The following is a 288,358-nucleotide window of genomic DNA, read 5'->3' as shown; positions in this document are numbered from 1 at the left end:
GCAAGACGATTTACACTTCAGATGCTTAGAAAGCTACTAAAGATGTATTTAAAGATGTGACTACAGTGGTTCAACCTTAATGTTATGAAGTGACGAAAATACTTTTTGTGCGCCAAAAAAACTAAACAAAATAATGACTTTATTCAACAATATCTAGTGATGGGCGATTTCAAAACACTGCTTCATGAAGCTTCGAAGCTTTACGAATCTTTTGTTTCGAATCAGTGGTTCGGAACGCGTATCAAACTGCCAAATTCACGTGAACCATTGAAATTTCAAAACACTCATGACGTAACGAAGCCTCGTTTACTGAAATCACGTGACTTTGGCAGTTTGATACACGCTCCGAACCACTGATTCGAAACAAAAGATTCGTAAAGCTTCTAAGCTTCATGAAGCAGTGTTTTGAAATTGCACATCACTAGATATTGTTGAATAAAGTCGTTATTTTCTTTTGGGTTTTTTTGTATTTTCGTTGCTTTTAAATACGTCTTTAGTAGCTTTCTGGGCATCTGAAAGTGTTAATTATCTTGCTGTAAATGGAGGCCTCACTGAGCCATTGGATTTTATCAAAAATATCTTAATTTGCATTCCGAAGATGAACAAAGGTTCGGGTGTGGAACGACATGACGGTGAATAATAAATGACAGAATTTTCATTTTTGGGTGAACTAACCCTTTAAGGGAGAAATGATCTAAATAGCTACCTGATGGAGTAAAGATTCAATATGCAACATCTTTCCTTGAGAATAGAGACTCTCCTTAAAGAGAAACTACCTGTGATAATTGCATAGTGATATGTTTGGAAAACATAACGATAAGTCGCAGCTTTTCCTCCAATAACAATTTCCAGAAATACAGGCTCACTGTGAATTCATGTCACTCATACGTGGGAGTTAGATTACAATCTTACCTCTTTCGCAGAGTCTGCATGTCCTGTGCTGAAGTCTGCAAAGGTTAATAGATTTATACTAAAAAGAGATTTGTTAGCTCTCAGCAGGTTTAGGAGGTTGCACAGCAGCACAACTGAATTTGGGGCTTAATAAAGACATATTTTATGTAGGATTGCTGAGAGGTTGCAGGATACTCCCATGAAATCTATACACAAATCAGTCAGTCAGCAAAGGTGTATTTTATGTAAATCACAAGTCTGGAACTTTCATTTCTCTGAAGTGACACAGTTAAATTGAAAGTGACAGTTTTTCACAGAGACTGCAAAACCCAATAACACATGTTTAATAATGCAGAACATCTCATTTGTCGAAAGCTTCAAATTCTCTTTAGGTGAGGACAAAAAAATAAACTTTTTTATCGAACAACCACATATTTCTTTTTGCTTTAGTACTTGAAGAACTTGTACCCTTTATATATGTATAAATATTAAGGCTTTCTTATTCTGCTAAAATAAGGGTAATAGATAGATAGAAAGGGTAAAATGCTTGTATATTTAGGACACTAAGGCCCGGTTTCACAGACAAGGCTTAGCTTAAGCCAGGATTAGGCCTTAGTTCAATTAGGGCTGTTAGTTGAGGCATTAAATTCTGTCATGAAACTCTAAATGGCGTAGGCTGATAGCAAACTGCTAGCAATCACATCATTCTCAGGGCACAGCTGATTGGTTCCTGTTGTACCTGCAGCCAATGAGCTCACTGCTCAACTTTCAAATACTTGGTCAGTGTTTGCTGTAGCAGTTCAGAAACCCTCCACCTTCCCCAGCTCCACCTGTATAGATCTGCTATGGTTTATTCATGTATGCAGTATTGTACAGCAGCATGTCTGTGTCTGTGTGTAACAGACGTAAACTGTAAGATCTGTGTGTAAACCTCACTCCCCTGACCTCAAGAGGTGCTCTAGTGACTGACGCTAGATACTGCGGTCTTTAGCCTCCTTGTTAGAGTGTCCGACTCCCATGCCGGCGGACCAGGCTTCGAGTCCCACTTAGAGCATGTGGTTCAAACAGGAGGCGTTACGTTGGTGCCGTGACCCGGATAGGAGTGAGGTTTAGGGGGGTGAGTGTAACAGATATAGACTAGTAAGAGTTGTGCATGTAAACCTCACTCCCCTGAATTCAAGAGGCGCGCTAGAGACTGCATTCTTTAGCCTCCATGTTAGAGCGCCATGTCGGCGGACCCGGTTCGATTCCCTCATAAAGTGAGTGGTTCACATGCGCAGCAGCAATAATCAATTAATATCATCTATTATACCAAGACCAAACATATTAACATTGTCATATCCATTATCACGCCAAACACTTGGGGACTTGTTATGACACAACTAATGTTAAAAAGTGGAACCTTATTGTAAAGGGCTACCGAATTCTTTAAAAAATATTTTTTGGAATAAATGGAAAAACAAATCCCAGATTTTCAATGCTCAGAAGGAGAAGAGGAACTGAAATATGACAATGCCATTACTTCACACCATTGATATTAACACAAAATATAATGACCCTATCTTTATCTATAATTTCCCATACATGATAAGCAGTTCATGGAGTGAAGAGAAATAATTGTTTGGTTGTTGGGGTTCTTCAAACACAACACGGCCTGTATCTCATTTGCTCAGTGCCTCGGAGAGTGAAGGTGGCATCGTGACAAAGTGCAACGTACTTGCCAAGTTCGCCTGAGCGTGCATTAGACGTGATGACGAGCACTCAGCCTAATTGTCACAAATGGTTTGTTATGGAGACTACACTCTGATTTCTCATTTTTAGGGCTCCATAAAGGAATGATATCATGGGTGGAGTATATGACAACACATCCAAATGGATTAGAATCAGATGAAATAATAGACATCAACGATCATTGCATTATCTTCCTCTGAGAGGTCCATAACACAATGTTTTTTAATGCTGCCACCTCAGTGATACAGTACATCTCCTCTGGCCACTATGATTTTGTGCTGCAGAGAGATACTCAATCCTAATGGAATTATCATTGTTTAGTGCGGACCATAGTAGCTTATAAAACAGGTATGATGTGATCTCATGAAAACACACTGGACGCTGGCCTGCTTTCATCCTCCTGTGAGAGACTTGTATGTCCCTCACAGTTCCTCTGTCTTTTCTTTCAGGCATGAGCAGGCTGGTGTTCTGCTCTGATAGCTGTTGTGAGGGAAAAATAAGGACATCTTGTCTTTGTGTTTCCTGCTGAGTTTAACCTTTAACTGAGGTCAGTCTGTACTGTGAAAAGCATCTCTTCTGGATGTGAACGAATAAAGAGGATAACAATTTATAAAGGAGAGAATTATTGTTATGATCAAAGGGGACCTATTACGGCCTTTTTTCAAAGTATTGATTTCGTTTTTGTGCTCTACTGGAATAGGTTTTCATGCTTGAATGTTCAAAAAAACACACTATTTTTCACATTTCACATTGTTGCAGCACCTCTCTTCCCAGTCCAACGCTATCCCAATTCGTGCATATTTTACGAGGTCGCTAATTTGTACAAATTTGTACGATTTGTCCAAACCCCAGTGATGGGTAGGTTTGGGGGGTTGGGGGTTAAGGTCATTCGTACGAATTCATATGAATTTGGCAACTCGTAAAATACATACGATTTAGCAAATAACGTATGAATTCTTACGAGTGAGGTCGTATGAATTCGTACAAATTCGTCACCTCGTAAAATACGTACAAATTGCCGTGAGATCGGGTTGCCCATCTGTCAGTAAAACTCTGTTTAGTTCCTGTCGCTATGAAGCCCCTCCTTCTGAAAAGCGCAGTGTGCTCTGATTGGTCGGCTGGACCAGTGTGTTTCGAAAATGTCACGCCCCGCCCCCCACCATAAACGGACACTGCTAACGCAACTCACGGCCCTTTTTTTACGAATGCCTTGGGTGGGAATTATTCAAATGAGGAATATTGTTCCTGTAAGAAAACTCAAGACTACAATGGAGGTGTTTCAGGGAGTTCAGAAACAGTGACACTGATATAACTCCCTTTGAAATGACTTTGTGCTTTGTAACATTGCAGACCTTTTCCGTGCTCAAAAAGCAACATTAAACACTAAAAAAAAGTTGGAAATGTAAAAAAAGCATCATTTAAAACAGGGGTGGGGAACGTTGATCCTGGAGGGCCATTGTCTGGCAGAGTTTAGCTCCAACCCTGAAAAAAATCACTCACCTGCCTGTAACTTTAGTAATCCTGAAGGCCTGGATTGTGCGTTAATTAGGGTTGGAGCTAAACTCTGCAGGACAATGGCCCTCCAGGATCATCAACGTTCCCCACCCCTGATTTAAAACAACAAATTGGGCATTAAATTACAAAAATTATGATGTTTACTTGAAGAGGGATATTCAAAGTGAAAAGTAAAAGCTGTTTAAAATTGTGCGTTCACAAAGAAATGGGGTTAATTTCAAATATATGGATCAGTACACCTCTCTCAGACATGAAATCGTTTAATCTCATGCTTCTGAACAGGGCACGTTTAGTCCTTCTGAGCCATAGAGATATCATCCTTTGAAAGTTTTAATGTGTCATAAATATGCTGCTTCATGCTTATCAAATCTTTTCCTGTCTGAGTGTGAGTGTGTGTGTATGAGTGAGAATTTATGCACAGATGGGTGAGGAGGTGGATCAGAAAGAGAGAGACTGTTTGGTTCATGTAAGAGTCATGGTGTTGCATTGTTTTAGCAAGCCGTGCCTTGAAGACCAATCAACACAACAAATGCTCAGTGTCTATATCAAACTACAACATCCATGAGCTCAATTTTTTTATTTTTTTTTTGGTGAACTTATCACAAAAGGGATGATTAAAAGGTTCAGCATTTTATAACTTCAGGAGCATCACAGCAGGATTGGTATTTTCTCCTCAAATTTGTTGCTTATTCTTTCCTTTATCATTGCCTTGAATCTGGCTGCACATTCAAAGTTTGACATCAATTTTCCAGCTCCTTGAACTAAGGCAGAACCTTAACTTTCTCAGTTCACAACTGTGAGAGATTGTATCAGACCTCATGAGAAACATGCTGAGAAAGAGATGGCAGTCAAACCAAAGGGATTTAGTATTTTTCTGTAAGCATAACTAAACCAAGCATCCAAAAGAAATGATCAAAACAATCAAGAAACTGAGAACCGATGATGGCCAATGTATTATGATTATCATGTTTTTAAATAAGCAGCATATTTATGAGACATGTTATTATTTAAGACAGTACTTACCTTCACCTCTCAGGAAAATGTGTCATGGTTCCATGATGATTAAAATATATATTTTTAGTGAACATAAATTATATACAAATTACTGTAAGCAAAACAATATGTGTGAAAATAAACAAGAAGATAATTTTTAAATTAAAAAATAAGTAATTAAAAAGGCTGTGAGGAGTAAAAGGTCCTCAAAGGGAGCTGTAGTGATGGATTATACTGTAGAAATAGCGGAAAGAGTGAAAATTTGTCACCATGTGTGAATACTTTTAATACAGCTGGGTAACCTTTTTGAGAAAAAAGTAAATCCTTATTCAAAATAACCACTGTACTATTTCCTGATTATTTAAAAAAAAAAGCATTTCATAATATCTCAAGTATTACACACAACTTCTGTATCATTCTGCTTTTAGTAAACAAGCTGCATCTTGAAGCTTGTGTTAGTTCAGGCACTTCACATATGAACCTCCATTGTAATTGGAACAGTCAATATGGGTCCACTTTCTCTGTAACAAATCCATTCTCCCCACTTAAGGAGAACAATTAATTGCAGTACAGACATTCTACATTTTCCTCCTTTGCAAGCTCAGGGTTTTGGGTGGCCTTTATGACCATATCCTTTTTAACTAGGGCCTTTAGCTCCAGCAACAACTGTTGTGCTTATCAGAGAGTTACTGAGAAAAAAGCCATAGATTTAATCACCTAATACAAAACTGCAAATCATAAACAAAATCATAAACAAGCATTTTGTCTAAAAAGAGAGTTTAATCTTTCATTGCCTCTGTACATGTTTCACATTGTTAATGTTTAAAATGATTAATGTTCAACTTCCTCCTGTTGCTACTGCACCTAATGAACTCATGGATCAGGAAATGCCAGTGTATTGTGACAGTTCAGGAAAGTGTTGTGGAGGTGTTTGTTGTTATTTGGTGTTGTGGGAGAAGAAAAAAAAAGGTGCATTTTACCCCCTGGGAACTTCAACCTAAAAATCTCACATTTTTCTGTCTCTATTTGTATGAATTTATAATTTACAGGCAGTCAACAACATGTAGCATTTGTACATATTTATTTTAGGCTACTTGCAATCCACATTGTTATCGTGCTTTCTAATGCATTACCTACATTAATATGTAATAGCTTACTTGAAAACAGACATCTTTGACCGTTGTGCCATGTCCTTCTGCTTTTTCAGCATCTTGTGCATTAATTTAAACTAAGCAAACGGTCACTTCATTCATCTCACCGAGGTTAACTTTTCTTCTGTGTATCTTCTTCTTCGGCATTTATTTAACCAGTTGTTGAACAGCTGTAGCTACCGCCCCTATACCCTTAAACGGGGCACTATTTCAGGGGGCAGCCATTTGTAGTGGTGTCCAAACTCTGAAACCGTTATCGAGTGCACTCATTCAATCCCATAATGCACTGCTATAACTTCGTCTGCATCCGAAAACTGAAAAATGCTGCCTTCGGAGGACGCATTCCAAGGTACAGTAGGAAGCATCAAGGCACATCCGAATCCAAAGTTATCTTCCTGTCTCATGAGATGCCTTCATCTGATTGATCTTTGAAGGCAGCATAGATGTATCCTTCGCTGCCTTTGATATCCCACAATCCTGTGCGTTCCATTCTGTGACAGTTGAGCTAAAAAATAAAGTTGGCGTCTGAAAGTTGTGGTTGGTGGTCTGTGTGTAAATGTATGTTTTTGACCATTGTTTTCCATTTTTGATGTCACTTCTAGCGAGAAATTACTAATTAAATGTTGAATAGTTCTCACCAAAGCTCGTGCTATTTTGCTGTAGATCATTAAAATGTTACGCTGCCTCAGAATCTGTCCGAAATCAGTTTTGTGAGGTCCCATATGCACAAACACTGCCTTACACGTCATTGCCTGATAAGGCAGCGAGGCTACAACTCAGCTACCTAAGTTTTAGGATGCAGCCTACAACTGTACACTCCAGGGCTGCCAGGTTTTCACACCAAAACCCACCCTATTGCTTCTCAAAAATAGCCCAAAAATAGCCCAATCACATTTCAAAGGGGGTCTCACGGTAAAAATTGTGTTCTGGGGGTAAAATCTGCGTTTTGTGCGGGGATCCCCTGATAAAATTTGCATTCCAGGGCTTAAATATAACGTCATTTGGGGTCAATTTAAAGGATTAGTTCACTTTCAAATAAAATTTTCCTGATAATTTTCTCACACCTATGTGATCCAAGATGTTCATGTCTTTCTTTCTTCAGTCGAAAAGAAATTAAGGTTTTTGATGAAAACATTCCAAAACATCCGGTCAAAATTATAGTGCAGCTTCAAAGGGCTTTAAACGATACCAGACGAGGAATAAGGGTCTTATCTAGCGAAACGATTGGTCATTTTCGAAAAAAAATGTAAATGTATATGCTTTATATAAACAAATGATCGCCTTTCAAGTGCTTCCGCCAAAACCACACTTTCGTATTCTTCAAAAAGCTTACGCTGTATGTCCTACGCCTTCCCTATTCAACTTACGGAACGAATGCAGCGCCAGTTGCATTTTTTACGTAAGTTGAATAGGGAAGGCGTAGGACATACAGCGTAAGCTTTTTGAAGAATACGAAAGTGTGGTTTTGGCGGAAGCACTTGGAAGATTTTTTTTTCGAAAACAACACTGCAACACTGGTACACTCAATGGCTAGAGAATACCTATAATGCACTGTGAGGGTCGTGCCGAATGAATTCCTGTGTCTGACCAGAAGATGGCGCCCGCAGCTTAATCATCCATCCATCCGTTTTTCAAACCGCTGGTCCAATGTGGGTACAGCGTAATTTCATACAGGTAAAAATTCCTTTTTAATTAACTATAAAATTGTTTAAGGTTTGTACATGTTAGTTTCCACGGCAGAGTTCAAGACAAATCTTCTCATTACTACTTGAGCAGCCAGTTTTCTAAGTTATTAAACGGCAAGAACAAACTAAAGCCTACAAAAGCGGCAGCCCTCAGTATCCGAATTCACTCACTCGTTTTCATTCATTGAACTATAGTGGACGAATGTAGGGAATAGTGATTTCGAATGTTTGTTTCAAATAACTAAGTTCTAAAAACCACAAATATGAGTTCACAATGAGCTAAACAGATGGAACACAAGTCGCATTCTTCTCGGGAAGAAACCATAGCAACAGTTCAGAGCTGGAGCGTTTTCAGTCAGGATCGGTTTCGGACAGTGCACTGACAAATCACAAGTTCACAAGCCATTATCTATCACGTTATTGTAGTTTATTTTCTTTAAAAAAATCTGTATAAAAAATCTTTAGTGCTTTGTTTAGGTAATAAGTAGGCTACGTGGTTTGAGCAAGAGGAACCTCAAGAGAAAAGCCCCCGAATTATTCTCACACTGTGACTAATATTATGCTAATATAGCTTCGAAACGAGCCGTCTACCTAGACAGCACACAGTAGAAATAGGTGCTGCTTCATATTTTTGTGGAAACTGTCATTTTATTTTTTCAAGATTTTTTTATGAACAGCCTATGGGGCTCAAAATGCTGTCTATGAAGGCAGCTCATAGGTTTTTGAAACAGTCTCAGTGTCTTTGAGCGTGATGGAGCCCGCTGTCAGTAATTCTAGGAGGAGCCCACACGCTCCACATGCTCGGCTCGAGATGAGGGGCAGTTAGATGCACTTGGATTACCGGCTGCTGAACTGAAACGACTCCGCTCATAAAAAAAAAAAATATGTAAAACAGTGACGTTTCTGATTACATGTCTTTTTAACGAGTGGATATTCTCCTCGGGCAGAGATAAAACACAAGATGCAGTAACAGCATCACTTATTTTTAGTCCCAGACGATGGAATTCAGTTTGAGAAGCCCAGTGTGAGAAAGTGAAGTACGCAAAGGATTTACATTCTCATCCACATAAAGGTAAGATGTACATTTTATTATGATGGGATAAAAACTATGGCGCTCTATTGTTTCATTACCTGCATGTTTTAAGCATATATGATCCCTTAGTTTAATTTAAATCGCATAATTTGACTTCTGCCTATATGTGGTGCTTTACAATGAGCTTTGATTTGAAGTATGTATATAAATATGGAGAATAAAAATAAAAGGTTCATAAAAAAAAATGGCTTCTAAATTTGCACAATATAGCTAAATAGTTAGTAATAATTGCAGATTTATTGCAAATTGTAGATTTATTAAGATAACGACATGTATTGACTGAACTTAAAGCCATTTGAAAACACGAGTTGAGCTATTTTATTACCTTAGCAATTATATAATATGTGTACTCATGACAGCATGGCAGGATCTGTTTTATAAATACTTTAAATATAAGACATCCAGCCTGAAAGTGACAGATATCACCCCAGATGCCTCATAAACTGGAAGTGTTTCACAGTTCCATGCTGTGTACTGGTCTAGTTAAAGTTCCTTTGGTTATGATTATGATACATTTCATCATTAGAACATTGGCTCATTATATAAACCATATACAGGAAGCAGATCTTCTAGGTTTCATTCTCCTTTATGGCAGGAGGATTAAATTGGATTCGCCACTGTATATTCCACTGATAGGATTAAGAGGTGCAACTGGGAACGCTTAAAAAATGATGAAACACACCATTGCAGATGCTGTTTTTACAATTCCATTATAAAGTAACAGGGATCTTTTAAATAAAGTGTTCAATGTGATGCATATGATCTTATTACTTGCAATGCATGCTAAAGTCAAATGTCAGAAAGCACCGAAAATAAGGCACAAAGCAACAATGATTTTTCTTTGCAGAGATAAGGGTTTGACCTGTAATCAAATAGTACAAAATGCATTATTTGAGTGGGGCTGAGAGCAAACACGTAGAGCTAGGTTTTAGATACCGACTGCTTTTTATAGAATGCTTGTGGGTTTCCTGTCTGACCAGCCTGAGAACAAGTTCATCTCAAACATGAAACCAAGCAAACCAAACACGAAAGTAAATCACCATAGAGAGTGAAAACAACCATGTTAATGTAGGACTAGTCTCAGTTCATGGGGTCATGGACATTCACTTGTTGAGCTCTGCTCCTAATTCAGCTAATGGCTCATATATTATTCATTAGTGTGTTTGGGACTGTCCTAGGCCATGTCTACATGTCTGTAGTGCTTAAAATGTTACGCGGAGGTAATCTACCAAAAAAACGATACTTGCCACAGACCTAATGGGCTTTTGTAGAGAAGAAGAGTAATAATCTACTTGACTACGGCATCCGTTGTTGTATAATTGGAGCCTTTTTTACAGTTGATATTGGCTTAGCATAAGAAGATGTTTGAATTTTTTTAATGGAAGAGAAGTGACTGGATATAAATTTAACTACTATCCTTTGAAAGTGAATTATATTTTTTAATAACATAAAGTGCAGAGCATGAAAATTAAACCCATTACCTGTAATTAAGTTTTCTGTTTATTTCGAATACATTCAGTTATGAACATCGATTGTATGTTATTGTTATACAAAACATGCTTTTTAATGCACTTTATTCTTTTTCAGTTGATGATTCAGCTCAAGAGTAAATATGTACCTGAATATGATCTTTTGAATAATCTCCTTGTAAGGTTTAATGCTATTCTATCAGGTAGATTTTGATTTAATTTGGGCAAATTTGCAATACACAGGCAGACTTATGTTAATCCATGCTTGTTCTGGACAGTCTACACATGAGGCATGATGTACTGTATCAGTAGGTGGAGCTAAAGTACAATCATGTTCCATACTGCGATCTAGAGCTGCCCACTAAAGAGGCATTTAGAAGACTGCTAGGTATGTTTTGGCAATTTTGGTGGGATATTTTAAATACTAAACATTTTAAAGAATTATGAAAATGTATACACTAAAGTTTAGGGTCAGTACAAACATTTTCAGAAAAGAAAGTAATACTTTCATTCAGGAAGGAAGCATTAAATTGGTCAAAAGTGACAGTCAAAGTCATTTATATACACTCTTAGAAAAAAAGGTACGCCGCTAAAGATACATCTTTGTACCTTACTTACCCCAAAATGGTACATATTAGTACCTTAAAGGTACATATTAGTACTTTAAAAGTAAATATTAGTACCTTTTCACTTTTGTACTTCAGGGTACTGTCCCACAGTCCCAGTGACAAACACCGTACATCTTTTTCTGACAGTGATGTTACAAAAGAATTCTATTTCAAATAAATAGTTCTTTTAAAATGTTCTATTAATCAAAGAATCCTGATCAAATGTATCATAGATGTATCACAAGATATGTTTCCAAAATAAGCTTTGCCACCACATGAATAAAATGCATTTTAAAATGAATTAAAATAGAAAAGAGTTATTTACATTCACTCTAAAAAATGCTGAGTGAAAAACAACCCAAGTTGGGTTAAATATGGACAAACCTAGCAGTTGGGTTAAAAGTTTGCCCAATCTGCTGCACAGTTTAATTTAACTCATCTATTGTTTAAAAATTACTGTATGGCTGGCTTTAAATGAACCCAAAAGTAAAATTCAGACACTTTAATAGCAATTTAATAAATGTTTATTATTTAATTGTTATTTATTAAACATTAATAAATGTTCATTTATTAAACATATTAATAAATGTTAATTTCTTCCCTATATATTAATAAATGTTAATTTTTTGGGGGATCATTTTAAGCAAGCAGTATAGTCATTTTTAAACAATAGTTGAGTTAAATAAATCTACCAAGGTTTGTCCATTTTTAACCCAACTTGGGTTGTTTTTAACCCAGTATTTTTTATTTTAGTGTTGTAATAATACATTGTAATAATATTTCACAATATTCAAAAACATTAAAAATAAATCTTACCAACTCCAAACTTTTGAACTGTAGTGTACGTCATTTGAAGTAATTGTCTTTCTCACAATACATTATTCATGAGTAATGTCACATGCCCTATTTATCATGATTGACTTTATTTAATGGAAGGCATTTCACTCAGATATTAATTACCATGCTTGTTTAAACTGAATTGATTTGAGTATTTTTAAATGAAGCATATCACATGAATAGTAGAAGCACCCGTTTTCATAAGCGCTTGGGCGTGAATGAGGAATGTTCATTTCTTTTGTGCATGAGAGTTTGAGTATCTCAGAAACAGGTCCTCAGATTAATCACAGGAAGAGAACTCAAAATTGAGCAAAATGGTTTCTAAATTAAGCCTCACAAAAGTTTTCCTTTATGTCTGAAATATGTTTCCACATGTGTTTGATTTTTTTTCTGTTTTTTTTTCACTCTCATCTTCTCCAATGTTATGTGCTGAATTCAGTTAATGCAATCTTACTTCATTATTGTTCTAGTGGTCTACACTACTGCCTCATTTGCAGCCTATTTGGTTTTCTCTATTTGGCTCTGCTCTCCGGCAGGCAGGCTGACAGACAAGCAGAGGTTGACAGCAGGCAATGCATGGTTGGTTTGGAGCTCTCTCTCTCTCTCTTTCTTTCTTTCTCTGTGTAATGGGAGTGCTTGGCATCACATGGGCTTGTCTGCTCAATACACTGCCTTTGCGTCAGTGGCGTTTCGTGATCGCTTTGCTTAAGTTATTGAATACGCAGAACAGTCTTATTTGCTTTCCTGAGAAGGTGAGGTTGTTTTTTATCACAGGTTTGTAAGATTCATCGTTGCTGAGGCTTGGACATCATACAGTATCAGCATGTCAAGTTCTTGCCATGCTACTATATGCTAAACTATATGTTTTTGAATTTTGAAGATACAATAGCAATTTAGATTTGGTTAAGGCACTAATGCAACCTGGCTGTTTACACCTGGTAATAAGATGTGTTTTGGTCGATAGGATTGCAAGTAGACACATTCCCGTTTACAACTGGTGCTTTAATCTGTCTCTTTCGTCCACTTTCAACCACTTCTGTCCTTATTTCTTCGGCTGGAGGGTCTATGGGTGGGTAAATATATGGGCTTTTTCAGATCTTTCGATCTAATTGATGAAGTAATCTCACTTAATTTACATACGAACGCGACCAGAGAAGACGGAAAAACATACAGAGAGCATCAGCTTTCATTTCTGCTCTGACAGCCGCAAGACCACGCCGAACACTGTGAGTGTGTGTTAAATCTTAATACCAGGTGTAAACAGGGCCTTAAAGGGATAGTTCACCCAAAAATGATCATTTACTCACCATTATATCATTCCAAAACTTTATTTATTCTGTGGAACAAAATAGAAGATATGTAGAAAAATGTGCTTTTTTTGTCCAAACATTGAATGTCAGTGTGGTGTTTTGAACGCCACTGACAATATCTTCTTTTGTTCTCTGCATATCTATAGACTGACATGAGGGTAAGAAGCTAAATGATGACAGAATTTTCATTTTTGGGTGAACTGTCTTTTTATTCTATATGGTTTCAAGTAATCTTCATCATGCTGAACACTTGGAAGAAGAAAAACTGTTTTGGTGCTTGACTGCAGTAAAATGCTTTAGTAATGTTTTCTCATATGGACATGCTCAGATGGGACAAAATATGGGACAAGCATATTGAACTGGCTGCGATCTCAGTGGAGGCACTGTCAAGCTGCCATATGTGTTGTGTAATGAACTCTATAAAGCTTTTATGTAAGGTTGAATTGGTTCGCAATGACTGACAGTCATGGCAGGAAAAGGAATATGCTAGTTTGAGAAAACGAGCAACCAAATTCGCATTCATGTTCCTAAATGAAAATGATAGGATATTTTGTAACCAAAAAAATATCTTTTGGGTAATAAATAAAAAAATGGAGCTGAAGTCCACTGATTAAAATGTTTGTAGGTGAAAAGCTCTGTATCAATTCCTTGATACATAAAATTTTTTGGGTGTAGGAACATGCTGTCCCAAGACATTTCTTCCTCTCTCTAACATATTTACAACTTGTTTTAAGCTATGTATGGTTGAAATGTTAGTACTATATAGACCTATATAAAGCAGCTGGTTTCTATGGATGCTTGTTTCCATCACTGAATAAAAAAAGAAGGTAATTTAGACTTTTTATCTCACAATTCAGAATTTTTTCTTGCAATTGTGAGTTTACATCTCCCAATTCTGACTTTTTTTCTCAGATTTGTGAGATATAAACACAATTCATAAATTAGTTATAAAGTCCAAATTACACATATAAAGTCGTAATTCTGACTTTTTTCTTGCAATTGCGAGTTTACGTCTCCCAATTCTGACTTTTTTTCTCAGATTTGTTAGATATAAACACAATTCATAAATTAGTTATAAAGTCCAAATTACACATATAACATATATAGTCGTAATTCTGACTTTTTTCTTGCAATTGCGAGTTTATATCATGCATTTTGGACTTTTTTTCTCAGAATTGCAAGATACAAACCCGCAATTGCAAGTTATAAAGTCCGAATTGTGAGATATAAACTTGCCATTGTGAGAAAAATGTCAGAATTGTGAGATATTTTCTTTCTCACAATGATTTTATAACTCGCAATTGCGAGTTTATATCTCACAGTTCTGACCTTTTCTCAGAATTGTGTGGTTAAAATTCTGGGAAAAGTCAGAATTGTGAGATAAAAAGTTGCAAATACCTTTTGTTTTTTGTTTTTTTTATTCTGTGGCAGAAATAAGCTTTGATAGGTTGCACTATGTTACTTCATTTTTTAAAATGGCTTTCTCTGGTGTAAGACAAGCAGTGCTGATGGGTTGTTATCAATAGCAACATCTTTTTTGATTGTTCCGAAAAATTGCCTTGTGATTGTACAGGTATAAATGTAGTTTTTTCGGATATTGCTCTTACAGAAGCAGCAGGTATGTGCATTTTAATCCTCACCAGTATTCTCAGAAGGCTTTCAGTCAGCACACTGCTAAAGTGTTTATAATATTCCAATACTGAGACAGACAGAGTGTTATTTTACCCCCTGTGGTTGGCTAATTTAAACCATACATGAAAAGTACAGACATACATTTCTGGACATTAACAACAGTTTATCAACGTTTTAAATTTCATAAATAGTTACATTTGTGTCAGCCTAGCAGTGCCTTATACATTTGTACCTCTCGCAAGTTAAGATTTCTTTGTTTATTCTTAATAATTCTTTGTATTATCTTTTCCAAATAGTACTGAATTACTTATGTTTACACAATTCTATTTATATATTACAACATTTATTCATTCCAGAATTGTGTTTAGCGAGGCTGACAGCACCAGACGCTGTTCACCGTATACACAAGTATTTTAATACTGTGAAACATTTCCAAGCGTCATTTTCAATGCCAAGTCACGACTGAAGACAGAGGAAGTCTTTTCATGTGGTGATCAAAACTTTTCCTAGCTTCTCATTTCTCAGTGTGGAAAAACAGAGTAGCGCGTATTTCTAGTGTCTGAATAGGAATTTTAGTGTTTACATAATCTGCACAGACTGTTATCAGAATATCATACAATTGACTGATAAAGACACATTTAATCAGTTTTAAACCAAACAAAACCTATTCTTTACATGTGAGATTGATGGGAATTAGCTCAAAATATGCATACAGTACAGATGGTTGAGCAAAAATGTATTTTTTCCTATTCATACATTAATTTATTAAAAGTGGGGCAATTCAGGATTTTTAGTGGTTTGTTTAAAGCGGTTCCTCCGCTGCCTTGCTGCCAGTTGTGTTAAGACTCTCTGGAGAACAAGCAGCACATTTTCTCAGCAGGCAAAGACAGACACAGCTGTGCAGGCTTTATATTTAACCTCATAGTTGGCTGTTGATAAAAACTAAAAGTGATTTATATAATTCATGTGGTGAAAACTGGATCCACTGTCATAACATAATTACATAATATGTATTATATTCCATTCAATTTATATATTCTTGCAATAGGGTGAACAGTTAAATAAATAAAGGGATGCATTAATAAATTAATTCAATTAAATATAAAATAAGCTGTAGCCATAAGGGTAAAAAAAAAAAAAATCTAGAAAAACAACAACTTTGTACTGTATGTGACTGGGTCAAAGGAGAAACATTGCATTTTAGGACTAAAATGATATTAATGAGACTTAGGAAAGAATTCAGGGCTGATCATACACTCTAAAAAATGCTGGGTTAAAAACAACCCAGGTTGGGTTGAAAATGAACAAACCCAGTGGTTGGGTTAAATGTTTACACAACATGCTGGGCAGTTTTATTTAACCCAACTATTGTTTAAAAATTAATATATGGCTGGCTCAAAATGAACCCAAAATAGGCTGGAAATTAAAAATCAGACACTTAATTACTAGCGGCAGCAATAATGTGAAAAAAAGGTGAACATTTATTAGTAAGCAATTTAATGAATGTTTATCGTTTAGCTATTATTCATTAAATTTATTAATAAATGTTCATTTATTAAACATATTAATAAATGTTCATTTCCAAAATATTTTGGGTTCATTTTAAGCAAGAAATACAGTAATTTTTAAACAATAGCTGAGCTAAATAAAACTACCCAGCAGGTTGGGCAAACATTTAACCCAACTGCTGGGTTACAACAACCCAGTCACTAGGTTTGTCCATTTTCAACCCAATTTGGGTTCTTTTTAACCCAGCATTTTTTAGAGTGTGTTATGAAGAACTATCTTAGCATTGGGGGACAAAATCCTGATTTTTTTTTTTTTTTGCATAGATCTGAAACTTAGATGGTTGTAATTCATGAATGGGTTGGAATACAGACCTGAGGTTGGTCTCTTTTTTAAAGAAGTCACTCAGCAGATTATTGAAGAAGTAAAAGCACTTAAAAAAGTATAAGCATAAAAAAAGTTTGTTTACTGTAAAGCAAATGCACTGACCTAAACATTTTTCATTTTATACAAAATATATATTTTACTCTAACATTGCTAGAAATCCAAAGCTATATGTCTAACCAAGTTGTGTTCTAAATTTGAATTTGATATCATTAAAAATAAGCTCACAAAATTGTTTTAAAGTACCTTTTCCTTGGTAACAGATCAATTTCAAAATGGTTTTCAGAGGATGAATTTTGAGTGTTTATACTTTCAAATGATACCGAATTTAGTTTATTTTAGTAATTACTAAAATATGTGAGTGCGCCAAGTATCCCTCTACCGGGACACTGACAGTTAACAGGCTCTCTTGGGTCATCCGATATGAAGTGGTCAGGTAAATGCAGGTAAATTGGCTCCAAAATGTTTTGCGATCCGATACACCCAAACCACCTTTAGAGGTAGTCAAAGACGCATGTGATCCCATCATATTGGTTGTGCAAACTATAATCTGTCTGAGTCACCTCTGCACTAAAACAGCTTTTTAAATGTGTACCTTTAAACTGAACAATTTAAAGGCTCGTACATACACATGCACAACACCCTGATGTATGTGCGTAGTCCGTTCAAAAAGTACATCTGTCTTGCCTGACCACTTGTGATCATATCACGCAAGACTGATGTTAATAACTGCTGGTATTAACTGGGCCAATGTTGCGTAACTTCTGCTAAATGAGGGATGATGTGTTTTATAGCAAGACCAGAAGAACATTAAGGCCTTTTTGGGTGTGCACATTTCGAATACAACTGGCCATACAAATGTGTCTCTGCAAACTATGATTTATCATTAATTCCCCTAATATATGCAAAAGTATTGTTGACTGCAATGATGATTCTCATGCAGGACAGCAACATTTTTTGTTTAATGCTCTTTTTGGCCCATATGGCTACCCATTTTTCGGTTACTCATATAGTCAGAATTGTGTGTTATAAAGTCAGAATTGCGTGATATAAAAGAATCGCGAGTTATAAAGTCAGAAATGTGAGATATAAACTTGCAATTGTGTGTTATAAGTCAGTATTGCATGATATCAAATCAGAATTGCGAGTTATAAAGTCAGAATTGTGAGATATAAACTTGCAATTGTGTGTTATAATGTCCAATTGTGAGGGAAAAAATAAGTTTTTCTCAAAATTGTTTACATCGCTCAATTCAGATTTTATAACTCGCAATTGCATGTTATAAAGTCGTAATTGCAAGAAAAATCAGAATTGTAAGTTTATGTCTCGCAATTCTGACTATAAGACGCAATTACGAGTTTATATCAATTCTGACTTTATAACTTTCAATTATGTTTATATCTTGCAATTCTGAGAAAAAGGTCAGAATTGCGAGTTATAAAGTCAGAAATGTGAGATATAAACTTGCAATTGTGTGTTATAAGTCAGTATTGCATGATATCAAATCAGAATTGCGAGTTATAAAGTCAGAATTGTGAGATATAAACTTGCAATCGTGTGTTATAATGTCCAATTGTGAGGGAAAAAATTGTTTACATCGCTCAATTCAGATTTTATAACTCGCAATTGCATGTTATAAAGTCGGAATTGCAAGAAAAATCAGAATTGTAAGTTTATATCTGGCAATTCTGACTATAAGACGCAATTACGAGTTTATATCAATTCTGACTTTATAACTTTCAATTGTGTTTATATCTTGCAATTCTGAGAAAAAGGTCAGAATTGCGAGTTATAATGTCAGAAATGTGAGATATAAACTTGCAATTGTGTGTTATAAGTCAGTATTGCATGATATCAAATCAGAATTGCGAGTTATAAAGTCAGAATTGTGAGATATAAACTTGCAATTGTGTGTTATAATGTCCAATTGTGAGGGAAAAAATAAGTTTTTCTCAAAATTGTTTACATCGCTCAATTTAGATTTTATAACTCGCAATTGCATGTTATAAAGTCGGAATTGCAAGAAAAATCAGAATTGTAAGTTTATATCTCGCAATTCTGACTATAAGACGCAATTACGAGTTTATATCAATTCTGACTTTATAACTTTCAATTGTGTTTATATCTTGCAATTCTGAGAAAAAGGTCAGAATTGCGAGTTATAATGTCAGAAATGTGAGATATAAACTTGCAATTGTGTGTTATAAGTCAGTATTGCATGATATCAAATCAGAATTGCGAGTTATAAAGTCAGAATTGTGAGATATAAACTTGCAATCGTGTGTTATAATGTCCAATTGTGAGGGAAAAAATTGTTTACATCGCTCAATTCAGATTTTATAACTCGCAATTGCATGTTATAAAGTCGGAATTGCAAGAAAAATCAGAATTGTAAGTTTATATCTGGCAATTCTGACTATAAGACGCAATTACGAGTTTATATCAATTCTGACTTTATAACTTTCAATTGTGTTTATATCTTGCAATTCTGAGAAAAAGGTCAGAATTGCGAGTTATAATGTCAGAAATGTGAGATATAAACTTGCAATTGTGTGTTATAAGTCAGTATTGCATGATATCAAATCAGAATTGCGAGTTATAAAGTCAGAATTGTGAGATATAAACTTGCAATTGTGTGTTATAATGTCCAATTGTGAGGGAAAAAATAAGTTTTTCTCAAAATTGTTTACATCGCTCAATTTAGATTTTATAACTCGCAATTGCATGTTATAAAGTCGGAATTGCAAGAAAAATCAGAATTGTAAGTTTATATCTCGCAATTCTGACTATAAGACGCAATTACGAGTTTATATCAATTCTGACTTTATAACTTTCAATTGTGTTTATATCTTGCAATTCTGAGAAAAAGGTCAGAATTGCGAGTTATAATGTCAGAAATGTGAGATATAAACTTGCAATTGTGTGTTATAAGTCAGTATTGCATGATATCAAATCAGAATTGCGAGTTATAAAGTCAGAATTGTGAGATATAAACTTGCAATCGTGTGTTATAATGTCCAATTGTGAGGGAAAAAATAAGTTTTTCTCAAAATTGTTTACATCGCTCAATTCAGATTTTATAACTCGCAATTGCATGTTATAAAGTCGGAATTGCAAGAAAAATCAGAATTGTAAGTTTATATCTCGCAATTCTGACTATAAGACGCAATTACGAGTTTATATCAATTCTGACTTTATAACTTTCAATTGTGTTTATATCTTGCAATTCTGAGAAAAAGGTCAGAATTGCGAGTTATAAAGTCAGAAATGTGAGATATAAACTTGCAATTGTGTGTTATAAGTCAGTATTGCATGATATCAAATCAGAATTGCAAGTTATAAAGTCAGAATTGTGAGATATAAACTTGCAATTGTGTGTTATAATGTCCAATTGTGAGAAAAAAGTCTGTGAGATCACAGTGACTAAGTATAAATAAACACAACCTATGATGGAAGAATACCCAATTTGCATTGGCTGTTTTGATTGAATGTCTGATAAAAAAAAAAAGCTTTGCTTGTAAACTGATTTAGATGAGCCAGCAAAGCAGTGGAATAATGAACATGCAGTTTCCTATAGATTCCTGCCAACAGTTCTATTTTCCCCCCATTCATATCTGTTAGACAGCCCCCTAGAAATTAGCATATGAAGTGACGCTTTGTATCTACAGTATGTGCACTTTTCTTCCATGATATTTAATAAAAAGTCACAAACAAAATTAGAGCTTGCTTTAGACTTGATTTGTATGGTAATTGTACATTGCATAGATTTAAACCCACAGGAAGGTACAGTATGGAGTATGGTTTCTGGATACTCTATTGTTCATCTCACTGCATGTAACGATTTTCCATGCTTGGAAAATAAGGAGAAAAACAGAGCAAATTTGGAGTCATTAAGCATTATCTTTTCCCAAAGCCTCCATTGACTGCCCGCGATGTGCCTTGTCTGTCTGCTCCCAGAAAGCTATTCTGCTGTTCGTGCCCCATTATCTGATTTATAGAGTTGATGTTTGTTCCATTAACCAAACCGTATCCATTTCCAATTGCTAACTTTTTCAATACCTCTGTACAGATTTAGTGTTGGGATTACTATGGGTTTTTCGTACCTGCGTGCACAATGATGGTCTTTATTCAGCCATTTCTATCAGAACAGTGTTTGTAAAGCCCCACCATGTCTAACCAATTTACATTGCCATTACTATTGAGCAAATCCGTATTACTCATATTCATATTTCTATATATCTTGCAGTCAGTTTAATCACCTGGAGTCCCTGCTGATTCCAAAGCTATTAAAGAAAACATGTTTGACCTTCTCAGTAATAAAGTTCTAGTTTGTCTTTCGTCCATGTTTTTTGTAATTTTGATGTCAAATCAGGAAAAAATTGTTAAAAATTACTTGAGGTGTCACTCAGAATCCTGAAAATCCGCCGTCTACATCTGGAAAACAAAAAGACAGATCATTCTTGATAGCTGAAATGTAAGATTCTAGGAACCTGAATGAAAATGACTGAATGAATCCTCAGAAAAAGAAAAAGATGACGTGTCAGATAAAACGCCATCAGTCTTTCCTCCTGCTGTTGAAACCGTCTTGTGCATATCGATGCAAAAATCTGCAGAGAAACAGAAATAGAAGTCATTTTATCAGATGGAAGTCAGTTAAGGTCAGTGAAAATGTCATAACTGTCAAAAATGTGAAGCTGCTTCACTTAGATAATCAAAGTTTAATTCTCATTTGTTTGCATTGCAGCTCACCCAAAGTGAACGACAGCCTCAGAGAGAGAAACGTTACTTAATATTTGACAGTCTGCCAGATTGAAATATAAACGGGTCAACTTCATTTACATAGAGAATCAAATATTCCTGATTACAATGATCAAATGCAGTGGCGTTCTGCTTTTCAGTGTCTTGCGCTGAGTTTTAAAACGCTGTCAAGTTAAAAGTTCAGCTTTTAAAAACACGTCTCCACACCCTCCACACTAAGCACAACAAACTGAAAAGCAGACGAGCCACAACGGTCAAAGACGTTTGTTTAACCCATTGTTTATCGAAAACAAACTTGTCTCCTTTTCATTACCACTGGGCTAGGGCACACACGTGAATGAATCTTCAAAAAGATCAGAGGCAGAGTTTTAAAGCCCTCGTTATCTGTAGTAGTAGGTGGGACTGTCAGCTGGGGAATTTCAATAAACCCTTATTGATTCAAAAAGCTGATAAGATAATAATAAAGATGTTCAGCAAAATTGATAACATGCTTAATCCTCTTAATCCCATCAGGAGGTGAACAAAGTGTACTGAGTATAACATTGTATAATTAGAAAAACTTTTATGTGACAATTATGATTTTAAAATTGTAATTTTGTAATTGTAACAAAGCGCATTATGGTGAAATGCATCAAAAGGAGCTCTATGGGGATGATGTGAGATGATTACATTCAAAATCACACTGCAAACGCAGGTATGACTAACAGCCCTTGTTTAAACTGTGACTGCTTCTTCTCGCTTTGCTTCTTTTTTAAGCTGTGAGATGTTCTTCTGAGAAAGTCTGCCTCTGCAGGAAACAGTGCCCTAAGAAACTTAAGTCCTACTTTATGTTCCCCCAGAGTTTAAAGGAGTTTATGGTACCAGAGGCAAGCCCAGTCCCATGTTTTCTAAGGGAAAGGAAAATGCATGAGCTCACAGTATGCCATCTCAGATAAAAGTGCCTTGAAATTTAGCCCGACTCTGCAAAATTGCTCCATGCCTGCTCTTATTTTCTCCTCTTGACAGCCTGGCATTTGGGTGGCCTAGTAACGGCTCCATAGCCGTATCTGATCTCTGTGCTGCTGCTGCTGTGAACGGAGGGGTCAGAGCGACTGAGATAAAAATCAAGGGCTCTCTGAGAAGGTCAGATGGCATGAATTGAAGAGGAGGATGTAGCACTTTCCCATTTTGTTGGAGATAAAGTTTAGATCTCTTACTTAAGTGTGCTGGCGTATCAATGGTTTATCTGCTAGATATTATGTTTTCACACTCTCAAACCGTACAAACTCTCTGGAAATGTCGGTCATACTGCAAGGTTATCACTTAATTTTGTCCAGCCAATTGACTTTAACCTGATATCAGTGCATTGAGCAGGTCAAGATTATCTGTTTGGGGCATATTGTGTCTGGCCTGGGGAGTCCTGTTTTAATAAATTAGGTTTATGAATTATTATTTGTTGAAGTATTAATAAGATTAATGATTGCATTCATAATTATGTATTTGTACACTCTAAAAAATGCTGGGTTAAATATGGACAAACCCTGTGATTGGGTTGTTTTCACCCAGCCATTTTTTTCATTTTGGATTTATTTTTTAGCCAGCAATATAGTAATATAGTAAAAGGCATGTTTTTGCTCACCCCCAAATATGGTCAAATTTGTGGGGTATTTTAAGCTGAAACTTGACCAGACCAGAGACTTATATTACATCTTGTGAAAGAGGGCATAATCGGTGCCCTTTAACCCAACCTGCTGGGTTTATCCATATTTAACCCAGCTTGGGTTGTTTTTAACCTAGCATTTTTTAGAGTGTATTCAATTATTATTCCTAATATAATATTATTTTCATTTATTCAACCTTTAATCATCTGATTAATCATTTTTAATTTATGATTGTTCATACACTTAAATTACTCTAATTTATTTAGTGAAAAATCAAGTTTAACATGATATTTTTATAGGTACACTCAATAAGTCTATAAGATTTTTTTTTTTAAAGAAGTCTCTAATGCTCACCAAAGGCTGCATTTATTTGATCATATATACAGTAAAAACAATAATATTGTGAAATATTATTACAAATTAAAAACTGTTTTCTATTTTTATATATTTTAAAATGTAATTTATTCCTGTGATGCAAAGCTGTATTTTCAGCATCATTACTCCAGTCCTCAGTGTCACATGATCCTTCAGAAATCATTCTAATATGCTGATTTGCAACTCAAGAAACATTTATTATTATCATCATCAATGAATCAATCAATTATCAAAAAGTTGTGCTGCCTGTATTCACTGTTTGTACTCATTTATAGATTTAAAGCTGCAGTCCATAAGTTTTTGCCTCTTTGTCGCCATCTCTGTTTGAAACCTGCAATTGCAATTGCATCATTTTTATGTGGGTTGTGGATCGGCACGGCTTCTCAGCACGGATGAATCTAATGTTTGCTGTCAGTCACCACATCGGTGTGGATACTGTACTTCAGATTCTACATCTTGGAAGTATGACCAAATTAAGATTTTTCACCAGAAAATGCCATCTGAAGGAGTAAGTAACAAATCTGCCACTTTTGTTCTGACCAACTGAGACCAAAAAAGCATAAATCGTGCTGCCAATAAATTAAATCTAATGATCACTTAGTTCGGATCACGCCAAACCATGCAAATTATTATTATCGTTTACTTTGTTCTCAAGCTGTTAATGTTAACAACATCAGCATTGTGTATTTAGCGTGTGTTAGCGTTACCTCTAGATTTCAATTTCTTATTTCAAAATCTCCAGTTGTCACTGATGATTGCCATTTGGACCTTTCTGGATTACAATCCACCATCAAAATGATACGTTTAATTATTCCAGCTGTTGTGAGAAAACATTATAAATGATCCGCTACCGGCAGCATCCTCACATATAGCTACTAGCTGGGACTCGTTCTTTCTGTTTACAGACTTGACGCAAAGATGAATGGCTACATGCTTGAATTTCCCACGGAAACCCACCAGTACCGATTTTATTATAAAACATTATTACCAGAGTTGGGTATAACGCGTTACATAGTACATTAGGCGATTTGTTCAGGATCGGGAGAGAAGGTAACTTCTGAACAATACTGGTTTTCAAATGTTATTATAAATGTTTTCAGCATTTTTTCCCTGTCTTTAATGCAGTTACATACAAACATAAAGACAGTTAAGATACCACACACATACATGCTACACACAGCAAGGAATGTTTAAGCTGTGTCCGAAACCGCTCACTCGTTCTCCGATTCACTAATCCCTATATAGTGTATGTCATCTGAGTGCACTATATCTGCAAAGAGTGAACGAAATGAAGTGAGTAAATTCGGAGGCTGATGTAGACTATAACTGTGCGTCGGAGAGCTGGAGCTGTCACAGAAACGGCTCAACACGTGATAAAACTAGGCCTACTTTTATCCTACATGTTATTTTATAAAATAATATTAATAATAATCTTGATGACTTTATTTTGTAATCATACATACCTGCCAGCTTTGTAGTTTAATCGATTGAATGGTTTGTCATGCTTAATATGTGTTCATAATCATTAAATACTATTAAAAAAAACGGCAATAAACATTAACAAGTGTACAATATTTCATATATTTATTAATTTATATTTCATATATTTATAAGTTATTTTTAGTTTGTTAGAATCTCACACTCACAGATGACGTGGTCGTTGAGCACCCTCAGGCGACTGTTATGATTGTATTTGAATGAATAAGCTACCTATAGATGATTAACGAATATTTTTAAGTCAAGTTGCTGTTTTCATACTTCTGTAATATTTTTCAGTCAATATGAAATTACAGAAAGAACTATGAGTTTCAGTTTGTTGCGTATTTTTGTAGGTTTCAAAGTAACTTGAATGTAAAGTAATTAGTAATCTGATTACTTTTTACATGCAGTAATCAGTAATGTAATCAAATTACAATTTTAATGTAGTAATTTGTAATTTGTAGTGGATTACTTTTTTTGAGTAACTTACCCAACACTGATTATTACAAGCTTACCGTTGTAAATTGGGCTAAGGTAAGGAGATATTTAGGAGCATTTTTAATACTGGCTGGTTATGTACTCACTCAAAAACCGATTTAAAAAAAAAAAGTTCTGGATAGCAGCTTTTAATCAAGTATATCTTTCTCATTCTTGATCCTATGCGCAGTTGGAGTCCCTCAGGCACACATGCAAACCTTTTATGTGAAAAATTGAAGACGCAGTTTTATAATGGAATCCTGTATTACATTCTTTACAACCTTTGCTGTGAAAAATAATGTACAAATCCAATTTGCAGTTGTGAATGATTGAGGTACATGTGGCCCAGATAGATGGTGGCTGCAGAGGCTCAGTTTAAGACTCTGTCTGACACTCCAAATGCCATAATGATTAGAGATCCATCATCTGCGTAGTGGCTGTGCATTGTTCTGTATGTCCCTCATAAAGGAGACACTGGGACCATAAAAAAGAGGCCATTTTGTATTTAATAGCTGACAAGAAATGCGGTCTCCCCTCTCCATTTCCTTTTATTTTCCTTTAGCTTTGCTGCCAGCCATCTTCCCGCACCTGGCCGGTGTCTGTGAGCGCCTGCTGCTGGGTTTGTGTCAAGAACAGCTGGAGCGCATGTGGCACTTGGCTGGCTAGCTCCAACCTCGATGGCCAAGATGGATTAAGTGCTAACGCACCTCGTCACAACAGAGGGTTCGATTTGAAGAAGATAAATATATATATACACCCATGAATCAGGAGGTGCTAGCTGAGCCTGGGAAGAGGTGCATGACTTCCCTTCAGTGAAATCACACAACTGCAGTTTGAAGGTTAAATTGTGTGGAAGCACCGACATGGCAGAGTCTGTCTGATGATGGAGTTTTCAGCAGATTAATCGCAAGTCAATATACACACATAACTGAATCAATCCTGCCAGGTGAAGAGGTATATTGTGCAGCACGCAGATGGATTATAAAGGTCCATTATGGCATTTTCTTAACGGTCTATCCTGAGGGGAAGATGAGGACAAGGTCTTAAGAGAGCTTCGCTATTTCATATGATGTTGATTGTGTGTCATCACATTCCATTGAGATGTATCTCTTTGGCAAGGTGTGAATTGCCTGCAAACATTGCAGGTGAAAAACTGTGCTGGCTAGAGAGTGATGACTATTTTAATTCTCAAAGTCACACTAGAATGGCTACTTGGTTTGTAGTATGGAATTTAATAAAAAAATAAATACATAAATATAGAAATGTACACTCCTTGAAGAAAATGTTCTATAACCTTAAACAAGGGCTGCATGATTAATAGCACTGTAAAAAATGACAGTGATTTTAACAGTAAAAGACTGTAAAAATGCTGCGGTGAAAAACTGTCAATTGGTTTACAGAAAGTTTCCGTACTATATACGGTGAATAACTGTAATAGATCTAATGGTACATTTAATGTAATTTTACGGTAAAATACCATTAAATTCACAGTTTTTGGAAGTGAAAAATAACAATTCATTGTAAAATTTACAGTGAAAAACCGTAAATTGACATTCCCACAATTCCCTGCGTGACACTTCACATTTGATATATTTTCGTTGAATTTTGTTTCTTCTTAGTTTTTCTCATTTTTTTCTAATCAGTTATGTACATTAGGGTTTTATGTTACATCTAATGTTGTTAAATTAATGTTTATTGCATTTTTAAAATTTCATGCATGTTACCATGATGGTGTTTAGTGTGTGTGTGAATGACACTGTGTGCACCGTCTATATATTAGTATTGTCCTCCTCAGCTTGTGGAAAAGCTGCTTGTGATGAACTTTGATTCTTCATGTGACTCTTATCACCACTGTGTTTGATGACTGTCAGTGTATTATAAAGGTACAAAACAGATATTAGTACTTCATTAGGTTGGTAAATTAACATTATATCAGTTAATGAAATACGTTATTTTACCGTAAATTTAACAGTTTTTTTTTTTTACGTTGCTACTGTATTTTTTACGGTAAAGTTCTGGCAACCACAGCTGCCGTTTTTTTACCGTAAATTTTACTGGGATTTTTTTTACAGTGTGGATTTAATCATGATAACAATATCTGCATCTCTCGATTAATTTAAAAAAATCATTGCGATATTTGCCCCGCTGATTATTTGTCCTGAAATTTTTTTTTATTTTATTTTTTTTAAACATTTTTATTATCATGCATTGGTAACAAGTAGGGCTGTCACTAACGATTATTTCGGTAATTGAGCAGTGTTAGTCATATTTTAGTCATTGGAAATTGTTTTAGTTTTAGTCTAGTTTTAGTCGACTAAATATCATAAGATTATAGTCGACTAAATCTACAGTTGATTTAGTCGACTAAAATCTAATTTAGTTAAATTGTAATGCATTAAGCATTTTTCTAACAATACACAGATCCTATACACTGATATAGGTACATCTGATATTCACCAAACTGACACTTATCATTGAGGTACTATTATAGTTTTCGTTTAAAATGTTTTATTAGATTTGATTTTTAGTTTTTCTGCTTTCATTGTAATTTTAGTTAAAAGTTTTAGTAATTTTTTGTGTTTGTCTTTTAGTTTTTGCTTTTAAATGTCTATAAGTTTTTATTTCTGTTTATTTCAATACCTCAGGTTAAGCTAAAGCTTAGAAACTAGATGAAATAAAATAAGTTTACATTTTTATATATTTATTTTTTTTATTTCAGTTAATGTTTATTTCAAGTAATGAAGATTTCTTTGGTTTTAGGTTTAGTTAACTATAATAACCCTTATACTTGTAAAATATATTCAATAATGTGTCAAATAATGTTCTTAGTCTTTCCTTCCTGTGACAGAAGATACAGTAGTTTACTATGAATTAAACAGAAATCAAATTAAATACAGTTTATTGTGTAAACTTTACAGTAATGACCAGGAAAAATGTCTTTTGAAATGTCTGCAGTCTGCACTGTAGCAGGCTGCTCATGAGGGAGATAAAATATGCATTCTTACAACCGTCTAAAACAAACTACCATATAAATATCGTGTAGTAAACATTGTCATAATTCATCAACATTAGCTTATAAGCAATCGCTTGGCATAAATGTGCGCTATTCATTAATTGTTAAGCAGTCTGCTGGACGAGCCTGTAGATGGCGCAACAGTGCTGCTTTTCCCGCGGTTACAGCAGTCCTGACTGGATATCTTCCCAAATCGTCCCTCTCTTTCATTTTCGTCTCGTTTTTATTCGTTGACGAAAATTAGAGTAGATTTTAGTCATAGTTTTAGTCATTTAGTCATCGTCTCGTTTTCGTCCATGAAAAAATGTCGTTGACAGAAATTATGACGAAAATTATTCGTCAACGAAATTAACACTGTAATTGAGTAATCTATCGTTTATTTTGACGATTATTCGAGTAATCTGATTTTTTGTGGTAATAAAAATAGAAATTGCATTATATATTATAATAAGTGCCTGTAGAGGGTGCCAGCGGCCTAGTCTTCGTTGTTACTCAGCAGATCAAATCCTAAATATTGGCCAAATGTTTACTTAATCTTTAATATTTGGACACTTCTTTACGATATAAATGCTACAGCCACTGTAATTTCTTGAACAATAACATGTGGACATCAAAATGTGCAAACTCAGAGCAAGGGTTTAAACTTTTATTTTGAAATCGAGATGAACAGTTTATTTAGAAACATATGTATTCTCCTGTGTTTGCTTAGGATTATAAGTGATTTACGTTACAAATATGATGAAATGGCGCACATTGCGTTCCCAGATGAATGTTATAAGCAACCCAAACTCACGCAGAAATGGAGTTTGTTAACCAAGCTGCCGAGACGCACTCCACACATGTAAAACAGTGCAACACTTCGTATGAAACAGAAACGTTAGGCATTCCCAAATGCATGTTATTGGATATCCAAACAAACAGCACATGCAGTACGCATGTAAATAAAGCGCTTCACCCTCAGCGCATATATTTATTTAATGGAATCGCTGCCTTTGTGATTTCACAATAGCACTATGCTATATTATCATTTTTAAATGGTTTTAATATGTCGTGCAGCCTTAGAAAATGGTCTAATAATGCGATTTATGGATTCACCTCCGTGGCATTCACCACTTCCGGTATTTTGCTGGTTACTCGACATGGGCAAATTTTTAAAAAAGTACTCGAATTGAATCTCGAATTGTGACAGCCCTAGTAACAAGCCTCCACTATCTTTCCTGCTTGGGGTTGCCAGATGTGAAGAGCATAAATCCCCCCAAAGGATGTTTTTTTTTTTTTAAAGATACGTTTTCTGTACAGTGATTTACTTAATTTTCTTAATCTGGCAATAATGCGCACACTTTCCCTCTGCGCTTCAAAAAACGCTGATGATTTGGCAACACCACTAAACATGTATGTTAAACTGTAGCGATGTCCATTGCAAATGAAAGTGTCATACAGACAAGTCTGTGTTCCTTCATGAGCTCACATTTGCTGCTACTAAATCTGCAAGTGAACCTTCTCTGTGGCAAACTGTAATAAATCCAAACATGATTCTCGGCCATATTGTTTGCCATCATGGTAGGTGAAACATGCAGCCCGAGCAACATCTGTGCTACAATAGAAAGTAAAAATATAACATTTGGAATAGGGCTGGGACAATAAATCGCTGAATCGCAAATTGAGAAATGATTCTAGATCGATTCTGAGATTTTCTGAATGCATCGCGATTCTCTGTCGAATTGATTCTGAGCTTAGTTTTTAACAGCAGATGGCACTGCGTGCTTTTGAAACAGCTGTACTCTGCTTGTTTCCAATTCCTTACACACATCACTTGAATCTTCTATAAAATAATCATTCATAAATTTTGAAAAGTGAAGCGAATTATAAGGGTGTTTGCAATGGGCTGTTTTCGTTAATCTTGCATCATAAAAGCATTCTGAGGTGCAAGTACATAGCCGAACGCACAAGCCGCTCTTCTTCGTGAGCATTTGAGCGTGCAGTTAAAAACTAGCCTGGAGCGCCATCTGCTGTTAAAACTAAGCTCAGAGAGAATCCACGATCAATCAATTTATTGTCCCAGCACTAATTTGGAATTATTGGCATTAAGATTAGGAGCCACGGTTTTTGCATTGATTTTCCATTTGATGAACCTATTATATTTGGTTTAATGAAGCCCTTGCGCCACCTAAAGGCCTATTAGATTAATTGAAATGTGAAATGGACTTTATTACTTTACTACTTTTGTAATATATATAATCTGTCAGTTACTGACAGGTACTTTTAGGGGTTCCCATCATGGGATCATTTTATGGATTTAGTTTTAATTAATTTTGTTGTAATTCATTTTTAATTTTAATTAGATTTTATGAATTAAACAGCTCTTAAGCATACTTTATCACTAGAAAAAAATGAAATAACTTGTTAAACATGAAAGTATTAAGAAATCATTTTAAACATTTCTTTTTATATAGAATCTTTTTGGCATAAAGTATTCTTTAAAATTGAGTCAAGAACCCTAGGGTTCTATTTAGAACTCCATCAAATCGTTTTTTCTCTTAAGACAGTATATAATTTTAACTGTCAATCTAGGATGTTATTTTAATATGATTATTTTAATATGTAAAAAAAATTTGTGCCCCCTAAGCCATATATAAATTACAGAATAAAATAAGGAATTTTCCTGTCATTTCGAGCAGGCATGTTTTTGCTGTTCATGCAGGAATGCATTTTTGCATTCAAAAAAGCAAAACGGAGAGCTCGTGACACTCATGGCGCAGGGTGTTCATAAAAAAACCCACTGATCAAAGGAATCCTTTTGCATGGGTACATAAACCAACAATTCAAAATGTCAAATAATACAACTGACAGTCATAGAATTACTACAATTGGAATTTCATTTCATTTTCAGACATAGCGGACAGTGGAGAGATTTCACCATTGCATACACTATATTGTATACAAACTTGCAAATTGCTAATCACGTAATACAGATCTCTGAACATTGCAAATCTGGATTTTCAACCAACACCAAACCAAATAATATTTGTAATAAAGATTCCAAAAGGAGGTTTTCACAGTGATGCCACAGAAGAACCATTTTTGGAACCTTTCAGTGAACAGTTCTAAAAAGAACCATTTTTTTTCTTAGTCTAAAGAACATTTTAAAAATCTAAAGAACCTTTTTTCACTATAAAGAACCTTTTGTGGAGGTTCTTCATGGAACCATCAATGCCAAATAAAGAAACTTTCTTTTTAAGAGTATACCATACCTGTGCCTACTATTCATTCACATTACTGTTAGCTGAACATGCAGCCCTGAGGGCCTAATCTGGGAAGAGCAGAGTACATGCCAGTGCCACAGCATTTTAAGTGCTCTCTGAATTATGGATATCCCTCTGAGTGCATTTTCCTGTCCTCTTGTTGGATACCTCTCCAGTCCATTTTGACGCTATATAAATATGACACCTATTAAAGCCAGCTAATGGCTGTATTGCTGTACAGGGGGATCTCACTCAGTGACAGAATTAGCCAGGTTAATGAGTCAGAATTTTGTGCTTCTCGTATAACAAAACACATGCCCTCACCGCTTGTGCTTCAGAAGGTTTGAAATTTTTCAGTTTTTTGACATGATGCATAGTACAAGGTCATATTTTGAGAGTACAAATGATGCTTTTAGGAAAGCTCAATATTACAGTGAGAAAAATTGCTGGTCTAATAGCAGATGGAAGAAACAGTCCTGTGTTTGCATGTCATTGGACCTGAAAGCCCTGGCATCATGACAGCATTTCACAATAGCTTTACACATTCATACCCATGTGCTTTGGCGATACTGCGGTGCTCTGTCACAGCTGACTGTAATGGCTCACAATTCACTTATGTCTTATTCTTGTAAATGGGAGAGAATATTGATGTGGACCACACTTGTCTTTCCCCCAAATCTATTTTGTTTATGGAGGGAGATTTTTATTTATTTATTTATTTATTTTTTATTTTTTTGAAACAATCCCATGGGAGCGCATAGGGAAGTTGAAATTGGCTTTGTTCTGATGGGAGTTTTCATCATATTGGATGATTTTTATCATTCCACATTTAGGATGAGAAACTCTAAGAGCAGTAAAATGAAAGAGGAAACAAGTCAGATGAAGTGGTGTGGTTTAGTTATCCTGGGTGTATACAGTACATCACTTGTATATATACAGTCAGCTGCAAAATAAAATGTAATAAAGAAGATTTAATTCAACAACCAAATTGGCTCCGGAAACCCCCACAGCTTACAAGAATTAAGTTAAATACATGAAAATATAACACTGCAATTTTGTGCAATTTACAGTCTCAACCAATTTAATGGTCTCAAGGCATCCTTAAATGATACTATCCCTAAAGAAATTTCACAAACAATACGTTCATCCTGTTTATTTATTTTGCTTTTCACTTAACAAAGCTAAATTTAGGATAAATTATTTATACCCTTAACCCAGTTTAACCAGTCCATAACAATACAGGTGTGAGTTTTAACTAGCACTACTCACATTTCCTCCAGAAAAATATAATAAAGTGCCCCTATTATGCTATTTTAAAGGTTCCTGGTTTTGTTTTAGAGGTCTCCTACAATAGGTTTACATGCATCCAAGATCAAAAAAACACTAATTTTCTTGTAAAATACATACACTAAAAAGTGTTTCAAATGTGTCAATAAAGGATTCAGTCTCTCTAAGCCCCACCTTTCTGAGAGCATACTCTGCTCTGATTGGTCAGATGGCCCAGTCTGTTGTGATTGGTCTACTGCTTAAAGTGCGTGTTGGAAAGGAAACACCCATTACCGTAACTGAATTTCAGCTTCCTCAGCTCTTGATACACAGTGATATGAACAGTAACATTGGCAGCGGTTTTTACTGTATTAATCTTGTCCATGAACCAAGCTCTTCAGTGTTTGAGGGCGGGTCAAAATAAATGTCGTTCACAAACCTATGTAGGTTTGAGCAGAAAGTGAGACGAATTACTGACGACTCATTTCAGGCAGTTGAGAATCGACTCTTTCTTTTTGGGAGACAAGAACATTTATCGTGCACTTTGATCTTAGAAATTTTGTGACCTTTTACATTCACAAACAGTGAACTACAGTACAGTCCAAAAGTTTGGAACCACTAAGATTTTTAATGTTTTTAAAAGAAGTTTCGTCTGCTCACCAAGGCTACATTTATTTAATTAAAAATACAGTAAAAAACAGTAATATTGTGAAATATTATTACAATTTAAAATAACTGTTTTCTATTTGAATATATTTCACAAAGTAATTTATTCCTGTGATGGCAAAGCTGAATTTTCAGCATCATTACTCCAGTCTTCAGTGTCACATGATCCTTCAGAAATCATTCTAGTATGCTGATCTGCTGCTCAAGAAACATTTAATGTGTACAATTGTACAAAATATTTGTGTACAATATTTTTTTTCAGGATTATTTGACGAATAGAAAGTTCAAAAGAACAGTGTTTATCTGAAATCTAATCTTTTGTAACATTATAAATGTCTTTACTGCCACTTTTGATTGATTTAATGCATCCTTGCTGTATAAAAGTATTCATTTCTTTAATTTCTTTTCAATAAAATAAAAATAAAAATTCTTACTGACCCCAAACTTTTGAACGGTAGTGTATAATGCTACAGAAGCTTTGTATTTCAGATAAATGCTGTTCTTTTGAACTTTCTATTCATCAAGGAATCCTGAAAAAAAAAGTACACAACTGTTTTCAACATTGAAAATAATCATAAATGTTTATTGAGCAGCAAATCAGCATATTAGAATGATTTCTGAAGGATCATGTGACACTGAAGACTGGAGTAACAATGCTGAAAATTCAGCTTTGCATCACAGGAATAAATTACTTTGTCAAATATATTTAAATAGTACACAGTTATTTTAAATTGTAATAATATTTCACAATATTACTGTTTTTTACTGTATTTTTAATTAAATAAAGGTAGCCTTGGTGAGCAGACGAAACTTCTTTTAAAAACATTAAAAATCTTAGTGGTTCCAAACTTTTGGACTGTACTGTACATTAAAGGTAGTATCCAAAAAATCTGTATATTCTGAAATAGTGCAACATATTGTTTGAAATGAATCATTTTGGCACAGTTTTAGAGTAAAGTTTTTTCACTGTAGCTTGTTGTATGAATGTTTTTAATAATGTCTTCATAATTATTATTATTATTATTATTATTATGTAAAAAGTAAGAAATCACAGTGTAACATAGGACCTGAAACCAGCACACTAGGACAGTGGTTGCCAGGGGCAAAGGTCGAATAAAAAGTTTAGTGGTCATTATACAAAGAGATTTCAAAGCTGAAAGCCTCAATCAGAATGAAGTATTTCAGAGATTATGTTAAGTAATTGCTTAATCACGTATCAGTCCCCACTAAGCCATTTTATAGAGCTTTAAGGAAGTTGTCACAGAGGATTTGGGCTTTGCAGTCACTAAAGGATTAAAAGTCATTTTTCAAAACAAACATTATTAATATTTCTAAAAGCTTTTGAGGGAAGAAAGAAGTGTCATCTTGGATCCCTCATTCTGAAAAAGCTTTCATAAAAGTGTCTTGTCTTGATTACTAATTAAACATCCATTTTTTTAATCCAGATCTTACTTCCAAAATAACGTTTGAGTCTTCAGTCTGGTGTTTCCTCAGGGAATACCCAGCCTATTGGCAAACATGGTGAGTTTTAATGAAGAAAAGCTTTAATTCATCCTCATGGAGGAACAATAATTACTTTGGCTAATGACCAGAACTTATATGGAGATGAATCCTAAGACTGGAATCCATTCTCCTTTTCCTATCTTGGCTAAGTTCCATCCAGATACATGCAGACATTTAAAAAACAAGACCTCCTGCACTCTGGGAAACAACAATTAGACAGTTAAGCTAGCCTGATTTGTCCCTCTTTCCTGTGCCACTGACCACAGCCATCTGGCATGCTGAACAGAACCGTGTGCTCTATCTCTCCATCTTTCTATATTCCCACCTCTTTTATTTGCCAACTAGATGGGTATTTAATGATGGAGACATGTTCATAATTAATTTTTCAGGGTGTTTTTTCACATCACAATAGGTCTACTTAGTTTATTTTTAAGAAAAAAAAAGTGAAACAATGTGCAATTATTGGATTCTGCAATTTGTGTGGATGACACTCAAAGCGGAATACATCTGCGTATCTATATATTGACAGATTTATGCAACAGTGACTTGTGTGACAGTGCATCAAAAGCACACTGAAAAAAAATTAGTTTAGAATTTACTTTGAAACAAATTTAACAAAGTAAACTTCACATATAATTTCAAGCGAAACGGCAAGTAACATTGAATTAACTAAATAAACTGAAATATATTTTCTTGTAAAATGTGCTCCAATAATCTGTTTTATTTATTTTAATTTGCTTGGAAAAATCTTTTTTTTACAGTGCATAGGAAATAGCTTCAATGAATTTCACTATACGAAGAACACAAATGACTTTTGTTAAATGTCCCGTCTGGGTTTGGTATATAAATAAATGATCTGTAAACAATGTCTTACCCCATTTACTGAGAAATGCATGGTCCACTAGGGACTTGTGGGCTGCGTGTGTGCGACCAAATGCCCCCACAAGAATGGTAAAACCCATAAATTGCCTACATTGATGTTAGTGTTAGTTCCCACACAGAAAACACATGCTAAATAATGTCTTAATAAAAATGTGAAAATGCAGAAAGGTCATTAGCTCAGTATAAAAACCACAGAACTCAATAAAAAGTCCCAGGCGAGACAGAAAAACAATGTGTGTGTCAGAACATGATGCTAACAACAGCTCTAATTTGCTCTTGAAATCACGCAGAACAAAATGAAACAATTATAATGTGAAAGGTAGCACTTTACAACAAGTTCCCATTAGTTAACGTAATGTAATGCATGAAATATCAATGAGAAATACATTTGTTACAATATTTATTCATCTTTCTTAACGTTAGATAATAAAAGTACAACTATGCATTCATGGTTTATTAAAGGTCCCGTTCTTCGTGATTCCATGTTTCAAACTTTAGTTAGTGTGTAATGTTGTTGTTAGAGTATAAATAAAATCTGTAAAATTTTAAAGCTCAAAGTTCAATGGCAAGCGAGATATTTTATTTAACAGAAGTCGCCTACATCGAACGGCCAGTTTGGACTACATCCCTCTACTTCCTTCTTTAATGACGTCACTAAAACTGTTTTTTGACTAACCTCCGCCCACAGGAATACACAAGAGTTGCGTTTGTAGAGTGTGTTTGTCGCCATGTCGTCGAAACGCTGTTATTTTCATCCCGCAGTCCAATCACCGGGTCTGATTCCGGCTCAAATTGATAGGGTAAAATTAAAGACATGTTTACAATAACACTGAGTGCGTGCATCTCCACGTTATGGTAAGAGGCGTGACCTTTCCGGGCAAGATGCGCTAAGCTGCTGTCGAATCACAACACAGGAACCGCTGGCACAATCAGAACTCGTTACGTATTTCTGAAGGAGGGACTTCATAGAACAAGGAAGTCATCAGCCCGTTTTTATGACAGTGGAAACAGCGGTATACAGATAAGTAAATTATGTGAAAAATACTGTGTTTTTTTACACGCGAAACATAAACACATGTTATATTGCACACTATAAACACAATCAAAGCTTCAAAAAACCACGAAAAACGGGACCTTTAAATAATAGTAACAGATACAAAATGTTGAAGATTAATAAATGCTTTGCTTATTAGTTTGTGTTAACTAATGCAGTTAACTAATTTTAACAAATTGAACCTTATTGTAAAGCGTTATCGGTTAAACATTTAAAGGGATAGTTCACCCAAAAATGAAAATTCTGTCAAAATTTTCTCATCCTGCATGAATTTCTTTCTTCTGTTGAACACAAAAGAAGATATTTTGCAGAAGGCTAGAACCAAACAGTTGACAGTAGCCATTGACTTCCGTAGTATGGGAAAAAATACTATGGCAGTCAATGGTTTGGTTACCAACATTCTTCAGAATATCTTCTTTTGTGTTCAAGCAGAAGAAAGAAACTCATATAGGTGTGGAACAACTTGAGGGATTTTCATTTTGGGGTGAACTATAAATTTAACAGTAATTTCATATGTTTAACTTTAGAACCTTACGATGAACTGCATGCTGCTTAGCAGCTAAATATGGCAATTTTTTTTCCACCTGAAGGGATTTATGACTGCATTTTAAAGGCATTGAACTGCATGCCCAAATATTGGTTGCATAAGCGGTTGATTCAGCCTGTTCTTATTTGTTCTTAAAATAATGGTCTGTTTTTGGTTGGAATCCCCCAGCTTGGAAAGAAAGAAAGAGTGATATTTGAGCCAAATATCTTCTCTGAATGTGATATGTGTTGTGACAGAACATAGCAAGAGGCCTGAGGCGGTACATACACTCCATATCCCAATAAATCAGCACTCAAACTACATGTGCACCAGGGCAGTCTGTGGAGACCTGGCTGCTGTTAATCTGAGGTAATGTCAACACAGCTGAGTGGATCCAGAGGTTCAGTAGCTATTCCTGGTATCTGTCTGCGTGTCTATCAGAGAAATCCCCCCACTGTGATCTAAAGAGAGGTGTTGAGAGCAAACATTCTGAGACCCAGTTACACAGGAGAGCAGCAGCAGTTTTACATTGCATGAGAAAAAGCGGCGGGCAGGGGAATGCTAATTACAATCTTAGCTACTGAACTGAAAACACATAACATGATCTTTAATTAGTTTTTTTTAATTATTCCTCACCCCACTCTGCTTTACTGCCATCACATTTTCTGTTGATAAAGTGGAGATTACAGTTAGCATGTTGTTGTTGTTGGTATGTTGGCAGAGACTGCTTGACCTACAGCTTCATATAAAAATGTTACATGGCACTGAGGGCTAATGAAAGCAGCTTTGACATGCCAGTGCTGTAGGTTAACAGCCAGAGTCTAGCTTTGATATATCATACTCAGGGTCCAAAATTAACATCTGCCAAGAGCCAAATGAGACAATAAATTGACTTTGGCAAGTAAATAAAACTGAGTTACTCAGCAATGTCTGGTAATGTTACAAGGAACTGCAACATAATATATGACTTGACTTGAAATGATAGTTTACACTCTCTAATGTATGTGACACGAGTGATTCAAATCAAAGATATAGGAAGTGTCTACTAAATCAAAAGGAAATGTCTACTAAAGTGGAAAATTTATCATTAAAGAGGACATATCATGAAAATCTGATTTAGTGCTATAATTAGGTCCCCGGTGCATCTACTAAGCCAGAAAACGTGAAAAAGGGCAACCCATTAGCTTTGTTTTGGTAAGCCTTTCTTTGCAAGCATGTGAAAAAATGAGCCGCTCAGATTATGCTCCCCTTGTGATGTAGGAAGGGGATCTTATTATAAAATCACCTCCCCTTAATATGCACGTTTCCACCCACAATGCCGTCATTTTGTTTCACAAGCAAAAACGGTGTACCAGTGGCAAAAGTTCAAGCAAAGCATGCTAACTGCACTCAAAAAAATGAATTGTTGGATTTACTTAAAAAATAAGTGTCAAGTGGTTCCACGCAACAATATTGAGTAATTTGTACAAAAAACTATTTAGTTGAATAAACAAAAGAAATTCAAGTAAAGCTGACAAAATTTACGAAATAAAAATACAAATCATTCGAGTGTCACTGTTACATAATATTTATATGTGCAGTTTACTTAATAATGTTATGTTGATTACGTAAGGTCAACTTTTTTTTTTTTTTGAATAATCATTTAAATAAAAAGGATACAACATATCAGAATGCAGCCCCTCAGCCCAAAATGCACTCAAAAAATAACTAATTGAACAAACTCAATCGAATTGAGAGCAGGAATTTCATCCTATAAGCATGCGTAAATGAGTGCGCACAGCCTAAACACAGGCGACACTCTTCTGCATGATGGTAACCACAAAATTCAAAAACATTACAGAAACTACTCTAAATGTCCAACATAACTGAACATTAAATACTAACATAAACTAACAACATCTTTCCCTTTACTGAAAAACACATAAAAATGACACTTTAATCCCTAAATTTACTCTCCTAATGCAGTCCCTTGCAAAGCATGCTGGGAACTACGGATCCACTGCACAGTTAGTTATGTCAACAATAATGTGTGCGTTTCACACAGCAATGTTAAGTTGATTGAACAAACACTTACTAAGTAAAGCTGACAATACTCAATTTTAGTAGAAACAACGCAGTTAAATTACGTTCATGTAGTTACATGAGTTTTTTAAGTAATGTGAACAAGGGTGGTTTGAGTGGAACAAACAACAGTGAAAGATAATTTTTTTGAGTGTGTTCTGTCGTTGGCTGCACAGACGAGCAACACTATTTAGAGTCTTGTTAGCTTGGATAGCCTGCAAGTTGACCCTGGCAAGCTTGATTGCTAAAAAAAAAAAGAGTGTTTCTATACAAGCAATATTTTGGAAAAAATATTAGACCATTCAGAGCATTTGATAGCAAATCATAAACGTTAGTCTGGTGTGTATAGCTCTGTTTGGCAAACAGGTACGCTATGTATAGTGGTCGTCCATATGGGTTTTGCACAAAAGATTAACATGACAGCACATGCTAATTGATGAGTTGAATCAACTACATAAATTTATCCACTAACCATTCAGAAACGTCCAGATGCATTCTAAAAGTCTCTTCATTAGTGTCCGACTCCGGTTTGAGCAATGTAAGGCTGAACACCGTTACTGACAATCCTCATTTTGGCTGCGTGAGATTCTCCAGCTTTGTTGCTGTTGAGCTGTTAAAGCTCCGCCTTCTTTTGGAAAGCAGGCAAGGAGCAGCAGCTCATTTGCATTTAAAGGGACACACACAAAAATGGCATGTTTTTGCTCTCACTCAAATAGGGGCAAATTTGACAAACTATAATAAATGATCTTTGGGGTATTTTAAGCTGAAACTTCACAGACACTTTCTGGGGACACCAGAGACGTATTACATCTTGTGAAAATGGCCATTTTAGGTCCCCTTTAAGTTGATCTAGAATGCCTAGTAGTTTTTTTTCAATCCTAAACTGCATGTGACGTCTAATAATCCCAGCATTACATCACCAAAAATGAGGAACAAATGGAATTATTTTAATGTTTTTTCTTCCCTTTTCCCATCAAACCACAGACAGACAGACAGACAGACAGACAGACAGATAGATAGACAGATGATAGACAGACAGACAATAGAGAGATAGATAGATAGATAGATAGATAGACAGACAGACAGACGATAGACAGACAGACAATAGATAGGTAGATAGAGAGATAGACAGACAGACGATAGACAGACAGACAGATAGATAGATAGATAGATAGACAGACAGATGATAGACAGACAGACAATAGAGAGATAGATAGATAGACAGACAATAGACAGACAGACAATAGATAGGTAGATAGAGAGATAGACAGACAGACGATAGACAGACAGACAGACAGACAGACAGATAGATAGATAGATAGATAGACAGACGATAGACAGACAGACGATAGATAGATAGATAGATAGATAGATAGATAGATAGATAGATAGATAGATAGATAGATAGATAGATAGACAGACAGACGATAGACAGACAATAGAGAGATAGATAGATAGATAGATAGATAGATAGATAGACAGACAGATGATAGACAGACAGACAATAGATAGGTAGATAGAGAGATAGACAGACAGACGACAGACAGACAGACAGACAGACAGACAGATAGATAGATAGATAGATAGATAGATAGATAGATAGATAGACAGACAGATAGACGATAGACAGACAGACAATAGAGAGATAGATAGATAGATGATAGATAGATAGATAGACAGACAGACGATAGACAGACAGACAATAGAGAGATAGATAGATAGATAGATAGATAGATAGATAGACACAGACAATAGATAGGTAGATAGAGAGATAGACAGACAGACAGACAGACAGACAGATAGATAGATAGATAGATAGATAGACAGACAGACGATAGACAGACAGACAATAGAGAGATAGACAGACAGACGACAGACAGACAGACAGACAGACAGATAGATAGATAGATAGATAGATAGATAGACAGACAGACAGACAATAGAGAGATAGATAGATAGATGATAGATAGATAGACAGACAGACGATAGACAGACAGACAATAGAGAGATAGATAGATAGATAGATAGATAGACACAGACAATAGATAGGTAGATAGAGAGATAGACAGACAGACGATAGACAGACAGACAGACAGACAGATAGATAGATAGATAGATAGATAGATAGATAGACAGACAGACGATAGACAGACAGACAATAGAGAGATAGATAGACAGACGATAGACAGACAGACAATAGATAGGTAGATAGAGAGATAGACAGACAGACGATAGACAGACAGACAGACAGACAGACAGATAGATAGATAGATAGATAGACAGACGATAGACAGACAGACGATAGATAGATAGATAGATAGATAGATAGATAGATAGATAGACAGACAGACGATAGACAGACAATAGAGAGATAGATAGATAGATAGATAGATAGACAGACAGACGATAGACAGACAGACAATAGATAGGTAGATAGAGAGATAGACAGACAGACAGACAGACAGACAGACAGATAGATAGATAGATAGATAGATAGATAGATAGATAGATAGACAGACAGACAGACGATAGACAGACAGACAATAGAGAGATAGATAGATAGATAGATAGATAGATAGATAGATAGACAGACAGACGATAGACAGACAGACAATAGAGAGATAGATAGATAGATAGATAGACAGACAGACGATAGACACAGACAATAGATAGGTAGATAGAGAGATAGACAGACAGACGACAGACAGACAGACAGACAGATAGATAGATAGATAGATAGATAGATAGATAGATAGATAGATAGATAGACAGACGATAGATAGATAGATAGATAGACAGACAGACGATAGACAGACGATAGACAGACAGACAATAGAGAGATAGATAGATAGATAGATAGATAGATAGATAGACAGACGATAGACAGACAGACAATAGACAGACAGACAATAGATAGATAGATAGATAGATAGATAGATAGATAGATAGATAGATAGATAGATAGATAGATAGATAGATAGATAGATAGATAGATAGATAGATAGATAGATAGATATTTTTGTCATTGTGGACTTCTCTGTGTGTTGCATTCTCAGACAGTTTCTTTATGTTTTTGTGTTCACAGATAAAGCAAGGATTTGAGAGCATGGGTTGGCAAGAGACCCTATGGCTTTTGACATCATTTATCTTGGTGAGTGGACCAAAACATCATTGTTTGTTTTATGCAATGAATTTTTATTCTATACACTCAAAGTGAAATTAGCACATTCTTGTATTTAGAATTCACCCATTTGAACTTGAAATTGCTAAAACGTGCCACTATTATTGGGCACTAAAGATTTGTTTTTTGTAAACTGTCATTAGATGATTTCTTTCTTGATTACACCACCCCCACCCCAAAACTCTCCACTAGAAAAAATCCATTACTCACTAATTGCTCCAGTTTGGTAATTACAAGCGGAGGTGACCTGAAAACCCGCAGAACTCTTGAGGCATGAAATGGTGGCTCCACAGAGTTCCATCAGTGCTGGTATCAGAGCAGCTGGCTCTGTGTCAGAATGATGAAATGGGAGCATATGAAGCCCTCTGCATGTAGTACATTAGCACTAAAGTAACAGCACAACTGTAGTCACAAACAAGCAAATAGCCTACTTCGTTAATTGTATGTGCACAATAATATGTTTAAGTTCTCTCTGTGTATTTTTGACCTTGAAGCTACTTTCCCATGACTGTGAATAAATCTAACTTAGTGGAATAGTAATGAGCTTGCAGAATAGCATGGAGCATTTAAAAGTATAATGGGAAATGGCATTTAATTAAAGAGACTGAACAACAAAGACTGAGAGCAAGAGTATGGATTAGTTTTAAGAGATTTAAAAACGGGTCTAAAAAGAGCATACTTATTTTCTATGAGACTTTAAAGATACAATTGCAGTTTCTGAAACATGATGTTATCCATTCTTGACATTCAGTTTCCATTGAAGGACAAATGGTTTTCCTGACTGACTTGGGTGGTGGCCTGGTGGTCGTATGTATGACGTCATTTACTTCAAAGTTTGGAGTGACATCATATGTACGGCTGCTAAACTGCTACATGGGACATCAGAAACCTCACAGATGAATTTGGTGTTGTAAATGCGTTATTGCGTGCAGGTAAGACAGACGCACAGCACTAAAGAAGCTGCCACAGACTTTTCTCAATTTGTTTAATGGCAATAATGAGAAGGTGGGTTTGAGAGGATCTGCCAAAGTAAAGATCTCTGCACAAAAACATCAAAGTTTCAGTCGTAAATGAATGTAGAATTCATTACTGTGAGGTGTCTAAAAGGGGAAAAAAGGTAAAGCACTTTTGAATTGGCTCTTTGACTTCCCATTGAACTATAAGATGACTCATACCAACGACACAATGGTTTGAAATGCGCTTTGAATATTGATATCAAGCCCGTCTTTGTGGGTGAAGCTTTATCCCTATAACTCTCTTTTCTAGCAAAGCACTCGTTTCTGTGAAGGATTTCTTATCTTCACAATACTGATATGAGCAAAGGAATGTTTCTGCCAGTTCTAGTGTGTATAATTACACCTTTTCAAATATCAAGCGCCCATGTGATGTCCTCAGGACTGAGTAGGTGTGCATTTGTGATTGCAGGGAAAAAAATACAGTGGTGTGTTTATGGTGTTTCTGCTGTGTTCCATTCAGAAATGAACGGAGAATGACTTTTAAATCCCAGTCTAATTCCTGAGTTTGAATTGAGGTAGCAAACAGCGCAGAATTGTAAGGAAGTAGAATTAAAATGGAATAAAATTTAGTTATGCATATAACTGCACTAAGTATATATTTACAGTAGTGGCCAAAAGCTCACAGGAAAAAGCATACATGGACAATCAGTTATTAATATTTTGTTGGTTCTCTCTTGTTTTTGCATGTGTTCATAATTTTTATTTTTTATTTTTTAATGACAGCCTGGCCAGAAATTGTCAGAAATTGACTTCAAGCTCAGCTATGTAATATGCTTACAATTTTTTAACAAATCTTTAATAATATTTGAGTAAATGTGAAGATGTCAATTTTCCTAGACCAGACATCGCTTTTGGCCACTACTGACTATTATACATTTTAGCATGAATTTAGTATGAAACATCATTTCCAGAAACATTAGATAATAGATCTGTTTAAAATTTCAGGTATAACAGTTAGTATTTAATTTATATATAATTGTATTTAATTTATATATAATTCCTTAAAAATAAATATATAAATAAATTAACTCTTATGTACGGAAGAGGATTAGGGCCAAGCAATAATAAAAAAATAAAACCATCTCGAGATTAAAGTTGTTAAATTTCGAGAAAAAACTTGTTAAATTTCGAGAAAAAAGTCGAGATAAAATGTTGAGAATAAACTCGTTAATTTACGAGAAAAAACTCGTTAAATTTCGAGAAAAAAGTCTAAATAAAATGTTGAGAATAAACTCATTAAATTCCGAGAAAAAAGTCGTTAAATTTCAAGAAAAAAGTCGAGATAAAATGTTGAGAATAAACTCGTTAAATTACGAAAAAAAGTCGTTAAATTATGAGAACAAATTCGTTAAATTATGAGAATAAAGTCATAAATTACGAGAAAAAAGTCGTTAAATTATGAGAACAAATTCGTAATTTAACGAATTTGTTCTTGTAATTTAACAACTTTTTTCTCATAATTTAATGACTTTATTCTCAACATTTTATCTCGACTTTTTTCTCGAAATTTAACGATATTTTTCTCATAATTTAACGAATTTGTTTTCGTAATTTAACGACTTTTTTCTCGTAATTTAATGACTTTATTCTCAACATTTTATCTCGACTTTTTTCTCGAAATTTAAAGATTTTTTTCTCGTAAATTAACGAGTTTATTCTCAACATTTTATCTCGACTTTTTTCTCGAAATTTAACGAGTTTTTTCTCGAAATTTAACAACTTTAATCTCGAGATGGTTTTATTTTTTTATTATTGCTTGGCCCTAATCCTCTTCCGTACTTATGTACCAGGGTTGAAGAACACGTAATGATGTCAGTATTTATTTCATAAGGATATCTGAATTTTTTTTCTTTTTTTCTATGCTGTAATTTAATTTGATTTGATTTTCTATCAAATTGTTTTCTGCATATCAGGGAATAAATGGGCAAAATGTATGTATTTATCTGTAATTATTCATGTTTTGTTCCAAAACTTATGTGTGACTGTGTGAATATATTTGAATTTCAATTGAGTAACGTCCACTTCATGTTATTCTCATTTAAATTTCAATGTAATATCCCACATCCTGTGAACTCATGAATTGAACGGGAGCCAGTTCTGCACTTGTTAGCATTCCACTGTACCACCTGTGGTACAAATACCATTCAAAAGAGACCTTAGGAATGTTTAAATACTGAATTTTCAACCTTGCCGCCGTGGTCAAGTTCATCTCTCTTTGCAGAGTGTAACAAAGGCTGGAACAACAGAGACAAAATCGGAGCCCACCGCTGACTTATCCCTTACTCCTGTCATGATGGCAGTGGAGGGAGAGAGACTGATCATGACTCAGTCTCAGTACAAATGTCTGGAGCTTCTGAGCCGAGATGGATCCCATAATAAAACAGGTAGTTTTATTGTCAATTCATTTTCATTTGAATGGCAGACAATGGCGCTCTTAATCTTTTCATAACCGTGTTAAGTACTAAGACTGTTAGTGGAGCACTTTATGGCTGAAAGCTATGGAAACAATAAAGGTTCGTCTCGAAAGGTAATGTGTGTTAAACTTTTTGAATGTTAAATTACTTTTTCCTATACCAGTTTAAAGAGGACTTATTGTGCTTTTTTACATTTTCAACTTTCTTTAGTGCTGTTTGAGCATAAAAAAGGTCTACAAAGCACAAAGTCACTCCAGTGGGAGTTATTCTCTATATCAGTGTTCACTGTTTCTGAACTTCCTGAAACTCATCGATTGTCTTGAGTTTTCATCCGGGAATAAACATGTCACTATATTCCTCATTCAAATTATTCCCGCCCAAGATATACTGCGCTTTTCCGAAGGAGGGGCTTCATAGAAACAGGAACTAAACAGAGCGTTATTGACAGACTGGGAAGATAGGTACGGAGCCCCGCACATGACATGCAAGAAAAAAAATTTAATTGTGTGCACGATTTACTAATTCGTTCACTCGATTTACTAAATCGAGCGCACGATTTACTAATTTGTTCCCATGCACGATTTGTAAATCTAGGGAACGTATTAGTAAATCATGCGCCCGATTTAGCCTACTATTTTTTTCCTGCGTGTCATGTCCAGGGCTCCTTAGATAGGAGCTGCAACAATGTGAAAAATAATGTTTTTTTTGAACATTCAAACATGAAAACATATTTTAATAGACCCTGAAAACAAAATCACAACTTTAAAAAAGGTAAAAATAGGTCCCTGTTAATGTAGAGACATTAAGACATTAACTGGTTGATTCCCACGTGTAAACATTGTGGTTTCAACATTATGGTGTGAGTGTGTTTGACCAACCAATGGAAGACGGGCAGAGTTTTTTGTGCCACTAATGGTGCAGAAATAACAGCACCTTCAAATGGGTCATATCATATATTTTTCACCATGAACTGAGGTAGCAAACAGCGCAGAATTGTAAGGAAGTAGAATTAAAATGGAATAAAATGTATGCATGCATATAACTGCACTAAGTATATATTTACAGTAGAGCCCAAGAGCTCACAGGAAAAAGCATACATGGACAATCAGTTATTAATATTTTGTTGGTTCTCTCTTGTTTTTGCATGTGTTCATAATTTTTTTATTTTTTATTTTTAATGACAGCCTGGCCAGAAATTGTCAAAAAATAGCTTCAAGCTCAACTATGTAATATGCTTACAATTTTTTTTAACAAATCTTTAATAATATTTGAGTAAGCATGAAGATGTCAATTTTCCTAGACCAGACATCGCTTTTGGCCACTACTGACTATTATACATTTTAGCATGAATTTAGTATGAAACATATGAATCATTTCCAGAAACATTAGATAATAGATGTGTTTAAAATTTCAGGTATAACAGTTAGTATTTAATTTATATATAATTGTATTTAATTTATATATAATTCCTTAAAAATAAATAAAAAATAAATAAATTAACTCTTATGTACAGAAGAGGATTAGGGCCAAGCATTAATAAAAAAATAAAACCATCTCGAGATTAAAGTTGTAAAATTTCGAGAAAAAACTCATTAAATTTCGAGAAAAAAGTCTAAATAAAATGTTGAGAATAAACTCGTTAAATTACGAGAAAAAACTCGTTAAATTTCAAGAAAAAAGTCGAGATAAAAATGTTGAGAATAAACTCGTTAAATTACGAAAAAAACTCGTTAAATTACATAAAAAAAAAGTCGAGATAAAATGTTGAGAATAAAGTCATTAAATTACGAAAAAAAAAAGTTGTTAAATTACGAGAACAAATTCATTAAATTATGAGAATAAAGTCATAAATTATGAGAAAAAAGTCATTAAATTATGAGAACAAATTCGTAATTTAACAAATTTGTTCTCGTAATTTAACAACTTTTTTCTCATATTTTAATGACTATTCTCAAAATTTTATCTCGACTTTTTTCTCGAAATTTGACGATATTTTTCTCATAATTTAATGAATTTGTTCTCGTAATTTAACGACTTTTTTCTCGTAATTTAATGACTTTAAATCCACTTATCCACTTATATTTTTTTGCTTTTTTTTTTGCTTCAAAAATAGACTATTTTTCACCCTCTCTCTGATTTTTACAATTAAAAGGGCCATCTTTGGGGATGTGCAGTGGCTTACAGCTCGATTTTTGGATTGTACACATCTGCCAGTTTGTTGTTGAGTCCAATATACTTTTAAATGACCCCATCTTTCAACAACAGCGTCTTTGCAAAGCCTACATTATGCTGTGAAATGATCACAAAACAAGCTGTGTAGAAATGTGCCAGGATCAGACTAAAATAATAAGGGACACTATCAAACATAAACTAGTTTTTAACATTGAGATTCTTCAAAATCATATGTGGAGCGGCAGGTACACATCCAAACTGTAAACAAGAATTGTTGGTTTAACTTAAAAAAGTCAGTTACCTGGTTCCCTTAAAAGTTTGAGTTCATTGAAATTAAAATTTTGAGTTAATACAATGTTGGCTATTGGTTTAATCTACAGAAACTCAAAATATTATGTTATCTGAACCACATTAATTATGAAAGTTGATTTGACAAGAGTGCAGAAACAGCACAAGGTTTGTCCATTTTAATGGCGTAGTTTCAGAAAGCTACAGCATGTTTTTTTTACTGCACAATAAAATCTTGTATCTCAAAAGATCAAGGAACATTTGAGACCTCATGAAATTACCCCTTTAAAATGTCTATTTAACTTTTATAGGTTTGTTCTGCAGCAGATTCTGGGATGGCTTGCTCTGTTGGGATGAAACCCCAGCTGGAACCTTTGCCTCACAGAACTGTCCAGATTACCCCAGCTTCGACCCCTTGGGTAAGACTCTGCACGATCACATCTGATTGTCCCTCCAGACCGAAACGCTCCAGACACTACAAATCACTGAGGTTCGACAGCAAGCATGACATCTGTTACATGTCTTTGGTCTGCCTATTATGAAACACAAGATGTTGCTCCAAAGAAAGAATTCCAAAGCACGAGCGCAGGCTGCTGGGATGATAAGTGAAGCTCAGTAATGAAAAGGAGGTGATAAAATCACTGTCTCAAGACTGTCTGGAAACATTCATATGAGCTTTTATTTAGAAGCGCAAAAACTGGACAAAGAAGCGCAAAGGGGACAAAGAAACTTTGCAATATCAAACATCTATGAGAAGTTCTTTCCTGGTTCTAAATGAAGCCGTTACCAGCTGAGCTAAGGATATAACAGGAGTTTACTGAGGTGATGAATTATTGATAATCTCTGCTGTTCGCTGATAGAGATCTCTCTCACAGCTCACTGTGTTTGTTCTAAGACATTGATTGATTCCAGAGACAGAGGGCTGAAGTCAATCACTGGAACAACTTAGGGCGTGTTTGCACTAGGCACGGTTGCCTTGTACCAAACCCGAGGGCAATTGTCAGACTTTGGGGGTCAAATGTGCTCTGGCACGGTACAGATCGGCTAGTGTGAGTACACCTTTAAAGGGTTAGTTTAACCAAAAATGAAAATTCTGTCATTAATTAGACTTTCGTTCATCTTTGTAACACAAATGAAGATCTTTTTGATGAAATCTGAGAGCTTTCTTTCTCTCCATTGACAGCTACGCAACTGACACTTTGGCACTTTAAAAGTCCCGTTTTTCGTGGTTTTTTGAAGCTTTGATTGTGTTTATAGTGTGCAATATAACATGTGTTCAAGTTTCGTGTGTAAAAAAACACAGTATTTTTCACATAATTTACTTATCTGTATACCGCTGTTTCCACTGTCATAAAAACGGGCTGATGACTTCCTTGTTCTATGAAGTCCCTCCTTCAGAAATACGTAACGAGTTCTGATTGTGCCAGCGGTTCCTGTGTTGTGATTCGACAGCAGCTTAGCGCACCTTGCCCAGAAAGGTCACGCCTCTTACCATAACGGGGAGATGCACGCGCTCAGTGTTATTGTAAACATGTCTTTAATTTTACCCTATCAATTTGAGCCGGAATCAGACCCGGTGATTGGACTGCGGGATGAAAATAACAGCGTTTCGACGACATGGCGACAAACACACTCTACAAACGCAACTCTTGTGTATTCCTGTGGGCGGAGATTAGTCAAAAAACTGTTTTAGTGACGTCATTAAAGGAGGAAGTAGAGGGATGTAGTCCAAACTAGCCGTTCGATGTTTAGTTCAAATTTTCTGAAGAGATTTGATCACTTTATATGATGAACAGATTTTAATTTAGTTCATCAACTCACACATCAGTTGTGGTAAACAGAAGATCAAGCATGTTTGCCTGATGTGTGTGAGGTTCATTCTCGTGTTACGCAGCACGTTTGAGCTTCAGTTTATGTTCGCTGATCAATGTTTATATGTGAATAAAAGCCTAAATTCAACCTGTTCATCATAAAAAGCAATCAAGTCTCTTCAGAAAACTTGGACCAAAATGCTCAATTCATATGGATTAGTTTTACGATCTATTTATGAACTTTTTGAAGCATCAAAGTTTCAGTTGCGTAGCTGAAGGGACAGAAAGCTCTCAGATTTCATCAAAAAGATCTTCATTTGTGTTCTGAAGATGAATGAAAGTCTTATGGGTTTGGAAAGACATAAGGGTGAGTAATTAATGACAGAATTTTCATTTTTGGGTGAACTATCCCTTTAAGCTCATGTCATTACACTAAACTCTCTTTTTCCCTGCAGAAAAAGTAACCAAATACTGTGATGAATCTGGCAACTGGGTACACAGTTCATCCATCAATAAGACCTGGTCCCACTGTCTCACATTCTCAAAGGAAAAAATTAAGGTAAAATATAGCAAACTAATGAGTTGAGTGTTTGTTCATTTGTTCATTCTATAAGCAGATTTAAACATAAGACAGTACATTCGCTTAAAACCTTTGTCACAAAATTCAGGGCATTGTATTGATGATTTTAAGCAATCATGTCAGTACACTGAAGAGTTGCTGAGTATGGGTGTGTTGAAAAAACATTTAATAACATTTAATTAAGTGACATGCAGTCCTTGATTATATGACAGGCCTGATGAAAATTTTAGGATAAGTTGACAAAATTCAAAATGGTCACATGCAATATGTCCATCTCTGGAAAAGCATTCTGGAAGACCAAAACAATTCAAATCCAGTCAAGGCCAATTTAATTATAATTTATTAGTAAATTAATCAATTATTATGATGTGTTTTGACCTCTAGATGGTGCTGTCCTGAGGCCATTGTTTCTATAGGTGTTAAGAAGACATAAACTCACTTCCTGTTTGGCACGTTTGCAGTCAAATATGTTAGTTATTACACAAAAATGGTTTGGTTTATCAAAAAACTTTCAACAAATTTTGACAGAAATGATCTTAAAATGATTGAAGGCAAATTTAGGGAAGATATGATCTGTAGGAGGAGATCAAAAGTTTGGGGTCAGCGAAATTAAAGCAGAACTTAAGTAACGTTTTCACCTTCATAAATAGTTTTCTAAGTCCTTACGATGGTTAATTGACTTGTAGTGGTGTGTTTGAGGCGTGCACTAACCCCCTCTGGCACGTCTACGCCAGAAAACAGCACTTGCAAGTTGAGCTGCGCCGACCCGACACAATCTCGCCTCGTGTTCACGTTCACGCGAGAGTGACAAAATGCTTTACGGTAATTCAAAAACAATGTATATATTATGACTTTATAAGACAATTTCAAAAATCACCCACCTCCATCGAGATTTCTTGTACTGTATTTGCAAAACTACTGCGCTGGTGAGCGTTGTAGTCGTCGTAGTCCAGAGCTGCGCTTGGAGAATTTACGACAGTGTGATTCACTGAAGGAACCTGTAGGGGGAGCTTCGCAAATCTTACTGAGTTCTGCTTTAAAAAAAAAAAAAAATTATACAGTGGGTACGGAAAGTATTCAGACCCCCTTACATTTTTCACTCTTTGTTATATTGCAGGCATTTGCTAAAATCATTTAAGTTCATTTTTTTCCTCATTAATGTACACACAGCACCCCATATTGACAGAAAAACATAGAATTGTTGACATTTTTGCAGATTTATTAAAAAAGAAAAACTGAAATATCACATGGTCCTAAGTATTCAGACCCTTTGCTGTGACACTCATATATTTAACTCAGGTGCTGTCCATTTCTTCTGATCATCCTTGAGATGGTTCTACACCTTCATTTGAGTCCAGCTGTGTTTGATTATACTGATTGGACTTCATTAGGAAAGCCACACACCTGTCTATATAAGACCTTACAGCTCACAGTGCATGTCAGAGCAAATGAGAATCATGAGGTCAAAGGAACTGCCTGAAGAGCTCAGAGACAGAATTGTGGCAAGGCACAGGAAAAAAAAAGAATTGAAATGATTTTAGCAAATGGCTGCAATATAACAAAGAGTGAAAAATTTAAGGGGGTCTGAATACTTTCCGTACCCACTGTATATCAGTATATATTCAACTGATCAAACGTATCAGTAAAGACATTTCTAATGCTATAAAAGATTTCTATTTAAAAATAAATGCTGTTTGTTTAAACATTCTATTCATCAAAGAAACCTTCAAAAAATATTAAGCAGCACAACTGTTTTCAACATCGATAATAATACGAAATGTTTCTTGAGCAGCAAATCAGCATATATTAATATGATTTCTGAAGACTGGAGTAATGATGCTGAAAATTCAGCTTTGCATCACAGGAATAAATTACATTTTAAAATTCAAGTTATTTAAATTTGTATTAATATTTCACAATATTGCTGTTTTTCCTGTATTTTTTTTTATCAAATAAATGGAGCCTTGCTGAGCAGAAGAGACTTTTTTCAAAAACATAAAAAAATTTCACAACCTCAAACTTTTGATTGGTAGTGTATGTTTTCAATGTTCATGTCTTGACGAGCAGAAATCAAAACCATTGGGCACATTGAAATTTGGATCAAAAGGTATAAGCAGAAACATACTGTAGGTGCAACTTTGAATGGCTGGTGAGGTTAGAGGGATTTGAAGGGACCCAAAATTGCCATAAATGATCAGATTCTCCCCAACTAGAGGGCCAAATTTCAAAACGTCTTTAAAGACTCAATAAATTCCCAGCAAATTCCCAGCAAAGAGAAAGAACACATACTTCAGTGCTTGACCCCTAATTATCCATTAGACATAAAATCAAATACTTCTTTTATGTGTTTTCTCAAAACGAATGCTTTCTTCCTCAGACGTTACCAGTTCATGGCTTTTTAGAGACGGAGACGGAGATGGATCCTACAGCTGAGAGTCAGGTCAGCCCTGTAGTGACTCAGAAAGCGGAGGAGAGGAAGAAGATCATCGATGGTCAATATAAATGCTTTGAGAAAATGAACAGAGACCAGCCATATAACAAATCAGGTGTGAAAACAGAGAGCCTCGGAAGAGGTTTTAGATTGATTCATCAGAAACTCGTACTGCAAAGTGCAATGAGCAATTGCACAGTGGAATTGGCCCTGATTGTTTGTATGCTTGTCTTTAGGTCTGTACTGTAACCGCACATGGGATGGATGGCTATGCTGGGACGACACTCCAGCAGGGATGTACACTTCTCAGTACTGCCCCAATTACTTCCCTGACTTTGACTCTACTGGTACAATTCTTTCATGTTTTGTTCAGCTTTTTTGAAAACAGGGGTGTTAAAGCGTTAGTTCACCAAAAAATAAAAAATATCCCATACATTTACTGACCCTCAAGCCATCCAAGGTGTATATGACTGTCTTCTTTCAGCCAAACACAATTGGAGTTATATTAAAAAATATTCTGGCTCTTCAAAGCTTTATTATGGGAGTGAATGGTAGCCGAGATTTTGAAGCCCGCAAAAGTGCATCCATCCATCATAAAGTAATCCATATGGCTCCAGGGGGTTCATAAAGGCTTTCTGAAGTGAAGCAGTGATTTTGTAAGAAAAATATCCATATTTAAAACTTTATAAACTATAATCACGGTCTTTCAACGGCCATACGCAAGTCTAGTTCCGGCAGAAGAGTGAAAAAGCTGAAGTATAATGGCTTTTGTAATGCACTTTTCTCACATTTTTTTCCTTGTTCTTTTAGAAAAGGTCACCAAGTACTGTGATGAGACTGGAAACTGGTTCAGGCACCCTGAATCAAACAGGACATGGTCCAACTACACCCTTTGCATTGCTCATACCAATGACAAGCTCAAGGTAGGAGGATGGGTCATCCTTAAATTTACACTTCTCTTAAAGGAAAATGTTATTGTTATGAATATTTCTAAAATAAAGGGTCTGACGTTATGAAAAGAAACTCTTACAGTACACATCCCAGCTAAGAAACGTTTCAAATTAAGTTATTTTGGACTGGTTTCAGAATGTTCAAAACGTTCACATTTTAAGATGTTTTAAAACCATTTTTTCTTGGTTATATGAATATTAAAGGAACATTCCATTTTTATCATTTTGCAAACATCATGGCAATGTTACTTTTGAATATTCTCTTAAAGGATTAGTTCACTTCTGAATGAAAATTTCCTGATAATTTACTCGCCCCCATGTCATCCAAGATGTTTATGTCTTTCTTTCTTCAGTTGAAAAGAAATTAAGGTTTTTGAGGAAAACATTCCAGAATTTTTCTCCATATAGTGGGTATCAGTGGTGTTCACTGGGTGGAAGGTCCAAATTTCAGTTTCAATGCAGCTTCAAAGGGAATAAGGGTCTTATCTAGCAAAACAATCGGTAATTTTCTAAAAAAAATTAAAAATGCATATACTTTTTAACCACAAACGCTCGTCTTGTACTAGCTCTGCGATCCGCACGTAGGCGGAAGTACCGAGCAAATGTCTACAAAGCGAACGTACAAAGATTAAGCCAAAAGGCCTTTACAAAAAAAAGGTAAAACAAAGTTGGAGGAGAAAATTAGATGAAGTTTTTCACCCTACCGCAGTACTTCCGGCTACGTCACGCGTGACCTTTCATCGTAATGCATGGAGCATCGCAGAGCTAGTGCAAGACGAGCATTTGTGGATAAAAAGTATATACATTTTTATTTTATTTTTTAAAAAATGACATTTCGCTAGATAAGACCCTTATTTCTCATCGAGGGTTAATGTAGAGCCCTTTGAAGCTGCATTGAAACTGCAATTTGGACCTTCAATCCTTTGAACCCCATTGAAGTCCACTATAAGGAGAATAATCCTGGAATGTTTTCCTCAAAAACTTAATTTCTTTTTGACCGAAGAAAGAAAGACATGAACATCTTGGATGACATGAGGGTGAGTAAATTATCAGGACATTTTCATTTAGAATTGAACTAAACCTTTAACATTCTGAAACAAGTATTATGAACAGTAACACTAATAGAATATTCGTTTAAAGTTACCTGGTCTTTAATAATATTCTCAAAACATTATTTATACATCGCTCATAGAAGGTTTTTTGGCTGAAATGTTTTAGATGGATGTTCATCTGACAATTTTTTAAATATAACTACTTGTCTCAGAATGTTCAGAGAACATTCAAAAGTATCATTCCCATAATGTTTGGAAAATAATCAAATTGAATGGTTCCTTAAAGGTGCCCTAGAACGTTTTTTCACAAGATGTAATATAAGTCTAAGGTGTCCCCTGAATGTGTCTGTGAAGTTTCAGCTCAAAATACCCCATAGTTTTTTTTAAATTAATTTTTTAACTGCCTATTTTGAGGCATCATTAACTATGCACTGATTCAGGCTGCGGCCCCTTTAAATCTCGTGCTCCCTGCCCCCGAGCTCTCGACTATAATACAGTGCATAAACAAAGTTGATCCTCAAATGGATGTTTACAAGATGTTCGTCATGCATGCTGCATGCATGCTTCGGATCGTGTGAGTATAGTATTTATTTGGATGTTTACATTTGATTCTGAATGAGTTTGATAGTGCTCCGTGGCTAACGGCTAATGCTACACTGTTGGAGAGATTTATAAAGAATGAAGTTGTGTTTATGAATTATACAGACTGCAAGTGTTTAAAAATGAAAATAGCGACGGCTCTTGTCTCCGTGAATACAGTAAGTAACTTTAACCACATTTAACAGTACATTGTACATTGTACATTGTAACAACATGCTAATGAAACATTTAGAAAGACAATTTACAAATATCACTAAAAAAAATCATGTAATCATGGATCATGTCAGTTATTGTTGCTCCATCTGCCATTTTTCGCTATTGTTCTTGCTTGCTTACCTAGTCTGATGATTCAGCTGTGCACAGATCCAGATGTTAATACTGGCTGCCCTTGTGTAATGCCTTGAACATGAGCTGGCATATGCAAATATTGGGGTCATACATTTTAATGATCCCGACTGTTACGTAACAGTCGGTGTTATGTTGAGATTCGCCTGTTTTCCGGAGGTCTTTTAAACAAATGAGATTTATATAAGAAGGAGGAAACAATGGAGTTTGAGACTCACTGTATGTCTTTTCCATGTACTGAACTCGTGTTATTCAACTATGCCAAGGTAAATTCAATTTTTGATTCTAGGGCACCTTTAAGTTTCACATAACCAGGATTTTATTATTATTATTATTTTAATATTTAAAAAACTGGACGTTTTAAACATTCAGAAATAATGTTTTCATAACTTAATGGGAATGTTAGGAAACCATTCTTATATATATTTAAATATATTTGTGTTTATTGGGATGTTAGAGTGCAAGATTTTCAATGTAAAGACTTTATTTCCTGTGATTTAGCTCATGTGTTTAAACATGTAGGGCTGAATTACAACTTGGCAGATTATCCATACAGCAGATTGGTTTTCTAAAATGTGTATATATAAATAGTGCAAAAGAATTTTTTAGCACGAGACAAATAATTAGCAGATCAACATCTGCATTCTGAAAACATACCACAGTGTCATAAAAAAGCATAAATGATACACTCTGATACAGCTTCATACTATTTAAAAGCTGTTCCTGAAGGGAACATTGGATTTGCGTGTTTCTTTCAGACTCAGTGGCAGTGAAGCGTAATGTCTACACAAGGCAGTTTCAGTTGAACTAAACAGCTTTTCTGGAGGACGGCTCTGAAAATTATTCATAACATAATGGTTTCAGTGGCGTACAACTGCTGCTTTACAAAGTGAGGGATAGAGAGAAAATGTCAGCTCAGTCTGTGCACTCCACTCCATCACACCAGATGGAGTTCATAATAAAGGCACAACAAATTGGGATATTCACTTTCAATGTTACTTTAATGCCTTCTTACTAGATTTTATTCTTGTTGCATTAAACCTACTGGTAAATATCACACTTATGAAAAATATGCTTATATCATCTTTTTTTTTTTCATTATTATTTTGTTATGTTTAATACCTCAAAATATATTTAACATCGGAGTATCAGGTTGAATAATGAAGTGCAAAAATACATTTGAAAATAAAAATTAAAATAGTAAAATGAATTTCATGAGAACATGTTTCAAATCTCAGAGATTTACCATAACATTTATCTCATTTCAGATGGCGTATATTTTGTATTACATGGCGATTGTGGGTCATGCTCTTTCGATGGTGTCTCTTCTCATCTCACTGGCCATATTCTTTTATTTCAGGTGAGTTTTTATCTCCTCTTTACTGTCTCCACCCATACGACTTGAAGAAGTCCAGAAATATCTGCTGCATAGATGCAGTTACTTCAGAACGATCAATAAACCTCTCGATGATGGTTCGCTCAGTCGTTTACTTGTTTTTGGCAGGGCTGTGTGTTGTCTACTCTCAAACAGTTTGTCATTTGTCAGAACCGTTGATGGTGAGAGTGTGGAGGTAGATTGCTGCGGTGGCGTCTGAGATTTATTTAATTGACAGAGTCTTCGTTTAAGCTTTTCAAAGAAAGATTTACAAAGAAGCTCTCGGTTTCCCCATTTATGACTGTGGCCAATTCAAACCGAATAGAAAAGATGGATAGGCATTCCCATCAGCATGGCCACACGGAAATGCAGTCTGAACCCTGAAGTAACCCTTGAATTATATTCAACTCTGGATCAAGCTATTACTCCCACAAAGTCAGGAAAATTTGCCTTTTCTCTGGGCTTATTGGCTGAAATACCTTATGCAGTGCCTCGCGAATGCATCAAAATCTAAACCAACCACCTTATTTGACCGAATTGCAAATCCCATATTGAAATGCAATTCAGGTTTATATACACGCTGAAACCCAAAAGGAATTATTTCAATGTGATATTGTTTTGGTGAAGAAAAAAAAACTTGCTATTTTGGAACCCTATAATTTTATTACAGAAAAAAAACAAAAAAACAGTTAAACTAACAAGATACTAACAACCTTTTAGGGTAATGTACTGGTACTACTGGTACCAGTTGGTACTAAAAAAAGAAAGAAAGTTGATGGCACAATACCAGCATTGAATGTGTCTGTGAAGTTTCAGCTCAAAATACCCCATAGTTTTTTTTTTATTAATTTTTTTAACTGCCTATTTTGAGGCATCATTAACTATGCACCGATTCAGGCTGCGGCCCCTTTAAATCTCGTGCTCCCTGCCCCCGAGCTCTCGACTATAATACAGTGCATAAACAAAGTTCACACAGCTAATATAACCCTCAAATGGATCTTTACAAGATGTTCGTCATGTTCGTGTTTGTTTGACAGCTTTCTGAGCATCAAAGGTTTCTATTTACAACATGTTGAGCATTGTAGCCAATCACAATCATGTCTGTTGAGTGTATGAACACAATGGCCTATCAGAAGTGCTAGTCAGTAAGTTAGTCAGAAATAAAAAGTAACTAACACAATTAGTTACTTTTTTAGGGAGTAACGCAATATTGAAATGCATTACTTTTTAAAGTAACTTTCCCCAACACTGGTGATTGAATCGGACTGACAGTGATAACCAATGGACAAGACAAAACGAGACAATATTTTTTTAAGTGCTTCATTCAACAGTCTTTGCTCTGGTACCGAATTTGGTACCGAGAACTGCAAAATTTTACTGGTATTGGTACCGACTACCAACTACTGAAATGTTGGTACTGTGACATCCCTACCATATTTTATGGATAATCTCCATAGCTGAATAACTATTATTCATTAAAGCATTTAGGTTGTAAATTCTTAATGATTCAGAAAAAGTTTCAGATTTAGTAAACAAGGGCATAAAAATAGGAAAAGGGTACTAACAATATCCGAGTATTTTGATGTCTCAGTCTCAATCTGGAAGTGGAAGTTACACCAGACCACCCAATCACTGTCTAGAAAAGGTGGTCCCTAAAACTTAATGCATAAACAAGAAAGGCTATTCATCAGAAGAACTTGGACATTCTGTTAAAATGAAAAGAAAAAAATATGGTGCAAAAAGCAGGAAAATTCTACTGGAGAACCTGTTTTAATTGGCTGAGAGTTTATCTTTTAGTAGGAGAATGAACCCAACTACAGTTTCTTTACAAACAGTTCTTAATGGTTGAGTTGGACCGGATTGTGAAAGAAAAGCAGCCAACAGTTGTGCAGCATAAATGTGAACTCCTTCGACGCTGTTTAAAAAGCATGCATACATCTTATAAAGTTGGTTGAGAGAATGTCCAGAGTCGAAGTCTAAACAGAGCATGACAACGAAAAGATAAAATACAAAGAGAGTTTGGCTCTTTTGTATGTTATTTCTTACGTTCATTTGTTTTATCTCATAGATTGATGTCTTTTCTATTATTTTAAAATGTGGAAATTCACAAAGAATGAGTAAGTATGTCCAAACTATTTAAAGCTACAGTTGTGGAGACTTAATTAAACTTAAGATTTCTGTTCACATCAGTATTTTTCTTTTTACTTTTGTCAGTCACAAATTACAGTTATACGATTATTAAGTTGGTGCGTGAGACAAGAACATCACAGAACTTTGTAGGATTTGTGATTCAGTTCAATGAGTGTGCATGTTTAAATGATTTAGTGATCCTTCTGTCACTAACATTAACAAATGAACTTTTAATAGGACCCAACTGTTTGCATTCTTACTTACAAGCTGAAAGAGAAAGGTCATTTGGTTCTGGCGTCGCAAAAAACGATAGTTTCTCATAATTGTGTTTTATTGAGTGCAAATCCTTGGTGTCCATTTGTCTGGAAGAGCTGCACTAAGCCCTGAGCCAAATGACGAGTACTATTTGTCAGGTTTTGTGTGTCATTTCATGCTGACTTGGGTTTCCGTATGTCTATACCCCCTTGGGTAAACTTAATTTCATGGCTAATTAAATGTGCCAAAGAGTCTTATATACATTAAACGGCACATAAACTTTTTGCGTTATATGTCACATAGTATGACAGTTGTATCTAGCAAGTAAGCATACAATCTCATCGTTTATTTTATTATTATTTTTTTCAGTACACTGAAAGATTGAGAGTCAATGTACTCTTAAAAGCATATTTCTATTAAGACCTCATTTCAACATTAGCACTCAATAAATACTTGTTATTTTGTTTTTGTTTTTAAAGAAATTACTGTCTGTTGTTAGGACACAGGGTTAAATTGAATTTAATTACATTTAATGTTTGGAATTTAACGTTGCCATGCAATATCGATTATATCCCTGCAAATGTAGACCAAAATAATATAATTACTGGAAAAAAGGAGAGCGCCATTTAAACATCAAAAGGAGAGCACCATCTCTTTGGCTTCATTCTGTTTTTGCCTAAGCAATCCGATCAACAATTTCACTGGATCAGTTTATGTATTCGCAATTGTAAATATTTTTATTGTGTCAATTATGATGCGTCACATGTAATATAAATTGTGTTTAGCTGGTTTGGTACAATATCTGGAAGTGTAACATAGCAACGCTTGTTTTTGTGGTGCGATGGTGATATTTACAGTCCGATCTTCTGAGATGTCAAAGTCTTAATGTTGTCTTATTGGGTCCAGATGTGGTGCTCAAAGAGGTACGTGTCAGCATACAGCTGCACTAAGCTTTAATTTATGCCCCACTGAATAATGCCAGAAATTTTTGGTTGGGAATATGGGAAATAGCTTTGGAAAATGAGCTCAGCTTTCACTCCCATCCCTCTAGTGCTCCAGGAGCAGCTTTGCACTCAGCTGATCTCTGCTGGCAATTTTAGGTTAAACAAAGTGAAATCATGTGAGTAGCATGACTTTCTTAATTGGGTGATTGTGATGACATTTTTGCAAGCATATTTTATTATCCTTTGACAGCAAATTATAGACAAACTTGTTGTCTGACAAACACAGAGTTGTTGTTGTTGACAGAGATTGCTGATGCAGGTGTGTTTAACGTGTTTAACGTCACAAATTTGGCATATTTAACAACTCCTGACCAACAACAAAACAGTATTTAATACTCAGAAATCCCTTTTTTTTCTCTTATTCTTTGATCCAAGGCCCCCTTTTTAGGCCCCATCTTTATATTTTTGTTTGTTCATCTTTATACAAAGTTCTGTGATGAAACTCTAGATGGATGCAGGTGCAGATGCAGGCTAATAGGTTCTTTAACTCAACCTGCTCGTAATCACATCGTTATCTGTAGGGCATAGCTGATTGGTTCCTGCTGTATCAGTAGCCAATGAGCTTGCGTGCTCAACCTTCAAAATACATTGCCTTAGGAGTGCAGCGCACCCTCCACCTTCCCCAGCTCCTCCTGTATGGATCTGCTATGGGTAATTCATGTACAATATATTGTACAGCAGCAGCATCTTTACATGCTCACGTATGTATTGGCAGTAGCAAGTCCCGTACTTGCTCTGCAGCAGCAGCAAAAACCTACAGCAGCAACAGCAGTAGCAGCAGATCTATCAGCCAAGTCCAAACATACAACATTATCATATACTCATTACCATGCCAAACACCCAGAGAGTTGTCATGACAATAATATTATTATTTTATTCAGCAAGGATGCATTGCATCAATCAAGACACTCTATGAAGTCATGTTACAAAAGATTTCTATACAAAATAAATTCATTTAAACTTTATATTCATCAGAGAAACCTGAAAAAAGTATCATGGTTTCCATAAAAATGTTAACTGTTTTTAACATCGATAATAAGAAATGTTTCTTGAGCAGATAATCAGCATATTAGAATGATTTCTGAAGGATTATGTGACACTGAATATTGGAAAATTCAGCTTTGATATCACAGGAATAAATTCAATCTTAGGTAACACTTTAGAATAACTCACGCTATGAAGCATTAGTTAAGCATTAGTAAATAGTTAATTCATCATTTATAAAACATTAATAGACATTAGTAAGCCATTTATAAATACAGCTATAAATGCTTTGTTCTTGATTTATAAGCATATCTATAATGAGTTTAATAATTGTATTTTCATACTTTATTAATGATCATTTTATCATTTCTAAATGATGTATTACATTATTCACAAACCAGTAATTTAGGAGTTGTCAGTGGTTCATAAGATCATTTAGGAAGTGTAAGTAAATGATTAATAAAATATTTAAATGTACATTTATGCATCTTATTATTTAGACATATAGTATTAGTTACTCAGTGTGTTAATAAATGCTTTATTAACATATTCCTAGTGTCAAAACTACCTCGGTACTAACTTTAAAACATTAGAGAACAGCAGTGCAGAAGATCACTGAACCTTTAAATCTCATTTATAAAAGCTTTACAAAGCATAAATAGTCCTCACTTTAGGTGAGCTCAAAAAAATAGTTAACTGACTACTTCTAAATGTTTTATAACTACCTGAATTAATCATGAATTGCAGTAGGAAGATGTGTTAATAAAACATTTACTAACACACTAAGTAACTATTACTATGTGTCTAAATAATAAGATGTATAAATGAATGTTTAAATAGTTTATTAATCATTTACTTACACTTACTAAATGAACTACTGACAACTCCTAAATAACTGGTTTGTAAATAATGTAATTCTTAATTTAGAAATGATAAATTGATTATTAATAAAGTATGAAAATACAATTATTAAACACATTATAGATATGCTTATAAATCAAGAATAAAGCAATTATAGCTGTATTTATAAACTACTTACTAATGTCTATTAATGCTTTATAAGTGATGGAATAACTATTAACTAATGCTTAACTAATGCTTCATAGTGTGCAGTTATTATAAAGTGTTACCCAATCTTAAAATATATTAAAATAGAAAACAGGTATTTTAAATCGTAATAAAATTTCAAAATATTAATGTTTTTACTGTATTTTTGATCAAATAAATGCAGCCTTGGTAAGCAGAAGAGACTTCCTTCAAAACATAAAAATCTTACTGACCCCAAAATTTTGAACGGCTGTGTATATATATATATATATATATTTCTGAAGATCGCTGTTCCTTAACCTTATAGGGGCTTTGTGAATAATCGCTTGCATACATTAGGAGTTTTTATTTTCAACCACTAAGCAATTATGGTAAAAACAGGCAAGCATCTCACAATCACATTATTTGAAATAAAGCCAGGACGTTCAGGCCTCAGGTGGCGCAAAATTTTGTTCTGTTCATGTCATTAAATGGGACATATCATGAGGAATCAAATTGCCCTTGATCTTTTGATATATAAAGAGGTCATTGTACTGCTAAATGCACTGTAACATTCAGTACAAGTCCAAAAAGATCCATTTATTGAAACTGGGATAAAAACATTCTCAATATGAAATCCTTGAGTTCCTGATATTAACATATGACCACATCAGTGACGCCTGTCAAGTCACATGGTGAGATCATATAGAGGAAATTGGGAAATGCGTGTAGCGTCTACTTCTCTGTATCTGAATGAAGGATCCCAATATTAGAAACGATCAGCTGAAGTTTATATTAACACATCAGATTAATTGTAACAGTTTGTGTTGTATGTTTTATGAATCAGTCATAATGTAATGCAGGCTTTGTAAAAATGCATTTAAGAATGGGTCAAAAACTATTAAGAGTTTAATGGCAATGGCATGAATGAATGGTCTGATTTATGATTTATTTATTCACCTGTGACGTGCAAATCTTGAAGATGCTGAAAAGTTCAGTGCTTGAGATTAGCAGAGATTTTAATCTGTTAGAAGCAGATTGATTTATGTATCTAAACTATCCAAAAAATGTTTTGTTTCCATCCTGAAATGACATGTCAAACTGAATTACTCACACAACTGTCTCTGTCATGAATGATCCATGATTAATATTTCTTTATCTGCCATCCAGGAGTCTGAGCTGTCAGAGAATCACTCTACACAAGAACCTATTCTTCTCGTATGTGCTCAACTCAGCCTGCACCATCGTCAACCTCATAACTGTGGTCAACAACCCCAAAGTGGTGCAGAAGAATCCGGTGTGTGCCCTCAACTCCACAATGCCCCACAATCATCAATAGGGCTTTTCACACTGTGCTTAACCCCTGGGTTATTATTGTTCGAAACCCCGCTTTCAACTCTGTAAAAGGAACATTTCACACTTGTAAATTAGAAGTGGGGTTATGAAACATGGCTCCAAAGCAGAATTAGTGCTGCTTTTGTGCTGTTAACCCCACATTTCGGTGCCAAATGTGTACAGCTGAAATGATGGAGTGTTAGAATGTTAAGGATAGATGCTTAGCAACAGACAACCAATTGCATGCCTCATATTCACATGCTCTGTAAAGTCACAGAAACTGGGTTGTTTGAGGGGAAAAATGTCAAATGATAACAGAAAACATGACAATTGGAATAAAGAAGAGATTGTTCAATTTCTACCTGTATAGTCTGAATTGAAACATCCATTCAGTTCAAACTTAATTGTATAGTTGGCAATATATAATACAAGAATATAATATAAAGACTTATAATATAAAGATTCCATTTACCCCAGGCTAAGAATGACCCAGGGTTAACTATTTCCCAAGTGTGAAAAACTGATTATCTCTTCATCACGGCACCTGTTAGTGGGTAGGATATATTAGGCAGTAAGTGAACATTTTGTCCTCAAAGTTGATGTGTTAGAAGCAGGAAAAATGGGCAAGCGTAAAGATTTGAGCGAGTTTGACAAGGGCCAAATTGTGATGGCTAGATGACTGGATCAGAGCATCTCCAAAACTGCAGCTCTTGTGGGATGTTCCCGGTCTGCAGTGATCAGTATTTATCAAAAGTGGTCCAAGGAAGGTACAGTGGTGAACCGGCGACAGGGTCATGGGCGGCCAAGTTTCACTGATGCACGTGGGGAGCGAAGGCTGGCCCGTGTGGTCTTATTCAACAGACGAGCTGTAGCTCATGTTGCTCAAGAAGTTAATGCTGGTTCTGATAGAAAGGTGTCAGAATACACAGTGCATCGCAGTTTGTTGCGTATGGGGCTGCATAGCCGCAGAGCAGTCAGGGTGCCCATGCTGACCCCTGTCCACCTCCGAAAGCGCCGCATAACCTGATATTGCTGAGTTCAACATGTTCCAATCAACATTCAAATCAACCAATCATATTTCAGGGACACGTTTACAGCTTACGTCAAGTTTAGGCTTAAAATCATGAACTGGTGCTTCTACATCAGTGTTATTCATCTATCATTTCCCTCTGATTTTTGGGATAACTTATGGGTAGGGTTAGGTTTAGGGGTAGGAATAGGGTTAAGATTAAATTTTCAGACTAGAATGTTGTTCCATGATCAACAAAATATGTTGACCCAGGAACCCATCTAACTCCGCAATATCAGGACGTGCGAAAGCGCCAACAGTGGGCACGTGAGCATCAGAACTGGACCACGGAGAAATGGAAGAAGGTGGCCTGGTCTGATGAATCACGTTTTCTTTTACATTACATGGATGTCTGGGTGTGTTTGTGTCACTTACCTGGGGAACACATGACACCAGGATGCACTATGGGAAGAAGGCAAGCCGGTGGAGGCAGTGTGATGCTTTGGGCAATGTTCTGCTGGGAAACCTTGGGTCCTGCCATCCACGTGGATGTTACTTCGACACGTACCACCTACCTATGCATTGTTGCAGACCATGTACACCTTTTCCTGGAAACGGTATTCCCTGGTGGCTGTGGCCTCTTTCAGCAGGATAATGCTCCTGACACAAAGTAAAAATGGTTCAGGAATGCTTTGAGGAGCACAACAACGAGGTATTGTCTTGGCCTCCAAATTCCCCAGATCTCAATCCAATCAAGCATCTGTGGGATGTGCTGAACAAACAAGTCCGATCCATGGAGGCTCCACCTCGCATCTTACAGGACTTAAAGGATCTGCTGCTAACATTTTGGTGCCAGATACTACACCTTCAGGGGTCTAGTGGAGTCCATGCCTTGATGGGTCAGGGCTGTTTTGGCAGCAAAAGGGGGGCCAACACAATATTAGGAAGGTGGTCTGATCGGTATATATATATCATTTAATTTAAATGTAAGTTTTGACAGAGTACCCATGCATTAACTTGTGATATTGTGTCTTGAAAAAACAAACAGACAAAAAAAAACTTAAGTTTGGTCTAAGATCATTTAGCTAGAAATTCTATACAAGTCATGTATAATATTTAAAGTAAGACTTTACACTTAAGAAGAAACACATTTTAAGTACACCATAAAAGCTTATATTGTTTAATTCACATTGTATTTTCATTGCATGAGATCTTTGCTTGGAATATGATCTTTTCAGGTTTTGCTCTCTATGGAGGAATGCATAAATCTGCCACATTGGAATGTACTGCATGATCTAAGAGGTGTGGTGAGGAGATGTGCTTCAAGAAAAACATTAACTTTTAGCTACTGTTCTTAATGTGATCGAGGAGAATTGCCTATTCTTTTTTTCTGATATACCGATAAAAAGTGAGACAGTCTAAAACGAGTTTGCACCCTGCTATCCCGGGTTTGAAATGGCCTGTCATCATGTCTGGAGGATTGGATTGAGTGGATTTTGAAGTTCTGAAAGGATTGGAGTGCAGCCGAGGTGTAGTTTTGAGGTTTCAGAAAGATCTTAATCATTGTTCTTATACTCGCCTGAAAATATTAAGATGTGTCTGAGAGATGCATTATTGCATTCACCAGGCTCCTTCTTTTAAAAACGAAACGCTGCTGTGCCTGTCAAAGTACCATCCTTTCTTATGCTTAAAATGATGTCTGTTTTTTGGGCCCAGTATAATGCAGATGTCTTAAAATGTGCATTCTTTCGGGGGTGTGGGTGTATTCTCTATGTTTAATTTACGGTATCCTTGTTCAGCCTGAAGAACAAGCTCTTTCTGTTTTTCCTTCCAACTCCTGTGAGTCGAGCCACAGTCAGTACGGAATGCATTTCCAGCCTCAAGGAGAAGAGGTTACAGACAAGTTTAGTTTAGACTTGTGTTTCTGACATAAGCTGTGCTTAGACAGACAAGAATGCCATTATACGTCAAGGACATCTGAATCAAAGTAAAAGAACCTTGACTTCTAAAGGAAAGTTGTGTGTGGGGAATAACATGTGTGCATGAGGACTCGCTGCCAGTTGCGTGGGTAGTTGCAGGAGGCAGAGCTATGGACATATGGTAAAAAGTTAATCTGGATGACTGACGTGTTGTTGGGAGGTGTGTGTGATCCTGCTCAGCGGATTGAGAATAGACACTTTGCCAGTATTTTTTAATTAGAACTGCACACATGTTCTTGCAAAGCAGCCTGGCAACTCAAAAATTCAGAGTAAGGGATCGTCCGGGCCAGGTTAAGGATCAAAAATGGGTATTCTAAAGGTAATTGTGAAGTGCAAGTTACACTTTATTTGGACAGTCCACTTTAGACATTTCTGCTAACTATAGGTAACTTTGCAACTACGTGTCTCGTGCAACCAGACCTTCAGACTGATGGTAGAAGGTTTGGACTCAATAGTAGCTTTTACTGGCAGTCTGACTGACATGTAAAGCAACCAATCACAGTTAGTTTTGAAAATGTAAAGTCGATGTCCCAACAATAACAAGACAGGCTTGTAAAACTCTCGGAGGTTAAAGAGTCTAATCCGTGAACTTCACATACTTTTAAAAATCCAGCTTTCAGTTGATCCTGATAAGCGCTCGTTGTCACATTCACAAACACGAGGGCTTTCTTCTTCCACAAGGGGGTTTGGCTTCACAATGGCTTTTTTTCTAGGCAGATCATTAAAGAATGTGACTCAAACATCTGCCGGAAATCCAATAGAATTCAACCAATAATAAACTGCAACTCAATATATAATCATGCATAATTAGGATAGCAATTATACTAATGGGGGGGCAGTTGTGGCAATGGTTAGAGAGTCACGGGTTTGATTCTCAATACTGGCAGAAAACAACTGAGGTGCCCTTCAGCAAGGCACTTAAAGGGATAGTTCACGCAAAAATGAAAATTATCCCATGATTTACTCACCCTCATACATCGCGTCACGGGTTACTCTTATGGCGCAAGTCAACTTTCCCAGCATGCATATGGTCGTCTGCCGGAAGCTAGTTATTTGAGATTATAAAGTATTAAACATATATATTTTTTATATTATCCCATTATATAGCTTGGAAGAGCCAGGATATTTTTAAATATATCTCTGATTGTATTAGTCTGAAAGAAGATAGACGTATACACCTTGGATGGTTTAAGGGTGAGTAAATCATGGGGTAATTTTCATTCTTGGGTGAGCTATCCCTTTAACCCCCAATCTCTCCCCGGGCGCCGCAGTTAAAGGCATAGTTCACCCAAAAATGAAAATTTGATGTTTATCTGCTTACCCCCAGCGCATCCAAGATGTAGGTGACTTTGTTTCTTCAGTAGAACACAAATGATGATTTTTAACCGTTGCCGTCTGTCAGTCAAATAATGGGAGTGAATGGGAACTTGGATCAATAAGAGTCGAAAAACCTTGCATAGACAAATCCAAATTAAACCCTGCGAATCGTGACGACACGTTGATGTCCTAAGACACGAAATGATCGGTTTGTGCGAGAAACCGAACAGTATTTATGTCATTTTTTACCTCTAAAACACCACTATGTCCAACTGCGTTTAGCACTCGCTTAGTGAGGTCTGATGGTTAAGCTGGGGGTAAGCAGATAAACATCAAATTTTCATTTTTGGGTGAACTATCCCTTTAAATCACATTTCGGCTGTTGTTTATGCTTTTATAAAATGGTCAGTTGTCCTAATCAGCCTATGCCATGTAAATAATTTTGCATATTGCTGTTCATGAAATTGATATGTTATCAACCACCTGAGAACCATTGCACTAGATAACTGGAAAAAAATGCATTCTTAGCTACTCTAAACCAGAAGAAGACCAGCATAAATCGGCTTGGACATTGTAATTTATGCTGGTGTAAGCTGGTCTTTTCAGCAGGGCTGTCCTTTCAGATTTTCATTTTACTTCGTTCTCTCACTTTCCCCCCCCTCCGCAGATTGGCTGCAAGGTGCTGCACTTCTTCCACATGTACATGCTGGGCTGTAACTATTTCTGGATGCTCTGCGAGGGGATTTACCTGCACACACTGATTGTGGTGGCCGTATTTGCCGAGGAGCAGCATCTGCACTGGTATTATCTTCTGGGCTGGGGTGAGTCTCTGCCAGCTCTGCTCCCACTGTCCATCTGAACGCAGCTTTCCCATCTGTCAGCAAACTCTACATTGTAAATATGAACTCCCTTCCTATTTGCTCAGCATGGAGTGTATCGTGACCTGCTGTTGTCAGTCTTTGCTCCATAATTTATTGGATACATTTGCTCATGGTCATGTCCTCCTGCTTCATAAACAGAAAACTCTGTCGCTGCCGCAAACACTTGTAAAGACAGACAAATTGGCCAACCCACAGTTAGGACACAATGTGCTGGACATTTGTGGATTGTTTGGGGTTGTGGTTTATTTCACATTCTGATGTACTTTACTGTTTCCACTGACAGTTTTATTATGATGGTTTATTGAAGAGCTTAACTATCTTGTTTTGCCTGTTCTCCGTGTTAGCAATGACATGGATTAGGAAGTAGCCTGATATATGGGCAAAAAAGCCTTGAATTGTGAAGCATTATTAAAGATTGTGCGATAACCTTGTGTCGGATCATCCATTCCTAAATGGAGAAAAGACAGCCCTTGACCGCCTGTAGGAAATCTAATAATATGCCTTGTGGATTTTCAAGCCGTCCTCAGGATATCCAAAGCCGCTATGTTAAAATTCTCAACATAATAGGAATATGTCACCAAAAAATATGTTATTATTTACTCATACGCTTCTTGTTTTACCCCATATGAATTACTTTTGGCCATGAAAAACAAATGGAAAATGTTTGAAAAATGTCCAAGCAAAACCAGAAAAATTTCACTAAACCACGGATTCACTGGGCTTATTGCTTTTATTAAATGGTTAGTCCATAAAAATATTTATTTTAATATTTAGAAGCATTATCATGGTGATACTGATGTATGAGGTCACAGGTGTACGTTTGTAGAATAATTTACAACGGCTTCGAACGTGGCTCAACCAATCAGAATCAAGGACCGGAACTATCCGTTTTATAAAACGCCTGTTCTGTCATCATTGCTTTGTACAAATATAAGTTTTTGCTTATTCCTATGTAACTTTATTACTTTGAGTTTTATGAACTTAAAATATTTAAAGGTGCCCTAGAACCTCTTTTCAAAAGATGTAATACAAGTCTAAGGTGTCCCCTGAATGTGTCTGTGACGTTTCAGCTCAAAATACCCCATAGATTTTTTTTAATTAATTTTTTTAACTGCCTATTTTGAGCCATTTTTACATATGCACCGATTAAGCGTGCGGCCCCTTTAAATCTCCCGCTCCCCCGCGAGCTCTCAACTGCCTTAAACAGCAAACACAAAGTTCACACAGCTAATATAACCCTCAAAATGGATCTTTACAAAGTGATCATCATGCATTCATCGATTCTTGTGAGTATAGTATTTATTTGGATATTTGCATTTGATTCTGAATGAGTTTGAGGCTGTGCTCCGTGGCTAACGGCTAATGCTACACTGTTGGAGAGATTTATAAAGAATGAAGTTGTGTTTATGAATTATACAGACTGCAAGTGTTTAAAAATGAAAATAGTGACGGCTCTTGTCTCCGTGAATACAGTAAGAAACGATGGTAACTTTAACCACATTTAACAGTACATTAGCAACATGCTAACAAAACATTTAAAAAAACAATTTACAAATATCACTAAAAATATCATGATATCATGGATCATGTCAGTTATTATCGCCCCATCTGCCATTTTTCGCTATTGTTCTTGCTTGCTTACCTAGTCTGATGATTCAGCTGTGCACAGATCCAGACGTTTTGCCCTTGTGTAATGCATTGAACGTGAGCTGGCATATGCAAATATTGGGGGCGTACATATTAATGATCCCGACTGTTACGTAACAGTCGGTGTTATGTTGAGATTCGCCTGTTTTCCAGAGGTCTTTTAAACAAATGAGATTTATATAAGAAGGAGGAAACAATGGTGTTTGAGACTCACTGTATGTCATTTCCATGTACTGAACTCTTGTTATTTAACTATGCCAAGATAAATTAAATTTTTAATTCTAGGGCACTTTTAAGGCAATCAGTTTCCTCAAACCATTTAAAGGATTATTTCACTTTGAAATGAAAATTAGCCCAACCGTTACTCACCCTCAAGCCATCCTAGATATATATGACTTTCTTGTTTCTGACGAAGACAATCTGAGAAATATAAATAAATATCCTGATGCATCCGAGCTTTATAATGGCATTGATAGGGTTCAATGAGTATGAGCTGAACAAAGTGCTTTCCATCCACATCCATCAATCATAAAAGTGTACTCCACACGGCTCCGGAGTGTTAATAAAGGACTTCTGAAGCGAAGCAATGCATTTCCCTATTAAACTTAAGGAAAAAGTGTAATTGACGTGACGCCAGTTTACACTTGTTTTCGTAACTTGTCTGGTGGAAGCTCAATATTTGACTTAATAACTTGTTAAATATGGATATTTATTTTTCACAAATGCATCATTTCACTTTAGAAGGCCATTATTAACCCTCCGGAGCCTTGTCGAGCACATATTTATGATGGATGGATGTGGATGGAAGCACTCATACTTATTGAACCCTATCACTGCCATTATAAAGCTTAGATGTGTCAGGATATTAATTAATATTACTGCAGTTATGTTCATCAGAAAGAAGAAAGTCATATACACCTAGGATGGCTTGAGGGTGAGTAAAGCTTGGGCTAATTTTCATTTAAAAGTGAACTAATCCTTTAAGTAGCTATATAGTTAAGACTTAGATTTGTTACCTGAATTCAAAATGAATGAGTGGAATAAACTTAAAAACATTAAGTTGAGTTTACTCTAATGATTGACCAAACCAAAACTAAAATATAAGCGCATTTAACTTTTACAGTACTCTTAAATGTTTTAAGGCAATCAGTTTCCTTAAACAGTTGAGTTACCGTAACTTATCGGGTTTTACAGTGTATCATAAAAGTAGTTGAAATGATCTATGCATTATTTTCCAAGTTATCTGACGTTATTCAATAACTTTGGGTGAGAAACGGGCTGAAAATGTAAGTCATTATTTACTGATAATCGTCCCCTCCAGTGTCCAACTCATCATGCATCAAAAACAACGGTTTATTTAGCCTATAAATACAGCGCTATTATTTCAAATACTTCAATAAATCAAGTTACGCATTTCACGTAGTCATGGCTCGCCGTCTAATAACAGTTACAACATTATCATTCATTTTGCATTAGACGGCTAATATTTTGTGTTTGACTAATGTCTCAATTCTCCTTTCAACAGGATTCCCCTTGGTGCCTGCATCCATCCATGCTGTGGCGAGAAAGAAATACTTTGATGACAAGTGAGTAATGTTCACTGCTTTTCAGCAGTAAATACAGAAGACAGGCCAGGTTCACTGGACAGTGGGTCTGATATGGGATTTATTATATTTTTCCACTAGCTGCTGGATGAGTGTGGAGACCCATCTGCTCTACGTAGTTCACGGCCCCATTATGGCAGCTTTATTAGTGAGTCAGCATCTTTTACATTTATTTTATTGAGCTTTGCATATGTTCACACTGCATTTATCATGAATTTGGCTCTGAATAATCTATTTTAATCATGAAAAAAACGTGGGTATGCTTAAATTTGAGGAAACGTTTTATATGTTAAATATGTTCTTAGTGCCGCACATGACAAATATTGCGTTTAACATCTCATTAAGTTCACTTTTCTGTTAAAATTGGATCATCGAGTCAACGACTTCACTGTGTTCATTCACAGTTAATCAAGCTTAATTGTGGTAACTCTGTGTGAAATTAAAATCTAAATAGAGGTATGGGTAGGTTTAAGGGTAGGGGTAAGGTGTAAGGGATGGGTCAACAGTGTATTTATAAATGTAATTACAGAAATTAATTACAGATGTAATTACATGCAGGTGTTTTTAAAATATAAGTACAATGTAAAAACATGTATGTACACAATAAGTGCATTGTATCAAATGATTAATTTAAATGTAAGTACATAGTAGTTAATGCCACTTAATATAAAGTGGGTCCAGTTGAGTTTACTCTAATGATTGACCAAACCAAAACTAAAATATAAGCGCATTTAACTTTTACAGTACTCTTAAATGTTTTAAGGCAATCAGTTTCCTTAAACAGTTGAGTTACCGTAACTTATCGGGTTTTACAGTGTATCATAAAAGTAGTTGGCTACTTATCATGAATTTGGCTCTGAATAATCTATTTTAGTCATGAAAAAAACGTGGGTATGCTTAAATTTGAGGAAACGTTTTATATGTTAAATATGTTCTTAGTGCCGCACATGACAAATATTGCGTTTAACATCTCATTAAGTTCACTTTTCTGTTAAAATTGGATCATCGAGTCAACGACTTCACTGTGCTCATTCACAGTTAATCAAGCTTAATTGCGGTAACTCTGTGTGAAATTAAAATCTAAATAGAGCATGTTCGTTAAAGACTGTTTGGAGTTCATTTGTATTTTATTTTTTATTTTTTTCATGTTGTAGGTCAATTTATTTTTTCTGCTGAACATAGTACGGGTCTTGGTGACCAAACTGAGAGATACACACCGAGCTGAGTCTAACATGTATATGAAGGCGGTGAGGGCCACCCTCATTCTGGTGCCCTTATTGGGCATTCAGTTCGTCATCTTCCCTTGGCGGCCAGAGAACCGCTTGGCAGGAGAGATATATGATTACATCATGCACATATTAATGCATTACCAGGTAACTCAGACTGATTTCTAACTCTTTTTTACTTGTGAAAGACAGCTAAAAATGATTGTTAATGCTTCTTCTATTTTTTGCTGTTTTGCAAGGGATTGCTGGTGGCAACTATATTCAGTTTTTTCAATGGAGAGGTAAGCAGATTGAGCAGATTGATAATGCTAATTCTGGCATTGTTTACTCACTCAATTTTTGAGGAATGTTGTTTTAATATTTTTCATGCAACATCATAAAACCCTCATAAAAGTAGTCCATCCAACTTTTTTGTAACGGATAATCCACATTTAAACCAAAAAATAGTGAGTTAAAGTTGTTAAAAGCCATTGGTTTACACATATATTGTAACCAAACACAGTTTGAATATGTCGAATGGAGAATGACATTTAAGAGGTACATCCGTGAAAAATGAGTTTTTCAACATGTTTCTCATAAAAACTATTAAAGTCCCCCTTTAAATTATTCTTTTTCAAATATAACCTTTCATACAGTGTGTGATATATCTGTTTGTGAATGTAAAAGGTCTGCAAAAAGTTGTCTCCTAAAAGAAAGAATCAATTCTGAACTGCTGAAACGAGTAGTCAGCAATTCCATTCTTACGTCCTGTTTCATACCTACATAAAAATGTAACAAATTTACATAATGCCAGCCTATAGTCTTCATTGGCTGCCCGCAAACGACGTCTACTTTGACCCGCCCTCAAACACTGTAGTTGTAGCTGAGACTGGAAGAGATTGGTTCGTGTTGTCGACATGAAGAGGCCATTGTTATGTTCGTATCACTGTGTATCAAGTGCTGAGGAAGCCTCCAGAGCTGAAATTCAGATATGGTAATAGGCGAGTGGTCGACCAGTCTGGGCTGTCTGACCAATCAGAGCAGAGCAGGCTCTTTGAAAGGAGGGGTCTAGAGTGACTGACCATTTTCAGACACTGTGAGAAATGAGGTGATGCTGCAATGTATATTAGGAGACAATTAAAGTGTTTTTGACCTTGGATGCATGCGAACCTATTGTTGGAGACCTCTAAAACAAAATTAGGATCCTTTAAAATAGCATAATAGGGGCACTTTAAAACTATTCAGATGACTTGGAATACAGCATTCAAGTCTGAACTGACATTAACATCACATTAAACAAAGTAATGCCTGTCATCCTTATAAAAGGGGCTAAATGTAAGTGAAATCACCCCCTGTGTGAAGGATGTGACCTTCAGGATAGCTTGACGTTTTGTCCAAGTGGCTGGTGTTCAGGAAGTCAGTCAGGCGTTCAGTGAGTTTCTGGGTGAATACCTGGCCATGTTGTGCAACTGACACATTGATTCAGACATAGTTGATGTCACTTTCCTCCATGATCTGTCATGATGCACACATGATATGACTATATATATATATATATATATATATATATAGATTGATGGATTAAACTATTGGATTAAACTAATAAACTTAATGTGATGCATATTTACATTCATACATAAATGAAATGGGTAAGAACCAGATTTACCAGATTTATAGATTTATCATCAATAAATTCAGTTTCTTTCATTCTAGTACATTTTACCTAATTGAATATCGCTTGTTCCTCACCTAGCCATATTTTTTTTTTCATTATGTTTAATTTATGTATGACTGACAAATATGCATCACATTATGTTTAGTTTGTTTAATGGATGGATTTTATATGCAATTCAAATACATAAATCTTGGAAATGAAATGGAAGTTGAGATAGTCTTTTCTTCCCTATTGTAATGTATGTTTGAGTGAAACGGCTTGATTGGTGGTGGGACTTGATTTTGTCCATGGGTAATGGATTGGATGGTTGTGGTTTGCTTTCGGTCAATCTCATGAGAGTGACAGATCGCCCCGCCCTCACATCAGTAAACACATCATCAGAGAAGAGATGTCACTGCAAGAGGGAGGGGAAGATAATTTGATTTAAGATTGAGGACACATGAATATATATCAAAAAAGATGTGCCTGGATAAATCATTTACAGTATAATAAATACTGCAATATTCCATAAAAAAATAAGAATTGTTCATTTGGATTTCATGTATACTTTAAATGTAGGCCAAAATATTCTTTGATTGAGACTTTTTCTGTTGCATTGTACCGACACTGATATAAATTTCTCAAGGGTCGGTCGTAGTCACAAAGGATGGAGGCGTTTCTCATGTTGTGTGTTTTCGCCGAACATCTATTTGAAAGCCAGACGCGTTCAATGTGTCTTTTGAAGTGATGGGGTGCACGAAAAGTGTATTAAGTGGCAGTAAATACCAACAGGCACGTCAAAGCGCATTTACCAGACTTGAGGAAAACAGACTTAGAGCACTTATGCATGACAAAACCAAAACAATGAAGACACAGTTTCATTAGAATACTCAGCATGAGGTTCCTGGCACGAACTTGAATGGAATGAATTAGCGCCTTTCATCCGCCTATGTGTAAGTCATGTTTTAAACATGCTGAATTATTTCTGGGCCTGGAAAATGGGTCAATTATTAGCTTATGCATGAGCAGCCAGCTCACATCAGCATCAGATCGTCTACAAACTATTTAGATGTGTCCTAAGCACAGATCCTGTTTCAGAACAATAAAAGGAGCACTGACACAGAATAATATTTTCTTTGTGGTGGTGTTTGTTTACCTCAGCGTAATGATTCGTTCTAGTCTAATGTCCTTCCCCTGTGCCCCCGTCTCCTCTAGATTTGTGCCTGATCCAATGTCCCTCTTTGTTGTGTGTTAAAAATACACAGAGCGGTAATTGGCACATCAAAATCAGTTATGATAATAATAGACCAATCTAATTCCCACATGCTGATTTATTCTAAAATTATGGACAAAGCATATTTACAGTGCTCAGCGTAAATGAGTACACCCCCTTTGAAAAGTAACATTTTAAACAATATCTCAATGAACACAAAAACAATGGTAACACTTTACATTAAGGTTCATTAGTTAACATGAATAATGAACTACACTTGTACAGGATTTATTAATTTTAGTTCGTTAATTTCAACATTTACTAATACATTATTAAAATCTTGTTAATGCACTGTGAACTAACATGAACAAACAATTAACTGTATTTTGTACAATTAATGTTTAACTAATGAACCTTATTGTAAAGTGATACCAAAAAAACCTTTTCCAAAATGTTGACAAGACTTTTATATAACATTTGTTTAACTTATAACATGAAAGTAAGGTTAGTAATATAACTTAGAGAACAAAATGTTCAGTTTTACTCAAATCAGGGTGATGCAAAAATGAGTACACCCCACTGAAAGTCTCTGGAGCAAAGCTCAATTTTAGACTACAAATGTCTAATTTAACAAGAATTCAACCCCAGGTGAGTCTAATTATTCATTACACAGGTGTCCAGCAGACAGTTGACTATAAAAGGGTGTTAAAACCCCTTCCCATTTCATGCTGTCAGCAATGGCACCACATGGAAGAGAAATGTCACAAGAAATGTCTGGTGTAAAGAAATTATTTCTTTACACCAGAAAGGTGAAGGCTACAAGAAGATCAGCAAAGCTTTACTTATCAGTCAGAATACTGTAGCAAAAGTGGTACAAAAATTTATAAAAGATGGAACTGCAACCATCTCACAGAGACGTCCAGGTCGTCCACGGAAGTTAACACCTCGACAGGAGCGTCTTCTGATGAGAAGGGTTGAAGAATATTGGCTTGCAAGTTCACTGCAGTTATCTAAAAAAGTAGAAAGCCAAACTGGGGTGACTATTTCCTGTGACACAATACAGCGTACACTGCAGAGGAATGGCATGCATGGGTGCCGTCCACGAAAGAAGCCTCTCCTAAAGCCCAGGCACAAAAAAGCCCACCTAGAGTTTGCCAGGGCCCATGCTGACAAAGATGAAGACTACTGGGACTGGGAGTGATGAGACCAAGATAAATGTTTTTGGAACTGATGGCTTCTAAACTGTATGGCGTCGCAAAGGTGAGGAATACAAAGAAAAATGCATGGTGCCTACAGTGAAACATGGTGGTGTCAGTGTCATTCTTGAAGAATGGAAAAAGACGGATGTTGCAAAATGTCACCAACTTGTTCATTCCATGCCTAGAAGACTTGGTGCTGTCATTAAAAATCATGGAGGCCATACAAAGTACTAGATGTAGTAGTTTTTGTTGTGGGGCGTACTCATTTTTGCATCACTCTAATTTGTCTAAAACTGAAAAATGTGTAATCTAAGTTATGTTATTAACCTTACTTTCATGTTATAAGTTAAACAGATGTTATAATAAAATTAGTCTTCTCAACATTTTGGAACCTGTTTTTGTGTTCATTGAGATATTGTTTAAAATGTTGCTTTTCAAAGGGGGTGTACTCATTTACGCTGAGCACTGTATGTCAAATTAACATTTCTCATTAACGAGGATCTATTATGTCTATATTATGTGCCTATTATGTTTTTTTCTCATCTACTAGAATAGGTTTTCATGCTTGAATGTTGAAAAAAAAACCATTATTGTTCACATATTTGACATTGTTGCAGCTCCTCTCTTCCCAGTCTGTCAGAAACGCTCTGTTTAGTTCCTGTCTCTATGAAGCTCCTCCTTCCAAAAAGCGCAGTATGCTCTGATTGGTCGGCTGGATCAATGTGTTGTGATTGGTCAACTGCTTCAAGCATGTTTGTGAAATGTCACGCCCCTAACCGCGAGATTCAACACACTACTAACACAACTCGACCAGGCCATGCACCCTTTTTTTTTGTTGTTGTTGCATGTCTTAGGTGGGAATATTGTGATGTGTTCATTTCCGGAAGAAAATTCAAGACTACAACTGAGGCGTTCAGGGAGTTCAGAAACAGTGACACTGTAATAGAGAATAACTCCCGCTCGAGTTACTTTGTGCTTTGTAACTTTGCAGACCTTTTTCATGCTCAAAAAGCAACATTACACACTAAAGACCCTTTTAAAGTAACTTTGATGCACAAACAGTGCAATGAAGCTTTTCAAATCACAATTTTCTCAACGTCCTGACAAGGCTCTGGGACACCAGATGTTACCAGATAAAAACAGATGTTAAACTGAAACCTGCTACCTGAAATTGATAAACATTAAATTCAACAGCAATTTTATAGGTGCTTAATAATTGAATATAGTTGTTTAAATACTGATCACAGACTGTTTGACTCTAGTTCATTTTCAAAGATGGTTATAATAAAAGGAGATTCTCCAGAGGTTGGAGATTTAGCTGCTCCATGTCAATGTTTATCACTCGTTGTGAAAACTAACCTATGCCACTCCCACATATAAGATAAGAATGGGTCCCACTTTATATTAAGTGGCCTTAACTACTATGTACTTACATTTAAATTAATCATTTGATACAATGCACTTATTGTGTACATACATGTTTTTACATTGTACTTATATTTTAAAAACACCTGCATGTAATTACATCTGTAATTAATTTCTGTTATTACATTTATAATTACACTGTTGACCCATCCCTTACACCTTACACCCACCCTTAAACCTACCCATACCACCAAAGCTTTCCCTAACCTTACCCCTATACCACCTCAATAGCTGCAAATGTGTTTTGCAATTCAATATGAACCCAATAAGTACATTGTACTTATTTTTTGATGTAAGTACATAGTAGTTAAGGCCACTTAATATAAAGTGGGACCTAAGAATGTTATAAGAATGTAAGAATGTTGTGACTGATGAGATGTCTCAGCACAAGAACAAATGACTATAGCATCGTCCAATTACATTCCACGTTCAAAGAAATCACTGGCTGATTCTGTAGAATAGCCAAAAACATACATGTACATACTACCGTAATACTGTACTACATTTTTTGTTCCGCCTTCTAATTAAAAGAGCCCATCACTCATTGATAAAGTCATTGCGTCACTGCAGCTGCTGTTAGAAGCTCCAGTTCCCATAGAAACCTGAAACTTGCACTTAGGACTGCACATCCATTGGCTCGTCTAGCCTGAAAAACAAGCCTTTTTTAACGGTCTTTAAGCATAAGAAACAACATTTATGGGACAGTTCATGTCAGATTTTGTTGCTGATTTGAAATATGTTATTTAATTGTGAGTTCGCCAAGCAGTTCCTGAGATTTCAGGATTCCCCCATTTAAATAGATAGGACTTGGATTGGATGCCCGAAATAGCTTCTCGGAGGCGTTGCAAATATGGCCGCCGAGTGAACAGACTTTCCTTAAAAGGAACCTTGGTCAGACCTTCAGAATGTTCTTAGTGTGCTGTATCTTTTCTAACTGATCTGACTTATAGTTTCCCTAAAAATGAAGATTAAAAATCATAAAAGTCCCAAACACTTTCATTGAGGGGGTCAAAGTAGCTATTTAAGCTTCATCCACTATGTATTTATCCCTAACAAACCTAGCAACTATCTTAGGACATGCTAACAACATGCTATTTCATGCTAACCCATGTTAAAACATGTTAGCAAAATGCTAATTCATACTAGCAGCATGCTAAAACAGGTTAGCAATATGTTAAATCAGGCTAGCAACATGCTAATTACAGTTTTTTACAGACGCTAGGACACATTTCTCAATACTTAGGTCACTTTTGCAAAACTCTTCACACAGTAAGCACAACAGAAGTCTATGTGGGCTAAACTGAGGATCAATTATCATTGCTTTGGCACAAAATGCATTCAATGACTACATCTCTCAAATTTCATGAATTCTTTTCTCACTCAGACACAACAACTGCCAAAACTCTTTGTACGTACAGGCCAGTTTGCACATGCTTACATACTGTTTTCAAAACTGTTAAACTTATGTTCAAAACAATAACATAATACAAAACTGAATAAGACAGCAATTTGCTACATTTCTACAGTAATATTTTAAGAAAATATATATATAATATGTATCTGTATCAGTGGATGGTGTGTATACAAATTCTTGTATTTTGGAATTATAAAAAATTATAAAAATAAATAAACGACATAAAATATTGACGAATTCTGCATCATGTTTGATTCATTCCAGTAACATATATTGCAGTGAATTATAAACAGAGATGTTTCCTTGTTTTACACAAGAAAACATTGTATAATGCTACATGTTGTTAGTGTTTTTTAGGTCATTGTTTTGTGGGTGACAAAGTGTGTTTGTCGGCTGTCAACCTTTGCTAGTGTTCTGGAAGAATGAGTTGATTTGAGACCTGAATACAGTGTTTTGGTAGTTGTAGTGCATTTTGAATGTGAAATCAACTGCTTTGCCAAGATGAAAGTTGGTTAGGAGAACTGTGTGAAGAGTTTTGCAAAAGTGACCAAAGTATTGAGAAATGTGTCCTAGCGTCTGTAAAAAACTGTAATGCTAGCAACGTAACATGCTAGCAACAAGTTAGTTCATGCTAACAAAATGCAAAATCATGCTAGCGACACGTTTTAGTAATTCATTTTAACAACTATACACTATGTAGTTATGTTCTACACACTCAACCATGTAGTGTATGGATTTTATAAGGTTATTTTGTCATTCAACATCGGTGTCTGTTAGCCCCTCCCCTCTGCTACGCAATTAAAGCTGAAACAGTTGAGTGCATGAAGTGTCCAACATTCCACACTTTGTTTTTTTCGGTTAATTAAGTGCACTTTTTCTTTTTGGAATTTTCAGTGTGAACACACTACTCGTACTATTTATACTACAAAACGATATAGAACAGTATGCGAATTGGAATGCACAAATGCTAATTCTTGCTAGCACCCTGTTAAAATGTTAATTCATGCTAAAAATATCTTTAATTTTTCACTTTACTAAATTTAAAGCTTATAAAACTGTCAAACTTTCATACGGCTGTTCACTTTTATTCAGCAGGAATGCAATAAATCAAAAGTGACAGTGAAAACAGTATCAAAACCATTTTTATATGTTTCACTGCAGGTCCAGGGAGCTCTGAAAAGGCAGTGGATGCAATACAAAGCCCAGTGGGGTCAGCGACGACGCGAGCACTGCTCCATGAGATCCACCTCCTACACCGCCACCTCCATCACTGAGGTGCCCGCTTTCATGTACCATCATGACTGCAACAGTGAACACTTGAATGGTAAACAAACTGAAGACTCAGAGCTAGTGGCCCTCAAGATGGGTGAGACATACGCATGAACATCTGGAGAAAAAGACAGTAACCGGCAAAGAAGTGATTCAGTCAAAACCGTAGACCGGAGACTCCTTTTGACTGAATGTTCGCAAACTCCCCCATCTCAGACAGCACTTAAGAGTTGACAACAGAACATTCAAAGCCTGTGTGTTGGCACAATCAGATCTGTTGAAATATTACTCAAGGCTTTGTTTATATTCTCTACAGCTCTGCTTCTGCGAGTTGAAACGCAAAAGAAGCAAGAAAACACAGACACGGGCCGCATTTCTTAAAATATGTCATATTAAAGCTGCTAGTTTCAGGCTCCCCTCACATCCTTTTCAGGCCCGTGGCCACAAACAAAAAAGTATCTTCGCAAAAAACCAAAGGATGTGTTGATTTGTGGGACACTGAGTGTTTCTCTAAAGCTACTGGGACGCGATCCTCCGGAGAACAGGCTATACTCATCCGTCTCTGAACAAAGGAGAGTTCCTCTGTGCCTCAGTCCTGTTCCTGATGGTCAACGGAGGTTACGAGGATCTGTCTGACGGTCATTTCACATTTGAAAATAGCTTTTTATCTGTCTTGCGAGACTCCTGACTGCTTTATTGTTTTTGCAGCTGTGCTTTTCTGCCTCGTCTCTGTTGCGAAAGGGGGAGTGGAGGAAAAAGATGAACAATTTTAGGACTGCTTGAGTGAATTCATAAACCTGTGCATAGATATGCATAAAAATGTATTCTGTAAACAAAAACAAAACGAAAAAAAAAAAGAGACAAAAATATATTTAATAAGCTCCCATGCTTCAGAGTGCAGATTGTATTTATCAGTCTGATTTTGAGGCATCTTTTCAGTGTTTTGGAGTGCTGCTTCGCCAGTAAGTGCATTTCCTCTCTGCGACCAAAATCCACTCTCATGAATGCACCAAATGCAATTTCAACTAGTGATCAATAATCCACCTTTCTTCACTCGCCTTTATTTGACCACAAAATACTTGTGGGACTGACTGAATTAGGCTGGAAATAAGAAACTAATATAAGAAAATAAGAAATCAGCACATTAAATGTACTGATTAAAATAAATTGAGCTATAAATTATATATATATATATATATATATACATAATATCAAAATGATTCAGCTTTGCCATTACAGGGATAAATTACATTTTAAAATATATATTAAAATAGCAATTAAACAATTAAATACTACTACTACTACTACTACTACTACTAATAATAATAATATTTCACAATTTTACAGTTTTTATTGTATTTTTGCAGATATATTTTTTTTCATAAAAATCAAAACCCCCAAATTTTGAACTGGTAGTGATGTATAAATATACATATAGGTGTGAAAACGTTGATGAAATCAAAGCAGCCCATCTTGTTGTTATGACTGAAGAAACATACTCTGGCGTTTTCTGAAACGGCCACATATTTAAGAGTGTGTAGACTGAACAACTGTGAGGAAAACAAGACCCTCTTGGCTCAAATCAGATGGTGTCCGGGGAGCATGTGATGACAGGCAGCTGTCACAGCGTTTGCATTGCCTGTCACAAGAATAAAGTAACAACTCTCACAGATACTAAATGCACATGTGCAACTACAATGAAAATGTTCTTTATAAATATATCAATTACTGCTAAATGAGAATCAAATACATTATCATTCAAAGATCACATGCAAAAATCAATTTAAAGGTACACTATGTAACTTTTAATGGGCAAAATTAACTAAATTTAAATAATGAGTCAATACTTCTTCAATCCTTCTTACAAAACATGTTTTTGTCTTACCCTGATTCACTAGCCTGTGGTAAGCCTGATAAAAGTGTTATATTTTAGACCTGAAGGGATGGTTGATAGTTGTCTACTTTGCGTATGGTGTGGGAGTGGCATAGGTTAGTTGTCACAATTAGTGATAAACGCTGACATGGAGCAGCTAAATCTCCAACCTCTGGAACAAACGCCGAACTATGGAAGCGTGTTTCTGCCATTAAATAAAAAAATAAAAAAGGTAATTGTGACTTTTTATCTCATAATTCAGACTTTTTTCTCAAAACTGCAAGATGTAAACCCGCAATAGTGAGTTATAAAGTCAGAATTGCATGATATAAAGTCAATAAAGCAATTCTGATTTTTTCTCGCAACTGAGTTTTTATCATGCAATTCTGATTTTATAACTCACAATTTAGATTTTTTTTTTTTCTCAGAATTATGATATAAACACAATAAATACACAATAATATTAAGTCAGAATTGCGTGATATAAACACAATTCTGAGAAAAAAACGTCTTTTTTCCCTCATAATGGGACATTATAACACGCAATTGCGATTTTATATCTCACAATTCTGACTTTATATCATACAATTCTGACTTTATAACACAATTCTGACTTTATAACACAATTCCGACTTTATAACACAATTCTGACTTTATAACACAATTCCGACTTTATAACACAATTCTGACTTTATAACACAATTCCGACTTTATAACTCTCAATTCTGACTTTATAACACAATTCTGACTTTATAACACGCAATTCTGACTTTATAACTCTCAATTCTGACTTTATAACACGCAATTCTGACTTTATAACACAATTCTGACTGTATAACTCTCAATTCTGACGTTATAACACGCAATTCTGACTCTATCACGCAATTCTGACTTTATAACTCTCAATTCTGACTTTATAACACAATTCTGACTTTATAACTCTCAATTCTGACTTTATAACACGCAATTCTGACTTTATAACACAATTCTGACTTTATATCACACAATTCAGACTTTATAACACAATTCTGACTTTATAACACGCAATTCTGACTCTGTATCACGCAATTCCGACTTTATAACACAATTCCGACTTTATAACACAATTCTGACTTTATAACTTGCAATTCTGACTTTATAACTCGCAATTCTGACTTTATATCACGCAATTCCGACTTTATAACACAATTCTGACTTTATAACTCGCAATTCTGACTTTATATCACACAATTCAGACTTTATAACACAATTCTGACTTTATATCACACAAATCAGACTTTATAACACAATTCTGACTTTATATCACACAATTCAGACTTTATAACACAATTCTGACTTTATATCACACAATTCTGACTTTATAACACAATTCTGACTTTATATCACACAATTCAGACTTTATAACACAATTCTGACTTTATAACACAATTCTGACTTTATATCACACAATTCAGACTTTATAACAAAATTCTGACTTTATATCACACAATTCAGACTTTATAACACAATTCTGACTTTATAACACAATTCTGACTTTATATCACACAATTCAGACTTTATAACACAATTCTGACTTTATATCACACAATTCAGACTTTATAACACAATTCTGACTTTATAACACAATTCTGACTCTGTATCACACAATTCAGACTTTATAACAATTCTGACTTTATCACAATTCCGACTTTATAACACAATTCTGACTCTATAACTTGCAATTCTGACTTTATATCTCACAATTCTGACTTTATAACACAATTCAGACTTTATAACACAATTCAGACTTTATAACTTTCAATTCTGACTTTATATCACACAATTCAGACTTTATATCATGCAATTCTGACTTTATAACACAATTCAAACTTTATAACTCGCAATTCTGACTTTATATCGCACAATTCTGACTTTATAACACAATTCAAACTTTATAACTCGCAATTCTGACTTTATATCGCACAATTCTGACTTTATAACTCGCGATTCTGAGGAAAAAGAATTGTCAGAATTGTGAGATAAAAAGTCGCAATTTTTTATTTCATGGTGGAAACAAGCTTCCATACCGAATAGAGGAGAGTCTGCTGTCAAAAAGAGAACGCAACAGAGCTCATAATAAAACAAGAATTGGCTTTTTCTGAGATGTCGAGAACTGAGGGATTTGAAATGTTATAAAAGCGTCAGAGCGGTGGTGTTTTAATTACTCAACAGGCGAGTAAGGTATTTTATTGAACATTTGAATTACCATATGTAGCTCTCTAACATCATTGTAAAGCATCATCTATTGTGAAGGGTCATTTCATTGGTTGTTGTAGCGCTGTGTGTGCAGGAATTTATTTTCAAGAAAGTATTGTGTATATTAATGGGTATAGCTACAGTAAAGTCGTCATAGTCAGCTTAAAATCTTTTCCATTTAAACTGGTTATATCTCTTAAGCCTAGTAGTGAGTGTTTTATGAGCAGTGGAATAACCATATTCATCCACACAGTCACGCAGGGCCAAAGCACAACCAAAACAATGTTCTTCCTCAAAATGTGGAACCTCTAGAGGGCCGAAAGTTACATAGTGTACCTTTTAACAGTATTGGAATACCTTCCTACTGCAGAAATGTGAACTTACAGTATATATCTAATACAGTGACACTCTGGACACAAGCTTGTCTTTTCTTCTGTATGAAATGTTTATTTTTTTGTTACTATGGACTACAGCACTGTACTTTTATTTAAAAGAGATGTTTAGCTGTACATAGTGTGTTGTGTTTCAATGGGTTTGAGGTAAAATTGTGACAGTTGGGTCATTTCATTGTGAGTTGTGTCAGTACCTCAGACTTGGTATTCACCATGTAATTGTTTTAGTCCAATGTGAAATTGATTTATCATGGTGCATATGCAGTCAGTCATTAAGCTTGTTTGAGCTACAGTTCTAAGTTTGAAGTCAAAAAGCTACATTTCTTGCTCATGTTTTTGAAGTGTCTGTTGCTTGTGTTGGAGATACCACTGAAAAACTATTGTGCTTTCAGAAGAAAAAAAATATTTTGTCAAACTTTCACTCTTTGCAATCGTGTCCATGTGTACAAACTCCACATGCCTTCTATAATGTGCATAAAATTAAATATGATGGCTTATAGCTAATAGTTAATCATTTTGCTTATATTTTTACATACAAGTACATAATCTCAAGTACACATCCCAAATATTCTTTGCCATTTAGAAGCAGCATAATGGCATCATACCACTCTTCCTCATATCACTGAAGCTAAGAAATATAGTTTTGCATATGTATTTATAATGACCTTACAAGTTTGATTAAAACATCAAAATATGAGGAAAATATATATATATATATATTTTTTTTAAATATTTGAAATATGAGGGAAGAAAAAACAGATAAAGGTATTTATCTGACAAAAGTATTTGACACAAAAAAGGCAAACTCTTATGGAAGCTTGTTTCCGCCACTGAATAAAAAAAATAAAAAGGTAATTGTGAATCGTGAGTTTACATTTTGCAATTCTGACTTATTTTCTCAGAATTGCAGGATATAAACTCGCAATTGCAAGTTATAATGTCTGAATTGCGAGATATAAACACAATTGTGCGTCTTAAGACCTACGTTTTTACCAGGCTTTTTTATGATTTACTACTTATTTTACTGTCTCTATGATGCATGTGTGTTTTAAGTTGTTGTGATATATAATGTATATATATTGTTATTGCTTGTTTACCTGTAAGGTGGCCTTGGGTGTTTTGAAAGGCGCTGTTAAATAAAATGCATTATTATTATTATTATTATTATTATAGATAAAGTCATATAAGTCATAAACATAAAGTCATATACACTCATATTCATTCATACACAATAAAGTCATATACACTCCCAATTCAGATTTTTTTTTCTTGCAATTCAGACATTTTTCTCACAACTGCAAGTTTATATCTCACAATATCTCTTCTTTTCTCAGAATTGTGAGATATAAACACAATTGCGAGTTATAAAGTCCAGTTATGAGGGAAAAAAGACAGAATTGCAAGTTTATATCCCACAGTTCTGACTTTATAATGCAATTAAGAGTTATAAAGTCAGAATTGCAAGATATAAACGTGCAATTGTGAGGAAAAAAAAGTCAGAATTGCAAGATAAAAAGTCACAATTGCCTTTTTTAATTTTTTATTCAGTGGCAGAAACAAGCTTCCATAAACTACAGACATATAATACTATGAGGAAAAAAAAAAAAAAAAAAAAAAGCTGACAGGAAAAAGCATACATTGACTAAACATAATCAGTTATTAACATTTTGTTGGTTCTCTCTTGTTTTTGCATGTGCCTGGCCAAAAATGATGTCAGCCCAATTTGGCATGTTTCATAGCGTTATCAAAAATAAAACAACTGACTCCAAGCACAACTACGCAGCTCGCTTACAAAATCTTGAACAAAATTGTAATAATATTTGAATAAAGGGTGAAGATGTCAGTTTTCCTAGGCCAGACGCTTCTTGCAAGAGCAGGCATCTTCATTTGGCATTTCAGTTTAAAGGTTCAACATCATGGCTAATCACATTCAGTGTAATTGACTTTTGTGACTAAGATGTGCTGTGATCTGCCTCAGGGGTGTAGAAGCACAGACAGCAGTTGAAGATATTTCTAGCATAGCCGGTGTCACATCTACTAAACGTCAGCCTCTACAGGTGCAGGACTGACAAATGTCCTTTGTCTGTTCCAAACATGTGCTCTCCTCCCTCTGCCCTTTCAGACATGACCATAAAAACACCTCTGATTTGGATAAACACACTTGGTTTTAATGTTCTCTCCCCATAAAACGGTGAGGAATCTCCCTAATGCGATTTAAAATAACCATATAAATGACAACAATTATTACATTCAACAAAACAAGCATTTCTGAAGAGACTGTAACCCATTTCCATTTTTAAAAATGCCCCTATTATGCTTTTTCGAATATTACCTTTCGAATATATCTGTTTGTGAATGTAAAAGGTCTGCAAAGTTTTAAAGATCAAAGTGCATGACAAGTAGAGTGAGAAAGAATCAATTCTCATTTCCTGTTTCATACCTACATAACAATGTAACAAATTTGCTTAATGCCAGCCTGTGGTCTTCATTAGCTGCCCACGAATGACATCTACTTTGACCCGCCCTCAGACACTGTAGTTGTAGCTGAGACTGGAAAGGTTTGGTTTGTGTTGTCGACATGAAGAGAAGATGCTGTTTGCCAATCCACTTGCACTTCAAAAGGATGAAGACTTGTGCTGGAATTGATACATCGCCTTCGTTACTGTTCGTATCACTGTGTATCAAGTGCTTAGGAGAGCTGAAATTCAGAATAGGCGTTTCATTTCCAAAATCACGACAGACTGGGCCGTCTGACCAATCAGAGCAGAGCAGGCTCTCAGAAAGGAGGTGTAGAGACACTAAGGAAAGAGGTGATGTGCACTGTATTTTATGATAAAATTAAAGTGTTTTTTTTTTTTTTTACCTTGGATGCATGTAAACCTGTTGTAGGAGACCTCTAAAACAAAACTAGGAACCTTTAAAATAGCATAATAGGGGCACTTTAAATAAACATTTAATAGATGTATTTAAGCTCTAAATATGACAGATATATCAAATATTTGGCCTTTGTGTAGTCAGTGGCACCATTTGTGGAGAATTTAATGTATATAACTGATTTTAACCATTTCAAACTGTTGAATATTCGGATCAAATTGGTCTGATACATTATTTATTATCTGATTGATAATTAGGAGCAAAAAACATCTATGAATATCTGATATTCTGATTTTTCATCTTGGGTCACAACATGAAATTAGTCAAATTGATTTGAGTATAAAGGTTTTGTACTGGGTCGATTATAAACGTACAATGTGGAAATGTCTCACATTTCATTCTGAAAATCATTTTTGTTTCTATCAGAGTTTCATTTGCTATTGATCCAGAGATGATGACATTCTACTGATGTTGTTGTTTTGTTCAGCAATTTAAATCAGATATATACTTATGAAAATGTTTTCTGTGGTCTCTCTTTTTTATTAGTTCACTTCACTTTCGAAGAGCTTTTGATACTGGCGCTTCTATGTGCTTTCCTTTCAGTATCAAATTTGGAAACTGAGAAATTATAAACAGATGGAATATTATAATGTTGATTACAACAAAACTCCAGTTTATGCTGAGGTGCTGAGTGAGGTGAAAAGCAGAAATGTCAAGCCTATAATTTTATAATTATATAATTTTATATTTTTCTCAAAACTTGTTTTATTTGAGTTGTAAAGCAATTAAAGGTGCCCTAGAACCAGTTTTTACAAGATGTAATACAAGTCTAAGGTGTCCCCTGAATGTGTCTGTGAAGTTTCAGCTCAAAATACCCCATAGATTTTTTTAATGAATTTTTTTAACTGCCTATTTTGGGGCATCATTAACTATGCACCGATATAGGTTGCGGCCCCTTTAATTCTCGTGCTCCCCGCCCCCGGAGCTCGCGCTTGCCTTGAACAGCATAAACAGTTCACACAGCTAATATAACCCTCAAAATGGATCTTTACAAAGTGTTCGTCATGCAGCATGTCTAATCGCGTAAGTATGGTATTTATTTGGATGTTTACATTTGATTCTGAATGAGTTTGATAGTGCTCCGTGGCTAAAGCTAACATTACACACTGTTGGAGAGATTTATAAAGAATGAAGTTGTGTTTATGAATTATACAGACGGCAAGTGTTTAAAAATGAAAATACGACGGCTCTTGTCTCCGTGAATACAGTAAGAAACTATGGTAACTTTAACCACATTTAACAGTACATTAGCAACATGCTAATGAAACATGTAGAAAGACAATTTACAAATATCACTAAAAATATCATGTTATCATGGATCATGTCAGTTATTATTGCTCCATCTGCCATTTTTCGCTATTGTTCTTGCTTGCTTACCTAGTCTGATGATTCAGCTGTGCACAGATCCAGACGTTAATACTGGCTGCCCTTGTCTAATGCCTTGAACATGAGCTGGCATATGCAAATATTGGGGGCGTACATATTAATGATCCCAACTGTTACGTAACAGTCTGTGTTATGTTGAGATTCGCCTGTTTTCCGGAGGTCTTTTAAACAAATGAGATTTATATAAGAAGGAGGAAACAATGGAGTTTGAAACTCAATGTATGTCTTTTCCATGTACTGAACTTTTGCTATTCAACTATGCCAAGATAAATTCAATTTTTAATTCTAGGGCACCATAATTGATTATTTTCACACTAAAATCACATTAACACATATTGAAATAGTATTTTAGCATTTATGAATCGGCCTCATTCACTTCCATTGTAAGTGCATTACTGTAGCCAATTATTTTTAAAGTCCCCCTGTAGTCAGTCATTTTATACCTTAAAACTCATCTTTAATCACCAAAATGACACATTTAAACATTTTTTTCCTATGAAAAAAAATTTGAACATGCCTTAAAATAGCTTGAATGTAACTCTACACCCTTGCCTCATTTATTATGCGCAGATCTATGAATATGCTAATTAGCCCCGCCTCCACTCGCACAAGCTCAAGAGATCCACTCGTGAACTTACTGAGGTAAAAGCAGCACAAGGGTATTGCTTTTTACAAGGCTAGACACATAATGGTAATTAACATGATTAGCCTTTTGCTTGACTACATTATTAAACAGCTAATAATGCAACCCGATCTCACGGCAATTCATATGTATTTTACAAGGTGGCTAATTCATACGAGTTGAAAAATTCATATGAATTCATACGAATGACCTACCCCAAACCCCGCCCCTAAACCTACCCGTCACTGGGGTCAAGACAAATTGTACGAATTCATACGAGCGAGGCCGCCTCAAAAAATACGTACTAATTGGTCGTGAGCTAGCATATATGGTCAAATTGGTCGTGAGATAGCAATAATGTGTTGCTAATGTTACACAAACCATGTTCACATTCACGAGTCGGACACCTTCTAACAATCGGTATCCTTAGAAACGCTTTGAACAACTCAGAACATCAGTGGAGAAAGGCATAGTTCATCATCACATCATTATATACATCATACACCTGCTATATTGCTAAATCTACCCGTTTTTTTTTTTATCAGCAGAAAAATATCCTGGATATATTCTCTTGAGACTCTCCTGCTTCTGAGCAGTCATGGTTCATGATATGCTAAAGCCCGCCGGCACAGTGACACGATTGGTTACAAGGTAGTTTGTGATGTCAGAAACACCAGCGAGATTGTCTTTTTTTCACTGCAGTTTTTAAATAGAAAATACTCAGCAATGGTGACTTATGAATTTGCATGCGATTTGTTTTAAAGCGTATTAAAAACACAACATAGACATATAAACAACATAAAAAAACTTGATTTTCACCACAGGTGGGATAAGTAGAACTTATTTTTTTGTGATAATTATAAACATTTGGCTGTCAAACTTTTACTGAACCGTTTCTACTGACCTTTCTTACCGTGAATCATACATCACAGCCATTCATTTTGGATACTTCAGCTTGAACAAGCACCAATATATAATTTGCATTCAGCACAAATACTGCTGATGTCACGTCACGCGCCATTGTGAGATTAATATTTGGTCTTGTCAGAGGAAGGGGTACATAAGCACACACATAACATGACAATGGTGAGCGTTTGATTCTGCGTTTCTCCAGGCGTTTGAATCTTTTTCATCTCTTTGTGCTGAAGACAATGACAGCAGATTCAAATTCATCACAAACACTACTGATTGTATCATGACATAATAACTGCAATTTGTGAACTCAATACGATATATGAAAGAGAATCACTCAGTACAGCTGTATGAACACATATACAATTATCATTCTCAATAAATGATTTCCATAAATTGTGCTTAAGCCATTTGTGCAATGTCTGACAAACAGAGGAGACTCTCGGTGCTCCTGCTGCTTCAAGAGGATGCAGTTTTGCATTGCATCTGTTTCTTTCTCATGATAATAAATATTTGTTACTATGAAATCTGGACACAAATTAGTGCTATTACGATAATATGATAATGACCTGCCCTGTTAGAGTTCAATAGATTGTCTGCATTATTATGAAAAAAGCACAATCTCAATACTAAGTTTTGCCAAAATTAAACCGTTAAGTTAAAAAAAAGTTTAATTAAATATGCATTGGTTATACAGTGGATGGATGGATGGATGGACAGACAGATAGATAGATAGACAGATAGATAGATAGATAGATAGATAGATAGATAGATAGATAGATAGATAGATAGATAGATAGATAGATAGATAGATAGACAGATAGATAGATAGATAGATACCAAAGATTGCTCTTAAAAAAACTGAAAAATATGTCCATTTCATAAAATTACTCTTCGGAACACAATTTAAAGGTGCCGTAGAACGTCTTTTCAAAAGATGTAATATAAGTCTAAGGTGTCCCCTGAATGTGTCTGTGAAGTTTCAGCTCAAAATACCCCATAGATTTTTTTTAATTAATTTTTTTAACTGCCTATTTTGGGGCATCATTAACTATGCACCGATTCAGGCTGCGGCCCCTTTAAATCTCTCGCTCCCTGCCCTCCCGAGCTCTCGACTATAAAACAGTGCATAAACAAAGTTCACACAGCTAATATAACCCTCAAATGGATCTTTACAAGATGTTCGTCATTCATGCTGCATGCATGCATCGATTCCTGTGAGTAACAGTCGGTGTTATGTTGAGATTTGCCTGTTTTCCGGAGGTCTTTTAAACAAATGAGATTTATATAAGAAGGAGGAAACAATGGAGTTTGAAACTCAACGTATGTCATTTCCATGTACTGAACTCTTGTTATTTAACTATGCCGAGGTAAATTCAATTTTTGATTCTAGGGCACCTTTAAGATATTTTTGTTAAAATCCGATGGTTCCGTGAGGCCTGCATAGCCAGCAATGACATTTCCTCTCTCAATATCCAATAATGTACTAAAAACATATTTAAATCAGTTCATGTGAGTACAGTGGTTCAATATTAATATTATAAAGCGACGAGAAAAACGGCTTATTTAGTGATGGCCGATTTCAAAACACTGCTTCATGAAGCTTCGGAGCGTTATGAATCAGCGTGTCGAATCAACGGTTCGGAGCGCCAAAGTCATGTGATTTCAGCAGTTTGGCGGTTTGACATGCAATCCGAATCATGATTCGACACAGAAGAATCATAACACTCCGAATCTTCCTGAAGCAGTGTTTTGAAATCGGCCATCACTAAATAAGTCATTATTTTGTTTTTTTGCCGCACCAAAAATATTTTGTCGCTTTATAATATTAAGATGTACTCACATGAACTGATTTAAATATGTTTTTAGTACATTAATGGATCTTAACAGAGGAAATGTCATTGCTGGCTATGCAGGCCTCACAGAGCCATCAGATTTCAACAAAAATATCTTAATTTGTGTTTTGAAGATTAACGAAGGTCTTACAGGTGTGGAACGGCATGAGGGTGAGTAATAAATGACATTATTTTCATTTTTGGCTGAACTAACCCTTTAAGGATGATGCAAATCATTTAGAATAGTCTAATCAAGGAAATATTGTATATTAATTCGACTATAAGTAAAAATGAATAAACTGACAATGGTTTCTGCTGAGAAACATGTGCATGCAGTGAAGGAGCAGTGGGTGCACTCACAGCTCGAGACGTGCTGATTGATTCACGGCAGCGTTGACGGAGCACATCGAACCTCAGGTGCACCTCATCCCGAGCTGAACTCTGTCCTCACTTCACTCCTCTTGGCCACGCTCTTTGTTTCTGTGCCTGGACGTGAGCCGGGGTGACAATGATTGAAGGGTTGGCAGATCCCCAGTCACTATGATGATTTGGAAAATAGAGTTGCATTTGCTGAAGGAAATACTGGTGATTGCTTTGCATCAAAAAAGTAAAGTGTTAAAGATTTAGGTTATTACGCATGATTGAAATGCTGCATTGCATGCACTTGACATTTAGGGCCAGATTTTGGCCTATTAAACAGGGCAAACAGCACGAGACCGCAATAAAAGTGCTGATGGGAGTGGAAAGATTGATTTGATGATCATCAGGCGTGATCTACTAACAATAGGCGCATGCTTTTTAGAAGCGATAAATAGTGGCGCAAATACCAGTAAACTGACTAGTGTAAACCTTAGTAAATCACATTACATGATTCATTCAAATACTCTCCTCCCAGAATTTTTTGTCTCCTACAAATGCATATTTTTTGCCCATGGTCCGCAGCAAAAAAAAAAAAAAAAAAAAAAAAAAAAAAAATAGAACTGTCCATGCCTTTTCATCGCTAAATCTTCACTGCAAATCTTTATCAAATCCTGACTATTTTTTTTTTAACACCAAAAGGGTAAATCTGGCATTTAATGTGCAAATAGTTTTCAGTCTGCTGCACACCAGAATCAGCATATTGTAAATGTAAATCAGTCCGTGAGTTTCAGACATGTTTTCAAATCACCATAATGCCATGTCTAATGATCTAGAACAAATTCGAGAGCGCTTTAGACATAACCTAGCAAATATTTGCAGTCACGCAGTTGAAAAAATTAACATGCCTGTATCAGAATCCATTTTTATTCTTTCCACTGCCGCCGAACCACATGCACAGGATTGTGGGATATCATACCTTACTGCCTTCAAAAACCGACCAGATGGAGGCCACTGTCCCAACATGCAATACAAGGAGGGAAAATCCAAATGTGCTTCAGGTTTTGATTATGGGATCATCTTTTTACCTGTAGACAGTGATTGAGAGGAAGTCTGTGCTGATTTGGTGCATTAAGACAGTGTTGTGATAATTGTGGATTTTAGAGCTCTATTATAAATGTTCAAGTGAGTAACATTGTGATTTTATTATTATTCATATTATTCATGTATTCCGTCACCACTTAGCTCAGCATTAAATTAAGGACCCGTTAACAAAGTGCCATTAAACATTTTTATGTTGTTTTTAGGGGTAAAATGTATTTATTCGGGAAGAAAAAAAAAAACTGTCAAAAAAATTGTCAAAATTGAGCAAAATATTTTTTTTGCAAGAGTCAGTCAAGATGTTTCGTGACAGTGCAGTTGGATACGAGTAGATCCTCTGATGAGCGTAACAGACACATGAACACATGCATTTGTTCTGCCAGACAGCTGACGCTACAAAACGTGAGCCTGGATCTTTACTTCTGAAACTCACTTCTTGAAAGCAAGATCTCTGTGATACTAACTAGCAATTTTAATTTTGATTATGGATGATAGTGTCGTATTTTCATCTAGTCAAGCTTGTAACCTTGGTGTGATTTTTGACACTCATCTGACACTAGATGCATTCATTCCTTCCCAGATTGAGATTGACTATTGTAATGCACTGTTTGTTGGTTCACCTGCTAAATCAATCAAACGGCTGCAGTATATCCAGAATTCAGCAGCACGTGCTCTTACATATAGGTCATTGACGAAAAAGGTACATAAAAAAACAGAATGGAGATATAATTAATTTTGAAGTTTTATTAAGTGTTAACAATGAGATTGTATTTTTTATAATCAATTAACATTGCTTTTGTCATTTTTTACAAGATGGACAAAATTTGTCACCAAAATTTCGTTTTTTTTGGTTATACTAAATGACGATATTTTCAAGTAATGCTAACAGACTGATATCTAGCTAGCTAACAAACAAACAATCAAAATTTTATATTTAGTACAAGTTTTTAAAATATTACAACATTTTCCATGTTTTATAGCGGTTGTACCGAATGACCTGATGTTTCGGGACATGCATATGAGCAAGTGAAAACATTAATTTTTCAAATAGTTAAAAGAGAGTTAGTTACTTTGCTTCATGACCATGTGGTCCTTTGCAAGTGTCTGAATGATGTCACATCCTGTCACATGATACTGTCCGGATGACTTGATCCAAAATGGTCCCTTTATATTGGTTACTCCAAATGACATCAATGAAATTCATTTTTCCGGACATTCTCATAACAAAGCAAAGACTTCTACACAATTTTAATACCATTTTGCACTATGTTGATATGTGATGTTATAAAATCATACCAGAATAAAAAATATATACATTTATTACATTTTGAGATATTTTAATCACAAATGAAGTGGCTATATTGGCCTTTGGACGGTTAAACTGAATGACCTTTTTAACACTTTAAAATCTTTAAAATACCTTTATATGAAGCAAAATATAATTAAAACCTTTTGGATTCGATAAAAGTGATCTAGTTGTACAACCTTACATACTTTGAATGTCATATCTTTGTTTTTTATTATTATTGAAGTCTATGGACAAAAAAATGACCCGTCACATCATTGATCCATATACCTCATCTTTTTTGTTGTTATAAAAACAAACAAACAACCCAACCCAGATGAGCAAATGTAATTGTTTTCCATAATCAGTAAATAACATAATTAATTACTTTTTTTAGGGAGTAACCAATTCTGTGTAATGCATTACTTTTAATAGTAACTTTCCCCAACACTGATTATATGTCAAATTTGATTGTTTAAAATCACAACAACTTGTTTTTTCCCGTCAAATGTGCTGGCATGATCAGAGGTCGCATGTGTCTCTGAACGAGGCTCTTGGGAACGACATGCTGATTCCTGCATTAGTACGCTGAGCAAGAGGTCACTTGGATTTTCTCCAAGGCCACGGCCAAGATATTTGGCATTTGTGCGTTTCCTTCTCCACCCATCAGCTATCGTTCTTCTTTCCCACTGTCCTGCGTGTGATTTCTTACACAGTGACCTCTGCTGAAAGAAAGAGGCGGCTGACATGGGGAGAAAATAAAGGTCAGGTTTTGTGGGATTTTCTGTGAAGTGCCGGTGGAGTTTCCTTTTGCTCGTATACTGGCGATCATGCTTTTTCTACTTAATGGGTTTTCATCAAAGCCGATGGTTTGTGTTCCCAGCAGACGTGATGAAAGAGCAGGGGTTTAGGCCCACTTACTATTCAACTCATCAGAGATCAGAAAGAGCTCGGACAGACATTAATCAGTTTAAACGCTCAATCTCAGCTGTAGCGCCATTTCAACTCATAAAAAAATCTCTTTATCATTATCATACATCATGATGCGGTCAATCATAAAAAGAACTAATTATCACACATTTTTCTATACTTAATCATGGTTAATCAATCAATATTTGAAATAGTAACATTAGAAATATGTCATTTTTTATCAATTTAATTCATCCTATATGTGAATAAAAGGATCAACAACATACAGCACACTGATAAACCCTTAAAATCTCAAATTCAATCATTACATTTACTTTATGTTAATGTTTATATCAATTTGCAAGAGATTTTTCTACTTGATGTGTAGTCTGTCTGTATGTCAAACTTTTATAAGTTAATCTTTTTAGATTCCAGATTTAGAGAATATAACTAATCATTCACCAACTTTTAATTACATTTTATTGTCCAGAGCATGTCTTTGTTGCACATTTATTTAAAACAAAAACAGGCTTTTCAGGCCTGAGGAACGTTCTATGAGTTTGTTCTGTAAATCCCGCGGTCATAGTTAATGAAGTCTTCCTTTAGAAAATCACTGTACTTGATAATGGCACAGGAGGATATTTTGGAGAAAAAAAGTTATTCGTTTCTTCTCAAACTTCGTCTTGCCTTTGTTTCCATTTTGCTTGCATATTAATAGAAGTAGACGTGGGTGATAATTGATACTTCACGAAACGCTCTACTAAGCCGTATGAATGCAGAGACCTGACAGCCTGCATTCAGATGAAGTCTGAGGAGCTCCTCTCTGTGGTGTCAAGAGATTCATCAAGGAGATAAATGGAAATTTAACACACAGATTGTTAAAATATATTCATATTTTCTAGTCTTAGAAACATTTACAACAGTTCTGGTCGGTGCTTGTGCATGTGTGTGTGTGTGTGTTACCCAACTGATTGTTTTTAATGACTCTGTCAGTCTTACTTTATAGAGCAGAAGATCTTCCCATCATGCCTCCAGGCTGTAATAGCCTCAGGCTGAGAGTTAAAAGTCTCCCATTTAAACACTCAAAGCAGAGATACAGTATCAGAGGTAACCAGTGAAAACGAACTCTCTTCAGTGTTTACATATTTTTGCCGTTCAGTATAAACATTCTTACATCAAGTTACATTTATTTTATGTATTGATTTTGTTCTCTACTAGAATAGGTTTTCATGTTTGAATGTTCAAAAAACACATTATTTTTCACATTGTTGCAGCTCCTTTCTTCCCAGTCTGTCAGTAACACTCTGTTTAGTTCCTGACTCTATGAAGCTCCTCCTTCTGAAAAGCACAGTGTGCTCTGATTGGTCAGCTGGACCAGTGTCTTGTGATTGGTCAACCGCTTCAAGCATGTTTCGGAAATGTCACGCCCCTTACAATCGTGGAGTTTCATGGAGTTCAGAATAACTTCCTTTGGAGGGATTTTGTGCTTTGTAACTTTGCAGACCTTTTTCATGTTCAAACAGCAACATTAAACACTAAAGAAAGACGAACGCATAACAGGCATAAAAAAGCATAATAGTTCCTCTTTAAGATATAGTGTCTTGTTTTCTGAAAAAATGATCAAAATTAAGTGACTTACCAACAACAACAACAACAAAAAAAAAGTAAATGGTGTAAGTAAATACAAACATGTTTTCCTTTTTTGCTTTCCATTTTTACATTTTTTGTACTCCATCCATCCATCCATCTTCATCTATTTAAGTTTGTAGTATCATAACAGATTTCTGTGTTTTGTTTATGTTGTGGATACAAATTGTTCTCCTTTCATGGAATGACTCATGTAATTTTTCAACTAAGGCTACAACTCATACTGAAGACATTTCCAAAAATGTGTTGCATCCAAATGGCACTGATCTAGCAGAAAGACGGCTAGCTGTGAGATTTGTTACTCTACATTACAGAGCTCAGACTTTATGGAGCAGAACAATCATATCCATTCCTTCAGCCTCATAAAGACTCACAGAAGGATCAGAATAATACTGTGAATGGCTTCATAAAATTCTAAATACATAATTAAATCTTAAACAGGGATAAAATGTGCACAAAAATGTCTGTAAAACAGTGTGTATTTCAATTAAACACCCTTTTACATGGAAGTAACAGTCACAACTTTGCTGACTTGAATGCCAAAGTTTTTGCATTTAAATCAAATCTGTTCTTTTCAACTTCTGACATTGTAGCATTCAGATGATATCTCCATCTAAACAAATGTTTTGCTGCTCTTTCAGTTCTATCGACCAACCACTTCTTTTCCCACAGACAGTCCAATTAAAGACAGCACTGAATCAATAAGACAAACTGACGGCATAATAAATGCACTTTCAACCTGCCATCTCATATTATGCTCAAGGTCTGAATTCTAGATATTGCTGGTTACCTGCAGAACTGGCATATCTGACATTGTTCAGAATATTGAACAGTCCTTAGATGCCGCATGTACCGTTTAATGTTTAGATTTATTACAGCCTCCTGCACGGTCATCATAAAATTGCATAAGACTCATGATTAATGATTCAATGATAAGTCTGCATGTCAAAACAACATTTCTTGCATGCATCAGCAAATAAACAACATGAAAAGTTAAACTTTCTCCAAACTTCTTTTATTGTCATTGAAGGTTCCATGAAGAACCCAATACACCCATGGAACCTACATTGCGCAAAAGGTTCGTTAGAGTGGGGAAAGGTTCCTTAGATTATTAAAGGGTTAGTTCACCCAAAAATTCAATTACTCATCCTCATGTCGTCCACACCCGTAAGACCTTCATTCATCTTCAGAACACAAATTAAGATATTTTTGATAAAATCCGATGGTTCAGCAAGGCATCCATTGACAGCAAGATAGCTAACACTTTCAGATGCCCGGAAAGCTACTAAAGTCGTATTTAAAACAGTTCATGTGAGTACAGTGGTTCAACCTTAATGTTATGAAGCAAAATAACACTTTATTCAACAATTTCAAAACACTGCTTCATGAAGCTTTACGAATCTTTTGTTTCGAATCAGTGGTTCAGAGCGTGTATCAAACTGCCAAAGTCACGTGATTTCAGTGAACGAGGCTTCATTATGTCATAAGTGTTTTGAAATTTCAATGGTTCACCACTGGGGGGCGTGACTTTGGCAGTTCGATACACGCCCCGAACCACTGATTTGAAACAAAAGATTTGTAAAGCTTCGAATAAAGTCATTATTTTGTTTTTTTGGAGCAAAAAAGTATTCTCGTCGCTTCATAACATTAAGGTTGAACCACTGTAGTCACATGAACTGTTTTAAATATGTCTTTAGTAGCTTTCTGGGCATCTGAAAGTGTTAGCTATCTTGCCGTCAATGGAGGCCTCACTGAGCCATCGGATTTTACCAAAAATATCTTAATTTGTGTTCTGAAGATGAACAAAGGTCTTACAGATGTGGAACGACATGAGGGCGAGTAATTAATGACGGAATTTTCATTTTTGGGTGAATTAACCCTTTAAAAAAATATTAGTTACACTGTTTTTTTTTTTTTCTTTTTAAAGAATTTTTCACTGAAAGGTTCTTTGAGGAACCCACTTTTGGAACCTTCATTTTTAAGAGAGAGAGAGAGAGAGATCAGGGTTATCATACTGTAGTTAACTGAAACTAAAATTAAGACAATAAAAACATTTCCATATCTTAAAATTTAATAAACATTAACTGAAATAAAATCATAGTATCTCTGTATGCTAAAATAACTCTTTTACTTTCCAGTATGTAAATTTATCTAGGAAGTAAAAATTGTCATGTAAACAGAAGCAAACCAACAGATTGACCTACAAAAGTCAAAAAACAAGTGTCAGAGAGTCTGTCTAGCCGATAATCCCGCTACCATGGCGAGATGCTCCTGTGACTGAATGATGGGGGTGTTGTCAGGGCAACCCGCGCAAGAGCCTTCAGGGCCCTCGCCGCTCACATTTCTCTGTGTACTTTGTTTACAAAGAGATGTATTGAGAAGGAAGAAAAAGCATGGAAAATGTCTTACTACACCTGTTCATGGCCTATAAATCCAGCTAAGTAAGAATGTGCCTTTTGCCACGGGACCAGTTAGATTCAATAAGTCCTGGCATGAATTCCCAGTCCGCTCGTGTTCAGATAAGTGATCACACCGTATATAACTGAATCTGTCACCTCGAATGTCTCAATATGACAAAGAAAAGCTTTGCAGAGTGTCAGTGCAGAACCACTAGAGCTGATCATGAAAATGTCACAGTTAATAACTGAGTAACTAATCATTTACAAAGTCAGATGAAATTGGGTTCAATGCTATGAAGCTCTACATCTGTAAAGGTCAATTAGGAAAAACAAGACAAGAAAAAGAGACAAGGCTTATGTTAATGAGTCTATGTGACTTTAAAATGGACGTGTGCTAATTAATATTAAGCCTTTTTTTTCCCCAATTAACCTTTCCAGCATTGGGTAGAGTATAGACAGATTTGAAATTCTCAGAGCGGTGCAGTTAACAAAAGTCAGCATGAAACGGAAGTTGCAAGAGTCTTTTCTTCCATTTTGTGATGTATAGCCAAGTGAAACAAGAAAAAGCTTCTCGAACAAGAAAAAGGTAGGGCGGGGCTTGATTTGGGGGAATTGATTGGATGGTTGTGGTTTGCGATTGGTCGATCTCATGTGAGTGACTGGTTGCCCCGCCCTCACGCCAGTAAAAATGTCATCAGAGATGTTGTTGCAAAAGGGAGGGGAAGTTATTTTGATTAAAGTTTACGAGGCACATGAATTATGTGCACGGATAATAAATACTGCAATAATTCATTAAAAATAAGATGCGTCAGTTTGGATTTCATGCTGACTTTAAACTATGTTTTTTAACATTAGCTGCAGCCCAATTCATTTTTTTTTTTTTCTCTTTGTTGGTCTTTCTGTCCTCTGACTTCAGACCTTTTCTGCTTCTTCAGTCATGCACGTACTGATTCTTCTGATTCACTGCGACGATTAGTGAAACACGTCATTTCAACATGGCAAAATACACTGAGGGGGAAACCAGAACCATACATATTTATTTTAAAGACACAATACGTACGATTTTTGGATTGACTGGAAGAAGCAGAAGCAGTGACTGTGGCATAATAAAAGATCTGCTGCTCTCGAGGCGTACGTCGCGCTCGTCTCTCATCAGCACTCACTCCAGTGGCCTCGTTTCTGCTCACACAGCACTTCTCTGCTTCATACTACAGTTACGTTAAAGGGTTACTTCAGGATTTAGCATTAAGCTTTGTATTAGTAGAACACCACTAGTATTTTCGAATTACTGTGCTTTCCCCCTTCATATCAGCCCGAGATGAGAGATTTATGCATTTTTATTCTGTAAAAAAGCCTCCGATGACGCAAAAATCGTCATTTTGTGTCATCAGAGGCTTTTTTGGCCAGAGGCTTAAAACTACAGCCAGTAATAGCAGGTAGTTCCGCATTTTTTCACCACGCCCATACATATGCGCGTTTGAGGTTACTCACGGACATAGATCAAAGACTTTATCAAAAGTGGGTGTCAATTATATTTTTAAGCTTACAGTAATTAACTTTATTTTGTTATAGTCTGCACTACATCAGTGGTTCATCTCGCAAATGTATCGGTCTCTGCAGTCATCTCAACCAATACAGCAACAGGCTTTTGTGGTAACGTTAGCATAAATAGATAAATAGACTAACTCAGTTTTACAGAACAGTGGCTTTACTTGTCTATCTAACGTTACTTTGCTAAGTTTGCAGTTTTACTGCTACCTACAACACTACATAGGCTACTGTGTTATCAGTCTAGTATCAGCGAGTCTTACCTCTAGGCGAATACGCTTAGTACCAGATGCCCAGGCTGTTCATCCTCTGGGAAAGTGAATATCGATGGTATCGCGGTGTCCTTCAGAATGGTTCTCTTCATTGCAAGGATATTTGGTTCGTAGTCCTCGTGCTTGAAATGGAGACTACATATTCTGCGTTTTTTTTGGTTTTCTATAACGGTGTCATCTCCAAACTTCGGGTGTTTGATGGCCCGCCGCCACTGTTTACATCGCTCCAAATCTTTAACTTAATCGGAAAATGATGGAAACTTGCTTGTCCTTTCCTGGTTTTGGGTGTACATCCAGGTACAAAGCAATTTAGCACCATTTCGCTGTAAATGTATGAACTAACTCACGATTTATAGAATTAAAATGTAACAAAGTAAGCCTAGTTGTTTGAATTTTCCTGTAATGCCGCCTGTAACCGATAGGCGTGGTTTGGGCGTGGCCTCGCAAGGGCAGCAAAACATGTGCATTCTGGGAGTTGTTGTCTTTCATCCACATTAGTCAAAAATACATTTTCTGCCTTTTCTCAGTCTAGAAAGCTCCAAATTCAAAAATAATTTCACATTTCTACTACATAAATGACCAATTTTAAATACACATTCATCTTTCCAGGGGTGAAGTACCCCTTTAATAATCTCATCCATGAACATGATTTCTGCCCGAGTCCCATCCCGATTCTTTTCCACCGCCTGTAGACATGAAGACAACACCTCCCATGATTCTGCGAAATTAAGGCGTCATTATGCTACGCCTTTGTTTTGAATAAGCGACCTCTAGAGGCGAAAAATTACATAGTGTGCCTTTAAATCACTTTTAATATATATTCAAGTGTGCAGAACTTTGAGAAAGATGGAAAATATTTCCAATGCAAATTCAAGAGAGCAGGACGCATGCGTGTTACGTGATGATATAAGAGCAAACGTTTTTGCGTGAATGCACATTGGAGATATTCCGTAAATAAAGTGGTAAATTATGTTTTTTTTTGCACAAAGCACTCGTGTCGCTTCATAAAATTGATGTTAAACCACTGAAATCACATGGATTACTTTAATACCTTTCTAGGCTTGAAAGTGGTAGTTGCGTTAGCAGTCAATGGAGGAACAGAAAGCTCTCAGATTTCATTGAAAAGATCTTCATTCGTGTTCTGAAGATGAACGAAAGTCTTATGTGGTTTGGAACGACATGAGGGTGAGTAATTAATGACAGCATTTTCATTTTTGGGTGAACTAAGCCTTTAAGTGTCCTGTGAAATAAGGCATTGAGAAGTACATCAGCACTAGAGCCAGACCACACAACATCAGGTCACACAAGGGAAATCACATACACTTTCAAAACTAGCACACTTATAAGCATATTATATCTTAAATCAGCCGGAAAAATACAAATATCCAAAGAGTTTGTAGCAAGGTTTCGCATTTTAATATTGTGATGTACACAAAATAGATGGTGCAGACAGAGTATATAAACAACCAGTGAAGCATAGATATCTAAAATAAACAAGCGTGAAAAAGTCAGCTTTGATCAGGAGCACAAGGGTGCGTTATGAATCGAGCAGGCTCACAGTGGTGGAATTGCAGCACACCAGCCATGACAGTAATGAAACGCTCTGGAATTCAGCCAGAACACCGTGATAAATCTCCTCTGATAAAACCCACATGAAGTCCAAACTCTGTTTTAAGTGAACAGCATACTTACAATATGACATTAATTAAAAGAAACGGCTTTGCATAAAATGTGTCCGAGTCTATTCCATAAATGGGAGCTCATGCAACAGATACAACTTTATTTGCAATTCCTGTGCTTGCAAGGCAGAAAAAAAGTACTGACTTTTTTAGGCAAAATTAGGTCTTAGAAGTTGATTTTGGCAGCTATAAATGCTTAAATATACACAAACAAGAAGACCAATCATAATTCAGTATACAAATAGATGTTAAAAACATAAATTCTATATGCAAATGTAATGGCGATGTCCTTGCGATTGACAATCATGCCAGTATGGGTGAGTTTATTTTCTAAAATGTTTACATTATGAAATTTTATTTGATGACTGAAAGCTATTTTTTTTCACCTTATCCATTTGTTTCTTTCAAGCAGACCACAATAGTCAATGTCAATGCAAGATTTTATTTAATTCTAATAAACAGAAATAAAATAAAATTATAAAATCGATAAAAAATAAAATAAAATAGCACCTACAGTCTGAAATCATCCGCAAAACAATGCTGGCTTGCAAGTTGACCTTATAAACACACTACCAATAACTGTTTCCAGCTCACAGGAGAAATTCTCCAGCACTGTATTTCCATACTTCAGTGAATGATAAACTGCTGCACAAGGATATGAAGGTGTGAGAGAGGATGTTCTCTCAGGTGGTCCTCTGATGTTTTAGAACACAATGGTTTCCAGACGGCCCCCCTGCCGGCCATTAAAAAAACCATAAAAATGCCTCCTACTCACGATGAGTCATGGCCAAATCAATACAAACTCTCCATCCCAAGCAGGCTATTTAAAGTGCAGCACAACAGGAGGAGGAGGAGAAGCCAATTAATTAGTGCTAAAGCTTTGCTTCCTATAGAGGATTAAAGGAAACTGCAAAGCGCATGGGAGAAAAAAAAAAAAAGACACCTGAAGGGTAATATGTCATTGTGAAAAGTTGTTACAGAACTTCTTAAAAAAAAAACATCTCTGGATTTGTAATGTGAGCTGATAAGCTGTAACTGTTGATCATTTAGTGTCTACTAGCTGTTCTAAATATAGCCAAGCAGATTCTATAAATGGTGGCGAGTTTCTTTTTCTTCTGCTCACTGTGTTATGAGAGGTCTGGAGGAACGGTCTGGTGTCCAAACCTGCTCTGGAGGGCCACTGTCATGCAGAGTTCAGCTCCAACATGCTTAAAACACCTGCCTGGAAGTTTCTATTATGCCTAGTAAGCAGTGTAAACAGACCGAACATTGAAATTAATCAAAGGAAATGAGTTTGTTTCACTCAAATAATAACGGAAGTACATTGTATTTAATAGAAAAAGTTGTAAAGCGAACTCAAAATTTCATTGTAGTAATCTGAACTTAATATGATTGAGTTGAAGCAGATTTCTAATTCTCAGCATGCTTTGCATCAGACTGTATAAATAAATACTGAAATTAAGTGTTGTTTTGTGAACTTTTTCACAAGATTAACATAGGGAGGCATAAATTAGTGTTTAATGTTGTGTTATGTTGTCACAAAAATGTTAAGTTCTACTAACTTAAGTTTACTTAAAGCTGCAGTCCGTGATTTTTGGCCCTCTAGCGGTTAATAAACAGAACTGCACGCGTCTTGCGGAAGAACATTGTAGCCGGAGCTACTTTTCTCTGTGTATGTCTATGGTGAGTCACGCAGTTACTGTGATACCAGTCCGGTCTGAAATAGTCAGAATATAAACACTTATGTGTACCATAATGACTCAGGGTTAGACAAAAACACGGTTTGGAAAATGGATTCATGTTGTACATTCTCATTATATAATTTTTGTTAATTTTGAACACAAAAAAAGTTACGGACAGCAGCTTTAAATGTTTTGAGGTAATAAGTTTCCTCAAATGTTTTGAGTATTCTGAACTTATTGAGTTTTACTTTTTATAGAAAGTAATGTTACATTACTTTCGCATTACTTTTTCCTTGATTTTTCCTTGACTTTTGTTTTGAATTTAAAAGTATTGCGTTGCATTACTTGTAATGCGTTACCCCAAACACTGCTAGTATGACCTTGATCAGCTGGTTCAGGTGCGTTAAATTGGGGTTGGGAGCAAGGGCTGTGACGGTGGCATATTTTTACTACTGCGGTGGTAAATCACCAACAACTACTGCGGTGGTGGGGTCCGAAGGGGAGGGGTTTAATTATATATATATATATATATATATATATATATATATATATATATATATATATATATAAAAATCAGAGGTTGCGTTAGACTTGTGTTTCGCCGTCATTTTGATGGGCAGGATCGTAAAAAAAATCCATCATCAATAATTACCCGTCATTTTAATTTTTATATTTTAATGATAAGGCATTTAATAGCTTCTGATTTCGTCCACATTTTCATTTTTTTATTCACGAACTTACAGGATAAGCGCATAGGCTATGCGTTTATTTATATTATGAAAAGAAAGTTGATCAAAGACTAATTCATTCGCATTCACTCACAATCCGTGACAACTGTTCAAGATGAAAACTGAAAAGTGTCTTTGAATAGAGTAATAAAATATATAATAAGCGTATTTGGAATGCGATCATCCTTTCCTCTTTACTATTGTACAGAACGAAATAAACATGAATGAAAATAAAAAAATATGTTGAAAGATACAGTAGCTTACCGAAATCTGCATCACGTCAGTTCAATCGGTATTGCAAACAATGTCACCTAACATTATACCTCAGAAAAGCTATTCGTTGACCATAAACTAACAAAATTTAATTATGTAAGTAAGCATAGGTAACTTTATTACTATAAAATTGACTTAAACTAAGGTGCTCGTCTGTGTGTAATCAAACGCATCGTTTTCATTTTATTCTGGAGACTGAACTCACGCTCTGCTGCCACACTGGAACGCACTCACCACCTACTGGACAGGGGTGGGAATTACAGTTACAAACTACATAATCTGTCAAAATGACGGACGGGCTGCAGATTTTTTTCCGTCACTGCTAAAAAATTCCATCAAAGACGGAAAATTTTCGGTTAACGCGATCTCTTGAGATATATAAATATATATTATATATGACGTCACACAACCGCCGGTGACACTCCATGACCGCCCTGGTGGCGCGGTTGTCATGCCTACCGTCACAGCCCTAGTTGGAGCTAAACTCAGAGGCCCTTCAGGAGCAGGATTGGACACCCCTGGTCTAGTCGACTTCTAACAGCAAGACTAGAACGGGAAACAGAGGCTGTTCAAGGATTGAGATCGGCAACTTTATTTTTCAGTTCCACTGAGCACACAGCTGACATTCATCCAATATGTAAAGGGGCCTTAACACGACACTGTTTTCAACTAAAAACTGAAAAATGATGCGTTTTGGCCATTCATTTAAATGACAATGGTGTTTTGGGGGCCTGAAAATGCAAGTTTTTGAAAACAATACCATTATTGTCTCTGTGTAAACTACAAAAACGAACTTGTGAAAACGGCGACGTCATGCGCATGCGTATTACATGTTCAGTCTATAGGCACATAATTTTTCTTTACAAAGTGACATCGCCATCTACTGGCCTGACATGAATAATACAGAATTTTTAGTCGTTTTAATGGATCCACATGAATGGTTTCACAATGTTGTCATTTGTGCGCAAAAAACCTTTTTTAGTACATCGTTGCGTAAACGTACCCTTAATGTGAGGATTCACTTGAACATCAAATGTATTCAATGCAAATCGGCAAGTTTTCATACCACAAAAAAAAAGGATGAAAAGAATTCTAAAGTATCATTATTCACATAAGAATGTTAGCGTATTTATTGTACAACCTTGCCTTCAACTTGGTACAGATGAATATTATCACACAATTTAGTTACCACAAACAAAACAACATTTCAGTGAGCGAAATACAGTATCTCTGCATTTCAGACATACAGCATCTGAAATAAATAGTTTTATCACTTTCTAACAGGAAGGTTTCAGGTCTTTTTTAGAGTCTCTTCCTCTTGTTATTACTATTAACATACAAGTAATCACATTCCTGCACAAAATGTGTTTCGAGAAAATGACAACAACACTAATACGTCTCTGGGATCTGGTATAAGTGTCATAAATTATAAAATCAATACCTAAGAAATAAGCTGAGGTGTTTTTGTAACAGGGTGAGACCAGTGACGTACAGCTAGCAGTAGCCTGTCAAAACAAGTCAAAAGAGATGCACATGCATTTTGAGTAAAATCACAGAGACGGAGCCTCAGTGTGTTAGAGGATGTCTCGGTTTCATTTTAAAAAGCCCCATGCTACAGAACCAGCACAAATTCCTCAAAAAGGGAAATAAGGTTGTTTTGCCACAGCTATGTTTAAATTACCGTTTGATAGCGCATGAGTCATTCGTGTTGTGATTCAAGTGATTACTGATAACACTGTCATTACCCATTATCTTTACAGCCCTTCAAATGACCGCTTCATATGTAGTCAGAGCACGTCCTGCTTATACTTTTAATAAAATGTACACAGAAACCGCAAATGTTTAAATGGCTGATAAACAAAACACAGGCCGCATACGATAATAGATACTGGACAAGTAACAGTGTAGGTGTTTTTCGTGACGATTCTGTTGAGTTTGGTGGGGTTGTTCGTTGGCATTTATTTATCTTTTCGGCCGGTCAATGTCATCGATAGCTGCGAGGAGTTTCTGTCGTGCTTTCTTGTTGATGTGGGACCCGAGGCAGACGGTGACCAGGTTAGTCAGCTGCTTCATTGAGTACTCCTACAAAACAAACTCATGATAAATCTCTAATGGAGACGCCTTTCACAACAATCCATCTTTTTAATGAGGAATTAAATCTGCCATGCACAACACGCTTTACAATCACAGGCATGTTTGGAATGTAGGCAGCTTTTGTCCTGACATTTAACAAGGAATCATTTAGCGCTACATCATATATAAAAAATATCCACAATGGTTCTGATGGAGATATTATTAGTTTTAAAAAGCATCTCTGATTTATACATCACCAACATGGTGCCAGAGTTGGTAAGTTTGATTCATTTCCATGAATAAGATTAAGTGTAACTACGTTTCAATGAATCGATTCAAAACTATGATTCATTTGCATAATCACTGCAAAATGTTCACTTTTAGCAAACAATATACATGGAAACATATATAGTTTATTACTATACAGGTCCTTCTCAAAAAATTAGCATATTGTGATAAAGTTCATTATTTTCCATAATGTAATGATAAAAATTAAACTTTCATATATTTTAGATTCATTGCACACCAACTGAAATATTTCAGGTCTTTTATTGTTTTAATACTGATGATTTTGGCATACAGCTCATGAAAACCCAAAATTCCTATCTCAAAAAATTAGCATATCATGAAAAGGTTCTCTAAACGAGCTATTAACCTAATCATCTGAATCAACTAATTAACTCTAAACACCTGCAAAAGATTCCTGAGGCTTTTAAAAACTCCCAGCCTGGTTCATTACTCAAAACCGCAATCATGGGTAAGACTGCCGACCAGAAGGCCATCATTGACACCCTCAAGTGAGAGGGTAAGACACAGAAAGAAATTTCTGAACAAATAGGCTGTTCCCAGAGTGCTGTATCAAGGCACCTCAGTGGGAAGTCTGTGGGAAGGAAAAAGTGTGGCAAAAAACGCTGCACAACGAGAAGAGGTGACCGGACCCTGAGGAAGATTGTGGAGAAGGACCGATTCCAGACCTTGGGGGACCTGCGGAAGCAGTGGACTGAGTCTGGAGTAGAAACATCCAGAGCCACCGTGCACAGGCGTGTGCAGGAAATGGGCTACAGGTGCCGCATTCCCCAGGTCAAGCCACTTTTGAACAGCACTGGACTGTTGCTCAGTGGTCCAAAGTACTTTTTTCGGATTAAAGCAAATTTTGCATGTCATTCGGAAATCAAGGTGCCAGAGTCTGGAGGAAGACTGGGGAGAAGGAAATGCCAAAATGCCTGAAGTCCAGTGTCAAGTACCCACAGTCAGTGATGGTCTGGGGTGCCATGTCAGCTGCTGGTGTTGGTCCACTGTGTTTTATCAAGGGCAGGGTCAATGCAGCTAGCTATCAGGAGATTTTGGAGCACTTCATGCTTCCATCTGCTGAAAAGCTTTATGGAGATGAAGATTTCGTTTTTCAGCATGACCTGGCACCTGCTCACAGTGCCAAAACCACTGGTAAATGGTTTACTGACCATGGTATTACTGTGCTCAATTGGCCTGCCAACTCTCCTGACCTGAACCCCATAGAGAATCTGTGGGATATTGTGAAGAGAAAGTTGAGAGACGCAAGACCCAACACTCTGGATGAGCTTAAGGCCGCTATCGAAGCATCCTGGGCCTCCATAACACCTCAGCAGTGCCATAGGCTGATTGCCTCCATGCCACGCCGCATTGAAGCAGTCATTTCTGCAAAAGGATTCCCGACCAAGTATTGAGTGCATAACTAAACATAATTATTTGAAGGTTGACTTTTTTTGTATTAAAAACACTTTTCTTTTATTGGTCGGATGAAATATGCAAATTTTTTGAGATAGGAATTTTGGGTTTTCATGAGCTGTATGCCAAAATCATCAGTATTAAAACAATAAAAGACCTGAAATATTTCAGTTGGTGTGCAATGAATCTAAAATATATGAAAGTTTAATTTTTATCATTACATTATGGAAAATAATGAACTTTATCACAATATGCTATTTTTTTGAGAAGGACCTGTATATTGTTATATCAGTACATAAATTACATTTCTTTTGTAAATAAAGTTTATATTACATTTTAAATATTAAAATATATTAAATATAAATAATTAAAAATGAAAAAAAAACTACATAAGTTTACACATTTTATATATATATATATATATATATATATATATATATATATATATATACACACACACACGATCCAGCAGACTAGGTGATAAGATTTGTAGTATAATATTAGAATTAATATTTTAATTTCATGATTTAATATTTATATATATATATATATATATATATATATATATATATATATATATATATATATATATATATATATATAAAAAAACATACACATGTATTACATATAATTAATATTTCATATTCTTGAGTTCATTTAGCCTAGATTACTATTGATTTTATTAATACTGATTTTTACTAATTTTACTTTATGTGCATATACATTTTATATATATATATATATATATATATATTTTTTTTTTTTTATTATTATATATTATTGAGTTAATTTAGCCTCAATTACTATTGATTTTATTAATACTGATATTGATTTTTACTCATTTTACTTATTTTTATGTGTGTGGATATATATGTACATAAACATTTCAGTGCTTCCCACAGGTTTGAAATATACTTGCGGTGGTAGCCGGGTGAAAAATCCTCCTATTACCCATTGCACAAAAATGGTCTACTACATGTGACAAACAAATAATGTGTGATTTTTAACAGTATTTTTATTAATTGAAATAAATTTTAATTACATAGCATACTATTACATTTAATTCCATACTAATATTATGCATTATTATGCATTGTAAATTATGCAAAATTACAGCATTTAAATGGTTCTCCTTTTCCTATGTTCTCCTTGCTGTCATATAGTGTCTCTCTCAGTCTCAGTGAATGGGACACAGATTTTAATAGTAAAATTTATATAATGAATAATAAATGTCAAATAATGTTCTTAGTCTTTTCTTCCTGTGGGGGAGACTACAATAATTTACTATGAATTAAATGGAAATCAAATTAAATATAATTTATTATGCAACTAAAATATCAAAAAATGCCCACAAGAAAAAAAAAAAAAAAACTTATTTTTGACTTTTAATTATAAACAAGCCCGCAATACAACGGGACTCTTATTTTGAAATGTCTGTACTATTGTAGGCTGATCCTTCAGATTATAAAACAACCGTATAAAACATTTTATATAAAGGCTATGAAGTAGACATTGTAATAATTCATCAACTTGAGTTCATTAGTAATCGCTTGGCATAAATCTGCGCTTTTCATTGAAGGTATGAAACGATTACTTAATCGATAGCGGATTTTTTCATCATATTGAGCAGATATAAAAGTATAAGAGGATAAAAATAATAAAAGCAAAAATGTGTCTCCAAATATACTTGGGCGGCCGTTATTATACCAGGGCGGCCCGCCCAAGTAAAGTCTATGTGTGGGAAGCACTGCATTTTATATATATAATTAATATTTTATATTCCTGAGTTAATTTAGCCTCGATTACTATTGATTTTTATTAATACTGTTATTTTTACTCATTTTACTTTTTTTAGTAAATTCAAAGCAAAAATATTACAGATACACTACAGATATAGAGAAAATACATAATCCTTCTCTGACCTTTTAAGAACCTGCCTACATTGTGTTGTCAGGAGTCATCCATCTTACCCTGTGGTTCTTGATGAACTGCTCCATGTCGTTCTCAGTTAGGTAGTATGCTTTGATGTAGGTCTCGACAAACTCCTTGTCTGGAATTGGTCTGAGGTCAGTGAGCTTCTCCAGCTTCATCAGGAACTGCTGAAAATCCAGCTGCATCAGTGCACGTCCTTCATTACTGCATTTCTTCACATTAGCATAGCTGGCAGACAGCAGGAGGAGAGGAGAGCAGAGGTGAGTGTGGCTTGGACAGATATAGGACATTCATTAACTGTTGACAGTTTATGCTACATTAATTGTAGAGAGAGTCCCATAGAGCAACCTCAGGTTAAGCGTCTCGCTCACGAGCACAGCGGCGCTTGTAACTCTTCAGTTTACATGTAACCTTATGCCCTACTACTGATCCAACCTGGAACTTTGATAATCGCTAGGCCACCAAATAGGACTACATCAATAAATCAACAATGAAGTGATTGACCAATCAGAATCAAGTCTGCCATAGAGCCGTTTAACTATTTTTATCATAACTGACATCATTGTTTCTGTTTCTAGGTGCCCTTCTGGATTTATGTTAAAACGTTGAAATATAGGGGTTTTTACTCAACATTAAACAATACATCAACATAGATGTTCAACATACAGACAGCTTGAACATTTCATTCATTATTACAGTTTATTCACTATAGTTTAAAAAAAATGGTAGATCTCAAGATCTCAAGAGTTAAACTGTGCCAGAAAAAATTAATCTTAATTATGTCAGATAACACTTAAGCAAAACATAGTCAGGTCAAAGTGTCTGAATAAATTTTGGTTCCAAATTTTTATCAATTTTACTGGTAGTCCACTGTATGAAGAATTTTTGGGTATAATATGTCACAGTTTACATAAATTAACTATAGTGTCCTGCACCAACTAGTAAAAAATATATATATAAAAAATGTCTGAATAATTCAGCTCAAATAATATTGACAGACTGTGGGATATGGTGTTTAAGCCAACTCATCCTTTGACTGGTAAGCGACACCAAATGCTGAGGGCCATTTTTGGTCAAATTTGTCATTTTTTTCAGTTCGCCACCTTTTCATTTGTACAGCTTGTGAGTCTTGGTTTCAGAAATGATACCTAAACATCCAACACAACCAAACCATCGATTTACAGCAAACAAGCAGCCATGCAGAGTTCAGTGCTGTTGACACCCCTGTTTACTCTCTGGCTGACAGCGGTGTAATTACTTTCTGAGGGGAAAGATATTGCTGGGCCTATTGAGTATATCCAGTCTGCCAATATATCCCTGTGTTTTCCTGCCTCCTTCCTTCTTCCTGTCACATTCTGCTCAATTTGGAATGCAACTCGGCACTGCACTGGCGGAGTCTACTTGAAAAAAGTGCAGCCAAATGGACATGCAAGCTGAATGAAAACAAACAACATTCATCCTGGTTGCAAAGGTTTTTTTTTTTTTTTCATATATAATGGCCACCATTACAGTTGGTGCTACAATGCATTAGCTAAAGGGGCATTTAGATATTCTGAAGGTATCTGAAGGCTTAATGTATTGCTACTTCAAAAGTTAGAGTTTTTTTATTGTTTTTAGAAGAAGTGTCACGTTCACCAAGGCTGCATTTATTTGATCAAACCGTTTCCTATTTGAATATCCTCTGCCCGGCAAAAAAAAAAAAAAGTCGCTGTTGGGAGGGAGCATAAAGAATCATTTTCACACATGAATTGGCACCTGTGAGTCCAGACGTTCACTAAAAGTCTTTGAGATGTGCTGGAGTAGACTTTACAGAGTACTCACCTCTTGCATTGTCAATACAAGATCTTGACCAAAAACTGATGCAAATTAATGTTATTTCCATCAAGAGGTGCATCAATTTTCAGTCAAGATCTTTTATTGACAATGTAAGACACATATAACATGCTAGAAACAATAATCACAACAGTAATGATCAGTCATAGACTCTTAACACTCTGAGGTCTGAGGTATCGCCAAAGAGACTCAAAATACTCTGTCAACGTTGCACATACAATTAAGAGTTATACACCATTTTAATCTGTTGAATATCTTTTATTTGTGTACACTCAGAGTAAAAACAAAATGTTGTGCTTTTTGCAAAATAAAGAAAACTAACATGATGCGTGATCTCTCGTCTCCCTCTGAACGAACTCCAATCTGATAGTTCTCAGAAAATGAACTGTAACTTAGTGAATACTAATCACAAAAAATGAGACTTCTGTCTAAATAAATGTTGAAATGTCAGGTTTTAAATCGTGTAAGTCAAATCGAAAACAAATATTCTCTGTTTATGTAATCTGTATGAAAAGAGAGCCATGTCAGAAGTCTGTGATTCAGCTCTTTATCCGCTAATGCGGCCACGCCCACGGAGTCAGCGCTATTCAGATGCAAATTCAGTCAATACATGCATACATCGTCTCAATCGTGTATTTATTGTCTTGAAAGGTGTTTTGAATAGCCATAGTCAGCGATCTCTGGCCTCTGTTAGTTCGGTTAGCTCCTGGATTGCCTATTCTTCTTTAGCAGGCATTTGTGGATTAAAGGTGCACAGAGCGCCCTCCAGCTGCAAGTATGAATTGAAAACACAGTATCCAGCGCTCATAGTAATGACAATAAATCCTGAATAAATATTACTCCTCTGTATAGAAAATTGACAAACATATGAGAATCCATCAATATTTCTCCAAATGTGCATGCTTTTAAGCTAAAAGCCTATATGAAATGCCATAGAGGTAACATAATTGTTCAGACACTTTGCATCACAGAAATACATTATATTTTAAAGAATATAATAGAATACCATTATTTTAAATTGTAATAATATTTCACAGTATTGCTGTTTTTTCTGTATGTTTGATATACACCACATGATCACAGAGGGGTTTTTCACAGCCTACCGGACTGAAAGAGCTCATTATTATGCAAGTAATTTCAGGTCATTATTATGTGATTCTTTTGTCTTCTCGGGTGAGAATGACCCATTATTCATGATGATTCAAGCCTCCATGCATACTGTGTTTCTTGACCAAAGATGTTTTAGAAAATTTAAATCTCTCTATTGTTTTTATGAAAGAGTAGTCAGCATAATTTTTACATAATTTTGAAGCAAAAACTCTAGTCTACAACCTCCAATACCCAGAAGTATTGTGAACACAGATTTAATATTATTTTTTTGGCCCTAAGTTTTTTGTTTTTTTCAATAACCACGCATAAACGTTATTCCTTCAAAAACACAAACATGTACATACATGTTCCTCAAATATTATGGTAGCCTAGTTTGTGCTGAATACAGTGTAATGACACTTTTGTCATTAATATGTTTATGAATAACTGAAAAAAATTGCCTATTTAAACCCAAACAGCGAGTTCTGGGAAGTGTATTTAAAAAATGTAATTTATTCCTGTGATCAAAGCTGAATTTTCAGCATCATTACTCCAGTGTTCAGTGTCACATGATCCTTCAGAAATCATTCTAATATGCAGATTTTTGTTAGGAAACACTTTACAATAAGGATTCATTTCCTAACATTAGTTAACCACATTAGTTAAAATGAACTAAATGCTAAACCGCAGTGCGTTTAATCAAATAGTTTTACAAACAATTTACTGATTAATTTATCTTATAAAGGAGTCGCAAAACATTAAACAGTAAAATATATCATAAATGTATATCAGTTTTTTGTCAAATCTGACATTTTGCCAGGAAAGAGGGCACAGCCTACCGCAGACCGACCCATGCCGTTGACCCTGACCGCCAGTGTGACGCTGTGTGAACACACGTACTTACAGAAGGTCTATAGCTAGAGGCAAAGACGGTCAGGTAGAGTTCATTCGTTCACAGCTGACTTTTCAGCATTTCATGGTTCATTATTGATGTTTCAGCGCTTAATCAGGTGTAGGATGATGGGAATATCTTTCCAAATGCTGTGGATGCTGTCAACGTAAAGATGTGATGATTACAGAGAGCATCAGCTCCCTGCTGCTGTAATCTGCAATAATTTTTTTTAGTTTGGAGCTAAAACTGCCCAGGCAGAGAAAGCAGCAAGGCTAGCAGATACAGAGTGCTCTAGCTAGACACAGACAGCCTCTTTAACACATCTTTCAAACAACCTGCCCTCCATATCAAACACTGTGCTTTGCCATTCTCAAACAAGTGGCCCTTGACTTTGATGCAGGTGTACAGCTGAACCCTGCCAGGAGGGGCTTGTCAATCTATGCTGGGCCATGCCCTTATAAACTATTTATTTTGTCTTGGCCAACAAAGTTCTTATAAACCAGTGCTTCTCATCCCAGGGGCCTCAGCAAACTTCCAAGGGGGCCTCAAGATGACTTAAAATTATTTAAAATAAGAAGTTAAAAAGGTTGAGATCCACTGTTTTAAACAGCAACGGCCCTATTCCTGACATACCTCTAAATTCAGATCTGTCTATCTATCGTTCTATCTATCTATCGTTCTATCTATCTATCTATCTATCTATCTATCTATCTATCTATCTATCTATCTATCTATCTATCTATCTATCTATCTATCTATCTATCTATCTATCTATCTATCTATCTATCTATCCCTGTATTAGTTCATTGACTGAATATATAATTACCATATTGATTATCAGCCAATATTATGGTGTCTTATTTTTATCAGTATCGATCGACACTGGGTTTTTAATTGTGCATGCTCACTTTCCCTATTTTTAATTTTGATATCAACTAATGCTCCCTTAAAGTTAATCTTCAAAAACACTAATTTAATAACTGTTAAACGTAATCTTTAGTAAATCTCAAAATAAGCATTTTTCATACTGTACACATACTGTAAATGCTGGGTTAAAAACAACCCAAGTTGGGTTGAAAATGGACAAACCCAGCAATTGGGTTGTTTTAACCCAGCGATTGGGTTAAATGTTTGCCCAACCTGCTGGGTAGTTTTATTTAACTCAACTATTGTTTAAAAATTACTGTATTGCTTAATTAAAATTAACCCAAAGTATGTTGGAAATTAACATTTATTAATGTTCAATGAATAATTATTAAACAATAAACATTTATTAAATTGCGTTTTAATAAATTTATATTAATAAACTATTAAATTTATATTAATAAAATATTAAAGCTTATTAATAAACATTCACCTTTTGTCTATTATTGTTGCCTCTAATTGCATCTGGTTTTTAATTTCCCAACTATTTTGGGTTCATTTTAAGCTAGCCATATAGCAATTTTTAAACAATAGTTGGTTTAAATAAAACTACCCAGCAGGTTGGGCAAACATTTAACCCAACCGCTGGGTTAAAACAACCCAATCACTTGGTTTGTCCATTTTCAACCCAACTTGGGTTGTTTTTAACCCAGCATTTTTTAGAGTGTACATTATAATTATTTGATGCTTAATTTTACTTGCAGAATTTTCAACAGTTGATTAGTTTTTACTCTTTTATTTTTTATTTACATTACAGTTCAAAATTTTTGGTAAGTTTTTAAAAAAAAGTTTTTGAAAAAAAGTCCTTTATGCTCACCAATGTTGCAATTTAAAAATACTAAATCATTCTAATATGATATATATATATAATATATATATATATATATATATATATATATATATATATATATATATATATATATATATATATATATATATATATATATATATATGAATGAACATACACACATATATGTAATGTGTGCGTGCATACATGTGTGTGTGTGTGCGTATTTTATATATATATATATATATATATATATATATATATATATATATATATATATATATATATATATATATACACACACATTTTATATATATATACATTTATAATAATTAGAAATTATAATATATATATATATATATATATATATATATATATATATATATATATATATACACATTTTATATATATAATACATTTATAATAATTAGAAATTATAATACATATATATATATATATATATATATATATATATATATATATATATATATATATATATATATATATATATATATATTGTATTATATGTATTATAATTTCTTAATCAATTTAATGCATCCTTGCTGAATTAAAGTACTTAAAATAATCTTACTGACACCAAACCTTAGTACGTTGTGTACTTTCAACGGTAGTGTACTTTGACAAAATAGCATACAATTTTTGTATCTCTTATTTATCAGTTTTCAACCACATCATTAAGATATGTATCAGCTGACTGTATTGGCAAAAATTTTAACAACGGTGCATCTGTACTAAGAAGGTTGCTCGTCCAGCAACATGTTCAACTCTCAACTAAATAGCTTAAGGTCCTCAGGGTGTATGAGACTGTCTTAATGTGTTCATGGGATTCAAATGCACCGTTCTGTCATTGTCAAGTATAGACTGTGTAGAGGACCAACTAGGGTGCACTAAACAGCAGGGCACCCATTTAGCTAGCGGTGGCCCTGAAGGGATTGAAAGATACAGGAACAATGTTTTTGAAGAAGATTCTCTAGAGCTCCTCAGATACTCTGGGAACATATTATAATCTCACACAAGTCCATCTGCGCTGTTGATGCGCACTCTCTCTTGCACTTGCACTGGGCTTTTCAGTTTAACAAAAGCATGTTCATCTCTGGACAGTGTGTGATTCCTTCTTTATGCTGCCCTGAGATTAATAATCAATGGATTAAATGACTAGAGAAATGCATTTTTCCGATACATTTTCTTCTCACATGCAGCTAAATCCTGACGTCTACAGGGAAGCTTTAAACTATACTACGAAGAACCTCTCTGAAGTCAAGAGGCGTCTGTCAAGTTGTGTCAAATGTGCTTCCAACAAATCTCCATTACGCTGAGGAGGTGACGAGTACAAGAGCGTCTGTGAGCTGCAAGATTGCCGGCACAATGAAGATAATGTACTGGGGTAAGGAAAGTGTGATGGAAGACGGGTTGACAACAGCTCTCTGGAGAAGACATGGCTTCTAAGTTGCTTGTCACCGTGCCACACAAACATCCCTGATGTTCATTTCCAATAATCCAGCTCTTGACTAATGACAAGCAGATGGGTACAAGAAGGATGGTGCAAGAAGAGGAAACAAGAAGGAAAAATAAACATGGAGAAAATCGAACACTGATGGATTTATATAAATACAGTTATTTGAAAGCAAAACAAAGCCAATCTGTTTATAGCACAAAGTCATTACAGATATTTGATGAATTCTCACAGAACTAATGCATTTTTACAATATCTACAGTATGAGTACGCCTAAGGAAGAAGGCAAAAAAGAGAGAAAAACACTCCTTCACATTAATACAGTGACGAGAGTTGATCCAAACACAAGATCGATGAGGCAGCTGAAAATCATAGAGTTTCTTGCTTTAAATCAAATACTATCATTACGCAGCACAAAATTTCGCACCCCCCCGAATCCTGAGTGATAAAGGGTTTGCTTTATATCCCTCAAAACAGTCACTGCCAGCCAAGCCATAACAGAAAAAGCCAAAAAGCTCCTCTTGATAGTAAAAACACCCCATGAGTTCAGCAGAGGAATGAAGAACAAGAGTAGCTAAAGTTTTCATTCAGGTTTGCTGTTTTTGTACATATGGCTGTGGATTAAAAGCATCTGGCCAGTACATTTGCCTTTTGTGTTATCAGATATTTGCTTTAAAATTAACATTTTGTTGGAGGAAGTCCTGAAAAAAAAAAAAAAAAAAAAAAAAATCTAACAAGTCTGCTTTCATGGCAGGAAAAAAGCTTTTGCTGCCATGTACAGGTGCAGTTTTAAGAATATACTGTATATATGTGCTACTGCTTCAAAAGTTTGCGGTCAGTAAAATTAAATTAAGGATAGATTAAATTGACCAAAGTGACATTATATACATATATATATAGAAAATAGCTAAAGCATTGAAAATCCCCATTTCCACTATCAGGGCAATAATTAAGAAATTCCAATCAACTAAAGATGTTAAAAATCTGCCTGGAAGAGGACATGTGTCTAAATCGTCCTAATGCGTGGTGAGGAGGAAAGTTTGAATGGCCAAAGACTCTCCAAGGATCACAGCTGGAGAATTGCAGAGATTAGTTGAGTCTTGAGTCTCAGAAAGCCTAAAAAAAATGATCAAACAGCACCTACATCCCCACAAGTTGTTCGGGAGGTTTTCAAGAAAAATCCTCTGCTCTCATCCAGAAACAATCTCCAGCATATTCAGTTGTCAGACACGACTGGAACTTCAAAACAGGACCGGCTTCTGTGGTCAGATGAAACTAAAACAAGAGCTTTTTGGCAGCAAACCCACCAGATGGGTTTGGTGCACACATGGATAAAAAGTACCCCATGCCCACGGTTAAATATACTGCTGGATCTTTAATGTTGTGGGCCTATTTTTCTGCTGGAGGTCCTGGACGTCTTGTTCAGATATATGCTATCATGGATTCTATCAAATACCAACAGATAAAAATCAAAACTTGACTGCTTCTGCTAGAAATCCAACAATGGGCCATGGTTGGATCATCCATCAGGACAATGATCCAAAACAAACATCAAAACCAACACAATGTGTCAATGAGCCCAAAATAAAGCTTTTGCCATGGCCGTCTCAGTCCCCTGACCTGAACCCTAAAGAAAATGAGTGAAGTGAACTGAAGAGAAGAAGCACCAACATGGAGCTGGGAATCTGAAGGATCTGGAGAGATTCTGTATGAAGGAATGGTCTCTGATCTCTTGTCAGGTGTTCTCCAAACTCATCAGGCATTATAGGTGAAGACTCAGAGCTGTTATCTTGGCAAAAGGAAGTTGCAAAAAGTATTGAATAAAAGGGTGCCAATAATTGTGGCCAACGTGTTTTGGAGAAAAACATTTATTTCATAATGTGATTTTTCCCCCACTTTCAATTCTTTTCCTTCAATGAAAGGTTAGATTTTTGCTAATTTTATGAATTATAGATCAAAAGGATAAACAATGCAGATTTATTTTTACAGTACAGTCATCTTTGATCATATTTACCAAGGGTGCCAATAATTCTGACCACCACTGTGTATATATATATATATATATATATATATATATATATATATCAAGGTAAATTTAGGTGTCTTTCCAAAAAGGACACTTGGACACTCCAAAAGGACACCAAATAAATAAAATGATATAAGAGTCCACATAAATCATTACTATGCACACCAAAGAAGAAAAAAAACCCCATGAAAAAATGAATTACAGAACAAAACTTTTCAGAATTCAGTCTACAATGCAACAAGAAAGAGCTTGTTTAGAGGTTTTTAGAGCTTGTTTACATTGCGATACTGAGCAGAACCACATAGAGATGCCAAAACAACAACAACAACGAAAAAACTCTAAACCAACGGCCTTGATCTGACTGCGTACCTACTACAGTACATGGATCCATTCAGAATTACTAAACACAGCAACATACACATGACAGATAGAAATATTATCCTGAATGTGTGTGGAAACAATGAACTGAATTTACTGAAATGAGTCTGTGTCCTGTACATCACTACAATCGTCTTTACCTTGATAACAATCTGCATCCATCAAAACTTTACTAGCACAATGCTGGTTTGCTTTATCCAGCTGAGAAACATAGTTTGTGTATCAACTGGTCAGCAGTGGATGATTTGACGTTTCGCCCAGTCTGCATCTCACACAGCGCGACGCGTGAATTCTTCAGAAACAATCAAAGAATATGACAGAGCTTGTGTTTTAAAGCTAAACACACACTGGAATGAATAATTCACTGAAAACTGGCATCTCTGCCTGGTTTTCTTTACATTAGCTCTGTTTTGGACTGATTGTTTGAATGCTTACTGTATAATTGGACTGAAAACTTTCCCAGAGTTTATTGACTTAAGTGATCTGATGGCAAACAGAGAGGCGCAATTGGGTTAAAGGGTTAGACTAGAAATATCCACATACCAGGGTTACAGATGTTTGCGCCATTGTAGATGATCAGTGTGATAAACTTCCGACTTCTAAGATCATCTAACTGTGTGACGTAAATCATGTTATTGATGCAATTTCACATGCTTCGGTAATTTATTTGCATTAAATAATGTTGAATTTAATTGTATGCATTAACATGGACAGCCCTAATAAAAATGTTTCATTTCAAATAAATGGAATTTCAGTCCATCATAGAATCACAAAAATATTCAGCAGCATAACTATATTCAACATTGATAATAATAAGAAATGTTTCTTGAGCAGCAAATCAGCATTAATAGAATGATTTCTGAAGGATCATGTGACTGAAGAAAGGAGTAATGGCTGCTGAATACTAATCAAAATGTATATTGATTAGTACTTATCCTTTCTGTTATTATATCGGTTGAGACATTCAATAATCTAGTGATCGGTGTAGCAGCTTCATGCTCATGTTGAAATCCACTTGTGCTTGTAAGTACTGTAAATATCACTGACTTTGTGAGAAGATTTAATCAATTGAGATCTGCCTGAGGAACTTCAAGAAGTTGTTAGGACAAAAGTAGTTGGCTATAAAAAGACTGGCAAAGCTTTTAACCTTCTATATCCATTAAAGCATAACGGAAAGAGCGCGGCATAGCCCAAACATTTTCAAGGTCAGTTTATCTTATAAAACCGAGCAACCGGGCAAAAAGGGCATTTGTAAAAAAAAAAAAGAGCAAAATGCCAGATACTACAGGGAATTCCAGGGAAAACTGTCTAGACATCAGCACTTGACATCTCATGCCTCTTTGGGAGACTAACAAGAAGAAAGTCACTTTTGAGACAAGCCAACATGAAGTCATGCCTGGAATTTGCTGGAAACCATGTGACAAAACATGAAAACTTGTGGAAGGATATTTTGTGGTCTGATGAGACTAAACTTGAGCTTTTCAGCCTTAAAGTGAAGTGCTATGTTTGGCATTAATCAAATACGGCCCAATACCAATAATACCAAGCGAAATGGTGACAACACCACACTCTGAGGTTGCTTTTCAGTTGGAGGAATTGGAAAACTCTGTGGCAACATGGACGGAGTCCAATATAGGCAAATCCTTGAGGAGAAGCTGAGAGGCAAACACATTTTGCAAATGAGAAATGTAAGTGGAGAAATGAATGGCTAAAGGTAAATATACTGGGAAAATATGTACATTTACTTGGGGATTTGTAAAAAATAATAAATAAAATAAAAACTTTGTACAAAAGACTAAAACCCCGTTCCATCTATTTCCATCGATTTGAAGTGTTAATGACAGTAATAGGAGGCCTCTGGCGAATGCTGCAGAACCCAATGGACCCGTTTGTGATCCAACTGCTCCTGCAAGCTATTTTCACTGTTTGGGAAAGGGCTGAGTGGTTTGTAATGGCCGGTATTCCAATGAAAACACTCTGTGGTAGGAGATTTATCTGAGAGCAGGTGGTCTCATATACATCCACACCCATTTGATTCAGCTCAGTGGGTCACTTACCCCTCCACTAATGTCCTGTTGGCCAGACGGATGCAGTGCTCCCATAAGACATTGGACACAGGCAAAGGAATCCGAACTATTTTCGACACATCTCCCAGTCTTTGGTTGAACTTCTCAAACTCCTGCAGAAAAGAGTTTATGACATAAGGGTCAAATGTCATGACACACATTTTTTGTCTGGATCTATTCATTAATTAAAAAAAATCAAAAAATGAATTTAAATGAATATATATTGAATAATAATAATTAATTATTAAATTATAAATAATTATAAAACATTACAAATGCAATTCATACATGAAATGACTGAAATACACCTCTTATGTGATAAGAATGTTTTTCATTTTTGAATTAAAATTCATTTTGATATTTTTGGAGAGGTTTAAAGCAAAAAATGTCAGGGTTTTAAAACTGTTCAGATACCAACGTCCTTAAAAACTTGATATTTAGGAATTAATAATTCACAATATTTCTGTCATGACAACTCTCTGAGTGCTTGGCATGGTAATAGATATGACAATGTCGGAATATATCTGTTACACTGCTACTGCTGCTGTAGAGCAAGTACGAGACTTGCTACTGCCAATACATACACGACACACTGCTGTGAGCAAGTTAGACTTGCTGCTGCTGTACAAAATAAATTACCCATGGCAGATCTATACAGGTGGAGCTGGGGAAGGTGAGGGGTTTCTGAAAGCGCGCTGCAACTGCTACAGAAAATGATGACTAGTATTTGAAAGTTGAGCAGCGAGCTCATTGGCTACTGATACAGCAGGAACCAATCAGCTGTGCCCTACAGAGAATGATGTGAATGCACAGAAATTGAGTTAAGGACCTAACCTTAAAGTACAAGCAACAAGGAAAATATTATTGGTTTTACTTAATGGTTACACCACAGCACATTGAATTGAAACATTTCTTGAAAATGACATGAAAGTTTTTAGAAACTACATGAAAACCTCATGAATACATACATTTCCAAGAACTTGGCATGAGTGTTTTAAACTATTAAACTGTTAACAATTCACCATAACCATCAGCATTCTTATTGGGTGGTGTTGGAACCATCTGCATGAGAGGTCATGAACAGGCTAGAAATAGCTTTATTTTAGCATGCTGCTCAAATCCAGAAATCCCAACAAAGGTGTTAATTAATTACAGAATCAGAGAAGCGGAAACAGCCGTCTGTAAACGTTCACTGGAGCCATACTGGCAGGCCAGGTTGTCAAACCTACAGGATTCAGATTATTCAAAGAAACTGTCTCTAAGTCCCTGCAGTGCAGATGTCTGGATAAAGCCTTGCCACATACAAAAACCTGTACCGTATAAGCCGGCTGCTCACGGAGGTGTTGATTCAGCTGTGCTTGAGCCCATTTCTCTTTCACTTGTGACAGGAAAACCCACCCATTACTTTCTTAACACAATGACATATGGCTCATTCAAGAGCCAAGGACCACATGTACTGTGAGCTCGCACCTTGAATGTTGATACAAAGCCAAGAGCACTAAAATTGCTGTGCAAGTTGTCCAGGTTATTTTGCTGCCTTTAATCTTCTGAATTTATTTTTAAAACATCCAGTTTATTTTACAACTTAGAAATATGGTTTTAAAACGAATGCCTATTGCTGGTCTAAAGATTATGGTATCTAATTATAATTTATAGCCCCCGCATGAGACAATTTAAGGATTCATACTGAGAAACTAATCACAACAAACATAGATCAGATTATTTGCTCTCAGTCATGTTGATAAGTATTAAAGTAATGCAAACCGAAAGGAGTCACAGGTTTCGATTTCTAACAAGTGTTGCAGCCAGTGTTGGGGATAGCTGATGCATTATAAAGTAATGCATTACAATATTGTGTTACTCTCTAAAAAAGTAACTAATTATATTAGTTACTTTTTATGGAAAATAATGTATACTTTTTCTCACCTGAGCTGGGCTTGTTTGTTTATTTTTCAATAAAAAAAAAAAAAAAAAAAAGCCTCAGGCCGAAGGAAATGCAAATTCACGCCTGTACAGTAGAGGGCGCAGCTCAAACAAAGGTCAGCAAGGACATTGGTTAATAAAGTGAGATTAAATACATAAAGTGTATTTGTGTTATTTAACATTTGCTTACTGCAGGTTTGTTTAATATTGTGAGTTTGCATTTTACTGTTTTTATTCATTCTGAGGAATAGTGAATCTGTTTTTGTGCAAGTGAGATGAGTAAATACATGCTAAAACTATGATAACCATCATGTTTACAAAGCTCACACAAATCCTCTGCATTTACTCCTGATTTCTCTTAACATGGGTACAGGAGAGGTGCAAGTCAATAAATAGGGAAAAAAAGTAACTTGCGTTACTTATTTGAAAAAGTAACTTTTGTAAATTTAAAGGTGCCCTAGATTCAAAAATTGAATTTACCATGGCATAGTTGAATAACAAGAGTTCAGTACATGGAAATGACATACAGTGAGTCTCAAACTCCATTGTTTCCTCCTTCTTATATAAATCTCATTTGTTTAAAAGACCTCCGAGGAACAGGCGAATCTCAACATAACACCGACTGTTACGTAACAGTCGGGATCATTAATATGTACGCCCCCAATATCTGCATATGCCAGCCCATGTTCAATGCATTACACAAGGGCAGCCAGTATTAACGTCTGGATCTGTGCACAGCTGAATCATCAGACTAGGTAAGCAAGCAAGGACAACAGCGAAAAATGGCAGATGGAGCAATAATAACTGACATGATCCATGATAACATGATATTTTTAGTGATGTTTGTAAATTGTCTTTCTAAATGTTTCGTTAGCATGTTGCTAATGTACTGTTAAATGTCGTTATTTTCATTTTTAAACACTTGCAGTCTGTATAATTCATAAACACAACTTCATTCTTTATAAATCTCTCCAACAGTGTGTAATGTTAGCTTTAGCCACGGAGCACTATCAAACTCATTCAGAATCAAATGTAAACATCCAAATAAATGCTATACTTACGCGATTAGACATGTTGCATGACGAACACTTTGTAAAGATCCATTTTGAGAGTTATATTAGCAGTGTGAACTTTGTTTATGGTGTTTAAGGCAAGCGCAAGCTCTTGGGGCGGAGCAAGAGATTTAAAGGGGCCCCGTAGCCTGAATCGATGCATTTATAATGATAGGCAGTTAAAAAATGTAATAAAAAAAAAAAACATGGGGTATTTTGAGCTGAAACTTCACAGACACATTCAGGGGACACCTAAGACTTATATTACATCTTTTGAAAACATGTTCTTTGACACCTTTAAAATTAATGCGCTACTGTACTAGTTGCATGTAAAAAGTAATCTGATAACGTAATTTACGTTACTTACATTCCAGAAAAAAAAAAAGAAAAAAAAAAAGAAAAAAACTCTCCAGTGCACCTTTGTACTGTTTGATGAAAAACCATACAGAGGTTTAACCCACTTACATCCTAAAGAACTTAAATATCACTTCTGAGTAGTCATCTATATTGGTTTGAATGGTCACAGTATCAGTCTTATAATTCAATCCACAGAAAAAGCAAAGCAAAGAATCTCATTTAACCTTCAGAGTTTGTGCAAGCTTTGGAACGGGTTTCAAAATTTGCTCTTAACAGAGAAAAATTATCCTCACCATCTCTTTTCCAACTTTATCTATAAGGGTGAGTAGGGTAAAAGGTGTCATTGGTAAGCTGTCTTGCCCACTTAAAGGTGCAATAGGTGATTCTCTAGAGAAATTGTTTTTGATATACTGGTTGAACGTCTCCTGATATACCGATAGCAATCACTATGTTAAACGGTCTAAATGTATTTTTATAAATATATATATCATCTGTGGAAGGTGTAGGACCCTAAAATGTTCATCCAATTATTATATTCGGTCCGAATGAAATAATACGATGTCCTACCTGCCGGTCAACGAATGTTTTTACATACCCTCGAGCACCCTGTTTGCGCAAACATCAAACGTCATCAGTGCGTTTACCAGAGTTTACCATTTATTAATATATAAGCAAATGTCATTTATGTACCCAGGCACCTGGATGTCATTTTCATGGTTATTTTAAATAAAGCAAGAGTCAGTGTGAGTCACTGCAGTATTTACGCAGTTACATGATTAATTCAGCCAGCTTGGCAAACCCAGACAAATTGGCTTCAAAAAACAGACTTGGCGCAGGGTTACATCGATGGCACCGGGAGAAACGGGCACAGCGGCTTCACTCAGCTTAGTGGGCGCACAAAGGTGAGCCTCGTTTCTTCATTAGCAGCCAAGCTCCATTACATTTCCCACTAAAACTTTGCAGCGCGGATCAGGAACTTATGTAAATCCACATGATTATGCATTTTTCAGAATTCAGCGAGCTTCCTCAGCAAATAAGCCAAAGAGATAATTCAATTGTGAAACCCCATCTGCTCTCAGAGCCTTTTTTTTGTCTCAATATATGCGTAAGCCATTCAAATCTCTCCCTAACCCCATGCAAAATTCATATGGGCTAATGAGCGAAGGTTAAAGAAGAGATGTGGACATGCAAAGGAATGAGACACCCTCAGTCCAGTGATACTTAACTGAGACATGAGATAACTTTTCCACTCTTAAACTTGCCCCTCAAATACTGCATGTGACTCCCAAAGCCTGACCATTTAAATAATTCAGATCCTGACAAATAATTGATAGCCGTGATCTTTCAATCTAGGGGTATTCGTGAGGCACAGTCATTAGGTATGGAGGAAAAAATATCTGCATGAAGAAAGCTAACTAGCAACCTTAGGGTAAACAAATCAATCACGTCTGCTCATTGTGGGCTTTAACTTGTTTGTTTGCTTCAGTAGAAGTCACAATTGGGCCAGCATATTATAACATAGACGTAGCATTTCCACGTATTCGTAATGTGCTGCATGTGAAATGGCGACAGTGACAGCTGTACTGGGCTTTCATTCAAAAGTTCAGATCCCACAAGTCTTTTCACAGCAGCACCCAGAGGAGCAGCACTTAACCTGAATTATCTCACTTTAAACATGCAGCTGTGTGAGTGGGCACGGGTTCAACAACATGAGGTCCACAGCACATGACTACACACTTAGACTTGATTTCACTTGATGAGAATTTATCTGTTGTGCCAGCGCTGCCATCCATTCAGAAATCAAATACTGATGATAAAGTTGGCTATACATGTAAATGGGTCATTGACTAATAAGTGTAAAAAAAAAAAAAAAAAAAAAAAAAAAAACATAATGGAGATTTAATTAATTTTGAAGTTTTATTAAGTATTAACAATGAGATTATGTGGTTTTTATAATCAATTAACACTACTTTTGTCATTTTTTACAAGATGGACAAAATTTGTCACCAAAAAAAATTTTGGTTATACCGAATGACGATATTTTTGAACAATGCTAACAGGTTGATATCTAGCTAGCTAGCTTGTCAAAATGACAATTAAACATTTTATATTTAGTACAAGTTTTTTAAATATTACAACATTTTCCATGTTTTATAGCGGTTGCACCGAATGACCTGATGTTTCGGGACATGCATATGAACAAGTGAAAACATTAATTTTCAAATAGTTAAAAGAGATTTAGATACTTTGCTTCATGTCCATGTGGTCCTTTGCAGGTGTCTGAATGATGTCACATCCTGTCACATGATACTGACCGGATGACTTGATCCTAAATGGTCCCTTGATATTGGTTACTCCGAATGACATCAATGAAATTGTTTTTTTCCGGACATTCTTTCGCATTACAAAGCAAAGACTTTTACACATAATTTTAATACTATTTTACACTATGTTGATATACAATGTTATAAAATCATGCCAGAATAAAAATATATACATTTATTACATTTTAAGATATTTTAATCACAAATGAAGTGGCTGTATTGACCTTTGAACGGTTAAACCTGACTTCAAAAAACTTTAAAATACATTTATATGTAGCAAAATGTAATTAAAACCTTTTGGATTCAATAAAAGAGATTTAGTTGTACTACCTTACATACTTTGGATGTCATATCTTTGTATTTTATTATTATTAAGGTCTTTGGACAAAAAAAAAAAAAAATGACCGGTCACTTCATTGACCCATATATGTTAGTGTTGTCGCACGAAAAACAAAACAAAAAAAAACTAGATTAATCAAATTTTTTCTGTGACTAATCACGATTAAAACATTGTTTTAAATATATATATATATATATATATATATATATATATATATATATATATATATATATATATATATATATATATATATATATATATATATACAGTTAATTTAACAAATTAATGTAGAAAAAAAGGCAGTAGCTATATTTTAAATACTTGTTTAATAGCATCTTTTTATGAATGAAGGCGAGTATCACTGATACTAATAACACAGCTACTGATGTCTCAATGAAATTATTTTTTTTCCAATTTTAAACCATTATAGCCATTCAACATTGCAGTGTAACTAAAAGTTATCAATTTTAACATTTATTATGCTTCAAAAAATAACAACTTGTAACAACAATTCTCTCATAAAAGTTATCAGTCTGCACTGCAGAAATTATAAATTAATATAGATTAATCCTATTAAAGCTATACAATTGCCTTAAAATTTTGAGTTCATTGAAATTAAAATTTTGAGTTAAAACAATGAAGGCGAATGGTTTAATCAACAGAAACTCAAAATATTATGTTATCTGAACCACATTAATTATTAAAGTTGATTTGACAAAAGAAAAAATGACATTTTTTACAGTTTATAACCAAATCAATGTAATGCAATAATGTAATGTGTAATGTGTAATAATGTTCCTCTTATGCAGTACATGACAGTATGTCATGTAAACTGCAGATAAATAATAAATAATTCCAGACTTTAACACCCAGGAGCTGATATTCCCTCACCTCATCAGCAAAGTCAACACATAATCACATCAGTCACTTGAGTGAGTGTTTGTACGGTGTTTGTGGAGTCGCCTGTCTCTCTCAGTTAAACCCAGCATGTCAACCTTAACTTTAGACCTCTGGATAACCTTCTGACACACACATTCTGACACCACACATTTCGATCATCCTGCGCCCTGTCAGGTGAGCACAGAAGATGAGACGATAGGACATGTCAGCAATGCCCGGCTACTGAGGCATGACAATTTCCTTAAAACTAAACAAACCATGTTGTAATTGACCATAGAGAAGCCAAGAATATGCGGTTGGCTGATCTTTACTGATGCGAGTCTAAGTGCGTTGTCCTCTAGTGTGAAAATGAACAGAGAGGAGGCAACGCGTGGTTTTCACACATAAAATCCACTGCACAACCTCACAAACACATTACCTTTAAAAGGACATCCACATAGATGTTGTGCTGTGACATTATCTCTTTAATGTCCCATTTCACTCCCGCCATCAGTAACAGCATCTGTTCGTAATCTATGGCTTTGGCCGCCACGATCCAGTAAATGGGTTTGCGGAGCTCGCTGGCTGTAGATACGGTCTATAGAGAAAAGAGCATAGAAAAGGTCAAAATAAAGAGTACCTATTCATAACCATTGGCCAAAGTGTGAAAACAGTTTAGTATCTGTCAGATATTCAAGATCCAAAGACATTTCAAGCCGCTGTACATAAAGTGCTTTGTATTCAAAACAAAAGTAATTATTGAAAAATAAACCCTGAAATCCCAGAATCCTGGAAGTTCTATTGTACAACTTTACTTCTTAAAGGGATAGTTCACCAAAAAATGAAAATTCTGTCATCATTTACTCCCCCTAAGGTTGTTCCAAAATGGGGGGCATTGACTACCATAGTAAGAAAAAAAATACTATGGTAGTCAATGGCTGGCGAGATCTGCTTAGATACAAACATTCTTCCGAATATCTTCCTTTGTGTACAGCAGAACAAAGAAATTTATACAGGTTTGGAACAACTTGAGGGGGAATAAATGATGAGAGAATTTTCATTTTTGGGTGAACTATCCCTTTAATGATACTCGGAATTTGTGCTCTGCATTTCACCCATATAAGTGCACACACACAGCAGCGAGTACTGAACACACACACACACACCCATGGCAGAGGGCAGCCATTTTCCTGGGGAGTGACTGGGGGTTAGGTGCCTTGCTATATGAGTAATATCAGTGGAAGAGGGCGCTGTTCATTCACTCCCTCCTCCTACATTTCCTGCCGGTACTGAGACTCGAACCTGTGACCTTTGGGTAAGTCCAACTTTCTAACCATTAGGCCCCATAATTTCCCCCAATAATACTTAAAAAGTTCTGTTACTGGCTTAAATTTGTAAATATAATCAAAAAAGTAATTTCAACTCTTTTTAAAAAACAATTTGCCAAGTTGAAACCTGTGTAACTTAAAAATGTAACTGAAATTAGGTAAAAATTTTTTGACTGAGTTAAAGGTGCAATGTGTACATTTTTTGGAGGATGCAATATAATATACATAACTATGGTTTCAGTGGTGTATAAAGACCTTACATAATGAACTGTTATGTTTTTATGACCTTAGAATGAGCCATTTCTCTCTACATACACCGCGGATGTATTACATGTTAAGTCGTCATTTTGCGCCGCCATGTTTCTACAGTAGCCCTAAATGGACAAACTGCTCTACAGAGCATGTTTGCTTGACTAGCTACTCTCTGCTGTCTCAATGATATCTTTGTCCTGTGTTGGCCACCATAGCTTCTCTATATTGCAATTCGCAACCTCACCACTAGATGCCGCTAAAATTTGCACCTTTAAAATACATGTTGTCATGATTTATTGATTGTATTTTTTTTTTTACAGTGCATGTAAATTAAGAAATGTGGATGTGAAGATCCAACATTAACATTTAAATTAAATATGCTTATATTTAGAAGAATACAAAATAGATAAATAAATTCTGGCATAATACTACTAATATGTGTAATAATATGGGTCAAGATGTGGAGAATGTTTGAAAAAAACAGAAATAGTGTATATGTTTCAGCTACATTGAAACACAGGGCACAAATTTAATAAACTTCTAGAAGGATACTGTAGTTTATTACACCTCATATCACCTAATATCATTATAGTCCTTTATTAGGTGATTTATGTCATAAAACACTCCACACCGATCATACAGGCAGCAGGGTTCCTCAATATTCATTTTGAGTCTTATAACAGAAGTTACACATTTTAAAGACACTAGAGACCCTGCAGCAGACAGGTGGAAGATCAAAAAAGGCTCTCAAAAGAAGAGACTGGAAAGGTCAGTAAATAGAGGTATGAAACTGACCTGTGAGTAGAACTGCTGGAGGAAGGGCTTCTTGGCTGAAGGCATCATGGTGTCAAGATGAGGCTGAAGGAACTCAAACTGCTCTGCCAGAAAAACTCTGCAGGGAAAAAGGCCCAAATCAGAGAGCACTTTCTGCAGGTTTGCAGCGACACAATCACTACATGCCGTTACTTGCAAGGAAATTGCTGTGCTGAAAACTAGTTACAGTGGAGGGAAAAAAAGTGTGATGTGACTAGGAAGATCAAGGCTTACATTTGTCAGCCTTACATTTGCCTGCTTTCATTTTTTTCCAGACACAAACTACAGACAGAGACTGAGTGCTAAATATAAGTTCATCTATATTAAGAGCTGCACTTACTATAAAAAGAATTCAGTCTTTTTGTAAATTACAACAATGAACCACAGAGGATTTTTGACACTCATATACAGAGAAAATATTTTTTCATGTCAAAATGAATTGATTATTATTATTATTATTTTTTACAATCAGTTAAAAGTCATTGGCTATGCACTTCAGGTGAAATTTAACCATTTTTGATGTATTAAACAAAATAAAGACAAATAAATGAACAAAATGAAAAAGACCATGAGGTGGATACTTTTTATAGCCACTGTAATGATGAGATAGGAAATTACCATTTGTTAACATAATTTTCTAACTGCTGAATTTTTTCTGTTGTTTTGTCTTTCAACCTAAAATTTGAAAATCAAGAAGGCTCACACATCAGAAAATTAATTTGTTGTCTGAGCAAATCGACTGCATCCAGGAATCAAAACAAAACTCTGCAGACAAAGAAAAAAGAGCCTTTTTAGTTGAGAGAAGAGGTAATTATAAATCACTGATTCCTACTGCTGCCAATGGCTGTGTACGACCGGGACCTTTATAAAGAGTCAGTGCTCACCAGCCACCACTGGTGTAAGGAACCAGATAATTTATGCTAATGACAGCCCACATACAGAGATAAGAGTTCAATGAGCAATAAGAGTCCAAATATTTGCATATAACACCTAATGAACACTAGAGTTGATATGAAAGCAGAGTATGAAAAACTATAAGAGACATGCATAATATAAGAAACATTAAACAACAATTACTGTGTTTAACTTTCAAACTAAAACTTTCGGTTTTCTGTGACATAGTGAATATTGTTATGCAGAAAAGTCTGTTTATGAACCTAATTCTGTCTTTTTTTTTGAGAAAACATTTAATGACAAATATATTTCTTTTAGACACTTAAAATATCATCCAAAATGTATCTATAATCTACGTTTAAAAGTTTAGGGTTGGTGAAATATTTTTAATCATTATGAAAGACGTCTCTTATGTTCACCAAGGCTGCATTTATTTGATCAAATAAAACAAAATAGAGTAAAAACTATTTACTAACGCTTACTCTAAATATTATAATTTGAAATAACCTTTTCTAGTTTAATATATTTGAAAATGTAATTTATTCCTGTCATGCAAAGCTGAATTTTCAGCAGTCTTCAGTGTCACATGATCCTTCAGAAATCATTCTAATATGATGATTTGATGCTCAAGAAATATTTATTATTATTATCAATGTTGAAAACAGTTGTGTACACATTTTTTTTTCAAAATTCTTCGATGAATAGAAAGTTCAAAAGAACAGAATTTGTCTGAAATCTAAATCTTTTATAACATTAAACACTACCGTTCAAAAGTTTAGGGTCAGTAAGAATTTTAATTTTATGTTTGGGGGATAGAAATAAAATTAATCAATACTTTTATTCATCAAGGATGAGTTAAACTGATCAAAAGTTACAGTAAAGACAATTATAATGTTAGAAAATATTCTATTTTAAATAAATGCTGTTCTTTTGAACTTTCTATTCATCGAAGAATTTTGAAAAACATTGACAATAATAATGAATGTTTCTTGAGCATCAAATCATCATATTAGAATGATTTCTGAAGGATCATGTGACACTGAAGACTGGAGTAATGATGCTGAAAATTCAGCTTTGATCAAAGGAATAAATTACACTTTACTGTATATTGACATAGAAAACAGCTGTTTTAAATTGGAATAATATTTCACAATATTACTGTTTAAAAATCTTACTGACCCCAAACTTTTGAACGGTAGTGTATATATATATATATATATATATATATATATATATATATATATATATATATATATATATATATGTGTGTGTGTGTGTGCGCCATTGTGGGACCAGAGACACTACTATTTGAAAAATTTAAAATCTTAACTACTGTTCAAATTAGCGTAACAACTATAACAACAGTCCTTATCACTGAGCCCTGATTATCCACCAACAATGTTTTCCAACTCGAACAGGCAAAATAAATGTGCAGGTAATCAGCGAATCAAGTGCATCATGATCAGAGCAGAAGCAAATTACATCTGATTATGTAGCATTTATGTGGGAGATAAAATTGCAAAGAACAGAGCTTGATTTTAATAGAGTAAGAGGTCACTTGTTTTTGTCCCATTGTTATATATTTAATAATCAGAATATTTGATCTGGAACAAGAAAAACAGACATGGTGTCAATGGAATAGGGTATAATCTAAGGCTCGTATGGTTATGCTTGTATAAATACAGCACTCGGAAAGTAACAAGAGACCCTGTTTTGTCAGTTATCTTTCACACCCTCACACCTGCTCTCTGCTCAGACTCTGCAGCCTTCATTGATTATTCCATTAAGAAAGGAAGTGCAGGGGGAGGATAGGGGGCAAATAAGAGGTTGCACTGCCTCTAACCTTCTCAAAAAAAAACAAAAAAACACACGTGTTTTTGAGTGAAGTGCATTCTGAGCATGTACATGGGAGAGCCCAGATCTTCACCGCTTTGAGGACTCAGTGTGGTTGAGGAGTTGTGCATCAGGTGGAAGCAGACAGCCTTTATTTCCCAAGAAGAACCTTTTCCAAGCTTTGGATCTTCTGATCCATCTTCAGTCTAAGACTTTGAAAACGTTCTCCAGCACAATACTTGGCACAAATCGAACGCCATCTGGATAGGGAGGATCAAACTGTTTCTGCGAATTTTCAAGGGAGTATTCCCTGCTGTTTGACAAAGGCTTAACGTCTTGCTGAACAATCAGTCGAACGAGATAAAGGTCAGAATAGGAGGACTGGAAGGTAAAACGTGGTTTGGAGGCCTGACGATTTGCTCTTTGGAATTATGGTGGGAATTCAGGTAGCTCTCATCAGCCCCTGCAGTGTCACATCACTTAATGAAATGAACTCTGGTGGCTGTTGCCAAAGCTGCTTCAGCCCACCTCTGTAGACTCATCGGGAGGAAAGCAAGGCTTAATGGGGTTCGCTGATTAGATAACCACAGTGATATGACTGATTGGGTACAGCCTTGGTTGGAAGGAGGCTGCTGGGGTTAGACATTCAACACCTAGGAACAGTAAGCTTGATCACAAGAACAGAGCTTTTTTATGTAAATGTGTTCATTTTTGTGCTTCAGCTACGGAGATGCCGCGCATACAGCTGGATATTTGATGCATAATGCTGGTATCTATTTTTAAATGCACTCTGCAGAGATGTCTTAAAATAATAGTTCACACATAATGTTTATGTAAAGTGTTTCCAGCATGGGTTTAGTATTTTTTTTTTTTTAAAGGTGCCCTAGAACTTTTTTTAAAAAGATGTAATATAAGTCTAAGGTGTCCCCTGAATGTGTCTGTGAAGTTTCAGTTTAAAATACCCCATAGATTTTTTTTTATTCATTTTTTTAACTGCCTATTTTGGGGCATCATTATAAATGAGCCGATTCAGGGCTACTGGCCCTTTAATTCTCGTGCTCCATGCCCACGGAGCTCGCGCTTGCCTTGAACAGTGCATAAACAAAGTTTACACAGCTAATATAACCCTAAAATGGATCTTTACAAAGTGTTCATCATGCATGCGGCATGTATGCGTCGGATTATGTGAGTATTGTATACTGTTATATTGTTTACATTTGATTCTGAATGAATTTGAGGCTGTGCTCCGTGGCTAACGGCTAATGCTACACTGTTGGAGAGATTTATAAAGAATGAAGTTGTGTTTATGAATTATACAGACTGCAAGTGTTTAATAATGAAAATAACGACGGCTCTTGTCTCCGTGAATACACTAAGAAACGATGGTAACTTTAACCACATTTAACAGTACATTAGCAACATGCTAACAAAACATTTAGAAAGACAATTTACAAATATCACTAAAAATATCATGATATCATGGATCATGTCAGTTATTATCGCTCCATCTGCCATTTTTCGCTATTGTTCTTGCTTGCTTACCTAGTCTGTTGATTCAGCTGTGCACAGATCCAGACATTACTGGCTGCCCTTGTCTATATGCAAATATTGGGGGTGTACACCCCGACTGTTACGTAACAGTAGGTGTTATGTTGAGATTCGCCTGTTCTTCAGAGGTCTTTTAAACAAATGAGATTTATATAAGAAGGAGGAAACAATGGAGTTTGAGACTCACTGTATGTCATTTCCATGTACTGAACTCTTGTTATTTGATTATGCCAAGATAAATTCAATTTTTAATTCGAGGGCACCTTTAAAAGAAGGGTGAGTAAATAAAATAATAAATACAACTTTCATATTATGTGGGACTATCTCTTCAGTAAGCCAGTTTATAGTAGCTTACAGTGATTCAGTGGCGACGACTCTCTCAGCCAAGCCATAGAGCGTATCACTAGCCGTCAAGATCACCAGCTGACTGAGATGAGGACTGGGGACCTTCTCCTTCCTTTCCTCAGGAGATGCATGAGGACCTGCGCTCTCCCCTCCAGCCTCCTGCAGAAACAACAGCAAATATGTTTAGACTCATCCTGCCCAAAAAAGAAAGTAACAGGACAGAAATAATTCCTCAAGTGAATACAGTGTTCAGTAAAATACTGTCAATATTCCATGGAACTGCGAATTTATTAAGCAAACAAAATGAACAGAGGTTTAATAATATGCATAGCATTCTTTTCAAAATCAGAAATTTGCACATGTACTGTTGGAACTCAGTAGCTGCTATTTTCAACCAAAAATCACAAAAATTCTGAGGAAAATGGTTTAAAACAAGAGAAAGAAAAAGCTTTCCTTTGAAATTTCCTTTCCTTTTGCTGGACATAAACAAAATGTAACACTAATTTGCACTGTTAAGTAAGTCAAAGCTGCTTTTAGTTACCAAAAGTGGAAGACTACCTCAAGAGGTTTAGAGTTATAATAAAAGTAATGAGTAAATGAGCTGTAAAATGAGGCCAAACACAGCATAAAACAAACAAAAAATTAATTTAATGAGGATCTGAGTTCTGCCACCAAATGCTAATGCTTTGCCCATATGTTAATTTTGGATTTTACATGCTTCTGCTTTCCCATCATCCTGTACCTGCAAGTGGGGGTTGTAAGGTGAAACGTCCTTACAGTCCTTGAAGTCCTTAAAGGGTTAGTTCACCCAAAAAATGAAAATTCTGTCATTAATTACTCACCCTCATGTCGTTCCACACCCGTAAGACCTTCGTTCATCTTCAGAACACAAATTAAGATATTTTTGATGAAATCCGATGGCTCAGTGAGGCCTGCACTGCCAGCAAGACAGTTAACAACATTAAAGGTGCCCAAGAACGTTCTTTCACAAGATGTAATATAAGTCTAAGGTGTCTCCTGAATGTGTCTGTGAAGTTTCAGCTCAAAATACCCCATAGATTTTTTTAAATTAATTTTTTTAACTGCCTATTTTGGGGCACCATTAACAATGCACTGATTTACACTCGGCGCCGCCCCTTTAAGACGCGTGCTTCCTGCCACACGAGCTGTCAACTATATTACAGCGCATTTACAAAGTTCACACAGCTAATATAACCCTCAAATGGATCTTTACAAGATGTTCTTCATGCATGCTGCATGCATGCTTCGAATTATGTGAGTAAAGTATTTATTTGGATGTTAAAAGTTTTATTCTGAGTGAATTTGAGGCTGTCCTCCGTGGCTAACGGCTAATGCTACACTGTTGGAGAGATTTATAAAGAATGAAGTTGTGTTTATGAATTATACAGACTGCAAGTGTTTAAAAAATGAAAATAGCGACGGCTCTTGTCTCCGTGAATACAGTAAGAAACGATGGTAACTTTAACCTCATTTAACAGTACATTAGCGACATGCTAACAAAACATTTAGAAAGACAATTTACAAATATCAGTAAAAATATCATGCTATCATGGATTATGTCAGTTATTATTGCTCCATCTGCCATTTTTCGCTGTTGTTCTTGCTTACCTAGTCTGATGATTCGGCTGTGTGCAGCTCCAGACGTTAACTGGCTGCCCTTGTCTAATGCCTTTCATAATGTTGGGAATATCATGGGCTGGCATTATGCAAATATTGGGGGCGTACACCCCGACTGTTACGTAACATTCCGCCTGTTCTTCGGAGGTCGTTTAAACAAATGAGATTTACATAAGAAGGAGGAAACAATGGAGTTTGAGACTCACTGTATGTCATTTCCATGTACTGAACTCTTGTTATTCAAGTATGCCAATATAAATTCAATTTTTGAATCTAGGGCACCTTTAAGGTTGAACCACTGTAGTCACATGAACTGTTTGAAATACGTCTTTAGTAGCTTTCTAGGCATTGAAATTGTTAATTGTCTTGCTGTCAATTCAGGCCTCACTGAGCCATCGGATTTCATCAAAAATATCTTAATGTGTGTTCCAAATTTTTATACAGAACTGTTGAACTAATTTACAGTATGTAACGCAAGTACATTATAAGTAACTGTAACTGTCCCTTACTTTACTTTTTCAGTGGATAAGTAATTTAATTACAGTAACGCGTTACACCCAACACTGACTAAAAAAATTTTGTGAGCATCTCCGTTTGTGATTGACAGATGGAAGAAAATAAAATGGTTGTGGAACAACAAGAGTAAATGATGAGAGGATTGTCATTTTCAGGAGACCTATCATTTTCATCAAAAACTGCAAACAATTCAGAGCAGGCCAAAAAACAATCTGTTCTAAAATTTAGGTGTTGTGAAAACAGCTCCCATGAACCTGAGGAATCACCTCACAAAACATGAAAATTGGTTTGGGATATCACAACAGTGCAATGCGATTTGATCTTTGTCACTTCATCATTAATATTCAAAGCCTTATTTCCGAACATCCTTACACAAACCAATTCAGGTCATATGCGATTACAGCTGAAGTGCTGCCTTTGCGGATGTGTGTATTACATTCGGCATGAATAAATCATACAACTTGATTTGGTATATCTCCCTGTAGAATTAAAAAGAGATCCAATCCTGTCCGCATGCATCGTTTACAGATTTATGAGAGCGTTTAATGTTAATTAATACATATGTGTGGGTGGGAAAAAAAAAAAAATCATACATTGTTCCCACTAAGACTTTTTTTTAAAGAAATTAATACTTTTATTCAGCAAGGATGTATTAAATTAATCAAAAGTGATAGTAAAGACATTATTTCCAAAATAATGCTTAAAATAAATACTGTTATTTTGAACCATCTATTCATCAAAGAATCATCAATTGCCAGCTTTCATTTCTTTCCAGAGAATATAAATGCTTGAAAAGCAAACAATAGGCAATTCAGCATCAATGAATTCTGATCAGAGTCTATTAACTGTCTCTGCACTTTAGTCTAAACATGAAAGATCAGGTGAGACACCATATAATAGCAAAACGTTCATTCTGAGGTCATTTCCTGGCCATCATTTTCACTATGTTCAAAGCTAAAAGCAATATTGATCTTTTGTCCAGTGTAATATATTCAAAACAATATAATTATATGGCCACTATATGACATTCATCCTTTCAATGAGGTCAGAACAAATATCTTCCAAAAGCATATTTATGTTGAAGGATGTAAGAGAAATCCTTGATCTGATTGTACTATATATAAAAACACTGTCCATAGTAATCAATCTGTCCATGAAATGACCTTTAAAAGACCATAACCCAAGGGTGTGTGCAGTACACGACGTCTGATCAAATGTGAAACGAAATGCCAACTACAGAGACATCTTAAACTTACACATAAAACACAGTAAAAGTGTTCAGCCCCCTCTGACTGAGTCGTTTTTGTTTATACTATTTAATCATAGTGGACTTAATTTGGCTTTTTGTTTAGCACTAATCAACACGAATAAAGAGTCTAAATTAATGCTGAAAACTGCAGGGAAATCCAGGAGGAAAACCTAACAGTCTGCAAAACACCTGCGACTTGTCTTCCAGCGAGCCAAAGTAAAGCCAAAGCTACTTAAAAACAACAATGTTAAATGTTCTGGAGTGGCCAAGTCAGAGTCCAGGTCTCAATTCAGTTGAAAATTTATAGGTGGACTTGAGGAAGAAAGAAAGAAAAAAAAAACTCTGGATCTTCATGAAACCTGCTGAGCTTGAGCAGTTCTGCACAAAAGAATGAGGAGAAATTGGAATGTCCAGATGTGCAAAGCTGATAGAGACCTATGCTGCATCAGAAATCACATACTATATAGTAGGTGCTACACTTGAAACGTCATATGACTTACTGTGTCAGCTGCACCCAGGGCCTAAAATTAAAGGTGCCCAAGAATGCTTTTTCAAGAGATGTAATATAAGTCTAAGGTGTCCCCTGAATGTGTCTGTGAAGTTTCAGCTCAAAATACCCCATAGATTTTTTTAAATTAATTTTTTTTAACTGCCTATTTTGAGGCATCATTAACTATGCACTGATTTTTTCAGCGCGCCGCCCCTTTAATTCGCGTGCTCCCTGCCACACGAGCTCTCGATTATATTACAGCACATTTACAAAGTTCACACAGCTAATATAACCCTCAAATGGATCTATACAAGATGTTCGTCATGCATACTGTATGCATGCTTCGAATTATGTGAGTAAAGTATTTATTTTGATGTTTATATTTGATTCTCTATGAGTTTGAGGCTGTGCTCCGTGGTTAACGGCTAATGCTACACTGTTGGAGAGATTTATAAAGAATGAAGTTGTGTTTATGAATTATACAGACTGCAAGTGTTTAAAAATGAAAATAGCAACGGCTCTTGTCTCCGTGAATTCAGTAAGAAACGATGGTAACTTTAACCTCATTTAACAGTACATTAGCAACATGCTAACGAAACATTTAGATAGACAATTTACAAATATCACTAAAAATATCATGCTATCATGGATCATGTCAGTTATTATTGCTCCATCTGCCATTTTCGCTGTTGTTCTTGCTTGCTTACCTAGTCTGATGATTCACCTGTGCAGATCCAGACGTTACTGGCTGCCCTTGTCTAATGCCTTTCATAATGTTGGGAACATGGGCTGGCATATGCAAATATTGGGGCGTACACCCCGACTGTTACGTAAGTCGGTGTTATGTTGAGATCCGCGTGTTTTCCGGAAGTTTTTTAAACAAATGAGATTTACATAAGAAAGAGAAAGCAATGGAGTTTGAAACTCAATGTATGTCATTTCCATGTACTGAACTCTTGTTATTCAACTATGCCAAGGTAAATTCAAATTTTGAATCTAGGGCACCTTTAACACTCGCCATGCGCCAAATGAGAGTAAAAATTGCTGTTGGTGAGTATATGAAACATTGTCAATCGCCAGTTGGTCGGTAACATTTTACTGAATTCTAACAATGCAATGTTGTGAGAACATGAACAACGCTCGCGTTAACGGGCCAGTGCTACATTGTCACGAAAGTTTAAGCCTTGCAAATTTAAATATTCAAGCGTGTTAGGTGTAGGAAGTGTTCTGTGTGCAAACATCCAAAACGCACACCCAGAAAAGCCGCATCTCAGACAGCGTGCGAATACTGAATTAAGCTACTTTTAATGTCTTCTTACACTTGAACAGGTAAATTCATACAAAATTATGTCAAAAAATGCCAGTCTCTGGTAAACAGTCAGTTATGTCTAAAGGGAACGCAAACAGTTGAGAAAGATAACGCATGTGTAGCATTATTGGGTCTTAAAGAGACAACATCCTAATATTCTTGCTTTTTAATATTCTTGTATTTAATGGTAATCAAACAACAAAGGACAAAGAAAAAAAAAATCACTCACTGCTCTTGACGGAATCACTTTTGTAACTTTAACAAGTATTAATCTCAGTTTAATTTGTACTGTGAAGACGATGTTATTTTACATTTGATTTGATCAGGTGTGACAAAAAGTTACGTTTTAGGCCTTGGCTGCGAAGCTTCACTTCCATTCACAAATCCTCTCCTGTGGCCTCATGGGATAGTAAAATGTCCATCGAATGTGCACTTCAGAATCTCGCCAGAAGAAGTAGGTCAAACAGGTACTTTTCGCCTACAGTTTTATGAACATTTGCTCACATACTCTTTTTCACCTACATACAGTAGGGGTGTGACGAGGTGAAAAGTAGTCTGTGATGTTGCCATGACAGAGTGTTAGGATGATTAGAAAAGAATATGCCACCGCTACGTTTACATTACGCCTCCACTGTCGTTTTGCTTTGTATTTAAATAATAAAACATTTAATTCAGTTGGATAACGGTCGCCGGCGCTCCATATTTACAGAGTACGCACGATGGCTGAAAGTGAAAGTAAACGAGAGCGCGCATTCAAACGCGATTTCAATACCCCGCATTTTGAAAGCGGCTCCCTGATGCATGCAAATATCACTCAATATGAAAACTATTTTAGACTGGGCAGCGTAGTTGTAACCATCTCTTAGCTCTGTATCAAAGAAAAATGTGGTCTTATTTGCGCTTTGAATATTGAGAGAGTGTGATTATGGTTGCACTTATTGTAAAGTGTTACCATAAAAATGAATAACAATTTTCTCTTAATCTTATTAAGCGCAAACAATAAAGGTTTCATTTGTTAACATTAGTTAATGCACTGTGAACTATCATGAACAAACAATGAATGACTATTTTTATTAACTAACATAAACAAAGATTAATAAATACTGTAGCAAATATATTGCTCATTGTTTGTTGATTAATACATTAATGTTACTAAATGAGACCTTATTGTAAAATGTTACCATTTTTATTTATACTGTTTTTATTTCTATTATAAGTTTGTGGAAAGGAGTTCAGTTGGGAGGTCAAAGGTTGTAGAAGTTCATAAATCATGTACAATGAGGTCTGAAGAGACTGAAATCATACAGAAGAGAAGTCAGTCAGTTGGGTTAGTAGCAAAACCTTTTACATTACTTGAGTATTGTTGTCTTTTACTGCATATGATAATTCACACTCAGAAAGTAGAACTGAAATGACATTCATTACAAGATGATTAGTTAAAACATTTCAAATACACCTGCAGAATATTTTTTCTAGTTATGTATTTCGCCTTTGAGGATTTCTTAAAAATAGAGTGTAAAAATCTTGTCTCGTCTCGTGAACTCAATCTCGAGTCTCGTCTCGTCTCGTCTCACCCCTAACATACAGTAGTATGAAAGTAGGCATATTCTGATGCAGTGCTACAGCATCCACACAGACTAAATACTGCATCTGCTACATATGAACTTGGTGTGATTACTTACGAAAATTATGTGATTAATATCTTTTTCCTCTGTGACATGAAATAATATTTTTTGTATTTGATCAGGTGATAAAATAAATTCTGTATGATTAAATGAAACAAAATCCTCCAGGGGAGAAATTCTTAAAATAGAAGCCCTTATATCCAACGCTCAGCCTCAGTGTTATCCATGCCTGAAAATAATATAAAAGCAGACAAAATGTAACCCTCAAACATCCAAGTCACATCACACACATTTCACTAATATACTGTAACTAGTTTTCAGCACAGCCAGTTCCCTGCAAGTAAAAATGTAGTGATTTTGGGAAAGTGCTCTCTGTTTTGGGCCTTTTTCCCTGCACAGTTTTTCCGGCAGAGCAGTTTGAGTTCCTTCAGCCTCATCTCGACACCATGATGCCTTCAGCCAAGAAGCCCTTCCTCCAGCAGTTCTACTCACAGGTCAGTTTCATCCCTCTATTTATTGCCTTGACCTTTCCAGTCTCTCCTTTTGAGAACCTTTTTTGATCTTCCACCTGTCTGCTGCAGGGTCTCTAGTGTCTTTAAAATGTGTAACTTCTGTTATAAGACTCAAAATGAATATTGACGAACCCTCCTGCCTGTATGATCGGTGTGGAGTGTTTTATGACATAAATCACCTAATGATGGACTATAACGGTATTAGGTGATATGAGGTGTAATATACTATAGTGCCTTGTGGAAGTTTATTAAATTTGTGCTCTGTGATATGTTAAGCTTCAATGCAACTGAAACAATCCCAGTGCACCATTTCCTTGAATTTTTTTGTTTTTTTGAAGGCACGCGAGAGACTCTGAAGCCAGCTGGAAGATCAAAGATTCAGCTTTTTGGCAACCAGACTAAATGATGTTTGGTGTGCCAAACACATCAGAAACATGCCATTCCCACTGTAATGGTGAAGATGTTTCCCTGCCGCAGGACCTGGACGACTTCTGAAGGTTGAGGTTATGACCAAAAGTATGAGCAATTTAGTTTTTGCTGGAAACTCAAGAAGGAAATTGTTTCTATATTAAATAACCATGTAGTAATTTGTATTTTTGAATAATATACTGAATTACATACTTTACAAATGAAAGGTCTAATTTAATTATTTTCTCTTTTGTTTTGAAACCTGATGGACGCAGACCAAAAGATAAGATTATTCATAACAAATGTTAAGTCTGGCATAAGTGCAAAAACAGCTGCTTCACATTGAACAGACTAGAAACAAACAAAAATAACAGAAGACTTTAGATTGATTCAAACTGCCTACTTGGAAATGCAAACTGTGTTTACATGTAAAAGTCGCACCTTTTAATTTTCACATCGCACTCTGCATATTGATATTCCTCCATGTTACTTTATCACTCTTGCATGCAAATAATTTAAAGCTGCCCTGCCTGCTGAAGGTATATCTACATACTGAGGTATATACCGTCATACCATCCACTCCTAGAAGATCAAATTAATGCAAAATACTGCAAAGACCTGGAGGAAATCCCACAGGAAAATCCGACAGTGTCTGAAAGACACCTTCGACTTGGGAGAAGATTTGTTTTTCAATCAGACAATGACCCCAAGCACCCAGCCAAAGCTACACAGCCAATGGCATAAAAACACAATATTAATATTCTGAAGCAACCAAGTCAGAGTCTGGATTGCAATCCAAATGAGAATTTAGGTAGACCTGAAAAACAATGCTTGTCACAAACTCAATGTAGCCTGACTGAGCGATCTTAAAGGATAGAGAAAAACTGGAGAACAAATTGTATAGCAAGACAGCTGTTGTACAACTCCTCCCTTGTAAATGGCACTGGATAAATGTAAATGCAGTCATACAATTATGCAAGCTTTCAGGGATTGAAAAAATGCATCAAACCATTGCTGAACGGTATCTGAGGTTAACACTATCCATTGAGATCAACTAATGAGGTTAAGATTAACACTCTGTTCCTGTTAGAATAAACATGACAGAGGATAATGGGATTACTAGGCTTAATACCATGCATACATTGGAGATTAAAGATGAATAAATTCCCTTTGAATTCTACTGCCATAAGTTCTCTAAAGATACAAACTGAAATGACACGTGCTTAAAAATACCATTTCGGCCGTAAAATTCACTGCACATCAGAGGTGTTGTGCTGATAACGACCCATAGGACAAACAGCTGTGAGAAGGTTAATATATAAAAAAAAATCTCCCTAAAATGACTGTGTATAATTGAAAAGTTGCTTCACGATGAGTGCGGAACAGTCATTGTTACATTAGAATTCTGCAGGTAAGATCTGATGGTCACACTGTCAAAATATGATGTTACAATTTTTAAAAGGCTGTTTTCTATTTGGATATTATTTTAAAATGCAGTTTATTCCTGTGATGCAAAGCTGAATTTTCAGCAGCATTACTCCAGTCTTCAGTGTCACGTGATCCTTCAGAAATCATGCTGATTTTCTGCTCAAGAAACATTTCTAATTACTATCAATGTTGAAAACAGACTGTGACAAATTTTTTTTTTTTTTTTCCAGGATTCTATGAATAGAAAGTTCAAAAGAACAGCATCTATTTTTAACATTATACATGTCTTTAGTGTCACTTTTGGTTAATTTAATGCATCCTTGCTGAATAGAATTACTGACCCCAAACATTTGAATGGTACTTACTGTACATTATGTTTTCAACAATGTTTAAATCCAGAGCTATTTTAATTTGTGTAATGGACCGTTTCATTGCGTCGCCTGTCAATGACATCATATCCGCATTACCCCAAACACCAAAGACGCTTTAATATATTATTCGTTTTATCAGGCAGTTGAGCAACTGTTTGGATAGATTTATCAACAGAAAACTAATCCAAAAAATAGTGTACCTTTAACTGATTTTGAAAGTCTGGGCCAAATTAAAACAGCACTAGCTTTGGTAATGTGCACATCCTGGAAAAACAAAGCTAGAACACCTGAAAAAGGGGCAAACTTTTACACTTCATGATCATCCTATTAAACTGGCTGATATGAAATTTCACAGTTCACAGTTTTTGTGGTTCCACAGAATATCTGCCTTTGGGAAGTTAACATTATAGCACAAAAAGTTTTCTTACTTTCGGAAGAGCTATGCATGACTAACTGCAAGGATCTGCAAAGGTACGTGGCTTAAAATTAAGTCACTACAAAACAGGAAATAAATTTGGCAGATGGGCCTGCATACAAATGCTCATTATCTGCATATGAATATAATTTTGTAGACTTTGGTGGCTTAGCATCCCATTTAGAATCCCTTCTGCTTTCAGTCAGAGCATTAACTCTGAAAACAAGTATTTAATGCAAATTAGAATTATGAAGGACACTAGGCTACAGAAGGAACCACAAAAACTACAGGTCAAAGCTGAAGCATAAAATAGCATTAATTATACTGTACAATAAGAGAGTAAAACAGTTACAAGGCTTTAAAACACAGTCTCATGTTGGTAACATGAATAATCTCAAAGACAGAAAGTGCATGGCACCCCAGGTGCTACTGAACGTGTCTTTAAAAAAGCTGCAGTTTACAGATTCAATGACAGCAGTACTCCCTATGCAACTATAGTCATTTTAGCCTCATCTTTAAATCATAACCTGCAAAACAGACACAAAAGGAATCCCACACTCGATCTGCAGCATCTACATTTATCTGCCAAAAGACCAAAGGGACAACAGCTAAGACAAGGCATACAACATCAGGCAACTTTCATTTATTCATTTAAGCCATCAGTCAGCTAATTTACATTTATATTAATTTAATAATTTTTAAACATACACTGAGGAGAATACTAAACCATAATGAGCATTTAATATAGATAGGCGCAATATAGCCCTAAAGTGCATGCATAAAGCTTGCCGCAAAGCACCAGCAAAAGTAATAATCATGAATGTGTTGGGAAAAAAAATAGCAAGGAGACATTTTAGTTATTTATTGATAAACTAATGTTTTCTGAGTCATTGTCGGCTGCAGAGATGAAGTTGACAATGATGACTCGCCATTTTCGCAGTATACTGAATGCGCTTATAGAGTGGATTACATAATCAGAGTACTTGAATTTAGTTGTTTAAAAGTTTCAAGTTTCAAGCTTTTTTTCAAGGCATTTACATGGACCCTCTCATACATTTATGATCTACGGAAGAGGATTAGGGCCAAGCAACTCATTAAATTACGAGAATAATGTCGTTAAATTTCGAGAAACAAGTCGAGATAAAATGTTGAGAATAAACTCGTTAAATTACGAGAAAAAAACGTGTTAAATTTCGAGAAAAAAGTCGAGATAAAATGTTGAGAATAAAGTCATTAAATTACGAGAAAAAAGTCGTTAAATTACGAGAACAAATTTGTTAAATTACGAGAAAAAGCTTGTTATATTTCGAGAAAAAAGTCGAGATAAAATGTTGAGAATAAAGTCATAATTTAATGAGTTTATTCTCAACATTGTATCTCGACCTTTTTCTCGAAATTTAATGAGTTTTTTTCTCGTAATTTAACGAGTTTATTCTCAACATTTATCTCGACCTTTTTCTCGAAATTTAATGAGTTTTTTTCTCGTAATTTAACGAGTTTATTCTCAACATTTTATCTCGACTTTTTTCTCGAAATTTAACGACATTTTTCTCGTAATTTAACGACTTTTTTCTCGTAATTTAATGACTTATTCTCATCATTTTATCTCAACTTTTTTCTCGAAATTTAACATTTTTCTCATAATTTAACGAATTTGTTCTCGTAATTTAACAACTTTTTTCTCATAATTTAATGACTTTATTCTTAACATTTTATCTCGACTTTTTTCTCTAAATTTAATGAGTTTTTTTCTCGTAATTTAACGAGTTTATTCTCAACATTTTATCTCGACTTTTTTCTCGTAATTTAACGAGTTTATTCTCAAAATTTTACGAGTTTATTCTCAACATTTTATCTCGACTTTTTTCTCGAAATTTAACGATTTTTTTCTCGAAATTTAACAACTTTAATCTCAAGATGGTTTTATTTTTTTATTATTGCTTGGCCCTAATCCTCTTCCGTAGTAATCAGACTAGTAGCACAGTTGGAATAAAAAAAAAAAATAAAAAAAAAACACCAATCGGAATGAATTGGCCAAATCAGATTTAAATTTACTTTGGATTGTAAGTGGTGGTATAAACCTTTTCTAATCCATTCAATAAGACATGTAAACGCTTGATCGGATTGAAAACCAAAACTGGAAAGTTCTGCACGTGCTTTCACATAGAAATGATGTAATGATGTATGACGCACAGAACCAGCTGCTGTTGTTGTTCCTGAATATAGAAATGAGTGTTGTGTCAATCTAAAACTCTCCTTCCACTCATCGTCTGTTAGCAGTGCTTCGTAATCTCACCTGCAGAGTCCTTCTTTTGGGAGTGGGAAGGGGCATTTTATTGCTTGATAAATGTAAGCATCATGGCAGCTTCATGCGCTCATCATCTCCAAATTAGGACCCGCAATAGATCAATATAAAATCTGCTGTTGATAAAGGTTGTTTTAAACTTTGAACATTGCTTCAATCAATCTGTCAAATAAATTAGATGTTAAAGGACCTCAATCTCAATGGAGATCTGATGCTCCTTTAGCACCCCAGTGCTAAAACCACCGGTGGTTAATAGCTGGTGGAGAGCGTGATCCTTGTAGGCGAATCCTACCATGATTTATCGCCCCATCTACCTGAATGCGTTACAATGCACCAGGCTTCATAATTGTCGTCTTATCGGGTGCTAAAGCTACCGTGAGCTAAAATATGAAGAGACAAGGTTCCATCAAAAAAAAAAAAAAAATCAATACCTCATCTTGAAATGGTGACTTTTTATGAATTTTGATTCACTGCAAATAAACTGAGGGCTAAGGCAGTGGTATATCCAGAACTTGGGCTTGGGGTTTATATAAAATGAAAAGAAAAGAGAGAAAGAAATGGAATCTGATAACATGCAACTGAAATACCCGAGCAATGGCCAAGCATTCGCCACAGCCTTGGAATGCTTAAATCTAATCTGCTTCTAGAAAGGGGACAAAAAGACCAAGAGTGGGAATGGTAAGGCAAGGAATAATCCATTCCATTGTGAACATAGCTGAATTTAATTACAAAGCCCTCACAGCTGAATATGAGTGGCCTCAAATGTAATGAATCACTCAGACTTTTTATCTCAACAATGCACAAAATAACTATGAAAAAGAAAGAAAAAGGCACATTGAGAAATGCATGTCTCTCTCTTTTTAAAAGCATCATAAAATACAATCCTGAAAGACAAAGCAACATTTCAGAGTTGATAAAACTCCAAGCAGCTAATTAACATTCATGTGTAAAAGAGGGTAGATAATGCACATCTAATTACAATCCCCTGCATTTAAAATGGTTACGCGCAATCATTCATTGGTGATCAACTGAAGGCTAACTGCTGACCCAAGAGCACTCATAATAATTCACAGCATAGTGATTTAATTGACGCACACTTCATCAAGTGCTTTAGCAAAATGAACACACAAAATACATATTCAATCAAGCATTATGCAAAAGCTCAAAGCATCAGGGTTTTGACATGAACATATTTAAAATATTGATTGACAAACTCGACGAGGGAATAGACAGCAATTAATGGGCACCAAAACAAATGGAATCTCTTGGCACAAGCCAATTGATCACATTTCCATATGTATTTATGCCTATTAGGCATCTAAACTGGACTTTTGAGACAGTACAGGAAGCTGAAAACAAAATATTACCCCTTTGATGCCTTATGATTTTTAGTTCAACGATGTATCGATAAAGCCACAAATTGTATTACGGTTTAATCAGATTTTTTGTACTGTGCAGAGAAACTCAGTCTCAGTCAGTCACTTTAAATTAGCATAGAACACATTTCTATGCATACATTCACTTTCTTTGCACCGTTTTGATCTAATAGTATATGCATTTCAATTACATAGCAGTGTCCTAAAAGCAAACAAGCGATTCAAGGTCACCGTCCTGGTTAAACTTCAAATGCTTCATAGAGCATGTGCATACATGTCAATCAAACATAGCACAACAGAAAGGGCTCACAATATTTGTTTTTCTACATCAAATTTTGTTTTAAATGAAGAGTAAGTGCAATGGGATCAAATATAAGGCGTAACCTCAAAGCATTTCTTTGTAACAGGAAAAAATAGACTGTTTCTTCAACTTCAGACAATTCCAAGAACACTTTCTTTTTGTCATGGAAACTTTTTACCATATCTTCATCAATTATCATGCTACATTATTTATGCTACATTTTTAAATGCCTTTTACTTTATGTATAGGTCTTATTGATTTACTCTTGTCTCAGATTCAATCTTAAAATTAATCTTCAATCTTGAAAATTCATTATAAAACATGAATAATGCCATAATTAAAATGATGAAAGTTATAATATATATATATATATATATATATATATATATATATATATATATATATATATATATATATATATATATATAATAAAAATTAAAAATTGTTTAGTTGTAAAATTGTCAAATCATACAAAAAACTGTAACGTATTTAATAATAAAATATTATTTAATTGTATTAGGGATAAATAAAATGCTAGCTGTGGAATTTGCCTCATCAGAAGGAAAGAGACAGCCATCATTTGCATCATGCTATTAAAAAAATGCATAATTTCAAATTTTGCGGAAATGCTTACAACCTTCAGAAAAAGAATACCACAAACGACAGAATTCTCCTGTGAGAAATATAGTGTGTATGTTCACTGTTGTGCTTTATTAAAAGACAAATTAAATAAACTAGTAAAAGTGTGAAGTGTTTCATAAATAAATGCCAAAAGTGCCCATAGTTCAAGAAAAAGTGTGCTCGCACTCCTACTAGTTAACAAGTCAATTTAACAGCTTTCCAAGTCAAATCTGGCAGTCAAACTGCACGCCCAACCCCAATCCAGTCGCTGTTAAAGTACCCTGAATCAGTCTGCACATTACAGCCTTCTCCAAGCCAAAAACAGACTAAATCTGCCCGACTTCCTTTAAGCAATTTATTTAAACCTCCCTCCCGCGTTTCACCCGCTAACAGCCCCAATACAGTATCTCCCCATAGAGAGTGCTATGCTTCCTTTGGCCCCAGCTGATCCCCTTCTCTACTCTTCATTTAGTCCATCACTGTTGAACTACCCTCCCATCTCCTCTCCTCATGTCTGTGTGGGTGTACACCGTAGCAGTTTCACACCAATTAACTCTCTGTCTTTGTGTGTGTGCACTACTCTCAACTGGTAACATTGAGAGAACAGAGAGCTCAGCCAGTAGGTCCCCATCACTGTGTCTGGTTGTCACTTTAGTTTAGCGAGAGGCCCAAATGGTTGCTATTTGCTTGATTAACTAGAGCCTGCTCCAAACAGGTGGTACTTGAACCTATAAACTAGACCGAGTGGTCTGATTTTGTCAATCTCAGATGCCTTGATTGGGAAAAACGGTACTTGTAGATATAAACCGAGTCGCGTCTTTGACATTTCACAAGGTGCCCGATTTTCATCTTCATCTCACCAATATTACAGAGAAACAAATAAACAACCCTCACAAACCTGAAAGGAAATGTCCAGCACATTGGTGTAGCTTCCAGAAAATCTAATATTTATTGAGATGTTCACGCGTCTTTCGGAATGTCTGAGTAAGGTCACATGACCTAAATAATAAATATTGTATGTGAGAGATTTTTTCTCTTTTCATCACACAAACATAAGACATGTGAATGCATGATATGCATTCACAAACATCAAGAATAATCCTTATTACACGACTCTCTGGAATACTTGTTTCTTGGGTCAGTCACAGCATTTTGTGGTCAAATATTTTTGTATACCACTAGACTGTCTACAGATAATTTGATAGGAAATACAATATTTCAATCAGTAAATAAATAAATAAATAAATGTGCAAGTTTTTGTAAAAATGTATTAATATTTTTTATTCTATTATGAAACATCAAATATTTCTTAAATACTTTGATTACTTATTTTAGCTTTAGTACAATAAATAAAATCTAATCATTTAATTTGCACAAACAAAATAGCCTGGATGCCAGCCGAACTTAGCCCCGCCCACAACATTTTGAGGTCGGGGAGTTCGGTCTGGACTCGATCCGTAGAGGAGTAATTATGCCCGAACAGAAACTGTTCGGACCAATCACATTGTCAGGGCGATGATTGACAGATTATCACCAGAAACGTAATCAGCCACGTCATCAAAGAGCGCTTGGGGAGTTTGATTGACAAGCGATCTAACCAATCAGAACGCCGCATCCGCCATTTTGTCCAACAAAGCAGTCAGGAGTTAGAAGATTAACCTCGGTGGAGTTAAACTTGAAAAATTGTGCATATTGACGTCTTTCCGCGTTTGAAACAACTTTCATTCTCATGTTCATTCATGTTTATTTGATGCTATAAATGATCTAGTAGGAAGAGATGATCGGTTCACGAGCCTCTTGAGCTGAGGCACTATAGCAATCTGTCACGATCATGGTCACAACCCATTAAAGAGCCACAAAACGGTTTTTATTGTTTGAATTTTTTAATAACTACACAGTTTGAAAGCTGGGACTTTGTTTAATATCATAAGTAACCTGCTCTGTCTCGTCTGTCGATGTGTTGTCAGTTTCCTCTTTGCTCCGCGATATATTTTCCACTCTGTGTGGCGTGACAGCGCCACGGCTTGTCGGACAAAGCAACAGTAACTAAGGGGGGCGGGTCTTTGCGAAAGGTCAATTAGTTTACAACAATGATGGCTGTTGAAGAACTGAGATGTGTAGATTCCGCCATCGCGTCCGTTATAGAAGATATCGACAGCGCATTAATTTTAAAAAAGAAACAGAGGACCGCGATCAAGGCATTTGTCGATGGGAAAGATGTCTTTGCCGTCCTTCCTATGGGATTCGGCAAAAGTTTGATTTATCAGCTGGCCCCGATGGTCGCTAAGAAGAGTTCTGTTGACAACTATGCGTCGCTCAACAAACGTCACTTACTCTGTAGCTCTGATTGGTTGTAGGTCTATCCAATTGAGGACTTTCCTGGATCGGTTGAAATACGCCCCCATAATCAAAGCCCAATGGAGCAGTATCAGACTCATATTCGAACTAGAATTGAGTATGACCACGTCAGGCTACAAACAACATGTTGTCATCATGAATCAGTGGTTCAGCATGTATCAAACTGCCAAAGTCACGTGACTTCAGTAAACGAGGCTTCGTCACGTCATAAGTGTTTCGAAATTTTAATGGTTCACCACTGGGGGGCGTGACTTTGGCAGTTTGATACACGCCCCGAACCCCTGATTCAAAACAAAAGATTCGTAAAGCTTCGAAGCTTCATGAAGCAGTGTTTTAAAATCGCCCATCACTAGATATTGTTGAATAAAGTCGTTATGTTGTTTTTTTGGAGCAACAAAAAGTATTCTCTGTGCTTCATAACATTAAGGTTGAACCACTGTAGTCACATGAACTGTTTTAATATGTCTTTAGTAGCTTTCTGGGCATCTGAAAACGTTAATTATCTTGTTGGCAATGGAGGCCTCACTGAGCCATCGGATTTTATCAAAAATATCTTAATTTGTGAAGATGAACGAAGGTCTTACGGGTTTGGAACGACATGCGGGTGAGTAATTAATAACAGAATTTTCTTTTTTTAACTGTTAACATAGTGTGAAAGCAGTTTAGATCATTATTGTTCATAAATTCAAGGTTTCTGTGCATGATGAAATTTTCAGATGACAAATACGAAAAAAAAAAAAAAAAAAAAACGCATACGAAAATTTCTCTTCACTTTTCAAAATAAACTTACTGGAGCATGAATAAGCCAATGCTTATAAAAGAATATTTTCAGGCTAACAGCTCACAGATTACAGGCTTAATATAAAAGCTCTTAAAATAGTAGCTACTCGTATCTTTGACATCTTTAGCAAACATGGCTCTACTGGTATGCAATTACTTTAGCTTCAAAGTTGAAGAAATGTCTGGAAATGTTAGGTCTGTGACATTCTCATTTTCTCGAGCTGATAACATTTCCGTCCTTTGCTCTTTCATAGAAACACTGTGCTTATTTTAGAAATAACTGAGAATGACAAATACAGTGAGACAAATCTCTACTTTCCAGGGCACTAGTACTACAAAGCTGTCTCTACAAAACAAGAACATATGCTGGAAATTGCCAACACCATACTACATACTTCTGCAGTACATCCTCAAAGCCCTGGCTTTGTAAGTAATATTTTCTGTGGCTATGATGGCATTCAAGGCTTTATACCCACAAAACTGTTCTTAATCCTCCTGGCTTCGAGGTCTAGCATCATAATGGTATCTGGAAGAATATAGCGTACTTCGCACAAGGATCAGCTGGAAGCGCAACCTCTTAAAATATGACTGTTGTTGTTGGGACTCGCCTGTATTGTAGAAGCTGACATGCTGCAAATAGAGTGACCCACTAGGGTCTCAAATGATCTGATGACAGCCTTGGCATGCCGTTGGATTCATTACTTATAAGGTTACAAAACATTCACCTTGACAACATGTTAGGGAATGCATTATGTTCTAAGAATAATCCTAAATCTATGCAGCTAAAGTATCTATGATAATGACACTTATCCACAAACAATCTTTCTAGTCGTCATACACATGTATACGTGTTCGGTATTGAAAAACGTCTTGGCTCTGTAATGTCAAATTAAACAGATGGTGTTCCCAAGATACACCATTCATAATGGGTTCTTCTTCTTGCAAGTATGTTTACAATGCACTGGATCCAATATTACTTTGATTCTTCACTCTCAAGGGTTTCTGTGAGAAAAAGGGCAGCAATGTCATTTGGCAATTACTGTCTAATGTATTTCTCAGATCATTTTTTCTTCCTCTCCTAATTTTCCAAATTCGCTTCTCATTAGACGGGTGTCAAACTGAATTAGAGACCTCATTTACATGTGTTGTGCCAGTCCGCGGCTCTGCTTATCCCTGCGTTAGAACCTCTTAAATGTCCATTTCTTAAGTATTCCTTAAATTTACAGGATGGGATCTCAAAGAATATGACAGCTCTGTTGATTCATTTTGGGAAGAGGGAAATCAAATCAACAGCCTCAGGAGCTCATAAAGGTGCTTTCTTTGAAATAGCAAATATAAACTGAAATCGTCGCATTTCAATTGAGGAAAAGTCACAGGCAATTCGCTGTTGATTTAGGAATTTGTGCACAAGCTGATGTATCTTCTATGGGCTCACCATCAGCCGTTATGCCAGACTGTGACATGAGCCAAATCACAGTGTGCCAGCTCCCACAATCCAACCACAGACTTAAGGTTAACCGCCAAGCTGTTGAATGAAACAGAGCCACGGTGGACGGCAGACTGCCAAAACCTCTGCGACCTGAGAACGATTGCGCCTCAACGGCTAGAGAAGTGCTAATTTTTATCGGATTTCAAAATGAACCAGATCAGGACTGTGCAAAAATCTTATTAGAATAGTTCTTATTGTCTGAGAAGGGAGAATTTTTCAAATCTAGTTCAAAGACAAGAAGAAATAGGGTTTTCTGCATCATCATCACGTCTGCATGCATTCTGAGATTGATCCTTGTAGGAGGATCTATGGCTGGAGTCCAAGTTAACAAAAAACATTATGGCACGGTTTCAAACAAAACCTTTGTTCCAAGCTACAAATAACATTGTTGAACAGAAAAGCAGTTACCAACACTGAAGCACAGAAGGGTATTTTAGATGCGGTAACACCCACAAACAGATGCTCACACACCTGGGGCCAGTTGCATAAAATTAGCCACTATGTTAAGACTGTCTTAAGAACTAGTTTGACCAGCTAGCAGTTAGATAAGAGGTAATCAGTCTTACTTTTCCAGTTCAAATTAGACCAATCTACCTTTTTATGTAATTGACTTTAAAACGTGAGGATCAGTCTTGAAGAAAGAAATTGGACGACTAACTTTTAAGACAAGCAGTTTATGCAACCAACCACGGAACACAAACATATGTATTTGTGTGTGGTAATACAAGCTAAAAACACACTGTTTACAGAGTGTTTGGAAGAACAGCAGGCTGAGGACTGGATGGCATCACTGGAGAGAGCTAATCACAGAACTGCAGCTGGCCCGAGGGAGAATTCACTATCAGATCTGAAACAGAAGCCTTCGGCACTGCCCAGTGGACACATCACCATCCATCCACACACACACACACACAGCTCTTTGTGCAAATAAAGATGGGTAAATACACACTCTTTGTCTCAGGCTCACTTTGCCTTCAAATTGAGCTCAACAACAGGTTTCTCGAAGTAAAAACCCCATGATTTTTACCCCATGATATATAGAAAGACGGATAGATGATGGATGGATAGACAGACAGAAAATGGATGGATTGATGGATGAGACAGAAAAAACAATAGATAGAAAGACAGAAAGAACAACAGAATTGCTAGATGGCACATGGATAAATAGAAAGGCAAGACGGACGGACAAGATAGAGTTATAAACAGACAGAATGAATGATAGAAAGAAAGATGGATGGATGGATATAATAGATAGAAAAAGGATGGATGGACAGACGAGATAAAATTATAAAAGGACAGAAAGAATGATAGACAAAGACGGATGGACGGACAGAAGGACGAATGGATAGATAGATAGAAAGACAAAAAGGATGGACAGATGGACAAGATAGACAGACAGACAGACAGAAAGATAGAAAGACAGAAAGAATGATAGAAAGACAGAAAGAGCGATAGAAAGAGAAAGAGCGATAGAAAGAGAGATGGCTGGACAGATAGAAAGACAAAAAGGACAGACGGACAGACGGACAGATTAGATAGATAGATAGATAGATAGATAGATAGATAGATAGATAGATAGATAGATAGATAGAATTAAAAAAAGACAAAAAACGATAGAAAGACAAAAAGGATGGAGGGACTAGATAGATAGATAGATAGATAGATAGATAGATAGATAGATAGATAGATAGATAGAATTAAAAAAAAGACAAAAAACGATAGAAAGACAAAAAGGATGGAGGGACTAGATAGATAGATAGATAGATAGATAGATAGATAGATAGATAGAATTAAAAAAAAAACAAAAAACGATAGAAAGACAAAAAGGATGGAGGGATGGATGGACAAAATAGATAGATAACTAATTATAAAAAGAGAAAAATCAATAGAAAGACGGATGGATGGACGGACAGATAGAAAGACAAAAAGGATGGACGGACTAGATAGATAGATAGATAGATAGATAGATAGATAGATAGACAGATAGATAGACAGACAGATAGATAGATAGACAGATAGATAGACAGATAGAATTAAAAAAAGACAAAAAACGATAGAAAGACAAAAAGGATGGAGGGATGGATGGACAAAATAGATAGATAACTAATTATAAAAAGAGAAAAATCAATAGATAGAAAGACGGATGGATGGACGGACAGATAGAAAGACAAAAAGGATGGACGGACTAGATAGATAGATAGATAGATAGAATTAAAAAAAAGACAAAAAACGATAGAAAGACAAAAAGGATGGAGGGATGGATGGACAAAATAGATAGATAACTAATTATAAAAAGAGAAAAATCAATAGAAAGACGGATGGATGGACGGACAGATAGAAAGACAAAAAGGATGGACGGACTAGATAGACAGTTCTGAGGTGTTCTTTAATTTGCTGAACATCACCAGGACCAGCTTGTCAGTGTAATGAAAGGATCGAACGCTGGAAGATGTTTAAACCTGAAAGACTGAAATAAAAAGAGGTGACAAGAACAGACATTTCACTTTGAGTGACACAAGCCTCTTGAGAACGGACACGGTCAACTTCAAGCCCAGGGTTCACTGATTCCCACCGATTCCCACCGATTCATCCAATGAACAGAAAGCCATTATAAACTAGCAGCAATAATGGGTTCATAAATGAGGTCTCGCCCACCTTGTTCACGTGCGTTGCATGAATATGTCGCCCGTTCGGAAAAGAACATACCTTTGACAAAAATAGCAAAGATGCTGGTGCCTAAACAATGAGTTTTATTTTCTAAAATAGGCAATGAAGATGACCTAGATTTGACTAAATTAGGCGATACATAAAAAAACTTGTTCTGCATATAGTAAAAAGAACTCAAGCTGTCTATAATTACATAAAAAGAGGCTAAGCTTTTACAAGGCAGAGGGTGAATCTCAGGTAATAAAATATTTATCGGTCCATACAAAAATAGCACAGTGCATGTGGGGGGCGGAGCCTAACAGCTTTCCCTCTAGACATTTTGGGGTTTTTTTCATCTGTACTATCCAAGAAAAGCAGAGATCGAATCTCAAAGGAGGTCTGGTCTTGCAAAAGAGGTGATAAATGTTTAAAGAGCTTTTAATTCAGCTCTCGCCGCTCAGTGATATCATTATATCTGTGCAGGAAAGCAGGTCATGGTAGGTGAATGTACCCATGGGAAATACCTTCAATCCCAGTGCAGAAAAATCACTTTCTGCTACAGTGTGCTTTACTTCTTTAGTTCTCGGCTCCTATTTCAGATGTGCGTCTCACGTAATATAGAAGCTGGCAAGGTATATTCACCATCTGTGCTGCTAAATGATCTGAGAATCCAAATTTTCAGCTTTGCCTCTGATTGCTGACGTGAGGTTATATACAAAGAACAGACCCACTGATACATTATTAAGAAGAGACATGAAATTAAATACGACATGAACAAAATTAGGCTTTAACCCTCTGGAGTCTGAGGCTGATTTGGGGCTTGGAGAAGTTTTGACATGCCCTGACATTTGTGCTTTTTTCAGTTGTTCATAAACATATAAATGACAAAAGTGTCATTACACTGTATTCAGCACAAACTAGGCTACAATAATATGTGAGGAACATGTACGTACATGTTTGTATTTTTGAAGGAATAATGTTTATGCGTGGTTATTGAAAAAACAAAAAACTTAAGTCACTGAAATAAGGCCAAAAAAAGTATATTAAATCTATCTTCACAAGACTTTTGGGTATTGGAGGTTGTAGACTAGAGTTTTTGCTTCAGAATTATGTAAAAATTATGCTGCCTACTCCTTCATATAAAACAATATATTGATTTAGTTTTTGTAAGACACTTTTTGTCAAGAAACACAGTATGCGTGGAGGCGTGAATATGCATGAATAATGGGACATTTACACCTGAGAAGACAAAAGAATCACATAATAATGACCTGAAATGACTTGCATATTAATGAGGCCTATCAGTCAGGTAGGTTGTGAAAAAAACCCTCTGTAATAATGTCTCAGCTCATCATAAACAGCAATACTGTGAAATATTATTACAATTTAAAATAATGGTATTCTATTATATTCTTTAAAATATAATGTATTTCTGTGGTGCAAAGTGTCTGAACAATTATGTTACCTCTATGGCATTTCATATAGGCTTTTATCTTAAAAGCATGCACATTTGGAGAAATATTGATGGATTCTTATATATTTATGTAAATTTTCTATACTGAGAAATAATATTTATTGTCATCACTATGAGTGCTGGATACTGTGTTTTTAATTCATACTTGCAGCCGGAGGGCGGTCTTTACACCTTTAGTCCACAAATTCATAATATAAAGAAGAAAAGGAACTAGGAACTAATGGCATGTCTTCTAGAGATCGCTAACCATTGCTTTAACATCCAAATAAACACTTTTCAAGACCATAAATACACGATTGAGACGATGAATGCATGTATTGACTGAATTTGCGTCTGAATAGCGCTGGCTCCGTGGGCGTGGCCGCATTAGCGGATAATGAGCTGAATCACAGACTTCTGACATGGCTCTCTTTTCATACAGATGACATAAACACAGAATGTTTTTTTTCGATTTGACTTGCACGATTTAAAACCTGACATTTCAACATTTCTTTAGACGTAAGTGTCATTTTTTTTGTCATTAGTATTCATAAGTTACAGTTCATTTTCTGAGAACTATCAGATTGGACTTCGTTCAGAGGGAGAGGAGAGATCATGCATCATGTTAGTTTTCTTTATTTTACAAAAAGCACAACATTGTGTTTTTACTCTGAGTGTACACAAATAAAAGAAGATATATCAATTGAAACTATAGAATATTACTTATGTCTCTATGACAAGAAATGACGGAGTATTTTAAGTTTGTTTTGCTGCAATGTGAAAAAAACCCTGCAAAACGCGCCGGCGCGTTTTCAGACCTCAGGGAGTTAAAGAATAGAAGATATTGATCATTCACTAAAGAACATTTTCCAGTAGAAAAACTAACAATCATGGATTGACCTTAAAGGGATAGTTCACCCCAAAAAATCCTGTCATCATTTACGCACCCTCATGTTGTTCCAAACTTTTCTGACTTTCTTCTGTGGAACACAAAAACATTTTTGTCCATACAATGAAATTAAATTGTTGTTTTGGACCCCACTGACTTTCATTGTATGGAAAACAGCTACAAATTTTCTTCAACATAGATTTGGAGCAACATGAGGGTGAGTAAATGATGACAAAATGTTCATTTTTGGGTGAACTATCCCTTTAAGGCACACTGTCGTGAAAAAAAAAAAAAGCAAAAATTCTAACTTTTGCTTCTCACTGGGGAAGTGTCCTGAAAAACATAAAGCTTTGCACTTTGTAAACATCTAAAGGGTTAAATATTAATATCTTAAATTAATAAGATGCACCCTTTAGGGTACATATGTTCAAATATGTTCAGATTGGCTATGATTGCAGCAGTTTCACGTCCAGTCTGGAGACAAACTGTTTTCTGTTGGAACCTACACACAAACACACATTTGTACACAGAGATCGGAGACTGCGCTGCGCACACACACAAACATTCAGAAGCACAAAAACTTATCAACACTGCCCTGCGGCTTTTATTATTAAAACAGATTCACTACTGATTTGCTACATTATTTCATAGCAATGCGGGGGTAATGTCGCTGCTTTTTAAGTTTTTGAAATGGGTAGCTTCCTTATTAGTTGAAAGATGCTGCACAGATGCAGGTAATTCACACATGCATCTCTCTCTCTCTCTCTCTCTCTCTCTCTCTCTCTCTCGATCGATCGATAATTAATGCTATAATTCATTCATTAATTCCAAAAATGTAATCCGCACTACTTTATCTGATTCAAAGAGGACAGAAAAATATCTATCTGACAAAAAGATAACTGTTGTTTTTTACCCTACCTGTCAAATATTGCACTGCAAACATCAATAACAGCTTTGATTTGTCAATGCTGACAAATGACTGTGGTATAAGCCCGATAATCCAAGGCTTGCTGTGCATTAATTGATTTAAGTTTGCCTATACAGTGTGCATTAACATTTGTTTAATGCAGAGCTAGTCGTGGATTATCCCTTACTTAAAGGGGACTTAAATGCCCCTTTTACAAGATGTAATACGTCCCCAGAATGTGTCCGTTTCAGCTCAAAATACCCCACAGATCATTTATTATAGCTTGCCAAATTTGCCCCTATTTGGGAGTAAGCAAAAACACGCTGTTTGTGTGTGTGTCCCTTTAAACGCAAACAAGCTTCTGCTCCCGGCCCGCTTTCCAGAAGAGGGCGGAGCTTTAACAGCTTGCGCTTCAGTTGCTCAACAACAACAAAGCTGGAGAATCTCACGCAGCCAAAATGAGGATTGTCAGTAACGGTGTTCAGCCTTACATTGGTCAAACCGGAGTCGACACTGATGGAGAGACTCAGGAAGAAGTTACAACTTTTAGAATGAAACTGGACGTTTCTGAATGGTTTGTGGATAAATTTACATAGTTGCTGTGGAGTTGATTCAACTCATCGACTAGCATGTGCCATCATGTTAATCTTGCAAATCCAGCGTTGAACTGACCCTCAATTGTGAAGCAGTCCAGCAGTCAGCATGGTATTTTATTTAAGACGGGAGAATGCGGATACATTTTTACAGATATTAGAAATGTGGCTTTTAAATGAAAGATTGGTAACAACGCTCTACTACAACAACTCTTCATCTTCTCTAAAGCAGCCCAACATGGCCTCACCCTCTTTGTTGTGTTCCCGGGGGCGGGGTTTATGTAACTTTTGGGGTTTGTGATGTCACCAATAAGCTTGTTATAGCCGTTTGTTGTAGTCCTTAAAAAGTGATTTCAGTAAAAGAAAATATCTTTGCATTGAACTTGCACGTCGTAACTTTGCAGATGTTGTTTATGCTCAAACAGCAACATTACGCATTAAATAAAGTTAAAATAGTGAAATCATAATCAAGGACCCCTTTAACAAACAGAGCCTTACTGTAAAGTGATACCAGAAAAAACTTTTAAAGCAGTGCTTTGGGAATATGAAATGTGTAGCCATAATAAATCATCATCATAAACCTAGAATAATCTTAAACACCTGCCTGTATCTCCAGCCAAAAAACGATTGCTCTCAGGACTCTTCAGGCCATCAATTTTCAACACTATCTCAGATACCTGAGGGCCTGCCAGTGATGCAGTCGCTTGATATGTGATGCAAGAGGTGCCAAAAGTCTGGGAGCTGATCTCTGATATGTCCTAACAGCCCGAGGGAACACAGGAGGGCCACTCGCCACTGATGACCCAATAAATGATGGGTACATGTGTTGTGTCTTTGTTAGTGGCGCAAGCTAATAATCTGTAGTCTTAATTCACTGCTTGTGAAACAAATTACAACAGTTCTTGGGAGGGGTGGGCATAGAAGAACCAGATGGATACATAAGTGTTTTCAGAGACTTAACGAGCTGTCTATTTCTTAAGTCTGCTATTTAAACAGACTGCAATTTTTGCATTTTAAAGTTTTGTATAGTATAGTATGTAGTATAGTTTAAAGTATACTACATAGTATTATCAACATTGAAAAAAGTATTGCTATTTACAAAAACTTAAATGATGTACAAAATAATGTCAGAAATAGCATGTCATCCAGAGTATAGCATGTCAAACTGCAGGACACTGCTGTCATTGTTTGACATGCCATGTCAACTATCCACTTTGGAAAAAAAACTTTTCTCTCGGCTCTGTTTGTTATATTGAATTGAAATTTCTTGTGGGAGTGCCGTATCTACAGAAAGATACTTGTAAACCTGCCTCAAAATGCAGCCAAAATTAAATGGGTATATTTAGGAGGCAACTTAAATCTCCTGCCTGCAATTTCAGACTGGGAATGCTCTTAGGCCATGTGTCCACCAAAGCGTTTTTCCAATAGTTTTCAATGGGAGCGCCGCGTTTAAAATGGCAGGAGTGTAACGAGGCACTTAGCATCCATTTCACACTGAAGCACTCTGCGTTTTTACCGGTCGCCAAGAGTTGAAGAATGTTCAACTTTGGGTAAAACGCAGTGCTCATCACTGTCACATTGTACGCAGCTGTCCAATCACAGCGGAGGAGGGGCGGGACAAATACAACACCGGCCAACCGCCACATTCTGCCTGTACAATGTCAACAGATCATGACAACAAGCAGCATAATAATGGAAAACATTTTATATAGAAACGCTCAAGTGTGCCACACGAGTCTTGAAAATTGAAGCCAAAGCATCTTGAACGCCCCCAGGTGGCTAGATGCAGTATAGGTCATAAAACCCCGGCCTCTCTATGTAATGTAATGGGACGTGAGACAAACCAAACAGTCAAATTAAGGCAGGAACACACCAAGCCGACGGTCGGCCGTCGAGCAGTTTTTATTCGTCGGCCGACTAAGTTCTCTCAGTGTGTTCCGTACCGTCTGCTGAAGTTGGTCCTCGTCAACTTTTTTTCGTCCGATTCGACATGTGGAATCGCCGTCGGCCCTTCTGATCATCCTGATTGGCTGTTCAGCTACTGCCACCTGCCGGTACGGAAAGGCATTTCATCTTATGCAGACGCAGAACGGACGTGCTATTTGGCCATCGGCTGTCAAGCATTGATTTGGTGTGTCAGGACTACTTTGGACCCAGATGCTGCCGACGTGAGCCAACCCCGCAGTCTGCTTTCCTCGCCACTAGTTCGTCAACTTGGTGTGTTCCTGCCTTTACACGTCAAAATATTTTTTCTCTGTCATTTTAGGCAGTTTTTAATCACACTGATGTTAGTGTTCATTCTTTAAATAAGTTTTGTTTGCAGTTAGTTATTTGATGCTATAAAAATATGGGTTTTGACATCATGATTGACAGCCTCTCAGAGCGAAGTAGTCACTGAAGCATAAACGGCTCTGACCGGATAAAAACAATCATGATCCATTATTTCATGCAAACTAGTCCCTTTTCTTGCTCTTTGACATTCAGGCATCTGTGGGAAAGGATCCTATATAATAACTGCCTATTTGTGCAGGAGATTGCAGTATATGGTGCATTGTGGGTATCAGGCCTTTGGCCTAGAGAGCCTTAATGGGTGCAACCATGGAAACCAAAGGACATTTATTACAAGAGTGCAGGGCCATCTAAGTGTACTGACGGTGATTAACTCACCTGTGGCTGCTATAGCTGAAAGTAGGAGGGGGCAAGAGATGATAGGCCTGATGAGAGGCTATAGGGAACTCGGATAAACGCAGACTACCATTTCCACTCGGATTCATAATGGTTATATAAGAGAGGCCAAGAGAGGAGATGAACCACAGGAGTGAGACCGAAAGAGACAGGCAGGGGGAAAAAACAGAAAGAGTGCATTAAAAGTGCCATGTTTTACTCACCACGTCTATTAGGCTCTCCTGGATTCGGCTGAGCGTAGTCCTCAGTCTGCTGCTGATCAAACCCAGCCCAGATGATTCATACTATAGGAGACAGCAAAACACACCCCGTGAGAAAGAGACACCCTTACTTTTCAGTCAGACCACTGGAATACACACTCACAAAGTGCAATCCCCAAAGCCCCAGAATGCACACACCACCGATCATCTCCAGGAAACCACTCAGCTCCCACAGGCCTAAGTGTGGTTCATGACTTATGTTCATTAATCGCAATTTAGTTTTTCATTAAAACGGAAGGATGAATGAGACTGGGAAATCCTCTTGCGATCGCTCACTGGAAATGTATTTACAAATGCAGACATTAATGTAAGCAAGCCAACGTGTCTTTAATATGCAGATCTTTAATAGATCTGACATTAACGACAGAACGGCAAACATTGGTTCGACTTTACTATGGGAACAAAGCAGTGAATCTCTAAATAGGCAGCAGTAAGAACTTTTATAGAGTATTGAAGTACTGAATTTACAGATAGAACAAAGGATAATACTGTACATGACTTCATAAAAGATTTAAGGATTAAAAGTATAATCCTTAAATCCCTTTCAAACCACTTTTTTGTGTAAGCAAGTTCAAGATGTAGAATCAATTAATAGTTCAATCTTTATTTGAGAACACTGAACTGACTATGACTGATTATAAATGTCTCGCCTGCATTTGCAAGCAACACAAAAATATTAACTGACAGGCTGTCTAAAGTTCATAATATAATAGATTATAATCAGGGCTTGACATTAACTTTTTTGCTCACCAGCCACTGTGGCTAGTGGCTTACCAAAGTTACTAGCCACTCAGCATTTTCACTGGCCAGTTTTGACATTGATATCATGGGGGAAAAACAGCCATATAAATATTTTTAATATTATCTCATAATTTGGCAGCAAGTATATTAGGCTGCTGTCACTTTAAGACCTGACACAAGGATCCATTATACTGTTACACATGCATTTTCTTTCTCAACTATTTACGTTCACTTAAAACATAACTGACTGCGTTTACGTGAATACTCGCCAAGACCGGCATTTTGACATTATGTGTATTTGACTCTTTAAGCATAATGAGTAGTGAAAAAGAACTCAATTTAGTACTGAGAGGCGACGTAATGCGTGCGCACTTTGGGTTTGAGCACAAAATCTGCGGGAATGAGTAATATTATTCACAATATGCACAATGTGACGGTGAAATTCAAGCCCTGTAATACCAACAATATTATTCCGGAGCAAATTAAATGAGTGAGTGAGGGGAGGCGGGTTTATGTGTCAATTAGCTGTAGGAGAGATTAGAGAGCAAGAAAGCACAGCCGGTATCGTGTATCTATTCTGCGGAAAATGAGTATTGGAAGTGTTTCAGATATTTCAGTATCGTTATGTATTGAAAAATCTATATTTTTGACAACACTATTGCACTTAGTTTATTATTTCAGATGCCTTTTTAAAAGACTACAATTGGAAATGGTATAAAATTCAACCCGCCAAAGTGGCTAGTAGGAGTGACTGCGTTACACGCCACAGCTGAAATCCGGGTGTTAATGGTAACATCTTGCAAACAAAGTAGCATGGAAACTAATCTACATTAGACCATACTAGGAAATTACAAGACATTGCTGTGAATTGACTAAGGAGATATAAAAAGTTTGATTAAGGGGGTGAAAACACAACACACAATGGCAGACATATCTACTGCCGACAAGCTCCACACTGCAGTCTTACCCAATAATCAGGGATTGTCTGTCTGGAAACACCAGGTTGAGAGCCTTGTGAAGGCAGAGATGCAGATTGGAAGTGCTTTGCATTGAGAAACAAAAAGGAAAATAAAATCGACACAAAGTAAATAATGAAACAGATTAAATAAAGATATTTGCATTTATGGTATTTACTGGGAATTTAAAGCATAGTGTTAAAAGTTGGGAATTAAAAAAAAAAGAGAACACTTTTAATCCTTTAAGAAAATCTATCATTTCTACCATATTTGTGCAACTGCCAGGCCAGAACAAAAGTACAGCCTAGCATTGCGCAATTTAACTCTTTCAATTGCTTGGTGAACACATGGCTGTCAGGGGGACAATAAAACTGCAGTCTTTCTCCGACTTTAACATTTTTGCAAAGTTTCCAAAGAACCCATCTGTTAGCATGACAGTGGCATCTTCCCGTCCATTACTAACTCTAACAGCAACACTTAATAAGCACTACTTAGGCCTTTCCCTATACTGAAGCCCTTCATCATCCTGGAGGTGATCCATTTACAGATAAGCCACTTGCATATCTTTCCCCGTTCTTTCCTTTCATTGCTTTTAAGCCAAGTTATTAACTTGAGGCAAAGAGCAATGAATGCCAAGACCAATGCATCTTAAATTATGTGCATGGCAGAGCTGATACTCCGGCAGTACACAATGGCGTACAAACCTTTCAGATCCTAATGTTGTTCATTACTAAATGAAATGGCGCAATACATAATCTCCATCTCCATACGAGATTGAATGTCTTGTGTGTTTGGAGTTAGCCATGGGTGAAAGTGAATCCAAATGAGTATATCAATTCCAGCCGCTTTGTAAATATTTTTATAAGTAATGATATTTACTTTTTTGTCTCCATAGGCTTTTCTACAAGACCGGCTGCCTCTGATACTGACAGCTACTGTTACTCATTTAAGAGTTTGAAAAAGTTTCCATTAGTGACAGAAACCCCTCTCACGCTATTTCTCTTGCTGTCCGCTTAGCAGAAGAGGTGAATGTGTGAAAACCAGAATGAGAGAGAGGGAAAGATGAGATGTGTTGTTTTATTTAATGCGCCTTCAGAGCTGTCGGCTGGATTACAGGCAAAGCGCTCAACCTCGCTGGCATCTGACAGCTGATCTCATAGTGGCTACATCCAGTCTCCCTCAGATTTGCTGCTGGATTTGGTCAGGACAGAGTTGAAGTGAAAACCTCTGTGGTCAGCGCTTAAATATCAAAGATAATACACTACACTGTCATTCAGTTAGAGGGCATGAGGAGAAAAAAAAAAAAGAGTTGCCTTGGCAAGTTGGAGAAGAGTGAATTATCTCTCTCTTGTTCACATTAGTTCCCATGAACAGAAGTGGCTTTCAAAGCCAAAATCTAAGGTGAAAACTTGTACATCAACAAAGTAATGAAATCCAGATCACTCTTGAAGTCTTATCAGGAGCCCTGTCTTGATCAATGTATATATCTAAAAGTTCTCCCCAAGGCTTCTAATTTCCTTCAGTTTTTAAAATGCTCTTGTATGAGGCCCATGCTTGCCCTTCTTTAGGAGTGAAAGCATCACTTACTAAACCACAAGCGGAGGCCAAATGGAGAGCAAGGACTTTTCTCCAGCTCTATAGTGTAGCCTCAATCCCCCAGCAATAAAGAATTTACTTTTGATTTAGCACTGGCTCAGCACAGCAAACAAACAATTATTTGCAAAGCATACAGAGTGCAAATGGCACACTTCTGTAATATGGAAATAAAAATGTCAGAACTCACTACTGTCAAATCCCATGACATAAATACTATTTTACTCTCTTTGAAGACCATAAAGTCTCTTTAGAAAACAGCAGGCCATTGGTTATGCCAATCAAAGCCTAGACTGATGGGCTGGTTACTAGATAGGATTAGTCTTGTGGAACAGATCTCATAAGAATGTCAGGATATCAACAATTAAAAAAAATGGAATTGTATAATATTATTGGCACACCAAGGAGCCAACTTCTTAGTCTCTTCTTCCCAGAGAAAAAGTTCATGGCATCTTGAAGCCTGCCTAGAACAAACATTTTTGAGGGTCTTTTAGGTGGTAAACATTGAGCTGGGTAGCTGTGAAACAAGATGGATGATGTGGGTGTTGAGATATGTTTGCAAGACAGCAGAGGTCTGAAAATCTCATTCATTTTTGTCTTTGACTCTCAGTTTGGTTGCACGGCTGCCAAAGAGTCAGGAAAGTCTAAGAACAGCAGGCAACCCTTGTCTTTAACAGGTTCAGTCAGATGCCCTTGGGCTGCCACTGCCAAACCAATGCCCCAACCAACAGCTTTATTATGGCCTCCACTGCTGTTTAACAAGCTTGCCTTCTTCAACCGATTCTCCCAGCTCACAGAGGTGGAAAAAAGTGAAACAATTCAATCCCCCTTCAATGTCACTCCCTCTGCACTCAGGAATTCGTTTACATCTGCAATAGTGTTCAAAGGCCAATATGACACACCATGAAGTAGAGGAGGCAGTCTTGAAATTCTAGAATGGTTTATTTTGTAGTGGATGAGATCTAGGAAGGAAAGTCACATTCTTGGTTTGCAGTTGTAGAGGCACGGATCCGGTTGAGCAACAGATAATATAATTGAAAAGATGCTTTACTTCACAAAAGGTCTGACAAAAGTGGGTCCCATGTTAAGATAATCAAACCTTAAGTGCAATGACTCAAATGGTAGAAACCAGGGTCTTGAAGACTTTCTCTGTATAGAACAAGAGGAAGGTACCAGAGATTCAGGAAGCTGAAACAGCCACATAGCAACTAGAAGGTATCTTTGATAGTTTACCTTCAACAGCTTGCAAGCAAGACTTCTGGGAAATCAAGGTTGGTGGACAAGTTGGTGAAACAAGTTGTTGGACAATGTGGGTGTTGAGGTATGTTTGCAAGACAAAAGAGGTCTGAAAATCTCATTAATTTTCATCTTTGACTCTCAGTGTGGCTGCAAGGCTCCCAAAGAGTCAGGAAAGTCTAAGAACAGCAGGCAGCCCTTGATTTAACAAGTTCAGTCAGATACCCCTGGGATGCCACTACCAAACCAATGCCCCAACCAACAGCTTTATTATGGCCTCCACCGCTGTTTAACAAGCTTGCCTTCTTCAACAGATGATCCCAGCTCACATGGAAAAAAGTGAGATGCCCCTTCAGTGTCACTCTCTCTGCACCCAGGAATTGCAATAGTGCAACTGCAATAGTGTTCAAAAGGCCCATATGCCACTATAAAGTAGAGGAAGCAGTCCTAAAACTCTCGAATGGATTTCGGAGTGGATGAGATCTAGGAAGGAAAGTCACTTTGTTGATTTGCAGTTGTAGAGGCACAGATCCGGATGAGCAGCAGATAATATAATTGAAAAGTTGCTTTCCTTCACAAAGGTCTGACAAAAGCGGGTCCCATGTTAGGATATAGTTGACAGGATCAAACCTTAAGTGCAATGACTCAAACTGTAGAAATCAGGGTGCAAACCAGGGTCTTGAAGACTTTCCCTGTATGGAACAAGAGGAAGGTACCAGAGTTTCAGAAGGCTGAAAAGGCTACATAGCAACTAGTAGGGATCTTTGTGAGTTTATCTTCAACGGCTTGCGAGACTTCTGGGAAATCAAAGCAGGCAAGGCAACTCCCTGTAAGTTTCATTATTCCAATAACTTTTGGGCAGATTAGGTGGCATAAGTTCTAAGTTCATTTGGGACAGTGCACAGAAAATAACCAGATCGCTCTGGGGAGCAAGAAACCTCTCCTTCTGTGGAGCTGCTAAACTATGATATATTCCTGTTGTGGCGAACGCAAAAACTCTTTAGATACGGCTTATTGAGTCTCAAAGAGTGACAATTATGAGGATAATTGAGCTGCCATCTAATTTTATTTGGGAAGACTGGGCTTTCAAAACTGATAGCCAATTCATTTAGCCTGAAGCTGTGTTTATTAAAGCTTTGAGAACAGCAGTGTGACAACACTAGCCTACATAGAGAGATCTGCGTTGAAATTACGCAATTCTGAACATGATCTTCTCCAGGCAGAACTTCAAGGATCAGTGAAACACATTCATCCATTTGTGTATGCAAGTCATATGTGAAGTTACAGTAGAGTTAAATTACTATAGTATATACAAACCTAATCTTTCAATGGTGAACAGCTTTTACACCTTTTTTTGATGTTTAGAGTACAGCTTCCTGAGAAAAACTTTAAGCCTAAACACTTGCTCACATGATAATGGAAGTAATTATAGAACAGTGCCCATAGGGCTCGCAAACATTAGAGGGAAAAACAATGAGTGTACCGGTAGGCTTTTCCTAATGAACAGCACAGCAAGGATCCATTTGTACATAATAAATATTTCATAATGTTAAGTATTAACACCGAACATGGAGGAGAACGGCAATGCTTTAAAATGCATACCATGTCATTGCGGCCAAAGAAGGTGTAGACGGCATACAGATAGTAATCAAAGAGTTGAGACACACAGTGGATGACATCAAAGGCGATGGGCTTCAGAATGTTCATCATCTGCATGTATTTCCCTATAAAAGCAAAATAAATCATGAAAAAGGTGAAATATATAAGAAAAGCAAACAAACAAGGCTCACATACTGAATATAAAACCACAAAGATTTAGGAAAGGGAAATATGAATGCAAATTGGCAAATGTCCTATTCAAAGCCCTTGAGTCATATTTAATAGAAATATTTTGAGAACTGTCTTGTTTTGGACCCCACTGACTTTCATTTATTGGACATAATTCATAAAAAAGAAACTCATACAGGATTGGAACGACACGAGGGTGAGTAAATGTTCATTTTTGGGTGAACTATTCCTTTAAGGGGGGGGGGGACTGATGTCTTCAAAATAACTGATTATGTTGCTGTAGGTGTTTAACCAGTTAATTTTTTTTTTTTTTTTTTAAATCGAACTGCCTAAAATCGTTATCCATTTCACAACTTTAAAGCTTTTATCAAAACACCACAGAAAAACTCGCACCCATGGGTTTATGACAGCATCTTTCAACTGAACATTTATAGATGAATGGTCTCGTAACCTTCATCTCGTCAAACAGACGTTCAAATGAACCTGAAGAGATGAGCAGGCACATGCTCAGAATGGAGTTAATGACCGGAAGCTGTATCAGAACACAGCTGAGTCTAAGTACGCACCTATTTCATGGTAATTCAGCTATTAGCCTGTTAATTAGAGGGCAAACTGCAGTTCCTTGCTTAGGGTCAACTTTATCATGTACCACCAGTCTTGCACAGGTGTAAGGTCAAAGGTCAATTACTCACCGACCAGGCGAATCACGTTGAGGGTGGTGTTGGTAAGGATGGGGGCATTGGCTCGGTTCAGATTGTAGTCGGACCTCTTCCGGCTGCGAAGTGTCTCTCTGGACACGCTGATTAAGGGGGGACAGAGCAGGGACACAAAGATCCAGGATCAGCATTATAGTTTAATGACCTTCAAAACTGAAGAGTCTCATTCACACACTTCCTTCATTAACCTGGGTTCAGATTTAACCAAAGCCAGTCTTTTTAGTGTTGCAGAACAGGTATATATATATATATATATATATATATATATATATATATATATATATATATATATATATATATATATATATACATACACACACAGTGGCATGAAAAAGTATGTGAACCCCTTGCAGAATCTGTGAAAATGTGATGATCCACGACTGTTTTTATGTTTTGTGATGGTTGTTCATGAGTCTCTTGTTTGTCCTGAGCAGTTAAACTGAGCTCTGTTCTTCAGAAAAATCCTCCAGCTCCTGCAGATTCATGAGTTTTCCAGCATCTTTTGCATATTTGAACCCTTTCCAGCAGTGACTATAGGATTTTGAGATCTGTGTTTTCATACTGAGGACAACTGAGGGACTCAAACACAACTATTAAAAAAGGTTCAAACATTCACTGATGCTCCAGAAGGAAACACGATGCATTAAGAGTCGGGGTGTGAAACCTCTGAACAGGATGAGGATATCACAGTTTTTCTTATTTTGTTTAAATATCATTGTTTTTCATTTAGTACTGCCCTTCGGAACCAACAGAAGATACTTGAATGTTTCCCGGCAGAAAAATTAAGTACAATTTACCTTGATATTTGAATTCAAAAGTTTTCACCCCTCGGCTCTTAACGCATCGTGTTTTCTTCTGGAGCATCAGTGAATGTTTGAACCTTTTTTAATAGTTGAGTTTGAGTCCCTCGATTGTCCTCAGTGTGAAAAGATGAATCTCAAAATCATACAGTCACTGCTGGAAAGGGTTCAAATATGCAAAAATGCTTGAAAACTGATGAATCTGCAGGACCTGGAGGAATTTTCTGAAGAACAGAGCTCAGTTTAACTGCTCAGGACAAACAAGAGACTCATGAACAACCATCACAAAACATAAAAACAGTCGTGGATCATCAGGTAACCACACACAGTATTGAGAATCAATGGTTCACATACTTATGAATGGGGTTATTTTAATAAATTCAGCTGTTGTTTTGTCTTGTGAACTAAATGCAAACATCTTTGATGTAAAATATCTTACTCAGGACAGTACTAAACAAAAAATAACATGCACTGTTTATTATCCCTCTTATTTTATTAAAATAATTCTCATTTTCACAGATTCTACAAGGGGTTCACATACTTTTTCATGCCACTGTATATATAAAATTTGAGGCCTGATTGAGTTGCATTAAGTGAAGTGGTTGACCAATCACAACACACTGGTCCAGCCGACCAATGAGAGCACAATGTTTGTTTGTTTGTTTTGGAAGAGACAGGATAGAGACAGGCACTAAAAGGAGCGTTAACTGACAGACTGGGAAGAGAGGTGCTGCAACAATGTCAAATATGCATGAAAACCTATTCTAGAAGACCCCAAAAAACAAACTAAAGGCGTTGTAAATGGGCGTAATATGACCTCTTTCATTTGCATTACTGGATATTCAGGGTTCAGTACAAAAAAGCTCAATTTGACAGCACTTGTGGCATAAATTAACTTGTCCCTCCTTTTCCTTTTCACTGTAAAACAGAAATTCACAGTGAGGCACTTACAATGGAAGTGAATGGGGCTGATTTGTAAACGCTTGCTAACCTTTTCTGTGTAATATATAGCATATTAAATTAATAGTATATCTCAATATATAGTATGTATCTCAATATATAGTATATTCAACTTTGTTGCAATGTCATAAACCCTAAAAATGATGATTGAAACAGCTCTACAGTTCAAATAATACACACATTTTAAAAGAATAATTAATGTAAGTGCATTTCTAAAATAAGCTAGACATTTCTGCTTTTAAAATTGTCTCCCTTCACTTCCATTAAAATACCTCACTGTAACCTCCATTTTTGCTTTTTTTTTTTTTTTTAAAAAGAAAACAAAGGACAAATCCAAATGATTTCTTTGGTAATTAACCTTATGGCACAAATTCTGTCGACTGAGCTTTACTTGCATTGAACTCTGAACATTCCGGATGGGTTCTAAACAGGCATTGAAGTCACAGATTGTGAGGGGGAGTCACAACATCACATTTAAGAACACTTATGTCATTTAAATATGCAAAACATTAGATCCCTCAAAATGTGAAGTCTCTAACAATGAAGTGTCACAACATGTAATGCGGCAGCTGATTTACTGCAGGGAGAACTGTCAGTCATCTTCGTGAGGAACAAACAGGCTTTAAATATTCATCAGGGTTCACGGTTTAATTACATTCCTAATCATTCTCTTGATTTATGATATTTCTATCACACTTAGACACGGAGAGCAAGCCAAAAGTAATTAGGAAATGCAGGGAAAAAATGCTCATGTAGTCAGCAAAACCACCACGTGGTGCAATTCTGAAAGGAGCCATTTTAACAATCTCCTTGAGACAATTTTATTTAACTTCAAAGCTCTGAATGGCTCTAAACGGGAGCCTTGTGGACTTGTGGGCCCTTTCTTCATAAAATAATTAAAGCCTTTCTCCCTGATAAGAGGCTAATGATAGCTTGTGTTCACTCAGTACACAGGGTGAATTTCAACTATTTCAGCTGCCTGAGAGGGAACATGAAGTCCATAAATGAGAAGTTTGCCACCTCCTGACCTTGCCTTGGGTTAATGAACTGATTCATGAGCGACCTGAATCTACAGCACACTACAATTTATAAAAACATGCATTTTCATACTTGATTGAACATGTGTCGCCAATCATAGCAGGCATACCTGTCTGTGGGCAATTATTTTAGACCTAAACTAACCTAGAAGTGGTACTGTGTGACGTGAGCAGCTAGATGATGACTCAGCACTGACCTCTTCACTGGAGCGTCTCCTGTCTGCTCATCTACATAGTCTTGTTTCAGCTCCTCAGGTACATCACTGTCACTGTCGTAGTCCTGATACACACTCTTTTCCAGCTCATCTGACTCATACTGCCGAGAGAGGAAACGGAATGAAAAAACATAAATCATAACAGCCGAACATTCATTTACATTCAAAATTTTGGGACAAATAAGATTAAAAAAAAAAAAGAAGAAAGAAAAAAACAAGCGAGAACATAACCCCCGTGTTATGTTGAGATGTCGGAGGTCTTTTAAACAAATGAGATTTATATAAGGAGGAGGAAACAATGGAGTTTGAGACTCACTGTATGTCATTTCCATGTACTGAACTCTTGTTATTTAACTATGCCAAGGTAAATTCAATTTTTAATTCTAGGGCACCTTTAATTCTCTAAGGTTCAGAGCTTGAATTGAAAAAAAAAGTATCATTAATGCACCAGTGTCAAATCCGTGCTGCAGATTCAATAGATGCAACCTCAAACACCTCCTTTGGTCCATAAGGATAAAGACTGAATGTAAAGTCGATAGACGCCTCACATTGCATCTAGTTACCAACAAAACATCATGTAATACTTAACACAATGAGCTCATATGCAAAACACTTTGTGCTCTCTCAGGGTAAAAGCACTTGTACCAAGGGCTCACACTTTCTGTCATCAACATACAGCATTTGTTTTCATTACAGAAGCATCATCAGAGATGCCAAGCACATCAGAGCTTTAATAATGATTATTGTCTCCACATTGAAGTAATGGCCTCTGCCAATAGTTATAAGGACAATGAGCCACTTAACGTTACAAAATATTTATGCATCAAATTTTCACTCCCATTTATTTCCCCTTTCAGCAGTCAGTTTGGCAAGCATCTAATAAGAATATAAATGTAACTGTAAACCATCATAAAATGTTTGTTTGCTCAAGCCTGATGCCAAACAGCCAAGCATAAATATTGTAGAAATGTGTTGAATATTATATGAAAATACTGAAATACAAAGGACTCTGAAGCTATCAAGAGATTAGATGGTCTAGAAATTAGTGGAAATTATTTTTTGTGGCCAAAATTTCAGGCCATTTCCTATAACCAAGTATAGGAAATGGCCTGAAATTTTGGCCACAAAAAAAATAAATTGGATGAAAGAGTCAAATTATATTAAATGAAAAATTAAACTAAACATAAATGAATTTTTTGAAAGGTAAAAGAGGCTACTTTATGAGATATGACACAAACAATATGTCTTTGAAATAAAGCTTGTTTAAATAAATTAAAACATCATCAGGCACATTTTTCCCCATACAGCTGGCATTTACTGTAATTTAAATGATGGTGCCCTAGAATTAAAAATTGAATTTATATTGGCATAGTTAAATAACAAGAGTTCAGTACATGGAAATGACAAACAGTGAGTCTCAAACTCCATTGTTTCCTCCTCCTTATATAAATCTCATTTGTTTAAAAGACCTCCGAAGAACAGGCGAATCTCAACATAACACCGACTGTTACGTAACAGTTGGGATCATTAATATGTACGCCCCCAATATTTGCATATGCCAGCCCATGTTCAAGGCATTACACAAGGGCAGCCAGTATTAACGTCTGGATCTGTGCACAGCTGAATCATCAGACTAGGTAAGCAAGCAAGAACAATAGCGAAAAATGGCAGATGGAGCGATAATAACTGACATGATCTATGATAACATGATATTTTTAGTGATATTTGTAAATTGTCTCGTAAATTGTTTCGTTAGCATGTTGCTAATGTACTGTTAAATGGTTAAAGTTACCATCGTTTATTACTGTATTCAAGGAGACAAGACTGTCGTTATTTTCATTATTAAATACTTGCAGTCTGTATAATTCATAAACACAACTTCATTCTTTATAAATCTCTCCAACAGTGTGTAATGTTAGCTTTAGCCACGGAGCATAGCCTCAAACTCATTCAGAATCAAATGTAAACATCCAAATAAATACCATACTTACGCGATTAGATATGTTGCATGATGAACACTTTGTAAAGATCCATTTTGAGGGTTATATTAGCAGTGTGAACTTCGTTTATTCTGTTTAAGGCAAGCGCGAGCTCCGTGGGCGGGGAGCGCGAGCATATAAAGGGGCCGCAGCCTAAATCGGCTCATAGTTAATGATGCCCCAAAATAGGCAGTTAAAAAATTAATAATAAAAAAAAAAATCTATGGGGTATTTTGAGTTGAAACTTCACAGACACATTCAGGGGACACCTTAGACTTATATTATATCTTTTAAAAAGACTTCCAATGGCACCTTTAAATTAGAACCTATATGTTATTGTGAAGTTTTGAATGACTTAAACTAGTGCTGAAACTACTATATACCCCATTAGAAGCCAGGACATCCTCTGTCTCCTCTTCCTTGTTGTCAATCTGCATCTCAAAAGGATTTCCGCCCTGCAGGTACTGCTCAAACAGAGAAAGCTCCACCAGCTCTGTGGATTCTGGCTGTCTGCTGGGAGATACTGAGGGAGAACGACACTGACCCATGAACTTAAACTCCTGAAAAAGAGGGGAAAACACAATAGATTTATCAAATTTCATATAATACAGATCAAATAACTAAAAAGTGGGCCCACAGAATTTTGTAGGGTTCATTAAAGTGACAGTAACAACATTTATAATGTTCTAAAAGATTTGTATTTCAAATAAATGCTGTTTTTTGAACTTTATATTCATAAAAGAATCCTGAAAAAAAAATGTATCGCAGTTTCCACAAAAATATTAAGCAGCACAACCATTTTCAACATTAATAATAATAAGAAATATTACTTGAGCATCAAATTCAGCATATTAGAATGATTTCTGAAGCATCATGTGACACTGAAGACTGGCGTAATGATGCTGAAATTTCAGCTTTGACATCAGAGGAATAAATTACATTTTAAGATATATTAAAATATAAAACAGTTATTCTAAATTGTAATAATATTTCACAGTATTGCTGTATTTTTATCAAATAAATGCAACTTTGTTGAGCATAAGACTTTTCAACAATACAAATTGTTTCAAAGCAGCTTCACAGTGATAATAGCAAAATTAATGGACAGATTGTTTTGACTTTACAGTAGCTCTAGGAAAAAGTTATTATCGAGCTAAAGTAAGTTTATGATTGAATCACTTCCGTTAATTATTAACTTAAATGACACCTTTTTAACAGAAGACTTTTAATGCATTCTTGCCGTTCATTTACGTGTTTAGTCTATAGGTATGCACGTTTGAATATGTATGTGTGCACACGCTCAGTAATTCTTTACAAAGTGACATCGCCAAATTACTTGTCTGGCCCGAATAATACCGAATTATTAGTCATTTCCGTGTAGCCATGCAAACTGGAATCATTTTGATTACAAAATATTATTTCCCATCAGGATCAGTGGAGCCCTCGGGCTTATTACGACAAACTAGGTGGACTAGGTTTAATGGAATGTCCAAGAAGGTGATGGAAAAGTAGCTTTATCGGTTCTGCTAAATATTACAGGTGCATTTAGTTCATTGGAAAATGTACTTTAAATAATTCTGCAAATATTACATTAAAAAAAAAAAAAAAAAAGAACAATGAGCTGCAAGGTTGAAAGTGCAAAAGCTTTGAGCAGTAGTGCTAAGTGACCTAAAACTTCTCAGTTAAACCCCTTTGCAATTCAGAGCTCTAGCAAGAAGTCATTATGCAAATGTGGCTTATTAAATAGCACCACTGATTATGCCATTCACTGATGTGCTTTTCAATGCCAGCTTTCTCTAGCACACAAACTAGTGGCAATTCTTTGAGAAAATACCTGTATACTCTGCACAAAAACAGTGTAAAAGGTCCATCAGAGAACAGTTTATCGAACGAAAGACCCTGTTTAGCATATAATAATTGAAAGAGACGCATTTTGGTTTATTCGTCACATACTCTCGGATGAATATACTTGGCTTCCAGGGTGTAATTTGTTTTTAGACGTATGACACCCTGACTAGGAGAGAAAACAGCTTATGTTGGAATACAATCAGTGATGATGCTTACCCTCATTTATCAAGTTGTCAAGCCTTTCGTGAGATTTAAAATGCATATAAAAGCGCCCTGTTACGGCAAGACGGGAAATATGAAGCAAGATGATCTACAAAAACGCCATTTATTTGGTTAGAAAAACCACCCACTGTAGACACATCTCATTTCCTGCAATGGGTCACATGATAAACACTTTTTGACCCGCTTACCTTAAGAATTTGACTGTGAACAATGCTTGTTATGCAAGAACGCATATCGATATGCCTTTGGCTTGTAGCCCTCTCATGACTGTCGTTTCAAAGCACGCACCGAACAAAAACTCTCCGGCTCATCTTCATATGCAAATTTGAAATCTCAAAGACTGCCAGATATGCCAGTTTGTCCAGATCAGCCATGAATAAAAGTCAATGTCTTATCTGCGGCATTAGGACTTACGTGGAGCTGGGCAATACTGAAGTTGGACTTCACAGGGCACAACTCCCAGGTTTCATTTTCAAGGAACATTCGCAACTCCTCCAAGCGAGTTCTGCAGGGGTACAAAGAGAAATGACAAGAGGTTGGCTTTTGTCAAATGAAGACCCTTTGCCATTCAACTTATTGAAAATGAAATGGGCTGGCAAAAACGGTTCAAGGAAAAGTCGATCATTGAAGGAGGTTAGAGGTAGTGAGTGCGATGAGTGTCAAAGTGGCCCGCTGCCAGACAAGGTCAATACCAGCAGCCTTGTACAAAATGTCTACATCAAGTGGAACATTATAAAAGTCCATCACTAATCTCTAAAGAACATTCCGGCAGTTCACGTGAACACAAGTTGGTATCTTAATTCAAATAAAGAGCAGCCGGTGGCAGGGTGTTTGACATTTGAAATACCATCTCTAGTCGTGTCTACAATCCATGATATTTTTAAATGCATCAAATTTAAAGCACTTGAAGGAAAAACGGATCAGTTTTGTCCTCTAAGCCAGAGGGCACAATATATATTGTAATGGCAGAATGTGTTAATGGCGACACAGTGACAGCAGAGATTAAGCATTCAGAGGACTGACAGATAATCGCTTTATGGATGCTATCCAACTGCTTGAATAATCAGAAATAATGGTAAGATGTCCTCTTTCAATGTCCTTCATCTCATCAAGCAGAAAAGGCCTTTGTACTGCTGACTAAAGCAGTGGTTATGGACGTTTTGGCTTAGCTCAGACAGATAGTAACGATAAGATTTTTGTTGGTGTAACTGGCTCAAATCACATTAGTATATATATTTTTTTTTTTTGGGGTGCATTTTTTGTGCATACTAAGTGCACCATACTTGAACTTCATCTGAATACACTCTTTCTCGCTCACTCATTCCTCATATAGTGAACTACACAACATTCAATACGTAATAGGGGTGGAACGCTTCAGATTTCTTCGTCTTTTGTTGTTTGATTAACATTAAAAAGACAGAGAGCAGGAATATTAGACTGCTGTCCCTTTAAGACATAATTCAAAGATCCAGTACACTGATACTTGAATTTATCGTAATTACTGTAACTACGAGATTCTGGCTATTAAAAAGCTTTCACGTCCTCGCAGAGCTCGTAATTACAATTTGTAAGCAGGGAGTTTTCTGAAAGCTCCCATGTGTACCACATGGCCGCTGTACCACCTGACCGGTGTGGATTCATTTAGGCGTTGATACACTCTAAAAAATGCTGGGTTAAAAACAACCCAATTTGGGTTAAATATGGACAAACCCAACAAGTTGGGTTAAAGGGTGCCCTTTAACCCAACATACCCCACAAATGTGCCCCTCTTTGGGGTTGAGAGAAACATGCCTTGTACTATATTAATATATTGCTGGCTAAAAAAATAAATCCAAAATTGGTTGAAAAAAATGGCTGGGTGAAAACAACCTAATCCCTGGGTTTGTCCATATTTAACCCAGCATTTTTTAGAGTGTAGTGGTGCCATATAAATGCATAATTCCCAGTCCAAGGACATGAACAGCTCTGAATACAACGGCATGTGTTGCCATCTCAAGATTCTGGGAAATACGAGGTGGTATGAATGCAGTGTGATACACATGCTTGTCTGTCTCGTTTTTCTCTTAAGACTTACCTACTATGTTTGTTAGGATACTCGCTAAGATGGGCATGTTGACAATTTTTGTGTGAATTTGTCCGTTTAGGTGCAAGAGAATTTGCACGAGAGTATTTGTGCGCCAGAATGCATGTCCATCAACTGAAACATACATTCGCCAAATCAGTCTGTCTGTTTTATATGTTGTTGTTTTCAACAAACCACATTATAGATGCATCGTCAGATTTGGGATGAATTGCGGTGCAAGCGTGTGGAGAACCGAACAGTTCGATTTTTTGGACAGTTTATGCTTGAAAGCGTAAAATCACTTTGTCGTTTATGTTCTTTCATGCATCTTGCGAGTTCAGCACAATGATCAGATGTCATGAAGGATATGAGCAAAATGAAGCAAATTTTCCAGTTTTCATTCCTCTCAATGACAGCTCCTCACAGTTGTTGTCTCTTGGCATTAGTTTGACATACATCATTACTATAGCAACTGATGTAGATGCACTGGATATAGAGCACAAAATCAGATTTCAACACTTGCACAATGACAATGTGGACAATCAGTCCTGTAGATCAGATTTGAAAATCAAATCCAATTTGTCAGCAGTGTAAACAAAGCCCCGGTTGGCTATCCTCTCATCATTTGAGCAACAACGCAGAGATCTGAACACATTTTCCAGCTCGAGTATGTGACAGGTTCTTAAACAACTCAGCATTCTAGATATATTCTAGCAAAGTACAGATACAGATGATGTCCACAAGCAACCACGTGCCATGCTATCTTCTGAACTACAGTAACACTGTGACATTGACAAAATCCAGATTTTTCAGGCATGTTTGTAGTGTTAACCTATTTGCATAATTAATTTAGTCAATTTAGCACTAAAACAATGCAGACATCATGTACAAATAAACCCCACTATCAGTGGACACAACAGAGTGCTGTAGGAATGAGTACTAAATGCATTTTTGAACTTCTCGTTCCATCATGTTGAATGGGTTTTTGGTTAAATGCCTGAAATAAGTTCTGTGGTTAGAACAGGCTCAAGATATTTTCATGATTTATTCTACTGCATAAGATGCATCAGTAATACTCCACTCATGATTTTTTTTTTAAGCATGTCTTGAAAAACGTGGTTGGTTCCATGTGGCTAAAAGGGACTAGAGAGACTGTCTGGGACATTAAACATAATCACACTGAGCAGTAAAACTCTACTCAGACTACTCAGTAGTCTGCTTTTACAGCCTTGTCATGTTTATTCTACACGCGCACTCTTGCAAACTATTCTAACTCCAGCTTTTCAGCTTGTAGATTTAAATAAAGATTGAAAGAGCTGTCAGAAGCTTAAAGTCGACATGAAATGGAAGTTGCAATAGTGTTTTCTTCTCATTGTGACGTATATACGAGTGATACGGTTTCTCGAACAAGACAAAATGTAGGGTGGGACTTCATTTTGTCCATTGGGAATTGATTGGATGGTTGTGGTTTGCTATTGGTCGATCTCATGTGAGTGACAGGTTGCCCCGCCCTTGTGGCGGTAAACACATCATCAGAGAAGAGAAGAGATGTCGCTGCAAGAGGGAGGGGAAGTTACTTTGATTAAAGATTATGAGGGAACATGATTTTTTTTTAAAAATTAATGATATTCACGGATAAATCATTTATAATAAATACTGCAATATTTCAATTTAAACAAGAATGGACAATTTTGATTTCATGTTGACTTTAATGGTGTTGATGTTGAAGTAATGCGACAGTGTAGTTTGTTTATAGCCAACCTTTAGCTTTTTACTCCTGCCAATTATATTTAGGCTCCAAAATTCATTCAAAAGCTGTGTTCATTCATGAAGATTATCTTGATGAACAAAACATGTAAGAATCAGAAATTTGGTTGGTCACAAAGCTTATTTTCTGCAATAACAAGTTAATGGAAAATTCTTATTGGCTTTTTGTTGGGGGAACAAACAAAATTAGTCATCCCTGCATAACTAATTTTTTAATTTTTATTAAATCCCTCCTGGAGCGGATTGTGACTGAGGTCAACTGAGCTGTTTATTGTATCTCACCTGTGATAGTTCTTAAAGTAGTTCACACTTTGTCTCTTAATGGACTCCTGCAACACCTCAGACTTGCTGCCGCAGAATTCCTCTCCTACCTGCATCAACCTGTCAATTGGGAGAGAAAAACAGAAAAACAAATGAGAGAAAAAGATTAAATGAATTCGAAAGTGGTTCACTCTCCTAATTAACCCCAAAGAGTCACTTCACATCACGTGTCCTCTATTCACACAAGTCAGCGACCCCGAGGCAGGATCAATACAGAGGCCTGTGATTTCACACACAAACTGGCCTTTTAATTGAGCCCTGTTTATGGGGATGATTAGGGACTTTTGTTGAGGAACAAGCAGTTTCATTGATGCCCTCTGGCCCCGTTTTCTCTTTAGGGGAGTTTCTCATGAGGTCCCAACTGGCCAACAGTTGGTCCCAACAGGCCAATCCAATTAGCACTAATGAGGAAGTGGGTCCCTACCTGCTGATAACATCCAGAACCACAATGAAGTCGTCGTACTTGAAGTTGGACATGTCTGTTCCCAGCAAATAGGCTTTCACTTTCAATTGGACGTCCTGGGGGCAGAGAGAGGGAGGCAGAGAGAGGAGGACATGAGGTGGGAGGGCGAGTCATGAAGCTAATGGAGGAATGGAACATAAACAGAGAAAGAAAAAAGTGAATGAGCACGCTCCCTACCTGCCAGATCCGCGTTAAGCCATGTTCCAGCTTCTTTTTCACATAACTACGGTCCACAGTAGATTCGTCTGAGCCCTCTGCGCTTGAATCATCTACAAACAGGAGATTCACAGCACATTCAGTTTAAAAAGTAGCTAATACTTCAGTATATTCATTACATGTTATTATGACAGGATTTCAGGCTAGTCTGTTACAGTCTGGCACACAATTTCATCATTTCGCACTTTATTTTCTTCAACTAAAAATCCATGCAATTTCAGTCAGACTAAAATTGACTACAATGATGAAATACTGACTAAATTTAAAGGACATTTTCATTAAATGCATACAAAAATTGAATATAATAAAATACATAAAATATATAAAATGTAAAAAATCCCATTGCTTTTAGTTTTTATTTTAATTTTATTAATATTTTGAATTCATTTTTATTTTTAGATTTTTAGTTATGTTAATTTTAGTTTAATTTTTTAGTAATTTCGTTGAGTGTTTTTGTATTTTTTTAACTATTGATATTTAGGTTTCATTTATTTTTATTTCAGTTTATCAAGTTTTAGTTTTTATTTATTACACTTAAAGGTGCCCTCGAATGAAAAATTTAATTTATCTTGGAATAGTTAAATAACAAGAGTTCAGTACATGGAAATGACATACAGTGAGTCTCAAACTCCATTGTTTCCTCCTCCTTATATAAATCTCATTTGTTTAAAAGAGCTCCGAAGAACAGGCGAATCTCAACATAACACCGACTGTTACGTAACAGTCGGGGTGTACGCCCCCAATATTTGCATATGCCAGCCCACATTTCCAACATTATAAAAGGCATTAGACAAGGGCAGCCAGTATTAACGTCTGGATGTGCACAACCAAATCATCAGACTAGGTAAGCAAGCAAGAACAATAGTGAAAAATGGAGCGATAATAACTGACATGATCCATGATATCATGATATTTTTAGTGATATTTGTAAATTGTCTTTCTAAATGTTTCGTTAGCATGTTGCTAATGTACTGTTAAATGTGGTTAAAGTTACCATCGGTTATTACTGTATTCACGGAGACAAGAGAGCCATTGCTATTTTCATTTTTAAACACTTGCAGTCTGTATAATTCATAAACACAACTTCATTCTTTATAAATCTCTCCAACAGTGCAGCATTACCTGTTAGCCACGGAGCACTATCAAACTCATTCAAAATCAGAAGTAAACAATATAACAGCATACAATACTCACATAATTCGACGCATGCATGCCGCATGCATGACGAACACTTTGTAAAGATCCATTTTGAGGGTTATAATAGCTGTGTAAACTTTAAGGCACTGTTTAAGGCAAGCGCAAGCTCTGTGGGCGGAGAGCACGGGATTTAAAGGGGCCGCAGCATAAAATCGGCGCGTTTATAATGATGCCCCAAAATAGGCAGTTAAAAAAATTAATTAAAAAAAAATCTATGGGGTATTTTGAGCTGAAACTTCACAGACACATTCAGGGGACACCTTAGACTTATATTACATCTTTTAAAAACATAATCTAGGGCACCTTTAATAATTGTATTGCTTCAGCTTAAACTTGTTTCAGTTTAGTAAGGCAACATTTCTAATTTTTTGTTTAAGTTTAAGTTTTTCAATTAATATATACATTTTAAATTTATTTCAATGAAGAGACATGTTTTAATAGTTTTACCCTGCCACGGCTCTGACATTGAAACATTCTCTAAAATATAAGATATAAGTCACATGCTTTTAGTGGCAAATAACCAATCTCAAATTGCTCCACTGTGTCATCAGCTCAAGATGTTGCAAATCCCATTCACAACATTTACGCCCCGTGAAAGTAGATCAGAACAGATTGTGTTAGCAAAGCCACACTAAATGCTCTCAACCCTTTGACTGCTGCAGCAAAGACAGTCACAATTACAGGGACCTTGACGCTGAAATTTCAGGGTGCTATGATAATACATTAACAATGACATTCTCTTACTACGAGGGTGTCAAAGATGGTTCATTTTCTACTTTGAAGTTTGACTCACTGCAATAAAGGACCACATGGAACCAGGTACCAGAAAAGGGTTTTTCCTGCATTGAAAATATTTTGGCGGCCACCAAAATTAATCTTTGTACTGACAAAAATCTACTTGTTCATTTAATGTGATGATACCTGCTGTTCTGCAATACCGGTACCCGGTGATAGTCGGCTGCTTTAAAACGCTCATGTGAGTGTTTGTGCAAGTACTCTGTGAAGAGCATCAAAGGTTTCTATTTACAACACGTTTCTGCAGCGTTGAGCTTTGTAGTCAATCACAGACACGTCGGTCCCACTTTATATTAAGTGGCCTTAACTACAATGTACTTGCATCAAAAAATAAGTACAATGTACTTATTGGGTTCATATTGAATTGTAAAACACTTTTGCTGCTATTGAGGTGGGGTACGGGTAAGGTTAGGGAAAGCTTTGGTGGTATGGGTAGGTTTAAGTGTAGGGGTAAGGTGTAAGGGATGGGTCAACAGTGTAATTATAAATGTAATTATAGAAATTTATTACAGATGTAATTACATGCAGGTGATTTTAAAATATGAGTACAATGTAAAAACGTATGTACACAATAAGTGCATAGTATCAAATGATTAATTTAAATGTAAGTACATAGTAGTTAAGGCCACTTAATATAAAGTGGGACCAGCACATCTGTTGAGCATCATGTGAATGCAATGGCCAATCAGATGTTTTAGACAGAATCCACTCAAAAAGGCAAAGTTCTGCACGCTTGTGAATCCTTCCATTATAACCAACAAAGTATATACAGGATGTCCCAGGAAAAAAACCTCAGATACAGATACACTATGACAATACCACACTGATGCATAAAAACAGCCTAAGTGTGTTTTCATATTCTATATTAATGCTACTAAGGGGCCATTTACACTAAATCATTTTCAACTGAAAACGGAAAACTTTTTACACCATTTACACGACAATGGCATTTTGGGGACCTAAAAATGCAAACTTTTGAAAACAGGATTTAAAGTGCAAGTTTTAAAAAAAAAAATACTGTTTTTATCGTCTCCATGTAAACTACAAAAATGTGAATTTGTGAAAATGGTGACGTCATGCAGATGTGTATTACGCGTTCATTCTATAGGCAGTCTATCAGTCTACTTTGTGTTTCTTTACAAAGTGATATCACCAACTACTGGCCTGGCATGCATAATACAGCATTTATAATAGTTTTTGTAGATCCGTATGAACGGGGATTGTTTTGACAACGTTGTTGTCTGTACGTGAAAAACGCAAAGGAAAAACTTGAAAAATTATTTGTTGAAAATTATTTTTTAAAATTAAGTTAATTGTATTTTTTTCTTTGAATGTAACCTAATACTCTTTAACACAGTATAAATTAAAAATTTTATAACTTCTGGCAGTTAAAAAGAAGTACACCATGGTTTACAAAACCTTTTTTTTAATTTAATTAAATTAATTTCATTTAATTCAGGCCATTCAAGGTGTGTCATGTGTGATCATCAAGCTATAATGTGTTTGACAATCCTTTCTTACAACAATTAAACTGATAACAAGCACCTCATGCAACAAAGCAGCTGTCATTCCTTATTAGGGGAAGTGTGCATCCTGACATACCAAAGTGAGTTTAATCATAGAGGACACCTCAGAGTCATCAAAATTTACCACCTAGACGTGCATCATCTATCCTGACAGAAGCCGTATCCATTATGTAACGTGCACCAAACTAAACTGAAACAGGAACCTTGGAAAACTACTACGCCAGTTCATTGTGAATTCATAGTGCTGCTTTTCATTGCTTTGGTCATTATGCATCCGCTCTAATGTAAAGAGAAGGATACTTACGATGACAATGATGATATGACCTGCGGAGACGAGCGCAGCAAGATATGAGTGTATTAAGAGCGTGAATGTGGGCGACTGATCTTAATGTCTATATAGGCACAGCGTGACTGAGAGTGACTAAATACAAAAGCCCTTCAGGTGGGATTTATTCTGGACTGATACTCCAGCAGGCTCTTAGTGATACAACATAATTATCATGTCATTGATGTGCAGATTATACAAAAAGTTCCACCTCAGCATTCTCGCTGTAAGTCATCTCTAGAGAAAACAAACAAGCATTCACACATGAACCTCCCGTGCAAAAAGCCAAATCATCCAAAAAAAGATTCCTTTTCTTGCCAGAGTCCACTAACCCCTTTACACTTAAATGGCGCTGGTTTCACAAAAACAAAAAAAACAACAACAAAAAAAACAAACAGAACAAGTCCATTTTGCTGTCATTTTATCTGTAGAACAAATGTTAGGGGTGGAGTTTTCCGGAAGAAAACGTATCTGCGGTGTTGTAGTGTTCAGCAAACACAACTAAACATAATCAAACTAAAACAAAACAAAAACCAAAACCAAACCAAAACAAGTCCATTTTGTGGTCATTTTATCTGTAGCACAAATATTAGGGATGGAGTTTTCCAGAAGAAAATGTATCTGCAGGGTTGTAGTGTTCAGCAAACACAACTAAACATAATCAAACTAAAACAAAACAAAAACCAAAACCAAAACCAAAACCAAAACCAAACCAAAACACAAAACCAAAGCCAAAGCCAAAGCCAAAGCCAAAGCCAAAACCAAAACAAAACACAAAACCAAAACCAAAACAAGTCCATTTTGTGGTCATTTTATCTATAGCACAAATGTTAGGTATGGAGTTTTCCAGAAGAAAACGTATCTGCGGTGTTGTAGTGTTCAGCAAACACAACTAAACAAAAACCAAACCAAACCAAACCAAACCAAGTCAAGTCAATTTTGCTGTCATTTTCATCCCTAGCACAAATGCTAGGGATGGAGTAAGAAAAAGTATCTGCAGGGTTGTAGTGTTCATCAAACCAAACAAAACAAAACAAAAACCAAACCAAGTCCATTTTATTTGTAGCACAAATGTTAAGGATGGAGTTTTCCGGAAGAAAATGTATCTGCAGGGTTGTAGTGTTCAGCAAACACAACTAAACATAATCAAACTAAAACAAAACAAAAACCAAAACCAAACCAAAACAAGTCCATTTTGTGGTCATTTTATCTGTAGCACAAATGTTAGGGATGGAGTTTTCCAAAAGAAAACGTATCTGCGGTGTTGTAGTGTTCAGCAAACACAACTAAACAAAAACAAAAACCAAACCAAACCAAACCAAGTCAATTTTGCTGTCATTTTCATCCCTAGCACAAATGCTAGGGATGGAGTAAGAAAAAGTATCTGCAGGGTTGTAGTGTTCAGCAAACCAAACAAAACAAAACAAAAACCAAACCAAGTCCATTCGCTGGCATTTTATTTGCAGCACAAATGTTATGGATGGAGTTTTCCATAAGAAAATGTATCTGCAGGGTTGTAGTGTTCAGCAAACACAACTAAACATAATCAAACCAAAATAAAACAAAACAAAACCAGCCAAACTAAACCAAACCAAAACAAACCAAGTCAATTTTGCTGTCATTTTCATCCCTAGCACAAATGCTAGGGATGGAGTAAGAAAATGTATCTGCAGGGTTGTAGTGTTCAGCAAACCAAACAAAACAAAACAAAAACCAAACCAAGTCCATTCGCTGGCATTTTATTTGCAGCACAAATGTTATGGATGGAGTTTTCCATAAGAAAATGTATCTGCAGGGTTGTAGTGTTCAGCAAACACAACTAAACATAATCAAACCAAAATAAAACAAAACAAAACCAGCCAAACTAAACCAAACCAAAACAAACCAAGTCAATTTTGCTGTCATTTTCATCCCTAGCACAAATGCTAGGGATGGAGTAAGAAAAAGTATCTGCAGGGTTGTAGTGTTCAGCAAACCAAACAAAACATAATCAAACTAAACCAAAACCAAAACCAAACCAAAACAAGTCCATTTTGTGGTCATTTTATCTGTAGCACAAATGTTAGGGATGGAGTTTTCCATAAGAAAATGTATCTGCAGGGTTGTAGTGTTCAGCAAACACAACTAAACATAAACTAAAACAAAATAAAACAAAACAAAACCAGCCAAACTAAACCAAACCAAAACAAACCAAGTCAATTTTGCTGTCATTTTCATCCCTAGCACAAATGCTAGGGATGGAGTAAGAAAAAGTATCTGCAGGGTTGTAGTGTTCATCAAACCAAAACCAAATCAAACCAAAACAAGTCCATTTTGCTGTCATTTTATCTGTAGCACAAATATTAGGGGTGGAGTTTTCCAGAAGAAAATGTATCTGCGGTGTTGTAGTGTTCAGCAAACACAACTCAACCAAACTAAACCAAGTCCATTTTGCTGTCATTTTATCTGTAGCACAAATGTTAAGGATGGAGTTTTCCGGAAGAAAATGTATCTGCAGGGTTGTAGTGTTCAGCAAACACAACTAAACATAATCAAACTAAACCAAAACCAAAACCAAACCAAAACAAGTCCATTTTGTGGTCATTTTATCTGTAGCACAAATGTTAGGGATGGAGTTTTCCATAAGAAAATGTATCTGCAGGGTTGTAGTGTTCAGCAAACACAACTAAACATAAACTAAAACAAAATAAAACAAAACAAAACCAGCCAAACTAAACCAAACCAAAACAAACCAAGTCAATTTTGCTGTCATTTTCATCCCTAGCACAAATGCTAGGGATGGAGTAAGAAAAAGTATCTGCAGGGTTGTAGTGTTCATCAAACCAAAACCAAATCAAACCAAAACAAGTCCATTTTGCTGTCATTTTATCTGTAGCACAAATATTAGGGGTGGAGTTTTCCAGAAGAAAATGTATCTGCGGTGTTGTAGTGTTCAGCAAACACAACTCAACCAAACTAAACCAAGTCCATTTTGCTGTCATTTTATCTGTAGCACAAATGTTAAGGATGGAGTTTTCCGGAAGAAAACGTATCTGAAGGGTTGTAGTGTTCAGCAAACACAACTAAACATAATCAAACTAAAACAAAACCAAAACCAAACCAAAACAAGTCCATTTTGTGGTCATTTTATCTGTAGCACAAATGTTAGGGATGGAGTTTTCCATAAGAAAATGTATCTGCAGGGTTGTAGTGTTCAGCAAACACAACTAAACATAAACTAAAACAAAACATAAACAAAAACCAAAACCAAACCAAAACAAAACACAAAACCAAACCCACACCCAAACCCAAACCCAAACCCAAACCCAAAACCAAACCCAAACCCAAACCCAAAACCAAAACCAAAACCAAACCCAAACCAAGCCAAATCCATTTTGCTGTCATTTTATCTGTAGCACAAATGCTAGGGATGGAGTTTTCCAGAAGAAAACGTATCTGCAGGGTTGTAGTGTTCAGCAAACACAACTAAACATAATCAAACCAAAACAAAACACAAAACCAAAACCAAAACCAAACCAAAACAAGTCAATTTTGCTGTCATTTTCATCCCTAGCTAGCACAAATGTTACGGATGGAGTTTTCCAGAGAAAACGTATCTGCAGGTTTGTAGTGTTCAGCAAACACAACTCAACAAAAACAAAACAAAATAAAACAAAACAAAACCAGCCAAACTAAACCAAAAGAAAACCAACCCAAACCAAAAATCAAAACAAAAGAACAAAAATTAAAAAAAAGGGCGTAACTGAGAATCCTAGCATATTCACACATAAAACGTAAGCAATGAAGGAGCTGGACATTCATTATTTGTTTTGCATCATTCTGTTCTCAAAACTTTATTGCAAGTGTTATACCATCCCCTGACTTCCCGGTCCCAGACCAGTTGGTTTCTGAGTCTGGCACAATTTTCCAGCCCGAAACCAACTTTTCTACGAAAAACGATTTTGGGGAACAGCCCAGAATGGTCCCTGATTGGGCACAACACTCTGTCAGTGGAAAAGGGGTAAATAAAACAAGGAACATGTATCTTGGGACTGTTAAAGAAAAGCTTCAGAGAAGACCTCCAGGCAAGTGATTGATGGGATTTTCAGTGGACGCTCAGCGCAGCCAGCAGACTGATGTTTGGCGCTTAGAAAGGAGATATAGGGGAAGAGTGTTTTTATATAACAGTGCTCACTTAAACCCCAGAGAACCGCAGTCATCACTCAAGAGTCGTGTCTGTGCAGGCTTCACATCTCATCTTAGCACCACTGGAGAGAAGAAAACAACTCCCATAGTGAAAGCAAACCAGTTTCACATTTTACATTAAGTGCATGAAAACATTTTCCCTCATGTATACTTTAAAGACTGGATTTGCATCACGCTTCGTATGCTCATATCCCGCCCAGCTCCAGTTGTACAGATCCCGTCTACAGAACACGCAAAACATTGATATTTCACAGAGGCCAAATCCACAGAGCTCCAGGCTGCCTTTAACCTTTTCCTCGCTCATAATATGAAAGACTTTATGAAGTCCCTATCGCTAATGGGAACTTTTCTGAACCCCAAAGGGAAAGCGCATCCAAACTGCAAAGTGAGAAATAAACGAGGTGGAGAAAAAAAAATCCTCTGTCGGTGTGTTTGAGCAACTAACACCTCTGAGCATCACATGACAATACAGCACCCAAATGGTTATTTCTACCCCCCAAAGTTTAATATCTTCACACTGAACAGAGATGGGAGAAAAGGAGAGGAAGAAAGATATTAAACCAGAGCTGAAAAAAAAACCTTCCTATGAGACCTGGCTCAAACAATTACGATAACAGTATCAGCTCAAACGCTTACACTCAGTGAAGTGTGAGAGATTCAGGTAGGGAATATTCAGAGAATATTAAATGCACAATCTTACACAGATTATGCTTGAAAAAAACAACAATGTTTAAGGCACTTTAAATGGTGTTACTTTATTGGTTAGAGGTCAAAACCCCATCACCATTATTTATAAGCATATCTGTGTACATTATGATGTAGAAAAAAGTGATCATTTCAAATCTCAGTAAACACGGTTTTCTTGGCTATTAATTCTGCATGTAAACAGATTCAGTGATAAGAATATATTACCTTCCTCATGACGGCTGTATGGGATGTTCACTGTCAAGCAAACGTGTGGCGGTTTTTAACCAAGGTCTACATGTGACCTCATTATATTGAGTTTGTGAGCAGTAGAAGCCACATATAGTAGTTCAAATGAAATCGTGACCTTGGAGCAAAGAAGAGAAGAGAGCATTTCTTTCTGCTCATGATTATATCAATGCATTTATCCTGAAAATATTACAGCAGGATCAATAACATGCAATTCAAAGAAAGACAGTCCCATGACAGAAAAATCGATTTTGCGTTTTTGACCTTGACCTACACTGTGGGGTCCAAAAGTCTGAGACCACTAGCAAAAATGCTATAATTCTGCATATTACTAATATTAATATAAAATATTTAATTACAAAATGTATTATCAGCATAACAATTCAAGTAAAAAATTGGACTGAATAATGTACATGAATTGTGATGTAAAAAATGAAGTTAAAACATGTAAGAGTCAAAAATATTGATTATAATATGAGACACAAAAATTAAAACAATAAATGTAAAAATTAAATTATATATATATATATATATATATATATTATATATATATATATATATATATATATATATATATATATATATATATATATATATATATATATATATATATATATATATATATATATATATATATATATATATATACATAAGCGCTGTCAAATCGATTAATCATGATTAATCGCATCTAACAAGTTATATATATGCATAAAACATTTTTATATTTATATATTATATATAGTATGTTTATATTTATATACACAGACACATATATAATATATAAATATAATTATATTTTATGTAAATAATTATTTGTCTTTTTTATTACAAATATTTTTGACTCTTACATATTTTAACTTCAATTTTTATATGACAAAAACACACACACACACACACACACACACACACACACACACACACACACACACACACACACACACACACACACACGTGTATATATATTTTTTTTCTATTTTTTTTTTCTCTCATTTCTATGTGGTCTCAGACATTTGGATACCAATGTCTGAAATCTGAAATATCCTATTGTGACCCTTTCCATTTAAATGTAAATGAAAGAACCCCTAAAGGTGTTTCTTTTTTTTGTCCAACAGTGTTCATTTGCTGAAAATGAAGTTCTTTTCTAAGCTTCTTTCATTAAACCTGCAGGATCGGAGCTTCTGGAGCTGAATCAAAGAGCTCCTTGGCTCCCGACAATAGAGTTGGACTTTTCCCCAATCATTTCGGTCCATGAGGAGCGGAGCTATGCAGAGCCACAGAGTAAATCACTGCAAGCCAACTGCTGGAGAGGACAAGAAAAATATCATCTCCCTGGCAGCAACACATACACACAAACCAAAACGGAATGAGCGCACATTCACTCCCACACAGCCGCATGCGAACAGGCAATAGCACATTGTAGAAATTTCAGCATCCCAGGGAATTATTGGGAAAGCAAAGGGGCAGAATAACCGGACACACCGTTCGAGGAAAAAGCAATGAGGTGAGGAAAATACAGAACATGAACTGAGCAGCACAACAAGCCAGAGTCCTCTCACTAAGGATTGCTAACACGCAGGACCTCGTCAGAGCAAGAGTAATGAATTTACACTGGAAGCCGACCATGTCTAAAAGTGTCTTCAGTTTGACGCACGGCCGACACTCCCACATGTAACTGAACTAGGACTGTTAAAGAGGAACATGTTTGTTTTACATAGCTTATCTGAATTGTTGGCATTGTTGGTAATAAATGGCTTCTATTATGATTATGCTTCTTTTGCAGGCTCTTGTTTACTGTATACACACACACACACACACCCACGCTATAATTTACAAAACAAAAATAAGAAAATAATATTTAATAAATAAATATATATCTAGAACTACACTTCAACTCAAAATTAAGTTTTTTGGAGCATTGGCCTAGTGGTTACCACACAGGCCACAGACATGTTAAAGCATGGATCTCATGTGAGAGATGAGGGTTCGAATCCAGTTCCAAATCCTGATCCAGTTTCTTTCTACCTGACATTTCTTGTCATCTCTCCACTTTGCTATCAATAAAATGGTATAAAGCAACCAGAAAAGAAAAATGTTTTTTTAAACTAATCTTAATAAAATAAATTCTAAATGAAGGGTTTAAATATATTTGAAAATCACTTTATATTAAAGGTGCCCTCGAATGAAAAATTGAATTTATCTTGGCATAGTTGAATAACAAGAGTTCAGTACATGGAAAAGACATACATTGAGTTTCAAACCCCATTGCTTCCTCTTTCTTACGTAAATCTCATTTGTTTAAAAGACTTCCAGAAAACACGCGGATCTCAACATAACACCGACTGTTACATAACAGTCGGGGTGTACGCCCCCAATATTTGCATATATGCCAGCCCATGTTCAAGCATTAGACAAGGAAAGGCAGTATTAACGTCTGGATCTGTGCACAGACAAGGTAAGCAAGCAAGAACAACAGCGAAAAATGGCAGATTGAGCAATAATAACTGACATGATCCAAGATAACATGATATTTTTAGTGATATTTGTAAACTGTCTTTCTAAATGTTTCGTTAGCATGTTGCTAATGTACTGTTAAATGAGGTTAAAGTTACCATCGTTTATTACTGTATTGACGGAGACAAGAGAGCGTCGCTATTTTCATTTTTAAACACTTGCAGTCTGTATAATTCATAAACACAACTTCATTCTTTATAAATCTCTCCAACAGTGTGTAATGTTAGCTTTAGCCACGGAGCACAGCCTCAAACTCAGAATCAAATGTGAACATCAAAATAAATACTTTACTCACATGATTCGATGTATGCACACAGCATGCATGACGAACATCTTGTAAAGATCCATTTGAGGGTTATATTAGCTGTGTGAACTTTGTAAATGCGCTGTAATATAGTCGAGAGCTCGTGAGGCAGGGGGCACGCGATTTAAAGGGGCGGCGACTGAAAAAATCAGTGTATAGTTAATGATGCCCCAAAATAGGCAGTTAAAAAAATGAATTTAAAAAAATCTATGGGGTATTTTGAGCTGAAACTTCACAGACACATTCAGAAGACACCTTAGACTTATATTACATCTTGTGAAAAAGCATTCTTGGGCACCTTTAAAAAAAAAAAAAAAAAAAATTTTTTTAAAAGTATCTTATGCTCACCAAGGCTACATTTATTTCATCAAAATAAAGTAAAAACAGTAATATTGTGAAATATTATTACAATGTTTTCTATTTTAATATGTTAAAATTCATTTTTTCCTGTGATGCACAGCTGAATATTTAGCATCATTAGTCCTTACTTCAGAGTCACATGATCCTTCAGAAATCATTTGAAACATTTCTAATTATTACCAATGTTGAAAACAGTTGTGCTGCTTAATATTTTTGTGGAAACTGTGATACAATTTTGTACAGTGAACAGAAAGATTAAAAACAGCATTTATTTTTATTTGAACTATTTTTATAATAAACATACAAAAAAACCTTACCTATGAATGGTAGTGTATGAGCAGGACTAAAATCAGGGACAAAAATAAACATTATCATGCTATTGGAAATATATTCTTTGAATATGTCCCCTTTGATTTATGCCACAATAGCATGAGTTTTTCCACAGATAAATACTGCAGTTATGTAATTAATTAACCAACATGTGCAATTACTTCAATTAAAATTTCAAATGATTGACAACCCTAATAATGTGTCATGTCCAACTTTCGACTGCGGCTCATCTTTTCTGGTGACCCTGGCAGGTCTACAGTTTATTTATTCAGGAGGATATCAAGGGTAAAGTGACACTGATTACTCATAACCTTTCTTCCTGGAAAATATGAAAGGATGCAGGTGTACAACTGCAATTCAGAACGAACAGCAGGAAATAAGGTTCTTTTAAAAGATGGTCATTAGATTGTCAGGTTTCTTATTAAAAGCAAAATGTAATTTAAGAGAATATGATGAGGAAAAGAATAAAAGAGATGAGTGGCCAAAAAAAAAAACCCCAAAAAACAACAATGAGAAAATCTTTGACCCAATCTGACAGGACAGCCTGACACTGGAGGGCTAAATCTCCAACAAGAATTACAGCTAATTCAGTTCAGCAGGATGGGAAAACAAAGACAGAAGCAAATCATCAACGCCTCATTACATCTTCATAAAATAAACAAAAACATCTTGAACATCAAAAAGGTCGAACCATCATTCAAAACATATCTAATGTCTAAAACAAAAAGACTTTAGATATACAAAGATGGTGCACTAATTTTTACTATGGCAGAAATAGTCACTGTCCTAAGACACGCTGAGGACTACACAGGCGCATTGGCTGGTCCAGCCTGAAATATATGCTTTTTAACACTATTTGTGCATACGAAACAAAGTTCAAGTAGACTTGGTCTTGGATGCCCGAAATAGCTGCCAAGAGGCACTGCAAATATGGCTGCCAAGTGAACAGACTTTCCTCGAAAGGGACTTTGTCTAAACTCAGAGCTTTGTCTAATTTCAGATCAGTATTCTGCCCTCTTAAATGATTCAGGATTAAATGTACAGTTTGAGAAGACAAAACCCATATTTACCCATGGTGTAAATACATGGCTAGGGGAGCACAAGAACACCTGACCTTCTCACTCTGAGAACCCTGCGTGAAAACAACAAGCTTTGACTTCAGGAAGGTCTTTGTCTAAGTCAGGTATGAGAACTTTTTTGACTTCCAAACTGAAAACGTACATCCAAAGAACAGATTAACCACTCTTTCACAGCTCAGAAATACATAACTGCAGCTAGAGCTGCACGATTCTGAGAATGATGTTTTTTTTAAATGGAGATCACAATTCTGAATAGACAACTAAACAAAACAAATGTTAATTGCTGCAGTCTATTTACAAAAATATGTAATTAAAAATATGTAATTAATTTGAATTATTTAAAAAAATGAAAATGAATGAATGAATGATTCAATGACTCACTAATAGACTTCACTGGTTTCATTGCTGGATGAATCAGCATTTTTGAATGAATCTCTTGAATGAATGATTTATTGATACATACATTTTTTTTTACAGTCACTTGTCACAACCTACTGGTGTAATGATGCAATTTTTATTTGAAGAGTTAAGTTACTTTAAATAGGTGATTTACTCTATTTTGATAGTAGACATCAGTGTTTATACCTAAATGTTTATCCCAGTACTTCTGTGATAATTTGAATTATTGTAACACAGAAATAACGATACTGTGTGGTTGTTTGTGAAGCTGTTTCATACCTACACATGACCTATACCAAAGTCCCTTTCAAGGAAAGTCTGTTCACTTGGCGGCCATATTTGCAACTCCTCCGGGCATCCATTTTGGGCATCCAAGACCAAGTCCTATATATTTGAATGGGGTAATCATGAAATCTCAGAAAATGCTTGCTGAACTCACAATTAAATAACATATTTCAAATCAGCAACAAAATCTGACATGAACTGTCCCATAAATGTTGTTTCTTATGCTCAAATAGCATTAAAAAAAGCGTATTTTCCAGGCTAGACAAGCCAATGCGCATGTGCAGTCCTAAGCATGAGTCTCAGGTTTCTATGGGAACTGCAGCTGCAGTGACGCAATGACTTTACCAATCAGTGATCGGCTCTTTTACTTATATTGCACGTTGCAGTTTCTCCCATTCACTATATTTATAGTCTTTGTCTATACATACTCTCTTCGGATCAGCGGCAGCACCAACACAGATTTGAATATTCGAATCGTTGTCATTTAGGAACAAGATTGCATGGGTGTTTGGGAGATTGTGGTCTTTTAATGATTAATCGTGCAGTCCTACATTCTTGAAACTGGAAGTGGTGATTTTGTGCTTAGGGAGGATCATCCAAAAGCAAAATCACATGTTCAGTCTTTCTTAAACCGTCCAGTATATCAGTTCCTAGTCTGTGACATAAGGGAGACATTAAATACAAAAACTGTTGAAACTTGCACTTCGAATGTTCTCAGTCACATTTGACAGTCTCCTCATGAAGACAAATAACTGAAATGTTCAGGAATAAAAGCAAAACATGATTTACTGCCTCGTTCAGAGAAAGCATCTTTCCCATAGTTCCCAATTGCTCCATTCCCACTCAACAGAGCCAAACCTCTAAAGCAGGACCTTCAACCAAAGTTACAACATCTTCTTACTCAAGCACATACACGTAAGACCAAAGGCGAGCAGCGCTTTCCCAAAGACACAGACACTATCAATCTAAACTGTGAAGCAAACCCCAGAACCGATCCTGAGAAACACCCTGCCAAATCAAGGTCTAACTTGCATTGTAATTAATTACTTTCGGCTGGTTTTTCCACACATGGTAGTCAGTGATTATACACCTTGTGAAATTAGATAGCAAAGCAAGTCACAGGCCAGCGGAGGCAATTTACCTGTTGATGGCTCTGACAACTAAGAAGAGGAAAGTAAAGTCATCTTGACACGGACCAAGATGAATACCGTATGCAACGGCACGCAACAAGAGCTGTAATTGTCAATTTCACACAGAGATTGGTGCATTACTCAATGTTACGGACACACGTAAGAAGTTAAGCATATCGGCCTCCTGATATACTGCATTTACTGCAGAACAGAATATCAACTAGATGTATGTAAATAAATGAGATGTTTGAATTTTTCCTGAGATTTATAAGCAGAAATGCTTATATGATGGGGAAATACAACCTCATATTTAATACCATTAAGTTAACACTTTATAATAAGGTTCAATTAGTTAACATTATTTAAAGGTGCCATCGAATTGAAAATTGAATTTACCTCGGCATAGTTGAATAACAAGAGTTTAGTACATGGAAATGACATACAGTAAGTCTCAAAATCCATTGTTTCCTCCTTCTTATATAAATCTCATTTGTTTAAAAGACCTCTGAAGAACAGGCAAATCTCAACATAACACCGACTGTTATGTACAGTAACAGTCGGGATCATTAATATGTACGCCCCCAATATTTGCATATGCCAGCTCATGTTCAAGGCATTACACAAGGGCAGCCAGTATTAACGTCTGGATCTGTGCACAGCTGAATCATCAGACTAGGTAAGCAAGCAAGAACAATAGCGAAAAATGGCAGATGGAGCAATAATAACTGCCATGATCCATGACAACATGATATTTTTAGTGATATTTGTAAATTGTCTTTCTAAAAGTTTTGTTAGCATGTTGCTAATGTACTGTTAAATGTGGTTAAAGTTACCATCGTTTCTTACTGTATTCACGGAGACAAGAGCCGTCGCTATTTTCATTTTTTAAACACTTGCAGTCTGTATAATTCATAAACACAACTTCATTCTTTATAAATCTCTCCAACAGTGTAGCATTAGCCATTAGCCACAGAGCATAGCCTCAAACTCATTCAGAATCAAATGTAAACATCCAAATAAACACTGTACTTACACGATTAGACATGCTGCATGACGAACACTTTGTAAAGATCCATTTTGAGGGTTATATTAGCTGTGTGAACTTTGTTTATGCAGTGATAGAGTCGAGAGCTCGGGAGGGGGCGGAGAGCGCGCGATTTAAAGGGGCCGCAGCATGAATCGGCGCATTTCTAATGAATCTAAATAGGCAGTTAAAAAATTAATTTAAAAAAATCTATGGGGTATTTTGAGCTGCAACTTCACAGACACATTCAGGGGACACCTTAGACTTATATAACATCTTGTAAAAAAACGTTCGATGGCACCTTTAATACATAAGATATCACAAGATACACTTATTGTTAATACATAAAACTATTGTTCAATGCTATAGTAATTCATCTTCATTCATAATAATAAATAATAACCTAATAATAATAATAATAATAATAATAATAATAATATGACATATCCAATAACATTTCCTTATAAAATGTATTTAATATTATTTAATATAGTAATTATTATTCATATTTCTTAGACCCGCCTGGCCTGGTTTACTTCAATTGTATGTAAGTGCATCAGCTACTGTAAGCATCATTTTTTTTCTCCTACAGAATTTGGCTATTTCTGTGGTAATCAACACTGTCACAAGTGTTGTTACTAGAGGTCAACATGTAATGAAAATTCAGAACACCCCTTTAGGATTGTAGTTTACATACTGATTTGATTGGGAATTTAAAAAATGAGTGTGTCAGCATGGCACAGATTGGCCTTCACCTTTTCCCACTTTGTTCTACAAGTCAGTAACCAAAAGGTGACAGAAAGCCACGCTGCAGTGGGTCACTTTCCCTGTCGCCCATGAATGATCATTTATCCTCATTTGGAGAGATGGTTCTATTCACTGGACGTGACGGCCCTTGAGAATCAGCGGTTAACAAATTTAGCATATTCCATGTTCAAGGAATATATAGGTGACATTAATTACAGATACAAAACTTTGACAAGTTTAGTCCATCAGTGTATCAACTAGTAAATGCATGAATCCATTCTGCCACTGACAGTAGAGAAGATGCAAAGCTTAGTCAAGGTCACTGCCACAGTCTGAGAGGATACAAACTTCTCTGATGAAACCTCACGGGACACTGGACAGGTTAACAACATATTACCACAAACAAGTAGGGCTGTCAAACGATTAATCGCGATTAATCGCATACAAAATAAAAGTTTGAGTTTGCATAATATATGTGAGTGTACTGTGTGTAATTATTATGTAAATATAAATACAAACACATTCATGTATATATTTGAGAAATATTTACAAGTATATGTATTTATTTATATTTTTATATAATTTATATTATATATAAATAAAAATATTTTGTATATAAATAACATATTTCTCTTAAATATATACATTAATTTGTGTGTATTTATATATACACAATAATTACACACAGTACACCACATATATTATGCAAACTTTTATTTTGTATACGATTAATCGCGGTTAATCGTTTGACAGCCCTACAAACAATGCCCTGGCATTAAAAGCTGTCTAGCAAGCCAAAAAATTCTAGGCCCATTTGACTATATGACTATACACCGATTAGGCATAACATTATGACTACTGAAGTGAATAACACTGATTATCTCTTAATCACGGCACTTGTCGCCACTTGGGTGGGATATATTAGGCAGTAAGTGAACATTTTGTCCTCAAAGTTGATGTGTTAGAAGCAGGGCAAGCGTAAGGGTTTGACAAGGGCCAAATAGTGATGGCCAGATGACTGGGTCAGAGCATCTCCAAAACAGGTTACAGTTATTTTAAATTGTAATAATTTCAAAATATTACTGTTTTACTGTATTTTGATCAAATAAATGTGGCATTGGTGAGCAGAAGAGACTTCTTTCAAAGAATTTAATTTAGTGAGTGAAAAAGGAATAGCTTAAGCCATCTCATAAAGTCTTCCCAACTCAAAATATACCTTAGCTATGTATAGTAACTGATGACACAAGCAAAAAAACTCAATAAGCCCAGACTGCTGCACTGTCACAGTGTCTTCTGCCTTTCCGTAGCCTACAGGCCTGTAGATTAGTGCAGTCACTTAGTCGAAGAAGGAGCTATCGAATGTGGGAGAGAGAGGGGGAAAAAGAACTAAAAGAAATGAGCAGGAGATGAGAGAATATAAACTATCAAGCAAAATTTGCACTTGAGAATCTTTTTAATCTTAGAACAACTGATGATAAGTAAACACACGATACACTCTGTGTCCCCATATTATCTCAATCACAAATTATTCTTGAACTTGATCTGTCAAATCTCTCAGGCTAAATATACACATAACATAAGCATAAAAACGGAACAGTGATAAATATTCAGTTTCATTAATATGAATCTATAAGAATTAAGGCCTGTTCACACCAAGAACGATAACTATAATGATAGCTACATTAGCGTCCACACCAGTAGACAATATCGTTCCGTTTATTATTGTGCATTTTTGACGTCTGCCGCTTTAAATGTTTGAGCTTTTTAAACCTAGATGGATTCTGATTGGCTGTTAATGTTTTATTGTTCATCAGCTAGAAAGTCATTCCAACAATATCACTTTTCTGTGTGATAGGGCTGGACGATTAATCGAAAAGTAATCGAAACCGAAATTCAGAACCTCTAACCGGCGTAATTTTCCCATGTCGGTTATTTCGGGTTTTTAATCCTGTTAATATTTCCCCCTTAAAAACATACTACCGCGTGTGTAGCCACATGACTCTGCCCCGTCCAGGCAGTGGCATAAAAGCAACACAGAGGTGAACGTCGATTCAACACATAGTGATGGCGTGTGAGTGCTGAGCCTTGCGTCTTCACTAAACTTTGTCAGTTTTATGTGTTTTAAGATTTGCCAGTTTGGACATTCAAGCGATTTTAGACGATTGGATGTATATTATTTCAAGCTACCGTGCTCGCGCAGCTGCATTGTGGTACGAAAACTCAAACAAACAGTAGCTGCGCAAAATGTGAAGTCAGCGCTGTCCATCACTAAAGTAGCTTAGAAACTCAAAACTTATTATAGCATATATTTTTCTACTTTTGAAGGAACTATTTACAACCCAAAGCTTCACAATTAATAGAGAAACGGTATGACTAATTCACACACGCAATCGCTCTCATTACGTACGGGTACTGTGCTAATTTATTTATCTGATTTACAACGAGCAGAAATCTGTAAGAAATGTTACAAACCATAGATAAAATAACTGCTGAGAGTGAGCTGTTATGTCAGATTACTCTTTCAATAGGAAAAAATATCCCAACTTTAATAGTCAATCATATTTACAGTACAAACCTTTTCAGTGAACTATGAAAAAAACAGAAACAAAATAATCGTTCATTAATCGTAATCGAGGTAAAATGTTCAATTAATCGAGGTTTTGATTTTAGGCCATAATCGTCCAGCCCTACTGTGTGATCATTATAGTTGTGGTGTGGAATCTGCTACTCTTTTATGTTTAGAATGATTTTTAGAACTATATTTTTATAGTTATCATTATAGTTATCGTTCTTGGTGTGAACGGCCTTTAGGGGTCCGTATACGGAAGGCGGTCTGGCGAAGCTACTTTAGCTACTTTTTATATTTTACTTTAACTTGTTAAATATGGATATTTTTCTTACACAAACACATCGCTTGGCTTCAGAAAGACTTTATTAACCCCCTGGAGCCGTGTGGAGTATGTTTATGATGGATGGACGCACTTTCTTGAGCTTCAAACTTGTTGCCCCCGTTCACTGCCATTATAAAGCTTGGACGCATCAGGATATTTTTATTAATATATTATAATTCCGATTGCGTTCATCAGAAAGAAGAAAGTCATACACCTAGGATGGCTTGAGGGTGAGTAAAGCTTGGGGTAATTTTCATTTTAAAGTGAACTAATCCTTTAATGCTATAAAGCACTTTATTCTAAAAAGTATTCTTTATATAAAAAAAAAAAAAAAAGGAAAAATGATATTGATGTAACTTGAGTGTATTTTGATTTGTTCCACTGGAAGCTCTTCCATTTGTTTTACACATTAAGCTCACTAAATTTATTTTATAATGTTAAATAAAATTTTATGTTATTTTCTAAAAGCCATTTTGGCAGAGTCATTGATAAATTACGACTGCGATGCAAGTAAATGCTCTCTTGAGGACTGATGTGGAAAAAAAAGCACAGAAATGTGTGTATTTCTGAGTTTAAATTATTTAATTTGGGGAGCTGTAGCAAATGTGAAAGATGATAAAGTAGAACAAAGCTGAGGTGAAAATGCACGTGTTAAAATTCACAATAAAATACAGTTTTATTAGAAATAAATATTTCCATTAAAACAAATTATATTATTTCCCCACATTTAATATTTATAGAAAATAACCACAAAACCATCATTACCTATAGCAACAATGGCTGTTCAATCAGTAACATTTCGCATGCTTCCCTCTGCAGGGGATATTAGGGTACTTTAGAAAGGTTCAATGAATTTCCAATGACAGACCTAACCAAGAACAAGCACCAATCTATTTCAGCAGTGCTCAGTGACCTCAGAAATCGAAGTGGAGGCAAGACAGGAAGGCAAATGTTACAAACTACATTGCAGTTGGCTAACGGCACAGCACCCCTTTCAATTACCTGCTCAGTCTTCTTGGCCACAGCTGTGCCGATTACAGCACACACCGAAAGCCATTTCCTCTAAATGTACAATGCAAGACCTTGCCCTATAAAAGCACAAATGTAATGCTTATAAATCTAGCCATCACGGGGTAGTGAGCACCCTAATGAATCCCTAGCTCTTTCTTCTAAAACTGATTTAGAGTTACATAAATGGAAGCCAAAAAAAACAGGAGTCAACCTCCAGACGGTTTAGAGGAACACAAGGGGGCTTAGAGAGTTGCATCAGCGGAAAGATGAACCTCAGGTGCCAAAGAGTGCTGAAAAAAAATATTATTAGTGTCAGAGATGAATCTTAGCAAGTGGTCCACATGACATGTTACACCACAGTTTGAATCTGGCTTGGGACATTTACACATCCTACACCGCATGTTTGGTCTTATCTTTTCCCCACTTCTACCTATTCCATTAAAAAGAAAAAAGGCAAAAGAAAAAAATAATAATTCTTAACCAGTATATTTTCCTATATAAAAACAATTAAATTACAATGAGATTGCATAAGCTATTAACAACTGTGCTGTTGGGTTGTTTTTGACCAAAACTTTTTAGGTTGTCTTTTTAGAATTTTTACTTCATTGGAATGGTACAAAGGTTTTGGTAAAGGTTTTGGCACTTGCTGTGTGAACATTAAAAAAAAAAAAATTCATGGACATGATTCAAAAAGGTTAATGGTCCTGAAAAAAATAGTCACACTTGTATTGCTCACGTTAAAAAATGGCTGCATTGGACATGAATGGGATACGAATTTCATCTATTGGAAACATTTGGTACTGCGCCCAAACAAATTCTTACTGAAAGCTAATTTTTTGAGATATCAACCTCAAATTTGGAATGCAGCATGTTTAGAATTATGGCTTTGATTTTCTCACAGTTTTAGAGGAAAATGTGTTTGGGAAAATAATTATTTCATATAAAAATGGAAAATGGCATTTTTGTGATTTTTTCATAACAATAATTGTACAATTTTATAACTTTTTAAACTTTTTTTAAAGAGTTATAAAATTTTAAACTTTTAAAAGGAGAACAAAAATTTAGGCAAAACGTAAATTTCATTTTCAGTTACATGCTCAAAAAGTGAATAAAATGGATTATAACTACTGCCTAAATAAAATTTATTATCATAAAATCCCCTAAAAATACAACATATTAAATAAAAAAAAAAATGATTGAATTAAAATCTAGTACAATCATTACATTGAAAAAAAAAAAAATGCAGTCATTTTTGACCGATACGCGAACAGCACCAGAGGGTGAAGAGGAACCATGGTTATTAAAGTTAATTAAAACAAACTAAAACTTCCTTAGAAATAAAATAATCTTTAAAAGAATTAAAACAAAATATTAAAAACATCAATACGATATCATTCTGTTTAACTATAATCGCATGCTTTTTTTCGCCTGCCGCTTTAAATACTCAAGCTCGTTAAAGCAGGATGGATTGTGATAGGCTGTCAATGTTTTTATTGTTCATCAGCTAGAAAAAGATTGTGAAAGTGATTTCAACAATACCGTTCATCTGTCATTGTCGTAGTTGTGGTGCGAACTCTGCTAATCTTTACATTTAGAACGATTTTTTTAAAACTATATCATTATAGTTATCATCCTGGGTGTGAACGGGACTTAACACTGAGAGAAACTATACCATATTAATTTTGTCTTATCCTATTGATACGCTTTTTTTCATAAAGTAAAAGTAATATGATATTTCATATAAAAGTCAAGTTCATAAAAATTCATATACAGTTTGGCTAAGGTATTTTATCGTGTTTAAAGGATGTTTTAAATGAAAAACAAGACTGCAGAAGGATTTTTCCCCATTGTCAAATGTACAAAGAGCATTATGATGGGGAATATAGGGGTGTTAATATTTCAGCCTGCTTGAACCTGATCATCTGATCAGCGCTACTGATTGTATCATCATGGGAAGTCTTTTTGATGCTCTGTTTGGTGCCATAGTTGTTATTGTTCTTTTGCCGACTATCTCTGCATGGCAGTGCGGCCCAGCATCTCCTGTGGAATTTTGCCTTGATTGCCAGCCAAAAAGTATATTACCGGCACAACACGTCATTTTGAATCTTTTGAATAGTGTCTTTGATTAGACTAAAATAAAGAGCTGTCTTATCAAGAGTGTTGACCAACTCCACTTAACAAAAGAGACACTAACAATATAATCAGAGGTGTGCATGACGTTAATATTATGCACTTATGTCAACAAAATAGTTTGTTTATTATGTGTAACACATACTTTTATCATATTCAAAATACAATTTACCTAAGAAATGAACCCATGACTCTTTATGCAGCAGACAAGAGTGACTAATTTTGCTTACCAGGAGTCGTCACTTCCTCTTTGTAGTGCTCATCGTGCCACTGCATGGTTAGATGGTAACTAAGCATCACCTCCCACAAGGCCTTGCAGAGGTCGGTCAAGCAGGGGATGTAGCTGTCTGTGGTAATGTGCTGGGGTGAGAAAGATAAAAGCAATTTCAACAAGCTTCTACAGCTTCACCATGAGAATAAGTCATTTTTTAAAAAGCTGTGAGATGCAGGAGGATGAAATTGAGTAAAATATGTCTTCATTATAAATATCTAGTTCAGTCATGAAACTCTAGAGGGCACAGGCTGAGAGGTCCTTTACATGCAATCTGAAAACAATCACATCTTTACTGCATGGCATAAGCCGATTGGTCTCTACTGATCCTGCAGGCAATGAGATTGCTCGCTCAATATTTAAATAGTCTAGTTCAGAGTTTGCTGTAAGCTGGTCCTGCTATCAAAGTTCCTCTGAACCCTTCCACCTCCCCCAGCTCCACCTGCCTAGATCTGCTACAGGATTTATGTTTGTCTATTTGTGCAGCAGCAGCAGCAGCATTTCTTACATGCTCACAGCAGTGTGTCTGTGTATCTATTAGCAGTGGCAGGTCCATACTTGCTTTGAAGAATCAGCAGCAGCATAGCAGATCTAGTCTGCCAAGACCAAATACATTAACATTGCCATAATCAATAACATGCTTAAACTATTTTGAGAGTTCTCATGATTGAAATGGGATTAATTATATTGCAAGCAGGGCACAAGTATATTTAAGGAATTTGTCATGATAGGAATAAATTACATTTTAAATCAGTGAAAATGAATAGTGAAAGTGACGTGAAGTATGGTAACCCATCCTCTGCATTTAACCCAACCAAATTAGTGCACACACAATAGGAGTTGTGAGCAGTGAACACACACACACATACACACACTGCAAACCGTGGACACACACACCTGGAGCAGTGGGCAGCCATTTTTGCTGTGGTGCCTGGGGAGTGATTGGGGGTTCAGTCCTCAGTCATTTCCTGTCAGTACTGAGAATCGAACCCGCAACCTTCAGGTTACAATTCTGACTCTCTAACCATTAGGCCTCAACTGCCCCATTGAGCTGACATAATATTGTGGAATTGTACTACTATTCCACAATATTACTGTTTTTACTCTAGTAATGGTAGTGTACATACACTAAAACATGTAAATTCATGTAAAATGACCATTTAAACAAATCCCTCAATCAGTAAGCACTGAAATTTATAGTACCATATGAGTAGAACAGACTCTCAGAAATTGGATTTTAATTTTTTACAACCCTAAATTTGGAAAAATTAGTGCAAGACATTTTAATACGTTCTAAAGGCCAGAACACACCAAGCCGACGCCGACGAACTAGTGGCGACGAAAGCAGACTGCAGGGTTGGCTCACGTCGGCAGCGTCTGTGTAAACAGCCGACGGCCAAGTAGCACATCCATTCTGCGCCTGTGTGAGATGAAATGCCTTTCTGAACCAGCAGACGGCGGTAGCTGAACAGCCAATCAGAATGATCAGATGGCCCGATGAGCTCCAACGGCGATTCAATATTTCGAATCGGCCGAAAAAAAGCCGACGAGGACCAACTTTAGCCGACGGTGCGGAACACACTGAGAAAACTTAGTCGGCCGATGAAGAAAAACTGCCCGACGGCCGACCGTCGGCTTGGTGTGTTCCTGCCTTAAGGATCCAGACACACCCTGAAAAAACTCAAATCTGAGAAAAAGACACTAAAGATCTTTTGAGGAACCCAGTTGAGCATGACATTATGGTCTGGTTTCACAGACAGGGCTTAAGGCCCCGATATACTCACGGCAAAGTTTTTTTTTTTATTCTTCGTTTAGGGATAAAACAATGTAAGTGTCTCGTTTCATCAGAAGTACAACTTCATTTTCTGCTATGAAGAAGCTCTCCAGTCTGTTCATGCTTTCACTTGTAGACATCTGACATCAACGGACTGAACAGGAGAAATGAACCAGAAAAGATTTCTCCGCGCACCCCTACCTATTATGTAATCGCCACGGATCAATGGTAGTACAAAGGTGTTTACCAGCCAAAGCGAACTTTTCCGGAAAGTTTGGCAAGCTGTTTCGAACTCCCAAAACGAACTCCAAACGAACTTCGTTTTGGCCTGATTTATTCGTTCTTCGATTTCGCTTTAAGTACATGCATTTTAGTCTGACACTAGGCTTAAGCCTTGTCTGTAAAACTGGGGGTATGTCTTTTCAGACGTGTATGCATCCTTAAATCAAGCTTAAGACATTTGGAAATCAGTAAATCTGACAGCGAGGAAGTATGAATACACCAGAGATAATGATTGACCTGCTGTAGACCTTAATGAATATTTACCATGCGATCAATCCTTCAAAAGCTCTGAGAATCTCTTGCATTCCTTGGAACGTTATAATTAGAAATAATACCATAGAGACAACAAAACAAGCTCCTGTCTGGGATGAGAGACCGTATATCAAATCGGAAGGTGGACTGTGTGCTGAAGCAAAATACAGTTTGAATCAACTCTGACATCGGTGACACTGCCGTTCTCAGAGGAACTGACATACTCCCTTTGGCCAGTGCGATTTGTGGCCGGGGAAAGCTGACGTAAACTTTGCCTTGTCTAGAACCGCAGCATTGCCGACTCATCCATACACATATTCATCAATGCTGTCAGCAGAGAGATGCTGGAGCTCTGTTCCTGCCTTTTCTTAACCATGCTTGGAAACTCTGCAAACTGCTGGAGCCTGGTAAATTACGATCGGCCAGAGGCTCGCCGAGGCTGTTTTTGAAGGCAAGGGAACGGCACATAGCAACACGGCCTCCAGCTGTGGAAAAGCTAACATTTTTTTTGTGTTTTAGTTACAATTTATGTATTACAGTCATCACTTTTCTCTACAGAACCACTGTTACTGCAAGGCTTATTTGTAGGTTTACCAATGGACTTTGTAAATTAGGACTCACCACGGCAACCTTTTAGTTTCTAATCGTCTATTGCCAAACATTTACCTAATTTTACCCAAGTTACCTTACTTTAGTGAAGTTTATTTAGGATACGATTGAGGTCACTGTGTAGGAACTTCAAATATGTGAGCAACATTTGTGGAGCAGATGGCATAGGCATTTTGCCAGTTAATGTTTATGGTCTAAGAGAATAAAATGAAACTATTTCAGTCAAGAAAACAAAATGTTCTAAAAACTTTGAACATAGGACAACAAAATACCCCACAATTTTTCATGCTGTAAGTAAATAGTAAGACATTAAACAATGACTATACAATAGTTTTGATTTATTCCGTTTTATGAAAATTATGACAACATTAATCACTCACTAGCCCAAAAATATCCGCCCTCATGCAAGATTAAAATGCATATCAAACTAGAGAAAAAAACAAATATGCATTGACAAAAGATTTGGGTTCATTTAAAAACATATCTTTTACTGTTATGAAAACATTCATAAATTTATTCAGTCCATGTTTAACCTGCTGTGAGTCACAAAGCAAGGTCACAAGCTCTGACGGATTTAATAGGTTTTCATAATTTTAAGTAACTGTGCTTATATTTTCTGCATCACAATCAACTCCATCGCACAATGCAAAAATAAATCATTTGTTTTGTTTTGTTTTGGGCAATTTTCCTCAGTCTAATAAAATCGGTCTAATATGCTGATTTGGTGAACAAGGAACATTTCTTATTATCAGTGTTGAAAACATTTGTGCTTGCTTAATATATTTCTGGAAACTGCAATACGTTTTGTCAGGATTCCTTGATAAACAGAACCGTTTCGTTGCTGAATAATGAGTACTAATTTATTTAAAGGGGTCATGACATGAGAAAGTGAATTGCCTTGATCTTTTGACATATAAGAGGTATTTGTACAATTAAAACATCCTGCAAATTTCATAGCTTAAAATGACCTAATTATAAAAAAAACATTTAATTAAGCTCCAAAAACAGCTCGTTCTGATATTGCGCGATCTGTGACGTCACATGGGCAAATACATTTGCATATGACTGCCTTCAGAGCAAGACATCAACGAATAGTTATACATCATCGCACCATAGGCCCTGCCTACTGGCATTCATTCGTCTACATTGGATGTGAGCATTGCATCACATCAAAATTACATAGAACCCATTATAATCACTGACACTGTCTACACTGGATACAGTATACAGATGTATACACTCGAGTCTGTCGACAACAGGACAAATGGGAGGACAGGACATTGAAAACAAGTGAATGGTTTATTTTAATGGCATCCCAGATCGCATTAAAGGATTATATGTTTGTTCGGAGCATTTTGTTTTGTCAGCGAGGCACAGTGTAATGGATATTTGAGAAAGAAACTTGATGAAAGATGAAGCAGCCAACTGTATTGGATACGACAACAGCTGCATCACAAACCATAAGTAAATGATTTCATAATGCTTTGTCAATAAATGACGGTTTTATATGGATTATGTTTTCAAAACACATACTCGCGTGCAATGTTTCCTATGCAATGACGTTAACCAATCATAACAGTGGGCATTTACTGACAAGCCTTTAAAGGAGCCGCTGCTTAAAACAGATCATTTCAGACAGAGGGTCAGAATGAAGGTAGAAAATAATTGTTTTTCCATCATATATACATATTTTTGTGCAAAAAACTGAAGTGAAAACAAAAAAGTAAAGCTCAAAGAAAATATAAAAAAAAAATAAAAATCCATGTCATGACCGCTTTAAAGAAGCTAAAACAATTCAATTCAAACAAATTCAGGTCAAACTAAAGAATGAGAACAAAAATTCATGAATTGACTGAATGGTGGGTTCTTACATATTTATACTAAATATTTTGTCAAATCTTGTTTGTATCAGGCAGTGATGCATAAAATGCAAGGGAAAAATCTTTAAGAAAACGGGAGCTTCCAAACATAAACGAACACCTCTGAACATATTAAACATTAATTCAAATCAATTCCTTGATACAGAAACTTGTTTCAGCCCTGTTTTGACCCAGTACTCAAGAACCAGTGCATCCTAAAACCCACCAGGTGTTTCCCTGCGTTTTGAGAGACAGTCAATAATAGCACTTACAAATCACACTCATTCAACTCATTGAGACTTTAAAACAAACAATCAAATGAATAAAACACTCATTCTTTTGTATTCACATGCTGAGACACAATGCGACCTGATCCGAGTGGCTGCGATAAATCTAATTAGGTCCGTGCTGCATACAGAAAAAGCTCTGGGCATTTAGAGGTGATTCATCACTTACGGTAATTCTGCAGTAACAGATAAACAAGCTCATATGAAAACATCCCACACAACTCATTACACTAGAGCGTCTACAACTAATGCAATGAACGGTGGCTCAAGTATTATACCGAAGGAAATGTGTAACATTGCCAAAGCCACCAAAATGTAATACTCAGGGCCAAAAACAAGAATTATATGAGCCATTTGTCTCATTTGAAGTTGACTGTTTGGGACAGCCACAACCCTTCTTTAAATAAAGTTGTATGGTTGCTAGGGGTGGGAGAAAAAAAAAAAAAAGAAATCGATCCATCAATGCATCGATATTCTCGCTCCAACGATTCTGAGAATTTCAGAATCGATTCTGAGTTTATAGTTTTTAACCAGATGCGTGATGATGCTGAGTGTGCTTTAGAAACATCCATATTCTGCTTGCTTCCAATTCCTCACACTCAATATTCCTACGCAATCGAATCTTCTGCAAAATAATCATTCGTAAAGTTCGGAAAGGTTGAAGCGAATTACAAAGGACATTCGCGGGCTTCGCTGCACAGGATGTCCCGTGAGAGACGCGCGCTTTGATGTTACACATGCAGTGCGTGGTTTCACCCGCCGCTAATTTCCTTACAAATGCTCTATGAAGTAATTATTTATGTCGTTTGGAATGCAGTGGACTTATATATTTAAAGGTGCCCTAGAATCAAAATAATATAATATAATAACTGACATGATCTATGATATCATGATATTTTTAGTGATATTTGTAAATTGTCTTTATAAATGTTTCGTTAGCATGTTGCTAATGTACTGTTAAATGTGGTTAAAGTTACCATCGTTTATTACTGTATTCACGGAGACAAGAGAGCCGTCGCTATTTTCATTTTTAAACACTTGCAGTCTGTATAATTCATAAACACAACTTCATTCTTTATAAATCTCTCCAACAGTGTGTAATGTTAGCTTTAGCCATGAAGCACAGCCTCAAACTCATTCAGAATCAAATGTAAACATCCAAATAAATACTGTACTCACATGATCCGACGCATGCATGCAGTATGCATGACGAACATCTTGTAAAGATCCATTTGAGGGTTATATTAGCTGTGTGAACTTTGTAAATGCATTGTATTATAGTCGAGAGCTCGGGGGGCAGGGTGCGCGAGATTTAAAGGGGCCGCAGCCTGAATCGGTGCATTGTTAATGATGCCCCAAAATAGGCAGTTAAAAAAAATAATTTAAAAAAATCTCTGGGGTATTTTGAGCTGAAACTTCACAGACGCATTCAGGGCACACCTTAGACTTATATTACATCTTGTGAAAGAACGTTCTAAGGCACCTTTAAAATATGAAACTCAGAAGACTGCTTTCAATTTCAAATGCTGACGCGCTCTTTTGTGAAGAGTGCTCGCGCATACGGCTGTGCGTGACTCCATATAAGTGGTTTAATGCACTTGCGTCAAAATGGTTTATGATGCAAAATTAATCTGTAAACAGCCAGTTATGTCTTAAGGAATTAAACGGACAGGACAAACCACATTACTTCTTATATTTCAAAAGAGATCTGTGCGTGAATGCAGCTTATTAGAGCTCCCGCCGTCTATGTTGTCATAGTAACAATCAAACAACAGTAAAGATGAGAAAGAAAAATCACTTATAGTACTTGAATGGAAAACATTCAGATAATCTTAAATACTGAAAGCACTATTTGTTTATTGCTTGTAATATGTTTCTTTGCTCCTTATTATTTGCTACTTGCTTGTATGTTTTAAAATTATAGAAGTTTAAAATTCTTAAACAATTGTTTTAATTTAGTAATTTTTTCAATTTGTAATTATTTTAAAAAGTAGGCTACTTATAATTACTTATGTAAGGATAAGTAAATGTAAGGATTTTAAGATTTTCTAGTCGGCAAACTAATTAGTTAAAGGTGCTAAAGAGGATGTTTTGTTTTATACATTTTTGCAATATTACTTGAAACTGTCTTTACTAACATAAAAGACTATTTATTTGGTGCACTGAAAGGAATAATATTAATATACATCATCTGTGCACGAGGTAGGGCCTTAAAAACATCAGCCAATCGTTTACGCAATCATCGCGTAAACGATTGGCCCTCTGGCTTGTCAATCACTGCCATGACGTTCCTTGTGAGAGACGTGCGTGGCTTCGCGCTCCAGTAACTTTCCACACTCCACAGGCGCCGCATGCAACATTTTTGTCAGGAGACAGGAGTAACAACTGCAGATTATGAGTTACCTGCGTTGAGTCTGACATAATGAATCCAAAAAACACGACACAGCGAATGCCGGTGGTAAACACTCGTGTTCCAATACTCGTGTACGAGTTTTGGGAGGCGTTCCTTTGAAGTGAGCTGTGAAGGAGGGGGGCTGTTCTTACGCATGCGCTCATTTCAAAAACTCAGTAACAGTCTTTGGATTCTCAGTCGAGGAAAAAATCCTCTCCATCACCTTTAATTAAGAAAAAAGTAGATCAAGAATCGTTTTGGAATCGGATCGTGACTCCCAGAATCGGAATCGGATCGGATCGTGAGGTGACTAAAGATTCCCACCCCTAATGGTTGCCATAATTGAGTGTGAGGAAATACTTGGATGCTCAGCTGGATTAACACTGATCCAGTAGTTACCACACAGGAAGTATACTATTCTCATTGATGTCTAATGACTCCTGTAGGTGAGCAGAAGGAGAAGTCAGTCATCCTATTCAAGCAATCAATCCCTCATCCTCTCCAGATGACTTCCTGCTATGAGAATCGAGGCGTTGTTGCCTGGCAACAGAGTTGGTGGAGGGAAAGGATGATAAAAGTCTTTCTAATCTCAAAGGAGTCATATTAGACAGACAGATGGACATTTATAGCTGAAATTTTGATAAGAACATTTCATGCTTTGAGATGACGCCTGGGATTCAGGTAGGTGGACAGAAATGGACTCAGGTCAGCAGTGACGTCACTGAATGGTAAGCTGGGAATTTCATCCAAAAAACATGAAAAAATTATTTCAAGTACTGTTGCTTTTTCTCCCTACAGTCTTAAAGACATCACTGGGGTTGTTTCAGGGTTAATCGCCATTTTCTGTGATGGATGAACATTCAGATAAACAAACACTGCTGGGCAGTAGAGGTGGCCACCTTTCTAAATGCAGTTGAATCATGTCCATTTTCAAATAAGATTGTAGTAAATTTATAAAGTGAAAGAGAGGGAAAACAAAGTGGGGGGGAAAGAGCTGCTGCCGTCAGCAGTCTGTAAACATGTAAAGTCAGCAAATCTCTGTGGCGTCTTCTCTTCATAACCAAGCTGAAAAAGTCACACCACAGATGGCAGAGCTGGAGAGGCTCAGTCAGGATCAAGGGTTTTATAGTTCCTCAAGAACAGGATGTGAGGATCATATGACTTTGTGACATTAGGCTACTTCCAAGTTTAAGTATGTCTGTATATATATATATAAGGGCTGTCAATCGATTACAAATTTTAATCTAATTAATTACATACTCTGTGATAAATTAATCTAAATTAATCGCATACATAATTTTTGCTGTGAAAGTATTAAATATTTCAATTCGTCTTCGGTGGTGACAGACATGGTCATCCACACAAACAGTAAAAAGTGCCCTACCCACGTGATTTGCAAGCCCGATACTGACAATAAAGTACCCGTCACTCTCACTGTAATTCTTTCTTGCCCTCTTTGCAAAAAAAAAAAAAATAATTTTTGATTTTATAGCTTTGTAAGAGAAGATGCTTTTTTGCTAAACCTGAAAAGTATTAAAAAGTAGCATTTAGAAGTTATATTAACTAATAATATAATTTTCTACCATATACAATTGATTGCACCTAGCTAACAACAACTTGCTTTGTTCTGGTTTCACCTCACTCCAGTCTAAACTAACTGATTTTATAGGTAGGCCTAATTTACTACACATAGTCATTTAAATAACCTGAAAATATTGTGGATTAATAAGGCTAATTTTCTAACCACTCTTGCTAAATGGGGTAAGCACACTTATGTTCTCATTTCAGAGTTGTTCGAGTAAATGATTCATTATAGACCGTGTGGACAGATCAGTTGTTGTCATGATTCATTCAAATGAATCTGTTCAAATGAGTCATTAGGTCGCGAATCGGACATTAGCGGACGTTGACGCGTTGCGTGCGAATCGCGACTGTTATTAGGACATCGCAAAAGATTTGTCAACACAGAAAACACTTCACCACTGGATAGGATTTTCTTTTTGTTTACTGAAAGTGTGGTTTATGTCAGCTGCACGTGCAGGGCGCCTGTCAGAGAAGATGAGGTGACGGTCTTTTGAGCACTATTCACACCCAGCGGTTATTCAGGAAAAACATTACGAATGCGCCTCGTGAAACATGGATTCGGTCTTACGAACTTTTAGCATTGTGTCAGTTGATTTAGATTATTATGTGTGAGGTAGAGAGAGTGCAAAGACGGTGCTTACTCTGAAAACGAAGAGAGCTCGCGCGCACGAGGGAGGAGCTCTGCTCGTTATGTCCGTCAGCGCAGTCGTCTCCCTCCATTTTACAGTCGAATGGTGGCTAGAACGGCTCCAGGTTCAAAGGTCATTACGGAATGGATTAATCTGCGTTATTTTTTTTAACGCGTTATTTTTTCTCAGATTAATTAATCGAAATTAACGCGTTATTTTGACAACCCTAATATACATATACATACATGTCTGTATATACATCCAGTATATACAGATGAGCTCAAAAGTTTACATACCCCTTGCAGAATGTAGAAAAATGTTAATTGTTAATCATTTTAACAAAATAAAGATCATGAAAATTGCATGTTATTTTTTATTTAGTACTGTCCTGAATAAACTATTTCACATAATAGTTTCACATAACAGTGTTTCCTTCTGGAGCATCAGTGAATGTTTGCAGCTTCTGTAATAGTTTTGTCTGAGTCCCTCAGTCGTCCTCAGTGTGAAAAGATGGATCTTAAATCATACAGTCACTGATGGAAAGGGTTCAAATATGCAGAAGATGCTGGAAAACTGAAGAATCTGCAGGACCTGGAGGATTTTTCTGAAGAACAGAGCTCAGTTTAACTGCTCTAACAAACAAGGGACTCATGAACAACCATCACAAAAAAAAAAAACAAAAAAAAAAAAACAGTCATGGATCATCCAGGTAACCACACACAGTAAGTAATCAAGGGTATGTAAACTTTTGAACGGGGTCATTTTTATAAATTCTGCTATTCCTTAGTTTTTTGTCTTGTGGACTTTATGTAAACAACTGTTGTGTGAAATAGTTTCTTCAGGACAGTACTAAATAAAAAATAACATGCAATTTTCATGATCCTTCTTATTTTGTTAAAATGATTAAAACATTTTCTAAATTCTGCAAAGGGTATGTAAACTTTTGAGCTCAACTGGACACACACACACACACACACACACACACACACACACACACACACACACACACACACTTAAAGGGATAGTTCACCCAAAAATGAAAATTATCCCATGATTTACTCACCCTCAAGCCATCCTAGGTAATAAAGGTTCTTCTGAAGCAAAGCGATGGGTTTTTGTAAGAAAAATATCCATATTTAAAAGTTTATTAACAATAATAACTAGTTTACGGATCGATTTGCGTCAGAAGAGACGCAATGAAGAACACAGAAGGATGTCAGAGGATTTCAATATAAGAGAAGACGAGCGTGAGTTTGTTGCACAGCCATATTTGTTTAAAACATGAGAGGCATCTAAGCTTACGATAATCCTACATCCTACGTAATACTCTTGTTACTCTTTACTCTTGTGGCACAAGTTGACTTGCACAGTATGTGTACGGTCGTCTTATAAAATTTTAAATATGGATATTTTTCTTATAAAAAAAAAACATTGCTTCACTTCAGAAGGCCTTTATTAACCCCCTGGAGCCATATGCATTCTTTTTATGATGGATATATTTTTTGGCCTTTAAAATTTCACCCTCCATTCAGTACAATTATAAAGCTTGGAAAAGCCAGGATATTTCTGAATACATCTCCCAACTGTGTTTGTCTAAAAGAAGATATATAGTTACATATACCTAGGATGGCTTGAAGCTGAGTAAATCGTGGGATAATTTTCATTTTTGGGTGAACTATTCCTTTAAAACTTGGGAGTTTAATGGCACTTTTAAAGTGAAATGTCCAGTGACTGCCACTAAATGCGGTGTTCAATTTTCTCAGAAACTGTTAAATGGGACTGTGGCAACATATTAATACATTGGCAGTTTGGAAATTAAGTGTCCAGTGAGTGGAGCTGACAGGTTAAAGAGTCTTGTATTTCCAATGAACCTGGGTTGGATGAATCACATACTGAAAAGCCGACATATTTATCCGATTAATACAGTAATGAGGGTTCATCGTCTTCCCACATGATTAGCGAACAATGGTAGAGTAATTAGCTTGGTGAGGACTGAAGCTTAGAAAAAAAGCTCCGGACAGACTGAAAATCAGCTCTGGGAATCTCTCGAGCGCTGCTCCAACTGCAACCTCTTCACTAAGATTCAGACGTCAATGAGGCACTTTCCACCCAAACGTCGATCTCTGACACCCTCCAGAGAGGGGGAAAAAGCTTTGCTGACCTGATTCTTTATGAGAGTCCAATGAAAAATTGCTAAAATGCTAAAATTCTAACACTGCACCTTAAAGGTCCCGTTTTTCGTGGTTTTTTGAAGCTTTGATTGTGTTTATAGTGTGCAATATAACATGTGTTCATGTTTCGCGTGTAAAAAAAACACAGTATTTTTCACGTAATTTACTTATCTGTATACCGCTGTTTCCACTGTCATAAAAACGGGCTGATGACTTCCTTGTTCTATGAAGTCCCTCCTTCAGAAATACGTAACGAGTTCTGATTGTGCCAGCGGTTCCTGTGTTGTGATTCGACAGCTCTGAGCGCACCGTGCCCGGAAAAGTCACGCCTCTTACCATAACGTGGAGATGCACGCGCTCAGTGTTATTGTAAACATGTCTTTAATTTGAGCCGGAATCAGACCCGGTGATTGGACTGCGGGATGAAAATAACAGCGTTTCGACGACATGGCAACAAACACACTCTACAAACGCAACTCTTGTGTATTCCTGTGGGCGGAGGTTAGTCAAAAAACTGTTTTAGTGACGTCATTAAAGAAGGAAGTAGAGGGATGTAGTCCAAACTGGCCATTCGATGTAGGCGACTTCTGTTAAATAAAATATCTCGCTTGGCATTGAACTTTGAGCTTTAAAATTTTACAGATTTTATTTATACTCTAACAACAACATTACACACTAACTAAAGTTTGAAACATGGGATCACGAAGAACGGGACCTTTAATGTACTGCATAAGGTTCCATTTATGGTGTAACATTCAACCTGCTCAGTATGTGGTCAATATTCACATACAGTATACATATAGAGAACAACACAACACATTCCTTAGTTAAGCAGGACAGCTCATGAAGCTTTAATCATTAATGTGCAGCTGCATCCTGAAGTATTGTAACCTTCATTCATTCTTTAGACCATGCAGACTGGGCTCAAAAAGGCCAACTGCTGTGTGTGCAGCCTTCCTTATTAGCAACATCAATGAAGCCCACCCGCTGTCTTAATGAACAGAATCAATCAAACGTTCCCACGTTTGGAACTTCCACTGACAAAACTCCACATGCGATCCTTGCGTGAGAGTCAGCTCTCAAAATGTGGCATCATCAGAGATGCCACAGATAACAATTTTTGCATATTTACTATTCAGGAGGCTGACAGTTCAAAATCTTGACAGCTTGATAGCACAGAAGACAGACAACAAAGACTGCTCGGATGATAAATGTGAAAGCTATTAATATTACTAGGGGTGGGAAATGAGAACTGATTCTCATTCAAAATTCAGTTTTAAAAATATGTTGGATTCAAAAAGTTTTCATGGAATTCAGTTACATTAACAGTTCTCAAACATGCATTCTCCCACTGGTGTGAATGGAACACTATCATACAATACTGAATCTACAGTGTGGATTTTGCTAGCAACAATTTGCCTGAAAGGGATAGTTCACCCAAAAATGAAAATTTGATGTTTATCTGCTTACCCCCAGAGCATCCAAGATGTAGGTGACTTTGTTTCTTCAGTAGAACACAAATGATGATTTTTCAGAAATCATCAGTCAAAAACTGTGGAACTGCCGCACTCACTGAAGTATGAGAGATCACTTCCGTCATCAGAACTTGTTTTCAGACCTCACTAACCGGATGCTGAACGCAGTTGGATATAGTGGTGTTTTAGAGGTAAAAATGATATAAATACTGATTGTTTTGTGTCCTAGGACATCAATGTGTCATCGTGAGCCGCATGGTTTCATTTGGATTTGTCTGTGCATGTTTTTTTTGACTCTTATAGATAGTGTTGCCATTGACATGCATTATACAACTGACAGACGGCAAAGGTTGGAGTTAAAAATCATCATTTGTGTTCTACTGAAGAAACAAAGTCACCTACATCTTGGATGCCCTGTGAGTAAGCAGATAAACATCAAATTTTTCATTTTTGGGTGAACTATCCCTTGAACAACAGTAAATGTGAATTAAATTCAAATGAATTTAATTGAATGAAAAATGACTGCAACTTCAGTCAGTATATTCTGAATCCCGAACAAATGACTCTTATGAACCAGATCTGTTCAGTGAATCAAAAACATAATGCATGCCAAGTCAGTATAGTCTGATGGTTCTTTATTTTGAATCAAAATAAAGTAACAGCATAGTCCAATAGTTTCAAACAAATCACTCATATGAGCTGCATAACCAGTCAGTATAGTGATTGGACTAAAGGTGTACAGAGCGCCCTCCGGCTGCAAGTATGAATTGAAAAAACAGTATCCAGCGCTCATAGTAATGACAATAAATCCTGAATAAATATTACTCTTCTGTATAGAAAATTGACAAACATATGAGAATCCATCAATATTTCTCCAAATGTGCATGCTTTTAAGCTAAAAGCCTATATGAAATGCCATAGAGGCAACATAATTGTTCAGACACTTTGCATCACAGAAATACATTATATTTTAAAGAATATAATAGAATACCATTATTTTAAATTGTAATAATATTTCACAGTATTGCTGTTTTTTCTGTATGTTTGATTTACACCATGATGCGATTTGAATCATGATCACAAAGGGTTTTTTCACAGCCTACCTGACTGAAAGGCCTCATTAATATGCAAGTCATTTCAGGTCATTATTATGTGATTCTTTTGTCTTCTCAGGTGAGAATCACCCATTATACATGATGATTCAAGCCTCCACGCATACTGTGTTTCTTGACCAAAGATGTTTTAGAAAATTTAAATCTCTCTATTGTTTTATATGAACAAGCAGGCAGCATAATTTTTACCTCATTTTGAAGCAAAAACTCTAGTCTACAACCTCAAATACCCAGAAGTCTTGTGAACAAAGATTTAATATATATTTTTTGGCTTTATTTCAGTGACTTAAGTTTTTTGTTTTTTCAATAACCACGCATAAACGCTATTCCTTCAAAAACACAAACATGTACATACATGTTCCTCACATATTATTGTAGCCTAGTTTGTGCTGAATACAGTGTAATGATACTTTTTCCATTAATATGTTTATGAACAACTGAAAAAAGCACAAATGTCAGGGCATGTCAAAACTTCTCCAGGGTCCCAAAAATCCTCAGACCCCTGAGGGTTAATGAACAAATGACTCTTATAAGCCAGTTCATTTTATTGAATCAAAAGCATACAGTACAAGCCATGATGTCTGATTCCAAATCAGTTGGTTCTTTTTAGTGAGTCAAATATATTTATAACAGAGACAAAATATTATAATTTATCATTAAGGAATTGGAATATTTAAGATTTTTATCAAATCAAAAACATGATATACAGAAATAAAAGTATAGCCAGATTCCCAGACCAATTGCTGGTTCTTTTAAGTGAATCAAAATCATACAGCAGCAACAGTGTAAGCTGATTCCCAAACAAACAAACGACTCATATGAGCTGTTTTGTTTTTACTGAATCTAAAACACTTTGAAACTAACTTACTAAACCACTAGTTATCAGTCATGTCTGACTCTAAATGGAATCAGTTAAGAGTAGTCACAATCTGTACCAGATTAGTTAAAATTCTTATTAAACAGAACTACAAAAAGTCTTAAACTATTAAAGTCAGCATGATACGGAAGCTGCGATCGTCTTCTCTTCCCTATTGTGATGTATATTCAAGTGACGCAGCTTCTCAAAACGAAAAAAATGTAGGGTGGGACTTGATTTTGTCGATGGGGAACTGATTGGATCATTAGATGGTTGTGTTTTGCTATTGGTCGATCTCATGTGAGTGACAGGTTGTCCACCCTCGCGCCAGTAAACAACATCAGAGAAGAAATGTCATTGCAAGATGGAAGGGAAGTTATTTTGATTAAAGGTGCCCTAGAACGTTTTTTTACAAGATGTAATATAAGTCTAAGGTGTCCCCTGAATGTGTCTGTGAAGTTTCAGCTCAAAATACCCCATACATTTTTTTTAATTAATTTTTTAAACTGCCTATTTTGAGACATCATTAACTATGCACCGATTCAGGCTGCGGCCCCTTTAAATCACGCGCTCCCCGCCCCCCGAGCTCTCGACTATAATACAATGCATAAACAAAGTTCACACAGCTAATATAACCCTCAAATGGATCTTTACAAAATGTTCGTCATGCATGCTTCAGATCATGTGAGTATAGTATTTATTTGGATGTTTACATTTGATTCTGAATGAGTTTGATAGTGCTCCGTGGCTAAAGCTAACATTACACACTGTTGGAGAGATTTATAAAGAATGAAGTTTTTATGAATTATACAGACTGCAAGTGTTTAAAAATGAAAATAGCGACGGCTCTCTTGTCTCCGTGAATACAGTAATAAACGATGGTAACTTTAACCACATTTAACAGTACATTAGCAACATGCTAATGAAACATTTAGAAAGACAATTTACAAATATCACTAAAAATATCATGTAATTATGGATCATGTCAGTTATTATCGCTCCATCTGCCATTTTTCGCTATTGTTCTTGCTTGCTTACCTAGTCTGATGATTTAGCTGTGCACAGATCCAGACATTAATACTGGCTGCCCTTGTGTAATGCCTTGAACATGAGCTGGCATATGTAAATATTGGGGGCGTACATATTAATGATCCCGACTGTTACGTAACAGTCGGTGTTATGTTGAGATTCACCTGCTCTTCGGAGGTCTTTTAAACAAATGAGATTTACATAAGGAGGAGGAAACAATGGTGTTTGAGACTCAATGTATGTCTTTTCCATGTACTGAACTCTTGTTATTCAACTATGCCAAGGTAAATTCAATTTTTGATTCTAGGGCACCTTTAAAGATTATGAGGGCACATGAATTAAAAAAATAATAATGATGTGCATGGATAAATCATTCATAATACAATTAATTGTCCATTTTGATTTCATGGTGACTTTAAGATTCACTTCATTTCCAATGAACATCTTGTTAAACGAAGTTAAAAGAGAGTATAGACAGTACGAGCAGACTGATGCTCTATAGCATATAGCTGAGATTCACGACAAACTTTCGCAGAGATGAACAACAGAGTTAGAGGTGGAGAGGGAGCTAAAGAGATGCTGATGTGAAACACTTTCATGAAGTGCTTGTGTTCAGCTGCAAGGTCAATATCCACTCAGGCCCCTCGAAAGCCCTCTAAAATACGAGTGTGAGGGACACTGATGGTAAATAACACTGATACTCAGCTATGACGTAACTTCCAGAGAGTGTGCAATTTCTAACCTCTGTTTTACCATTGTTGATGTGCACAAACAGTGCCTTTCCCATTTCTGTTCATCCACCTCATTCATTGCTCAAAGCTGAGAGCAGGAGATCTCTGAAGGGACGGGATAATGATAGTTTCATGTAAAATTCATGTAGCGCTCCGCATTATGATGTGACCTTTGGAGCGTTCCAGTTACGCTGCATTTTAATTCCCACACTGCGGTTCAAAGTTCAGGATTGAAGTGATCGTCATTAGCATACCTCTCGTCGTGTTTACTTTATGACGACTAAATGCTCAGGAGAGTTTGAGAGCCGGAAGGATGACGCACTGTCCACGGTGTTCAAAACAAATTCACCTGCAATATTTGCTTTGCTGGGAGATGAGAGGAAAGACAAAAACTAGGAAAATCTGACTTGGGGGCGAAACCCAGATACAGGATTCATTTCTTTCCATCTCGGAGGTTCAAAGGGCACCACATGCAGAACGAAAACTGAAATGAGCAACACTGCATCTAATTGAGAAAATGCTGTTGTCATTTTTAGCATGCGTTTCAAAGCAACGTCTCAGAGAAGGAAAATCAAAAGATTTTATCAGCTGAGCCGACACCTCAGGCTGCGACAACCCGTGTCTGAGTGTTAAAGGCATAGCGCATGTTGCCAAATTTCTTACTGATAACACATGTATATGGCCCCTACACAGCATGATCTGACATTTTGCCACTTATGAGATCAAAAACAAAATTTGGCGGAAACAGTATGTGTGTCAATTGCGGTGACCTGAGACCACATAAATCATTTAAAGGGGTCATGAATTGGGAAATCAAGTTTTCCTTGATCTTTTGGCATTTAAGAGGTCATTACACTATAAAAACATGCTGTAAGTTTTAGAACTCAAGACTTCTTCATTAATCCAAAAACAGCTTTTATTGAAACCAAGCTCTGAAAATGACTAGTTTTGGATTTTGTCACATTAAGATGTAAAAGTACGACGAAAGACCGCCTCTGCAGAGTCAGATCAACGCCTACTTCTACATCATCGCGTCTTCAGCCCCGCTCCCACTGGCGCATTTTTGAGATGAGAAGAGAGATACAGGATCATTGGACTAAAATAACATTATCATCCAAATGATCCTAATGCTAGGAAATGTCAGCATTATTTTCTTACATTCCAATATGGATTCCTTGGTAAATAAGTCGCAATTTCGTCTTTGCAAACAGACTTTACTGTAAGATATGTACCCGACTGCAATGCCATAACATAAGTAACTTTGTTAATTCTAATGCCTGACCTGTGATCAGCTAGCCTGACGTGGTCATACTCAATTCTAGTTTGAATATGAGTCTGAAACTGCTCCATTGGGCTTTGATTATGGGGGCGTATTTCAACCGATCCAGGAAAGACCTCAATTGGATAGACCTACAACCAATCAGAGCTACAGAGTAAGTGACGTATGTTGAGCGACGCATAGTTGTCAACAGAACTCTTCTTAGCGACCATCGGGGCCAGCTGATAAATCAAACTTTTGCCGAATCCCGTAGGAAGGACGGCAAAGACATCTTTCCCATCGACAAATGCCTTGATCGCGGTCCTCTGTTCCTTTTTTAAAATTAATGCGCTGTCGATATCTTCTATAACGGACGCGATGGCGGAATCTACACATCTCAGTTCTTCAACAGCCATCATTGTTGTAAACTAATTGACCTTTCGCAAAGACCCGCCCCCCTTAGTTACTGTTGCTTTGTCCGACAAGCCGTGGCGCTGTCACGCCACACAGAGTGGAAAATATATCGCGGAGCAAAGAGGAAACTGACAACACATCGACAGACGAGACAGAGCAGGTTACTTATGATATTAAACAAAGTCCCAGCTTTCAAACTGTGTAGTTATTAAAAAAATTCAAACAATAAAAACCGTTTTGTGGCTCTTTAATGGGTTGTGACCATGATCGTGACAGATTGCTGTAGCGCCTCAGCTCAAGAGGCTCGTGAACCGATCATCTCTTCCAACTAGTCCATTTATAGCATCAAATAAACATGAATGAACATGAGAATGAAAGTTGTTTCAAACGCGGAAAGACGTCAATATGCACAATTTTTCAAGTTTAACTCCACCGAGGTTAATCTTCTAACTCCTGACTGCTTTGTCGGACAAAATGGCGGATGCGGCGTTCTGATTGGTTAGATCGCTTGTCAATCAAACTCCCCAAGCGCACTTTGATGACGTGGCTGATTACGTTTCTGGTGATAATCTGTCAATCATCGCCCTGACAATGTGATTGGTCCGAACAGTTTCTGTTCGGGCATAATTACTCCTCTACGGATCGAGTCCAGACCGAACTCCCCGACCTCAAAATGTTGTGGGCGGGGCTAAGTTCGGCTGGCATCCAGGCTAGTGATCAGCAATTTCTGATTTGTATGACGCTCTTTGTCTCAAAATCGTTAATGAGTCAGTAAATCAAGCCAGTGACTCAACGGTCAACTTCACATCGTTTCTCTTAGTAGCATGAAAATTATCTGTTATTTAAATTATGATTAAATTATATACAGAAAGCGATCAAAGAACGCTTTCTTTACAATCGCTACAGTTGTCAATCACACACTCCCATCATAAATAACAGTACAAACATGATGTAAATAAGAGATTCATTGATTATAACGGGAGTTTTTGTAGCCAATGACAAAAAAATAATGTCTGTCATTGGCTACAATGCTCATCGCTGCAACCTTTACCAAGGGAGTATCTAAATATCATATGTCATGATCAACACTTTTCATGATTAGTTCATCTTAACAGATGTAATAGTAAAAATGTAGTAAAAGTTTTAGAGAGAGTTCCACAAGGAATATTTATTTTATATGCAAAGATGTTAGCCAATCACAGCAGTGGGCATTTACAAGTCTCAGAGCAAACAGAGCGTTCAAATCAGACGGCTAAAATCAGGGTCCAAAATGACCTTTTATTTCTAAATATAACAATTTGTAAAAATTGTATGATGTAAAAATCATACTGACATTTTAATTGCATCTCAGGAAACATTATAAAATAATAATAATAATAATAATAATAATAATAATAAATGCAGTTCATGACACCTTTAAGGTAGGCTAGTGTTCAAAAGTTTGGGGTTGGTAAGATTTTTTTTTTTTTAAAGAAATATCTAATGTTCACCATGACTACATTTATTTCATCAAAAATACAGTAAAACAGTAATACTGTGAAATATTATTACAATTTAAAATAACTGTTTTCAGCATCATTACTCCAGTCTTCAGTGTCACATGATCCTTCTGAAATCATTCTAATATGCTGATTTGCTGCTTTTTTGCAGAAACCATGACACATTTTTATTTCAGGATTCTTTGATGAATAAAAAGTTCAAAAGAACAGCATTTATTTGAAAAAGAATCTTTTGTAACAATGTAAAAGTCTTTATTGTCACCTTTGATCAATTTCAAGCATCCTTGCTAAATAAAAATATGAATTTCATATAACAGTAAAATCTTACTGACCCCCAAAAAACAGAGGGGCAAAACAAAGCTTCCTTTCAAAATCATTCACTTATGTGGCATTAATGCAAAGTGCATTTGGTTCAAACATCCTTTGATCGTACCAGCTGAACTTGAACATAAGGGCTATGCTTTACCTCAGCTCAGCAGATAACAACAATATTCCCTTCTGACACTCAAATATAGTACAGCCAGGTGCAGCTAAGCCTACGCCAACTATTTGAGCTCTGTGCCAATAGCAGGTCATAGAAAGAATCCTTGCACTTCAACTCTTAATTGTGGAATCAATGTACATGGCAATTACAGAATTAAAGAGAAGTGGAATTAGTGCTACTACTCTTAAATGATTTGAGATAAGAACATGGTAAACAAACAAGACAAATAAGGTGAAAAAAGTTCTTAGAAATGTACAACACCATTCAAAAGTTTAGAGTTAGTAAGATTTTTTTAAACACATTAATACTTCTATTCAGCAAGAATGCATTAAATTGATTAAACAGAAAAGACACTTTTCTATTTCACATAAATGCTGTTCTTTTGAACTTTCTATTGATCAAAGAATCCTGAACCACAAAAATATAAAGCAGCAAAACTGTTTTAAACATTAATAATAATAATAATAATAATAAGAAGAAGAAGAAGAAGAAGAAGAAGAAATGTTTCTTGAGCAGCAAATCAGCATATTAGAATGATTTCAGAAGGATCATGTGACACTGAAGACTGGAAGAATGATGCTGAAAATTCAGCTTTGACATCACAGGAATAAACGACAATTTAAAAATTGAAAACAGGTATATTCTAATAATATTACACAATATTACAGTTTTTACTGTATTTTTGATCAAATAAATGCAGCCCTGCTGAGCATATTTCAAAAGCATTAAAACAAAAATCCCAAATATTAATTGAAAATAATATTAAAAGAGAGGTAGTTGTCTTAAAATTTTTCCCCCTAAGAAAAAAAAAAAAAAAGATTATGCCAAACTACTTAAGGCTGTCAATAATTTAATTATTTTAGGGAGGATTTTTTTTTTCTTCATTAAGATATCATGACAGTTGTATGTAAAGGTGCATTCAAGTAGGTGCATTTTATGTTAAAAACCTAGGATGATTTTTTTTTTTTTTTTTTTTACATCAAGTAATAGCTATAATCTTTCAGTTTATAAGAGTCACATCTTTCAGAAGTCACAAAGAAATATGTATGAAATTATTATTGGTAGTGCTCCATCTACTGGAAGAGCTTCATATTATTTATATATCAATTATATAATCTACCACTTGCAATATCATACAGTAATAAAATCTGACCCAGAAAAGATGACTGCAATTTTGTTTGTGATCCAAGGGTTCAGCGCTTCTATACAAATGCAAATGAGAATTTTAGTATCCTGGCTTAGCCTGCATTTTGTGGAGAGTCGCTACTTTGGCACAGACTCCATTTTTTCCTGTTAACTCAAATTAATTGCTTCATGACTTGCTCATGAATGAGATCGTCTGCCCCGTTCACTGCGCAATATCTTTCCCTCTCACTACAGCTAGACAAATACACGTCATTTCCAAAGGCAAGAATCTAACCTATTTTACGCCTGTCTAGAGCACAATGAGAACGAAAACGACGAATGATTTCGTGCTCGAGCGACAAATATGACTCACAGTGATTTTGAAAGTGTGTTTATTCACTAATTTTCCTGGATATCCACCAACAGGAGGTACTGGGAGGGGATGGATGGGGAATGGGCTTACCGTGCAAAGGTCCTTGTACTGCATCTTCTGGAACTTGGTGTCGGCGTTGCCGGCGCACAGCTCTACATATCCCAGCACCACCTGGAAGACAGTGTTGTGGATGGCCTGAGTGAAGTGCATGTGCAGCTGATCCATGGCCGTCTGGGGAGAAAGAAGAAAAATAGGGTAATTCTGGGTGAGGAGTTGGACAGATCATTTTTATGTTGCAAATTCACAAAGGCAACAATAAAAGAAAGAAAAATCAATACTACAACCGATCAATGTTTTTTGCATTGCCCAAAACCGATATTTTTTAAAATGATCATCTCTGTGAACATCTCTGCTGTATTGACTTTGTAAGCTATCTTTAACGTCAACTGTTCTCCAAAGAACCGCTTTGAAGCTTGCTGCTTTTCTTTTCACGACCATTAGATGCTTTCACAGAATCCAAGCAATATCTTACAAACATCAATAACATTAAAAACAGCTTTCATATCATGTGACAGCATTCACAAACAATCAAAGCTCCTGGTACACTCGACTCTGAAAGAAAGGCACAATCACAATTTTCAAAAAAAGAAAAAATGTTCATGTGTTCATGTTCATTTTTGATTAAATCACAATAAAAAAAATCTGTAAAAACAAATCCATTAACAGATTTCTTTCTTAATCTTATTTTTTTTTTCTTGTTTTTCTGTATTTAGTAAACATTCTTAAAACAAGATCAATTTACTTGAGATGTACAATTATGTAAGAATTATTTGCTTTGCACAATAAATTCATATAAAAATTGATCAGCAGTGACTGAAATCTTTTGCAACATAATATTTGTCTTTACTATTTCAAATAAATTCTGTTCTTTTGAAGTTCCTATTCATCAAAGAATAAAAAAGTATCATATTTTTCTACAAAAATATTAAGCAGCACAGCTGATTTCAACTTTTATAATAGTAATAAATGTTTTTTGAGCAGTAAATCAGCATATTAGAATGATTTCAGAAGGATCATGTGACACTGAAGACTGGAGTAATGATGCTGAAAATTCAGCTTTACATCACAGTAATAAATCACATTTTAAAATCTATTAAAACAGAAAAGTTATATATAATTGTAATAATATTGCACAATTTTTACTATATTTCTGATGAACTAAAATGCAGCCTTGGTAAACATAAGAGTCTTCTTTCAAAAACAAAAAAAAAATCTTATGTATATGTGTGAGAGAGAGAGTGTGTACACACACACACACACACACACACACACACACACACACACAAATACTGGACAAAATATGGTTTGATTTATTTTGTTTAAAACAAGAAAAAACAATGGGGTATGAAAAATAGTAATAAAAGACGTTATCTGAAAAAAATTCTTGTAAATGGATGTTCAGATATTTTTACTGGAAAACTAGAAGAAAACGATTCGAAAACGTATTTTCCCTGCCAAAGGAGATCTGTTTGAAGGTAAAACTTCTTGGTCACAGTGGGTCCGGCTCACACCTCACAGGAGATGAATCATTACCCAACTACATACTGAAGCTCAATACAGTCCCAATGGGAAAAGAAACCGCTTTGTTACAACTTAATTACACTTCTCCGCTCTCGCTTTCGCTGCCTTACTTCTTCCTTCAGCCATGAGCGTATCCCTCCTTCATCTTCGGCTGCATTCAATCAAAATGAATATGACGATATTTGCAGGTCAGTGTGTTCAAATGCAGACAGGTGGAAATATTTAAATAATATATTCAAACTTATTTAAATTAAAATGATGAAGCTGAGCGGTCAACTTCTTCTGCATTTGTTCTGTGAGGAAAAAGATTTTTAAAAAATAAACCTGAAAACATCAACATATCTAAAAGACAAATGTGACCGAAATATTAATTGTGCTGAGAAAAACGAGCAATTACATCCATTACATAGATTTAAAAACAAGAAAAACAAAAACAGAAAAAGATGAAAAGATGGAGAATTAGACATGCAGTCATTAGGCTAATTGCTGAGTTCATGGAAAAAGAGCCAGAAAGAACAGAACCTCTTAAGAGGGACAAAAAACTGTTTTAACGGATGACGTACATACTGAAGCAAGGTTTGCGTTTGATTTGTTTTAAAACTTTGAAGCTAGATAGTCAGCAAACAACTAGCTGAAAGCATGCTGGAACATTTAGGTCAGATTAATGATGAAATATCCACCAGTGACGTCTAGAGTCGAGAAAATGCATTTCTATTAGAAAAAAAAAAAAAAAAAGGATATGAAATAATTGCAGAGATACCGCAAAAAAAAAGTGCATGCCCCAATTAACACAAAGCAGGGGAAATGTTTATGGGAAAGATTTAGCCTAGGGCTGCTAGTGGTTTGATTTAAACAAAAAATGAAAAGATGTAAAAATTTTCAGTAACACTTTACTTAAAACCTTTAATATTTTCAAAGCATTAATTATGCTTTAATTTAAAAATATAATGCATTAAAACATCTGCAAATATTATAGTGCATTTTATCTTTAGTTACAATTATTATGAAAAGATATAATGCATTTGAACGTACATTATGAATACCTTTATAATACATACAGGCTTTAAGCACAGTGTTGCCAAAGTTTAAATCGCAATTTAAATGGTCAAACAGAAATCTAATATAACATAAAATGTATGAATGCATGTTATACATTATGCCTTTGCTATACAGAGGTCTATAAATATTTTATATAAATTGCAGATAGCTTTTCAGATCAGAAGCTGTAAGACTAAAAGTTTAAAATTAAATTATAAATAATATTAAAGAAAAACGGAAGCACAAACTAAGTGTTAACCTGTACAAGCCAAGGAATAACGTTCTGCATACGTTATACATTTACGTATCTGAATGCATGGATTGTTACCGACAGCACTCCAAGAGATAGCTCACAACGAAAGTGCACTTAACATCTCAGCCAGAGTCCGAAATTAACACTCGCCAAATGGCAAATGAGAGGAAAACTTGGCACTGGTGAGAATATGAAATTGCTGCGATTATCAAATCTCAAAGGCTGCGATTTATTTATATAAATACAGTACAGTCCAAAAGTTTGGAACCACTAAGATTTTTAATGTTTTTAAAAGAAGTTTCGTCTGCTCACCAAGGCTACATTTATTTAATTAAAAATACAGTAAAAAACAGTAATATTGTGAAATATTATTACAATTTAAAATAACTGTGTACTATTTAAATATATTTGACAAAGTAATTTATTCCTGTGATGCAAAGCTGAATTTTCAGCATCGTTACTCCAGTCTTCAGTGTCACATGATCCTTCAGAAATCATTCTAATATGCTGATTTGCTGCTCAATAAACATTTATGATTATTTTCAATGTTGAAAACAGTTGTGTACTTTTTTTTTTCAGGATTCCTTGATGAATAGAAAGTTCAAAAGAACAGCATTTATCTGAAATACAAAGCTTCTGTAGCATTATACACTACCGTTCAAAAGTTTGGGGTCAGTAAGAATTTTTATTTTTATTTTTTTGAAAAGAAATTAAAGAAATGAACACTTTTATTCAGCAAGGATGCATTAAATCAATCAAAAGTGGCAGTAAAGACATTTATAATGTTACAAAAGATTAGATTTCAGATAAACACTGTTCTTTTGAACTTTCTATTCGTCAAATAATCCTGAAAAAAAATATTGTACACAAATATTTTGTACAATTGTACACATTAAATGTTTCTTGAGCAGCAGATCAGCATATTAGAATGATTTCTGAAGGATCATGTGACACTGAAGACTGGAGTAATGATGCTGAAAATTCAGCTTTGCCATCACAGGAATAAATTACTTTGTGAAATATATTCAAATAGAAAACAGTTATTTTAAATTGTAATAACATTTCACAATATTACTGTTTTTTACTGTATTTTTAATTAAATAAATGTAGCCTTGGTGAGCAGACGAAACTTCAAACTTAAAAACATTAAAAATCTTAGTGGTTCCAAACTTTTGGACTGTACTGTATGTAAGAATGAAGTGTGGCACTGTGTTATCCAGTGCTTTCAGCATCTGGGATAGCTTGTTTTGCAGTAAGTGCTGCTAAAATTATTATTAGTAGTAGTAGTATTATTAAATACTCATTTTCTTTCCAATTACAGTTACAATACTATTGTTGCAATAGTAATATGTGTTGTCTTTTACCGATCACAAGCCAGAGTCATTTATTTTACCTGTAAATATAAAGGAACTTTTTTTTTTTATATGAAATAGTACTAAAAAGTATTTCAAGCAACAATGTCCTACACTTAAAGTCCAACAATGAATCTTTTATAAAAATGAATATTTTAGTTAAAATGATTGCACTTGCTTTAACTTTTTTTGGCGTGTACAAGCTTTATGCCACTTCATTGTATTTAAAGTTTAATTGCAACTAGTAGTAAGGACAAGCTGTTTTGCAAAATTAATATACTAAAATGATTTTGAATTAATAAGACAAAACATGGGGCTAATGTAAAGTTAAAGGGGACCTATAATGCCCCTTTCACCAGATGTAATACAAGTCTTTTATTATAGCTTGTCAAATTTGACCCTATTTGGTTGTGAACAAAAACACGCAGTTTTTGTGTGTGTCCCTTTAAATGCAAACGAGCTGCTGCTCCTGGCCCACTTTCAAGAAGAGGGCGGAGCTTTAACAGCTCACACTTCGATTGCTCAACAACAACAAAGCCGGAGAATCTCACGCAGCTAAAAATGAGGATTGTCAGTAACGGTGTTCAGCCTTACATTGTTCAAACCGGAGTCGGAAACTGATGGAGAGACTCAGGAAGAAGTTACAACTTATGCATCTGGATTTTTCTGAATGGTTAGTGGATAAATGTATGTAGTTGCTTTATGAAATTGATTCATTTCATCAACTAGGATGTCCCGTCATGTTAATCTTTTGTGTAAATGCAGCGTTGAACTCATTTGTGAAGCAGTCCGCGTAAAATGACGGTATGGTAACAACACTCTACTACAACAACTCTTCCTCTTCTCTAAAGCAGCCCAACATGGCCTCACCCCTTTTGTTAGCTAACCCTTTATATGAGTATTTTTGGGTTCATAATGTCACCAACCCAGGAAGAAACTCGCAGTAGTCCCTACCAGCTGTTTGTTGTAGTCCTTAAAAAGTGATTTCTGTAAAAGAAATGATCTCCCTTTGCATTGAACTTTGAGCGTTGTAACTTTGCAGATGTTGTTTATGCTCAAACAGCAACATTACACACTAATTAAAGTAAAAAAAAAAAAAAAAGGTGAAATCAATCAAGGACCCCTTTAAACTATACAAGTCAAAGCACAAGAATCTGTCAGCAGCTCACATGAAACTCCATACTATACTTAGTTTTTTTTTTTTTTTTTTTATCAATTAATGACTGTAGCGGTTACACTTGTTTTTCATACTCTCTGCATGGATTTCATCATGTACCCCATTTATGTCTCATGAATCTCCTAATAATCTCTTCAACCAGGCTATGGCCCTCTCAGGGGGTCTCCAGAGGTCCGACTCTTCAAATCAGACTTCATTTCAAGGGATAAGTATGAATCACACATCTTGAAGTCAGTTCTTCAGTAATTACGGGTTGATTGGCTTAAACGCCCTCGCTCGGTAACCTCTGATGAAACGGCCACAGTCTGGACTGCAGACTGCAAATAAATTAAGTTCTTAGAGGTGCGTGTGCGCATGTGAGCAAGTGAACATATGAATGAATAAACACACCACAGCTGCCATCTACCCGAGAGGCTATGGTGATCTAAGTGACACGAGGAAGGCTCTTTCAGATGAGACAGGGGACGTCTCAGGACGCATATACTTCCATACTTATATAACACACAAACAAAGAGATGCTCGCAGACGCACAAAGAATACACCATTTGAATAGGATCCATTTTCCAAATGACACTTGAGTTGTTAAATTGATTGTAAACAAGAATTTAATATAAAAAAAACACTCTATATTAACTACATAATGTCTTGACTCATATATAATATAATATATTAATATATATATATATATATATATATATATATAAAAATTCCTGTGATGGCAAAGCTGAATTTTCAGCATCATTACTCATTGACACATGATCCTTCTGAAATCATTCTAATATGCTGATTTGCTGCTCAAGAAACATTTCTTCTTCTTATTACTTTCATTGACATTTTCTTTTAATGATCGATGGGACGCCAGCAGTATTTGAACCACCTATTGTTATTTTACCCAGAAAGTTGGCAAAAAGGTCTAAATCCATAATAATTTTGCATCAGTCCAGGAAGCACAACAACTTTGCTTTAGTTACAGTTTTCAAGGTCAAAATAAACAAGGAGAAAAATAATATACTGCAATCTCATATATTTCTATCTGGACAAGATTTCTCTGAGGTCCCCTCTTATTTTGCCCTTTATCCAGGCATCTCACACACAAGTGCAACCATGTCTAAATCTTAAAAAAAGTAGATCTTTAATCCTGTAGCTCAATGGCAGATCAACAATAGCAGGAGATTTCTACCTGCACGTCGTTTTATAAGGGGACGGGGAAGGTACACCGGCAGAGTAAGGAGTCTTTGAAATATTTTTCCTGGATTCTGCTTTTAAATCACAGCTTTGCTTTCTTCTGGAAAAGAAAAGTGGAAAGCAACAGGGTACACTTTCCTTCTGGCAAATCCTGTGCCAGGAATGAATCATCTTCCCATTTTAAGGGAAAAAAGGAGAAGAGTGGCATAGAGGGGGAGACTGAGTCAAGAAAACACTGGATAAAATGGCTGATTATTTTTATCTAAATGCAAATATTTGTTATAACTTATTATTGTGCACTTGTAATTCAAAAATTTTACATGAATATGGAAATGTCATTAAAAGCACTTCAAATAAAAGAACAAAGTACAAATGTCTCCGAAGTGCTTTGGGGTGCATGTGCCATCTATGGTTGTTTATGCCACTCTCAAAAAAGTAACAATCTGTTAAATGTCACATTAAATGCAAAGCATTTCAATTTCATCTTATTTTAATATGCATTTTATTTTAATATTTATTTAATGGCAAATAGTTTTGGCTAGTCCAGGATAACTGTAAAACGACAAGTGAAAGTCAAGAATTTAGGACAGAAATATTACTATTGTGTGATACTGAAATAAAAATAAAATATTACTTAAAAAAAAAAAAGTACAAAAAAAAAAATTTATTTTATCAAATCAAACCAAATCACAAAAACTTAGCTAATCAGAGCTATTAAAATGACAGCTAAAATGTAAAAAATATGCAATATTTTACTTACTTTTTATGTAATATTTTAAATTAAACTATTGCATAAAATTAAAATACTGCATAAAACAAAACAAAAACATAGCAAAACCAAACAAACCAAATAAAAGCAAATCAAAAGTAAACAAATCCAAATCTAGCAAAACCAAACAAATCTAAATCCAAATCTAAATCTAAATCCAAATCTAGCAAATACAAATTTTGCAAATCCAAATCTAAATCCAAATCTAGCAAATCCAAATCTAAATCCAAATCTAGCAAAACCAAACAAATCCAAATCTAAATCTAAATCCAAATCCACATCTACATCTACACAGCAAAATCCCCAGAGTTAAATCAGCTCTGCTCAGATGACATATGGTCCCTCTCTATATAGTGTTAAAGTAACACTGAAGCAGAGTTAAAGTAAATGAGATTAATTAAGTTATGATTGAGCATTAGTGATGAACACCTGCTGTTAACAAGCATAATCACTGAAGAGAAACACAATAACTACAAAGGACTTCCAGCCACAGCCTTAGATTAAATCAACTGAAGATAAAAGACATTAAATCTCTCAAGATCTGATTAAACAACTCCACAAACAGCATATTATCTCATTAACCTTAACTCTGCTTTAGTGTTATTTTAACTCTATGTAGAGAGGGACCATATGTTCTCTGAGCAGTGTTGATTTAACTCTGGGGATTTTGCTGTGTACATCTAAATCTACATCTAAATCTACATCCAAAAACTTTAAATGGATGGGTGTAAAGAGAAAGTGGAAATATTTCACATTGGTAAATATGTTAACATTGTTACTGTTATTATTATTACTATTATTATGTTATTCAACATTTTCTAATATTTGTTCACAAAGAAAATCATATATATTTTTGTATGACATGTATGTGTATTAAGTAACTATGTGCACGTGGCACGAACAAAATAAATAAATATATAAATGGCTAATCACAGTTATTTGAATGACAATTCAGCACCAGCCAAAATGTCAAGGTCGTGACAGCCCTAGTGGCGATGACTCACCTGTGTCTTGCCTAGAAGCTTATATGCCAGTTGAACTTTGGTGTAGTGAGAAACATCAAAGTGCTTGCAGGTTTTGGACAGCGCCACATCTAGCTGTTCCTGCATGGATGAGCATGAAATCAGCAAGATCAGCATAAGAAATTCAGTGGCATAATTACAGTGCATATGAAAAGCAGAAATGGGCAAAAGAGCTTGAAATCCTCATTTTAAGGTGCTGAAACGTACAATTACCACAAATGAATGAGGGCTGTAATAATCTGGTTTAAATCACTGATGATACTGAATGCACAACTTCATTTTGAGCTCAAAAGATAAGCATTCACATTCTTAATGAGTTGGGAATGTGCGCTGCTATAGAAATAGAAAAGTGGCATGAATCATTGTAATTTTGGTGGCAGCGCTCTGAGTTGGAACAGGCGTCGTGCTATTCGCTAATGCGCGTGATGAGACAAAATGAGATAAAAAGACGGGGAGGAAGGGAAGAGAAAGAGTGAGATACAGATATTAAGAGAGAAACATGAAAGAAGAAGGAAAAAAGAGAGCAAGTCAATGAGTAAAGGGGTTGTATGCGAGGCTGGGTGCCATCCAATTACATTTGCCACACAGAAATCTCTGCATAATACAGAAGATGTCACAAACGGCACTGCTGGGGAAATTGCGTGTGCGCGTGTGGCGGTATAGGCTTCAACGCAGCTACCGAGTCCTGAAAGCCAGCAATTTATTTAATAAAACACAGTCCATCTGCCTTGGGGCCTTAGAGACGAAATGCTGGCAGACTGACACCCTGGGCGCCACTGTTAGAGGTACAAACGCATGGTCAAGTGTTCCTTCCGATCTGTTTAATTCATATAATGTTGAGGCACTATATCAGGGCAACTGCTGTTGTTAAATCTGTCAAGGATGCGTGAGTGTTTCTAAAGGGAATAGGGTGATTGAATGTGAAATTCAATGTCTGATTCAATGAAGAAGAAGGTCACCATGCTGAATTCTCAGTTTGTCATAAGCCTAAGGACAAACAATGAAAAATAAAATTTTATTTCTAAAAGTCACATACCTCGATTTGCTCCAGAGTGTCTTGCAGTTTGGAATTCAACTCGCTGAGGGGGAAAAAAAAGACAAGGATGACAAAAGAAACGGGTGAACAAATAAAAAACCAACAATGTTGGTTCATTATACAGCACAGACAACCATTGTATTCTGTTTGCAGAGCAACACAACAAACCACCAAAAACATTATAGCAACATGTTGGAGGTAAAAGCAGCTTGCTTTCTCAGAGAAAATTGCTATCAGAGTGAGAGAGCACTAAATAACACAAAACCAGAATCATACACCATGACATTTCTGTGGAAAAAAATGCACTGACATTTGAAAAGCAAGGATGTATTTTTACCAAACTTGGCTTCTTGCTTATCTTGTGCAGATGGAGGAAGACAGATGTGTGTTGTTAATGTCGAGAGGGATGTGCTAAACTAGTCAGTGGGTTGTCTGAATGAGGGAGGGAAAAATAAAAAGACTAGTAGGTCTTACGAAAGCCATGAATAATAAGGTCGATTTAGGGTCATGTCCATAGGCGCCGATCCCGTGGGTGCTCGGGGGCTGGAGCACCCACGGAAAAATACGAGATATTCTCCATTGATTTTAACCAATAAAAAAAATCGATTGGAGCTTTCAGACACATCTTTTTATAGTTTATTTAAGGCCGTTTATATGGCGATATTTTAATGGCAAATATTGAGAGCGCATCCAATAGATGCGCGAGCACAAATGGCTCTGCTCTCGATCAGATACATGCGCGCTCAAAACTCTTCTTGCATCAGATATCAGCGAGAGCATGACTCGCGACAACACTCGTGAAAATAATGTGCTTTTGGGTCGAAATTGTCATCTTGCTGCACGGATATAATGCAAATAAAATATCCAGTTGACGTTGATTTGAGTTAAATAAGAAGGGAACTAGCGCTGAAACGTGTTGTTTTTTGAAATCATGCTTTGTGGCTCGAGTAAGTTAGTCTTTAGACATGCGCGTCAATCTATCGCTCGACTCTTCTTTCCAGGGAAATCACTAACAACGTGCACACAAACATGTCCCTGCTCTTGATATACAAACATTAATGAACTTCTTTTAACTTTATGAGGGGAAAAAACATATGAGGGCAGATTCGAACCTCTGATAATTAAAGCACGGCTGGACATCTGATTCTATTAACAAAAATGCTACCACGAGACCATTAGGGAACACAGAAATCGATCCCGGATTATCTATAATATAATATGGATGTAATGGGGAGGGGTTGATGTGGGGCACTGGGCACCCACCGGCAGAAACATAAACCGGCGCCTATGGTCATGTCAACCACACACCAATCATGGTTAATTGAATGAATGAATGCATGAATAAATCCACAAAAAAAAAAAAATGTCAGCCAATATGTTTGGGGAAAAAAAAAAAAGGCAGCATATTAGGTTTTCTAGGGCATATCAATGTAAATAATTACGTTATAATAATAAAATAATTGTTTCGGACATTATTATTCCTAAGCGCTCATTTTATAGAAAGAGTGTTTAAGGATTAACATTTTAGTGTAAAAATATTAGTAATTTTCACCTCGTGCTCAGTTTCGATTAGGTTGCATAAGGGCTTACCACAAAAGTTGAAAGGTTACACTTGATTTTAATAGTGCACTTTAGACGTTCTACTAATTGTAAGTAACTTTGCAACTACATGTCAAGTAGCAGTCATGGGGCTTGGTGATGGGAAAAAAAAATATGAGACGGACAGGGGGGGGGGTTATAAGTCAATGCTTTAGCGTTTTCTCGCAAAATGTTTGCGTTCCCCTGCGAAACTTTGCGTTCCCTCGAGAACTTTTGTGTTTGCTCGCAAAATGTTTGCGGTTTCCCAAGAAAATTTGCGTTTACTCGCAAAATGTTTGCGTTCCCCTGAGAAACATTGCGATCGCCATATAAACTTTGCATTTGCCCACGTTTGCACTCCTCCAAGAAACTTTGCATTCTCTCGCTAAATGTTTGCGTTCCCCAGAGAAACTTTGTGTTCACTCACAAAACATTTGCGGTTTCCCGAAAAAATTTGCATTTACTCGCAAAATGTTTGCGATCCCTCAACAAACTCTGCATTCGCTTGCAAAACATACGTGTTCCCCTGAGAAACTTTGTGTTCCCTCGAGAACTTTTGTGTTTGCTCGCAAAATGTTTGCGGTTTCCCAAGAAAATTTGCGTTTACTCGCAAAATGTTTGCGTTCCCCTGAGAAACATCGCCATATAAACTTTGCATTTGCCCACGTTTGCACTCCTCCAAGAAACTTTGCATTCTCTCGCTAAATGTTTGCGTTCCCCAGAGAAACTTTGTGTTCACTCACAAAACGTTTGCGCTTTCCCGAAAAAATTTGCATTTACTCGCAAAATGTTTGCGATCCCTCAACAAACTCTGCATTCGCTTGCAAAACATACATGTTCCCCTGAGAAACTTTGCGTTCCCTCGAGAACTTTTGTGTTTGCTCGCAAAATGTTTGCGGTTTCCCAAGAAAATTTGCGTTTACTCGCAAAATGTTTGCGTTCCCCTGAGAAACATTGCGATCGCCATATAAACTTTGCATTTGCCCACGTTTGCACTCCTCCAAGAAACTTTGCATTCTCTCGCTAAATGTTTGCGTTCCCCAGAGAAACTTTGCGTTCACTCACAAAATGTTTGCGGTTTCCCGAAAAAATTTGCGTTTACTCGCAAAATGTTTGCGTTCCCTCAACAATCTCTGCATTCGCTCGCAAAACATACGTGTTCCCCTGAGAAACTTTCCGTTGGCTCGCAAAATGTTTGCATTCCCCTGAGAAACTTTGCATTCGCACACAAAATGTTTGCATTTCCTTGAGAAACTCAAAAGGTTTCAAAGCTTCTCAGAGGAACACCATTGTTTTTGCGAGGGAACGCAAAGGTTTTGAGAGTGAATGCAAAGTTTCTCAGGAAAATGCAAAAGCATTGAAATATTAGCAGATATTAAGCAGACAGTCTACTAATACTCTAATGAGAGTTAGTTTGGGATGTGGTTGCAAAGTTACTTATAGAATGTCTACAGTGGACTATCACAATAAAGTGTTAGCAGTTCAAATATTCGGTTCAAACCAGTACTACTCTCCACTGGAAATAAATGACTTCTGATCTTTTGTTTAGTTTTAGGCTTAAGGATTTTTTCCTGCTTGTCCATTTCCTGCTCGTTTCAGATTTGTGTCTATTGCTCACAGAAATTGACACAAAATCTGACAGTAACTGTTGCATATAGTGGATTTGTTACACAAGTGCTGCTTTGATGGCTGTAAAAGCAGTGCTTTAAAGGGGACGGGGCAGCAACATTTCTAAATGTATCCCCTTTAAAGCACTGCAAGTAAAAATACTAAAGCTAACACAAAAATTAGAGAAAAGAAAAAAAAAAAAAAATCAGACCTATCCGATTCCATTAGCGTCTAAAAGAGCCAGTGCTTTTGGCAGCAATGCCAGCTGAGACTTAAAGCAACATGATACTAGCAGCAACTTTGCCGGTGGCCATGCATAATCATGATCTGACAATTAAGAACAACTGCATTTCATTCCACAAGCTAACTCAGCTTGACATGAGGGATTGCCTAGCCCCTGTGGGCCAGTGTTGTTGAAAGATTAGACAGAATGCATAAAACTTTAATTAAACTACTTCTTCCTTTTCCTCATCCTTCCCCTTTTCCTCTTTTTCCTTCTCTTTGAAGGCACTCAATGCAAACTGTTCCAATAAACTCTCTCATTTTGCCATAACGCACGATTCTTGGCATGAAGAAAATCGTGCAAAAGCAGGAGGTTATTTAATATGCAATATTGTTTGTGTCGTGCCAAAAAAACAGCAGGAGAGGATGTGACCTTTTCATAAAGAAGCTTATTCCTTCAGACAAATACTTTTGAGTGCTAGTGTTCTGGACAAGTCCTTGCAAAGGATGATGCCTCGTGTGACTCGATCTATCACAGTGGGCTCTGACTCGACGTGGGTCCCCCTTTTCCTTCGGGGCCCTCAGAGGAAACCCAGCATCACGTCGAGCTGATCAATTACTTCCGACTCGTGGTTCATCACCACCTCTCCAAGCCTCGTCGTTTCCTTCAGGGAGGCCACACAAAATCACATTTTAATGAGCTTTCACGACAGGATCTGTCGCACAATAAAAACATTTCCATTGAAACAGTCTCATAACATTATCGTTCCATTAGGCAAGAAAGAGCAGAGAGGACAGACCAGACCAAGAGACTTATTTTTCTATTTCGGTTTCGGAACACGAATCCTGTGCAAATAGCATAAGGGCAATGATGGTAGATGTGATTAAATTAAAGGATGTTGCTGGATTTGTGGACAGTGTTTGTACAACTTGAGTGTGCTGGGCTGTAAAACCACACCATTGGGCACTTTTGCAGCTTACACCTCTTTGCAATTAAATCCGCTTTCTTGCACCTGAGCGAGCAGACAACTGAAGTATCCATTACTGGCAGAATAAGCGCTGATATACGGTTCATAACTAGCTGCAGGAAAAGGAAGCAATTATTTGAAGTAGTCTCAAAAAATCCAAAACCGATTTAACAGTTTGCACACCGGAGAAGTTTTTGAGATGAAGCAACGTGAATCACAATTTCGTCATGTTGCAACAGCACACAGTTCATGCCAAGAAAGCAACTGACGGACATCTGCTTTGATTTTATAGATGTCATTTCACGAGAAACCACATTTCCTTTGATCTTTTGAGATGACATTTTGACGTTGTAGGAAAACATTCTGTAGTCATCAGAACGTAAAACTATCCATCCAAAAAGATCAACCATTTCTGAACTTCTGCATCTGTCTAGATGAATGCAATATATGACTGTCCACTTTAAACATCACAAATTGGCCCACCTGAGTAAATAACCAGAAAACATTCAATCCTAAACACCAGAGGAACTAATGATAATGGTTGTTTTTATGTGAAAGACGTGCCAATTTATTTAAAAATGAAGTCCCAAATCATTTTAGTCCCATCTGTACAGACACAATGTGAAGCGGGTTTTGCAAAAAAGGGTTGTTGTTAAATAATGCCCCTTTTCACAAGATGTAATATAAGTCTCAGGTGTCCCCAGAATGTGTCTGTGAAGTTTCAGCTCAAAATACCCCACAGATCATTTATTATAGCTTGTCAAATTTGCCCCTATTTCAGTGTGAGCAAAAACACGCCACTTTTGTGTGTCCCTTTAAATGCAAATGAGCTGCTGCTCCTGGTCTGCTTTCCAGAAGAGGGCGGAGCTTTAACAGCTCGCGCTTCGGTTGCTCAACAACAACAACAAAGCTGGAGAATCTCACGCAGCCAAAATGAGGATTGTCAGTAACGGTGTTCAGCCTTACATCGTTCAAACCGGAGTCGACACTGATGGAGAGACTCAGGAAGAAGGTACAACTTTTAGAATGAAACTGGATGTTTCTAAACGGTTAGTTGATAAACTTTTGTAGTTGCTGTGCTGCTTAATTACTTTTTTAAAAAAAAGTGTACTGTAAGGGGCCGTTCACACAGAACGCGTCTCTGCGTCTAAAAACGCGAGACGCAGCGCTCAGGAGTGGTTTTAAAAAACGCACAGCATAGAACGCGAGAGTCTCGAGACGCGCCTTTGAGACGTGATGCAATAACGACAATAACGGAAATAATAGAAATAGGCAAACTGCAGAATTTACAGATACAAGTTTTGACATGGAAAAAAAGAAAATAAGATAATAATGAGCGCCTCCTCCGCCATGTTGCCATTAAATAAAACAGCTGTCATGCCAACTCGCAACGCTTGCCCCGCCTCCAAGTTCTTCTGATTGGTCCACTGTTTTGGAACTGACATTGATGAGCTGCGCTGCGTGTAAAAGTTGAAATTCTTTTAACTTGACACGGCGTCTTAAAAACGCGGCGCTCATGTGTGAGGCGCTGCAAAAGACGCGAGACGCGAGCGTAACGGTCATGCACGTCTGTCAAGCGCGTGTTTACATAGAAAAACAATGGGAAAGTAGCGCATTGGAATAGAAAAACGCATTCTGTGTGAACGGCCCCTAAGTGTACTTCAAAAAACAAACAAATAAATAAATAAATGATACACCTTTTCAACACTAAAAATTCAGCTGAGAGTGGTACATGTGGATTGTTTCAAAAAGTCCCCACAAAACACTGCTTTGAATGTTTGAAGGTCAGTCAGCAGGCACTTTGACAACTACACCAACAGAAATCTAGCTTTTGACAGTCTCCCCAGACAGTATGAGTCATATTGCATGTGCTTGTGTTCAGAAATCAGTGGGTATGCACATTACAGTATACTCTGTCAATTCTCATTCTATGTAGGTGTGTTAAAATGTTTGTATCTAAAAAGGAACAGGGAGACAGAGATCTGAAATCTGAGTATATCTTGGAATTTCAAAGGCTAGAAATAAAGAAAGTTTTACTTTAGAAGTAAGGAAATAACCAAGTGAAACTTCATTCCGTTATATTGATCGCAGGTGTTCGTAGACTCCCTGAACTCAGGCGTGGGGTACGATTTTTCTAAAACTCCTGTGTTCTGATTCAGGCAGCATTACCCCACAGAGACATCTATATCTGCCCACACAAATGCCTCGTAGCTCAGAATCTCAATGTATCTAATTAAACATCTTATCACTTTTCACTGCAGGGATCGAAAAGGGCAAACTACAATACTATCACCATTTGACTACTGAATAGCACAAAACAAAACAAAGCAAAGCAAAGCAAAGCAAAAGCATCTACCAGCAGGACCATACTGTCCTCTTAAATTATCTGAAACTAGTACTGCATCTATTAAAACACTGTTCAATTCTGTCTGCCACACTTTTGTCTTAATTTCAAGAACCAAATATCAACCTGACTCGTTAGTAATGCAGAGGCTGACATCAAACTTCCTACAGACAGCCATTTTCACCTACCTCACTGCTTGTTGGAGACTAATTGTCTGAAAAAACATAAGCAAGGTGGAAAAACAACATAACAAAACACATGGCTGCTACCTCCTGAAGACTACATTACTGCCAGAGTGTTAAAAACCCAGCATACCAAGCCTAAAATGCCTTTGACATTCACAGGGTATCAGAGTAACACACAAACATATGAGAGAACATTATGCATCATTACATAAACGAGTAATTGAGGAAGCAGAGCAAGTGGCCAATCAGCTCCAAATTGTCTCCTGCTCACATACATCACGGCTAGTCTTTATCAAGACAGTCTAGCTTCTCAAATGTTTCCACTGCAGGTCTTATTATTTCTGCTGCAGCAATGACAGTGCCTTATGGAGAGTGGTCTGTTTGTCTATACAAACTCAACTCTATTAATTGTAACAGACGAGAGTGTAAAATCCAAAAGGGAAAATGGGACTGGTTTCTTTTTCAAATTACATCTCCTTCATTGCAGGCTTTTATGGCAGTCCAGCTTTCTACGATCAACAACTGAAACACACGGACAGGGTCCAAAAACAACAAGGCCAAATAGGAGTAAAAACTTTGCAAGCAAATTAAAACGGAGCTCATCGCCTTTACTTTATTAGAAAATGCAGCAATGCGTGACTATGGTTGTAATATCCCCAATTCTCCAATTTTGTCCCCGCATAACAATGTAAAATAACAATTAAAATTAGAATTAAAATATTTTAATTTTAATTTGTATTTTTTTTAAATAAAAAAATCAAATAAAAATTACAATTATTTTATTTTTAATTTAATTTTTACTTTTAAAATTAAAAAAAAAAAATTATTTTAATTTTAAAAATAAAAAATATATATTTTTTTTTAAAATAAATTATTTTATTTATTTATTTATTTATTTATTTAAAAAAAAAAAAAAAAAAAAAAACTCAATATCTGGCCTGAAAATATGAAATATAAATTTTCATTCCATTTTTCCTTCAAAGCGAGAGATTTTAAACAGAAGGAAATCACATTGGCAGGCTTTCTTGCACTTGCATGGATATCAATGCAGAGCAGGCTGACTGGAGGCTGATCAGATAGCAAAAATTTGCTGTGCCAACTTAAACAGAGCAGCATTGCAGAGTCACAAAAAGGCTGGGAGGGAAAAAAAAGTGTGCAAATATGTATGAGAGACAGCTAAAGACTGGTGAACAATTGCTAGTATCCTTTACAAGAGCTACTCTGACTGTACCCTTCCTGTCTCTAAGGCCACATCCTTATAAGATAAAGACATTCCATTAGTTCGGGTCGTGACATATCGATCACTGGACAGCAAACAGGTGCATTTGTTACTCGCCATCATACTCACTGATGAATCTTCACAGCTTAAGCACCATATCCTTAAACACAGACTACAGACTGTTTTATGCCAGACTGAGAACATCTTGAGTAATAAAAGCAATGTAATGCCATTAGGAGACAGCATGACTACAAATTGATACTGGTATTTTTAGTACAGTACATGCAATAATATATATTCCCAAAGAGCTGAAGTGAAAAAAAACTTTGCCAGAAGAAAAAAATCAAATACTGCATAAATAGGTGTTTGCTATAAATAAAGTTAACTACTACATTGTTGGAAGCATCTTTCTTATTGACAGCCATTCAGATATGGCTTGCTTATTTAAGAAGCAGTAAGTGATTTCTGAGATACGCTGTTGATATTTAAAATTGACAAACACCCTTCATTGCTCCGCCCCAGAAATAATGATCACGCTATGCAACACAAACAACCACTAACAGCTGTGAGAAGCCAATCAGAGATGCCAAAGAGGTGGGCATGGGCTCTGTCAAAGAAGCAGGCATGTGACCCATCAAAGAAGTGGGCATCAGAAGACTGCTGTATCAAATGAAGTCTGAGGCATTATATAGCAAGCCATGTAATAAACAGTGGCCTTACAATGACAGAGGCTGTTAAATTAAATGCAACTCAACCAATCTGAAAAGGTTGACTATAGTATCAATTCAGTTACACAGTATACTGAGCATGAACTTCTGAGCATGAAATCTGCAGTCTATGCTGTACAACAATAGAGTAAATGGCATTACTGTATACATTTCTACAGTAAGTACTTGCTTCACAATTCTTACAGTATCATTTACAGTTAAATTGTCAGAATTGGCACAAAAACTCATGGCAGATTCATTGATCAAAGCTTGATAACACATTAAATAAAAATTACAGGGATTATGGATTTTATTTAAATTTGGTTGGGTATGTGATGACTGTAGCAATCACTGTGACTGTATGTTCACTGTAACCATCTACAAACCTAAAGAGACTGCAATAGCAGCACGAAATGGATAGACTTTTCTTCTCCATTCCTAAATTAGAATGGGACTTGATTTTGTTTATCGAGAATTGATTGGATGGTTGTGATTTGCCATTGCATGCTGGTAAGCATCATCAGAGAAGAGAAGAGATGTTGTTGCAAAAGGGATGAAAAGTTATACTGATTTAAGATTACAGGGGACATGAATTAAAAAAAAAAAAATAATGATGTGCACGGATAATTCATTTAAAACACTGCAATATTCCATAAAAAATAAGAATTGTCAATTTTGATTTGATGGTGACTTTAAAATGAATGGCTACAAATGTAATCAGAACTTCAGGATCTGGATCTCTAACCAATCGTGTCAGCGGTTCTCCACCCACCTTATACAGTTGTAGTGTTTGAATGTGCTGGCGGCCTTCTGGCATTCTAAACACAGCTGGATGGCGCCTGGATAGTCCTCCTCCTGTAAAATTCAGTGCTCCGTTTTACCTGAATATCTTTATCTAGACATTTTTTTAGAAGGCCAAAATAGAACAACTGAGCTAACACTTTAATGAATGATGTTAGATTTCTATCATTACCCTCACAATGACAGAATTTTACATGTGAAATTTACATTTAGAGGACATAAACAGACTAAACACTTCAATTAGAGGGTGTAAGAGACAAGCTTGTACCAAAGCATCTAATACCTTCTCAGTTGTTTGTGAGTTCTCTTTCAAATATGAGGTGTATTTGTGCATTGCACATTTGGACAGATTTTTGTGCCAACTTACCTCCAGCATTTCACTCAGTCGAACATCAGTTCTTTGCTGTAAGAATAGCAAAAAGACGGTCAGAGTGTCTGTGAATCTGGGCAGCTGGAAATTAACATGCACAGTACAGTACAGAAACTCTCTGTTTAGCCATTAACAATGTTGATGAAGTGATTACCAGAGTCTTTATGGTCCTCAAAGACTTCAGCAATCCTGTCAACAGCTGCCGGCGTCTCTGATTGGCCAACAGCCCAAGACTTGCTTCGGTGAAGCCTTCTTTAGCAGAACGAAGCTGCCTGGAAGCAGAATTACAGCATTTGCGTCTATTCTACAGCTCATCAAAACTTAAAAGCAATAGTTGGCCTAAAATGTTGGCCTACTGTAGTTTTAAACCTCTTTTGACTTTCTTTCATTCAAGGAATACAAAAATAAAACATTCTCCATGTTCTTTTTTAAACAACTACAATCTGTGAGGACTAAAATGGATAGTTCACCTAAAAATGGAAATTATCCCATGATTCACCTTCAAGACATCCTAAGTTTATAAAGTTATTAATAACTTAGCTTCCGGCTAGATGCCTCTCGCGGTTCAAACAAATAGGGTTGTGCAACAAACTCAAGCTTCTCTTCTCTTATATCGAAATCCTCTGACATTTCTCTTTAAAAATTTTCATTTTAGATGAGTTTTAATTTGTCAACGGTGTTTTGTTTTGCTCTCTCCTCTGCACTTCCATGTTTGTTAATACATCATGCGTCAGGTCAGGGGTTACTCTTGTGTTGTAAATCTATGTGTACGGTCATCTGCCGGAAGCTTGTCAAAGTTTTAAATTTGGATATTTTTCGTACAAAAATCCATCGTTTCGCTTCAGAAGGCCTTTATTAACCCCCTGGAGCAGTATGGGTTACTTTTATGATGGATAGATGCACTTTTTTTGGGGTTCAAATTACAACGCCCCATTCTCTACCAATATCGAACTTAGAAGAGCCAGGATAATATCGTGTTCAACTGAAAGAACATAGTCATATACTCCTGGCTTAAGGGTGAGTAAATCATGTGATAATTTTCATGTTTGGATGAACTTGTGAACCTTTTGAAGCATCAAAAGGACAAATGAAGTACATATAAAATAGTCCATACAACTTGTGTGCTGTATTCTATGTCTTCTGAAGTCATATGATAGCTTTTTGAGCGGAAAGAGAAAATGCAAGTTGTTATTCACAAAAAAACTTGACATCATCTCTAGCTCTAATGGAATCTACGCACATCTACATTTTCTGCTAAAATCTCAGTGCTACAGTATACTCCCATAGCAAACCCTTCCTTTCATTTTTCTAATAATTAGAGCTAATTATATCAAAATATAGTAGTGGTTAAACGGATCGTTGTTCCGTACGGACCAAGCCCCGCGGTCCGGCACGTATGTGATTCGCAGATCAATTGCAAGTTTCACAGCAACAGAGTGAAAGATTATAATTTGCACATGTTTTGTATTGCTAGTTTACACATTAAATAGATATAAAACTATTCCAGCGCTAGAAGAGGCAAATGAGGATTTAAATCAGTATCGCACTCCACGCTTTTATCGGTGCGCATAGACGCACATACATACAAAGATTAATCTATATTAAATTTATACAGTGAACAGTGTCATTTTTTTTGTACACAAAAATGAATACTACAGTTAGACCTTACACTTTATTACTTTATTAGTAACTTTATTTTGTATTTATCTATTCTTGTAATTAGTGTACAGTATTTGTTCTTTTTACAGTCTGTTCACTTGCCTTTAATAATGTATTAGTTAGGCTAGTAGTTTCTGCTGTGGTATCGGAGTAGTTAAAGTGGGTTAAGTAATAAATACAAAGTTACCCCCCACCCTCCCAATTTTTTTGTGCTGATCCGAAAAATGATCCGATCCGTGAGTTTTGTGATCCGTTGAACCACTAGTATATTACATATATTATCAACAATAGTAAAACTAACATTTTAGTATATATATTAAAAGATAAGATTTTAGTAATGAGTTCCAGAAGCTTTAAAAACCTTTGGATCATATCAATATTGCTTTGTCCTGTTGTGGGATTCTTCCTCAAGATTTAAATGTTATGCTTATTTTTCCTCAGGTCCCATACACTGAACTGCAGCACAAGTTGCAATAATCACTAAGGCTAAATGGCAAAACGATCGTACATTGAGTCCGTTGGCACATTTTTGAGAGTTCATGAGGGAAGTGAAGAAGTTCATGAAGAAATTCTTTCACCAAATCAGTCTGAAAGATTTGTTCTGGCTGATCCACTTCTCAAGATCAACTCCCTGATAAAACAGCTCACTGGAGTGAATAATGATGTAAATCTCTTGCATGTCTGTTTCTCACATAAAGCTATCGTGTGACTTCAGAAGCATTGGAATATAGTGCATGGGGCGTATGGAAGATTTACAGACCTTAAACTTTAATCCCCATTCAAGTTAATTTTTCTCTTATTTTAGTTCCACTAAAGAAAGAAAGTCAAGTTGGAACAACACATTGGTGAGAAATGATAACAACTTTAATTTATTAGGTGTACAATTCCAACATTTTATAGCAATAAAAGCTCTCTGACCTTCGTGCGTTAGTGCAGATGACTGCAGCCAGCTGCAGGTTGGTCTGCAGAGACGTCACTCTCTCAAGCTCCTACAACAACAAATGATTTTCAAGTTTTTTTTTTTTCACGTTTTTTTAATCCAAAACATTAGGTAACCATTACTTTGGTATCCTTTGAAGAGACAATGGCTATGACCTTCCTTTGAAATCGCTGGATATTCCCTCTCACGGATAACTGTGATTCTAACCTCTGTGCTTAATGGGTTCAGGCCAAAGACACCCTCTTCTATCAGGCATGTTTTTCAGGCCCATTATGAACAATAAAGTGAGAGAGATGATAATGGCGACAAGCTTTCATTATGGGAATGAGAAAAGCAGCACAATGAGAAAGAATGTGCTCCTTTAGCCCAAAACGACATGTCCACGAACTAACAGACAGTTGAAGTTCATGGTTTTTTGCAAGGTCCCCCCCCCTTCATACATTCTCGGTTTTGAAGAGCGCAGCTGTCACAGCCTGAGGTGAGCTCACGCTGAGTGACCCAGTCTTTCTGTGCACATTAGATATGGCCAACAGAGCCAGCCTTCAGCACCAAAATATCATCCCACTGTCACGTTAAAGATAATTATTTGACCAAAGAATACGAGGTGGAAAAAATCGATTCCACAGAGAGGGCAGCAGAAACAGAGGCTCCTTATTCAAAGTGTCACAAGGAGAACCGTTCATTCTTCAGAAGGCTATCAGTAGCAAATACCCTGAAGAACGCTGGAAGGTTTCTGAGAGATGAAGAGGCTGTATTGAGCTTCAAGTTGAGTGCCTTGAGAACATCCTGCATACTCCAAAGTACCGCCGAATAAATGACAGTACAAACAGGAATTAAACAAAGGTGTAGTGTTCAATTTGTTCTTGCATTTGGTCTACTGATAAACACATGGAAGGCGTGAGGTTAACAGAGTGTCTGTGCTGAGGAAACACAGGCTGGTCGTTTAACCAGACATCTGCAGAATAAATCTGTGCGATTTATTCGGCGGAATCTCCGTCTCACAGCTTTTGAAGTGCCCTTGGAGTTGCCCTCGCTAGAACAGGAAGCTGAACCCAGCCATAGCCTTGTTGAGTCATAGGGTCCTTAAGGGATCCAGGGGGCTTCGGAGCTCAAACATGAGTGACTCACTGTCTCCGCATGCACACTGCAGCTAAACATGGCTGTCACTCCTCTTCTGAGTGATAAATCCTGCTGAGTTTGATAAATCCCAAAGATTTTGGTCATTTAATGCACTCCCTAATGTTATTAAATATATCCAAGACCTACAACTGTCAAATACAACTAACATCATACAGCTTAAACGGCTGGCATAAACCTTGCTTACTGGCAGCCGCAAAACCAAAATGTTGCCTGCAATTTCGGAATTTTGTTTTCTCAGAATTACACAAGCAATTTCAACTGAATTTATCTTGTATATACAGATTTTAGGCTTCATGGGATTAATTGACATGTCAAGTTAAAAATAGTTATACTTCTAAAAACATCTCGAGGCTCCAACATTAGTCGCATTTTCACCATCAGGCCAAACCGCTCTTGTTGCTTAACCGTTCCATTCCATGCCAATCCAGCCCAGCCGGTACGAATGTGGTTTCATTTTCCACTATTAAAAACAGGGTCCTTTGGAATGTAATACAAATGCGTCAGTCATTACCTTGGTAATGCAAGAGTTTACAGACATATATGTAAAGAGTATGGCTGAGGGGGAAAAAATTCACCTATCGCATTTTTATTCCAGAATTGATATTAATTCATATTAAATTGCTTTACTTCAGTCGACGAGGAGGAGGAACGTTTTCTCTTATTTCAGCAGGGGCGATATGTGTTATGTGTGTGTATATGTGTGTATCGGTGAGTATTACATGACGTCATATCTCTTACTAGTGGACACGAGAAAGTGAAAAATGGCAGACGGAGAGACATATACGGATATACGACCTGCACCATCACGTATAAGTGTATCATTCAACTTTTCCCCATGGTCTAGAGTTAAAAGTGCCATTGAACGTTTTTTTACAAGATGTAATATAAGTCTAAGGTGTCCCCTGAATGTGTCTGTGAAGTTTCAGCTCAAATTACCCCACAGATTTTTTTAAATTAATTTTTTTAACTGCCTATTTTGGGGCATCATTATAAACGCGCCGATTCAGGCTGCTGCCCCTTTAAATTCTCGCGCTCTCCGCCCACGGAGCTCGCGCTTGCCTTGAACAGCATAAACAAAGTTCACACAGCTAATATAACCCTCAAAATGGATCTTTACAAAGTGTTCATCATGCATGCTGTATGCATACATCAGATTATGTGAGTATTGTATTTATTTGGATGTTTACATTTGATTCTGAATGAATTTGAGGCTGTGCTCCGTGGCTAACGGCTAATGCTACACTGTTGGAGAGATTTATAAAGAATGAAGATGTGTTTATGAATTATACAGACTGCAAGTGTTTAATAATGAAAGTAACGACGGCTCTTGTCTCCGTGAATACAGTAAGAAATGATGGTAACTTTAACCACATTTAACAGTACATTAGCAACATGCTAACGAAACATTTAGAAAGACGGTTTACAAATATCACTAAAAATATCATGATATCATGGATCATGTCAGTTATTATTGCTCCAGCTGCCATTTTTCGCTATTGTTCTTGCTTGCTTACCTAGTCTGATGATTCAGCTGTGCACAGATCCAGACGTTAATACTGGCTGCCCTTGTGTAATGCCTTGAACATGAGCTGGCATATGCAAATATTGGGGACGTACATATTAATGATCCCGACTGTTACGTAACAGTCTGTGTTATGTTGAGATCGCCTGTTCTTCGGAGGTCTTTTAAACAAATGAGATTTATATAAGGAGGAGGAAACAATGGAGTTTGAGACTCACTGTATGTCATTTCCATGTACTGAACTCTTGTTATTCAACTATGCCAAGATAAATTCAATTTTTAATTCTAGGGCACCTTTAAAAAAAGCAAACAAAACAAACAACAACAAAAAAAAATTGCAAGACATAGCAATATCAAATCGCAATACTTGAAGAATCGCAATTCTTACAAAAAAATAAAAATAATAAACTTTCTAAATAAACTTATTTTTTAGTTTTAGTTTGAAAATATAGCACCAAAACTATGATGATAACGACACACATAAAGCAATTTTGTTGGAATCACTTACAGAACTTTTTTTTTTTTTTACCAGCTGATGAATGATAAAAGTCAATCAGAATCCATCTGACTATAAAGAGCTCAAACATTTAAAGCGACAGACAATGTAACTGCAGAACGCACTTATAAGAAACAGAACATTATTGTCCTTTGCTATCTATCATAATAGTTATCTTTATAGTTACCATTCTTGGTGTGAATTAGCCTTTTGTTTATCCATTACATCCTCATTATCATCCACGTAAAAGTTTTTGAACACAAAAATGCGTCCTATGTGAACACCCCCTAAGAAACACATCTAATTGGGGTCTGGTGTGCCTTAACCAGAATAGGTATTATTAGCTTACAAACACGGTAACATCAAACTTAATTGAAATCAACTGTAAATAGAGTTACGTCCTAGAGGTTTCATTTCAGTCAGGATGCCGTCTTAGAAGTAACATACGCTGCCTATGTATGCCTTTTAGGTTTTAGAAAAGAGCCCAAGTGATGTGATACACCACTCTTTGACTATTTGTGTGATAGGCACAACAAAATGTATCACAAGATATCTAAAAGCATGGGCGGCCTATAATACAGCTCAAAAGCATGGCTGAAATCCCATCTTATCTCTGAAAGGCCTGGGACAAATGCAGGCTGCTGAGGTGTAAAATGGCTTGTGGCAAAGCACCAGCAGACTTAAAAGCTCTTCAAATGAAGGGACACAAATAACTATACTCTCTCTACATCTATCTGGCAAACACTTCCTGTCAGTTTAAGACATCAAGGGTTTAGTGCTTTCTATTCATGTGTGCTTAGGTGACCCATTTATTCCCAGTCTTTGACTATGTACCGTATGAGTGGGTCTTCCTGAAGCGTTCTCTTGCTAAGGTTACGAGACTAGTCTATACTTAGAACTTCAAAACATCAACTTTAGTTATAATTAGGTAAAAGGAATGTTTTTTATTCAACGTGCATTCTCAATTGTTGTATAAAAGCATCTGAGAAGGCATGAAATATATTACTGTCCACCTCAATGACTAACACAAGAAGAATATGTATTGCTTGCTGTGTTGCTGTACAATGACTCAAGGGCAATTTGCTGTGACATGACTCTAGCAGTAATCTTTAAATGTTTCACTGTCCATTACAGAGGCTGAGATTGAGGTCAAAAGATGAATATCTTGATTCCATTTTGGATAAAGACACTTTCAAGGTGAAGCATGTAATTTCTGAGCGACTAGCATCACCAAATGGAACTGTCTAAAGTTTGACTGTATATCTCCCATTGTTTGGACAAACTAGGCAACTCACAGTGCACAGCACCTCTGAACAACTTAGCCTGCTGTGCTATTGTCCAGTATGACATATACAGTTGAACTGCAAGTGGACAGAATAGAAAATGTATCTGTAGTTTCTAAAGGACAGTTGACATATCATGATTATTAAACAGATTGATGCTGAGATAAGATGCAGAATTTGCAGTATCCCCGAAATAGTCTTTTCTTCTCCAACTTCTTAAAGAAAGTGAAACATCCTTATGATTTAAAACATCAAAAAGGATCACATGGCTTTTGTCCAATCCAATTTTAAACAAAAAAGACATGGGGAGGGAACTCAATTTGACCCTCTGATGTTATAACTAAACTATTAAAGCAAGAAAAAAAGTGGCTATTGCCTCCATCAATGAACACGATACATCATTCAATCAATCAGGCTTCACCATTAAGAAATCCAAACACACCAAACAATTCCACACAACGAATGTGAGGTGAAAATCCTGGCGCAGGATCAAAGCAGAGCATTTCAGGATGTGAATATCTTTAAGAGAAATTTCAAAGTGATCCAAAGTGATCCATTTTCAAAGGGATTCACAGTGATTAAGGATGTAAGAGAAATATGACCATAGGCAAAAGGACACGGAGCCTAATTCCACTTTGATCCCAAATCGCATGGAAATACTCATTTGAGATAGAATCACACAGTATCTGTCAGAATCATCTGCAAAGCACACTGCACAAATATTTTTAAAAATATATACTTAGAGGGTTCAACGGTTTAACCTGCAAGGTAACTAGGATGCAGTTACAGTCATCTTGAAACAAAAGTAAAGGTTACAGTGAGGCAATTACAGTGGGAGTAAATGGGGCAAATATTTGGAATATTTAAAAGCAGTAATAGGAAGTTTATAATTTTATGAATGCACTCTTTCAAACTTGTGTATTGTTTGAGATGTAAAACTATTTAAATCACCAATTTCAATTCCGTTTTATATTTTATGGCAACAAAGACTTTACACAAAGATTTGTAAATTAATTTTTTCACTACATAATTTCACTAAAATCATGTTAACATGCATATTGGTTTTACATCTTGCTGTAAAACCGAAGAGTGAAATGAAATAAATGAAACGAGTTTGTTTCACTCAATTAACAATGAAAGTTCAAAATGAAATTTCAGTGTAGTAATCTGAACTTAATATCATTGAGTTGCAGCAGATTTCTAATTCCCAGCATGTTTTGTCAGGCTGTATAAATAAATGTTGAAATTAAGTGTTATTTTGTGTGTTTTTGCACAAGATTAATATAGGGAGACATAAGTTAGTGTTTAATGTTGTGTTATGTTGGGATTTACAGGAGGTTCTGATTTGTTAGTTTTGTAGGGTTACAAGAAGAGCCTGTGGTTTGGTTAAGGATGGGCTGCAAAACTCTGTATGTTGTTTGATTATATACATGCAAGTATATAATGACGGTCTCTTTGAGAGTTATAACAGCATGTGTTATTTGCCATCTAACATTTAATCAAGATCTGAATGTGATGTTAAATGTAAATGAACTATGTAATTAACATTATGATGAGCTGGGTGAGGTTGAGAACTCTGGGAGTGAAGGGATGCCGGTGACGTGATTGTTAATGAGAGACACCTGTGCACCACACTGCCTTGCTCCACTTCCAAGGCTCTCGGCCCCGCCACACTTGTCACAAAAATTTTAGCTATACTTTTGAAACACTGAGTATTTTAACATTTACAAACTGGCTCTATTATATCATAAATTCTGTAACTCTCAAACTGTTCCCTTAACCTTGATGAAACGGGAACAATCCAGCAGACGTATGCTAATTAAACCCATCCTGCAGACCCAATTTTCCAGGATGTGACAGACTGCTTACCTTAACATAGGAAGGCTGTTTCTCCAAAATGAGGTCTGCCACTCTTTTAGATACCTGTAAGATGAGAACACAAGCTAAAGGTTAACATCTGTTCAACATGTTCAAGCTTCACAAGACTACATAATCTGTTTGTGCATTTAACGCCTCTTTTTTTAATCATCTGAGGCATTAGCTGGGGCTTTAAAGGTAGTAAAAGGAAAAAACGTGAACAAATAAAACGTGACACCTTTAATTGAATTGAACTCTATTTTAGGTTTTTTTATGTCTTCCACATCTGAAACAATTAGTCTGTAACAATATATTAAATGTTTTCTTGGCACATTCAAACATTCAGTGGGTAGTAATGGCTCTGTGGAAGGTCAGGCCGTAAATATAAGGCATACTGTGGCACGCTCCGATCAATATGTGCGTCACATGGTGGGGCTGTCAGGAACGAGAGGGAGGGACGGCTGTGAAGAGTTGGCGTGTCGGTGAGAGTTGAACAGATGGCAGACTCAGCTGAGCAGTGGCGTATGTTAGCAGATCACACTGTGCGAAAAGCTGAGACCGACTGGCAGGAGAGCGCTGTGTGTATGTGTGAGACAACTGAAAGAGACATTTTCAAGAGCACCTCAACTTGCTCTTACATATGCATCAGCTCCTGGCTCTTAAAGGGATTGTTCACCCAAAAGTGACATTTCTGTCATCATTTACCCTCATGCCGTTCTAAAGCTGCATGATTCTCATTAAAGAAAACATTATTTATCCATAGAATAAATGTCTAGGGATGCAACGAAATCTTGGCTGCTGATAATTATTGGCCGAAAATGCCATTTTCGATTTTTGGCCAAAAGAGAAAAAAGGCTGAAAATATGAGCTGAAAATATGAGCTGAAAATATGCCGCCCCACCCCTCCATGTTCAGCGATCAGGTTTCATTCTCACGCAGCATGTTTTATTGGCTTGTATTCTTTAAATTCAGATTCAGTAAAATTATTGAATTTAATTAAAAAGTCTAATAATATTTCAAATATACAAAAAAAAAATTTAATAAGAAATGAATAATTATATATTTTTTAAAAAGTCTATTTTGGTTTCGGTTTTCGGCCAAGTGCATCCAGAATTTTTAGTTTCGATGCATCTCTATAAATTTCATTATATGGAAGAAAAAAAAAAGTTTTTGAAAATACCTTCTTTTATGTTTCCGCATTAGAAAAAAAGTCATACAGGTCGGGGTGATTATAGCTAACTAAAAGTAAAACCATAAAAAAGTTTGTTACTTAAAATAAAATAAATGCTAACTGAAAAAAAAAAACTTGCTTAATTTTATTTCAGCTATAAGTGAAACAAAAATGTAATATATATATATATATATATATATATATATATATATATATATATATATATATATATATATATATATATATATATATATATATATATATATATATATATATATATATATATATATAATCTATATAGACATACTAAAATAACAATGATAGAGGTTTTAAAGGAACCTATGATGCCCTTTTTCAAAGTGTTGATTTTGTTTTTGGGGTCTACTATAACATGTTTTCATGCTTGAATGTTTAAAAAACACATTATTGTGTTATATCTTCCCAGTCTGTCATTAACGCTCTGTTTAGTTCCCGTCTCTATGAAGCCCCTCCTTTTGAAAAGCACAACGTGCTCTGATTGGTCGGCCGAACCAGTGTGTTGTGACTGGTCAACCGCTTCGAGCCTGTTTGAGAAATACCACAAGTTTCAACACTACTAAAGCAACTCAAGCAGGCCATTCCCCCTTTTTTGCATTTACCATGCGCGGGAATTATTTAAATGAGAAATACAATGACGTGTTCATTCCTAGAATAAAACTCAAGACTATAATGGAGGCGTTTCAGGGAGTTCAGAAACAGTGCGCACTGATATAGAGAATAACTCCCTTTGGAGTGACTTTGTAATTTTGCAGATCTTTTCATGCTCAAACAGCAACATTACATACTAAAAGTTGAAAATGTAAAAAAGCATAATAGGTCCTCTTTAAAACAACATGATTGTGAATAAATGATGACAGAATTGTCATTTTTGGGTGATCCTTTTAAGCCAAATTTTTCTAACTGATTGTTAAAATCACAAGCACTTAATATGTAAAGATACAGTGTTATTAACACCAAGCGAACCTGTAATTTACTTGGTGAAGGCATTTTCACATTGTGCAAATATGACCAAAGGAGACCTCAACTCAGGAGGATGGAACATGATTTTCACAAAGCTCATTGCTCCACCTATTGGTCATTCATTTCTGTTAAAGACCCCACAGGACGGATTGACGCCAGAATGAGAAAACAAGCTGTGAGGAGCCATCCGGTGTGCCGTTTCCAAAAACTAAAAGACAGAGACTCTGAAAACAGGTGGCCAACACACACTATCTGACTTCGACAGGCCGAACACGATGACAACCGGCAAAGCTGTCTGTCAGCGAGGCACAAGACTCTCTCTGTATGCCTTCCGGCAGCCAACTGTGAGTGATTCCTACATGGGTAATAACTCTAATTAGAAATCTATTAACCAGTGCTTGCACCAGAGCAGTAAACAGCCTGCAATTTTCTCTACCGCTGGTTCTACAAATCCAAATTACAGCAGGGCGGACCTGCGTTACAATTTAGACTTACTTACAATTCTACCTTATTTTCTAATTATGACAATCTATCTTACAAAGACACATTTCATTCATTATAAATATTGTTCATTTTAGCTAATGACTACAAGCAAAGACTTCCCCCAGTCATCTAATCAGTTAAAACAGCATTACATTAAATTAGGACTGGAAAGGAAAACTTCATTAGACAGAAGAAGAGTGAATACAAAGGCCAGCAGTAAACAAGATATTTGATCGGCCTGGTCAATACAACTTTATTCATATTACAAGTGAACTGATTGACATTCATTGCCAGATGTAACAGACAATGAAAGGCTAATTTAAAAGCATGCTTTTAAGAATTAATCACTTGAATGCTTTTGTGCCCTATTGTGTTCTTTAAGGTGAAATGGGGGTTAAAAAAATAAATAAAAATTTAATAAAGCTGGGTGCACAATTTTTAATTGCGATCCTCATGTCACACTATGGGATCTCAGCTGTCATTAATGTCAGACTATACGACAGTCAAGATGCGTTTTTACATCAACCCATACATGTTTAGTGACTGTATGCTGCATTACATGTGGGACTACAATGGTGGCACAAAGAAATCTGTAGCGTTAATTTTGATCATGGCTTGTCTTGAAAAACGAAGACAATTTGACATTCGTCATAGAAGTCACACTGCAGAACTGTGCACCAAATCTGACACAATCGGCTGTCGGTGAACGTCAAACTAGCTATTTTAGTCTGGGATTATAGGAATCCTTTAGGATTCTCAAAATTTGTCTCAGACAACCAAATTGTGGCTAAAATCACACAGTATGAACCCGCCTTAAGTAGTTTATTAAATTTGAGAAGAGTGTAAAAACATTTCTCACACAACATCATCATCTTTGTCACAGCCAATAGTGTGATTGTGGGGTGGCACTTTGGAAACAATCACTGTAAATGCCGATTTTCTTTTCCCCAAAAATATTTTCATAAAATATCTTAATGTTCAGAGGGGAAAAAAACTACATTTCAAAAGTTTGGCATCGGTTAGATTTGTTAATGTTTTTGAAAAGAAAAAAAAAAGGCATTTCATGCTCACCAAGGCTGCATTTATTTGATCAAAAATACAGTAAAAACAGTAATATTGTGAAATAATTTTACAATTTAAAATAGCTATTTTCTGTGTGAATATATTTTAAAATGTAATTTATTCCTGTGATCAAAGCTGAATTTTCAGCATCATTACTCCAGTCTTCAGTGTCACATGATCCTTCACAAATCATTCTAATATGCTGAAATGCTGCTCAAGAAACATTTATTACTATTGTCATCAATGTTGAAAAAGTCTTGTTTAATATTTTTGTGGAAACTGATTTTCAGGATTCTTTAATCAATAGAAAGTTCAAAAGAATAAGATTTATTTGAAATAGAAATCTTTTGTAACATTTAAAATGTCTTTACTTTCAAAATATTTTTTTTGGGGGGGCGCAATTTTTTTACAGTACAGTTCTCTGAACACATGTCCTTTAAGAAGAAAGTTTTGATTTAACCTTCTCCTTTGATGCCTCCATTTGTATCATTTTAATGACTAATAAAGAATAATAAGTAATAAGTAGGTGTGTCCAAATTTAGGGAAAAGACTAAAATCCCCCTGCTGAGAATGTTATCAGCACTGAAAACTTCATGCCGCCAAAAAAAGATAGAGAAAAGGTAAAAGACAGGCTTATTCTGAAACACACTTGCACCGCAGACAAGCAATTAGCTCAGTGATGAGTTCCTGCCAAAGAAGTGTCAGAGCTGCGTGTTAGCAGAAGAATAGGCTGCCACCTCCAATAGACCAGATGGATTTCTCTCCCAGTGACCCATCAAATCCACAATAACCTACATCCAGAGACACATTCCAGAGAAAACCATCTGCAAAATCATTTTAGATAAGCTGAGTGAGAAAGCGCATCATTACTGTCAATAAGGCCACATGCTCTTATGTAAATGACACTGGAGGAGCTCTTTTAATCATGAATAAAATACCACGCCACGTGAGCGTTCAGAGCGAGAAGTAATGGCATTCAGCGGGAAGTTCGCTTCACACAGAGCTCATCCTCTGATGCCTGCAGCTGTCTGTCATGACCCGGGATCAGCGTTCGGGGACAGGGCCCCTGTGGTGACCTCGGGGCCACTGCATTGCCAGTGAACAGTCTACTCGTGGCAGACTACAACGCATAGCATCAGACGGAGTCATCGGGTACCCCCAAGGATCCCGAGGGCCGCATCTTTCACTCCGCACTATGCCGACAGGACAGCTATGCGTAAGCAAGCATCTTAAGCATGAAACAACAAAGACAGAGGGTGACATTCCTCTTTAAAATTTGTTTCTGAGGCTGCAGTGAACTGAGTATCACCCCGGATCAAGACAGAATGCACTCACGCGTTCTACACCGTGCACTGGGATGGGTAAACACTAATAAAACTGACATTTGCAGCAGGATGATATATGAGCTCTGAAGTGGGTCAAAATATGGGATTAATAATAATTAACTTCAGAATTAATCCTTATAAATTGAAATTTTTTCCCCAAAAATATTATCATGAAATATCTAAATGTTCAGAAAAAACTACAGTTTAAAAGTTAGGGGTTGCTAAATTTTTTTAATGTTTTTGAAAGAAGCTTATGCTCACCAAGGCTGCATGTATTTGATCAAAAATACAGTAAAAAAAAATATATAATATATAATATATATATATATATATATATATATATATATATATATATATATATATATATATATATATACACACACACACAGTACAGTCCAAAAGTTTGGAACCACTAAGATTTTTAATGTTTTTAAAAGAAGTTTCGTCTGCTCACCAAGGCTACATTTATTTAATTAAAAATACAGTAAAAAACAGTAATATTGTGAAATATTATTACAATTTAAAATAACTGTGTACTATTTAAATATATTTGACAAAGTAATTTATTCCTGTGATGCAAAGCTGAATTTTCAGCATCATTACTCCAGTCTTCAGTGTCACATGATCCTTCAGAAATCATTCTAATATGCTGATTTGCTGCTCAATAAACATTTATGATTATTTTCAATGTTGAAAACAGTTGTGTACTTTTTTTTTTCAGGATTCCTTGATGAATAGAAAGTTCAAAAGAACAGCATTTATCTGAAATACAAAGCTTCTGTAGCATTATATACTACCGTTCAAAAGTTTGGGGTCAGTAAGAATTTTTATTTTTATTTTTTTGAAAAGAAATTAAAGAAATGAAGACTTTTATTCAGCAAGGATGCATTAAATCAATCAAAAGTGGCAGTAAAGACATTTATAATGTTACAAAAGATTAGATTTCAGATAAACACTGTTCTTTTGAACTTTCTATTCATCAAATAATCCTGAAAAAAAATATTGTACACAAATATTTTGTACAATTGTACACATTAAATGTTTCTTGAGCAGCAGATCAGCATATTAGAATGATTTCTGAAGGATCATGTGACACTGAAGACTGGAGTAATGATGCTGAAAATTCAGCTTTGCCATCACAGGAATAAATTACTTTGTGAAATATATTCAAATAGAAAACAGTTATTTTAAATTGTAATAATATTTCACAATATTATTGTCTTTACTGTATTTTTAATTAAATAAATGTAGCCTTGGTGAGCAGACGAAACTTCTTTTAAAAATCTTAGTGGTTCCAAACTTTTGGACTGTACTGATTATATATATATATATATATATATATATATATATATATATATATATATATATATATATATATATATATATATATATATATATATATATATATATATATATATATATATTGTGAATTATTATTACAATTTAAAAGAACTGTTTTATATTTTCATAGATTTAAAAATATTTTTTCATTTATTTTATTTTATTTTATTTTATTTTATTTTATTTTATTTTATTTTATTTATTTTATTTTATTTTATTTTATTTTATTTTATTTTATTTTATTTTATTTTATTTTTAAAAATGTATTCCTGTGATTGAAAAGCTGAATTTTCAGCAGCTATTACTCCAGTATAAGTAATATGGGATTAGTAATTCCCTTGGTCATGGAAAACATTAAAAATCCAAGTCATAATTTTTTAACCTAACGTTAAAAAAAAATATATGAAACGACTTAATACTGTTGCAATTTATTATTATTATTATTATTATTTATATTTATTATTATATTTATATTTTATTATTATTCTTACTTAAATTTGCCAAGTGTTTCCTTGAAAAGTGCCAAATTTCCTTACCGCTTTCATATAGCATACAATTTCTAAGACATTACAGACATTTAATTCATTTAGTTTTCTAAAGTTAAGTATACGTACAAGGTCTAACATGTACAAAAAAAAGCCCCTAAAAAGTAATTAAAAATATTTAAATAAATAAATAAATAAAAATAAAATTCATCCCTTCGTGTTTTCAATATGAAAAACCAGAACTCTGATATGGTTTAAGTGTTTGAAAAGTATTTCCCAAGTCAAAACTCGGAGGAAAAGGCCATTCAGACATGCACATGCTGATTTCCCCACCACATTGAAAAAGTTATTAATTTATCTTTAAAATTAATTTATCAAAATAAAATAAAGTTATAAAGTAAAGCTATAAAATTAATATTGTCCAATTAACTTTTGCTTCTTAATAATGTCAATATATACTTGCTATCAGCTTTTATGAGAGGAAACTAAACTCAATTCAAAACTTCAAATCAAGTCACAAAGTGAGAATTTTTATTTATCTATGACCAAGAGATAAAACAGTATCAGTTATAATGCAGAAGAAGCAGTGATATCAGACAGAATGTCACACAAATGGGCGCTGCAAACAGCCTCTGAGAGAGCAGACTGTTTTTCAAAGATCTCTCTGAATGCAGTACTTACAGCTGCTTGTTGTCTCTTCAGCTTATCTCTGTACTCCTCAAGCTCCAGAAGGTTCAGATCCGGAGGGAGTTTCTGTTGGGCAAGGATACACAAATAGAGAAAGATCTGAGATTTAAGAATGTCTTTTATTCTGATGGTATTATATGCAAATTCTTAGGTTTGAACACGGTGGCAGACATCACTCACAAAGATGCGGGGAAATCATCCCCAGTTCTTAAACAGCTCAATAAACAACAGCAGCTGAACTGCTCAAACAAACTTTTACTTTGATTAAAAAGCTGATGCAGCCCAACTTTATTATAGAGGAATAAACAAATAACACCTAATGCCCCATCCACAAACAGAGAAATAATAAAAACCCAAAAGTTTGGACTCAAATTAGAGATGCTACTTTCCTCTTGGCAATAATTCTCACTCCGTGCAGCTTTTGAAATGCACCACCAAATCTAATGAGATTTCACATTCGTAGTATGTGAATAATCCATCAATTGGGTTCGGCTGAAAACTGCACAAAAACCCCTGGCTGTCTGCACGGACCCTGTGCCCTGATGTTCACAGTTGTTTATTTTATATACAGTGCTCAGCGTAAATGAGTACACCCCCTTCGAAAAGTAACATTTTAAACAATATCTCCAATTTCCAAAATGTTGACAAGACTTTTATATAACATTTGTTTAACTTATAACATGAAAGTAAGGTTAGTAATATAACTTAGAGAACAAAATTTTCAGTTTTACTCAAATCAGGGTGATGCAAAAATGAGTACACCCCACTGAAAGTCTCTGGAGCAAAGCTCAATTTTAGGCTACAAATGTCTAATTTAACAAGAATTCAACCACAGGTGAGTCTAATTATTCATTACACAGGTGTCCAGCAGACAGTTGACTATAAAAGGGTGTTAAAATCCCTTCCCATTTCATGCTGTCAGCAATGGCACCACATGGAAGAGAAATGTCACAAGACCTGAGAAAGAAAATAATTCCTTTACACCAGAAAGGTGAAGGCTACAAGAAGATCAGCAAAGCTTTACTTATCAGTCAGAATACTGTAGCAAAAGTGGTACAAAAATTTAACTGCAACCATCTCACAGAGATGTCAAGGTCGTCCACGGAGGTTAACACCTCGACAGGAGCGTCTTCTGATGAGAAGAGTTGAAGAATATTGGCTTGCAAGTTCACTGCAGTTATCTAAAGAAGTAGAAAGCCAAACTGGGGTGATTATTTCCCATGACACAATACGGCATACACTGCAGAGGAATGGCATGCATGGGTGCCGTCCACGAAAGAAGCCTCTCCTAAAGCCCAGGCACAAAAAAGCCCGCCCGAGTGATGAGATCAAGATAAATGTTTTTGGAACTGATGGCTTCAAAACTGTATGGCGTGAGGAATACAAAGAAAAATGCATGGTGCCTACAGTGAAACATGGTGGTGTCAGTGTCCTTATGTGGAGCTGCATGAGTGCTTCTGGTGTCGAGAAGCTGCGTTTCATTGATGGCATCATGAATTCACAGATGTACTGCTCTATACTGAAAGAGAAGATGCTACCATCACTCTGTGCTCTTGATCGCCGTGCACTTTTCCAGCATGACAATGATCCTTAACACACATCTAAGGCCACTGTTGGATTTCTGAAGAAGAACAAGGTGAAAGTGATTCAGTGGCTCCTGATCTGAACCCAATCGAACACCTATGGGGAATTCTGAAGAAACGAGTTGAGCATCACTCTCCATCCAGCATCCAGTCTCTAAAAGAGGACATTCTTGAAGAATGGAAAAAGACAGATGTTGCAAAATGTTGCCAACTTGTTCATTCCATGCCTAGAAGACTTGGTGCTGTCATTAAAAATCATGTAGTAGTAGATGTAGTAGTTTTTGTTGTGGGGTACTCATTTTTGCATCACCCTAATTTGAGTAAAACTGAAAAATGTGTAATCTAAAGTTATAAAATTAACCTTACTTTCATGTTATAAGTTAAACAGATGTTATATTATACTTAGTCTTGTCAACATTTTGGAAATTGTTTTTGTGTTCATTGAGATATTGTTTAAAATGTTACTTTCCAAAGGGGGTGTACTCATTAACGCTGAGCACTGTATTATATACTTATATCATATATACTACCTCTATATTTTAAAAATGCAAACATCTTACAGATTCTGTAAGTGGTATGTAGACATGAAAACATTATGACTTTCACTCATTTATACACACCTCAAGCTCGTATTGCACCATGTCAAAGGAGTCACTGGAGAAGTACACTTCCTCTATGCTGTCAATGATTTCCTGTTCTGCCAGTGGATCGGTGGGCTGCTCCCTCAGTTCCCTCAGCTCTTCCTGTTTGGAGAGAAAGAGAAATGAGAATGAGTATTGGCAGGGAAATCTCACTGCTTCTGGGACACCATCGTGGGGAGGCTTGCCTCGCACCTAAAAACGGGGTCTGAACATTGATTATTTCTCACGTCTGACTTATAACCAAGCTGAGTGCAAAGATTAAGTGGTCTTAGCACCGATCCCTGAGGAACACCCTTCATGAACCTTAATGAGGATCAACACAGGAACATCAATTTCACTCAAAACAGCTTGAAGAAACAAAGTTGTCCTCTTTTCTTTGAAGAGAGATGCTGAGAGACTTATTAAGCATGATTCACAAGACGTGATGCAATGTGGTTAAAACAGCTCTGCGACCAGGACTGAGATAAACTTACTGAGCCATACTGACTTACAAGAGCAGATACTGAGGGAAAATTTAAAAACCCTTTAATTACAGCCGACAGCCAAATTCACAGAAAGCGATCCACATCAATAAACCACTTATTCGTGTTCGAAACTACTGAAAGAACCCAGAGTTGGACACTTTGGTAATATATGAAGGATCTTCCTATAAAGACTGCAATTTGATGTCATTGAGATAGAAGCTGAGGAATGATTTGGCCTGAAAGCCTTTAATCTCCTCAAAGACACACGATGCAGAGTGTGCGCATGTAGGCAGCCCTGTGAGGGAGCGTGGGTGAACTCACTGAGGGACGGCATCAGCATCCGCAGGGGGTGGGGCAGTATGAGTCACTCTCCACTGGTACACGCACAGCAAGAACAAAAGGCAAAATCCTTGGGCACAGTGGTTACCATTAGGGCTTAAAAGACACCGTGAAATCAAAACTGCACTTTTGTAACTTTTAGTCCAAATCTATTATCTTTGAGCTCATCTATAGATTTAAGTGTATTCTTAAACAATGACTTTCAGCAGTGGATCGTCTAATTAGGGGAACTTTTCTGTCCCTTACAGTAATTTGGTATTGATATTGGTCAAATTTAAAAGGTTGGCTATTACAACAGCTTTAAACACTTGCATTTATTCACTTTTTCCTCATTTTAAGAGTGTTAAAAAGTAAATTGGGTTATAATTTCTATTATTTTGGACTTGTCCAGATGATTTACCTTGCCCTGACATAACAACAGCAAAATTTTTGGCTCTTAAAGGGATAGTTCACCCAAAACTGAAAATTACCCCATGATTTACTCACCCTCAAGCCATCCTAGATGGCTTATTTTAGTTTTTAAAGTTTTAAATATGGATATTTTTCTTACACAAATGCATTGTTTCACTTCAGAAGGCCTTTATTATAGGGTCATGAAAACCCCGTTTTACCCTGGTCGTTCACACCTCAAAGCTCAAAAAAGTCTGTGAAAATGGGCGTGTAAAGCTCTGGAAAAGTGGGAGTGTAGAGGAGGGGAAGAGGGGAGAGAACAACCAATGAAGCACAGACATAGAACACACTCATTATACAGAATAATGAATATTAATATATGAGCACGGAGAAAATGACAACAAACTCCCAAGCACAAGGGAGAAATGCGAAAGAATATTTAACAGGGCTAATAATAGGCTACTTTGATTACGTTTACAAGCACTGCAGTCTCAAAATGAAGTAAAATCACTAAAAGTCTTCCCTCCGCCGGAAAAAAATAGTCCCTGACCGTGAACAGCAACAGAAGTTACATTATTACGCCATTAGATGGCGGCAAAGACTGTCTTTATGCGCGTGTCAGTCGTAGACATATCTATGGTGTCAGTCAGTAGCGAAGACTTTTATATTGAAAAGACTGAATTGTACTGAACATGGAACAAGACACAACTGACAAATGCTTTGGCTAGCGCTGTCAGTCACGGGAAAACCCCTTAACTGTTAAAAGGACAAGATATTGCAGCGGACATTTAAACCGATTTTTTATGATGAACATAGGACTGACCTGAAGGAAAATGCTAAATCTGAATGCAGGTAATAAACTCACTCTCTCAATCTTTTTTTTCACAATACTCTTCTACAAAATACAGTAAGCTTCAATGAACAATATCAATTGAGAACAAAGAGTTTACATTGTTATGAGTGGTTGCTAAGGGTGTTTCGTAGTGATACACAGAACCGTTGGGTGAAGCGGTCATAGCCATGTTTTATTGTGAATAAAACACAGCTATTGACCTATCAGAATCAAGGACAGGAACTAACTAAAGCTAGTGTTTTATAATAGAAAATAACAGCCTTTTTCCACCAGGGGAATACACATATATTCTTAGTGTGTGTGTGTGTGTGTGTGTGTGTGTGTGTGTGTGTGTGTGTGTGTGTGTGTGTGTGTGTGTTTGTGTGTTTGAGTGAGGCATGTGAATGCATATCCTGGAAAAATCAGGAAACCATCTAATCTGTGGGAGAAATAATTCCCAGGGGGGTTGAAGAACAGTGCATGTGAGGGGCTAAATCTTAGAAAACATCACATTTCTGGGGCAAATTTGATTCATTGATTTACTAAAAACTATTAAAAGCTGCAAAACATCCTGAAAGGCTAAAGGTGAAAGTCATAATTGGTTCTAAAAATATGGTTTCACAGATGTAGGTCTCTTTAAATGGGTCTTTTTTTTTTATAAAACTTTCTAGAAAATCAAAGATATGCAAGAGTGTCTCTCTATTATTTCACATACATATATCATTCTTATCACTATTGATTTATATTTTAATTCAGTCTGCGGGGTCTTTTTTTAAAAACATAAATTAAACATATAACAAATAATAATACAACCAAAATGTAAAAACAAACAAACAAACAAAAAACTACAAACTACTCCAATTTCATGCAACACTGCAGTTTTAAAGTATGTGTTTTTTATTAAACTTTTTTATTATTATAATTATTATTAATTATTATGTTTCCCAGAAGAAACAGCACTGCATTTAAAATGCAAAGAACAAAAGTTTTGTGTTTGTTGTTTGTCGATCTTCTATTTCATGTGTTTCGAATTTGCAGGTCAGAGTTCAACAAACTTTGGATTGGAATGCAGTGAAATGCAAAATTTCTTCATATGAGCTTGCGTAAGAACAGAAGTCAACAGAACGAAAAGTGAGGTGTCCCTTTACTCAGCTCAAAAAAAGCAAAGCGACAAATTAGGTGGGAATGAAGTCCATGATCCGATCGGATGAGACTGAAAACATCAATCAGTTTCCATCCAGACGGTCACTTGGAATATATAACAAAAACTCTGCCACACTAATTAAAATGGTCGCCAAGCCTTTGTTCAATTATGTTTCCATCCCATGTAGACTGACAATGTTTACCAAAATTAACACCTCTCGTCCTTTTATTCCCTGAACGCAGACGGAGACGAACGCGGGTCTATTTGCACATAAAAGTGTGACGGCAATCAAAGCTTAGGATGAGTTACTGAATGACGCTGATCAAACGCAGGTGAGAGTGTGATTTAGAGGCGTATTAAAAATAACAATAAGCATTCGTTCACGTGGACCGAGATGAGAGGGAAGACATGTACAGCTGCTGCGGGATGCGAGCGAAACCGACTAATTTGTCAGAACACTCCTTACCTGCTCCAGCTTTTATTTGTGACAGCTTTACAAATATAAGACTCTGTTAAATATAATGATACATTCTTTTACGGTGGGAAAGAAAGGGAAAGAAAGTTGCTGATTATGAATTTGTATGTGGGTTTTAACCTGTAAAAGCACACCCACGCTTGAGAATGAATCATCTTATGAATAATATTTCACATATTACAATTTATTCTTCATAATTTGATGAAGGTGATGACGACATTAGACTAATGACGTAGATAAACTGCATAAACGTCATTAATTTTCACAGCAATTCATCAAGAGGCATTCAAGACTGCCTGATTTCTTATGTGATTATAGTGCCATCTAGAGGACACTGGAGATTGTGTAAGAGAAATGGGTCCTTTCAATGGTTCTGGTCACGCAAAACATCCCAAAGCACATTTTACCATATTTAATATTCATCTTGTTAGGTTGACAAGTAAAAATTGCAAAACTTCTTCAGTGTAAACCACAAAGTCATACAGAGGAAATGACAGAGCATTTGTCAGGCACACAAGACTTAAAATGAAAACTTACCAAAAGCTAAATGAGAATACAAGATGGCCTTTTGTCGAGAAAAAAAAAATATATATATGCCAGTTAGCCAGACACATTTTTAGGAATCACAAAATAACACGGTTTAAATTTCACAATATAAAAGAGGCAAACTAAAAAATTTAATTACACTTAAAATAATTTTTTTCCAAAAGATGGCTTCTGTCATTTTAGGTAGTTCTTATCACGCTGACATATGTTCAAGTGTTAATTTTTCCAATAAGTTTGCAGACCTTGAATTTAAATGACGTCATCAGCGCAATATGTCTATGGTTATTTCTAGGATGTTTTAAGTGGAGACACGTCGTCCATCTTTTTTTCCTTCAATATTTGTCGTGGGGCTAGAAAAAATTGACAAATAAAACTTAAAAATACTGAGGAAGAAAATCCTTCTTTTTGGGTCCTGAACTGTATAAAAAATAATAAGATGGAAATATCTTGTTTCCTCATTAAAACAAATTGTTAAAAAGCAGTATGCTCCCCTAGAACTTCCACTTTCAAGAATCTGATAATCTTGGGATAAGGACTAACTTTCAAAAATCTATTTTTCCACACACACAATCCTAATTAACGACACAGAAGGCTATTTTAGAGGGCTAATCCATCATTTTCCTTTATGCTATGGACAGACCGTTTGTTTCAATGATCAAACACTTTCTCACTGCCTCAGTCGTTTCAGAAAAATTTCAAAAGTGTTGAAATAAAGCCCACCAGGGATCCATGCCAGATTTTTCTGAAAATCCTTTTCTGAAGTACATGTAGGAAAATAACAAAAATATACAGAATAAGAACAACCTTTCTGTGCTGGTGGGAATGAGTCTGTTTGATATGGATTATGTAGTCAATAACTAGGGATTAATATAAAAGTAAAATGTGTCAGCAAAAAATATGAGCTGTGCTCGAGAGTGCTAAAAATCACCTAAGAAAAAGAAACCCACAGCCAGAACGCCTGGAAGGGGCTGATCACAGAGCGGTCCAAATCATTTAATGGACCTGTGAGGTAGTGTTAGAATCAGTGCTCTGGACCATTACCAATTTACATTTATCTCACTGAATGAAGGTCATAATACAACAAACTGGCATTGCTACACTAAAGCTCAGTCTGATAAACTTTTTTATGCTCTCTAGAGCTGCATGATTAATGGTTAAAAGATTGCAATCTCAATTCAAACACCCCTCTTATTCCTAAATGACAGTTATTCAGCTGTCTAATAAACCTTTGACAAGTACGATCACAGTGAACATTCAAATCTGCGCTGGTGCTGCCACTGAGCCAGATAGAGCAGCTGTCATATTTAGGTATGAAACAGCTTCACAAACAGTCAGCCACACAGTATCATTATTTCTGTCTTACAATAATTCAAATTATCACAGAAATACTGGGATAAAAGTTTATAGCTAGGATGTAAACACTGATGTCTATGGTAGCGATCAAAATAGAGTAAATCACCTTTTGATGATAACTTGGCACTTCAAATAAAGATTATCAATTACATCGTTACACCAGTAGGTGTCGAAAAGTGACTGTAAAAAAAGTATTTGTCATTGAATAATTAATTCAAGAGATTCATTCAAAAATGCTGATTCATCCAGCAATGAAACAAGTGTTGATGCATTCAGCCTGATTTTTTTTTAAACGAATTCAAATTAATTAAATATATTTTTCTAAATTGACTGCAGCAATAAACATCTTTGTCAGAACCTCTAGTAAATTGTTATTTTGCTTAGTTGTCTATTCAGAATCGTGATCTCCATCTAAAAACAAACCAAAAAAATAATTATTCTTAATTTACCCTGAATTGTGCCAATACTCTCTCCTTTATTTGTAAATATTTCTGAAACATGGAAGTAGTTACATGTGAATAAAAAGGTACAGAGGGTACGGAAAGTATTCAGACCCCCTTAAATTTTTCACTCTTTGTTATATTGCTGCCATTTGCTAAAATCAAGGTTCATTTTTTTTCCTCATTAGTGTACACACCCCATATTGACAGAAAAACACAGAATTGTTGACATTTTTGCAGATTTATTAAAAAAGAAAAACTGAAATATCACATGGTCCTAAGTATTCAGACCCTTTGCTGTGACACTCATATATTTAACTCAGGTGCTGTCCATTCATTGAGATGGTTCCACCTTCATTTGAGTCCAGCTGCGTTTGATTATACTGATTGGACTTGATTAGGAAAGCCACACACCTGTCTATATAAGACCTTACAGCTCACAGTGCATGTCAGAGCAAATGAGAATCATGAGGTCAAAGGAACTGCCTGAAGAGCTCAGAGACAGAATTGTGGCAAGGCACAGATCTGGCCAAGGTTACAAAAAATAATCCTTAAATGGAAGACGTTTGGGACGACCAGAACCCTTCCTAGAGCTGGCCGTCCAGCCAAACTGAGCTATCGGGGGAGAAGAGCCTTGGTGAGAGAGGTAAGAAGAACCCAAAGATCACTGTGGCTGAGCTCCAGAGATGCAGTTGGGAGATGGGAGAAAGTTGTAGAAAGTCAACCATCACTGCAGCCCTCCACCAGTCGGTGCTTTATGGCAGAGTGGCCCGACGGAAGACACATGAAAGCCCGCATGGAGTTTGCCAAGATGGTGAGAAATAAGATTCTCTGGTCTGATGAGACCAAGATAGAACTTTTTGGACCAGAGGATAAAACTCAGATTATGCTGTGCATTATCCTTTTGCACTCACAGCTGTCTGAGTACAAGACAAACACTAGACTATGAAGCGGCCTGCAGTGCACAGGACAGAACAATAATAATAATAATTCCTTACATTTATATAGCGCTTTTCTGGGCACTCAAAGCGCTTTACATATTGAAGGGGAAATCTCATCAACCACCACCAATGTGCAGCATCCACCTGGATGATGCGACGGCAGCCATATTGCGCCAGAAAGCCCGACACACACCAGCTTATTGGTGGAGAGGAGACAGAGTGATGAAGCCAATCAGTGTATGGGGATGATTACGAGGCCATGATGGACAGAGGCCAATGGGCAAATTTGGCCAGGATGTCGGGGTTACACCCCTACTCTTTTCGAAGGACATCCTGGGATTTTTAACGACCGCAGAGAGTCAGGACCTCGTTTTAACGTCTCATCTGAAGGACGGTGCTTTTTGACAGTATAGTGTCCCCATCACTATACTGGGGCGTTAGGACCCACACAGACCACAGGGTAAGCGCCCCCTGCTGGCCTCACTAACACCTCCTGAGAATTCACTCAAGTTATCAGATATGGTCTTGAGAAGAGCACTGTCATCCAGACATAATCCAGACTATAATATACAAGAAGGATTAGTTTATCTAGACGGTAAAGACATTTTTCAGCCTCACATTTTACAAATGTGAAAGCAGAAACAGCATAGGTTAGATTTGAGAACAAGAACTGACCTGGCTGGGGCTCCTGAAGCTCTCCACGGGGCTCATGTCAACCACACTCTCCTGGGGACTTTTCAGGCCCTGGCAAAGAAAATAAATAAATAAGTAAACTATATTAAGCATTTTAGGGAGGGAGGGTGGGTGGGGTTAGATGATGAAGACCTCTAATATGATCATCTTTATTAGCAATAACAACAAAAAATGAGCAATAATCCACCTGACAATGCTGGGACCAAACTGCACAAAGACAAAAATGTTTAAAAACACATATAGTGTCTACTTATGACATGTTTAAAATAAAGCATTATTATCTTAATCTACTATCTTAATCTAGAGCTCACATTACCTTTTTATGTTATTCATTCAGATATTTTCGTTCATGATTGAATGAGTTATGATATTATGAGGAGATGAGCAGATCTATATGCTGTACATGAGCGGTTTTTCTGTTTATTTTTATTTAGCTAGCAGGCTAGCTTATTTAAAGGCTTCCGGATTCATCAATGAAATCAAGAAGCAGACTGATGTAAGATGAGAAATAACCCACCTGACGGGACATCAGAGACTTGATTTTCTGCATCGTATAGTTGAAGACACTAAGCAGTAAAACCCAATGTATCCTATGGTCTTTTTCTGTCAAACGGCGATTCAGTTCCTGCAGTGCTAGACAGTTGCCATGTTTCACTGTTGGGCTCACGTGACAGGTGGCCAGTGCAGCATGGGATATGTAGTTCTTCGGAATAGCATCCTTATTCATTAGCCTGTATTGCAGAAATAGCTGAATATGGAAGCCCATTTACGAAACGTTTTTTAATGCTTTGGTACATCACAATTTCTACATAAAAAGTCATAATTATTACATAAAAAGTCAAAATTATGACATAATTTAGACTTTTTTTAATTGTTTTTGTCAAAATGTCAATGTTTTGTCATAATTACAACTTTTATGGCATAATTATGACTTTCATCTCAATTAGTATCTCACAATTTCAGCTTTTTATGTCACAATTACATCATGATTATGTATTTTTTCTTATGTAGCCTATTGGAAATGGGCTTTTATTTGTTAGTGTACTGTTGTTGTGATGTTACAGCTTATTGTTGGCACTTTCTACAGATAAAACTAGGTTCTCATGCTTATTTGTTTAATCAATTTTTACATTTTAGGCAAATTAAAAAGCTGGATTGCCTCAGAGAAAGCAGTTAGGCTTATATTTGTATAATGCTTTGTAGAAATCATTATTAGAAATTTCCATATTTTGCATATAGTATTTATTTGAGAGATACAGGAAAGACAAAGTCAGTGTCTCCTGACTTTAACCATTTCTAGCTCACCAGCTACACTAAAATGATTATTTCTGTCTGTTACAGAAGACTGCATTGTGTACAAACAGATAGGCCTACATAAAATGAATCAAGGATTCTTGGAAAAGCAACAATACCTCATTTGTTTTGGGTGTTTACATCTCACGACTCAGAGAAAAGTTTACAGCAAATATATGTGCTACCTGACATAAATATTCTAGCGTGGGTGTTTGAGATGAGGCCCTCTAACTGGCGGTTCATGCCGATATGAGCACACATAAGAGAGCAAGTGTTTTCCGTCAATACAGAGCCGCTGATATCACTGATGATTTCCCAGTCAAATGAGGGAGTGGCACCTCCCCCAGGCTGCCGAGCTGTTGATATAATAGTACTACTGCTCTTCCTGCAAAAGAGAGAAAATAAACACACAGTCATATTATAAATCTTCCATTTATGAAACACTGCCTGTTTGTTCAGGTAATATGCTTTTGTACCAGACAATCTCTCTGGGTATAATACCCATCAGTGCTTAATGTAATTCATCAGCTTAATATGTGCACAGGAAGACTCACTGCCATACTTACCAAAATACAAGCCAAATATATAATTTAAAAACAGACAATTACAGTGTTGCAGAAAGTTACTTTTAAGAGTAATGCATTACAATATTGCATTACTCCCCCCCCCCCAAAAAAGTAACTTATCACATTACTTAGTTACTTTTTACAGAAAGTAATGCATTACATTACTTTTGCTTTACTTTTTCTCATCTGGGCAATAACCATCATGTTTACACAGCACACACAACACCTCTGCACTTACTTCCAGTTTCATCTAATAAACGGAAGAACAAAATAACTTCTTATAATATATTTTCTTGTAAATCTAAAAGTAATGCATTACTTTACTTGATACTTGAAAAAAGTAATCTGATTACATAGTTAGCGTTACTTGTAAGGCATTACCCCCAACACTGATTATATCATATACTTAATTAAAAAGGGAAAGAATGCAAAAAATATTTCTAAAAACCTTTATTTTCAAATTACAAAGCATCCATCTGTGTTTAAAATGTGAACAGGTGCAACACATAGAGAACAAATCAGACAGAAGATGTCTGTTTTACATTCGAAAACATGAAATGTGGCATCTTTAAAATGTAATGAGCAATATCACAGAATACACTGCAGTGTGCAAACAAAGTTTCAACGTACAAAATGCATACATCATATTTACATTCAAAAAACAACGACGTTAGATGACGACTGTATTTATATATAAATACTCTTAGTTTTTCATTAAGCATGTTGCTACAGAATAAAATCTCATAGTTCTCTTTCTTATATAGGTATTTTTTAAGACAATAAAAACTTTAGTGCCCAGCACAAGTTTATAAATGTGTGATTTTCAGACTTTTGGAAGTATAAAAAGGAAGTATAAAAATGATTAACTGTAAAGCAAAAGAAGCGTTTAAATGTGCGACTGAGAAAAAAAAAAAGGCAGAAAGAAAAATATAGTAAAATGCTTTGCATCTTTACATCTGAGCACACGTGACGATCCACCTCTCTCATTTCAACAGACTCAGTGTTGGAGTTTCAGGCACATGTCTGATGACATCATAGATGGTGGTATGCAAATCTCTGACTGAATCGAGCCGTGCCAAAGACCTGCAGGATGCCTGGAAAACAGAGGGAAGAAATAATAAACTGTTCTGGGGCAAAACTGCTCATGCAAAATAGCAAAGTTTTTTTTTTTTACCTGTGTTGACTCCATTTTCCCAGGTACAGAGACAAATTCATAGATGCCAAAGTCTTCAGCTGCATCTTCATGACCTGCAAATATCATTCAGATTAGTGTATGTATATATACATGGGCACCCTGACTGGTCTGCGGCTATGCAGCCTCATACACAACAAACTGTGATGCACTGTGTATTCTGACACCTTTCTATCAGAACCAGCATCTTGAGCAATTTGATTTACAGTAACTTGTTAGATCGGATCACACAAGCCAGCCTTCGCTCCCCATGTGCATCAATGAGCCTTGACCGCCCATGACCCTGTCACCGGTTCACCACTGTTCCATTCTTGGACCACTTTTGATAGATACTGACCACTATAGACCGGGAACACCTCACAAGAGATGCAGTTTTGGAGATGCTCTGACCCAGTTATCTAGCCATCACAATTTGGCCCTTGTCAAACTCATTCAAATACACTTGCCCATTTTTCCTGCTTCTAACACATCAACTTTGAGGACAAAATGTTCACTTGCTGCCTAATATATCAGTGTTATTCACTTCACCTGTCAGTAGTCATAATGTTATGCCTGATCAGTGTACACATATATATATATATATATATATAATACAAAGCTAAGTAAGATCCTTATTATGCAATGTACTAAAAGCTATTTGTTTCCTTGCTAATAATTAGGCAGCATATGAATCATTTTATCCACTAGCACAGTTTATCTTAGACAGTAAGTAGTTGGTAATATCCTATTTATTTTCAAAGGGAGTGACTGTGTACGTGGCCAAGTAAAGCCAAACCAGGAAGGTGGAAAATATGTTTAAAGTGTATGCTGACAGAAACCAAGCAGATATGATTATAGTTGTAATGTTAATGGGGTTGGGGAGTTTGTTTGTACAAAGAGGCAGTGTACACATTACTGCTTAACAACACAGGTATATTATAGTCCGTGGCATGCAGTAAACGTACCGGAGCGGTGCAGTCCTTTCTGCTCTGTCATAGGCCTGGAGGACAGGATCAATCCATCAATGATGTCACAGAAATGAAAAAATGTGTCATATTTATCAGATGTTTGTATAAATTTGAATTATTTTCTTACCTCCTGTAGATAGTCTTTATCACTGTAGAAAAATAAAAATCAATTAAACATTATTTCTGTGTCTCAGTAATTGAATAAAGCCTGACAAACACTAAATTAATGATTAAAGACCACTTGAAGTCAGTTGAGACCTTTTTTCTGTCCTGTGTTGACATATTTCTATATTTTTAAATTACATCATTTGCATATTTGTAAGCCAGTAGTCTTTAGTTACATCGCAGCCATTAATCATGATTTGCTTCGTGTCAGTCATTTGATGTGGTATTAGATGGAGGAACATTTTAATTCGGAAGATATTTATGTCCTGTTTACACCTGGTATTTAGATGTGTTTTCGTCAGAAGTAAACGAGGGAGACACATTCCTGTTTACACCTGGTGTTTCTCTTTAGTCCACTTTCAACCACTTCAGTCCTGATTTCTTTGAGGGGAGGGTCTATGGGTGGGTAAATGTATGTTTGTTTTGTTAATTTAAATGTGAACACAACCGGAGACGACAGAAAACATACGGACAGCATCAGCTTTCGTTTCTGCTCTGACAGCCGCAAGACCACGCCTAGAAATTAGGAATGGTGAGAGAACATTGTGCTTGGTACATTTTTCGTCTTCAAATAAAATTTGGGTCTTCAGCTGACTAAGTTTAAATCCTGTCTGGCTAGTGCGCTTCCAATAATGTTTATGCATTAGGTCAGTAGGCGGAGAGTAGGCGGTCTCTTGTGGCTGTTCGAACACATTCGACCACATGAGCGTTTACACTACAAAAGCAATCCGGTCGAATGCATTTTCGCTTACCTCTGGAAGTGGTCGAAAGTGGACGGGCTCAAAATATTTTAGACCCCTGATCTGATATTTAGCATGATCAGATCAACCAAAACAAATCTTAAAGGGATAGTTCACCCAAAAATGAATATTTTGTAATTACTTACTCACCCTCGTGTTGTTCCAAACCTGTATGAGTTTCTTTCTTCTGTTGAACGCAAAAGAAGATATTTTAAGGAATGTTGGTAACTGGACAGTTGATGCACCCATTGCCTTCCATTGTAGGAAAAAAAAAAAATACTACATCAAGTCAATGTGTGCCATCAACTGTCTGGTTACCAACATTCCTTAGAATTTCTTCTTTTGCGTTCAACAGAAGAAAAAAACTCATACAGGTTTGGAACAACACAAGGGTGAGTAAATGATGACAAAATTTTCATTTTTGGGTGAACTATCCCTTTAATACCAGGTGTAAACAGGGACTTGATTGGTCAAAAATCTATGTAGTACAGGATGAGTCATCAATATCTTTGATCTGTATTCTCATAAGAAAATTACTTTTTTTTACACATGTATTTCTGCCAAAAGTGATTTTTTTACAACATTTAGGAGTGCACTAGCAAATAAATGGCAAATGGCACATGGACTACAAGCCACAAATCTCAAATTTCTTGGGGACTTTAAACAAATATTAACCATCAGTAGGACTGGGACAATACATTGATTCATGATTCGCGATACAATGATTCTGGATCGATTCTGAGCTTAGTTTTAACAGCAGATGGCATTCTAGGCTAGTTTTTAACTGCACACCAGTGTTGCCAAGTGTTAGCCAAATTGGGCTACTTTAACACAGCAGGTTGTTTTTCATGTCCACGGGTTGAGTGACCCCATAACATGATATTTACCAGGGAAACCCTGCCAAAAACGTGGATTTTACCCCCGGAACATGATTTTTACCGAGGACCCCCCTGAAATGAGATTGGGCTAGTTTTGAGTAGCAATTGGGTGGGTTTTGATGTGAAAACTTGGCAACCCTGCCGCACACTCAAATGCTCACGAAGAAGACTGCTGGAGAGCGCTCGTGCATTCGGCTGGGTCATGTAAGTGGTTAAATATACTTGCACCTCGGCTCAGAACGCTTTTATGACGCGAGATTAATGTAAACACAGCCCACTGCGAACACCCTTGTAATTCGCTTCAACCTTTTCGAACTTTATGAATGATTATTTTAGGCTTATGTGGTGTGTGTAAAGGAAATGGAAGCAAACAGAGTACGTAGTGCCATCTGCTGTTCAAAACTAGCTCAGAATTGATTCGAGAGAGAATCGCGATACATGGGAAAACATCAGGATCGCTCCAAATTCTTTGTATCGAGAATCAATGTATTTTCCCAGTCCTAGAGTGATTTAAAGGTGCTAAAGAAGATCTTTTCGTCGAATGAGAAACCAAAGACTGTTACTGAGTTTTTGAAATGAGCGCATGCGTAAGAATTTCGAGAGAACGCCTCCCAAAACTTGAGCACGAGTATTGGAACACGAGTGTTTACCATCGGCATTTGCTGTGTCGTGTTTTTTGGATTCATTATGTCGGACTCACCGCAGGTAACTCATAATCTGCAGTTGTTACTCCTGTCTCCTGACAAAAACATTGCATGCAGCGCCTGTGGAGTGTGGAAGTTACTGGAGCGCGCAGCCGCGCTCGTCTCTCACAAGGAACGTCACGGCAGTGATTGACAAGCCAGAGGGCCAATCGTTTATGCGATGATCGCGTAAACGATTGGCTGATGTTTTTAAGGCCCTATCTCGTGCACAGATAATGTATATTAATATTATTACTTTGAGTGCACCTAATAAATAGTCTTTTATCAGTTAGTAAAGACAGTTTCAAGTAATATTGCAAAAATGTATAAAACAAAACATCCTCTTTAGCACCTTTAATGAATAATTGACTTTGCTCAAATGACACATCATTAAGGTGATGCCTGAATATTGTTAAAAAGCAGAATGATATCATACTTCTTTTTGGATGGCAGCTCTTCCTTAGGAGCACAAACATCATACACACTATGATGATGGCTGAGAAGACTGTAATAAAAGTCAATGGAGACAGCGCACTCCCTCCCTGGATGTATTTAGCTTTTCCTGGAAACAAATCAATATATCAGCGTTACATTTTATATTTTGAAATAAATAATTTCTAGTGTATGATCTTCATCTTTAAACAATCAGGAACTTGAATTGCATGTTTTCTTTTTTTTTTCTTTTTTATACAACATCCACACTGAAACAGCCTGTATCGATGTAAACAATAAGAACAGGTGCTGGCCCATATTTACTTTCCAGTGGAACAGCAAGACTTAATCACAGGTGGGACAGATTTACTTAGCAACTGGAGAAAAAAAGACAGCTTGCCACGACCATGCAGTGTGACAATGGATGGAACAAAGGAACAACAAACAGGACTAATTAACTGAAAACACCAAAGCCAGTGGCAATTTTCGTAGTGTGTGCAAAATACATTATGTATTATTATTTAAAGCTTCAATAATGTCTGTCTACTTTGGTTTGATCAGGTCAGAGGGATGTAATAAAATAATCTGAAGGTTAATTTTGAAATTACTGTCATTATTTTTACATGTACATCAATAGGAGTTTTTGGGACTCCAACACAAACACAGTAAAGACAGATCTATAGAACATGAACGAAATTACAGATCCAAAACTGTAGGTGACAGTAAGCGTACCTGTGCTGAGACTGGCCACCACCAGTGTGAACTTGGTCTCGTCCTGCTTCTTCGTCACATTGTTGAATGCTCTACACAAGAACTCTTTACCCTGGGGTAACTCATACGGCTTCACTTCAAACCGTGGTCCAGTCATGAGAACCTCTGTGCTGTTCTTTGTTTTAGAGATCCAGACGCAGGTGTTGGGAGGGTTCGAGTCCGCAATACACTCAAAAAAGACCAGTTCACCTGGGTTTACTGTGAACACGCCTCCAATTTTCAGACCTTGGTCAGAATTTACTGCCAGGTTATAGGGCCCGTCTGAAAAATATGTTAAAGTTGCAAAGAACATTAATAGTGGTTTGTTTTTCAACATTTTTTTTTTTCATTTATACCTAACTTCATTGCAATTGTCTATTACTTTGTTTTAGTTCTACTAAACTAAAGTCCCAGTTCTTCTATTAACTCTTTCCCCACCAGTGTTTGTTTTTTTTAAAGGTTGCCAAACACCACCAGCATTTTTGTAAATTTTACAAAAATTGCATGACCCCCAGAATATTTTGTCTGAACATGCAATATATCAAAAGAAAGAACAGAGCCTCTGCTTTTAACCCTCTGGTTCTATTCGAATGTCGGTCAAAAATGACCAAATTTGTTTATTTCAATGAAATGATTGTACTATATTTTAGTTCGATAATGTTTTTTTATTTAATAATTTATATTTTTAGGGCATTTCATGGTACTGAATTATATTTATGCAGTAGTTCTAATGCATTTATTCACTTTTTGAGCCTTGACCTGAAAATAAAATTTCCAATATAAACTGTCATAAATCTTGAATGACTTAAGTTTGGGACAGCACTTGGCAGATTTTTGCTGAAGTGAAAAAAAGTTGTTTAAAAAGAAAAGAAAAAGGTTAATTTAAAAACAATAATACAATTTTACATTTATTGTAATGAAAAATGCACAAAAATATTTTTTGTTTTATTTTTACATGAAATATATATTTTCCAAAACATGTTTTACTCTAAAACTGTGAGAAAATCAAAGCCATAAATCTAAAGAAGCTGTGCTCCAAATCTGAGGCTGATATCTCAAAAAATGAGCTTTCAGTAAGAATTTGTTTGGGTGCAGTACCAAATATTTCCACTAGATGAAATTCCTCTTCCATTCGTTTCCAATGCAGCCATGTTTGACTGTGAACAAAACAAGTGTGACTATTTTTTTCAGGACCATTTAACTTTTTTGAATCATGTACATGAGTTTTGTGTGTGTGTGTGTGTGTGTGTGTGTGTGTGTGTGTGTGTGTGTGTGTGTGTGTGTTTACACAGCAAGTGCCAAAACCTTTAAGTGCCAAAACCAAACAGAAAACCAACAACAGAAATTGTGTTGTTGTTTTTTTCAAAGACTACAACGTGCATACGCAATGCTTCTATCGCTTGTTTCTCCTCTTTTTTTTTGCCTGTGTTTTAATCTGGTGATTCTGTACTCTTTCAGAAGATGCGTAATAGCGCACCCTACTGTATAACAGTGAAAACACAGACAGTCAGAAAATTCCGTCAATGGCGGGGAAAGAGTTAATTGCTATAAATTATTCTATTTCTTTATTCTGTGAGTGAATTTGTACAGCAACAGGAAAGTTAAGGAGAAAAATTGAGTAATTTTTCAGCTAATCATGTGATTTCAAAATGGCAGCCTCCATGAGGGGACCCTCTTGATGTTAAATAAATCAGCTTTTATTAGGCTACTTTCTTTAAATGTATTTTTCAAAAAATACTATTGATTTCATTAAAGGTAAACCATTTTAAGGAGGAAAAAATGATGCTTTGCACCTTTAATAACTTGACCCACTTTCATCTACCTTTACTTTAATATAAATGACGTGTCAGGACAGATCGTGTTTAACGTCTGAGTTACAATGCAAACAGAAGTTAATTCTCAGGCTGCAGGAGGAACCTGCCGGACAGTGTGCAATAACGATGCAATGATTTACACACGAGATGATAACAGATGATAAATGAGCTTGAAGTCAGAGAAGAATGACAGATACTCACAGAACACACTGAGATCAGCCTGTTTGCTTTGGGTTTTGCTAATGTGGTTTCGGGCCTCACAAATGTATTGACCGATGTCTTCTTTCTTGACAGGGTTTATAAAAAGCATCCCATTATCTTGTGAGAACGTATGCCGCTCACTTGGACCAACCAACATGTTGTTCTTTAGCCA

At 36.1% G+C, this 288,358-nt stretch overlaps 3 protein-coding genes across 6 annotated transcripts in view; 1 reads left to right on the top strand and 2 right to left on the bottom strand.

The window, feature by feature from the left end:
- The first annotated feature begins 8,638 nt into the window (after positions 1 to 8,638).
- calcr (calcitonin receptor) lies at positions 8,639 to 85,039 on the top strand. Of its 2 annotated transcripts, XM_048201566.1 has the most exons (16): positions 8,639 to 9,038; positions 42,833 to 42,898; positions 46,166 to 46,328; positions 49,130 to 49,237; positions 51,085 to 51,188; positions 53,587 to 53,755; positions 53,877 to 53,987; positions 54,451 to 54,563; positions 57,856 to 57,947; positions 64,532 to 64,658; positions 69,669 to 69,822; positions 73,055 to 73,115; positions 73,215 to 73,281; positions 74,288 to 74,506; positions 74,599 to 74,640; positions 82,405 to 85,039. In XM_048201566.1, the coding sequence occupies exons 2-16, from the start codon at positions 42,854 to 42,856 to the stop codon at positions 82,624 to 82,626; spliced, it is 1,797 nt and encodes a 598-aa protein (XP_048057523.1). In that variant the 5' UTR covers positions 8,639 to 9,038; positions 42,833 to 42,853; the 3' UTR covers positions 82,627 to 85,039. The 2 variants fall into 2 exon arrangements, with proteins under 2 accessions (XP_048057523.1, XP_048057524.1); XM_048201567.1 differs by lacking the exons at positions 8,639 to 9,038; positions 42,833 to 42,898 and having other exon boundaries at positions 46,294 to 46,328; positions 49,130 to 49,640.
- A 24,648-nt stretch (positions 85,040 to 109,687) lies between these two features.
- On the bottom strand, positions 109,688 to 279,206 carry vps50 (VPS50 EARP/GARPII complex subunit). 3 transcript variants are annotated; one of them, XM_048201563.1, is made up of 29 exons: positions 279,043 to 279,206; positions 278,508 to 278,576; positions 270,888 to 271,010; positions 268,679 to 268,750; positions 261,144 to 261,197; positions 254,812 to 254,882; positions 252,389 to 252,506; positions 252,232 to 252,267; positions 251,836 to 251,918; positions 242,233 to 242,275; positions 241,179 to 241,277; positions 232,910 to 233,050; positions 210,584 to 210,713; positions 187,153 to 187,244; positions 186,937 to 187,031; positions 186,474 to 186,572; positions 182,777 to 182,867; positions 180,676 to 180,852; positions 178,296 to 178,414; positions 175,278 to 175,384; positions 174,400 to 174,521; positions 169,980 to 170,054; positions 168,215 to 168,295; positions 139,658 to 139,806; positions 135,010 to 135,106; positions 133,074 to 133,232; positions 125,751 to 125,872; positions 114,329 to 114,518; positions 109,688 to 110,663 (listed from the first exon to the last, which is right to left on the bottom strand). In XM_048201563.1, the coding sequence occupies exons 1-29, from the start codon at positions 279,073 to 279,075 to the stop codon at positions 110,544 to 110,546; spliced, it is 2,967 nt and encodes a 988-aa protein (XP_048057520.1). In that variant the 5' UTR covers positions 279,076 to 279,206; the 3' UTR covers positions 109,688 to 110,543. The 3 variants fall into 3 exon arrangements, with proteins under 3 accessions (XP_048057520.1, XP_048057521.1, XP_048057522.1); XM_048201564.1 differs by lacking the exon at positions 169,980 to 170,054; XM_048201565.1 differs by lacking the exons at positions 109,688 to 110,663; positions 114,329 to 114,518; positions 125,751 to 125,872; ... (11 more) ...; positions 186,937 to 187,031; positions 187,153 to 187,244 and adding an exon at positions 207,674 to 208,513.
- A 1,613-nt stretch (positions 279,207 to 280,819) lies between these two features.
- The window catches only part of hepacam2 (HEPACAM family member 2), a 13,845-nt gene continuing 6,306 nt past the window's right edge, over positions 280,820 to 288,358 (bottom strand). The window contains exons 3-9 of the mRNA XM_048201562.1: positions 288,187 to 288,358; positions 286,154 to 286,453; positions 285,426 to 285,551; positions 282,651 to 282,672; positions 282,521 to 282,555; positions 281,559 to 281,632; positions 280,820 to 281,478 (exon numbers count right to left, since the gene is read on the bottom strand). The exon at positions 288,187 to 288,358 is cut by the window's right edge and continues 113 nt beyond it. Of these exons, the coding sequence (XP_048057519.1) occupies positions 281,368 to 281,478; positions 281,559 to 281,632; positions 282,521 to 282,555; positions 282,651 to 282,672; positions 285,426 to 285,551; positions 286,154 to 286,453; positions 288,187 to 288,358 (840 nt within the window). The 3' untranslated portion in view covers positions 280,820 to 281,367. The remainder of the gene's footprint in view (positions 281,479 to 281,558; positions 281,633 to 282,520; positions 282,556 to 282,650; positions 282,673 to 285,425; positions 285,552 to 286,153; positions 286,454 to 288,186) is intronic.

Source organism: Megalobrama amblycephala, linkage group LG9 (genome assembly GCF_018812025.1).
Source record: "Megalobrama amblycephala isolate DHTTF-2021 linkage group LG9, ASM1881202v1, whole genome shotgun sequence".
NCBI classification, from domain to species: Eukaryota; Metazoa; Chordata; class Actinopteri; order Cypriniformes; family Xenocyprididae; genus Megalobrama; species Megalobrama amblycephala.
This window is presented reverse-complemented; position numbering and strand designations above follow the sequence as displayed.

Bases quoted from the DNA above. Each gene is read 5' to 3' on its own strand.
- calcr (XM_048201566.1), top strand. From the start codon at position 42,854: ATGGGTTGGCAAGAGACCCTATGGCTTTTGACATCATTTATCTTG. The intron at 46,329-49,129 runs GTAGTTTTATTG...TAACTTTTATAG, and splicing joins TGGATCCCATAATAAAACAG to GTTTGTTCTGCAGCAGATTC. The intron at 73,116-73,214 runs GTGAGTAATGTT...TTTTTCCACTAG, and splicing joins AAGAAATACTTTGATGACAA to CTGCTGGATGAGTGTGGAGA.
- vps50 (XM_048201563.1), bottom strand. From the start codon at position 279,075: ATGCAGAAAATCAAGTCTCTGATGTCCCGTCAG. The intron at 187,032-187,152 runs GTAGGGAGCGTG...CTCTGCCCCCAG, and splicing joins GCTTAACGCGGATCTGGCAG to GACGTCCAATTGAAAGTGAA. The intron at 139,807-168,214 runs GTGAGTAAAACA...TTGTTTCTGCAG, and splicing joins AGGAGAGCCTAATAGACGTG to GAGGCTGGAGGGGAGAGCGC.